The 235,722-nt window shown below is 35.8% G+C and overlaps 14 protein-coding genes and 1 long non-coding RNA gene across 24 annotated transcripts; 7 read left to right on the top strand and 8 right to left on the bottom strand.

Moving 5' to 3' along the window:
* The first annotated feature begins 5,637 nt into the window (after positions 1–5,637).
* On the top strand, positions 5,638–68,457 carry Apoltp (Apolipoprotein lipid transfer particle). The gene is made up of 72 exons (XM_053764389.2): positions 5,638–5,875; positions 8,625–8,669; positions 9,444–9,562; positions 10,185–10,318; positions 10,932–11,073; positions 11,894–12,046; positions 13,008–13,221; positions 14,802–14,913; positions 15,718–15,876; positions 16,638–16,772; positions 17,844–17,965; positions 18,430–18,545; positions 19,372–19,526; positions 20,001–20,143; positions 20,656–20,832; positions 21,367–21,476; positions 22,054–22,380; positions 22,622–22,806; positions 23,587–23,772; positions 24,406–24,541; positions 25,072–25,251; positions 25,673–25,943; positions 26,521–26,813; positions 27,004–27,180; positions 27,668–27,862; positions 28,285–28,470; positions 29,378–29,547; positions 30,111–30,243; positions 32,313–32,394; positions 32,717–32,879; positions 33,385–33,610; positions 34,043–34,147; positions 34,404–34,515; positions 34,950–35,096; positions 35,432–35,550; positions 36,063–36,260; positions 36,735–36,917; positions 37,396–37,491; positions 37,796–37,948; positions 38,750–38,956; positions 39,603–39,761; positions 40,458–40,699; positions 41,745–41,856; positions 42,038–42,208; positions 42,792–42,934; positions 43,661–43,766; positions 44,113–44,243; positions 44,827–45,028; positions 45,575–45,795; positions 46,367–46,502; positions 47,055–47,315; positions 47,882–47,998; positions 48,499–48,744; positions 49,459–49,695; positions 50,394–50,726; positions 51,922–52,087; positions 52,812–53,742; positions 54,147–54,342; positions 54,799–54,932; positions 55,417–55,658; positions 56,122–56,213; positions 56,491–56,601; positions 57,072–57,225; positions 57,674–57,903; positions 59,669–59,793; positions 60,992–61,186; positions 61,793–61,914; positions 63,492–63,640; positions 65,159–65,270; positions 65,789–65,920; positions 66,548–66,717; positions 67,949–68,457. Exons 1-72 carry the CDS (start codon positions 5,797–5,799, stop codon positions 68,027–68,029), a joined length of 12,504 nt encoding a protein of 4,167 aa, XP_053620364.1. The 5' UTR covers positions 5,638–5,796; the 3' UTR covers positions 68,030–68,457.
* Positions 68,458–75,155: 6,698 nt separating this feature from the next.
* On the bottom strand, positions 75,156–77,980 carry Ho (Heme oxygenase). The gene is made up of 4 exons (XM_053764388.2): positions 77,786–77,980; positions 77,537–77,669; positions 76,980–77,191; positions 75,156–76,640 (listed from the first exon to the last, which is right to left on the bottom strand). Exons 1-4 carry the CDS (start codon positions 77,883–77,885, stop codon positions 76,345–76,347), a joined length of 741 nt encoding a protein of 246 aa, XP_053620363.1. The 5' UTR covers positions 77,886–77,980; the 3' UTR covers positions 75,156–76,344.
* Positions 77,981–78,354: 374 nt separating this feature from the next.
* Mtap (Methylthioadenosine phosphorylase) lies at positions 78,355–92,261 on the top strand. Its single transcript, XM_053764025.1, has 8 exons — positions 78,355–78,496; positions 81,181–81,356; positions 81,875–82,012; positions 88,056–88,235; positions 89,253–89,328; positions 90,177–90,263; positions 91,223–91,345; positions 92,129–92,261. The coding sequence occupies exons 1-8, from the start codon at positions 78,473–78,475 to the stop codon at positions 92,162–92,164; spliced, it is 840 nt and encodes a 279-aa protein (XP_053620000.1). The 5' UTR covers positions 78,355–78,472; the 3' UTR covers positions 92,165–92,261.
* LOC128680703 (cytochrome c oxidase assembly factor 7 homolog) lies at positions 78,688–79,950 on the top strand. The gene is made up of 2 exons (XM_053764026.2): positions 78,688–79,152; positions 79,477–79,950. Exons 1-2 carry the CDS (start codon positions 78,765–78,767, stop codon positions 79,839–79,841), a joined length of 753 nt encoding a protein of 250 aa, XP_053620001.1. The 5' UTR covers positions 78,688–78,764; the 3' UTR covers positions 79,842–79,950.
* LOC128680701 (uncharacterized) lies at positions 82,585–87,269 on the bottom strand. 2 transcript variants are annotated; one of them, XM_053764022.1, is made up of 4 exons: positions 86,383–87,269; positions 85,323–85,403; positions 83,672–83,837; positions 82,585–83,006 (listed from the first exon to the last, which is right to left on the bottom strand). In XM_053764022.1, the coding sequence occupies exons 1-4, from the start codon at positions 87,220–87,222 to the stop codon at positions 82,843–82,845; spliced, it is 1,251 nt and encodes a 416-aa protein (XP_053619997.1). In that variant the 5' UTR covers positions 87,223–87,269; the 3' UTR covers positions 82,585–82,842. The 2 variants fall into 2 exon arrangements, with proteins under 2 accessions (XP_053619997.1, XP_053619998.1); XM_053764023.1 differs by lacking the exon at positions 86,383–87,269 and having other exon boundaries at positions 85,323–85,417.
* Positions 92,255–116,456, bottom strand: LOC128680699 (serine/arginine repetitive matrix protein 1-like). Of its 5 annotated transcripts, none has more exons than XM_053764017.1 (21): positions 116,326–116,456; positions 115,953–116,015; positions 115,773–115,854; positions 113,712–113,862; positions 112,938–113,077; positions 112,136–112,279; positions 111,781–111,876; positions 110,595–110,687; positions 109,072–109,158; positions 108,427–108,471; positions 107,470–107,568; positions 103,629–103,747; positions 103,299–103,491; positions 102,229–102,384; positions 101,707–101,789; positions 100,533–100,609; positions 100,164–100,210; positions 99,244–99,331; positions 97,907–98,035; positions 95,780–95,914; positions 92,255–94,227 (listed from the first exon to the last, which is right to left on the bottom strand). In XM_053764017.1, the coding sequence occupies exons 2-20, from the start codon at positions 115,988–115,990 to the stop codon at positions 95,781–95,783; spliced, it is 2,001 nt and encodes a 666-aa protein (XP_053619992.1). In that variant the 5' UTR covers positions 115,991–116,015; positions 116,326–116,456; the 3' UTR covers positions 92,255–94,227; position 95,780. The 5 variants fall into 5 exon arrangements, with proteins under 5 accessions (XP_053619992.1, XP_053619993.1, XP_053619994.1 ...); XM_053764018.1 differs by having other exon boundaries at positions 99,244–99,328; XM_053764019.1 differs by having other exon boundaries at positions 100,539–100,609.
* Positions 116,457–116,664: 208 nt separating this feature from the next.
* Ski6 lies at positions 116,665–119,495 on the top strand. Of its 2 annotated transcripts, none has more exons than XM_053764400.2 (6): positions 116,665–117,005; positions 117,243–117,315; positions 117,657–117,793; positions 117,992–118,193; positions 118,494–118,601; positions 119,393–119,495. In XM_053764400.2, exons 1-6 carry the CDS (start codon positions 116,835–116,837, stop codon positions 119,467–119,469), a joined length of 768 nt encoding a protein of 255 aa, XP_053620375.1. In that variant the 5' UTR covers positions 116,665–116,834; the 3' UTR covers positions 119,470–119,495. The 2 variants fall into 2 exon arrangements, with proteins under 2 accessions (XP_053620375.1, XP_053620376.1); XM_053764401.1 differs by having other exon boundaries at positions 116,669–117,005; positions 118,507–118,601.
* A 417-nt stretch (positions 119,496–119,912) lies between these two features.
* On the bottom strand, positions 119,913–130,619 carry exu (exuperantia). Of its 2 annotated transcripts, XM_053764398.2 has the most exons (10): positions 130,450–130,618; positions 128,932–129,106; positions 126,878–127,030; positions 126,559–126,701; positions 125,160–125,365; positions 124,114–124,241; positions 123,617–123,761; positions 122,874–123,016; positions 121,449–121,530; positions 119,913–120,829 (listed from the first exon to the last, which is right to left on the bottom strand). In XM_053764398.2, the coding sequence occupies exons 2-10, from the start codon at positions 129,088–129,090 to the stop codon at positions 120,768–120,770; spliced, it is 1,221 nt and encodes a 406-aa protein (XP_053620373.1). In that variant the 5' UTR covers positions 129,091–129,106; positions 130,450–130,618; the 3' UTR covers positions 119,913–120,767. The 2 variants fall into 2 exon arrangements, with proteins under 2 accessions (XP_053620373.1, XP_053620374.1); XM_053764399.2 differs by lacking the exon at positions 119,913–120,829 and having other exon boundaries at positions 121,458–121,554; positions 130,450–130,619.
* A 682-nt stretch (positions 130,620–131,301) lies between these two features.
* LOC128680912 (uncharacterized protein) lies at positions 131,302–134,914 on the top strand. Of its 2 annotated transcripts, none has more exons than XM_053764396.2 (7): positions 131,302–131,530; positions 131,604–131,701; positions 132,126–132,375; positions 132,548–132,723; positions 133,093–133,285; positions 133,672–133,862; positions 134,498–134,914. In XM_053764396.2, exons 1-7 carry the CDS (start codon positions 131,463–131,465, stop codon positions 134,863–134,865), a joined length of 1,344 nt encoding a protein of 447 aa, XP_053620371.1. In that variant the 5' UTR covers positions 131,302–131,462; the 3' UTR covers positions 134,866–134,914. The 2 variants fall into 2 exon arrangements, with proteins under 2 accessions (XP_053620371.1, XP_053620372.1); XM_053764397.1 differs by having other exon boundaries at positions 131,304–131,530; positions 132,566–132,723.
* A 133-nt stretch (positions 134,915–135,047) lies between these two features.
* On the bottom strand, positions 135,048–139,953 carry LOC128680910 (alpha-glucosidase 2-like). Of its 2 annotated transcripts, none has more exons than XM_053764392.2 (2): positions 139,846–139,953; positions 135,048–138,713 (listed from the first exon to the last, which is right to left on the bottom strand). In XM_053764392.2, exons 1-2 carry the CDS (start codon positions 139,849–139,851, stop codon positions 135,447–135,449), a joined length of 3,273 nt encoding a protein of 1,090 aa, XP_053620367.1. In that variant the 5' UTR covers positions 139,852–139,953; the 3' UTR covers positions 135,048–135,446. The 2 variants fall into 2 exon arrangements, with proteins under 2 accessions (XP_053620367.1, XP_053620369.1); XM_053764394.1 differs by lacking the exon at positions 139,846–139,953 and adding an exon at positions 139,624–139,731.
* A 181-nt stretch (positions 139,954–140,134) lies between these two features.
* Positions 140,135–144,215, top strand: Prosalpha5 (Proteasome alpha5 subunit). The gene is made up of 5 exons (XM_053764403.1): positions 140,135–140,283; positions 140,400–140,656; positions 141,912–142,090; positions 142,755–142,867; positions 143,210–144,215. Exons 2-5 carry the CDS (start codon positions 140,400–140,402, stop codon positions 143,390–143,392), a joined length of 732 nt encoding a protein of 243 aa, XP_053620378.1. The 5' UTR covers positions 140,135–140,283; the 3' UTR covers positions 143,393–144,215.
* A 1,154-nt stretch (positions 144,216–145,369) lies between these two features.
* LOC128680911 (juvenile hormone epoxide hydrolase-like) lies at positions 145,370–154,408 on the bottom strand. Its single transcript, XM_053764395.2, has 9 exons — positions 154,097–154,408; positions 153,450–153,632; positions 152,894–153,139; positions 151,981–152,127; positions 151,347–151,566; positions 150,369–150,500; positions 149,399–149,633; positions 148,317–148,529; positions 145,370–146,496 (listed from the first exon to the last, which is right to left on the bottom strand). Exons 1-9 carry the CDS (start codon positions 154,181–154,183, stop codon positions 145,983–145,985), a joined length of 1,977 nt encoding a protein of 658 aa, XP_053620370.1. The 5' UTR covers positions 154,184–154,408; the 3' UTR covers positions 145,370–145,982.
* Positions 154,409–170,930: 16,522 nt separating this feature from the next.
* Positions 170,931–174,042, bottom strand: LOC128680841 (uncharacterized). Its single transcript, XM_053764283.2, has 2 exons — positions 173,911–174,042; positions 170,931–173,562 (listed from the first exon to the last, which is right to left on the bottom strand). Exon 2 carries the CDS (start codon positions 173,560–173,562, stop codon positions 171,562–171,564), a length of 2,001 nt encoding a protein of 666 aa, XP_053620258.1. The 5' UTR covers positions 173,911–174,042; the 3' UTR covers positions 170,931–171,561.
* Positions 174,043–180,415: 6,373 nt separating this feature from the next.
* Vajk4 lies at positions 180,416–186,854 on the top strand. The gene is made up of 2 exons (XM_053764329.1): positions 180,416–180,554; positions 185,389–186,854. The coding sequence occupies exons 1-2, from the start codon at positions 180,495–180,497 to the stop codon at positions 186,526–186,528; spliced, it is 1,200 nt and encodes a 399-aa protein (XP_053620304.1). The 5' UTR covers positions 180,416–180,494; the 3' UTR covers positions 186,529–186,854.
* Positions 186,855–202,539: 15,685 nt separating this feature from the next.
* LOC128680758 (uncharacterized) lies at positions 202,540–204,197 on the bottom strand. The gene is made up of 2 exons (XR_008405896.1): positions 203,730–204,197; positions 202,540–203,417 (listed from the first exon to the last, which is right to left on the bottom strand). It is a non-coding gene; the product is annotated as an uncharacterized LOC128680758 (long non-coding RNA).
* Between the last annotated feature and the right edge of the window lie 31,525 nt (positions 204,198–235,722).

Here is a 235,722-nt window from a genome sequence, read left to right as displayed (position 1 = left end):
AACAAGGCAATTAACTTGATTTAGTTCTGTGTGCGAAGGACCTAGTTTCACAGAGCTTCTGCGATTTTAACGCTTTTGTTGGTACTTAGGTACCTACTCACAATATTTGAACAAATTTTAACCCATAAAAGATAAATAAATACCTATCTATATTTAGGAAAGTACTCACCTAGTTTTAGATGTTGACACTAGAGACTTGGTCCTACCTAAGTTTGGTTTAAAATTAACTTAAATTTTAAAAACGTGTGAATCAAAAAATGTTTACTCCCTTGTTTTGACAAATTTACAAAAAGGAATGATAAGCTTTGGTCTAAAGGATCTTGATAGATTTATCAACAAATCTTCTATATCTTCTATACTTATAATAAAACTGTAACTGGACTGTCTGTACATAGGTGATATTTACGAAAAATAAATGGAGGGTCTATTTAGGGTTACTAGAAGCCAAAACATTTTTTTTAGAATTGTTGTCTGTCTGTCTGTTTGTATGTTTATGCGCGCATCACACAAAATCTACTGAACGGATCTGAATGAAATTCGGCACAGAGATCGATTGTGGTCTGGATTAGAATATAGGCTTTTTATCCCAAAAGGGGAGAAGTAAGGAGTGTAAGTTTGTATGAAACTTCCTTACTATTAAAGTGAGACACATAATGTCTAATATGTATTTACCAAGCGTGCACTTTTATTAAATTACTGTGGTAATTTAATGGTAAGTACCTATCGATAAATATCAACAGTTCTTGATGACCCGGTAATAGAATTAGGTTAAATATGTACCTATTTACACTCAAGATTACCTTATCTTGAGTATAAATAGTTATATAAGACTGAAATCGGGTAAACATATTTTGATAATGTTGGCTAAAATTAGTAAGGATCAACACCCACCTACTTATTATTTAATTCGTCCATTTGATATGAAAACTAAAAGCATGTGAAATATGAACGATGGACTTTTAGAGGGAGTAAATAAATAGATAAATAGGGATAAATAAATGATCATTCCTGAATTCTTAAACGCCTGTCATTTCTGTTACCTATAACTGACAACGAAATATTTGCTATTATAATTTCAGCAGGAGAAAGTGAAATAAAACACAAGAACCCTCCTAACCATTACCTTAACGTAATAAATAATCATTTCTGTGACACAACCCAATTTGTTATAATTGTGAAGCCTTACCTTGTTATTACTATTTTCAGGCTACATTTACCCACTGCTAAGTAGAGGTATCCAGGAGCTATTCTCATCGCTTTCCCGTGACCAAACACAATACACCAACCGGTCCTCTGTTCATGTCTCGACCACCACTTCTTCTTTTCAAGGAATTCATAATTCAATAATACCTGTCTAAGACGAACCAGAACTGTGTAAAAACGATAGTAAAAATTGTTAGAACCCTCCATTTTCGATATTTCAAACCATGTATCTAATATATTTATTTTTTATATATCTTTATATCAAAACATGTCGACAGGTAAGTACTTACGTTACGTACTTCTTTATCAATTCGATCCGCAAACTGGTAACAAGTAAGTTACCTATATGTTGGTACCTATGTACCAACTCAAGAAACATTACAAAATAAAATGACAATTTGAACAATGTACCTACTAACTACGAGCGAACACAACATGCACAAACATTTTGCTCGCCTAAATTACCTAACAAAATAAATCAAGACAATGCAATAATGACCCTTATTACTTACACGTACTTGTTTGAAAAACTACAAACTTATATTTGTTTCTTTTAAACGACAGAGAACTTAGCAAAAACATTTTACGACAAATATAATAAGAAATTCACCCCAAACGTGACGAATCAATTCATCGTTGCAAAACAATCGACGTTTATTAAGCACAGGATGACCATTGTTTGGATAATAAAATCGGGACAGTTTTAATGAAGTTCCACATCAGCACAGTAGGTATAAAGAGAGTACCTTCTATCAATTCAAGATAATGATGTAGGTGGTACTCATAGTTAGTGTAATAAGTGATAATTCGTCTCTAATTTTTTCCATATCTTCATGACATATATATATATATATATATATATATATATATACGTTATAGGATTTTTTTTTATTTTCGTGCCTCTGTCTTTTCGACAATCACATTGCTAGTTTTCTCCGAAACCACATCTCAAATGGTTCAGTAGTTTGGGACCAAACTAGCTGTGAAAGTCGTACAGACTGACGCCAGAGTGATTTGAAAGGGTTCCGTTTTTTCCTTTTAGTGTATGGAATATTAAAAACAAAAAAAATACTGTCCCGACACAATTAGTACAGGTGGACACCCTAAGCGGTCCTACTGTTTGGCGGGACAGTCGGCTTGTGACTCACACACAAGTCACAATCGCCTTTATTGACAGGGCCCGACATCTGCGTCCCGTCGGATCCCGCCAATTAAGTAGCCCAAAACCATACATTACTATTCCAACAATCAATTTTCGACTCTATGTTTAACTATTTAAGAAACATTTCGACCGCACGAAATAACTAGGTGCATACTTCTTTTCGTTTCATCCAAATACGTTCCGTTTTATTACGTTTTTCAATAATCTTCCATGGAGATTGTTTGATTTTCGCACCAATTATTGTCTGAGCTACGCTCCGTCAATCGTCACGTGCCAATAAAATTACCAATTTAAAATATCAAATATTTTTTCCCGATGAACAAAAAAAGTACTTAGGAAATAACATTAGATTTTTATTAATAGCGTACTAAGTAATTTTATTATTGGGCATGTGTAAATCGCAATATAGGTGACTAGTTTAGGCAATTAAATTTAGAGACACGTTTAGTTTGGATACTGGAAGTATGTTATAATCTGTAGCTAGCACAGACATTTAATCAAGAGTATTGAATGTCTGTGGTTGTTAGCAGGGCCGGATCTAGATGCGGAAGGTGACACTTGCCCCGGGCTGCGAAGACTAGGGGGCGTCTGTCTATACCCTGTCGTCGGTGTAACGAACGCCGTTTTCATCGTACACATCGCATCGGATGGACAATCTCAGTAGGTACAACTTCGCGCTCGAAATACGCATTGTGGGTTCTCTTTGGTTTCATTGTTGTTAGTTATATAGTCCCTAGGATAGAGTAATACTTATACGACCAGATAAGAACTATGGCATATTTATCATGTATAGTTATGACCTTCTTGTTTTTGTTTTAATTTTTCTAATACCTTTTTTTTCTTTTAAATTATTTTTTTATATTTGTATCAGACAAGCTTCTTAGCATTTAACATACGAGAATATGTAATTAGTCAATGGTTACTATTTAGTTTCTTGTTCTTGTTATTTAAAACTGTATATTCTCCGAATAAAATAAAATAAATAAATTGAAGATTTCGGTGAAACACAGTCAAGGAAAATAAACCTTAACATTTATTTTAATTTTAAATAATAGGGGAGGCTTTTGCCCAGCAGTGGGTCTTAAACATCTAATAATAATAAAATAGTAATTTAACGTAGATGGCGGCTGTTTCGCTTTAACTTGGTCGTTGAACAATACTGTATGACAACTCTTCGATTAAGAATTTAATTCTGAAGATAAACTGTGACTCTGAGCCATCATAGTAAGGCAAAAAGTACTGATAAAATCATAATAAAATGCTATCAACCCACTATATACCCATATCAAACGAATATAGTTAATTATTTTATTTATCAAATCAAAGTTCAATGCTTTGATTATTTCGTTACAACATGATTTCTACTGGGCTCCGGTTGAGTAGAAAATTGTTAAAAAAAAAAATTAAAAAAAACCTTTCAGTAGCACTGCTCGAACACAATATTATCGTGAAAAATCCATTCTCACAAAATTCTCGTAACAAGCGTTACTTTCTGTGCATATGTATGTCTGTCAGTCTGTATCATTGTAACTCTTAACCGGATGAACCAAATTAAAATGTTGTAATCTAAGGACATAAGTAATTTCTGTTGTTTGAATGTTGATGTAATCGAAATATGAAAGCCAAAATACAATCTAATTAGACCATAATCTAAAAAAGCAAATAAGTTTTTTTTACAATTATATACATATATTTTACAATATTTATGGCCCAAGTGTTTTACCGCTTGCTTATAAAATATTTAATAACAAATATAATGCGCGACTACTAAAAATGTGAACTAAATTCGAATCACCTGCCACCTGATTTTACATCAGCCGTCTTCAAAGAGGTAGCAATCGATAAGCCAACTAGTTGATTGATTGAAACGTTGATTGATGCTAGTTCAATTAACGATCGGCCTAGGCGTTCAAATGAATGCCGGCGTTTACTGAACGGGCAAGTCTTTCAATTAAATGGCTGGGCTGCGATATGTATAATGTATATACGTACCTATTTCGTAACAGTCTGTGTTTTTATTTATATCATGCGGGTTACCTAGATGGTAAACAAACACCGCAGCCCATAGACATCAGCAACCCGTTACGGGTCACCGATGTGTTTCCGACTTCTTTACATGTATATGTGTCGTTAAGCTTAAAAACTACCGGACGGATTTTTGTACTGTTTTCAACGTGTCTTCCCCAATAGATATATAGTGTGCTTTCAAAGTTTATAAGGTTTAGATGGAGGAATGGTTTTATCGCAGAGAACCCAGGACTGGCAGTTTTGTATACGTATATATAACTAGCGGCTCGTCCCGACTTCGCTCCGGTAAAAACAATAAATAATACACTTAACCTTGTCTCAGGAATCCGCATGAAAATCCGTGCAATAGTATTGCTGTATTGCCGTTGAGTTTATCGCGACTACGCAACAGATAGACGCGACAGAGGGCTTTGTTTTAAAATATCTAAGGAAGTATCCAACATACTTGAAATCAAAACAAAATGTACAGTGACATAAACACACAAACAAACTACGGAACGCAATTCGACCCGCAGCCACATCCGCTGACTTCCCGTCGCGGTCGGCCACCGAACGCCGAACATCATTCACTACAAACTAGACGTGACATTTTTGTAAACTTTTGTTTTTTTTTAAAGATAATACTTAAAGACAGTCAAGCGTATCCGAATGAGTTTACGATATTTCCATTCAACTTTTCGGGCTATCTCTTACAAAATGACAGATTGCTGGATTGGGCTTTGTATTTTCTCCCCTGCTCCCATTTTATGTATTACTAAAACGCAGTTCCCTTTTTAAACAAAAATGTTCCCAAATCGCGTCAATATCGATCCACCATTTTTTACCGTTTTGGTTCTTGTTATGACAACAGCAACCTTGATTTACAGATCAGTTATAAGAATCTATCAAACTAGTTTCGCAATACCGAAATGGTAAAAAAATTGCGTTACGATCAAGATTTAACTGCGATCCAGCTGAAATTATTAGCGCACGGAGTATACTACCACGTCAATTCGTCCATCGCTGACAAATACAAGCGCAAAAAAAAAACTGTTCAAAATCAGAGGACCCAGATTTGGAATAACCCGGATGGTCCCAAGAAAAAGACTCATAATTTTTTCAATCATCGACTTGCACACTAGGTTTGCGTGCCACATCTAGATTCTATACATATAAAATGTACATCGTGAACATACGTATACGAAAATCACTGCAGTGTGTATCTCTAACGATGCCCTATCAGCTTACAATATTCATTACAAATTACACATAATAACTACCAGTCCATGCATAAGGACTGCAGATAACACATCGATAATATTGTTTATATTGACCCTGTATTCGACCCCACGATAATACATCTCGGAATTTCGTTATTTGACGGCGTGCACGCAAAATAGTGAGACGATTTGAATCATGGATTTATGATTGTGACCAGGAAGATGGATTGGTGTGTTATATTTGTGGTTTTGTGTTGTACCAGCGTCGGTTATGTGTCTGGAAGTAAGTTGTAATTTTAACCATAGATAAAATAGATCGTGGATTGGAGTGAAATAAAAAAAATACTTTCATATAATTGTATTTGATTGTGGAGCTCCGCCAAACATAGCTCTGTAATATGTAATCTATCAAGTAGGATAAAAATAAAAAATGTAAGTTTTTATATATAATTACTTAATTTTAGATTGCTTTTCTATTTATCTGTGATTGGGTGGAGCTGTGCGAGACATCGTCTTTGTCATGTCCAAAAAGTTCCTCTTCCTTCAAAGGGCGAGGAGGAGGCTATCGCCATTTATCGGCCAAAAAACAGTAATATAATTTTGACTACCATTTCGACCCGCAAAATCTTTATCTTATTTTTTTTTTAAAGTATATCTACAGTCCATATCCTGATATGAATATTGTAGATCTCATCAATATATTGAATCTTGGTGATAAAAATATTTGTTTCTATACGAGAAAGTATTTTACTCCCAGAATAAAATTTTTGCCGAAATGTTAATAATTAAACTAGATACATTAAGGTGGATTATTGGTTAGTGTCAAAAGTTATCGTAGATTTGATCATAACTAGGTACTTTAAAATTATAGAACTGATAAACAAAACATGGTATTGTTTGTGTTCCAAGTCAAAACGTATTAATACTGAGGGTAGATGGAAACACTAATAAAATGATAGATTATGAAAATATGCACAATTCAGTTTGGATTTTTGTTTTGACTAGTTTGAGGGCCCAAGTAAAGGGTAATTATATATGTCCTAAAAGAAACAAAAATCCTTGCCTTTAGAGTTTAAGAAAGTTAAAACAAAAACTTGAAGAAACATTTTTTCGTTTCTGGGCACATTTGCAAATCAAGTCTATTTATTTGCGAATGTTAACTAAATCAGTTTAACGCAACGTTGCGCACAGGGCTGACCCTTTAAAGACGAGGGTTTGATATAGAGAATATCCTGGAACTTGTGTTATTTTTTTACTTGGGGCAGAAACTTGCCCCCTTTAAGGGGCGCCGCCATCCCTTGCTACTTAAATCAAGTCAACCACACGTCAATTTATTTTTTTATGATATGAGAAAACTCTGGATATTTTAAATGTTGTCAAAATGCATTTGTGATATGTATTGTGACATGTACAAATAACAAAAAAAATCGCATATCACGTTTATCTTCCGCATGGATCTCGACGTTTGCAATGATACCTACCGCATCGAATAACACTTACACACAGCTTTCATGGGAAAAAATGGCACTCTCCATAACATTGACCCTACTTGAGAATTCTTTAAGACATTACGTTCCTAAGTCGCCTCATACCACATCCAAGGCAGGATATTTATTGAAATCCGTCCAGCTCAAAGACGTTTTCCTTATGGTTCGAACATAAACCGTTACGTTTTTCAAATCTTTGTTAAGACTTAAGCGCCCCCTTAAATTTCCTCCCAGGGCAGTTAGACAACTGCTTTCAGTCCTAGATCAGGGACTAAAGAATATAATGAAGTATAGGTACATACTGGTCAAATTTTGCAATATAATATAGCACGACGATCCTTGTAATGTGGGTGTTTATAGATACCTACATATTAAAATTTGATAATTACAATAATTATACTTAGTTACTGAAAATTGTATCATATGTGAACACTTGTTTCCGTTTGGAAACAAGTGTTCATATGATACCATTTCGATTCCCTTTCACAAAACACGCAGTTGATAGTGTAAAAGTATGTTTCATCATTAGGTACTTACTTACATAATAATATGAAATCTATACTATTATTATAAAGAGGTAAACGTTTGAGGCGGGTAATCTCCGAAACTACCGGACCGATTTAAGAATGGTTTTCGCCGTTAGAAAGGTACATTATCCAAGATTGCTATAGGCTATATTTTATCTCAAATTTCCACGGGAGCGAAGCCCCGGGCAACATCTAGTAGGTATATAAATCTATACATACCTAAGTAGGTACTTATTTCTTGAATTCGGCTAAGTACTTTATAGCAAAAGCAAGGATATGAAACATGTCTGTTGGTAAACGTTAGTTGTTAATTAGCTATTGGTATAAATAAATTGACCGTAATTTTAAACGGATGTTGTCTTGTAATAAATTGATCAGTTTAATCAGTATAATGTAAATAATTCTATAATAAGGTTGCGTGTGCACATAATTAGGTATCTAAATAAGTTATCTGAATATTTAAATGATTCATCGTCATAAAATTCATGAGAAAAGTTTTTATCTTTGCAAAAAGCTGCGAGAAGTATTTATTTATTTTGTGATAACAACGCTCTCGTAATGTATAATGACCACAATCTTTGCTGAGTTTTCCTGCTATTTTATCTATTATTGATCATAATATTTTCTTATATCAATGTACTTGTGACCAGACTACGCAAGTGTTATAAAACTTTGTTTTGGAAAATGTGTAGCGTTGACGTACCTACTATGGAATATCTTTATACTCGGAGCACAGACTCGGAGCATGTATTTAATAAGTACTTCGTTCGTTCTTCGTTGTACGGAGTACTCCATGACTTGGAGTAGATACCTACCTACTAATTCCATGATCTTTCTAGACTCAGATAAGTGTCAACTTTGACAGTGACAGCTGACAGCCGACCGGCACATACAATTTTGTTTGTAAACAAATAAATACCACCTAGTACCTACCTACCCAACCCAACCCAAAAACCAAAAACAAATTAAGAAAACTTTGCAGTACATACCTACTTTAAATTAAACATTTTGCTTACAGATTCGCTAAAAGACCCTTATATCTGTGGACAACCGTCGTGCGCACGTAAGTTTTTCTATCTAATAATTTAATAAGTTATTTTTCTACTTAAATAACCTTATTGATTGCCATGATTATTAAGGATTGACACCTCATCATTCTCAAACCATACCATTTTTGATGGGGTACAATTTTATGTAGCTGTATAAACATACATTTTTTTACGATTAAATAAAATATACCTTATAATCATGCGCGATAATATCCACACTGCCGGAGTACTAGCCTAAAGGACGCATATGGAGTATGAGCCATGTCCCAACACATAGGCCCCATAAGTATCGATATTATACTCAGATGGAACATTTGAAAATCCTAATTCCCTTTGAAAAATCCTGAGGTTTTTTGCATCATGAGAATTTTCATTCATACGTAGTACGTAGGCAATTTACAATTATTAAATAAACAGTTCATTATTATGTTTCTCCTCTTTTGGAATTCACGGCACTAAGTCCGGTTCTTTGAGTGTGGGAATATGGATCCAATATGTAGAGGCCCTTTGAAGAGTTTTGATGTTATTTATTATTAGTATCTAGGGTTTCACGGGCCATAGCCCGGTCCTCTGAGACATGCATGGGGACATGGGTCCAACATGTAGATGTTTGATCTAGAATAGTTTGGGGCACGATCCAAAGCATGGTGTATTATTTTTCTAAGAATCTGTCGAAGCTCAACTTCATTATTGCAAACACATCTTTAAGTTCTTGAGATCTCAGGATTTTTGATGATCTCAGGACCCGTACATAATTAAATGGTTTCAAATAATTTTCAATGTTACAGCTTCACAAAAATTCAAATATCTGCCGGACGTGATCTATCACTACGAATACAAAGTGAATGTGGAAACTTATTTCAATGGATCCAGCAACAATCGCTCCACCCTTGACATTAAGGCAGCCGTAAGTTATCTCTCACATGTTCTCTTATCTCTAATGCAACTGTGAGCACTCGAAGATGTATTTAATTTACATCTATACTTCCATATCCATATTAATTATCAATACTAATATTATAAAGATGCAAGTTTATTTGTTAGACAAATTACAACTTTTGAAGCTGAACCGATTTTCATGAAACATGGCTGAGAATACTCGGGATAAAATTATCTATGACAGGAAAAAACCTAAACGAAAATCGGTTCATCGATTTGGGAGCTACGATGCCACAGACAGATACACAGACAGACACGTTAAACTTATAACACCTCTCTTTTAGCGTCGGGGGTTTAAAAATAATGAAAATTAAATGAATTATGGCTGGCCCCTAAAAATCTTTTCACACCCTTATTGAAGAACTCCGTGTTGTAGTCTCTGGATAAAACCATGGCGGAGAGCTCATTCCATAACCTCAGATTATGAGGGAGGAATTTGATGATTTATCTGCTAATTTGTATAATGAAGAAGACAACTCCATCACTCTAATAATATTGCTCATGAAATTGTTGAGTATTACATTCTACTAGTAGAATGTACCTAGTTACATTGCACCTAATTTATCTATCACTTCATTTTCATGTTTCAGGCGAAACTCCAATTTGTGAGTCCCTGTGAAGGACTCCTTCAAGTGAATGATGTCACGCTCATTGATCAAGATGAGAACTACCCTGTTGAGAGAGCTGAAAACTTCATACATGCCATCTCACTCTACGACCTCAGGTATGTTTGTCTTTTATTTTTCAATTTTTTCTCTCTTTTTCAATGTCCTATCACCAAATTAAAATAATCAGAAATTTGTTTCATTTTAATGAGAGAATTTGTTGCCAATATTTTTTATTATCTTTTTATTTTAAATCTACAACGATTGGGCGTATTTTCCGCCGACAATCTGGCAATTTTTGTCGGTAACACGAGCTGCTTTACCGACAATACTAAAATGTTATTCGTCGTCGAAATCATTGTGTCAGCACGTGAATGTAACTTTGTTGATGTTCTTATGTAGTTATGGCCACCTATGTGATTGTTTTTGATGAGTAATTGCAATTGGTTAGTTAGCACGGTGGAATGTAGCGGTAGACGTATCTGGTTGTGTCATACAGTTTCGTGCGAAACGGGCATGGAGCTTTACCATAGTTCGGTAAGGTGGAACTCTTTAAAATAGATTTCTACTTTCTACATAGTATTTATACCTTTTAATATTAGTCAATAATTCTTTTTCCGGAACATTCTATAATTTTCTTTTGCTCAGAGACCACCAGGAAAGAATGAGAGAAAGAATTTGTCATCCAAAGGTAACAAAGGTGTCATTTGATAACTTTTATACTTTGCCCAGGTTCGCATTCCACGATGGGGTCATATCTGAGATCTGTCCAGATGAGCGGGAGGAGGATTGGGTGCTCAACTTCAAACGTGCTATACTGTCGCTCCTTCAGAATACAATGACCAGATTCGACATCAACTTCAAAGGCACTGAGGTTAGTCTTCTTAATTTCTTGTCTCATTTGTATTCATTCTAACTATTATATTCGTCTAACGTCGTATAACATTTGTATTCGTCTAACTTTATATTCATTCTCTAGCGATCACTCGTGAAGTGGCGTCCTTATTTAAATATATTAAATTCAATTCGTTTATTTATATATACTGAACTGATATTACATGTTGCAGAGTCCCGTCGCATTACCTTATAATGAGGCGTGCAAATATTTAAAAGTTAAATACAATATTTTCCGCACGCAATCTACGTTACATACATATTATATTAATAATTTAAATCTATTATAATTTCAACAAAATAATTTATAAATAATAAAATAAAAATACGTTCAGGCATGTCAGTACAGCATAGTGTCAATTATCTTGGTGTCAATTGAATTAGTTCCGTTACTGAATAAATAATATAGTTTAGCATAATGATAAATCGCTATAGCTAGAAATATGGATTTATGTTTCAATGGAAAATATGGCATATTATTTGTGAATTTTAATGAATAAATAAATATATTAGGACAAATCACACAGATTGGGCTAGCCCCAAAGTAAGTTCGAGACTTGTGTTATGGGATACTAACTCAACGATACTATATTTTATAACAAATACATATATAAGACCCGGGCCAATCAGGAAAAGATAATTTTCCATCATGACCCGACCGGGGATCGAGCCCGGGACCTCTCGGTTCAGTGGCAAGAACCTTATCACTATACCTATACACCTTACCACCGAGGTCGTCAAATGAAATTTTAATAATTTTACAATTAAAAAGATCGATCTATCGATATATCCGATTATAGAAAGACATCCATGGAACCTGCAACGTGGAGTACAGCGTGCGCGCGCAGCAGAACACGAGCCTCATACTGGTGAAGACGAGGGACCTGGCGCTCTGCGCCAACAGATACAAATACACGTCTATACTGCAGACCGTGCGGTATGACTTCCAGAGCGTAAGTCTTTATTTGTTTATTTATTCATAAGTACACAAAACAGTAAGTTAGGTGCGTACATGCGCATAAAATATATGGAAATTACATAGAAAGTACACAAATAAACATATAAGTAAAAAGAGAAATACAATACAATAATAGCAATTTAATCTATTGTGACATTACGGCACTTCCATTTGAATGACATTTAGTAAAGTGCAAAAAATGTCGAGTAGTTTTGTTGATGAACAAAAAGCAGTTAAAAAATCGACATATCTTGTTACATGTTTATTTATACGGTAGACACGGTATTTATAGGTAGGTAAACGGGCATATTCGTAATTCTACCTATAGTTAAGTGGTTACCCTTACCACTAAAAAAGTAATAATGCCAGAAACGTCTATAATGTATGTGACTAGGTAGTCACATACATTATAGACGCTCATAACACAGGTGTATAGAGGTCTATACACCTGTGTTATGAGCTGTAGCGCTGAGGCAGAACTCATTTTCTTGCGGTATGATAGGAGCGCAGACAGTTACTAGCTAGCTACTACGGTGGAGCATCAGTGATGAGGTTGTGATATACAGTTACTTGTGAGGATGGGGCACGTTTCTGGGCAGTGGTGATTACTTATCTGGTTTCCCTGCATGCTTATTTGCCGTCATCCTAACATATTATAAAACAAAGTGCTCCACCGCTTCTGTCTGTCTGTTCACGGTAAACTGAACGGATTTCCTTTCGGTTTTCACCAATAGGTAGTGAGATTCATGAAAAAGGTTCAGGCGTATAATTAATTATGTTTTTTACCCGAGCGAAGCCGGGACAGGCCGCTAGTATATTATTTATTTTTATTTTATTTATTTTAACATGTTTAATGAGAACCATCAGCTTGCATTTTTTAAAAACTAGATATATATTAATGGGTTACAAGAAGCCAATTATTCTGCTGGTAATTATTATAAAGAAAATCATTTCAGAAATTCCAAACTTGGCCAGTGCTAAAATCTGAAAGCAAGTGCCTTATCACGGTAGACCACTACACGTATAAACGAGTGAACTGCCGCGAACGACACCTGTTCGAGCCGTTCTCGGGCAGGAACTCGGGAGCGATGACCACCGTCACGCAGGACCTGGTGCTGAAGGACGAATTCAACAAGACTGACGCTGAGATCATGGAGGCTCAGCCTATAAGTGAGTTTCTTTTGTTTGTTCTTTCTTTTGCACCCACATTGACATTGGTGATGATATAAATAAATGAATAGACAATACTCAAGAGCCCGTACCGAGTGAAAACTTGTGAGAAACATGAACTTCAAATCACAGAAACGGGCACCCAGTACCGCAGACAAATACTTGTGATCACAGGTACAAATTTTTGCACGCGCTTGGGATACGACTCTAGGTTCACCAGATAGCGGGCGGCGGTGATGATCACTCCGCCGCTGGGGTTGCGTCACTATATATTGTCTCTCAGTCAACTACAGAAGAATTTAAAGTAATTTTGTATGTCAAATATAAGAAATCGAAAAAGAGATGTCGCACTGTCATAAGACTTTGCACGCCAATAGTCAATTTGAGGATATTTTGCGCGGTGGGATAATACAATTCAAAAATTCTTTATTGCACCAATTAATTACATAGTCTACATAAGTACAAAAGTACATAGCATGACATTATTGTATAGATACATTGTGCAAAAGGCGGCCTATCGCTGTAAGCAATTTCTTCCAGACAACCTTTTGGGGAATTGCTACACGAGGAAATACAGTAATGGGGTCGGATTCAATTGACAATTGTAAAAATAGACTTAATATATAAATATACTTAACATAAATATCATAAACCTACATAAATATTAATACAATAAACTTACATACACACATTATATAAATATATATACCATCTACCACGCCACATGTACAACGCCACAGATGTAAAAAGCCGTCCAAACGCAACGAATAACAAAACCACACAAGTGATCCACGACATCTACGGATAGATGGCGCTACGGTCGACTCACCACAGAAGCTATAAAGCCTAGACCGCGCAGACAGTGCGTTTACGATTGGAAGCATATATACAACCTCCGACACGACACTGTATGACCCCGGCGCTGCGCTGGCGGCGGGGAGATCTTCCCTGCGGTTGCGGTCGACATAATCACCGACATAGCTCCCGCTACACTTATATTGCACATAATTATGTAAGCAACAAACAGAAGATAAAGAGAGACTGCAGTAGAGAATGGGAAATACAGAAACAACTAATTAAAGAGATAAATAATATGTCTTGACCTGAGATTTCAAGCTACTTTTGCGACGGAGTGAATAAATATAGTGCTTGTGCTTGTGTGTGCTTTTTCTTGGTAAATCCTTGGTTTTGGTTATATGGTGAAGGTAACGGTTCGGTATGGTAATGGTGGTGGTAATGTTGTGGTAGCCGCCACATACTCAGAGTTTGAGCACGCCCGATGGAGTAATGTATAAAGCATTCCAAAGACGAACAGCATGAATAAAGTGAACGAATTGGAAAAAGAAAACAGTGGAGCTGATTGGATTAATTAGACGATGGTTTTCAGCACTACGCAAAGAACGACCCTGAGTGTCGGTGCGAAATTTGAAGAGGTTTCCAAGGTAGCTGGGAGAGGTCCGGATGGGAGCCTCTCGACGTTGCTCAGTAGACTGAATCGGTGATAGCATACAGTTCTAGGTGGGCTAGTATTTGATCACTCTAGCGGTGCCTAGGTTGTGATATTAGTATGTTTGTTTCAGCTTGGAAGGTAATAGAGAAACGTTCGAATCTCTTACACTACCACACGCCGTATATTAAGACTGAGACGGGCAACCTCAAGCCAGCTAGGGATGTGCTCAAACTTTTGTGCTTGTAAGTATTTTATTCAATTTATATGTAAGTCACCTCTGTATTAAGATAGTCTCAGGTTCGAATTTTACTTGTGCCACATGTGGCACCCCTGTCTTTCTTATAGCCGAGCTAAATTATATAATCAATCAATCAATCAATTCATTTCATGACAAAACCTGCATATAGTGATATGTATTATATAGTTATATATATGCTTACATATTCTAAAACAGAGTCCTCTGCCGCGTATGTCTGTCTGTCCGTGATAAATTCAAAAACGGCGGCACGGATTTTCGTGCGGTATTCATCAAAAAATAGTGTGATTTCTGAGGAAGGTTTAGGTGTATATTATTACTCGAGCGAAGCCGGGACGGGCCGTTAGTATTATATATATATACTCATGAGTCCAACTGTATATAAATCAACTAATTAAATATATGGCTCGGCTATAAGAGACATGCAATACAGTATCACGTCTTTATATCTAACGGGGAAGGCAGAGCCAAGAGTTGCGAAAATCGAAGGTCACGTTTAGCTGTAAGGTGAGCGTATTAGTATAATTGAGATTAAATAATGATAGATCCATAACCTAGCTTATGAGAAGAATTTTTAGTTCATATCTCTTTCCTTTCGCAGTCTATTCAAATAGTTGGTCTATAATAAGCAAGTTTGAGAGTGTTCAAATTCAAATTCAAAATTCTTTATTCAATTTAGCACGATATACATCACATATTGACGTCAAATATGAAAAAGCTAGTTTCCACACATAGCGAGTTTAAACATCGACCAGACGAGCAACAAGTCGCTTACCCGGCAATGTTTTAGAGTGAAATCTCCGACATCGGAAGAGACGTCGGTGCTGGAGCGCATGGACAGCAGCTCGGCGGTGACGCTGTGGGGCGCGCTGGTGCGCGCGGCGCGCGCGCTGCACCGGCCCGCGCTCGCGCTGCTGCTGGCGCGCGCGCCGATCTGCGTCAGCGCCAGGTATGCGCCGTGTAGCGTTTCATCAATGTGACACATTTTTTTAAATAAAGAATCATATTTTTTTTTCAATTAAACATTTATAAAAATAACATTGCACCAGTACTAAACTTATTTATAAAATAGGATAATTAAATTGATCAATGTGTATGGTTATCAATTTAATAAACACTAATGAGAGCCCGCGGCGGTTTAAAAACGCTCGTGAAATTCACCCTTCCATTCCTCGCCACTCGAAGCGGTGGTGGTAAAATAGTTAAGACATACTCAGCCAGCTGCATGCTGTCTGTCGCCTGTGGATCAAAAGGTCCCCAGTTCGAATCCGACTAATGTCATATGAGTTTGTATACCAATCTGACTCATGTAATTTTCATAGACCTTTCATCTGTATACAAATACAACGGTTACAACATCGGTGACGACCTCGGTGGCGCAGTGGTAAAGTTCTTGCCACTGAACCGAGAGGTCCCGGGTTCGATCCCCGGTCGGGTCATGATGGAAAATGTTTTTTTTCTGATTGGCCCAGGTCTTAGATGTTTATCTATATATGTATTTGTTATAAAATATAGTATCGTTGAGTTAGTATCCCATAACACAAGTCTCGAACTTACTTTGGGGCTAGCTCAATCTGTGTGATTTGTCGTAATTTATTTATTTATCGGTTACAACAATAGGACGTCGATCAATCAAGAAGCCGATAAAACCCGGATCATCAAAATGTCCGATCGTCGTGATATTTTTAATGTTTTTTTTTTTTTTAACAGGAAACACATTCTCGACGCGTTACCGTACATAGCGAGCGCGGGATCAGTGGAGCTGATAAAGGACATGATTGTGAACAATGAAGTTGACGGGGAGACCAGACACGAGTGGCTCATGTCCATGGCTATGATACCCAGGTATGTATGGAGATGTCGCGGGCGTAGCGAGGTGCGGGCAGGGAGGGGGGCCCTGGAAGAGCGGGAATTGTAATTCTGAATTTCGTAATTTGTGACGACTTTGACTCACGTATCATATTTGCTTCGGAAATTCTGTTTCTCACGGTCTCTCGGTATATAACAAAATAAAACAGTTTTCCTAATTTTCTACCAAGTTAAGGTGATACCCATTTCCATTTACACAATTTTCCATTTAGTAGATTGTGACTACATTGTGTAATGAACAACTGTAATACTTTGCAATAAATTCCTTTATATAGTGTAGAATAATTTGGAAAGAGTTTTTAGTTTTAGCCAATAAACAAAAGAAATTGGTAAAATGTGATGGTGGCCTTAGTGCACAGGTTATGATAGATAGATAGATAGATAAACTCTTTATAGCACCATTCACAACGGAGTTACAAGTTACAACAAGATATTCAAACATAATGCAAAGGCGGACTTATCGCTAATGCAATTTCTTCCGGTCAACCTTTATCTAAGTTATGTCTTAATGTCTAGCAAAACTTGTTATTAAAAAAACATTATTTCTTATGTTGATTCTCTCTTTCTGATATATTTTTATATATATCATATATTTACGCGTGTTTTGCAAATAAAATATTTTTTATAAACCGAATATAAAAGTAAAAATTAACTTGAATTAACTATAGAACTTTCAAACTGGCAAATGCGGCAGTTTGTATTCAATATATAAATATATGTATATTTCATTATTGTTAATTATCGTATGTAGATAACTTACGCTGTACATACTTACATTGTTATATTACTGAGAGATGATATATAAATTTATATTTATAAAATGGCAAGCCCTTCTGGCATGATAGGGACCAATACTATTCGAATGAATTTCTTTTCTCATTTCTTCTCAGCAGTGGTCGTTCCGAAATGCTAGTAGTTTGTAGCTTTGGTAAATATCATTCAATTTAGAATTAGACGTGTAAAAGTGCCTGTGAAGGCCTAATTTCTGAATAAATGATTTAATTTTCGATTTTGATTTAGACACTTCATTGGAAACGTTATTTTTAGACCCAAAAAAGCGATGTTGGACAGCATGTTGGAGTTACTGCAGAAACAGAAGAACGACAAAGTTGTCAGTTTCACTGTATCGTCCATGGTGCACTCGTATTGTAGAAACAGCGGGAAATCGTGTAAGTACTTGGTATAGTATTGTCGAGTATGCTATTTGTCTGACACAGTTTGATTTTATTACTTTTCTTGGAATAAACGAATTTATATAAAAGACCTGAAAAAAAATATATAAATTTAAAAATTTTCAACATTATCAATATTACATATTTATTTAGTTATGTAAATATAAAACTAAGTATAAAGGTACTACTTATATAGAAATTTCTTCCAGCGAAAGGAAAATGAAAATTTCAAGTACATATCATACTCGAAACGGATAGGTGCTTTGAGATATTTTTATAGAATTTTATAGAAATTTTATTTTTTATATCTATTGTTGGAATATAGTTTATTATCAACACAGATAACGAATTTGCGATTTTGGAAATTTTTGTCTAACCTCCACTGAACCGATATACTTGGAATTTGGTATTACACCGTACATTTTATTCACTTGAACGATTTGTATGTCCTTGTTAACTAGTACGGCAGTGCAGCGAAGAAGAGACTCTGCAGAAGATTCTAGAAGAGTTCCAGAAAATCGTCAACGACATTGTGGCTAAAGGGCTTCTTAACATCGAAAGGCAAGATAGGGATAATGTAAGTAAATAATAAATAAATAAATATGTATTGACAAATCGCACAGATTGAGCTAGCCCCATAGTAAGTTCGAGACTTGTGTTATGGGATACTGACTCGACGATACTATATTTTAAAACATATACATCCATGAGCCAGGTCAATTTGAAAAAGTTCATTTTCCATGTTGACCTGACCGGGGTTCGAACCCGGGCCCCCTAGTGTAGCAGTCCGGCGTGTAGACCATTAGGCCACGGAGGTCGGCAATGTAATCTAAATAGAGTAGTTGCCATAGAGTCAAATCAGATCATATTTTCCATCTGTCAAAAGCAAAAAAAATACGAAGCTTGTATGACAGTGGGGATAAGTGACGTCACAAATCTTGGAGTCAAAAAGCGTTTTAATTGTACTTTAATGAGAACAAAAAATGTTAAATTTTGCTAAAAGTAGGATTAATCAATTAAAGTGACATTTGATTACCGTGTTTCGCTATGTGAATGCATTTATACATATTATTTTCAATACAGGCAACTGATCTATTTAACATTTATTTATCATACAAGGGATATCTAGGGGGTGTGTGGTCGATTGTCCATAAATTTCTCACATTTTTTCTCATAACATTTTTATTAGGCACATAACACTTATTTTACAAAAAAATTACAGCAGTCATCGAAATAATTCCGAAGCTTAAGTACTATTTGAATATTACATTGTATATTACGAGATACATTAACGCTGTAAAATATCGTGTGTTGAAAAATAATTTCGACTTTATTACAGCGCTCCGCTTCGCCTCGCGGAATTTTGCCCACTTGTATCATAACATTGTAACATTTTCTTCCAGCTGGTGATCGCCATAAAAGCGCTCGGTAACATGGGCTCCTTCAAGCAAGAGTTCGCAGACGTACTAATGAATATTATCGGCGATTCTTTGGTATCGATTCCCATTCGATTGGCCGCTATCGATGCTTTCAGGAGGACGCCTTGCTTTGAAACTAGGTAAATCATCTTTTAATCTAGTCTTTTCTCCTTTGCATAAACATGTGTCGATTTGTATACAAACTCAAAACTAAGTTAATTTTATTTTTCCTTGCCATTTAAACAAATCGTCACAATTTTGTCACAATTAGTTTTTTATTTACTCATAATATGTCACATTACATTTTAACTTATAAGAAAGAAACTTCTTTTGAAGTTAAGAATCTCCATATTGAAAAGCATGTGGATAGAAAAAAGCTGGACAATATTTTTTCTGTCCACATGCTTTTCAATATGGAGTTAAATTGTTAACCCAATACTTTTTAGATTACTACATTCGTAGTGCGAGATTGCATCCAATGTTGCGATGAGACGCAGACAACTGCTACGCTGTTATTATTTGCTTTGCCTCGCACTACGCACTAGGTCGTCTGTTTCTTAACTTCTTTATGTAACAATATGGCGAAAATTCATTATTTTTTTCTTTTTCTCTAGAGAATATTTCTTAGAAACATTCCGTGAAGACTACGTGCACGTTGAAATCCGTCTGGCTTCTTATTTACAAGTGATGAGGTGTCCCACACTCTCTATCATTAGGAAAATATTCCACGCACTGAGGAACGAACATGTCAATCAAGGTACGACCTTATTTCTTTGGGTAGTATAGTTCAATTTCATTTGAATTGCCTTTTCGACCTAGACACGAAGTTCAAATCAGTCTAACTTCGTACTTACCATTGATAAGATGTCCCACTCGCTGCATCGTTTGGAATATAATGTATGCACTGAGAAACGAACCTGTCAATCAAGATACACCCTTATGTATTTAGTAATAGAGTTTAATTTAATTTTAATTGTATTTTGCATCATGATACTATCTTATTGGTTTAATTTTTTTTGTTTCAATTCCGTTTTGCTTCGTACTTACAAGCCATGATGACAATGAATATACGGCCATATCTTTGGTGATAAATTATTTACACATACATGTCCATACACATTCATGTAATGTGGTTTATATTGAGAAACCACATGATACACTAATCAGCCCTTTGACTTTATATTATAAACGAAACAATAAAATTGTTAGGTACTTGTAATAAATGATGAGAAACATACCACATGGTAAGCACATTTTTTTCTCGAACAGTGGCAACATTCGTCTGGTCCCACCTTAACAACCTAGGTCAATCGTCCCTGCCTTCCCGTGTAGAGATACAAGGTCTTCTGTCAGGGAACACAATGCCGCAGTTGGAAGACAACCCTGATTTCAGGATGTTCAGTCGGAATTACGAGCAGAGTGTGTTCTTCGATCAGTATAACGCAGGTATGATGTTATTTTTTCTGATATTTTTTATATATAACACATGTCATATCATGTATTTACACTATTTTATTGTAGAACTGATTTATTTTAGTTGTTTCTCGGCTTATCCCGGCGAGAAACAGGTGTAAGCAGGTGTCCAGTGTGGTAGATCATAACTTTGGAACTTTTTGAAACATAATAAAGAATTATCTCAACGCAACCTCGCATGGCGACCTGCCATATTTCGTGTTGGTTCGGTACGAGTTTTTGCGCGTGCGAAATGCATAGTAATTTATTATTTTTCAGTTAATTTTTTTTATCATAGTTACATATTATGTAACCCACATGTGTATATATATACACATTTATATATACAATATACGTGACCCACTGCCTCTATTCACACAATTACTTGCACATTATAAAGAATATTAAATAGTATTCTTAATCATAATGTCATATAAGCCTTGTGTAACAATTGTTGAGCATACACGCATTTCCAAAACTTAATTAAAATGAAAATACTCTTCAATCATATTTTTATGATAATTCCAGGTGGGAATTACGAAGCAAACGTAATATTTTCGCCCGACTCATACATACCGCGGTCCGTGTCACTTAATTTGACTGTAGATATGTTTGGAGAGTCGATCAACATTTTTGAGGTACGTAAAATTTTTATGGTTTCAAAAAAAAAACATGGTTTTTGAATTTTTTAATTTCTGAATGTTAATCCACGAGAAATAGATATCTGTACAGATATCGCACCCATTTAATCGTGTTATAAGCTTTTATTTAACCTGCAACGAATGTATATATCGAGAATATATATTAAAGAGTTTATGTTCTGCTGGAATCTTGCAACTCAGTTTTGCAATAGACCACCTTATACCTTTGGAAATTTTGTAAACACGTTTGATTTTGATGACAATGCTGCACTGAGTGTCCGACTCGATGTTGCATTGAGTGTACACTGAGGAAACTCGTCAACGGTTTACTACACGGTCCTGATGTTTTCTGTCACGCGATGGCTTCAGTAACCAAGATCAACAACCTAACAACAATAAAAAGCTTGTGTCAAAAATTTTTTTTTTTTTTTTGTAAAATACAAATTTTTAGTATTATTAAAAATTGAGTAAAAATTTGGTCATAAGGAAAGAAGTTGTAAAAATTGTTTCACTATACTTGTATGTGAATTAGATGTAACTTGAAGATAAAAAATAAATAATCTAATTTTCATAGATGAAAGCCCGCGGCGAAGGCTTTGAAAGATACTTCGAAGCATTCTTTGGCAACAACGGACCCCTAAGCAAATCAAAAATACACGAGCACGTTGACAAACTCCGCTTTTTCCGTTCCGCCAACGACGCAGACGACGTGCGGGGTAAAATCGACGACTTGAACTACAAAAACGAAGCTCTTAAGCACCGTTTTCCTATGGCAGAGTTGGGGATTAAGGTTTTCGGGAATGAAATCTCGTTTTGGAGTGCTGAAGGAGACGATGAGATAAGGAAGTCTTTGGAACGGTTGAATCCGCAGTTGAGAGTATTAGAAATTTTATCCGGAAAGGTTAGTGACCTTTTCTCGCTAGGTTTCTCGCGGTTTCTCACTTTTTTTTTCCGACCCGTGTTTTCCTATCCAACTACTAACTATTCGTCAGTTCAATCAGTCAGTTCAATTATTTATTTATTATATTTTGGTGCAAAAACCAGACAAATATACTTAATTTTCTTCGTACGAAAAATCAACGTGAACGAAACCACGGACCAAAATAGTGTAATTATATTATAACTGAATTATTTTCCATCAGGAAATTTCCTACGACAAAGCGTCCCTATTCCTGGACACGACATTTTCCGTGCCAACCGGTTGTGGGCTGCCGTTAAATATGAATCTCATGGGAACTAGTTACGTCAATACTAAAATGTCTGGTACTGTCAACGATAAATATAAGCAATCGGGACATTTGGACTTTGAAGGGAAGATCAGACCCAGGTGAGGCATAATGTTAGGACTATCTTTCTGTATATGACGACCTCGATGGCGCAGTGGTAAAGTGCTTGCCTCTGAACCGAGAGGTCCCGGGTTCGATCCCCGGTCGGGTCATGATGGAAAATGATCTTTTTCTGATTGGCCCGGGTCTTGGATGTTTATCTATATATGTATTTGTTATAAAATATAGTATCGTTGAGTTAGTATCCCATAACACAAGTCTCGAACTTACTTTGGGGCTAGCTCAATCTGTGTGATTTGGCCGTATTTAAGAAATCTGATTTTTTTTTATTCTTTTTTTTTTGGTTATCGATGAATAACGAAAAATGAGACTAGTAAATAATATCCTGCCTACATTAAACCAGCTGATCAGACGACGTCATGACGTAGTAGTCACCACGCCCGTCCGCTCCTAGATTCGATTCCCAGCGCAGATAAATATTTATACTTGTGATCGCATACGTTTGTCTGTTGTTCTGTTTTATCCTTGTTTCTGTGTTTGTGCTATGTATGATATATATTTATATGTTTTTATAATAGTAATCCAAATATACGTATCTGTATACATGCGTCGAGTATATAATATTTTTATATAAGTGAACATAAATAGACATTAGCATAATATGTATGTTTAGAGCTGAGAAAGAGCAGAGCCTCCGGGCACAGGCATATAATCGCTTAAACAACTATTTTATATGAAACAAAAAAAAAAAAACAAATCTTTCAAAAATTTTATTTTAGCCTAAGTAAAAATAAATTAAAAAAAAAAATATTTACCCTCAGTATCGCAGTAAACATAGCAGCGACGATGGGAGTCGTGGCCGGTGGCTTAGCTTCCAGTGGTATACGTCTCAACTCTCGCCTTTACACCGCGACTGATGTCGAGGCGAAGCTGGAGTTGAGGGGACTCGGGAAAGTGAGATTGGACTTGTCCTTGCCTACTGATAAACAGGAGATCTTTGCTGCTAAGTGAGTTTCGACTTTATTTGCTTAGTTTAAGATTCAATTTTGATTGGACCTGTCGTTTGCCTATTGATAAACAGGAGATATTTTGCTGTTAAGTGAGTTTCGACTTTATTTGCTTAGTTTAAGATTCAATTTTGATTGGACCTGTCGTTTGCCTATTGATAAACTGGAGATATTTGCTGTTAAGTGAGTTTCAACTTTATTTGCATTATTTAAGATTCAATTTCAGCATAACGGTTTTAAATAGAAAACATTGTTTAACTGATTTTGAGTATATATCGTGTTGCGAGGTACCTTGAGCCATTATTACCTGAAGTGATTACGCTAAGGGTGTGACCCTAGTAGACGAAAATTGCCTTAAGTTTACATTTGTTAATTATAAAACATACTAAATTTTGTTGGCAATTTCGTACGCGAGTATATTTTCGTTATCCCGTTTCAGAAAATCTCTTTCCTCCCAAGCAACCTTCCTACCAAATTTCCATCTTCGATGCCTAGTGATTTCGGCTTCGCGTTGCCTGTTGGATGTTACTTAACTGGCAATAACTTAACTGTTAACTGTTACTGGACTACAACTATACTATTTGCTAAACTAAAATTATTTTTGTTTGTTTTTCAAATAAATAAATATCGTAGGTCCGAACTGATAATCCTGCACGGGGATCAAGAGCTCCAACAACAAGGGCTGAATAAGAACAGAATCGAACAGAACACATGCAGTTGGAGTACCTTTGACAAGGCTATAGGGATCAAAGTGTGCGCTTCTTACCAGGTGAGAAATATATACATATGCAAAATACTAGCTTTTGCCCGTGGCTACGCCCGCGTGAATATTTCATGTATTTTCAAGGATTCATGCAACCTCGATTGAGAAATATATACATATGCAAAATACTAGCTTTTGCCCGTGACTACGCCCGCGTGAATATTTCATGTATTTTCAAGGATTCATGCAACCTCGATTTCACCCCTTTAGAGATTGAATTTCCAAAAATCCTTTCTTAGCGAATATCTTCTAGTACACATATATTTTGTGCAAAATGTTATCGTTATTGATTTTAGTAGTTTTCGAGATTTCGTAACGTGTGATTGACTTTCGCTTTTGTATATATTTCATAAATAAAAGCCATTATTTAGCTAACCGTAAAATGTAAAAAAGCGGTCCCTGGACTCCGACCGTCAATGGCTAACGAAGAAACCCTGAAAACGCCCAAGTGAGAAAAGTTTTGCTAACTGTTAAAACAGGGTGTTACAAAATACGAATCTGTGTGATTTGTCCTTATATATTTATTTATATTTCAGTTCCCCGATATGACAAATATTCAAAACGCTCCATACTTTCTCATGAGCGGACCAGCTAAATACATAGTATCTTTGGAGAAAGCTGATCCTTCAGCAAAAACTTATGCCTTCCAATACCAGTGGGATAGGAATGAGACAGCCAATGTTATTGGTTTCTCTTTCGACACTCCTAACAGCAAGGTAAAAACAGCTTTATTATTGAGTCATGAGGTTCGATTTTGTAATTGTATTGGGTCATAGGAATTTGGATTAAAACATATCCCACCTTATTATTCGGGGATAAGGTTGAAATTGCTATAATGTCACCTGAGTGGGCGGGTCAAATATAGTTTCTGCTTGTTAGCTGATCCTTCAGTTATATTGTGTCAGATTTGTCAAGTAGCTGCATTTTTGTGAAATCATTGTCCTTTCTTATCATATTAACCAAAAATTAAGAATGGTTGAATTATTTCATTTGAGATCTTAATGAAGCGAACTGTAAAGAGAATATTCAATGACTGACACTTTTAAACATTCTAATTAAATGCAAAATGCCACAAAAAAACAATTGCACTAATTTCGAGAAAAAAACAATTAAATTCGATCCTAATTCTCTTAACAGGAAAAGCGAATGTTCAACGCGGCACTAACCCTCTCTAACACCACAAGTACGGCATTGCTGTCCATGCAATCGGCCAAAAGTACATTAAAAGCTAAAGCCTTATATCGAAATCTTCCACATGATAAGTCTGTAGAAGCTAGTTTGGATGTAGATGGAAGGAAACAGTTCGATACAGTCATGTCGCTGAAGAGACAGGAAATCAGTCATGGATTTGTATGGCTACCTCATGCGTATTGGGTGGTTGATAATGAAAGAGTTGCCGAGTTGTCGGGTAAGATAAATATCATATTTTATTGTTTTAATATAAATATATAGACGAACTCTTTATTATAGAAGAGACATGAGTCATTAGTCAATTAGTTCTTAGTCTTTAATTGGTGTAGAAATCGATGAGAAATTAAATTCTGCCCAGGCGTATCATGAGTTGGCTAATGTAACGATCCAGCGGCGACGCATATGAAAACAAAAATCTCTGCATATAATATATAATTTGTACTGCATATAATTTGTACTTTCATCGCATTTCATTTATATTGTGTAAACGTGAATGTACAGTAGACTGACATTATTCATATTCTAGTTAGATAAGCGAGAAACCACGCCTGTTATTTTTTTCCTACTATTAAAATAATCGAGAAACGTAAGCCTTATTTATGTATGATCAAAAATAATACCATAATACTTGTCTATATTTTTAAATATCTTATAAATAAATATTTTCACTGTATTTATTACTATACGTGTGTGACTCTTCGGAATAAATTAAATTCGATTCTATACGGCGCAATTTTTTCTTCTATAAATGAGGTACGAATAAAAAAATTAAACTTATAACCTCATGTTTTTAGGTTACTTCAAATTTAAGTCAAAAGGCGGAGTCACACAATGCGACATAGTAGCAGATTTCCAAACCAAACAATTAGCTTCTCACCTCTCCGGCTACTACACTATGAATGGACCAACCCACGGCACTAAGCTACAACTCGACTACCAGTTCTATAAGAATGCTAAACAGTCTGTCAAAATTGAGGGCGTATATTCTGAGAGGTCCATCGCGTATAGGCACGATCTTTACGGAGAGTTGTCTATGGAATTCTCGGCGTATCCCGTTTACAATTTTTATGCTGTGTTCAATGATTTGGTAAGTCAAAAAAAGTATTATTTATTCATTTAATACAATGATACAGTACTGACTTAAAACAAAATGTACTAAAAGTAAATAACCATTTGCATTTTAATATTTGTTTATTTGATAAAACTTTGTTGCATAGAAAAACACATAGAAACAAAATTTTGCAATGGTGATGACAACGACGTTCTTTTTTTTTCAGAATACACAGAACCACATAGATATAGGTCTTAACGTGAGCGCCTCTCGAGCGCAAAAAGACGACCCCGCTTTTGTGTTCTCATTCGTTCAGTTGGAGAAACTGAACGGAATGAAGTTGGACACACAACTGCTGCTCAAACGGCCTAAATTAATCGACTTGAAGTTGGCTTATGAACAGGTGAAAAATGTGGATTATTTTTACTATAGTTATTTATTGTACTCATTTCATTTGATAAGCATAGAACTTGAATAGCGTTGACTTAAATATAGGTGAGAAACATAGGTTGAAATTTCATTTTTACTAAAAGTATCTACTTATGTATATATAATATGACATATCAAATATATTCTGATAGCGTTGAAATTTGTGTTTTACAAATGTTGGATACGGGAAACCGGCCAATCACATCATTCAGCAGTTATCTAGCAGATAGTTTTATCTGTCAGATTACAGTATAATATTTTATCAGATAGAGGTGAAACAGTCATTAGTGCTCTTTTCGACGTTTTATTTTGTTATTTTGTCGACGTCAAATGACCAAAATCTTTTACAATGTAATTTCGCATGCTACATCTGGTGTTCTATAACTCAAAAATATATAGTTGTTACAATTTATTTGTCAATCCTATTCGTATATATCGGTTCGATATATTTAATTCAACAGATCGGATCCAAATACTCTGCACTGGCTTTACTAAACTTCAACCCGAAATCCAGGGAAATTATCCTGTCAGGCTATGTGTTCTGTCCGCCTGGAACTCAGTTATACGTGGACGGACAACTCAACATGACGTTACCCACGTTATACCCCGCTACGATCACTGCCAAGCTTATTGAGAAACAACCTAGTGAATATCAGGTGAGAAACTTTACATGTATCTGTTCTTCTCTAACCGTAACTGTGTTTGATATTAATGTGATAAAAAATAAATCGTTAAAGTGTGAAATGACTACGAGAAACGTATCAGAATAACAAAAGTTTCAAAACTTCTTGAGTTTACAAGGAATATTAATTATGAAGGTTAAAGAGATAGGAAACTATAGACGTAGTAATTTTCATTTTCGTCATGAAGAAAGTAACGCGTACTAGAAATTGTCAAGAAGAAACAGAACTCAACAAATTTTCTCAACAATATAACTTACTTGTTACTTGATAGGTGAAACATTTGTATAAAATAATTCTGTATCATGTGGCAACCTTTGTCTATAGTTTTCTCGATCTACGGCTTAAGGATTTTGTTTGTTTTAACGTGTTTATCTCTAGAATTATTGATGTTTCAGGTAAACGCAGCAGGCATATGGTTCACAGGCGTGGATTTCAACATCGACGCGTTGTACCAAGACCAGTCTAAAACCAACCTCGCGTCGCATCGTCTGAAGACCCTTATAAACAGCAGTCATTTTAAAGATATAGCTGTGGACGCGAGGTTTACTCAAGATAATAGACAAGTCACTTTTATTGGACAGGTAATATTATTCTCTCTCTAGTATTTTTTTATATGTAACTTTGGACATTAACAAATCATATCATTTATTTAGAAATTAGGCCTTCACACTTTCACTTTTTCACGTCATATTCTAAATTAAATGATATTTACCAAAGCTACAAAGTACTAGCATTTCGGAACGAACGCTGCTGAGAAGAAATGCCGAAAGAAACTCATTCAAACAGTGTTAGTCCCTATCATGCCAGAAGGGCTTACCGTTTTTAAAATATAGTAAATTTATGTATTCTTTTTTATCAATAATATAACAATGTAAGTACAGTACAGTACAGTGGTTGAGCTTCGCGATGGCTGACTCATGCGTCAACTCGTGAACGGGTGCTGCCGGGGGGAACTGGTCAGCTCGATCTTTTATTAAAAGTTTTTGTTTGTTCGATATATATATATATATATATATATATATATATATATATATATATATATATATATATATATCGGTAACGCATCGGTGACCCGTATCGGGTCGCCGGTGTCCATGTGCTGCGGTGTTTACTTACCATCAGGCAACTGGCATGCTTGCACACTATGAAAATAAACAAATTAAATGAGCAGATATTGTTAATAATTATTATTGTATATATATATCTTATATTGTTATAATGTAATGTTATTTATTTAAACTTTATTTACCAATATGGTACAAAGAGCGGATTTAATGCTAAAAGCATTATCTACCAGCGATGTTAATTTCCTACCAATATTTACAAATGTAATATTAATTAATCAAATGAAATCAAGTAGATAACTATCTATTAAAATCCTTTGGCGTGATATCGAATTGATAAAGAATACGCAATTGATAAAGAATTTATGGTAGCGCTAGTGTACAGGGAGTAACCGTAAAAACTACACTTCGTGTTCTTTACCAGGGCGAATACAATGATGACAAATACCGCACTCTGATCCGCTACATATTGCTCTCGAAGCAAAATTTCACCGCTTACGGGGAAGTGGACATCAGCGGCAAAGCCTACAGTGTGAGCCTTAATGCCGACTTGAATAACAATACTGATCTCACGATGGACGTCCATATTGACCAGTGAGTTTTCTTCACTACTTTTTTTTTATACTCATCATCATTATCATATCGAGTGTGTTATTGCTAACGCTGGTGTCAGATTTTATTCAAGTCGCCTAAAGTCATCTGACATGACTTTTACGACTACTTAACGCCATCTAGTGGCAGGTAGTCGCATACACGCTAGTGATTGTGATTAGTTTTAAATTGATTCGGGGAGGAATAAATAATATGGAAAAGCTCAAAATGGTACAGTTTTGCGTTCCGGATAGATACGTGAACAAGTCTCCACTGGCGCGCGCACTATGCGCTCTGAATTTAATCGCGAACAGGATAGACATCTACGTTCGAGACTTGTGTTATGGTATACTAACTCAACGATATTATATTGTATAACAAATACATATATAGATAAACATCCAACACCCGGGCCAATCAGAAAAATATTATTTTCCATCATGACCCGACCGGGGATCGAACCCGGGACCTCTCGGTTCATAAGCAAGCACTTTACCACTGCGCCACCGAGGTCGTCAAAAAAATAAAATAAGTTTTGAATAATAAGTAAAGAATATAACTGTCAGACTTCGCGACGTCCACGTGTCGTACGCGCGCTGGTCGTCGGCGGCGCACAGCCGCCTGCGCGCGGCGCTGCACTGGGACGCCAACCGCGACCCCTCGCAGCGGCTCAGTCTCGACGTGTCTCTCGACAACAAGGTAAATATATATATACACGGTCAGTTTATACATGACAAGTGGATAGATAGTTAGATCAACTCTTTATTGCACCAATCACAAAGTTACAACAAGATATATTCAAACATAATAAGCGCAAAGGCGGACTTATCGCTAATGCAATTTCTTCCAGCCAACCTTTGTGTGGAAAGAGAAACAAGAAGTTAGTCTACTTGTCGATTTAGTCTTCTAAATAGTAGTAATTTAATAATAGTAGTAAATTAAGATTAGTTTTGAAAGTAATTAAATTTAACTTATTCAGTATTGTATGCAATTTGCTTAAGCATTATTCTCTCTGTATGTTTATAATGTTTAACAAAATTTCACTTAATTAAGTCTTGGCGCTTCTATTTATTAAATTATTTTCTTTTACTATCACTCATCTTGTAAAACTAAACCTGATTCTGCAGTCAAACCAAAATATGGTTTTGCGGAACTTATTCTACTATATATCAGGACAGGACAAATCACACAGATTGAGCTAGCCCCAAAGTAAGTTCGAGACTTGTGTTATGGGATACTAACTCAACGATACTATATTTTATAACAAATACATATATAGATAAACATCCAAGACTCGGGCCAATCAGAAAAAGATCATTTTCCATCATGACCCGACCGGGGATCGAACCCAAGATCTCTCGGTTCAGTGGCAAGAACCATACCACTGCGCCACCGAGGTCGTCACTATATGCTTGCATTGTGTATAATACAAATAAATAATAAATAAATAATAAGTGGACTAAATAGATAAGCAGACTATTGATAATTAGACTGATGAGGAAAGTAGACCGATCGTCACGGAAATAAAAGTCAGATTGGAAAAAAATTTACAGTTTGGGGAAACAGACCAAAAGTTCATAATAGCGGCAACATACACAGCAGCCAAGCGGGAACATACACCGATCGTTTCGGAGGAACAGCTGTGCCCATATTCCTCAAGTTACATATTTGATTGTGCACTCGTTTGTCAAACAATTTTTTGTTCCATTAATATCTTAACGCGGACAAATATGACAAACAGGACTAACATGAAGAATCTATATATCATTCGCAAATCTAAAGAAAAAGATTGAATTTTTTGTTGTTCATTTGTTTCTCACTTACAGACAGTAATGTATACGCGAGAAACCTAATAAAATATGTTTTAAAACTACTTTTATATCAATTTATACAGGCTCTGTTTTCCTAATTTCTTCGTCGTGCGTCGTAGCCCAGGGTCCTACTTCATATATTCTCGTCTCCACACAGTCGTATTAATTAATACATGCATTTCGATGCAATATGATAATCGCCATCAAGTCAAATCAGATACTTTTTTCCATGTATCAAAAACAAAAAAATATATCGAGCTTGTATGACAGTGGCAGACACAAGTGACGTCACAAATGTTACAGTCAAAAAGCGTTTTAATTGTATTTTAATGAGAAAATGTGAAGTCTTTCCTGATGTCACTGATCGTACATGGATAAGAGAGGCACAGGACAGAGGATAGAGAAGGAAGGCCTGTGCCTGTAATAACCATTTATTGGCTATGTCTACATAGGATAAATTAAAGAACAATAATAATTATGGTTGGTCTTTAGGAACTACGACTATTACCTACGACTTAATGGACTAATAGAAGCCAAAACGTTATTTTTTAGATTTTTCGTCTGTCTGTCTTTCAGTTTGTCTGAATGTTTATACGCGCATCACGCTAAAACTGCGGGATGGAATTGGATGCAGTTCTGTAGTAGTGTAGCGGATGGTCAAACTTAAAATCTGGGGGCTTACCATCATCTCAACGCGATCCACTTTACGACCTAAATTGAACTGCATCGCAAATTCCTACCATTGATTTAATTTATTGTATGAAAGCGATTCAGCAGTGGGCGGAAAGGGATGGAAATGATGACGTCACCATTTTTATGTTAACTTATTAACAAAAAAACACAACATTAATCAATTAAAGTGACATTTCATTATCGTGTTTTATTATGTGAATGCGTTTATACATTTTGTTGTGTACACATATATCTACCCTATTTCATATATCTTTATCGTTTCAGGGTCCCTTGCACTATGCAGGTCTACTTGCCTTGTATTACCCGGGGCATTTGCTCAACGGCGAACTCGAGTTTTTACTAAGAGGTCAGTAAAAGATCCTACTACATCACTTTGGTAATTTTCGTAAAATGACACTTTTCTATGTCTCTTCAACAATCATTAACATTCGGTCAGTGGCCAGAATATTAAAAAAAAATATTTGTACTTGTGCAATATATATTCTTTGCATTAAAAATTTCTTTGTGGTCCGGGCTCAAGTAAACCCTATAGTTTCATAATTTTGAGATCGTGTTTCACATTCAACACGTGACAAAATTGGGGAGTTCCCTCGTCTGGAACCGGTCCCTAGTATTAGTTTATAATTTCATAGCACAAATGCCATTTTCATAAGACTAATTTGTTCCAGATTGGTATTGCGAATGGCTGATCCGCATGGGCTGGGCCAGCGACACGGCCATAGACTGGCGCGTCAAAATGTATTCCGAAGCTCACGAGCAGACTGTATACGCTTTGTTATCCAGTATGCACACGCCTTTTGCTGGCTGGAAGGACACGAGTTTTAATCTTATGTAAGTTTTTATTCTAGATGACACATTGTTGTTTATAAAGCACTTAAGTAAAATATTTTTTAGTAAATAAAAATAACATATTTCTCGCTTTATTTTTTTCTGGAATAATTATCGATGGTAAATCGATGATATGGGTTAATTAAGTTACAACATCACTCGCAGTTCTCTCTCATGAGTTTATTAACCCCCGACGCTAAAAGAGGGGTGATATAAGTTTAACGTGTCTGTCTGTGGCATAGTAGTAGCTCCCAAACGGATGAACCGATTTTCGTTTACTTTTTTTTGTATCTTAGATAATTTTATCCCGAGTGTTCTTAGCCATGTTTCATGAAAATCTGTTCAGCCGTTCAAAAGTTGTAGCGAAATGAATATTGAAAGTCGGGGATTTTTTAATTTGTCTAACAAATAAACTTGTTTACTTATCATAACTCATGTCATGTCCCAAGTAGGCCTGTCACTATTTCCTTCCACGTGGCTGTTGCATTAGTTTTTAATTTCCCGCTAGGTGGCGCTACCACGATAACCTCCAAGCCCTTAACGGCAGCATGAGCTGGCAAGAAGACTACCTCGCCTTCAGTCTCCTCGCAGACTACCTTTTTAAAACCAACGAATTCTTTGGAGAAATCAACGCAGTGGTCAACTCGACTATACCCACTTTACCCCGGGCGGCGGCCATAGCGAAACACAGGGTTGTGTGGAAGAAGAGCGCTGACACTTTGCTCAGTTTCCAGGTATGTGTATTTACAAGCACTAATGTATGATTCAGATTTTTTAAAGTTAAAAAGATGTCATGAAAATTGAAGGTGCAGGTGACCCCCAGAGGTCCTTCCTTTTTCTAGTAATATCTGTCGAGGAAAAGAAATATTTTTTAATTATAACACAGTCGATCGACCTATTTGTTTATACAGTTGGTTATCTTACATGTACTTTGGGTAAACATGTGGGGGCGAGTGAGCGACGAATGAACATTTTGAAGTGTTCATTCATTCATTCATTCCACTATGATTTTTCGTCCGACCGCCTGACCGAAGTCAACCTTTGTCGACACATGCTTGATACCTCTCAACAAACTGTTTTCTCGCCCGTAGTATATTTCTAAGACATCAATCACATAGAGGTGAGTGAATGAAATGAATGACTCTAAATGATATCCTACTTTCCAGTACAACGACGAAGGACTGTTGATGATAAACTCATCTTGGACTTTGGACAGAGGTCGCACTGAGAACAACGTTACCGGCAGAGTCGCTTTGATATCACCTTTCCAGGTAAAAATACAGATCATGTGTGAGTCGATCTCGTGCTCCGGGTTCTGTAAAATGGCATGTTTTTGTTGTTTTTTTTACACATTTACGGTTTTATGGTATGCGATAGGTCGTTGCATGATAATGTTCTATCTCATTTAGTTATGCATTGTTATTTTATATGTATTTATATTACGCATTATATTATGTATATTGCAACTTTAATATTGAACTATTTAAGTAAAATAGTTTTACTTCACTTATTTTTACGTTCACTCAGGGCTACACAAACGGATTCCTTCGCACGGAGTTCGTCTTTGGACACAAGCGAGATATTAAAGGCATATCGTACGTCAAATTAGAAGATAAAGTTCTCAAGATTTATGTTGATGGTAAGTAAATTTATAATCGAGTTTTATAAAATGGAGTCTCTTTCTAAATTCCTATTAGCATTCTTGGCTGTGGCGATGTGATGGCCAGGGCCCGCGTTAAAACGATTCTGTTTGAAAGTGGTGGTTAGTTCTGCCTGAACTAACGTCAATCCTCTTTGGGAATGTAGTTGTATTTAAGGCTTTTCTTATCCCTTATTCGTTTCTTACGACATCGACGGAAAGATATTCTATATATCTTCGGTCCAAATCTAGGGCTAAACAATACTGCCTTCTGATTGAGTAATATAATACTGTTACTAACTAGAAAACACCCGAGAAATCATAGTAATAACGCACATTTCTTTGTATTATTCTACTAATACACACGTGTTTCTCACTAACAGAAGTGTTTCTCACCAATACAAGTTTTTCTCACTATAAGCATTGCTTTTCAGGATACATGCGGCGTATAACAAACTGTATGTTAGTAGTAAATGTGACTCGTCCTGAAAGTGATGTGAAGCCGACCACGGCCAGATTTGGCTTCGTGGAACGAGACAGGCATCTTGTAGCCATGCTTGCTACTCCTAATTCCACTACTGGTAAGTTTTGTAACAGCCTGTTTAAGTGTCCCACTGCTGGTTAAAGACCTCCCCTTTTGTTTTGTCTTAGTTCGATTTAATAAATGTTTATGTCATCGATAAAATAAAGTTTACTTGTCTAAGACAATTTATTTTCTAAACCAAGTTTACAGAAACATATTGAGTACAGTGCTTAATCTATAAAGTAGCATATAAATTGTCTCCGTTGTTCTGCGCGGATCCATTTACGGAGCGCAAAGCGACGGAGGCCGCGCTCTTACACGCTTTTTATTAACCAGCCATAAGCAATGTCCAACTATTGCACGCTTGTATAATAATGTACTATTTCCCCGCAGGTATCGAGGTCTTATTAAAACTGCAGACTTTCCATGACTTCCACGTTTTCGGCCACATAGCTCTGCCCATACAATATCTTAACCGAGCTATGATCACCGCTAAACGAGCATCGGAAGAGGTTAGTTACTCTATGAACTGTATCCTTTTTTTTTGTTGTTATGTTTCTCATGTACGATTGATGGTAGAAAAACATTTTTCTATGAAGTCCTCCAGTTTCTATGAAGTCCTATAATAAGTCCTTGTGACACTTTCAAATTTGAGCACTTCAAAATTAAATTGACGAGAAAAAGTGCCTGTGAAGGTCTAATTTCTGAATAAATGATTTGAATTTGAGCAAGGCGTATCTGACAAAATTTGACAATGAAGTACAAATTTATTTCGGTCCAAACTGTTCTTAAGGCGCTTTCTAGCTAGCGCCATCACACACTTTATTTTTTTTTTTTTTTCGCTAAAAAATAAAGGAAATTAATAAAAATGTGAGGTGCGATCACTAGTGTGCTGGAAGAAAGGGCCTTGAGTTATCTATTTTTATTATCTCAAGTATAATTAAACACAAGAAATAACTAAACCCGATGTGATACTATATTTGTAATAAATTTGTGATACTACAATAATAATTTATCCCAACAGCTAGATTTTAGGGTAGGGTGGGGCACAATGGATTTCGGTTTCACCGGCATATGGCACTACCAGTCACCAATCAACTTCGTTTACGTGTACAAATTGTATACGCCGCTGGAAGGGTTTGAAGAAAATGGATTGGTGTTGAAAAATGTCTACGGAAATGGATTGGATACTGAGTTATCTGTGAGATTGTCTAAACATAAGGTAAGACACAACTCTACATACTTAAACTATCTCAAGTTGACTGTGCGGCAGATTTATCCGATCTGGGGATTTCTCGTGGATGGAATAAATCTGCCATTGTGCTTGTTTATTTTTTATGTTAATTATAATTTACATACATCTTTTTTTCGTATGATAAAGTGGTTACAAACTAGTGCTGTTTTAAATGAAATAAATTGTTTCGTTGGACTGTGAGAAATATATGAAAAAACAAATTAGTCGTATTTCAATTAAGCACAAATTATCACATCTCTTAGAGAAATAATAGTATTTTGACGACCTCGGTGGCGCAGTGGTAAAGTGCTTGTCCCTGAACCGAGAGGTCCCGGGTTCGATCCCCGGTCGGGTTATGATGGAAAATGTCCCATAACACAAGTCTGGGGCTAGCTCAATCTGTTTAATTTGTCCTAATATATTAATTAATATTTATTTAATTAATATATTTATTGTACACAGTTTGGCATTGCAATACTTCTCGTCGACTCGGGCAAAGGTTTACTAGATGTGTTACAAGACCAATTCAAACACAACGCGACACTCAACGGAGACATGTTTATGGAGAACTTTGATACTAAAGCGAGCGTAATTTTGGACACAATATACTACCCTACTATCACTTTTCATGCGCATCTTATGAAGGTAATAATTTTATATATTGGTATATGCATGTCACACATGACGTTTAAACTAAATTCTAATAATGAGATGGAAAATATCAGGATTGAGCGAGACCACGAGTCGAACCACGAACCGTGGTGTATATAACTGAGTGATGAGGAGTACTGCCACGATTACGCAATTGACTGGGTTCGATTCCCAAAGGAGTCTTGATTTTTTTCATTTCATTGAAAAAATGTAGGTAACAATTTGATATTTTCACATATTTTATATTATGTGAAATAATTTTCACATGTTTTTTTCAAAAGCTTTTTTTTTAAGGTAGATGATTTCAACCATATTTTATTTTACTCTAGCTAGATCTTTCTCAAAATTACCAAAGTAATTCGAGTGTTAATTTAAAAAATCATATCATTACTCTTCAAATATTAGAAACTTGTCTTACGTTTGTTTTTAATATCTGTTTAATTTTAACTTTAAAAAACTTGTTTTATTTCAGTTCGTAGGTATTGAGGACGAGGATATTTTGGAAGTCAACGCCACTTTACATCTACCACAAGGGCCTATAGTTTTGACAGACGTCTTCATTTTAGAAGTAAGAACTAACGGTAACCACTTACCGTGAGATTGTTTTTATTTATCAAAACTAGTTTAAATACGTTAGTTTAATTCATAACTGACCAATTTGTATTCAATTTTTACTTCAGTTTCTTCATACATTTTTATATTGAGTAAATATATCGTCTCACACTAACGCTGGTTGACCGGAAGAGATCTCTTCATGGGATAAGTTCGCCATTATTTAAAAAAAATATATATATTTTTCGCAAATTAAAATGAAAAAATTTTTTTACCAAATTTTACCAAAAAATGTGGCTTGAAATTTTAATATTTTTTAGACATACACAGAAATGAGAAACACACTAAACCTAATGACGCCGTTCCAATCTGTCAAAGAACTGAAGTCTGTGTACACTGTGGACATCATACTGGGCGAGAAAATCAACGTGTCGTGCCTAGTGTTGATGTACAATGGCACTTATTGGCATGAGGTGAGTTTGGGCCGGTATTCATTCATTAATTTAGGCCGTCAGATCTTTAAATTTTCTTCTAGTCTTTGTCACATCATCTGAATAATTGTTCGAATGTTTTGACTCCTCTCTGATGTTTCTGAGTCAAGACATTCAGGGCCTGTTCCACAGCTTGCTGATAAAGTATCTGAAAATGTATGAACAGATAGCGTTAAAATATTGTTTCACGAGTGTTGGATACGACTAACTGGCCAATCATATCAGGCAGATAGATAGCTAGCAGTTATAGTTTTGTCTATCAGATAACAATACAATATTTTATCGGAAAGTGGTAAAACAGGCTCTTAATATTGTAAATTAAAGAAGAGACTGCTTGTGAAGTTTATTTCGCCGCTCCTTCTTCACTGTACTTTGTTGAAGTGGTGGGTGGTGGTGGTTGGTGACTGAGTTTTAAGTCAGTAGTGACGTCAATAAGTAATGTATATCATTCAATAATACACATAATTAAATACAATACTTATTTTTAATATTATTAATTTAAAAAATAAATACGATGAATGAACGAAATACACATTATTCACTGTATTGTTTTTCATAAAATAGATAGCAAAACAAATATATAGCCCTTCTCCCATTGCAGCGCCCGACAGGGTCCTTAATTGTTCCTTTATTTTGTAAACTATGACCTGTATACTGTACATTAAGGATGCAATAAATAATTTGAATTGAATTGAATTAAGTTGAATAAAGAATTTTGAATTTACTAGTATCGAACAAATAGCGTCAAAAATGTGTTTCACCAGCGTCAATGTCATTTTTTAGGTGTCATACAAAATCTTCTACGAATACGAGACTGGCGAAGATGATACGTATGAGTCCTATATCGCTTCAGTTGGTATCGTGACGCCTTTGGCAGTGTTGCCAGCATTGGAATCCAAAGTGTCCGCTAGATTGGAAGACGCTTTATGGAAAATGGCTGCCGATATTACTATGCCTTCGTTCACTGTCACTGCCGTGGCTAAATTAGAGGTGACATTATAATAATCATATATATCCTTGACCACCTCCGTGGCGTAGTGGTCACCATGGTCACCAAGTCCGTCCTCTATCTGTGCAGGTCCTGGGTTCGATTCCCAGTGTAGACATATATTTGTACTAGTGATCTACGCAAATATTTGACTGCGGTTTTTTGGTGTGTTGTGCCTGTTTCTGTGTTTGTGTCCATCGGACCCAAGATACAAGCTTGGTGCTTAGTGTGGGCCGGTGAGTTTTGTCCATTTATTTATTACCCTAGGTAAAGTTTATTGTTTACACTTTAACTGCTAAACCATTATTTTTGAAATTTTGCACACATGTTGAATACGAGTAAAAACATATAAGATAAGAAACCTTTCATTTCTGAAAAAACAAAAACAGGAAAAATTTCACACGAGCCCAGTCACGGGCAAAAGCTAATTCTCCTTTCGTAGAATATTCATGCCAAGTTTTGAATGACCGATTGCCTTCGAAATCAGTGTGTGCAATGACGTATAGAACTTTTTTCTCACTTATATATATTTTAATACATAGCGTTACATGACCGTCAACGAAATTTAGTCCCCTATATCGTGTAGGGTCAATTGACCTCAAATTGATGGAACCGATTAAAATTAACGTAAAAAAAATATTTTTTTAGTTGGACGATCCCTTCGTCGAAACTTCTGGAAGTCTAAACTTAACGTCTCCGTTCCTGGACGACTACTGCATCAAATTGGAGTTCAAAAAGGACTTTTCTGACAGCGAGAATGTTATATCTGGCGGCGTGCGCATCATACAGGGCAGCCATGATAACTACGTAAGTATTAATACTGTGAGAAACTATACTTACTCTTTTACGACATGGTAAATTTTGTATACCAAATGGTGTAGAATAGAGCACTGTTTTACAAAAATATAGTTTCTCGAATATTTTGATATAGTTTAAAACGGCTGTAGTCAGTTTGACTTCTCTAGTTCATTCAGAAAAAAATAAGGAGTTTTTTAATCTATTGTTTTCCTTTATTTTGGTCAAGTCAGACAGTTTCTCACTAATTCTGTATGAAAATCTTCTAAGTAAATGTCAAACCAACATCGTTTACCCCAGATTGGCATCGCTTCTCGGCCTTTCGGCTAAGAACAAACTGTATTATTGACTAGTATGTTTTTTTATAATTTTATTACAAAAATTGTAAAAGATGGACAAAGTTTAGTTTCTAAATACAAGTTGTTCGCTACGAACTTGGACCTTGCGAACACAATAAATATTTACAAAATTGTGAACACTTCAAAAACTACTTAACCGATTTTGATGCCCCATGAACTAAAAAAAATCTATACACAGATCCTACATACCTTTTGAATTTCATGAAATCATATTCAAAACAAGTATTAAACACGTTCATACCTTTTCTATTTTCCATACGTTTCGGACCTTGTTACAAAGGACCGTGGTTCATCAAAATCAGACCAACATACATATATATACAGACTTGTAGCCAATGCTCCCTTGCAGCTGCACGGCGAGGCGGCGTGGTCGCGCGCGCGCGGCCGCGTGTCGGCGCACGCGGCGCTGGCGCGCGCGCTCGCGCCCGCGCGGCTCGCGCTGCAGTACTCCGACGAGAGCGAAAGCGAAACGTCCATTTCTCGCTCGGTCACTGCTGATTTCTCATGCTCCGATGTCTACTACTCAGTGAAAGCTGATCAACGCCCGGCGGCCATTAGTGTTGCCGTTTCTAGCCCTCATGAAGGGTTCAGGTGAGATTTTCTTATGAAAACTTTGGCACCGTGGTGTATAAGATCTTCATATGGAAGATAGCCGCCTTATCGATCCACGGGAAAGATGTTTAACTTTGTTTTGCTCACTTCTATTTTCAATCAAAAAGAAATCAAATCTTTTATTCAGAAATTAGGCCTTCACAGGCACTTTTTCACATCATATTCTAAATTAAATGATGTTTACCAAAGCTACAAACTACTAGCATTTCGGAACGACCGCTGCTGAGAAGAAATGCCGAAAGAAATTCAAACAGTGTTGGTCCCTATTATGCCAGAAGGGCTTACCATTTTTTAAATATGAATTTATGTAATCAAACAAAATACCGTTAATAAATGAAAAACTACGAAGCCACAACGAGCCGTTTTTGAGATAGTGGTGATGTCTGCTCGTTTTGTGTGGCGTGTGACGAGTGGCTTGTATTTGTCTGGTGCTATTGAGTTAGTTTCGGGTTAAATTGAATTCGTATCCGTTTAGTCTACCTCCTATTGTCTTCATAATATTAGCAATGTTATTATTTTAAATGTGTTAAATGTGTATCATTAATTATATAATTATAATGGCGCGACCGTCTCCGATATGCGTGAAACCCCGTGGTATCTAAAAACCAGAGCCCTGCTCACTTTGCCGAGCAGAATATGCACGAGATACTGCCATTTTATATCGCCGCGGCACATGATTGTATAGTTATGTAGAATGTTTCTTGTGTATTTGTCGTTTATTTTAATGGTTCACTGTATCATGAATGTATATTGTGTGTCCTCGATATAAATGAACAGTTTATCTATCTATCTCTATCTATCTAAGATATGACTTTGTCTTTTCTCATTTTCAAACGCTAACTTAAAAATATGTATTAATCATAATAAGATATTATATATATATATATATATATATATAATATCTTATTATATATATATATATATATATATATATATATATAATAAACTTATCATATTCGTATAATACGCCAGGCGCGTTTCTCAGCAAGTTAAATATTATGTAACTATATATATTTTTTTACAGGGCAATGAAGATAATAAGCGAATTCAAAGGTGACAATATAACAGGTACATTCATCACTGAGAATAACGAATATGATATTTCTGGAAGAGTCACCAATAAGGAGCCGTTAGAGGTGAGTCGTTTCTCTTTTTACATCTCTTTTGTGTAAGAGAATTCTATAAAATAGTCTTATCACTTTCTTAAAAAGTCGACAACGCACCAGTGATCCGAATCGGATTATTTAAACTTAAAATTAACATATAACATTGTTTTGGATATATATTTTTTAGCAATTAATGAAATTCTTTTTATAGGTAATCGTATCACTAGTACCAAAAAGCGGAGCCGAGAAAACTACGCTGAAACTTAAGATGGAAAACACAAAGACTGTGTATTCTGTGTCCGCGACTTGTTCCGGAGGAATCATGTTGTCGATGCAAGCGAGGGCCGAGTTTGAGGCCAATTATACCGATTTGTCACTTAAGGTTTGTGCTATTTTCACCCTTATGTAGCTAATCATAAGATAGAGAGTTGTCTTACTACACTCGAAGTAACAAAAATAGTTCCTTTCTTTCAACGACGACCTCGGTGGCGCAGTGGTAAAGTGCTTGCCACTGAACCGAGTGGTCCCAGGTTCGATCCCCGGTCGGGTCATGATGGAAAATGATCTTTTTCTAATTGACCCGGGTCTTGGATGTTTATTTATATATGTATTTGTTATAAAATATAGTATCGTTGAGTTAGTATCCCATAACACAAGTCTCGAACTTCTTTGGGGCTAGCTCAATCTGTGTGATTTGTCCTAATATATTTTTACTTATTCTTTATTTATTCAATTTCAGGAGTTGAAATAGTAATAATGACATAACTGTATTTTAAATAAAATTCAATTTTATTTCATATTTAATTCAGGCCCAGCAGTTTGGTCGTAAAACCGTGACACACAGACAGACTTTCGCATTAACAATACTATTAACTATGTAAAAATTTATAAGAAAATATAGATTTACATACAACGAAATAAATAATTTCCCATATCTTACACAAGATTTCTCACTCCCAATTCAGGTGGATTCTCCTCAAATAAGCAAGGAGCCTATAACGCTGAAGTCTCACGTAGATATCTATTCTAATCTACACCGAGCAATCAAGTTGCAGGCAGCCACACCTTTGCCGAGGTTAAAAACTCTGAATGCCGATGCTGATTTTGTGTAAGTATATTTTGTCTCAACCTCGCGTATTCCTGGCGTATCTCGGCTTCTTATCCCTCTTCCCTCTTCCGAGTCCAAATAGAATACAAATTATGTTAATTTAGTATTTGGTGAAAGCCACAGCAATTGCCCTTCAGGTCGTCTATGACGGAGAAAGATTCTTGGCTGAGACGCTCCGAACCCCAGGGACCGCGTTCAAAAAAAAAAAATTTTTTATTGAGATTCGAGTAATATTTTACCACCTTATTTCTGAAATGCTATTGTTGTTTATCAACTGACAACGTATTTGAGACTGTATATGTAGAAGATCAGTGAGAGGATATGTAATAGATTATATTATACTATTTAACGACCTCCGCGGCCTAATGGTCATCACGCCGGACTGCTACACTGGAGGTCCCGGGTTCAATCCCCGGTCAGGTCAACGTGGAAAATTATATTTTTCAGATTGACCTGGGTCTTGGATGTTCATCTATATACGTATATGTTATAGAGTATAATATCGTTGAGTTAGCATCCCATAACACAAGTCTCGAACTTACTTTGGGGCTAACTCAATCTGTGTGATTTGTGCTTATATATTATTATTTATATGTTATATTATTATTCCTATTCTAGGAGCCACAACTTCTCTTCTGTAGTCTTAGTAGCGTACTTGTTTTTATTGCATACTGCTTTCTGTTTTTTATATGTGTACATAATTCACTTTCTTAATGTTTCTCACAGATTCGCCCCGAAAACTGGTTTCCTTCTGTGTCACTACAGCGTGCCAGATATGAAAGGTGACGGAGACTTAAAGTGGAGTTTCTTGCTTGGAGATCTTTTTGTTAAGGTAATATAATAATATTAGATCATTGCCGACGTTTCACGAACTTATAGACTCATTTTTTGTAAGGTTCTAATGTCGTATTACAAATTAGGACGTGAAGTGCATGAAGGAGCTTTATTATACCATCAGATGACCTTCCTTGCTTACTCGATCGTTTACCGTTCTATAGCAAAAAAAAATCTTTTTATTCCACACAAAAACTTGCAAATTGGAAACTCAAGTCTAAAGTTTTACGCTGCTTTTTAAGTGAACTATAACACTAGTGAGAAACATAAAGACGTGAGGTTAAAAAAAAAATTATAAGATCCCACTTTTTGTTGTTTCATTTCATAATGTATTGATGTTTTAGGCAATCGGTCACCAAACTGTGGAAAATGAACAGAAGAGTATCGATCTGGACATTTACTTTGGCAACAACACCGTCAAGGATTTGCCGATGACCCACGCTGGATTCAGAATGGACTTGGATCGAATTTGGCAGTAAGTGTTTCATTCCACTGTTCTTCTTCTTGTTGTAGTGCTTGTACTGGAGGTTGGCCGTCAGTTCCGCAAACTTCTCCCTGACCATCACCAGGCGAAACAGGCGTTCCGCTCTGGTGATTCCAGTCCACTACCTTATGTTCCACTGTTACTCGAGAAAAAAAACTAGCTTCAAAAAAATGTTATATATTTCGAAAAAGAATAATTTCAGTTTAAATATTTGAGTATCTCGAAAAATGAAATGTAAAGAACATACGGTTTACAAGTTTTGTTTTATTAGGATTTCGGAACGCAATTTGGCTTTTAAAATGTTGATGAATAGGATGTTTGAAACTATACATACTTCAACCTCTTTTGTCTAAGCATTTGAAAAAATACACCTATTTGTCTTATGGTACGATTATGTAATAGAATTCAATACCTACTAAATATTAAAGTGTCTTTCACGTCAAAACTGAGCATTGGATTAAGGTGATTTTCTATATGGAGATAGTTTGAACACTGGAAAGTGACAAAGCTACTTTTTTTGCCGCGGGTGGAGCCGCGTTCAATAGTTAGTAAATAGATAATTTTCCTTCCACAGAATCGGCGCCAACGCTTCCTTCGGCTACATAATGGGCAACAAACTCAATCTAATCATCAATGCTATCTTACCAAAACCGAATGTCGACGTCCATACGCTGTCCATTGCTGGCGATCTAGGCACCAACACTGTTCCTTTGAGGACTTTAGATGCAGTGTATAAGACTGATGTTACGAAGATCATTACCGGTATTAGTGGCAAGGTATGTTGGTACAAGTCTAAATTAATCATTACAAATTTATTTCGCAGTTCTTACCTTTAATGTTCTCAATAAAAAAAAAATTAAAAGATTTATAAACTTAATACTTACTCCACCAATAAGCCACCTATAATACTTCTAAATGTTGCTTTCGAGTCTCGAAAGTTTTGACTCTGACTACCCCGTAACTAAAATTATTTGGCCAACACCCGATTTTTCATTTTCTGCCAGAACATTTTTACAGTTTAATAAATCTCCACAAGACACATTCTTACTATTGCCTATGGCTACTATAAGAGTAGTGTTGTGATCAAATTTCTCATTCTTTATCTTGGACATTATTTGTGATATATGTAGTCCTGGCATACAAATAATGCATATGTTCTGTGTAGTAGAATTCGAAAGCAAGGGACCCAGGTTAGCACCCAATTCATCAGAGTAGATTACAGTTCTTTGGGTCTCACAGTCAATAGAGCCTAACCTAACCAAAGTACTAGTGGTGCTGTTGATTGTGGAAGATTCAATGTACCGTCCATATGTGTTTCTCAGGTGTTAATGCTACCAGAGAGTTTCGACACAAACTCTACAATAACCTGGACTTCGAACTCCCTACACAAGAATGTCGACAACAAAGTCCTATACAAATGGGACCAGACGGGGGCACATTTCGTAGACTATACGCTCAAATCGCCGTTGTATGAAGGAGATGATACGTTTAAACTAAAAGGGTCGTATCAGGAGGATTTGGTTCATAAATACCATATTGTCAAGTAAGTTTCTCGCCTTGATTAAATTCTGTTATTGTTTAAGCGGTAGCGGTCCAATGGTTAACAAACCCGCCTGTGAATCAAAAGGTTCGAATCCTTCGCGCCACACGAGTTTGTATACCAATCTGACTCATGTCTAGTAGTTTCATTGACCAACATTTGCTTACAGTGAAGGAAAACTTCCTGAGAAAACCTGCATTCTGGTTGATTGTCAATGATCTTTCGGTTTACCACCGCATCAATAAAGTTAATAAATAACAAGTTTCTTAGTTAGACAAATTAAAAAAACCCCCCGACTTTCAATATTAATTTCGCTACAACTTTTGAACGGTTGAACCGATTTTGTTCAAACATATCTAAGAACAACCGCATAAAAATTTGCTGTCAAATAAAAAAAACCGCATCCAAATCGGTTCACCCGTTGATGAGCTACGGTGCCACGTACACAGACAGACTAAACGATCAAACTTATACACCCCTCTTTTTGCGTCGGAGGTTAAAAAGAAATAGATTTATCGGCAAGCGATGAAACAGGTCCTGAATCATATATGGATTAAATTCAAATGGTTTTCAGAGGTTTGATGTACCAACCAGGCCACAGCCAGATCGGCGAGTTGGACCTCAGATACGGCGGAGTGAGACACACAGACGGACACTTTAACCTCAGCACACCATTCCAGCGACTGCCGTGGCTCAAGTCTATATTCGATGTGAGTCTTTCTCTTTATTATCGAGTGTTCTTGTTTCTCTTGTCCGATTTTATCCAAGTCGCCATCTAATGGAATGTGATTGCGTACATTCTAGTGAACTAAACTTACTTGAAGTTTGTTACGCCGCGTCGATTCTTATTGTTCTGCGCTTTGGAAGTCGGCAGTAGATTTAAGTGGGCTTCGGAGTATCACAGCTGAGAATTGAACCGGAGCACGCTAAGATGAAACTAGGAACACGCGAGGATGAGAGAGATTTAAAGGTTCCGTAATTATTTTTGCCTTTTGTCGTACGTAACCTTAAAAATGTTAAAAACAATGCTATTCACCTAGGATTCTTAATTTGGCTAAGTGGGTATCGGTCTCGATAACTCAGTGATTAAGGGAGAAACCCCGGAGAGATATCTTTCATCTAATTCCAATTTTAAATAGTTCTTTTTAAATAAATTAATGAAAAATTCTCGATTGGACTTAAAATTATTTTATTTGCACTATATATTTCACAAACGGTATTAAATTTACTCATAGAACAAAACACCATCGCATTTCTCACAGATCAACAACGTAGAAGAGTACTCAGATAACAAAGTAGAACTATTTTGGCCTAACAAAACATCTTCAGTCAACAACACCCACCACTACACCAAACAAGACAACGGCTTCATCCAACACGGCGTGATATCGCTTTCCGTTCCATTGAACACTCAACACATGGTCGGCACAAAGTATTACTACATACAGAGCGAGGGAGGCAGCAATGGTAACGCGACAGTTGATTTCGATCGAGAGAGGTTCGTGAAGGCATCATTTAATCAGGTAAGTCTTAACTGTATATTTGTATTATGTGATATTTCTTATATACATTTTTTGTGAAACAAGTAATAAGTTTGTTTTTTATATACTAAACAACAGATATTAAACGCGCACATACCTTTTTTATTTCTCAGAAGTTTCGGATCTTGTTAAATATAAAAGGTATGTGCGCATTTAAAACATGTTGTTTAGTATATAATTATGCAACGCGGAAGTTTAAAAGAAGTTTATTTTTTCCTGAACCAAGCTTCTTGAAATCTTGCATATTTATAGCTAAGAGTACAGAGAAGGATATAGGGTATAATTCATCTCAGAAAAATGCTATTCCTGTAGGAACCGCAGGCAAAAGCAAGTCAGCAAGCATTTCTTTTTCTAAAATAGATATGACGACCTCGGTGGCGTAGTGGTAAGGTCCCGGGTTCGATCCCCGGTCGGGTCATGATGGAAAAATGATATTTTTCTGATTGGCTATCCCATAACACAAGTCTCAAACTTACTTTGGGACTAGCTCAATCTGTGTGATTTGTTCTAATATATTTATTTATTTATATCTCTATTTTCACAATCAGGTCCTAGGTAAGAGCGAAAGGAATCTAGACCTCGCGACGACAAACATCGAAGTGGAAAATGCGCATACGCCGCTTGGAGTCAAGTACTTTCACGAATATGATGAATCTGGCAACACTGTAAGTTGGTTTCTCAAGCGTTTCTCACTTTATTCTTGTTTTGACTCATTTCTTATCTGTGACTTCGTACATATTTTTTATCTGTAAATTTTTAATAGCCAAAAAGAAGTTAAAAACCATTCATTAAGATGTACTTTATTAATCAATTGTCTAGTTAAGAAATTTGCTCATTTACAAAATGTAAACGGATGACGTTATCATAACATGTTATCAAGGAAGCGTGTCAATGGTTTGACTATTATATATATATATATTATACTATTATAATAGAAAATGGAAATAAAAAAGTAGAAAAGCGGCTTCTAAGCCCTGACTCTTAATGGCTGAACATTCGTAAAATCGTTCAAAGAGTATTAGCTATGGATGAATTACTTGTGGTGACAAATGTTAGACGTGATATTACCAACTGCGATACATTTTATTTTGGAATCTTTAAAAGTTTTCACGCGACTATCAATCACCGGCTTACACTCAAACCTTTAACGTGTGTTTCTCAACAGGACGTAAAACAAGCAACGGTATTCCACCTGACAAACGCGACAAAATTCAACGTAACAGGAAAATTAGACGTTTACACATACGATATCGGGAAGAATCTCAAATTTACGGCTATACACGGAGACAGGACCTGGACGTTTGAGAACGTTTACGAAGCTGTGGATAAGAGGTTGAAGCAAGCAAGTAAAATGAAGTGGGCTGAGGATGTGTGGATCAGTTACGATATACATGTCACTAATATGACCGTGGTGAGTTTTTGTCATGATTTATTTAAGTAAAGTCCTCAATCTAACAGCTAAGGTGAATGGAATGAATGATATAATTAATAAAATGTTTTTGAAAATGTAGAAGTTGAAGTAGATTTTTTTTGTACTAATAAATGGAAATCCTTGAAGAATTTTTAGATTGCCACGCTAAATTTATTTGTGACATAATTTCTTATATATATGAAATTTCGAAATACGGTCAGTACATGCGTAAAAGGTGATTTTAGTTACTAAAGGCCTGTTTCACCGCTTGCTGAAAAAGTATCATCATATAGGCTATCAAATTGTATTTCACAAGTAGAATACGGTTAACAGGCCAAGCAATTTTATCTAGCAGTTAGTTTATCTATCAGATTACAATATAAGATTTTATCAAAAGGTAATGAAACAGGCCGTAAATTATTGTAAACTTTTATTTGTGGAAATAAGATATAAATTACAAAAATATTAATATCAACTCTTCTATAAAATTATAGTTATACTAGCTTCGTCCTGTGGCTTTGCTCTCGTGAGAATTTACGGATAAAACGTACCCTATGTGTTATCCCAGGTTATTTTCTGCCCGTGTACGAAATTTCATAACAATCCGTCCAGTACATTTTGCGTGAAATAGTAACAAACATACATACGTAATATTAGTAGAATTAAATTATCTGTCGAATAATGAGGTTTTTGTATCAACACGTTTTCTTTCAGGATGACATCGAATCCCAACAATTAGAAATGAACGTATTCTACCCGCTCCGTTCATTCAGCCTTGACGCCATCTATCATCTCCAGGACACGGCTTTAGACGGCAGAGCGTTGCTCACTTGGGACCTACAGAGGGGGAATAAATCTGCGGAGTTGAAGGGAAGGTGGCATAGTCCACAGAATAATGAGGGCAGTCAGCATAATGTCGATTTGTCTCTTTCACATCCCTCTTTTAGAAAGGTGAGTGAATGAGATGGCGACAGGTAAATAAATGATATCATAGTGAGAAACTTAAGGGATCGACTCTTTAGTTTCTCAGTCAACAGTTCAGTTAGAATATTGTTTAGTCCTCCGAATAGAAGGTATCAGCTGTTGTCGAATGTTGATTTGTCTCTTTCACAACCCTCTTTTAGAAATATGGGTAAAGCACTGGGCTCCGACGCTCAACGGCCTAAGAAGCAACCGAGAAGACGCTCAGATGAGAGAGAGGTAAAATTCACCTTTTTTAATTTTTAGGAAACTTTAAACCCCTTTTTACACCCCTCATTTAGGTATATCGTAAAAATTCTACTTTAGATTTACCATCTCCAAGAGACAAGCGTTAACCGTCAGAGCTCTACCAACATAGGATCTGTAAGATTTAACAGAATAATGCTGATTTGTCTGTTTCACAACCCACTTTTAGAATGTATAATAACATTCCCAATGAGGGTTGAAGTCAGACAGGCGGCCGGTCGTAAAATTACAGCTCGATCTTAGAAATTGTAAGATTTATTGTTTACGCCTTTACGTCTTCGCGGCTCCACAGCCCCGAATGCGACCGAAAATATGTAACGATCAGAGATATATTTGTTTTATGTATTTATTTTCTCCACAAAAGTACAAAATTAACATTAAATTAACAGTTGTAACTGTTTTACAAAACCTTGTTTTTTCAGGACGTAATCCTAAAGGGCAACTATCTAAGCACACCGGCAGTGATGTCCAACGTGTCTCTTGAGCTACAATACTCTGATTACGAGAACGAATATCTCAAACTCAAGTCCATACTAACGGACAACTCAAACGGACCAATCAGAAACTACAAATTCGCGCTCAAATGCACCCATCCGTCGACTAACTTGGATCTGGACATGAAATCCGACATCAATATACAGAGTCGATGGTATTATTTCAACAATTATTACAGATTCCAGAAGTCGTTGCTGTATGAGAAATTGAGGTCGAACAAACTGCTGATAGATATGAATAGGAGCGCTGTAAAATGGGAGGTAAGTTGGTTTTTGCTAGTGTTATATTTATATAATGTACTAGATTCACCCCGGGGCCTCGCTCCCGTGGGAATTTGGGAATAAAAGGTACCCTATGTGTTATTCCAGGTTATATTCTACCAAAGCCGCGAGGGTTTCCGTATGCTGACCTCCGAACTTCCATTCGAAGATGATTATATTCTACCCGTGTACCAAATTTCATAACAATCCGGCCAGTAGATTTTGCATGAAAGAATAACGAACATACACACACGCACACACACACACACACACACACACACACACACACACACACACACACACACACACACACACACACACACACACACACACACACACACACACACACACACACACATATACATCCTCACAAAGTTTCGTATTTATAATTAGAAGGATTGTAGTTATACTTTGACGACCTCCGTGGCTTAATGGTCATCATGCCGGACTGCTACAGTGGAGCTCCCGGGTTCGAATCCCGGTCAGGTCAACATGAAAAATGATCTTTTTCAGATTGACCTGGGTCTTGGATGTTTATCTATATATGTATATGTTATAGAATATAGTATCGTTGAGTTAGTATCTCATAACACAAGTTTCGAACTTACTTTGGGGCTAACTCAATCTGTGTCATTTGTCCCTATTTATTTATTTATTTATTTATTTTATTTTATACTAATGACCCAGCTTCGCTTAGATAAAAACATAGTAAATTATAGACTTCAAATTTCTTCAGGAATCGCACTTATCTATATGTGAAAACAGCATTAAAATACGTGCATTCAGTTTTTGAATTTGTCGCGAACAGACAGATAGACGCGGCATATAAGGATAAGAATTATACATAATATATATTTAATGTTATATTTAGTTTTAATGATATGTTTCAGTTAGTATGCGGAGATAAAATGAATAGTAAAATTAAATATAGTAATATGACGTACACAATTAATTTAAGTTCTGAATTGTTTTCATTTTCTTATATGCAAAAATTTGACTATCACATGCACATAGGCATTGATTTTGTCTTTAAAATTATATGATTAAATACGACCACTGCTGAGAAGAAATGTCGAAAACAATTATTTTTAACAGTGTTGATATCTATTATACCTATACAATAAAGGTTTTTAATTCATTTTTCTAGTAGTGAATATTATTCAAAATGTCAAATTAATAATGATCGTGTTTCCAGCGTCAAAACGAGACCTACTACCATAAAGCGAATGGAACGTGGGACCTCACGTATCCGTACTACCGTCTCATAGCCTCAGTCCACCGACCCACGGGCAACAACACTGGAGCGGCTACCCTGTCCCTGAAGGATAGGTCTTTGGTCGCGCACTTCAATAGTACCGATGGTAAGTATTTTCTTATATTTATAAATAACAGAGGACCTAGGTTTGAACCTTGAGGAACACCTTGAGAACAAATCAGCTAAAGGGTGAATTTCACGAGCGTTTGAACGCGGCGTGTAGCGTTTCATTAGTGTCCGACATTTTTTTTTTATAAATAATCTTTTTCCTTTAATTAAACATTTATAAAATTAATTGTACCAGTACTTAACTTATTTATTTTGAATAGGATAATTAAATTGATTACTGTGTATGGTACAATTTAATAAATACTAATGAGAGCCCGCGGTCGGTGGAGTACAAAACGCTCGATTATAAAAAGCAGTGGATCCAAGTTTGTGCCTAGAGTAACACCTACGTATTTGGTAGCACACTTGAAAAATAACGATGGTTTGATTTTCATTTTTTAAAAAGCAGTGGACCTACGTATGTACCTTGAGGAACACACAATCGTAAGCGAGGAAATATCGTTCAGTAAAATATAATACAGTTCATACTTTTTTCTTGTTTATTTATTTATTTATAGCGCACACTAATATCACCGACCATGGTAAATATTTTTTTATTCATGAAAAGCGGACAAAATACAATTTCTTTTAAGCTTAAAGTAATTTATTGTTGCAATTTTTTTTTCTAAAGTGTAATTGTTACTAAATATTCTAGATTGAAATTATTGTTGTCTCAAAAAGTCCGTCTTCTATCGAACGATTCCATGTTTTTTTTTTTTCAGATATATCATACCACTTAATAGGTCGAATTATAGACACGCGATCAGCTCGCCTTGATGCCTGGCGCGACTTCGATGACGTCACTACAGTCGATCTTGCGTCTTACATTCGCCTAAATCATTCTAGACTCCTAACCAGTTCTATAATATGGCGTCCTGAAATATTTAGCGAAGTCAAGTCCCAATTCGTTTATACATTAAAATCTATGTACGGGCAAGTCAACGAAACTCTAGTCATTATTAAAGAAATGCCTATGGAAGCTCATTTGGCGCTTAGAAACATTTGGTCCGATGCCAAACCTCGTATAAGAGATTTCTTAGATGATTTGAATGATCTACATGTAATCAAAGATGATTTGGATGATTTTGAGAGATTTTTGAACGAATCTTATGGAAAAAATGACTTTTATGTCAAAGATATTGTCGAATTTACATACTATGTGTTAGACGAAATGGCCATAAGGAACCATCTAGAGAGTCTTCCTGGTATAGTTAATGACATGTGGGGCATGATGGGGAATACAAGTCAATCTATAAAACAGAGTTTGATATACGTAGCTGAAACTATAAAAAAGGCTTACTCAAACTTTTTAGAGTCTGTTAACAAAGCTTTAGAAGCAGATTTCATGGAACTAGTTTCAGATAGATTGGAAGCAATGATTTTGCAATACGACAACTTCGTCAGAGATATGCATATGAGGTTGTTGGAATATTGGGAAGAAACTTGGGTGAACGCGACTACAAGATTGTCGAATTACTGGCAGGAATTACTAAAATCTATAGAGCCGTTGTTCTTCAAAATGTTGCACTACACGGAATCTTTTGTGGTGACAATTTGGCGCGGTGTGATGGATTTCTTCTACAATAGAACACAAGAATTGACGGACTCGCCGTATTTCAACTATGTGTCCACTTTCGGACAGGAAATGGACAAGTGAGTTATGTAACTTTAAATATTTTTTTTTAATACATGTCAGCCTATTTTACCTGTGTTCACAAAATAAACTAATTTGAATTTGACAAATAGCGTCAAATTCAAATTCGCTTATTTCAAAATGTGGATTTCGAAATTCAAAATATGGAAAGTAAATAATTTTCCTCATAAGAAACAAATTCTTCAATTATTTTGTTCAATAACATCGTTCAAATATAGTTATATACTTGATCGATGTTCAATAAGAATCTTCAATTGTTTACATTAACAAAATTATAGAATTTTTTGATTGTTGTGTGTTATTCTTTTTTTTCTCTTTTGTGATTTTGACCAATTATCTGAAATATTGCAAGTAATGTCTGAAAAAAAATGTCTGTCCATCATTATAATTAATCATTCACCAGGATCTACAAGGATCTAATGAACAACGACGTCCTGACAAATATAAAGAAGTACAGTCGCAAACTGTTCGACAATATCTGGGCCAAGTTAGAGAAATACATACCGTTTAAGGATGAAGTGGTTCAGCTGTATGCTGAGTTTAAGAGTGCTTGGCAGACATTCTTGAAGACTAAGCAAGTGGTCTATATTAGGGAGAAGGTAGGACTGCTAAATTGATAATGTAGTTTTTGTTTTTCCCCTCCGACCAACTGAGAAGATCCATTTGCCGGAATTTTCTAGAAATCCTATATTGTTATTTATTGTTCTGTTATATTCCAATAGTAACACAAACACACTTAATAAGAAAAATTTTCAACATTGCGACAGTATGTAATTTTTCTCGTTAATATTATAAATGTGATCCTTAAATTCGAGTTAGAATGTTTGTTACTCAATCACGCAAAACCTATTAGACCGATGTCAATGAAATTTAGTACACTGATATAATACAGTACCTTTATCCCGAAATTCCCATGCAGAGATCCGGGGCGCAGCTAGAATTTAAAAAAAACACACAATTCACAATGTTCGTACACTGTCTGATCCCTCACACAGCAAAATACCATGTAAATAGTGACAGTTAAAAAATAGTGACAATTAAGTTGAAAATTACAGTATCTCGAAGCCTACGAGCGTCTACGCTGGTGGTACGACTACTTCTTGATAGGGGAAGCGTTTTCGACAGTAAGCGAGATCATATATCAGAAACTTACGGATATGTCCAAGACTGCGCTACAGTATGAGGAGTTGTGAGTACTTTTACTCATTTTAATTTTTATATTTCCTTAAAAAATTAAATTAAAACAATCATTAACCTTATTAGCATTGTTTCGCACACGACGTCGTGATTTGCAATGTATTTATTTTGATTTAATTGACAATTTCAAGTGGTAAAGTGCTTGCCTCTGAACCGAGAGGTCCCCGGTCGGGTCACGATGGAAAATTATCTTTTTCTAATTGGCCCGGGTCTTGGATGTTTATCTATATATGTATATGTCATAAAATATAGTATCGTTGAGTTAGTACCCCATAACACAAGTCTAGAACTTACTTTGGGGTTAACTCAATCTGTGTGATTTGTCTTAATATATTTATATTTCATTCGTTGCATTTTATTCATTTTAATTTATTGACATTATCTATTTGCGTTTTTATTATAATACAATTGTACATAGGTTTTTTAAATATTGTAAACCCTAGTCGTCTCACTTATTAAAATTATCTCGAAAACAGGCATCGAACACCAAAAACCAACTTCATATTCGATCCGCGCGTTGGAGAGATCCTTCTAGAACAAAAGCTACCCATGTCATGGCACGCGTTCAACAGAACACCAGACTTCTCAGAAATATCCGAATACAGAACAGTCAGGGATTTCTTGGACGACTGGCTGGTGACCAACAGGACTATTTGGTCCTATTATTACGAAATCAGACCGTATATGGATTTGAATAATATACTACCGCCATTTTCGGGTAAGTTATTGGTAATAATTAATATTTTTTTAAATATAAATAATAATGAACATTTTCGACTAAAGTTACTGGTGAGTTGGTTGTAATTATTTTTAGACATATCTGGCTGCGGTTTGGATTGGCTTTGTTTAAAGATTAATTTAAAAGATATTTCATTTTTAGACATAAATATTAGATTGAAAATCTCATCCGTATTCCAACTGTAGTCAGAAACTTAATGACAATGAGTAATGTTGTGTATCTGTGCCTTTATATAGCGTGGTGGGTCTCCCCACTACGCTAAATAAGTGCCGTACTTCTTAGGCGGGGCTCAGTTGATCCCGAACCCTCGTGGAGTGTAGAATGGTGCCTAACCGCATGAACTTTTACATTCTATTCATTATTACATTGTATACTGGTAAGTGATACGGTGGAACATCAAGGATTTGGTTGTTATATACAGTTACAATTTTTTTTTCCTCAGGCATGGCGGTTATGACGGGCCAAGGCACTTTAGTGACTTTCGACAAGCGAGTGTTCACTATCTCCGAAGCTGGCAGTTTTCTACTCAGCAAGGTGGGTAGTTTGTAACTTTATACCTAACGTTTTTAATATTCACCATCCTACTAATATTATATCCCCGAAGCCCTGGGGCACAGCTAGTTATAAATACACAAGAAGGAGCGAGACAGATCTGTGATATAGTATTATAAATACGGTTTAACTATTTTGCTACTTTGTATGAGAAAGGCCGGGAAGTTGTATTGAAATTTTCTTATTTGGCTACGCTTCGTTGTCTGGTTTTATTTGTCTTTGGTTGAAGTAAATTACTTCAATAACATTTTTTTTACAGGATTACCGCCAAAATAACTTCACAATCGTGATGACAAGCAATGAAGAGGCGCGCTATGATCTTGTAGTGGTCACCAGAAGTTCCCTTATACGACTCGATTTGTATAAGCAGGTACGTTTTATACATTTTTACTAGCTTTTATTTAGTTTCAGCTATCCCGATGTGTGTAATATAATAAGCATTAATGGTACACCCAGTGGTTGCTCCCGACGAGGGAACTCCTTAACGGTTTACTGCACACACAAGATTTTTTGTCACACGCTGAATAGAACAAGAACTCTGGTAACAATAAAACAATAAAAAGCTGTGACTAAAATGTCATTTTTGAAAATAAGAACGAGAAAGTGAATATTGCAGATATTTTTCGTCTCATTCTCATTTTCAATAATTAGTAAAAAGTATGTGTGATATATATAACAAAATAATGTTAATTGCCATATTTAATTTGAAATATTTTATTGAAAACATTAATAAAAATATTAGAATTTTTATACGATAGCGAGAAATGCAAATTTTCTTGGGTCAACAAGGTTTCTCAGATGAAAGACAGAACCAACTAACCAGTCCTATTCCCTGTTCAGCAAATATCCCTCGGCCGCGATGTCCTAAGCCTGCCAGCAGCGATTGACGGGTTCACGATAGACAGACAGACTGACGTCATCCAAGTACAGAGCCAGCAAGGAGTCGATATTGAGTGCAACTTCTTGTTCAAGTCCTGCAAGATTCAGGTTTCAGGTAAAGTATTAAATCGTTCAGGTAAAGTATTAATCAGTATCGCCACGAACTTAGGCCTCGCAAACATAATAAATTTTTGATGAGTTTTTACAAATTTGTGAATATACTATACCTATTTTGTTGTCCCACGAACTTAATTCAATTGACAGATCCTTCATACCTTTTAAATTTCATCAAAATCAGACCAACGGTTCGAAAGTTATCGCGTTACAAACATACACACAAAAAATTTATTTTTGCCCCAAGTAGAATTGTCAATTAACTTGATATTTCACGTAAAGGAGGTACCCAGTATATATATATATATATATATACGTACTATATATATATATATATCTATATATATATATACTATATATATATATATATATGTATATATACTCGTAAATATTTTGTTACTCTGTATGTATATGTAGTTATGTAAAGTTTAATTTTCTTCCCTATATAGGCTGGTGCTACGCAACCCTTGGCGGTTTACTTGGCACATACAACAACGAACAATTCGACGAACTGCGCATGCCTAACGGTTCCTACACCACGTCTGTCACTGAGATGGCCCACGGCTGGGCTTTAGGCCCAACAGTGGGCAAGCTGGAGAACCATGAGATCAAGAACGATACGCAGTGCGAGAAATTCTTTATGAACAAAGTGTCACCGTTACATCCTTGTTTCTCTATCGTAAGTCTTTGTCTCTCTCTTTCATCTTCGTTTCTCTATCGTAAGTCTGTTTGTTTCATCTTCGTGTGTTCCCGGTTTCATTCGTAGCTGCAACGCCGTGAAGCCAACGTTAAGAATAAACTTTATTTTTTTTATAAAATTGCATCTTAACTAATATTATAATTTTTATTTATTGTTTTTTTTTTCTTCTAAATTTTTGACAAGGCTTGAGTGCACTTTGTGTGACTACGTCAGCCTCATGGGGGATCTCTGATATAAACTTATCTAGCTTTCATAATGCTTGTCCACAAGATATAAATCGATTTAGCCACCTGTGATAATGGACTGCTCAACGCTATGTTCAGCAATCCATTACACACGGGCACTGTGGCTAAAAATCTATCGCGCAGGGCAGAATATCGACCACATTCCAGCAAGACATTTTGCATTGTTAAAACGAGCTATATATATCAATGGATTACAAGAAGCCAATTGTAGGTTCCCGCTGGTAATTACAGAAATACTTAGATAAAAGTGAATTTAGGGCATCATGCAACACAGGAGATCACACACATAATCAAAATATAGACACCACAAAACTACAACTTCATTTTAAATGAACTGTCGCGTTAAATAGCATCTTATCGATGACACACTACAGTAAATAAATATAAATAAATAAATATATTAGGACAAATCGCACAGATTGAGCTAGCCCCAAAGTGAGTTCGAAACTTGTGTTGTGGGATGCTAACTCAACGATACTATATTTTATAACAAATACATATATAGATAAATATCCAATACAAAAATATCGCATACAAAAACAAGTTTGCGACAAATCCACCTTTGCGCTTATTCGTGTTTAAATACTTATTTATAACTTATGACTCCTTTGCAAATGCGGAATCAGTGGCGTATTTACCAGTAGGCTGGAGACCAGGGCGGCAGATTTCAGGGGGCGGCCCTGAAACCTGCCCATAGTTTTTCATTTATAACCTGTCGTCTGTTTACGTATTTGCGAAGTTACATTTCGATTGCGGTGCGGGAACGAACGAACCTTTCGATAAAGAAACCGGTCAAGTGTGAGTTAGACTCGATGTGATTTTGTAACCGGCCGCCTGCTTAACATCAACTTTGGTTGAAATTTTTGGATTTTTTCCTATATCAGCATAGTACATACTTTATCCCAAATTTCATGATTCTAGGTCATCGAGATCGTGTCGTGAAATCGCAAAATGTACTCATTTTGTATGGAATAAATTAGAAATAGGTATAACTTTTATTTTGTGATGTAACTATAAATTACCGATGTTTTGATTTTTTTTTCCTATATTAGTACGGTATGCTCCAACTTTTTGCCAAATTTCATAATTCTTGATCTACGGGAAGTACTCTATAGGTTTTGATTTCCTTGTGAAATCGTAAAATATTCGACATAAACAGTCATATTTTTTGATCGCGTTAACGTACAAGTTTGATTTTTCCCAGCTGAAAGAGACCGTAGACCTGGGTATTTGGTATAAATTTCAACTTGATACCTTTACGCGTTCCTGAGAAAAAGGGCCTTAACAAATGGACAGACAGACAGACGGACAACGAAGTGATCCTATAAGGGTTCCGTTTTTACCTTTTGAGGTACGGAACCCTAAAAATGCCTGATGTAAATGACAGAAGTTGGCAGTTGACTTAAAAGGCGTAGGTGAAACGCCTTTTAAGTCAACTGCCGACTTCCAAGGCGCAGATGCTTCTTGAGAAGTATCTGAGAACACAATCCGCCGTCCAGATCTCCGCGGAGCCGTTCCACACGGAATGCTGCGCGGGCGTGGACGCGTGCGCGCTCGCCAGCGCTTACATGCAGCTGTGCGCTCAGCAACACGTCGCCACCCACATCCCGGACCACTGCATGCAGTAAGTTTGTATTCAACGGCCATAGACAATACTCAACGGCCCACATTTAGCACTAGTGTTGTCCGATGAACATGAATACAGAAACAAATACAAAACACCCAGTCAAATGTTTGTGATCACAGATGGATGAATTTCACAAGCGTAAAATTAAACATTTATAAAATTAACATTGCACCGGTGCTTTACTTATTTATAAAATAGGATAATGAAATTGATCACTGTGTATGGTACAATTTAATAAACACTAATGACAGCCCGCGGCGGAGTTCAAGACGCTCGTGAAATTCACCCAGATACAAATATTTGCTCGTGTTTAGAATCGAACTTAGGACTGAGATAGCGGATAAGCTTAGACTACGCCACAGAGATTGTTAATATTGTATTCAATAGAAAAACATTTTCTCACACATATATGTTATCACGCATGTTTCACATAGTTTTATTTTAACCATGAAGCAGTGGTGGCACAGTGGTTAAGACCGTCCGCCTGTAATCAAAAGGTCGCAAGTTCTAATCCTAATCGTTCCAAATGAGTTTGTATACCAATCTGACTCATGTATAGTAGTTTTCATCGACCAACACTTGCTTCCGGTGAAGGAAAACGTAGTGAGGAAACCTGCACACTGGTTTACAGTTTCAGTTCACTAGTGTGTATGCGACTACTTGCTACTGTTAGGTATATTCGTAAAAATCGTGTCAGATGCCTTTAGGTGGCTTGAAAAAAATCCGACACCAGTGTTGACACTCGAAAAGACAGAAATAATTTTTGTTTCATTTCAATTCAAATCTTTATTTTCATTCTTAATGTAAAGAATGGAAGGGTGCTGGCTTGTCTGAATGTAATAAAATTGCATTTGTTTTATTTAAGACTGTTCATTAACTTTTTTACTGTTTCTTACGCTGTGAAACATAGAAGTATTGCAAATTTTAATCAAGTTTATTCTTTATTGAAATAAAACCAATTAAAATATTTACGACAAAGTGATTGTAATGGCCGTATGTTATATTTAAAGATTTTTTTAACCGCACACATTTTTTTATTGCTGAGCATGTTACCTGATGCACTAATTAAAAACTAGAAATATTATAACGAATTAATTTAAGATTTGGACAAATAAAAACGGAAGTGTATCCGCAATATGCTATATAAAGAATAAATTATACACAAAAATAATAAATGTTTACTTTTCCCAATTAGATGCGCAACGCCCCAAGGAGACGCGATAGAAGAAGGCACGTTCCACGAACTACAATACGTCCCCAACTCCACGGACGTTGTGTTTATAGTCGAAGCGCAGAACTGTAACCGGAACCTGCGCAAGCGCAAGAATATTGACTTGTTCGTTGAGGCGTTTGATAGCAGACTGCAAGGTGGAGGATTATCCGATAACAGGTCAGTTTTATTCTATTTAAATTGTATTGCACAATATATATTTTGTAAAGTTTGCGAGGATGTGTGTATGTTTGTTGATCTTTCACGCAAAATCCACTGAACGGATTGTTATGAAATTTGGATAGAATATAACCTGGAATAACACACAGGGTAATTTTTATCCCGAAATTCCCACGGGAGCGAAGTCCCAGGGCGCACCTAGTTTAGTGGACGGATTGTTATGCAATTTGGTACACGTGTAGAATATAACCTACAATAACACATAGGGAAATTTTTTATCCCGAAAAACTCGCGGCAGCGAAGCCCCGGGGCGCAGCTAGTTTTACATAAAGGTTTTGTGGCAAAATTTTGCTCTGTGTGCTTTCAAATTTGAATTGTGTTGCGAGTTTTACGCGACGCGTTTTTTTTTCTTATCTTATATTACACGCTAGGCGTGGTTTCGTGAGGTTAACGTGTTAAATGTATAAATATGTACAAATACAGCTTCTTCTTCACCTGCGCTTTGCAAGTCGGCAGTAGACTTAGTTTAAATATATTTTTTTACGTCAATAAGTGATGTATATCATCCTATATTGAATAAAGAATTTTGAATTTGAATTTGACCAGATATGCAGTGGTAGCGTTCGGCGGCTCGGGTATCTACCGATCGCCGCGCGCGCTCTACGTCAGCAACAACGTGTTCACGGACGCTACCGAGTTGCCTGTACACATTGACCATATACATATTGGTAAGTTATTAATTCATTTCTACAACTAATTCATTATCATCCTTACATATTATAACAAAGTCCTCTGACGCCTCTGTCTGTCTGTGGTTCCCTATTTTTATGTATACAATTTGATGTCATAATTTGACATGGCACACTTTTATTTACCATAATAATAGTAACGCACAATATTAATTTGGCACAATGTTTTAGGCACAATTTTTTACGCATACCTACCATGAGCATAACAATTTTCAAGCATAATATTCTAAGGCATATTGGCGGCTTATGGGTGACCCAAGGGCCGCCCCGCCGCACCCTTACCTACTGCTACACTATTGCTTTATGCAAATCAAAATTATGGTAAAATACATTAGCCTAAACTATATTATTGAAAAGGTATGCTAAATTAAATTAGGATAAAAAAATTATGCGAAATAAAGGCATCGTGTCTGTTCGCAATGAACTCAAAAATGACGGCACGGATTTTCATGCGGTTTTCACCAAAAGATAGTGAGATTCCTGAGGAAGGTTTAGGTGTATGATTATTAACAGAGAACACAAAGAAGGAAGCGGTGGTGGCACAGGTGGTAAAGATTAAGACCTGTGATCGAAAGGTCTCAGGTTCGAATCCTACTCTACCACATCTCATGTATAGTAAGTAGTTTTCATATACCACCAATTGCTTCCGGTGAAGGAAAACATCGTGAGGAAATCTGCACACTGGTGGACAGTTTAGTTCACTAGTGTGTATGCGACTACCTGCCACTAGATGGCGGCAAGTAGTCGTAAAAGTCATGTCAGATGCCCTTAGGCTACTTGAATAAAATCTGACACCAGTGTTAGTTATGAAATTAAACGAGCTATTGAAAGATTATATTATCTTAGTTTTATTTAAATAAACAATAATTACAAAGTAAATCATTGTGCAAAACGCGGGCGGGACCGAAGTGACAGATGCATTGAGAGGGGGAAAACGTCTATCGACTATTAGTGATGTGACTGTTAAGTTCGGCATTAAGCGCCATCTGCGTTTCCAATATGGAGTATTACTGCACATTTATCCCGCCAGAGTACAGCACTGTACGTTAGGTACACAAAAGCTTTGCCGCCTTTTGCTATGTCGATTAAAACGTTTATTTTAGAGTACTCTATTAATCCTTTATTATGTAAGCATTCGTTTGTGAAATTATACAACATTGTAGCATATTCGGGTGCCGAAATGTTGGGAAAAATCGTTCACACGTGAAGACTTATTAAAATATGGACTTCATACAGGTAAAATCTTTAGTCAAAATGAAGTTTATATTACTTTATGACCACAGTTGACCAAATAATGAAGAACATAACCTAAAATAGTGTTATTATATTCAGGATAATCTGTTAAATCCTTCCTTTTTCCTTTAAACTCACACCACGATTGCGTAGAAGATATTTTTGGTCGTAAATCTGAAACATTAAAAATTGGCGATTTTTGCCTCCATTGGCAATGTTTGTTTACCTTAGTTGTACCAGTAGCGCCATCTGCGCTGAACTTTGCGTAATATACCCTTTTCCAACAGTTATCAATAAAAAACTCAATATGAATGAATTAACAGAGAAAGCCGACCTAGTACGTAGCAACAAGACGCAAGCGGCGGATATGTTTGGCGCCCTGAGATTCGCAACGAGACTCTCGTTCAGAACAGCTGTGCCGAGAACATTCGTGCTGATACCGTGCTCTCTGTGTGACGCTGATAGTATGCACGTGAGTTTATTACGATATCATCATCAACAGCCATTTAAACGTACCCCACTGCTGGGGCAGTGGCCTTCCTTGCCGATAAGGAGATTGGGCCAAAACACCAACGGCTTTACGTGCCAGTTCAGAAGCACGAAGGAGCTCAAATCGAAAATCTGGAACACCTGAAGAAAAATCCTAATGGTCCAGCTAAACTATAGGAAATATACAAATGACGCGTTAACAAACATTTTAAGTCTGATGAGCATCTTCTGTATAGGTATCGTTACGGTTTGTCTGTTACAGTTAAATTTCTCTAATAATTTTGACCACCATACCAAAAGTTGACCGGTCACACGAACGAAGTCGCGGGCATTAGCTAGTATATCAATTAAAAAGAAAATACATGTATTTATTATATTTTTTATTATATATATATTACTTTCGTTTTGTTTAGGTATGTAAACTATTGAGGTCGTATTATATCGAAAATGCTCAAGAATAGTCAATTATTTGTTTTTTTTTGCATGTGTGGTGTCACAGTTACATATTTGTTTGTTTTCTATGTGTGCACGAAATAGTGCGCATGCGTGTAACCCTTTCCCCCGCAATAATGCTTGAAATATTTGAATAGAAAAGGATGGAGGATATTTTTTTGTCTATTTATGTTTCAACTAAACGAATTGATCTTATGGCCAGTAAATATTAAAAACTAATGACTTGTATATTCTAATTGTATGAATTTTATTGACATTACCATTTGTGTATTGTCCATACTTAATATTATAAAAGCGTAAGTCTGTCTGTATGTGACACAGATTCAATTCTAGATGGATTTAATGTTTATCTATATCATTACCCTTAGATATTATAAAACTAAGTCTTCTACCGCGTCTCAAATTCTAATTCAAAATTCAAATCATTTATTCAGAAATTAGACCTTCACAGGCACTTTTTCTCGTCAATCTTTATATTTATAGTTATTTCTCACAAGCTTGTAGCTCGTGAGTACTAACTACTGGCATTTCGGAACGACCACTGCTGAGAAGAAATGCCGAAAGAAACTCATTTTAACAGATTTGGTTCCTATCGTGCCAGAAGGGCTTACCATTATTGTTTTTTACAATGTTTTTTAAATATATATATCGATGTGAAACAATTTACATAAAAATATAAGAGAAACGAGATGACCAGTTCCCTCTGGCAGTACCCGTTCACGAGTTGACGCATGGGTCAATCTATCTTGTGATTCCTGAGGAAGGTTCAGGTGTTTAATTTATTATGGTTTTACCCGTGCCAAGCTAGGACAGCAGGCCTACCATCAACTTTTACAGAACAATTCCAATGCAACTCAAATGCAAATTAATCGCATTCATAATAAAAATTAAGTCGATAGTACGAATTTGCGATGCAAAGTTTAGGTCGAAAAGTGGATCGCGTTAAGAGCTGATGGTAAACCCCCTGGTTGCTAATAACATTATGATTTAAAGTGTCGTTGATTTCTTAATTTGTGTGATTTGGGTATATATATATATTTACTTTTAGATGGATTATTCGACGATATCACACAATCTGATGGAGAACTCAGTGACTCTCCATATCCTCATGGATGGAGACTTCACATTATCTAAGAAGCGTGCGGCCAAGTATCTATTTGGTAAGTTTTTGTGGCCATTATATGTAATAATGTAATGTAATTTATTAATTTAAGATTATAATTCGAGATATTTATCACTTTTTATAACACTTTTTTCTTGAAATATATACTTTAACAAGTTTTTTTTACAAAAAATGACATTTTTGCCACAAGCCTCTAAGAGATGTTGTGGCAACGCCTGACCAAAAACCCATGTCCGTGCTGTAAACAGTTCCCTTGTTGGAAGCCGATCCTGGGTGCACAATCAGGTCATGCTTAACACAATAATGTATTGTCATGGAAACAGAAGCGATAGAGTTGAAATATTTCCACGTCGCTTCAGTTCATGACAATGCATTACTATGAGAAGCATGACCAAAAGTCACCCCTAGCATCGGCCCCCAATGAGGGATCTTCGCAACGGTTCACGTGTTAAATACAACAAAACTGATGATGATGAAAACTTTTGACAAAAAATTCATTTTTGGGGATAAGTTTTTATTTTATTTTCTCGTTCGTAATTACATTTTTGCATCCAGGAATCGACAGCGCCCTAGCATACACGAACAAGGACTACGAGCGTTTGGTAGGAGACGCTGCGTTGAGGAAACAAGTCAGATTGCCAAAGGAAAAACTCGGTGTTTGCACCTCACTCGCTTTGGAGAGTAACGGTGAGTGAATTCTAAGGATTTATTCAAAAATTAGTCACGCCGCGATAAGTTGGACCATCCGCTATACAACTGTTAAAACCACATCAAATTCCAACCAGCAGTTTTTACTTTATGTGCGAACAAACATAGCATACTTACAGTTTTATTTTATTTGTATAGATGTGTAGATAGACTAACTGATGCCCGCGACTTCGTTTGCGTGGTCTCAATGATTTCTATAGAATATTCTCATGGGTGAATGTCACAAGCGTTTGAATTTAGTGTCCGACATTATTTTTAATAAACATTTTTTTTTAATTAAATATTTATAAAATGAACATAGTACCAGTACTTTACTTATTTATAAAATAGGATGATTAAATTGATCACTGTGTATGGTACAATTTAATAAACACTAATGAGAGCCCGCGGCGGCGTTCAAAACGCTCGTGAAATTCACCCTCATTAGGCCTCATTAGACGAATGATCTAAGCATTAGGCAAAATCTTTTTTTCTAAGAATTAAGTTTTTTTTTACATTTCTCTAGAATACTACTTCTACATTTCTAATAGTTTAGTTACACACCATCACGGTTGCATGACTAATATAATTTACGTGTAACATCCAATCGAATTTTCGCCTGCTAAGGCACAATATTCGCGGGCGCCAAACTGGCGGGCGACCGGCCGACCGCGCGGCGGTTTTCCACCGTCCTCGGGGCGCGCGCCGCCGCGCACGCCGCGCCCTGCGGCCTCAGCAAGTGCGAGTGCCGAGAGGGCAGGCTGCATTGCAGGCCTTGCCAGGACACGCTGCTTCATGTGAGTTTATTACATAAACAACTATTGACAAATCATTCAGATTGTGCTAGCCCCAAAGTAAGTTCGAGACTTGTGTTATGGGATACTAACTCAACGATACTACTTATATTTTATGAAGTGTACATATATACAGGGTTACTGGCATCTAACGCATAACCTTCCAAAGGCTAAGATACATAGACTAATGTTCGTTACGGAACTAATAGGTAGTTAAAATAAAATACTTGGAGCTAAGAAATAGATAATTATATTTTTCTTTGTTCTTACAAATTGGTAGATTCGGAAACAGAAATCGAATGACAGGGAAAAACAATAGAAAAAACTAGATATGTAGTGCGCGCGCAGGAATCAAATTCAAAATTTCGTGTTCGATAGCCATTGGCTGCTGCGCGAGGTGGCGCGGGCGGGACGTGTTTAGTGTTGTGGTGTACTGGCGTAGACAACTAACCTCTTTTGTTCTACGACTTTTGTCTAAACGTAATAAATGCAAAGATTTTCCTTTTTTTTTTAGTTTTAATGTCGTATTTCTATAAAACGTTACCTCTATGTTCGATTCCGCTACATAACGCTACTGTACTGTCTCGTGTTGCTCGGCTATTACATACAGTTAACATGTGTAGAATCGCAAATCAGATTGTATTATATGGAAAAAAAATCTACGAATCACAAAAAGTCGTAGATTTCGTCGTATAAAAGTTGCTTGTTTTGATGTACCCAAGTAGTCTTTAGGAGGTTTTGCGTTTGATACCAGTAACCCTGTATAGATGAACATCAATGAGCCAGGTTAATCTGAAAAATGACTTTCTCCATTTTGATCTGATCCAAGATCGAACCTGGGACCTCAGTGTAGCAGTCAGGTGTGATGACAATTAGACTACAGAGCTCGTCCGTTAATATTGTTAATTAATGTTTTTAACAAATAACTGTATTCTTATTTATTGTTTGAGGGTAACGCTTCCTTTATACTGCATGATTTTACCATGTCCTAATATATTTAGAAGCGGTGGTGGTGTAATGGTTAAGACGCCCGCCTGTGGATCGAAAGGTCCCAGGTTCGAATCCTACTCGTGCCACATGAGGAGTTTGTATACCAATCTGACATAAAGTCTTCCATTTCAATAGAATTATCTCATAATTCTATTAAATTGATTAATTACTTAATTATCACTATTACTTTATCTATTTAATGAGATGATTCTATTAAAAAAATAACATTTTTTAAAATCTTCAGTCTGAGCTGTCATTCTGGAATTCTGACGATATAGACGAACTCATAGACATGGCTATGGAGCCCACGCTGCCCGGACTGTAGACCTTATGCCCCAGGAATATGGTTGACAATGGAATGAAGACAGATAAATATATGCAGCAATACTTAATGTATAAAGAGACGATCATCTATTTTTGTGCTAAAATGAACTTTAGTTCGCATGAATATAGTTCAAAATCGCTATTTTATTTTTCAAAACCTTAAATATATTTTTTTTACCGAATAAGTACAATTAATTAATACGCAACGCAATTCAAATAATGTTAAATAAAATAAGAAAACCAAGTTTGGTTTACTTTGCATGTTGTACAAAATATAATTGTACAATAGAAACAAATGTATGCTCAAGAATTTATTTTAGGACAAACATAGCAGACTAGCCTATGTGCCATAGTTATATTTAGCATGAATTATGTAAATAATTGATTTTTTAACGATATTGTAATAAACAATAAATTATTTTTATAATATTTGGTGTTTTAATGTGACCTCGCCAATGCCTAAATGTTGTTATTGTTTTTAAATTGTTTAAAATGCCTATATGTGTATTATATATAAACATTGACCTTATATCTAATCTATTGCATTTTTATGTTATTGCAATATTTATCTTCATGAGAACCGATCAATTTACATCATATAAAACACTTACATTGTGTGCAGCAATTAAAGAAAGAAAAAATAATTATTTGTTACATATATGTATAACACTTTACAATTAAAAAAAATAAAGTTTTTATTGGTGTGAATATTTTTCCAAAATCTTAATTTCCATCAATATGATCAATCGCCAATGAATAATCATTTAATCACACAATGCTTACAAAATCAATGGCATAGATGATAAAAACAATACCTATCTGGTTTTTGTGATGGTATTTCTTATTTCTATCGAGATAAGGTCAGATCCATCCATATTACATATAAATTATTGAATATTATAGCCTATAGCACACATAGAAATACGATTGGAGTTCATTGTTCAATCACGGATTTGCAATTTTATATTTTTTCTACCCACACATCTAAAAAACAGAAACTGTTATATTGGTACACAATTGAACGAAATAATACTTACATATATTTTTGATGCAGTTTACTAGAATTTACTTTGTATTAAAATTGAAAGTAAAGGATCTAAAGTTATAACAAACATATTCATTATCATATTTTATTTATTTCTGGACTAAGGTCGCCATCAATTGGCATAGTTAGAATAACACTAATATTCATAAATAAATAAATAAATAAATAACTGTTTATTTCGGACTTATAAAATCCATAGAATTGTTAGTAACATCAAGATACTTATCGACTATGTTAGTAAATATATCTATTCTTAAGTAGGTATAAGTAAGTATGGTGGATTGAAAATGCATAACAAACAGACATAGACCCTATGTTTGCTATGCATTTCCAATGCAAATGGCTGCCCAGTGAGCCTGCATTTTGCAGTCATATCTACCCGCTATCATCTTTAGAATGCTGTTGCTACTGCCTCGCACTCTCTGGAACAGTGACGCCACTCTCTTGCGTATCAAGGCATGGAAGCCGTCAGTTCGCGCGTTGGCGAACATCTCAGACGCACTACAGAAGCGAGGCAGTCTCAACAGCACTCTAAAGGCATTATTGTACTGTACCCGCAGCGCGTTGTAGGCACGCTGCGTATGCCGGAACCACAGGCTGCTTGAGTAAAGTGTCTGGCAGTATGCTCTGAAGAGAGTCAACTTTACCTCTTTTGTACTCCGAGCGAACCTGCGCACCAACATATTGCAGCGCACCGCCAACGCCCTGCGCTCCCTCTCAATGTCTAGATCATCCTTGAGATCCTCGGTCACCACATGACCAAGGTATTTAAATTTCGTAACTATCTGCAGAGCAGTGCCATCAAGTATAACTGGAGGTACAGAACATGGTGTCTGGTTTTTTGCTTTAAATATAAGCACCTCACTCTTTTTAGAGTTGTACTTGAGACCGTGCTCCGCAGCGTAGTCCTCACATGTGGCCAGCAGTTTACGAAGACCCCCGACCGAGGGACTGAGCAGCACCATATCATCTGCGTAGCTGATGTTATTCACGCTGATGTTATCAATTCTACATCCGACATGCATGCTGCTCAGCCTCTCGATCAGATCGTTCACATACAGGTTAAATAAGGTGGGGGATGTTATCCCCCCCTGCCTTACCCCACAGCTCAACTTGTATGCATCAGACCATGTATCGCGCCACCTCACCTGGTTCACCTGATTCTGGTACCAGTATCTAAATAATAAAATACACTCAACCGGTATACCCGTGCCCTTAAGCTTGTTCCACAGTATGTCATACATAACTCGATCAAATGCTTTTGAGAGATCCAGGAAGCACGCGTACACCGGCGTCTTTCTATCCGTGTAGTATTTGGCAGTGTGCTTAAGGGCCAAAATAGCACTTTCGGTTGACAACTCTGCCCTGAAACCGAACTGAGCATCATGCAGGTGAGTGTGTGCAACTAAAAGCCCATTAAGCAAACTGTCAAATACCTTGGCTGCCGTGGTAGCAAGCGAGATAGGACGATAGTTCGATGCATCAGATACATTACCAGTTTTATTTTTGATTATGGGTACTACAATTGTCTTCATCAGAGATTCTGGTAAGTATGAATGACCTAGACAAAGAGAGTAAAACATTGCCAGCACCCGAGGCAGGTGTTCTCCCGCGTACTTGAAGTGCTCAATGCTGAGGCTGTCATGACCAGGCGATTTTCCACGCTGCATACCAGTGATCACGGCTGCGACTTGTTTCGCTGTAAATTTAACAGTTCGCCTGGTCATGTCAGCATCAGCAAGCCCACTACTGTTGTTAGACATCGTAGCACTTGGCTGAACAGTAAATATCTCTTTAAAATAGTTAGCAATTTTAACATCACCAGTAATGCCGTCGATGCTCACAGGAACCCCCGGCTTTGGGTTCAATTTGTTTGTGTTTTTCCAAAACGCCTTGAAATCCTTTGCTGTATGATTGGCCGCCAGGATGTCCATTTTAATTTGAGTTTGTCTATCCTGGCACCACTTGAGCTTGGACTTAAAGACTTTCCGACTGTCACACATGTCTGTATATACTTTACCACTTGACGGTTCTCCAGCCCACATCCATATTTGGAACTTAAGCCTGGCCTCCCTGTGAGCCTCAGCGACATACTTGTTCCAGCCAGCTATGTATAATCAATTATCTATAGTTATAAGAATAGATTTTGTGGTTAAAGCCTACCTATTTCATAAATTAACTCTGTTTTTATATATATAAATTTAACAATTTTATTTGAAATGAACTTCTTAGACTCGTTTCGTCGCAGGAAATCTGACTCAGAGTGTCAAACTGATGATATATTCGTGTCAAACTTAGAAATAGATAATAATTCAAGTAATACCTTACCAAGCATATCAGATGAGGAAGGAGATGAAATGAAACAGTTAAAGGAACGTTTGGCCACTGTTCAGTCAGAATTACAATGTGCGCAACAGGAAATATGTAGGCTATATCAAGAAAATAGTAAATTAAAACGTGCTAACAAAGAGTTACAAAATTTATGTGATGCCAATAATAGCAATGCTAGTAGTCCTGTTATTTTGCGTAAAACATCGCCGAAAAAGAAAAACAAAAAACGTAAAAATAAAACTCAAACAGTTTCAGATGAATTAGAGTCACAAAAAATTTCAAGTGACATAGAATTAACAGAATCCTCAAAAAATCAATGTGAAACAAGCTCCAAAAGTAGTAACACGAAAATAAAAAAAATGGAAAATAGAAACAAAATATGTATATTAAGCAGCAACAAACAGAATAAAATATTTTCAATTGCTAGAGAAACCTTAAAAACATATAACATATGTCATTACCTTACTACAAATGGCAACACTAAATTATTACTAAAAGACATCAAATCGAAATTGACACATTTTAATAAGAATGACTACTGTATTATTATGATCGGAGATGAAGATTTTAAAAGTACTAAAAATTATTTTAATATCATATATTACATTCGAGATATGTTACAACAATTGACACATACCAACATCATTATTTGTCTTCCCACATACAAATATAGTCAAATAAATAATATGTTTAATTGGAGAGTTGAAAATTTTAATAACCTATTATATCTGGATGTACATAGTCATGGATATGCTTATATATTAGATTCAAATAAAAATATAGGTTACGATTATTCAACATTCCTGTTACGAACAGGAATTGTAACTAATAATGGAATGCGCATAATATTTAATGATATTAAAAATCTTATTAAAGATATAGATTACAATAATAATCAACTAGAAAATAATACTCCAGAAGAGGATTCTTCATTTTTTCGAGACTAAGGCTTTGTACATTTTACATCAAAACATTGCAGGGTTATTAAATAAATCTGATGAGCTTTGCATTATTTTACAAGAACTCATTGATAAGAAAATAGACGTAGACATCATTTGCATAACTGAACATTTCATGGAGACTGGATACGAGACCTTCCTAAACTTACATAATTATAATTTAGCTGCTTGTTACGGTAGAAATAATTCCAAACGAGGAGGAGCGTGTATTTTAGTGAAGAAAGAGCATAAGTGGAGAGAAATAAATGTTAGAAAATATTGTGTTCCTAGTACATTCGAGTGCTGTGCGGTTGAGTTAATTGATTATAAACTTAATATTCTTTGTGTATATAGGGTGCCAGATTATAAAAATATATATGATTTTTTCCAAAAGTTGGAACAAGTCTTAAACGGTATATCGAAATGTTGTCAAAAACAATTAATAATTGCTGGTGACTTTAATATTGATAATCTGAAAAATACTAAGGAAAAAAATGAATTTGAATGTATATTAAATAGTTATGATTTAAAATTAGCATTGAAACAAGTCACTAGACCTGTAAGCCAGACATGTATTGATAATTTTGCTCATAATTTCAAAAAGAATTGTATAACGGAAGTGTTAGATTTCGGTCTGTCAGATCACACAGCTCAGCTTATTAAATTGCCTATTATAAAAACTGTAAGATTTAAGTTTTGGCGTAGAACAGTGCGAGATTACAGTGTCGAAAATATTAATAAATTTATAGACTGCATAAAACGCTTAAGTTTTTCGGAAATATATAATACGGTGGACCCCAATATTGCGTATCACAGTTTTGCAGAAGTTTTTATATTATTTTATGATTTATGTTTTCCTAAAAAACGGATTATAGTCAATGTCTATAGAAAACAATCTTGGATTTCCAAAGGATTAAGAAATTGTAGTAAAAAGAAAAGAAGTCTTTTGTGGAAGTTTAGAACAAAGCCTACTCTTAATAATAAAATAAATTACAAAAGATACACGAAACAGTTTAAAAAAATTATTAAATTGACAAAATTAAGTCAAAATAATTATAAGATAATGACGTCCGAGAACAAATCAAAAACCACATGGCAAATTATAAATCAAGCTAGACTAAACATACCAAAAGAAACAATAAGTCGAATTAAAGTTGATAATCACTATATAACAAATCCAGAGGAAATAGCTAATTCATTTAATAATTATTTCATTGACAAAATCAAACCAGAAAAAAGAAGTCGAGCCAATACCATATCTGCTATTACCCATAGACAACATTCAATGTTTATGGCACCATGCTCACCAGAGGAAGTTTATAAAATTATAAAAGAACTTAAAAATACGGATAGTGTTGGGTATGATGGTGTTTCAACCAAAATACTCAAAGCTGTAAATGAACATATATGTCATCATGTTAGTCACTTAATAAACCTTAGTATAGAAGCTGGTGTTTTCCCTCAAGACTTAAAAACTACCATAATTAAACCTTTATTAAAAAAAAATAACAAAGAACTAATGCAATATTATCGACCTATAGCTTTAAATTCTATATTTTCAAAGGTTTATGAAAAACATTTTTCCAACCAATTAAACGTCTATTTTGAAGATAAAAAAATTTTGTGTAATGAACAAAAGGGGTTTCGTCGTAATAAAAATATAAATATGGCCATCTATGATTTTTTGAAAATTGTATTAACTGAAGTTAACATCAGAAAACCCATATGCTCTATATATTGTGATATGACACAAGCTTTTGACTATGTTCAACATGACATACTATTACACAAGTTAGAAGCGTACGGAATTAGGGGTAATGTGTAAATTTAATAAAATCATATTTATCTAATCGTAAACAGTTAACAGAAATTTCAAAATTCAATCCTAAAACATAATCGGAACAACATTACTTATCAACTGAACGTTCTGTATTATATGGTGTTCCACAAGGTAGTGTGCTTGGGCCCCTTCTTTTCATAATATATATTAACGATCTTCCAAACACTACCAAACATAATATGACTTTATTTGCGGACGATAGCACGGTAACAATAAAATGTAATGATGTAAATATTTATCAATTAGATATTAATGCAACTTTAACATGCATAATTGAATGGCTTGATAATAATAATTTAAAGATAAATCTTGACAAAACCAATATAATGCATTTTAGTCAAAGACCGCTTGATACGGAAAATTATAAAATAGAATATCAAGGCCATGTGTTGAAAGAAGTTGATTCAACAAAATTTCTAGGGCTAACTATAGATTCTAAATTAAACTGGAAACCCCATATAGATGGTCTTAGTAAAAGACTTAGTAGTTCGGCGTTTGTACTATTTAAACTCTCAAATGAATTAAACATAAAAGCGCTTCTTACAGCTTATCATGGTTTAGTGGAATCAATACTTAGATATGGAATAATTTTTTGGGGCAATTCGACGGATAAGGATATAGCTTTTAAAATGCAAAAACGCTGTATTCGCGCAATGTTTAGACTCCAAAGCACTGATAGTTGTCAGCCGTTTTTTAAAGAACACAAAATTCTTACACTTCCGTCACTTTACATACTTGAGGTAGCAACATTTGTGAAAACCAATGCTCATTTATTCCCTCGTCTAGCTGATGTTGTATTGAGGAATCATCGAGATATCTATCGATTATGCATGCACCCATCAAAAACTGCTTTACTCGGTAATAGCATAGTATGTATGGCACCGAAAATTTACAACAAAATTCCAAATCAATATAAAAGCTTAAATTTAAATCTATTTAAAAAGCACCTCAAGTCTTTATTAACTGATAAATGTTATTATACTTTAAATGATTTCTTTAATGATAGACTCGGATAGAATTTAGGGCTAGTATAGTACATTATAGTTCATTATAGTTTGTTTTGGATTTGTAGTGGATAGCATGCTCCTCTTTATTTAATTATATTTGCATACCTATATTCGGTAAAACGTGTAGGTCTAATTCATTTTGACTATTTGTACTCATGTTTTTGGCAAATAAATGTTTTCTTTCTTTCTTTCTTTCTTTCTTTCTTTCTTTCTTTCTTTCTTTCTTTCTTTCTTTCTTTCTTTCTTCTTATTTATTATATATCTTATTAATATTGATGAGTCACTCATCAATATTTTTTTTTTCGATTGCTTTCCGTGCCTAACCTGTGCCTGTTGAGATTTATCCAAGTAATTAGTAAGTAGGTACTCCGTTGTACGAAGTAAGTACTTAGTAAATCCATGTGTGAAATTGTGAAGACATCGGTGTACTAGTACCTACTAAACTCGCGAGATACCACATTGGAATTGGTAGGTACTCCGTACGAAGTACTTATTAAATCCATGCTCAGAGTACCTTTACCTATTGCCATGGTCTTTAAATCGATCATAACAATAGGTAGGTAGGTACCAGATTTTTCGAAAAGGAGAAGGATTTAGACAATAAAAAAAAAGTACAATGAAACTACAAGATCAGTACCTAGTACTCGTATTAGAAATTTTATTTTGAAAAAAAAAATATCTGACTAGTCGATATGTATGCATTCTACATTTAATTAAATATTTATGAATTGAAATAACAGTCTTTGGGAATTAAATAAAATATACAATTATTTAATAAGACTAATAACCTAAATTATAAAGAAAATATACAATGTTTATATCCTAATGGTAGAAAATTAAAGGTATTTAATTGGTAAGGTATTGAATTTATCCTTTTAATTATATTTTTTAATTAGGATACTCAATTTATTGTTAATTTAACATTTTTTCCGCCCGGCGTTCACTATGACAATTTAATTTCTATTGTAAGTACGAAATTCTAAAAAAAACATATGTGCGTTAAAAATGTGATTAATTAAGGCAGTGTGGTCTCTGACCTTAGCCTGCCCCAAATTGGGCGTAATAAGAAAAAGGGCGTATAAGAAAATATTTATGGGCGAACTTACATAGGCACTGAAGCAACTAAACCATATATCGCCATAACACGATGATATCTTAATTAAACTTGTGCATTTTATACGCCAATACAGCTCCAACCATAAGTATGGCCACTGCTGAAACTTTATACAACATGTTCTTTATAACTTGATCTTGACCACCGACAGAATTGACAATCAAATTATTCATTAGAAACACCTGGGTACTTTCATCTATTAGCGCTTGTTTCTCATCTTCTGTTAGTTTTTCGGCTATCTGGTTCATGACTTCTCGGAAATCCTTCTTTAACTGACCTATGTCTGCTTCACTGAAATCTGTTACTTTGTCTATGTATGTTTCAGGTGTTGGGTTTTCTGTGGACAATGTTACATAATAAATATATTTTAAAATTAACAATGCTGTAAGTAATTGTAAATTAAGAGATTAGTTAAAGTGGTGGATTCGATTCCCGCTCAAGTCATGAATTTTATTTCATGTGCATAAGCCTCTAAATGTTTTTTTTTGGGACAGGTTATTATCAGAAATATTGGAATTTGGATGCTTAACTATGATTACTGTGACTATTGGGTTAAAATATTATAAACTAACTATTGTCTGAAACTCCACTGCTGTGGCTTAAGCCTGGTTTAACCATGAAAATGTAACTCGATTTTTTAAATATTTGAACCTAATAATAAGAATAAAGAACATACTTTCCCCAAACATCTTCCTCTTCTTAGCCAATATCTGTCCTCCACTCAGCAAACCAAGATACAAGTGGTACACATAGGCCATCAGTAGTTTAGGGTTCTCTCGCTCCAGATCCTGCAGATGCTGGAGGTAGTTTTCCAGAGCTGGGGCTTTGGGGTTTGTTTTCCATTCCTCGCCTAAGTAGTGGAAGAGATCTTCTTCAAATGCTCTTTTTCTAGAAATTTTAATAAATGGTTTAATTTTTATTTTATTTTAATAAAAGTAAATTTACGATTATTGTAAAAGTTTAACCAAATTTTTTGTTGATCATGATCATCTCCCTCCTATTCTGTTTACTTATCTTATTCACAGGTCTTATCCACCACCGCATCTTATGCATAAGTTCAGTTTAAGCTTATGTAATTATGGGCAAAGTAGAACTACATTATAATAGCTATTACAAGTGATATCAACAACTAAATGAAACAATAATCTTGCAACCCAATTGGTAAGTACAGAAAAATGTGACTTACTCTTAAACTACAATGTTTAAAAGAATAAAATTAGATTCCCTACCTACCTGTGTAGTATTTTATGGGCAAATAGGCTATTATAATCAGGCATGTTTAGTCTGTCTTTCGCATCTTCGAGGTAGGCGAATATGTGGTAGAACACGAACAGACCACCGCCCCATACTTTTTCATCTCGAAGTGCTGCAAATAATAATGATATTTAAGCTTGGGTAATTAAATCGTGGTAATGATATAGTTAGAAAGAGATTAGGATTTGTAAAGCACACAAAGGCAGTGTACCCACAAAAAAAACTTACAAATAGCAAATTTAGCGTTGACTAAAGCATCGCTAATGGAGTGAATCTTGCGTGTCGCTTTTCTCATACGAGTACTAAATAATTCTGTATTTTCTGACATTTTCTATGGAATGTTTGTAATAATTAAAGTTCCAATAAGTTAACAATCAGCTGTTCTATTCGTGATTCGTGATCTCTAAATGAATGAATGAAAATGAAATGACTGCTGAACTCTGTGACTGAATGAATAATGTGAATGACCTATGTCACAAATACGTTTAGTTTCGTTACATTTAATTAAATAACAAAATATAAACCTTAATTACGGACAGACAAGTATATGTCATAAATATATTACAGCAAAAACTTGCACGAAATGGTAAGATCCATACCTAAGGTTATAGACCTAGGTTATAGAAAAAATACATCAAAACCTTCAGAACGCAACGTTTTGTTTTTACCTCATTAATTGTTTGTATCAATAGACTGTTCTTTGCCTTGAGTTGCTGCCCTTGTTCATTCAATTCATTGGCCGGCGACCGGATTGGATGTCGTGTTATACCAATGAATATCGTATTCGTAAATTTATTGGATCAATTTATTTTAATTAATCGCAATTTATATACCTTTCAATTGTTGGCTTCTTCTTCTACAGTCTTGTGTACATATTTATTTTATAGTTAACTTTATTCAACATTTTTATCAGTCATGGGCGATGTAAAGAAAATAAAGGTAAATTAAATTTATTATGTATGTACCTACAATAAATAATCGTATTATCATATTCAAAGAAATACTTTAAAACCTCTCAAATAGCACAGAATCTTCTGCCTAATTTAAACTAGTTCGTAAAAAGTTCTTATACTACTTTGTTTACGTTTTGATAACAGTTATCAATTTGACACTTCGCAATCCGAGTTGAACCAACCTACCTAGTTGTTATCTAACCTCTAATTTGCTCGTGAAATTTAATATAAATTTGTGAATTGAAAGATAAGCCATGGCTGGCTATGACTTGAAGAAGGAAGAGGAGGTGAAGGAATACATAGAAAATCTCGGTATTGAATACAGGTTCGGTTGTTTTCAAGAGAAAAAACCAGAAGTGTGCCACCTTTTGGGCGATTACTTGGAGTCGATCAAAAAGGATTACAAAAAAGCTGGAAATGTGTACAAAACTAACTGCCTAGATTATAAATTCGGGAAATCGTGTTTGAAATTTGGTAATTACACTTTGGTGGGACGGGGGAAGGAAAAAGGGGATCCCGTCGAGGCGCTGCCATATTTTGAGATGGGATGCGAATTGGGTGACAGCACGTCATGCCTTCACGCTGGGATGCTGCTTACGGCCACCGGACCCAATGTTAACATTAAAAGGGATGTTCCTAAAGGTATGCAGTGAATATTTTTTAGTGAGATACCTATTAAGATTTTATATAACTTGTCCTGAATGATGTAATTCATTACATTAGTAAGAGTAGGGAGGTTATAATTTAAAAATCAACTAATCAATTTAAACAACCTAGCAAAGGTTGATTTACACTTACACCTTATAATTTCCTATGTTTAGTGTCTACCCAAAGATCTGCGATCCAACTCTGTTATTGTGGTACAAATATATTTTTTTTAAATAACATTATTTTATTGTTTCCCGCTTGAATCCTAAATTTTTTCATCTTATCAACATTTAAAAAAAAATTATCACTGTCTTTCAGGTTATAATTATTTGAAGAAGAGTTGTGATCAGAAAGACGATATGGCTTGCCACTACCTCTCCGGGATGTACCTTACCGGAGTCCCTAAAAATCCAGCAGATTACAACCCACACAACCTAGAGAAGAACAAGAATATTGATTATTTAATAAAATCTGATAAGAAACAAGCATTTAATTTTGCTTTGAAAAGTTGTGAGTATGGCAACATGTTCGCCTGTGCCAATGTCAGTATGATGTACAAAAAAGGAGATGGTGTAGAAAAGAACCCAGAAGAAGCAAAAAGATATTTCGAAATTGCACAAAAACTTCAGAAGGCTCACGAAACTACGAAAGAAATAAAGTTCCAGCAAGGTTTAGATAAATAACATTTGATATTTTTTAACAATAAATGCATTTAAAAGTTATTGTGTATAGATTGTTTTAGTGTAAATTTACAGTATTGTTGCATCAATTATATATTGTTTTACTCAAAAATCTTTATTATTTACTTGCTAAATGAAAAAAAAAAATGAAATTAAAAAATATTTATTTTCCACAACAACACAATACATGAGTATGTATTGGGAGGTGGACTGGAGCCTAAACTAGGTTAAACCTGTATTTCAGGCCTCCAGGACACCCATCCGCAGTAAGAGAAGTACAGTTATAAATTATATGTGACATTTCTACAAAAAAAAGTGCCTTTTGGTGGACAGTCACTTATTATGCGCATCAATAATAAAAATCAGCAACTAAAACGTCTTAACCGACTTCCCTCCATAAGGTACCTTTTCTCATGGAATGTTACATAAGTGATAAGTAACAATAACAAAAGTTAGACAACCAATCAATTTCTGTGCCATCGGGCACACGAAAAGTTATGCGTATGTATTGTTTCTTTTTTAATTTTTAGAGCCAAATGTTTAACTTATGTTTGACAAAAATAAATGAAATATCACAATACTCAAATCTCAGATGCTCAACACCAAGAGGTCGTCAGGCAGTTTAGAAAGATATATTTTTACCCAAATTGTTTGAGGTTTCCAAAGATTTGTCAAAAATTTTTTGATCAGAGTTTTTCTTCTTTAGGCATAAATATTTCTTTTGGGAGTTGTGTTAATCATACCACCTAATATAGATATTTTTGAGCTGTAGCTTTGAATCGCTGTGGATAACCTTTGAATTAGGTATCAGAAAAGCATTTGTCTTCACAAATAGGAAGTAAGTACATTTTGATATTCAGTGAAAATCGAGAATTTTATTATCCATCCGTATTCAAATATCCATCCATCCTAGTATAAAGAGAAAAAAATTGCACTTCGTTTCGTTTGTAACTTGAATAAATTGAATAAACTCAAAAAGTACTGGATCGTTTTTAATGAAATTTAACACAGAGGTAGATGAAACGTTCAGGCGTAACCTAAGTTTTTGACGTGACAACGTCTTAAATTAGGTTGCGGCTGGGAGTCACTTATGAAAAAGTGTTATGCCCGGTAACGTTACGATGAGTCACCGAACGAGAGAGAGGCCCGCCGAATGCCTTGCGTCTCTCTCCCACTCAACTATGATCGGTCTGCCGCGCGCGTAAAAAGACGTTGTCACGTAAAATCTTCGCCCGTAAAACCGACTTTACAGGCAACCATTTTTTTTTTATATATTTTTACCCGACCGAAGCCGCGAGGGGCCGCTAGTTTACCAATGAAAAGTGAATTATTTTTTCCTCAGATCGGTATAATCGGGGGCTCAGGGTTCGACGACCCGACGCTGTTCGAGAACCAGGTAGAGAGGGCGGTGACCACACCGTTCGGTGACCCTTCGGACGTGCTGATCGAGGGGCAGATCAAGGGAGTGCCCTGTGTGCTGCTGGCCAGGCACGGGAGAAAGCATCAGTTACAACCCAGGTACGTGAAATAGTTTTGGTCTTTCTTATTGAGTGTGTTATTGCTAACGCTGGTGTCAGATTTTATTCAAGTCGCGTTAAGGCATCTGACATGACTTCTGCCGCTACCGACGCCAAGTAGTTGCATACACACGAGTGAACTAAACTGCCAATCAATGTGCAGTGTGTTGCAATCGTTTTGGTAGCTACTATGTATGTACGAGACCATAGTTAAAATGAATAAAATGTAGTACATACTTGGTACAATGGCGGGAAACCGCATGTGGAGGCAGAAAAGGGAAGCCTTTCCCCAGCAGTGGGTCACAATAGGCTAATTCAAAAAATACTAGATGTTGCCCGGGACTTTGCTGGGAAATTTGAGATAAAACATAGCCTTTAGCAATCTTGTAATAATGTACCTTCCTAATGGTGAAATAATTTTTGAAATCGATTCGGTCGTTTCGGAACCTCAAACATACAAACTCACAAACGCTTACCTCTTTATAATAATAGTATATTTTAAAATATATATATTTCCAGTGACGTGAACTATCGCGCCAACATTTGGGCCCTGAAAGAGTCAGGCTGCAGCCACGTGCTGGCCACCACCGCCACCGGCTCGCTGGTAGAACACTTCCGTCCCGGAGACCTGGTGATCTTGGACGATTTCATTGACAGGTGCGCGTGCTTCCTTGGAATCATTATGCCAGCTTACACTGTCGCTGTATACAGACACACGCCGACGCGAATGCGTGAACATTGAGTGGTTAGTACGAGTGCTATTATTTACCGCAATGAAAAACCAGCAATGTGCGAATCCGCCAAAGTTTGGCGTACATTAAATTCAAATAACGAAAATGTAATAATAATGTATGAATAGCTAGTCTTTTCATTCGCCATTATTTCTCAGTTCGTTCATTGACAATTTTATATCACGCTCGATTCGCTGCGGTCTCGAGCGATCCTGATAGCTAACGCACGATATGCATCGCTATCATGGATTCGGTCTAAATTATTGCATTAGATATGTAATGATATTAATATTTTAATGATACACATCATTAAAATATTAATACCATTACATATCTAAATATTTATTTAATTTTATTATTTTAATTTTTAAATAAAATATTATGATTATCCAATCCATACTTAGTAACCTTACGAATAATTGTCTATCTATTGTGTCTCAATTCTCTGTGATATACATACGAGTATATGCGTTGGGTTAACATTATAAATGCGAAAACCTGACTTGTGTTTTTGTCCGCTTTCTCGGCGAAACCGCTAGACTGATTTTGATGATATTTGGAATTAACGACCCAAGGTCATATCCATAGGTAAAATAAATTTAAATGTATAAAACTGCAGGTGTAAATACGGGGAATGTAATACCTTAAGTATTTACCGTAATATTTCAATAATAAATAAATAAAAAATTAAATAAAGTTCAAATATATTAATTTATTAAATAAAGCTTAAGGCTCAAATTAATTAAATGAAGCTTTTTAATTTACGCTTTGTAGAATAATAATAGTGTAAGTAACGACCACAGAAGTAAGAGATAGCAATAGAGAATTATTGAGAGTAAGGAAGTTCACCATGTTGAATCTGATTGGTCTAGATTTGATCAGGTCTCGGAGTTGCGTTGCGTCGTGCCGTAAGAGATCGGCTGAAAAAACAATAAGTTTTTTTTTTATTTACAAAAATTACACTTTACACACAAATTTTTATTGTTGTCAAAGAGATCTTATTGCGTTTAATTTGTGACAAAAAATCATTTCCGTTCAGTAAACCGGTCAGGAGGTCCCTCGTCAGGAGCCATTAAGTCATGCTTATCGTAATAATACATTGTCATCCAAACTAAACGTGTGTACATATTTATATACAGTGTAAGTTAAAAGCTTGGAATAAAAATAAAATATAACGATATTTAATTTTTTCTATTATCGTTGTGGCGCCATCTACAATCAAACTCAAGGTTGTCGGAATAGTGTCAACTATTATTATAAATGCGGAAGTAAGTATGTTTGTTCATCTGTGTTTGCTTGTTACTCTTACAGCCTTCACGTTTTATCTGCTCACCTTTTTTCGAGGGCATTTAAACGGGCGAAATCGCGTGGAAAAACTATTATGATTATAATATAGAACAGGCCTACCATCAACTTTTACAGAACGATTCCATCCAATCCAACTCAGTTCAATTTAGGAACCTAAAATGAATCGCATTCATACTAAAAATTAAGTCGATGGTGCAAATTTGCGATGCAATTCAGTTTAGGTCGTAAAGTGGATCGCGTTTGGAGATGATGGTAAGCCCCCTGGAAATCAACTTGCATGGTTTCTTGTTGATAAGCAGGTGGTCAATCACATTGAGCAGGTTGTCGTTTTGCCTGTACACATTCTCACACTGACACACCAAACTGAGGAGAACGGCGACGCAAGTGAGCAGGCGCAGCGTGCTCGACAGACCTGGCCAATAGCCCGTGTCATAGGTCGTGTGCTGAAAATACATATTTATTAAACACAATTTTATGATAGCTACATACTTACTATCGCCGATGTGTCCGAAACACACCTACGCGAATGCAATGAACATTGCGTAGTTAGTATGAGTGCTTTTATTTACCGCAATGAAAAACCAGCAATGTATACCGAATTCGCCAAGTTCGGTGAAATGGCCCGCGATAATTTGGAGCCGACATTATGTTATGTAATGTTAAGGAATCATTGTAAAACTTTTTGTTTATGATTTAGTGGCTAATCTATTTTTCTATTCTATTCTAATGTGTTTCGCCCGCGGATTGGCCCGCGTGAATCCCCATGGGAAGTTTTTTTTTTGTGTATGAAAGATAGCTTATTAATGTAGGTGAAATTTCAAGAAGATGGTTGAGTGTATAAAGCGTGAAATCGCGTCTTATCAACTTGGGTAAAATACACATTAAAGACGTTATGTAAAGAAGCGGGTCATATTTTGTTTTGCGAAAGGGGCGCAGTCTTGGCCCCCTTCTAAGGCGTCCCTTTTTTGTTTTTATTCTTGGCTAGAAATAAAGGATCTTCGAAAACCATCAGATAAATTGACACTAGGTTACGCCACTAGCGAGTGATGTATTGTACACTTTCTCTCATCCTCACGCGTGTGTTACATACGAGGCAGCGACGCCGCGAAGCCCGGGATTAGCGTAAAAAATGAACCATAAAATATTGAACATTTTCCTTCTCTTGAAAGAATACCACGAATTTACGAACTTCGAATATGTGTGATGTATCCTATGTATTGTTGTTGACTAGCTGTTTAATAACCATTTATAGTTTTATTAGCGGCCCGTCCCGGCTTCGCTCGGGTAAAACCATAACATCTAAACTATCCTCAGGGATCAGATTATCTATTTAAAAAACCCGCATCAAAATCCATTGTATAGTTTTTAAGATCTCCGCATTTTTACATAGGTACAGCGGGACGCGACTTTGTTGTATACTAGGTATATGGTGAATTGTAAATGTACTGATTGCCTCTATTTAATAACTTTCCTTCACATTGATCGGACTATTAATTGAAGTTTTAACTAATAGTTTGTCTTTTGATGTAGTCTATCGATTACTTCGAAAATATAATAATAATATAGACCTAGCAATCGAAATCAAAACTCAGTGGAAAGCCCAAACTGTTCACATTATACCTATAGTATTGTCTTCAACTGGCATTATACCTACATCACTGAAACACAGCTTGAACACCTTAGACATACCAGATTATACACTCTCCTTGATCCAGAAGGCGGTAATACTAAATACATGCCGAATAATCACACGTAAATTCCTAACTTCGTCTACCCTCACGTCTACCTTCAGCATATAAAACTTTTCCCTCTTACGCTTCGTTTCGGCCCGCGTGTGAGGTGTATACCCCTTTTTTATTTTTATTTAAAAAAAGGAGAAAACATTTATAAAATATAATATATAATAATAATATAAAATTGTATAGTACCTGTGATCCGATTAACACCCTCACAGCGATATTAGTGAACCGAATCATATCTATCAAGAAACTTAATATATTCAGTAGAATCTGAAATAAAAATATATGTGTGCCATTATTAGAATGAACATTACCTATATGGTTATTTTTGTAATGAATTTCTGTTAGTGCTTGTATGTATCAATTTCTATAAGTGCTTGAAGCGGTGGTGGTGTAATGGTTAAGATGCCCGCCTCTGGATCGAAAGGTCTCAGGTTCGTATCCTACTCGTGCCATATGAGTTTGTATACCAATCTGACTCATATATAGTAGTTTTCATAGACGGTGAAGGAAAACATCGTGAGGAAACCTGCACACTGGTGGACAGTTTAGTTCACTAGTGTTTATGCCATTATATGGCGGTAAGTAGTCGTAAAAGTCATGTCAGATGCCTTTAGGCGATTTGAATAAAAACTGACACCAGTGTTAGCAAATAAAACACTCGATATGATGTTGATTATTTGTCATATAATTGATGTACTTTTGTACAGAGTTGGCACAATTTACAAAGCCGAAAACCATATTGGCCACCTAAATCCGCGTATTGTAAATTGTGATGTGACTACATTGTACTTATAATGCAAAACTATAAAAAATATATTTTATTTGGTACATACCTAGGTACCCTACCACTTTATAAGTAGTTTAAGCATACTGTGACACCGCACTACCTACTGTGTTTTGAGAGACAATGTTTTTTTTTTTTTACTAATTATTAAACGTAATTAACTTACAAAAATGGGATAACTATAATTTCTAATGAAATTCTACTCGTAGTGTAGCATAGTAGAGGTAAGATCTTAGATCCTTTTTTTATTTTCAAAATAAAATCTTACACTTCTTTTTTCTTTTGGTATTTTTGACTAAGTTAAGTAATTATTATTTTATCGATTGTGTTGTAATGAAGAAAAACGAAAAATAATATATCACACTCGATGCGAAAAATGTAGACATATTTTTATATGTCTTCTTTTTTCGCATCGAGTGTGATGTTTGTGAATATGTTGTAACATCAATATTAAGAACTTACCCTTACACCAAACATTGTGTTTATGAATGCCACTTGCTCCAACAACATCAGATATACTTTACTCAATGATTTCACATCACGGGAAATGTTGTACGGGATTTTGTTAGGATCGTATTGCATTTGTAGTTTCAGGACGCGCGTACACGCGTCCGAATATAACCAATCTTTGTTATGAATGTAATCCACTGCTCCTGATGAACAGTCAACTCTTCTATAGCAATCTTGCAACAAATCACATATGCTTCGAAGTCGGCATTCTATGTGGAAAGCGTGAGCAGACAAGTCCAGAGTAGTCAGAATTTTTATCAAAAGGTAAAAATACGCAACTGAAAACATGGTCGGAATGATCCAGCCAATACTCAACGCCCACGCTGCGAAATCACAAATAGAACTTAACAACCAAATACATAGGAATATTGATATTAATTTCAACAGTTTGCGTCTCAAAGCTGAATAATAATGGACGCCGAGTGTCTTGTCGATGTTTCCGTACAATTTGAAATATTCCACGCTCATCTCTCTGCCGTATTGATATACGAAGTATAGATCGATCGTGTATTGCCAAAAGTCGTATACCATTTGCACGGCGTCTGTGTATTTTATCGACGCATTGATTTGATCGTAAACATTTGACACTTTAAAGTACAAAGTATAAAAATTTATCGATCCCAAGATGGTGGTAGCGGCGACACTTCTAAATATTACGTAATATTTGTTGGGAATCGTTCCACTTTCTCCATTTGAGTGTAAAGCAAAGACATTTAAAAATATATTTAATGTAGAAAATGAGCTAAAAATGTTTTGGACGTTTTTAGTGATAGTCACGTCGTGTATTTGCATGGTTTATTGATTTTAATTTAACTTTTGCACATAAATGCAAAATATGGCTCTTTTCACGACCAGATATTGCTCGGCACTAACTATCAATTAGTCTGAGTGGCCACTGTTGTCTATCAGATATTCGTCGTTCAAATTGGAGCACCTACGTATTAAGTAATGGCATTACATGCATATTTAATTCAAGGATTCCATTGAAGCACTATGGTTCAATTGAAGCATTTTGATAGTAGATATGAACGTGAAATAGTACATGGCAATGAGTAGTTTTTGAAGATCTTAGCCGCATCCCATTAAAGCTAATTTTCATAAAATTTCAGGGCAAAATCAGTCCGGCGGCGGGCCAACTCTGACTTTCAATAAACATTATGTACTTTTTGAAGTCAAAAATTACTAAAAACAGTGTAATGTCAATTTCCAAAGCGCAGGTGAAAAAGAAACGGCGCAACAAACTTCACCGCATCCTTTACACAAATTGAATTCGTGTAATGCGATAAGTTTCAATTTTATAAAACGTTTATTCAAGAGTAAACCTTCTGTACCTATGGCGGTGCTATATTCTATGACTGTAAGCTGTAATTAACTAGGAATATCTTAAAATATTAATTTACGGCTGTGCTGGGTGTATTGTTGTGTGTGGTTACTCCCCTAGAATGACTACTCCATATCCTCTCTTGAATTTCGTAAGAGGTGAGTAAGGGATAAGAAGCCTTGACAGAATACCAAAATGGATAAAATGAAATTCGATTACGTTAGAATCTGCCCTTGACTTATAACTATTCCCGTCGAAAACTTACATTGCACATTTTATTATTATTGAAAATACTTATTTCAAGAACTTGGGGTCGCAATTGCACCTTCTTCGACCGCACCGAGGGGGGTCCGCGGGGGGTGTGCCACCTGCCCATGCGGCCGGCGTACTGCGAGCGAGCGAGACAGGCGATGATCGCGGCCGCTAGAGCGAGAGGCTTCAACTGTCATGACAGAGGCACTGCGGTAGTCATACAGGGGCCAAGGTGGGTTGTCTTATGCCACCATAAGATTTTTATTCATATCTTTTATTTATTTGCCAAATCTAAAAATATAACCTAACCTCTTATGCTAGACTAAGATAAAGAAAGAAAGCACAAAATCCGTGTATTAAATTGTGACTAGGTACATTGTATAATGTTAAACTATGCAATACTTAATTCTAATATAACATAATTTACATATATTGTTTTTTTAGTGTTAGAATTGTGATGGTGGCGTGGTAGTATAGTGTGGTGACTCAGGCGCCTTCAAGTTACACATTGGTTGTATACCATTTTTGTGATAGACAGTATTTAGTTTTATGAATGCTCCAACAGAAATACAACTTCAAAATTGGGAGAACCGCGTGTTATCTTTAACAAGTTAAGCCATAAAAACAATAAATATTTCAATTGTATTTCAAATGTCTCGAGAGACAATGGCGCGTTCTAAATCTAGATATCGCCATCTAGTGGCATTTAAACAAAATATGACTATATTACACGATTAAACAGCTTGGTCTGAATTTTACTCAAATTATCTAATAAGCACTATGTAATGTAACTACGGAGATTTTTAAAATGTAAAAAAAGAGAGAAATAAAAAATATAAATAAAATTTTACAATATAAATAGAAATTATATGTGTAAAAATTCAGTGGCTAAGTAGTTACAATATAGCAATTTACAGTTTTGAGTTTTTCAGTTTTGCACGGCAAATTGAATTTTTGAAAATCGAGTGCTTAGAAGCAACATTGACGATTGACGATCTTGGGTCATGATGAAAAATGATCTTTTTCTGATTGGCCCGGGTCATGGATGTTTATCTATCTATATATGTTATATAAAATATAGTATCGTTGAGTTAGTATCCCATAACACAAGTCTAGAACTTACTTTGGGGCTAGCTCAATCTATGTGTTTTGTCGTAATATATTTATTTATATTTAATATACCGGGAACTCTTTCATGGATCAATGGGATACACAGTATAAAATGTATTTATGTAATATTATCCAATAGATTCTCAAGCCGTGCTGAGAGCCTGATGCACCGGCAGTGGGGCGGCCATCTTGTCAACATGACCACAGTTCCAGAGGTACAAAACAACATGCCATATACTAAAGTTTAACATGCTAGCAATTCAGTTTCACCCGATGTATTTCAGTCTGTAATAAAATCTTGCAACTTAAACAACTACTTCCACTGAAGCGACAGCTTCAGTTTCCATGACAATGCATTTTTATGATGAGCTGATGGCGCAGCCAGTGTTGGCTCTGGGTTGGGGTTTTTTGCCAAACGTTAAATGCAACGATATCTCTCTACGGCAAAAGCATTTTTGTACAAAATTTGTTTAGTTTGTGCGTTACCCTGACGTATTCATATGTGGCTACCACAACATTACCACCACCATTACCATACCGAACCGTTACCTTCACCATATAATCAAAACCAAGAATTTGCCAAGGAAAAGCACACACAAGCACAAGCACTATATTTATTCACTCCGTCGCAAAGAAACAGAGAAAGTACGCAGCTCTGAGAAGAACGCGCACTTCACATCACAGGCAAGACCCAGTCTTCAGTTCGTCAAGAAACAAGAATGTTCGTTAAGAAACGAGAAGAGTATTTATTTCGCTCCAGAACCACGTCCCCAAAAATAATATATAATTATCTAGTAACTAGATAATTAGTATGTGAAGTCTTGTAAACGTGTGTGCAAGTTGGGAATTTATGCGATTTCCAATTTTCGAAATATTAGGTGATTAAAACAGATTCTGCTGCGGTGACATTTAAAACTTTCTCGCAGCCAAATTTTTTATATCATAGATAGATAATTTGTTTCATCATACAACATAAGTCTCCCGGTCGCATCGGTATGAACGCGATAAAAGCAAAAAATATTGGACGGTTTTTCATACGGTTTTCGTTAATTCTTTTCCCCAGGTGGTGCTAGCGAAAGAAGCTGGACTAAGTTACGCTGCAGTTGCGCTTGTTACCGACTACGACTGTTGGAGGGAGAACGAAACATCAGTAATTACTGTCTTCTCACTTTTTAACGACAAAGAAAAGTATAGACAAATGAAATCTCTATATATAAGACACTGACTGACTGAAATATCAACGCACAGCGCAAACCGCTGGGTTTAGAAACTTCAAATTTAATGCGCAGGTTCCTTGTGATCTAGGGGTGCACTAAGAAAGGATTTTTGAAAATTCATCCTCTAAGAGGGTGAAAAGGGGTTTCAAAGTTTATATGGGGAAACCGGCTTCGGAAAATGACGCTGGCGAAGCCGTGGGCAAAAGCTAGTATGATAATAAAACGTTAGCTCAAATAAGATCAAATTATGGTTAACCAGCTGTTATGCTTTGAAGCCCAGTCTTCCTAATTTTGTCTCCACTTTGCACGGTCTCTCCATAGTATTGTGTTATGTTTATCCATATATGTATCCATACACTATCCTATATAATATTATAAATGCGAAAGTCTTTTGATTTTGATGAAATTTGGTATGCATATAATTACAGCTTCCGTTCAAATATAGAGTAGGTAAAACATAGGAGTAGGAGTCAAAAATCAACCCCCAATTGATTGAATAATGGGGGGGTGAAAGTTTGTGATACTTATTCAACGATATACAGAGTTACTGGTGTCAAACGCATAACCTCCTAAAGACTACTTGGTACATCAAAACAAGCAACTTTTATTCTACGACTTTTCTTGATTCGTAGTTTTTTTCATATAAAAAAAAAATACAATCTACTTTGTGATTCTCACGAGACAGTACAGTAGCGTTTATGTAGCGGAATCGAACATAGAGTTCACGTTTTATAGAACCGACATTAAAACTAAAAAAATGTTTTTTTTTTTTATTCATTACGTTTAGACAAAAGATGTCAGTCTCTATGTACCTTATGCGCCTTTGGAAGGTTATGCGTTAGATACCAGTAACCCTGTATATATATATATATCCCTGTATATATATCCACAGGTGTCGGTGAGCGAGGTGCTGGCAATGTTCGCTAAGAACGTGAAGAAAGCGGCCGATGTGATCGTGGACGCCGTGCAGATCCTCGCCGCTGACTCCGATACGATATATCTCGACGAACATAAGGTGAGAATGGAACAGTCAAGGACAGAAACCTGACGGGCTTAGTGTTGCTTAGCTACTAACATATCACAGACTTTTCGCAGTATTCTTCTTATTGATAGTGTTATTTATCGAGGTATTTTATCAAGTCGTCTAAAGGCATCTGACATGATGTTTTACGGCAAGCCTACACTAAACTCTCCTTGTGGTAGTTATGTTGGTTTTGTTAGATTAGGAACGTGTAGCGACCGATATTATCGTGAACGCTGTACACGAAACACTGACACGAAGTATCTTACGAAGATAATGTGGGAGTAGAGTAGTGCAGTCGATGGTAGATGGGTGATTTCTCGACTGTTTGAACGCGCCGTGAAGCGTTTCATTAGTGTCGCATTTTTTTTTTTAATTAAACATTATCCGTACTTTACTTATTTATAAAATAAGATAATTAAATTGATCACTGTGTATGGTACAACTTAATAAACAGCAATGACAGCCCGCGGCGGCGTTCAAAACGCTCGTGAAATTCACCCATATACCTGCCCCCCTCTGATAGTTAGGTGGGGGTTAAGGTCCCTTCTACCGCACCGCTCCCTGCAAGATGAAAAGTGAGCTTTAAAACGTCTGTTGTAAGATATCTTTTGCATTATACACGAGAGCTGACAACAAGCCGTCCGTTAATTTCATGTCATTGTAAAATATATCTTCAGACAACGCTTTAAAGCTCATATTTCAATGAACGTCATTTTGACGGGTGGGAGCGGTACAAGTGTGCTTTATGTGTACAAGCGTGACTCGTCTTTTCAGAATCTGGTGGCATCTTCGATAATGCTGAAAGAATAATATTAAGGACAATATTTTTTTCTTATTTTGTGTTAAATATACACATTTGTATGCAATATAATTATTGTTTTTCAATAAATAAAACAACAGTTCCGTACCTTAATCTTTTATTATAATTACTGATCATCATATAAAATCGAATCTTAATTTAGAGCACACTCAAACATTATTCTTACATACGATTTACGTATTTCAATAGTTTTGTGCATTTATTGTTCTATAGTTAAAATATTTAAAGTAACTTACACGTTAGGATTCAAAAAAACAATTCTTCACAGATTTACTTACTAATAAATTTCAAAATTACAACCTTTACAAAACTTCGAAAATTAAGTTTTTACTTAAATTTCACTAATTAATGCACTAGTATAAATTTTTGCTAGCGAAAACTGCCCATGCGTGTCCCTTTACATGTAAACACTCCAGGCGTGTTATTCAAATTTACGTTTGAAGGACACCGTATTTCTTTTTTTATCGAGTGTAGCTAACAGTGTCAGAATGTATTCAAATCGCCTTTAGTCATGACTTTTACGACTACCTACCGCCATTTAGTGGCAAGTAGTTGCGTACGACTTTAAGTATATGAGTGAAAAATTGATTATCGGATCCTAGATTACCTTATCCACTAATAATATCTACTTAACATACTAGTCTGATCGCACAAGACATATGGGTCTCATTTCACGTTTTCAACTTTTGGACAAAATTAAAAAAAATTGTATAATCAAATTCTAAAAATTTCTCAGGTAGGTTCTGTAAACCTAACGACGTAAAAATTTAACGTGTGTTTTTTTTATCATAATCGACTAGTAATTCACGATTTAGGCATTTCTTTATTTGTGTCGTTCCACGAGGAAAGTTATCTTATGGAGGGCAGTGCTCATCTGTGTGTAACGTCTTTGAAGCGATTGGAAATTCAGCGCACGATTTAACTTTTGGAGCTCCCATATTGCAACTTTTCGAGAGAATTTGAGATTATTGATTACATTGAAAGATTTTCAAATTGTTACATCTCATTTTTAATTTGCGATTATATACTAACTAGCCTTTTAACTAAGCAAATTTCTCAGTCATTTTATCGCATCTTCTTTAGTATTTATTTGAATTGTTTCCCGTCTTTAGTTCAAATTCAGAGGAATTTGATGAATATTGTAGCGGGAAAGAGTTCCCGCTACAATATTCACTCCATTTTATAAGTGTTATATATTGTCTATGATACATACGAATGTGGCAAGCCCACGTCACTGTCATGGTTCGACTTATGTCTTCGTCTTTATAAACGTCAGTCTGTTTCCAACAACGAATCGTTTCATTTGTCCTGTGTCCCGATACACAACAAAAAGTTATTAATCAAATACACGTTTAGGATTATCTGGGAATTATAAAAAAAAATATGGATAGGAGTTACTAGTATGCGACGCCTGCAGATCTGATATCTATGTATGTGTCCCTACACACGGAACCAGAGCACCCCGCCCCGGCCATTATTTATGAAATGGCTCCTAAGCAATTTCCCTCCATAATGTTAGGTACATTATTTCTTGTGGAACGTCACATATACTTAATCATGAAGTCGGTCAAGTTTTGTAATGTGTACATGTGTACATTTGCAAAGAAACCTATTTTACAAGGAAAAATTTTATCTGCCCTCACCTGTACAAATAAAAAAAAAACTTTGTGGTTTGATTCACAAAGTGGATAGATATTGTGAACGATATTATCAATTTTTGTATTAAAAATCATTGTTTTAAATGAATCAATTGATAAAATCGTCCATAATATTTACATTTTAACACTACCATGATTATGTGCAGACAAAAAGCACGATTTCTTTCCGGCACTCCGACGGGATATAAAGACGGGTCTTGAATTTTATCTATTTAAAAAATATGTATCGTTAAGTTAGTATCCCATAACGTGTCAAAGTTTGGGGTCAATTCAATCTGTGTGATCTGTCGATATGTACTACAGTGATTAATGTGTAAAACCCCGTGTTGCTGTGTGCGATTGACCTTATTTTTAGATTCTCTTCTGATCTAGCAAATGCTTTCTTTCTGTCGTACCTAAAACAAAACATACGATTAATATATAAGCCTTAGGTAATCATTATTACTAGAGATCATGAACCAGAGTACATAGTGACGTATATGATTAGTCCGCATTGTGCCTATATATTTATTTTTATTAAAAAATTATAAACATGAAAATTTGTGAGTACATTTGTTACTTCTTCACAATCAAAACGGCTGGGTCAATTTTTACGAAATTTGGTATTTAAGTAGCTGATACCTTGGATTACCACATAGATTAGGTTTTTATCCCGACGGTACGCGATTCCCGTAGGATTTGGTCTAAAAGTTTAATGAAAGATAAAAATGTTAGTATTAAAATTAATAATTTGGTATAAAATAAAATGCATATAGCATGCATATATATTTAAATAACCCTTATACAATAATTAAATGTCACTTTAATACATCAGTATGCTCCATGCAGCAATTAAAAATTTATATATCATTGTAATAGCAACCCTTTTTTAATTGCTGATAGACTTTGATAAGAACAATAAAATAGTATATCGCGTAATTAACAATAGTATCGCAGTCAATGAAACTTACGCTATTTACATTTCTTTTGTTCCGAACAATGTCTATTAGGAAACTTCAAAATCTGGCGCAATACATCACTATTATACAAGCTCTATATAAAATTGTATTTTAAATTTAAAAAAGTATGATGTTACTGGCTGGAAAGTAATCGATTAAAAATAAAATATTTTTATTCTATTTTTAAAAAATTACGAAATACACACCGCGAACGTGAACATTTGATGAACGTTATGTAATTATTTATGTATTAGAAATTGTATTTTAATATTATTATTTTTATAATCGTCGCAGGCAGGTGTTGTATAAAGCACTATGTATCACTCGAAAGAAATAAACTCACAGCTAGTGTGTCCGCGACCCTCTAACATACATCGTCATTGGTACTTGTCATCTTTATTTTTCGATGAAAAATGTACTGTAGTATTGCACGCTCTTATACCTTAATTGTTGGTCCAACTTTTATTATGAAGTCACTACCATAAACGTAATATTTAATGTATCTGTCGAACAAACATAGCTTTTGTTGCGAACATGTTACCACATTGTGACGTCACTTCTACGTGTCATTTATTATGGAGCATTTACACGAGTACAAAAATGTATGATTTTAATTTTGTCACATATTTGAATTATTTTTGTCGTTTCGTTTATTAGTTACATTGTCATTATCACAGTAATTTTTTTTCACTGGTGTTTATATGAATTTAAGGTCAAAGGTAAGTTTCTATTTCTATTAATATATTATATTCTTCAAATAGTCATCAAAACAAAAAAATGTCAACTAGTATTGCCGGGTGAATTTCTGAGTGTTTCGATCACCGTCATTATCCTCCTTCAAATTTCAACAAAGACAAGAATATTTTTACTATCCAAAATTTTGTATAATAATCTGAGTTATTAATGTAAAATTGTCTTGAAGGCGGTTAATGACGGCGGACAAAATGTTCGACCCTGCCCGCACCTCAGTTGTTGCATTAAAGTTAAAGTAAATTAGTATTGGGCGCACCTCAGTTGTTGGTCCAGGGGTTGCGCTGGTGCTGGCCGGGGATCATGTCCAGCAGATACTGGCGCTGAGCCTCAGCCACGCGCTGCATCTCCGCCGCCATCGCCGCCGTGCTGCCAGAACTGCCGCTCTTACCCGCTACAGGGGGACATTCTTTTATTTTTCCACAAATATGTATCCTTTCACAATATTTAGTAAGGATATAAGTGCACACTAGCGCCACTATTTTTACTAATTTCTTTTGTTTATTAGCGAATAATATTTCTCTTTCTTTCTCTTTCCAAATTATTTTACAGTAGATAAAGGAATTTATTGCCAAGTATTATAGATTTCCATCACACAATGTAGTCACAGTCTACTATGAAGATTTTGACGGCCACATTGTCTTACAGAAAATTATAACGCCTTGCGTCAAACCAAATCGAAACACGTCACAAAATGTATTTCGATTTTTATATATTTTACTTTTTGCACTCCACTTGTAGTGCAAAAGGTAAAAGTTGAAAATCAGCTCTATACATTTTGTTGTCGTGTGTATAATTAATATACATATATATAATTAACTTGGTAACTAACTACTTGGTGACATGACTTTATGTTCTATAGACTAGCCTGCTGCTGTATACACGTCCTCTCAACCTATCGCCGGTTGACTGCAAGAGATCCCTACGTGGGATAAGTCCGCCGTTGGACAACGTATCGTTCTAGTTATTACAAACAAAGAAACAAATAAGAATAAGGATATACTCACAACGCGTGCAAGAGGACAATGTATCTACCTTGTTACGAGGGCTGCTATTTATGTATCCGGAATAACAAAATTAAACAAACATATATTATTACATATGGTTTTATTGTTTCTCGAAGTATTCTCCGCGATGATCTATGCACTTCTGCATACGTTGAAACCAATTTTCAAAGCACTTTTTCCATTCTGATTGAGGTATGTCCAAAACGTGTGTTTTGAACGCATCAACGGCCTCTTCGCGGCTCGAAAAACGTTGACCACGTAATTTATTTTTAATGTTTGGAAATAAATAAAAATCATTGGGTGCCAGGTCGGGGCTGTACGGCGGATGACCCGTCAATTCAATCTTTTGACCCTCCAAAAAATTATTTGTTTCAGCCGACTTGTGGCAGCTAGCATTGTCGTGATGAAGTATGATTCTGCGTTGTGGGTTGTTCTTTCGTATTTTTTCAAAGACTTCTGGCAAACAAATGGTGGTGTACCATTCAGAATTAACCGTCCTACTATTCTCTAGTGGCACTGTAGCTACATGTCCGTTGATACCAAAAAAACAAGCGACCATTTGCTTTAAAGTTCTTCTTCTCGCACGAACAACTTTTGTTGGATTCGGTTCATCTTGAAAGACCCACACCGTTGACTGCTGTTTAGTTTCAGGGTCATAAGCATAGATCCAGGTTTCGTCACCTGTGTAGATATTATAAACAGCTTTTGACGTGCCACGGTTGTATTTTTTATCATTTTCTTACACCAGTCGACACGAGCCTGTTTTTGATCTACGCTCAAGTTGTGCGGAATCCAACGCGAACAAATTTTTTTAACAATTAAATGTTCGTGTAATATCGCGTGTATACTCGTCATACTAATGCCCAGAGACGCCTCTATCTCGCGGTATGTAACATGACGATCTTGCATTACTAATTGTCGCACAGCATCAATATTTTGTTGTACCACTACCGATTTAGGACGACCCTCCTTAATTTCATCCGTGAGCATAGACCGTCCACGTTGAAATTCCTTAAACCAATAATACACAGTGGTTTTCGATGGTGCTTCATCTCCAAAAGTTAAAATCAGTTGTTCGATGCACTGTTTTTGAGTTAATCCACGCCGAAAATCATAATAAATCATCGCGCGAAAATGTTCACGAGTTAAATCCATGGCAATGAAGACAAGCTATTTTCAAAATTGGCGCCAATTGAAAAAAACAAATGACAGGGACATGAAAAATATTTATTCTCTAGCCGAAGAGTTCTATTTTCAAATGTTGTAATTACTTTTTAAATATTCTAGAATTATTGGCCAGTTCCGGATACATAAATAGCAGCCTATGTATTACAAAAAAAGAAACAAACAAGAGTGTACAAGAATAAGGATATACTGACATCGCTTGCCGAGCGCGGAGGCCTGCGCCATGGCCAGCTGGTAGGTGTAGAGCAGCGGCGAGAACTGCATCATCGCCGCGGCCGTCGCGGCCGGCGACATCGCCGCCGCGCCCGGCGCCGCGCTCAGCCCTGCCCACAGACAGACAGACAACCTCACTCTCAACAATACTCATCGTCATACGACGCTTTTGGGTTCTAACGATACGGCAGTTTCAGAGATATTTGAGATCGTGTGAAAAAAATGTGGGGAAAAATGACGTTATATAATATGACGACCTCGGTGGCGCAGTGGTGGAAGGCTTGTGTTGGATATTGCTCATAGTTACTTGGTTGCCACGTTACGATACCATCACCCATTCAAGAACCTTGTTTTTACTTGATTTTACAATATAAAATAAAACTTTCTAACCGCCACTGCGATCTATTCCTCAAGCTTGCCTCTGAACCGAGAGGTCCCGGGTTCGATGCCCGGTCGGGTCATGATGGAAAATGATATTTTTCTCATTGGCCCGGGTCTTGGATGATTTTCTATATATATATATATATATATATATATATACAGTGCAACCTCGATATAACAAATCGGAAGGGAACAAATAAATATTCGTTATATCAAGTAATTCGTTGAACTGAAGTTCGTTATGTTGAGGTTAGGTTGGTCTAAAATTAGTTATACAGAGGGAAAAAGTTTTATTACTTAGAAAACAGCAGTGTTTAAATTACTTTGGGTTGACGAAATTCGTCAATTAGAGGTATTTATACTTTTTCTTGATAGTTAAAAATTCGTTATAAAGAGGGAGAGGAGATTTGTTCGCAAAAAAAGCTCGTAATGTAAAGGGATATTTTACATTGATTCTTATGGACAATCCAAGGGGATTACAAAGAATTTGTTAAATCGAGAAAGTCGTTATATTGAGGTACGTTATATTAAGGTTGCACTGTATATGTGTTTGTTATAATATATAATATAGTATCGTTGAGTTAGTATCCCATGACACAAGTCTCGAACTTATTGGGGGCCTAGCTCTGTGTGATTTGTACAAATATAAATATATGTAAAGTAAATAAATAAATTAATATTATTTATTTACTTAATTTTGCTTTAATTTTATTACACAAATTGCCATTAAAAGGGATAAAAAGGAGATTTCGTCCTGACATGTGGTCTGAATAAATGTAGGCCCTCATGAATATTTTGTATGGACGATTTATTGCAAATATATTTAACTCTTCTCTCTCTAATCTCTGCATGTTCCCAGTTGCGTTCGATTGACTATAAAGAGTTGATCACAGACATATATCAAATGGGATATAAGGATAAAGGGATCATATATTACCTCTCAACAGCTGGTGCTGTAACGCCTGCATGGCGGCAGCACTGTGTTGCTCGAAGGCCATCTGCGCGGCCGCCGCCGCCGCCAGCTGCTGAGGAAGACTATACTTATCATGCGAACTTGAGCCCGGATTCGGAAACCTAGTTAATTTTTGGTAACCAGAGGTATTCGGTTGGCTGGAAGAGATTCATTCATTCATTCATTCATTCTGCTCATTGCTGCTGTCCATATGTATGCTATTGTATTTATTTTTATTGATACTGTTGTACTTATGGGCAATAAAGATGTATTGTTTTACCATTATCTCCTAACGCGACCCACTTTGCGACCTAAACTGATCTGCATCGCAAATTCGTACCATCGAATTAATTTTTATTATGAATGCGATTAATTTTAGGTTCCTAAAGTGAACTGAGTTGCATTGGAAACGTTCTGTTGATGGTAGGACTGCAATTCGCGCGCATCTCCATACATTTTGAATGCAGCGTTTAAATTTTTTATTTATTTATTTATTGAGTAACAGGCGGGCAGCTTCAGCAGCTGATGTGTCTATATTAAGCAGCGTTGAAAGTTTCTCGATAATTCCCTATAAAAAGTCACATCACTGATATCAATTAATAACTTTATATTATTGTTAATGCAGGTTTCCATTCAATTATATTTTTCATCCTTTTTAGAATATAGATTTTATTCAATACTTACAAAATGTATATTTTTAATGTGAGGGGCATTAAATCATGGCTATGATGTACAGTTACGTGCTGAGGGACACGTAACATTGGCTGCGATGTACAGTTGTGTGTGCGCACTTTCAATTTTTTTCCTCCATAAGAATAATTGAATAATCTTGTGAGTTCTATGTAGATTATATGTATGTCAAATTAATGCTAGCAAATGTCGTAAATGCCGAGATAGGAACATACCTGATGCTTGCTGCTGCTACCTTGACTGTTGCTGCTTGAAGACGATCCTAGGACAAAATATACGTATTAGCTAGGAAAAAAAAATGCGTCGAGGTTTAAAAAGACACACAGACGTCACGCAAAGGGGCGGAGCTTATTTCGTTTTCCGTTCGAAATGGGGCGGACCCGTTTATCCCACTTAACGCCTCATCCCCGCGCATTATCACTTAGGAAATTGAAAATAGGGCTCCAAGTAGTTTTTGCCTTATTCAGTTTTCCGTACGGAAAGAGGGCGAAACCGCTTACCCCACTCGACTGACTCAGGCCCGCGTAAAACAACTCGTTATTTTTGCTTCATGTAAGTATTATATAAAAGATCGATATATTTACCTTTACCTTTCTTGGCGGGAACTTGGTCCGAGCGCTCTGCGTGATGGCTGCGAAGTTCCGATGTCATTGATGAGCTCCTATTTGTAAATAAATAAATAAATGAACAACACACAACGGTCCACACTAAGCACTAAGCTTGTATCGCAGGTCCGACGGACAAACGACACTGACCTATAGATAAATATTAGTTCTGCTGACTTTAAAATAATTAATCTGTACTGTGCTAATGTCGATTTTATGAATGATTGACTTTGGAAATGATTCCTTCCTCAAGAAAATTGACGGATCGTGATGACAGCGGTCGAAACGCTCTGAGAACCACTCCAGTATGACTGCAAATAGTTAATTATGAAGAGAAAAGATACTGTGCCGACTTTAATGATGATAGGAAATGGTAAGGAAGACGAGTCGTGAAAGTCATTTGAGATGCCTTTAAGAAAATGTGACACGAGTGTTGGCAATAGTTATATATTCTGCATTGACAGCTGTTGATTCACGTAAATAAATAACACTCGAAAAGAAGTAGCGTAACTTTCCGTTTCATCCTAATATATAACGAGTATATTGTTATATATTATTTGTATATATTTTTATAGATTTATACATTTACTTATTTCTATATGTAATTCTTTTAAATAATTTATATATTATGCATTATGTTTATAGTATTTTTTCTTTTTTTTTCTATTTTTCTTCCGTTATTTCTATTGAAATTTCTTCCAGTTTCAGACCAACTGGAAGAAATTTCTATGCACTTAGTTTTCTATTTGTAAGTTTTATATGTACATTGTTATATTGTGTACATAAATAGAAAAATAAAATTTTACGATCTCGGTGAAAAATGATCTTTTTCTGATTGGCCCGGGTCTCGGATGTTTATCTGTATATATGTATTTGTTATAAAATATAGTATCGTTGAAGTCAATATCCCATAACACAAGTCTAGAACTTACTTTGGGGCTAGCTCATAGATAAAATTGATAAGGGAAGATGTGGTATCTTACGAGTTTATTACGAATACCGATGTCTGCACATTTTCACACATTCGCAATCGAGCCGGGTTGCTATGACAAATCAATTTTAATTTCTTTTATTTATGGGCTAGCTCAATCTGTGTGATTTGTCGTAATATATTGATTGATTGATTGATAGATAGATAGCAATGAATGTATACCTGGGCGGCGGCGGCGCGGCGGCGGGCTTGGCGGCGGGCGACGCGGGCGCGGCCGGAGACGCGGCCGCGCGCGGCGCTCGGCTCTACACACAATGTATAATATTTACTTCATTTGTCCTAACACAAGGACAAATCATTTCATCAGAAATTGGACCTTAATAGGCACATTACCACGCCTTATTCTATGTTAGCTATTAAATGCCCTCGGGACCAGTTTTTTCTTCGTGCTAAAATGGGATCTCACGGGAGCAATAGTTTTTTTTCTAGGATGAAAGGTATCCTATGTCCTTCTCCATACCCTTATCGATATATGCAAAACATCAAGAACATTGAGTTGATAACGCGTGAAGAGAATAAACAAACAAACAAACTGTCACATTTATAATATTAGTCGGGATTTACCCGAGCTACACACTAGCATTTCGGAACGGTTATCGCTCAGAAGAAAATGAAAACAAAAATTGATACAACTTGTAATGGTTCGTCAGAGACTGTGCACAGCACAGTATATGCAATACTCACGATCTGCGTGCGATGCGCGTGCGCCGGCGGCGGCGGCGGCGCGGACGCAGACGGAGGGGGGGGGGAGCAGGCGGCGGCGCTGAGGCGGCGCTCGATCTCCTGCTCCTGCTGCAGCGCGCGCACGAACGCTGTCTTCAGCCGCGCCGTGTGCTCCGCCTGCGCACGACTGTTACACTGTACATCTGTACTCCTGTACACTGCACACTGCCAGCCGGTGACGGCTTCCGGCTTCGCTCGGATAAAACATTTATTTATTCATAATCGACGCGAATGCCGGTGTACGTTCCAACCTATACATAAGGTATATTGGTGGAAACTACATGAAAATCCGTGGAATAGTTTTTGAGTATATCATTAACAAACAGACAAACGCGGCAGAGAAGTTTGTTTTACAAATTTAAAAATCAGTACAGCCTAAAAAACTAAATCAACACAATAGACAGATAAAACTAAAATATCATTGTTGTCACTAAAATGCGAAGAGAAAACAGTAAAAACAACTTTTTGTAATCCGAAGGACTACTTAATCTACTATACTAATCTTTCGGCGCACACGTCGTTAGTGTCGTGTTAGTGGCCGCGCTCGGCAGTCGTCGCGCGGCACGAAAGAGACGCACATATACAGCGTGCTAATTTTAAACTTAACCGACTGCGTATAAGTGATTCCCTCCTAGAACCATTTAATTCACAGACGCGACGGAGATTAAGACACCATTAAAGCACAAGCCGCTTCAGACTTTTTTAGTCTATACTATTATTATATTATTATAAATACTATTATTGTAAGCGTTTGTGAGTTCGTGTCTAGACAACGGAAATCGTTTGCATTTAACGACCTTGCGCAAAATTATTTTTTCTGGATAAGTTAAGTTTGAATTAAAATAATCGACAAATTCAGTTCTACTTGACATAATTACGATTAGATTAGGTAAGATGTTTGAGGCGGGTAATCTCCGAAACCACCGAACCGATTTCAAAAATCCTTTCACCATTAAAAAGGTACATTTCCCAAGATTGCTTATATTCCATCTGAAAACTCTCATCACATTCTTAGCTTATAGTGTAATAACCTTAAGAGCCCTTTTGACGTTCCCGGAGACGCAGAGTTCGCACAAGCGGCGCGCGGGCGCGGCCGAGAATGTGGCGTCCGGGCGCGGCGCGCGGGGCTGCGGCGGCTGGGTGGGGGCGCGCTCCCAGCGCCACACCGGCGTGAAGTCGCAGCCGCACTGCGCGCACACCGCCGGCACCGACGACCGCGGCATGCTGAGTGTGGAAACATTTATTTTATAAAATCAACCCCCACATTGATAAAATTTGGGGGTGAAAGTTTGTGTTCCGCTTTCGTAGAGAACTTCACGCGGGCGAAGCCGCGGGCAATGGCTTATTTGATCAACACTCACCGATCTTCGTTGGTGAGGTAGTCCACCACGTGCTCAAGCCCCACCAAGTATACAAAGTCCGTGTTGCTCGGAGATGGAATGAAATTCATCTCCGGCGGGGGCGGTTTGGGGGGCGGGATCTGTGGAATTAACATGATTTTTTATTATTCTATTTATTTTGTAAAAAAATAAAACAAAAATAAAAGTAAATTTATTCAGATATTACGTCCATTAGTATGTTTAGGCCACGCTATATTATAATTATATATATATATTTGAAATATTGATTTGTAAATTACTTTATTAAACTTATAATTAGTAAACTTTGGTCAAGAATAATATAGGTTAGGAGTAGATAGTTTTATGTGTATACTAGCGGCCCGTCCCGGCTTCGCTTGGGTACAATTAATACATTATACACATAAACCTTCCACAGGAATGGAATCACAATATCTATTGGTGAAAACCGCATGAAAATCCGTGCAGCAGTTTTTGAGTTTATTGCGAACAGACAGACGCGGCAAGCGACTTTGTTTTATAATATGTATATGTAAGGATGTAAAATGACATCCCGCTAATATTTTAAATGGGAAAGTTCGAAGAAAATTTCGCAGTTTCAGCTGTGATTTTCGAACCGGCAGCCGGCCTGACGCCAACCCTCCTTGGGAATGCTATTGATGCCTATCAGTTGCCCAGGTTATGTATCCCATAGTCGCGGCCTTAGAATGGACCACATGTCACAACTTGCTAACCATATTATCCTACCATTATAAGTTGATTTTTTTCTGGCATGATAGGGGTCAACACTGTTCAAATGAGTTTCTTTCGGCATTTCTTCTCAGCAGTGGTCGTTCCGAAATGCCAGCAGTTTGTAGATTGTGAGAAATAACTATTTAATATAAAAATTGACGTGAAAAAGTGCCTGTGAAGTTTTAATTTCTGAATAAATTAACACTCATAATTTGTTTAGCAATTTGTTTACTCAAGTTCTTGAGTTAGCTGTGGTCCATTTTAAGGCCTCGACTAAGGGATACATAACATGAGCAACTGATAGGTATCAGCAACATTCCCATGGACGGTTGACGTCAGACAGGCGGCCGGTTGTGTAAACACATTGAACACATCGAAATTATCTTAATACAAATGCACGAAACTGAAAAATGATATGGTAAATCGAGTATATCACATTCATAACAAGTCTCGAACTAACTTACTTTGGGGCTAGCTCAATCTGTGTGATTTGTCCTAATACCTATACCTGTCCTAATACATATACCTGTCCTAATACCTATACCTGTCCTAATACATATACCTGTCCTAATACCTATACCTGTCCTAATACCTATACCTGTCCTAATACCTATACCTGTCCTAATACATATACCTGTCCTAATACCTATACCTGTCCTAATACATATACCTGTCCTAATACCTATACCTGTCCTAATACATATACCTGTCCTAATACCTATACCTGTCCTAATACCTATACCTGTCCTAATACATATACCTGTCCTAATACCTATACCTGTCCTAATACATATACCTGTCCTAATACCTATACCTGTCCTAATACCTATACCTGTCCTAATACCTATACATGTCCTAATACATATACCTGTCCTAATACCTATACCTGTCCTAATACATATACCTGTCCTAATACCTATACCTGTCCTAATACATATACCTGTCCTAATACATATACCTGTCCTAATACCTATACCTGTCCTAATACATATACCTGTCCTAATACCTATACCTGTCCTAATACCTATACCTGTCCTAATACATATACCTGTCCTAATACATATACCTGTCCTAATACCTATACCTGTCCTAATACCTATACCTGTCCTAATACCTATACCTGTCCTAATACCTATACCTGTCCTAATACCTATACCTGTCCTAATACCTATACCTGTCCTAATACATATACCTGTCCTAATACATATACCTGTCCTATACCTATACCTGTCCTAATACATATACCTGTCCTAATACCTATACCTGTCCTAATACCTATACCTGTCCTAATACCTATACCTGTCCTAATACCTATACCTGTCCTAATACCTATACCTGTCCTAATACATATACCTGTCCTAATACATATACCTGTCCTATACCTATACCTGTCCTAATACATATACCTGTCCTAATACATATACCTGTCCTAATACCTATACCTGTCCTAATACCATAACGCAACTTACATTAAAGGCGTCGCAGGAGAGACGCCAACGAGAAAATGTACCACACAACAATCGCATTTCAACCACAACATTCACATAATGAACTTTAAGTTTCCATTTCGAATTATTAACAATCACTTCGAGTATTTTCATAGCATATATTTATTTTCCAAACATGTTTTGAATCTTATAAAAAGCACAAGATATCAGCGGGATTTTAATAAATATTATCGTAATATTATTATTTTTTACAATTAATTATACGGTAGATCTTTCAAAACTAAACAAATCATTAATTTATAATAGCTTGTGACTATTATGTGTGCTAGGCGAAAATCAACACCTAAAGTGTACAAAACATCTACTATACAGAGGACAAGCCGATGCAGAATAGAAATAGGAACTTCATAATATTGCATGCATTTTAATTTTTCGCGTTAGGCAGGCCGGCTGGTTAATATTATAAAGAGAAAAGATTTGTATTTTTGTTTGTCATGACTAAACTCAAAAAGTACTAGGCCGATTTTGATGAAATTTGGCACAGAGATAGACGAAACCTTCAGGAGTGACAAAGTGAGCGAAGCCGGGGTTGGACGCAATTATACTTAGGCAGTGAATTATACTTAGAAATCTTTTTTGTTTTTCAAAAAATGACTTCAGTGTATAAATAATTTGTAATGTGCATAGATTTTCATTCTTATGTGTATATTTCAATAAAAAGACATGACAACGCGGTTTACATTTTTTAAAGTACCTACCTACTTAAATGAATCCACACTTCCTTATCCATATTCATACATACTAATCTACTGTCTGTCACGCCTTCACGGCTGGGCCGCACACCCCTGGGCCGACCCCAAGGTCAAATATAACCCACAATTTGACCGCAGGTGGAACTGCGCACAATAGCATTTTACTCTACCTACCTACCTTTTTTGAATTATTGTTGTGTACAATACTTTATTTCTGTACCAACACTGTGTTGTAAATTATGACGCCTATTGAACCTAAGAATGCAAGTCAGCGTTGTCGTGTGAACATACTTTGTTATCAGATTGTAAATAAATAAATACTTCGTACTATTTTTGACTGAAAATTTAAAATTGATTAGTTCAATTATTATTGTTATCTGCAAAATGTTTAGTGAAAAAAAAAAGATTATTTTTCTGATGTAAAAAAAAACTTCGTTATGTAGGCATTGATACGTCTTTCTACAAATATATAAATTATCAAAATCATCAAAGTAAAAAATTCGTAAAAGTACAGTTTCGTAAAAAGGCAGACAAAAAATCTTTTAGGTAAAAGAAATCTGCTTGTTTCATTTACTATCTGTCAGATTAATTATTCTGCAACTATTTTTTATTTAAGCATATTGTTTTAATATTTATTACCCAGTAATAAATATTAAAACAATATGCTTAAATATATCCACAGGCTAATTTAAAAAAAGACATTGTAATTTATAACTGCACTGGCCACCAATATTGCACTAAATAAATAAATTCGGAACGTCATTCCAATTTTAAATATTTTTCTCTCACAAAATTTGCCGCCGATTTTGTGTTCCAATATTATGTTTTTACATTTCAATTGCCACTACACAGTTTTGTTTATAACGACCATAGAAATATCAGACCATAGTTGTGAGTGGTATCGCAACTCACCTGCAACAGAGTCTTCTCCAGCTGTTTCCTGAGAGCCAGCTTGGCGGCCGCCTGCCGCTGCGCCGGCGTCTGCGTGTCCTCGGAGCTGCGCGAACTGGCCTGCGTCGGGAATCGTTCATCATCATCTATCTTTATATTATTTATTATACATAAATATCACATGTGCTTTTTAACTAATATCAAAATTTAATGTGAAGAAAACAAAAAATTTTTGGAAGGGAAATTCCAGTTTTCCAGAATTCCAACATTAGTGGTACCAAAATATATTCTTGCCGGAACCGAGCCACTTCGATGGCTCCATCGGAAACTGCCATTCATGGACACTCGGGACAGGCGAGGAGAGGAGCCATCGACTGTGGGGAGAAGCCACAATCGCACATGTTCTGAGACTGGTCAAGCATACCCCACCTAGCCAGATTGTGTTTGCACCGGCCCACTCGAGTGCGCAGTCTGTTTAGCGACTTCCAAGTGGGCCAGGGCTCAGTGGGCCAGATCATGGCCAGGCGGAAGATCTCGCAGGGCAACGAAATCGCGCACTTTGTGGCGTCTCTCCCATGACTGGAGACTGGCGATTTTGATCCGCGGATAGTAATAATACATTTGGTAACAATTTCCTTCTGCGCATGTCCTTACAAGGATAGTATAATCTATGTCCTTACAAGGACAATGTAATTCCTTGTTACATTGATGTAACAAGGAATTACAAAATAACAAAAAGCTCCTTTATATTATGAGCCACGATCTTTAGTGGCCAGCATTACATATTTACATACAAGAGAATATCCTTATTTTTAAATTAGTTGGCTTATACTAAATTCAGGGGTAAAATAATTCCCGTGGTACCTTTCGGAGACTATCACAGGGACCATGGGCAAACACTCAAATATGAGTGTTAACATCGTCGAGATAAAATTAAAAGGAGAAGGTACATGATTGAAATCACATTTCCATACTCACAGCATCGCTGGTACTACTGGTTACCGACGAATTATCCTGAGCAGGCTAGCAATTGTTAAATCAATCAATCAATCCAAAATAATCTCAGCAAATTCATTATCCGACATTAACTATACGAAATGTTAATTATCTGAAGGTATGTTTGTTGCCTCTCTACGATTAAACTCAAATCAAAATTCTTTATTAAACTTAGGATACATCACTTATTGACTTCAAAAAATTACTTCGACTAAGTTGACTTTTAAAAGCTCAGGTGAAGAAGAAGCGGCGCAATAAACTTCACCGCAGTCTTTTCTCCAAGTGATCTTCAGATTGACTTTTTCCTAATTTCAATTTTGATGTAATTATATGAAGTTGAATGAATAGGAAACGTTTTCCTATTATTTGTATGTGCAGAGGTTATTTAAAGATTTGACATAAACACAAAATAAATACAGGGTGACTTTTTATACATTGTCAATATATATTGTCTACATGCTCCATGATTGTGTACAACTTTTAGTATGGGAGTAACTCGGACATCGCGAAAAAAAAATCAGCTGACCTATTCAAGGTTGCTTCCATACGAAAAGTTGTTCAGTACCATCGACTGAGCATGTAGATAAAATATGCCAAAGTATAAGAAATCACCCTGTATATATATACCTTAGCAGAGGCCTGGTGCGAGGCGGGAGGGGGCGCGGGGGTGATGGTCACCGAGGGGGTGATGCTAGCGCCGCCTGACGACGACGACTGACGAACAAACACTACATTATTTTAAGGTTCTTTATGTTCTAGAACATTTTGTATGCCATTTTAAGGTACAGCCAACATCAAGTTACCCCCGCATGAACCACTATGGGGCTGTTATAGGCGGCGGCTTTGCAATGAATTTGGGTAGGTTGATGTGCTGTTGGCTGTATATAGGTATACACTGGATAACTTTTGACGTGCAATACATCGTGTTCTTACCTTTCCATTGCAATCTACTCTCAATTAAGAATCACGACCTGCAAACAGCTGATTGTAAAACCATAGCCGAACTTCAAAATTTTAAAATTGTTTACACCCACTATGGGCTTTGCGGCGTCACAGTCCAGAACACAACCTGAGATGTGAGTCGATGTCGGGCAAAATAAAGAACATCAATTACGGCGTTCCAAGCAAAAGGGTGCCACTGGGTGAGATTCTAGTTTCAGAGACATTCGACATTTTGTGAATAGAGGTGGAAAATTGGCATTTTGCGATATTCATACAATAAACGTCTCTAAATCATGTACACGACGTGATAAAATTTGAATTGTATGTTTAGTAACTAGAACTATGGCTTTTAATGTCTGTTTCGCAACAATTTGACGACCTCGGTGGCGCAGTGGCAAAGTGCTTGCCACTGAACCGAGAGGTCCCGGGTTCGATCCCCGGTCGGGTCATGATGAAAATTGATCTTTTTCTGATTGGCCCGGGTCTTGGATGTTTATCTATCTAAGTATTTGTTACAAAATATAGTATCGTTGAGTTAGTATCCCATAATACAAGTCTAGAACTTACTTTGGGGCTAGCTCAATCTGTGTGATTTGTCCTGATATATTTATTTATTTATATTTATTTATTTGATTTTTATGTGAACTTTGACATTTCTTTTTTATAATAAATGTGAATAAAGTTAATTGTTTTTTTATTATTTCATACTAGCTGCGACCTTAACTCATCATCATCATATCGAGTGTGTTATCGCTAACACTGGTGTCAGATTTTATTCAAGTCGCCTAAAGGCATATGACATGACTTTCACGACTACTTACCGCCATCTAGTGGCAGGTAGTCGCTAACACACTAGTGAACTAAACTGTCTACCAGAGTGCAGGTTTCCTCACGATGTTTCCCTTCAGCGGAAGCAAGTGGTGGTCTATGAAAACTAATATGAGTCAGATTGGTATACAAACTCATGTGGCACGGCGTCTTTACCATTACACCACCACCGCTTCACTCAATACCGCCCAACCTAAACGCCACAATTATGAACATACTAGCTGCGCCCCGGGGCCTCGCTCCCGTGGGAGTTCGTGAAACATAAAGTACTCCAGCGTTATTCGAGGTTATATTCCATTCGTGTACCAAAAATATCATGACAATCCGTGCTTTATGATTTAGCGTGAAAGAGTAACAGACACACAGACACACACACACACCTGTGGTCGCGGCGGGCCCGCGGTGAGCGTGGCGCCGCCGGGCAGACTGGAGGAGCGGCGGGCGCTGGTCACGCTCACGTGCGCACTCGGCCGCTGCAACCGACACGCAACACGTGCTTTTCTTTATTTGACATTATCCACCTCGGTGGCGCAGTGGTGGAGTGCTTGCCTCTGAACCGAGAGGTCCCGGGTTCGATCCCCGGTCGGGTAATCATGGAAAATTATCTTTTTCTGACCCGTCAGACAGATCCAAAAGGAATACATAAATAGACAGCACTCAACGGGCAATACTAAGCATTGAACTTGTATCGCGGGTCCGACGGACAGGACACCAACACAGAAACGGGTCACAACACAATCAGAACAGCAGACAAATATTTGTGATCACAGGTACAAAAATTTGCCCGCGCTGGGAATCGAACCCAGAACCTCGAGGGTAGTAAGTATTGTGTGCCAAATCATTTATTTACGTATTCCAACGAAGCAACCTAAAAAACCCTCAGATGATAGATAAAAACTTCATTCGCAGCAACAGAACACATACATATCAAAATAAAAAATTACACAAGTACAATACTAAATGCACAGATAATATAATCACATATTATATACTAGCTGATGCCCGCAACTTCGTTCGCGTGGCCGAACAATTTTCGGTAAGGAATAAAAATTATTAGAGAAATTTAATTGTACAGACAAATGTAACGATACCTATACATACAGAAGATGCTAATCAGACTGAAAAAGTATATTTTCTATAGTTTAGCTGAACTGTTATGACTCTTCTTCAGGTGTTCCACATCTTCGATTTTTATACTTCAACAGAAAATGCTCATCACACTGAACAACTTTTGTTAAGCCGTCATCTCAATATTTCCTATAGTTTAGCTGTACCATCATTGTTCTCCATCAGGTGTTCCAGTTTTCAAGATCATTTATACCCTATATGTTGCCCAGGCTTAATAGCTATATAACAAAAAAAAAAGTTTCATTCAAATCCGTCCAGTACTTTCGAAGATTAGCGTGTACAAACAGACAGAGTTTTTTTTCAAATTCTTTCTCTGTTACTATGACTCTATCGCTTAATTTTGTTGGAATTTTTTTTCTAGTGTTTTATTATATGTATTGTTATGTGATGAGAGAGAGAGAGAGACACATGCAAAAGCAGCACATGTAGTACACGTACCTTGGTGTGCTGGTGCGCGGGCGGCGGTGCAGGGGTCACCGTGACGCCGGGCGGCACCACGCAGCCGCTGCCCGCCAGCGCCGTGCCCGTCGTGTCCTATAGTTACCGTTCATATAACAAGTTCACATTTTTTTTATTGCACTTCACGTGTTAACATGTCACACAAATTTAAAGTATTTGGGCGGCTGGCTGCCATTTACATAAATAAATACAATTAGTTATTATGGTTTTTTTTATAATATAGGTGAATCGTAGGTGTATTATATAGTACGAGTGTATGTTGAGGCCCGAGGCTTTAGTCGAGAGCCGTGAACACACGCATTATGAATAAAATAAAGATGAAATACAATGTGACCTTGGCGGCGGGCGCGACAGAGGGCGCGCGCTGCGCATGCCGCAGCTTGCGCAGCAGCACCAGCCGCGTCTCCTCGCCGCGCAGCTGCTCGCGCAGCGCGCGCATGCGGCGCTCGCGCTCCCAGATCTCCGAGCTCGGCAGCTCCTGGGATATGTTACACTTCATTGCGCGATTGCCCAAAATATATCGTATTGTCGGTAAAACAGCTCTTATTCTCATCGGCCCAAACGTCACAATGTTGTTACTATAAAACGAACGTGCGACCATTGTACTGAAATAATGACTCGGTGTTAACTGTGCCGGCGGTCGTATTCCTTTGTGAATGACATGAATGTGTTAAAATTTACGTAAGAAATTGACAATCCAATATTGAATATATACAAGCAGACCTAAGACTAACATGCGTACTGATGGTACGTGCGCGTTTATTAAGCAATTAATAATGAAACGCAAAAGTTTAAAATTAGTCAATAAGTGATATAGGTAGGTATATCACATATATATATATATATATATGATACCTTTTGACTATGTACATTATGAACTTTTATATATTATTAGAAAAAAAACATTGTAAGAAACAATAATGGTAAGCCGATCTGGCATGATAGGGACCAACACTGTTCAAATGAGTTTCTTTCGGCATTTCTTCTCAGCAGTGGTCGTTCCGAAATACCAGGTAGTTTGTAGCTTGTGAGAAATAACTATAAATATAAAAATTGACGAGAAAAAGTGCCTGTGAAGGTCTAATTTCTGAATAAATGATTTGAATTTGACATTGAATAATTTAGAATGTAAATACCTTGTGTGCCAAAAGCAGCGGCGGTTCGTTCTCATCGTCGGAGGAGTCATCGTCGCGGGGGTCGCGCGGGGACTCCGGCGCCGCCGCGGCCGGCGTTATCGACACGTTCACAGAACTCGAGTTCAGTTTGCTGCTCAGGTCTGTGGACCAAGTACGGGCTTGCTTTTCACCATCACCACCATCGAATCGATTCGAAGTGAGACGCGTGATTTCGCATCTCACTTTCGAATAGATTAAAAGTGAGATGCGGAGAACCAACCACATTTCGGTGTGGTTGACGTTATGTCACAATGGCGCGCTGTGATTGGTTAGTTGCGCGATCGAATCAAAGTCGCACTTCACACACATATTTCTCTCTCATTTTTCAATCTCACTAATATTATAAAAATTTAAGTTTACATGTTTGTCACTTCTTTACGCTCAAATGGCTGGACCAATAATTATGAAATTTGGTGTGGAGGTAGCTGATACCTTGCATTAACACATAGGTAACTCTTTATCCCGAAAGTAAGCTATTCTCGTAGGATTTGGTCAAAGTCTGATAGTAAATGGAGCTTTATAAAGTAGAGATACTGTACTACCGACAACTGTGACACGGGTATTAATTATGAGTACGTGTATTTGTTACTCTTTCACGCAAAATCCACTGGATGGATTGTTATAAAATTTGCTACACGGATAGAACATAACCTGGAATAACACACAGGATACTTTGTATCCTGAAATACCCACGGGAGCGAAACCCCGGGGCTCGGATAATCTCATTTAACAGACCAGAGAAGGGCGGCGCGGAGAGGTCGGGCTTCCGCAGCGGCGGCGGCGGCGGCGGCGGCGGCGGCGCGGCCGGCAGCAGCACGATGTCGGGGCTCTCCGCGTAGCTGCGCTGCTCCGCGCGCGGCCGCAGCACCCGCCGCCCGCTCGACCCCTATTCGGTACAATATACACTCAGATTTGAGTATCTTTCTTACCTAAATTCATTGTGCTTCTTGCATTTTATATCAAATTCACTCACTCCCTCAGCAACCGGGTGCTCCGTAATTGGAATAGATTACCAGAGGAAGTGGTTTCTGCACCACCAATAAACTCTTTTAAAAATAGACTTGACAAGTGGATAGAAGTGAACAACGTGTCACTGTTGTATAAAATCTGAATCAATATAAAGTTATTAATTGATATGACTTTTTATAGTGAAATATCTAGAAACTTTCAACGCTGCTTGAAATAGACACATCAGCTGCTAAATAAATCTTTAATCCCATCCTAACTAATATTAAAAATGCGAAAGTAAGTTTGTTTGTTAGGGCAGGACCACACTTCATGCCTAAAAAAGCTAAAAGTAGCTCTTCAATTATATTTCTCAATGCTAAAAGTCACCTCAATCCAAGTCTATACAAGCCAACTGTTTCGACGTGAAAAACAACGGACAAACTTTTACATACATCAGTACAATAGTATGGATTTGTTTAAGAAAAAAAAGAATAGAAACAATGACCTATTTACATGTTATCCATAGATCATAAAATAACAAAATCTCAGATTTAAAACTTAATCTTAAGAATACAATAAAAAAATTCTACACACGGGGGACACAGATGATGCTATGTTGACAATTGTTATCTTATCTGTGGCACAGATAATATTGGCCCGAGATAAACTGTCTCAGTTACCAATTATTGCCTAAAACACCTCTTATCTTAATAGGAAAATTTATCACATGTAATAATACGTATGCAAATTGACAACATGCTTGTGGTTCCTCCTTAGAATAGGACCAATCATATCCATCCGTGGAGGTCGTAGTAAACCACAAAGGAACACAGCCTAGGCAGCTTATTTAGCTGCAATAATTGTTACAGTTTATATATTTGCATCAAATATATAAACAGTATGCAATAAGCTATATCTATTATATATAGATATATATATATATACTATATATAGTAATTCTCATAGGATACTGTTTATTTCCGATGAGGGCAATGCCTAATTATAAATAATAAAAATTAATTTAAATATATAACAAAATATTTACAAGAAACATATGTATAATTAACTGAAAGGTTACAATAAATAATTACAAAAATGATTCATACTCACTCTATCAATCTTGGATGCGTGAAGGAAAATAAAAAAAAAAAGTGTTAGTTACTTTAATTATTTATGTTAAAATTTATGTCCAAGGTTAAAATGGTTATTTATTCAGCAAAATAGATCCTACTTCAATATTACAAATAAGGTAAAGAGATATGAAGTTTATTAAGAGATTTAAAAAATATATTATAAAGGCTAGAATCTCGAGATCCGTCTTTTATTAAATGGGTATTTAGCTATGTGCCTAGTGGTCACAGGTATTTTTTTTCACATGCTGTCACCACTACGCAGGTAGCTAACAGCGCTGGTAGAGATCGTTAAATTTCGAGCTTCATGAGAAAGGTTTATCACAAACAAAATCACAACAACAACAAATCTCTTTGAATTAAAATAAATTATTAATTAGTATCAGTGAAAACAGTTTGTAAGACTATATAACAATTCAATAAATAATAATAATAAATCAATATTCAATAAATAAATAATTAGTAGGGAATTTAAACATGCATACCTTTACTTATTTTCAGAGTGAGAGATAAAATCATGATTTTTTCTAAGCTATTTAGAAGAATAAATAAAACGCATGAATTTAGGCAATAAAAAAATGGAACAGTACCTTGCTAGATGACCATATGAGAATCATCACTTATTGAAATCATTTTATGACAAAAATCAACAACAAATATTATAAACTTACTGATTGAATATGTTATGTATAAGGACTTTTTAAAAATGAATGCTTACATGAGGCGGAGGTTGAGCGGGAGTGATAGTTAATCCACTAGCCGTTAAAGCTCTGAGCTCACTCAGCTCTGGAGGTAAGGACCTAAAATTTTAATCAAAAATTTTAAACATCACTTATTCGATATTAAAGTACTCATTTATTATAACATATTGATTATGTATATAATATGGATAAATTACCTAACACTTAGGTCCACCGCCGAATCGTCAACATCCATTGCGATAGGAAATTAATTACTCACTCTGAAATTTAAATAAATCAATAGTTTTACCAAAATCAATCAAATATCATTGCTTATTATTTTGAAAAGTAACTGGTATTTCTGTTTTCGTGTAATAAGTTGTGAAACTTTTTTATTGGACATTGGAATTCGTACGACACTGGAGCAAATTATGGAAATATTGAACACGCATTCATTGACCGGTTGACAGACCAAACGTAATGCAAGAAATTGAGTGACAAGACAATGGTCTCGGTGGATCACAATATTTTATATAATTTTAATACATTCCACCAAAAAATTTCATAACTACAGAAATCTAAAATGATTACCGCAAAGTTATTTAGCAATATCATTCGCTTTGAATTATGTTTTATTAACAAAATAGTCCAACAAAAACACAGCGTTGCGAAGACAATACGGACGACATTTAATTAAATGTTGCCATATAATTCTTGTATTTATTACTTACTACTAATTATTATTGCTTTAAATATTTAACATAAAAATAATTTTGTAGGTATGAATATATATTATACATTTTATAAATGACATCTAATAAAATGAGCTACAATGAAATTATATCATTAGTTATATTATCAATTAGTAAATTTAAAAAATATGTATGTCAAAGTCAAAGCTTTTCTGAACGACACACAAACATCTTAATATTTTTAGGTTAGGTGTGTACGGTGTGTGTGTGTACTGTGTGTTGTGTTGTAGGTATCGGTCCTGTTTGTGTCGGTCTCACTCAACCTTGTTTGTTAATAATAGTAATTATTTATATATTAAAGATACAAAATAATATTAATAAATTATCTGTGTTTGTATTGGTTGCACCATGCCGGCACCAGAATTGCTTTCAAGCCAAGGGCTAAGACTGGATGGACGCAGACCGAATGAGCTTCGTCGAATTCGATGCAAACTTGGGGTTTTCACGCAACCTGATGGTAGCGCGTACTTAGAACAAGGAAACACAAAGGTTTTGGCTGCTGTTTATGGGCCTCACCAGGTAAAAAGCTATCTCTATCAGCTCCAGTTAATAAAATTCTGGCATGCGTGCACATCCCAATCCCAACTAATATTATAAAATACGAAAGTATGTTTGTTACCTCTTCATGCATTATCTACAGGACCGATTGTGGAACCTGAAACAACACATAGGGGTACTTTTTATCCTGAAATACCATACCAAGTCCTATTTCCAACAATCTGCTTATCCAATTTCAGAAACTGAAATTGATTTCAGGCGGCCAAATCAAAAAGTTCAAATGATGGTGTTGTTGTCAACTGTCAGTACAGCATGGCTACATTCTCAACAGGTACCTATTTCTTTATTTAACAGTTTATGTACACAGAGATACAAGAATGATACATTGTAAATAGAAAACTAAGTACAAAGGTGTTGCTTAGAAAGAAACCTCCTTAGAAAAGAAACATTGCATTGCTTGTTCATGTATATCACAATATGACTACAGTTATTAGTGGTAGTGGTAGTGGTTATGACCATCTGCCTGAGGTAGAAATATATAGGGTTCAAACCCTACTAGTGCCACATTGAGTTTATATCAATCTGACTCATGTTTAATTTTTATAAGGTTGTTTATGTAACTTTTTTTATGGTGATTACTTCAAATACAAATGTTTTTTAATTTTTTTGCAGGTGAAAGAAAAAATCGGCCACGCGGAGACCGCAAGTCACAAGAGATGTCTATGCACTTGAGGCAAGCTCTAACTGCGGCGATCAAAACTGAATTGTACCCAAGATCACAGATAGATGTTTATGTTGAAGTACTACAGGTAATGGTTTTTCATTAAACACCTAAACCTGTCTCAAGTAGGCATAATTTATAAAAAATAAATCCCATAAATTTTCTAGTTTATCTTGTTCATACAGACAGAGATGCTATATCATTTTGATGAAACATGTAGGACTTTATAACACCTATGTAAAATCGCTGTATGTACATAATTTAGTAAACAATGATATTTCCCCAGGCGGACGGGGGCGCATACTGCGCATGCGTGAACGCCGCGACGCTGGCGCTGACGGACGCAGGAGTCCCGCTGCGGGCCTACGCCGTGGCGTGCTCAGCGTCGGCGACGGCCGGAGCCCGGCCCGGGGCGCTGGTGGACGTCGGACACGTGGAGGAGGCGCAGGGCGGTGTCGTGCTCACTGTTGCCAGTCTGCCTAACACTGGTGAGGTGCTTATTGTGAGGAATACTGCATGCTGATAAACAATATAGTGTGTAAAAATCTGTCAGGCGCATTTTGTTAGATTAAAGAATGGTTACAAAAATATACGTTACTTGAATATTTAATAGTGTATTTGAATGAACACTCGCGGCAGTGTCTTATTTATTTTTGTAAAATTGGTTATTGTAACTTTTTAATTCACATTTTTATGAAACTTAAACTCACTAGTGTGTATGCTCACTAGTATGTATAAAATCTCACACAATAACACACTTGAACAAAGTGTAGTTTAACAAAGTGTAGTTTATGTTTTCAGGCAGTGTAGCGTTGTTGGAGATGTCTCACAGATTACACATGGATTATTTCGATGTGGTGATGAGTCGCGCAATGCAGGGCTGCAGGGATATAGAGGTAGGTTTCAATTTATGAGAAAATTACACAGCATTCCTTAGCATTTTCTCTTCATTTCTTTAGGAAATGCAGATGTATTTTTGAAGAACCAATAGAATAGCTTCATTTACCTAGTGGAGCACTGCTAAGCAGTTGCCACCAGAGCAGCCTTATACTGATATTTTATCTAAGGCAGATTCCGGTTGTTTCAAAAAGTTTTCAGATCGTTTTACTATGGTTTTCTCTAGAGACTACACACTACATGCAAGTTCTTCAAAAAGGGCGAGAAAATATTTATTCAGGGTCTGTGTTGCAGCGTGCATAAGCTGCGGTGATCTCTTCTCATCAGGTGGACCGCATGTATGTTTACTTGCTCAGTAGTGTCAGCGTAAAAAAAGATTCTGCTATGATTTAAACTTGCCGCCAGACCCTAACCCCCTTTAAGAATGTTGTTGTTGTCTGCCAAGACTGAGTCCCTCTTCATGGCGTGTCGACTCGGCGAATCATATTTATGAATACCAATAAGACGCCAAATTGTCGCCTCTAAATAATGAGGCCTCACAATCTCGGCTCAATCTATGGAAGGAGATATCCCGCGGTATCCCTTGACTCGCTGAGTCCCCTAGTCGCCTTGTACGACATCCACGAAAGGATATGGAGTGGCTCTTTTATAATATAGAGCCATAAATATTACTATTATGAGAGCATAAGAAAGGGTAAGAGAGTAAGAAAAGAGTAATTTATCTTCTTTAAAACTTCGTTTATTTTGTAAGTTTTGGATACGTCATGACAGATACATTCTTTTATTCCAGGTAATCCTGGACAGAGCAGTGAGAGAACATCTAGCAGAAGGCTGGACAAAGCAAGATGTTGTCACGATATGAAGTAAATATAGTTTCAAATTTTATAAATACCTATCCATGTTTCATTTGTCAACCTCCCACAAACAGTCTGCTATAAATTTTTACGAGTCTGTATCATACAATATTTGAAAAACAGGCTTAAAATATGTATTACAAATGAGTTACTAGATGTAGCCCGGGGTTTCGCTCCCGTGGAAATTTTGAGATACCGTGCTTTTTTTTCCGTTATTATTTTTTACTATTTTATTTTATTTTTTTAAATCGGCTCGATAGTTTGGGAGATTACTCGCCTCAAACATACAAACTCACAAACATACCTCTTTATAATAATAGTATACATAGTTAAACAACAGTTTAATATGGAAAATAATTTTAAAAAAAGATGAGACAACTTGATCCCAACTTTTTTGTAAACCTGATTTGAAAAACAATAATTTGTGATTAAGGTTTTAATTAAAATAAAAAACAATTCATATGTAGACTTACATATTTATTAGAGATCTGAACAAAATAAGAAATTAAATTATATGTACAGTCTATGTTAAAACTAACTAAATTAGAGGTAAGTTAATAGGTACACACTTGTTTCTATTTAGCTTAATGTATGGTAAATGTATGGACCCATACTATGGCAAAGCGTGACCCCAGTAAACAGCCTACAGCAGCGAAAGAAAAACAAAATAAATAAAATATTTAAAAATATCACGGATGTTAAAAAAAAATCAGTCCATCCGTTACCATGTGATTGCACACACATTGTATAAAACAAATGTTGTATAAACCAATTGTACTTGTGTATCTCCGTTCGAGCTCCAAATGTAACTAAAAACAATAAATATAACATTCTTCAAGCGGTTAAATGTGATTTTTTAAAATACAAAATATCGCTCTCATCCCTAACATTACAGCAACAACATAATTGCCAACTAGAACCGTGTAAATCGTAAAATACATTTATTATGTATACGTCATTGCTAAAACAACAAAAACGTTGTTCACACATGTAGAAATTGTAGACACAAAAATATTATTATGGATATACAAAAGTTATATCTTATAACACTGAGTTGCTAAGGCACTCACTACATTATCGACTATATATATATATAGAACTTTTATAAGCAAAAAAAAATAAAGAAAATATCTGGGTGTGACAGAGAAAATAATATGTGTTAACGCGTTCACCGTTTGCATGCAAAACTAAGTTTCAATTCCAAATGAGACTTAACCTATTACAATACGATAAATGTTTTGTCACGTCCTATGGCCTCGTATGCTATATAGTATAGTATGTAGAAAAGTCTAAGCTTTATGGAGACGGGTGTTAGTTGGCGGCCACTGCTTCAGGTTCGGACTTCACCAGGTGACTAGGGTCGCCGCCTACATCTGGGGGACCAAACGTATTATATTGGCTGGAAACCCTTTACAAATTTAGACAAAAGTAGAAGCGGTGGTGGTGTAATGGTTTAGACGCCCTCCTGTGGAGCGAAAGGTCCCAGGTTCGAATCCTATTCGTGCCACATGAGTTTGTACACCAATCTGACTCGTGTACTCGTTTTCACATACCACCACTTGCTTCCGGTGAAGGAAAACATCGTGAGGAAACCTGCACGCTGGTTGATTATTAACTTGTGTGTGAAATGGAGAAGGCAATGGCAAACCACTCCATTACTAATGCCAAGAAAGTTGTGTGTGTATAATTCCACGTAATGACCACGACCCCTCAGCCATGAGGGATACGACTATGAAGAATAGCTGCGCCCCGGGGTTTCGCTCCCGTGGGAATTTCGGGATAAAAAGTACTATTCAGACTATCTACTAGTGTACTATATTTCATAACAATCCGTACAGTAGATTTTACGTGAAGAGTAACAAATATACACACATACATACATCTTCACAAACTTTCGCATTTATAATATTAGTAGGAAATGGATAAAGGGTGATATGCGTGCCAATGGCGACGACACGAGAGAGAGGGTGTGAGAGAGAGTGAGAGAGAGACCGCTGGTGCTGGTGGGCGAGCAGTGCGGCGACGCGTGGGAGTCGCTGGAGCTGGCCTCCGCCTCGCCCGAGCTCAGCGTCGCCTGCGGGCGCGGCTACCGTCAACTCTACACCATACGTTTTTAATTATGCCAAAAAATAAAATAGGGCTATCAGTACCTATCACTGATAATATGTGCATAGTCAAAACATAAAAAATCGAAATCCAAAATTTATCCAAAAAAAATCCATAACAATTGGTTATAATACTTAGAGTGTGCCACCTGACGACTACGCTTCATAGTAAAGGTAGGTTCGGTGCAGCGGTTCACACGAAGTCGATTTTCATTGATACATTCTGGCGATTCGTTTTTATTACTTTGATGATAAACGATAATATTAAATTTTGATTACTCACATGTATTAATAGGGTCTTTAATATTAAACCCTTAATTTTTTTGGCATAATTAAAATGTATGGTGTATATTACATAATTCACAAACAAAGATAAAGCATAGTTGGTCATGAAGAGAAGAAAACTGATTTAATAATAATAATATAATATATTATCAATTAATTAATATAATTAAAAGTAAACCACATTTTTTTAGTATCCTTCTAATGATGGCAAATTATGCTTTATCTAACTTTAAAAATCGTCTTGGAGCAAAATGTCCTTTTCTCGAAATGTCCTTTCTCAAAATGTCCAATTTTCATTATGTCCTTTTCTTAAAATGTCATTTTAATTAAAAAAAAACTGTTTTAATCAGTTTCTTATCTGAATTATCATCAAAAACACACGAGGACATTTTAAGAAAAGGACATTATGAGAAAGGGCATCGTGAAAAAAGGACATTTTGCGCCAAGACGTTAAAAGTAACAGGGATTGTCAACAAAAAACATGTCTGTGCTGTAAGGAGTTCCCTCGCCGGGAACTGATCCTGGGTGCACCATCAGGTCATGTATAAAACATAATAAAACATTGTCACGGCAAATTTCAACTCTGTAGGATAAGGAGAAGTAGTCAAGCGGTTCGCAGAGCGTTTCGTTCGACCGCTGCGGCCGCGCTGACATTACAATTTTTCAAATTTTAACAAACACAAGACTGAGTTTTACTATATGACTTTCTGTACTGTATTAATGTCAACTTTATGAATGATTGATTTTGGAAATGATTCCCGCCTCAAGAAAATGACGGATTGTAATGACCGCGCAGCCGCAGCGGCCGATACGCTCTGCGAACCAACCTTACGTGTCATTGTTATTTAAAAACTGATCATAATAATATCAGTGATTACGTCGATATCGCAAGCAAACTAAAGACATTAAATTTACTATAGACTTTCAATGCCTGCCGATATCGGCGCATCAGCTGCAAAATGACTGTAGTTTAATAAAAAAATATTAACATTTGACAAAAATTAAAGCATGTTAAAAATAGACATACCCTGGTTCTATTCCTGGGTACCCTGGGCTTGGGCCCCTTGGGTTCCTTGTCGGGGTCGAAATGGCAGTCGAAAATCTCTATTAACTCCTTAATGTCTTCATCCTTCGCGGACACTGTCAGGGATTTTAATTGCTTTTCTAGTCCTGAAAAGGAGAGAAGATTATTTAGTGGCAAGTTACTCTTATAGTGGTCAAGCTTGGCGATGGCAAACCTATGCGTCAACTCGGGAACGGCCAGAGGCAACTGGTCAGCTCGATTCTCTAACTTCTACTTTTTGATTAATGTCGATTATTTGCATAGTCAAACAGATGATACAGAGCAGATTTTAGCATGCAAATTAATATTGTCTTTAATTAATACTAAAATGTCATTACAAAAATAAATACTAGGTATTCTAATGTTTAATACTGAGCTAACTGTATCGAGGTCACTCGCTTCCTCTCAGCTCTGAATGTGTTGTGACTACACCATACTAGTCACACTACCTACCTTCCGACGACCTCGGTGGCGCAGTGGAAAAGTGCTTGCTTCTGAACCGAGAGGTCCCGGGTTCGATCCCTGGTCCGTTCATGATGGAAAATGATCTTTTTCTGATTGGCCCGGGTCTTGGATGTTTATCTCTATATGTATTTGTTATAAAAATATAGTATCGTTGAGTTAGTATTCCACAACACAAGTCTCGAACTTACTTTGGGGCCTAGCTCAATCTGTGTGATTTGTCCTAATTATATTTATTTATTTACCCTCCAGCTTGTGGTCTTCCCAAGCGGTCTGCAGCTGGGAGTAGAGCAGGCCAGCGTCTGCCAGCAACCTTCTGAGGTGGGTCACTCGCTTCCTCTCCGGACGAGCTGACCTTAGCAGTGGTGCGAATACTGGTCTAAATGTGTTCTGCGAAGTAAAGTAACATTTGTTAACAAAGTCTTGTGTGTAATTGTGACCATAATAGGTCGAAATAAATGTTGATTAATTGAATCTATTGTACTGTTCAAAATAATGTAGGATTGTAGGATTTCTCAAAATGATAATGATTTTGTAGCGGGAGCTAGGTGATTATGTCGACCGCAACCGCAGGGAAGATCTCCCGCCGCCAGCGCAGCGCCGGGGTCATACAGTGTCGTGTCGGAGGTTGTCTAGGCTTGTTAGCTTCTGTAGTGAGTCGCGGATCACTTGTGTGGCTTGTTATTCGTTGCGTTTGGTCGGCTTTTACATCTGCGGTGTTGTGACCTGAACACTACACTACCTGTCTCTCCAGCAGCGTCTTGAGGTCGTGCAGCGCGCGCAGCTCCGCCGCCACCGGCCGCGCCCACAGCCGCGCCGTGTCCAGCATGTCCCCGCCCTCGCCCCCCGCACCCACCTCCTGCTGCTCCCCTGCGAAACAACCCCTTGTTACCAACTCATCTGATGGGGGTGGCAAGATACATGTGACGAGTTTTTGACAAAAACAAAGATAATTTTTTGACGAAAAAATACGCCCGACGATTTCAAGAAACGTCAACAACTTTTTATGAAAAAAAAAAACAGGCCGAATGTTTTAAAAAAAAAGACGCCAACAATAAAAAAATATCACACTGAAGATAGATTTCTTTAAAAAAATTCACGATTTTTAAAACTAAGCACTTTTACGAAAACTAAGCATAGAATAGAATCCAGGAATAGTGCATATATTCATATTTATGCAATGGTGAAGATTTACACGCTTCTTTACAATCATTTACGTTTTGTAACGATAACGCTATAACGTTGAGCCCTCAGATCTCATAATCTCAAGGTCACAGGGCGCCCGCGACTGCTTCCCGTCACGCTGCTAACGCAGGGCGATATTATTAATATATCGCCGACGAAAAGCAACCGCTCCCCCTCAAAGGCATAGTTTTCGTCATTGGGCAACAACATTTAGATTTTTGAGTGACACTATAATATCTGCACATTTTACGTAAAATGTAATGGACACAATGTTATATAGGCTTAGGTTTACGCAAATAAAAAATGTAAATTTGTAAAAGAACCAAGATTTTGAAAATAAATTTCTCTATAAACTTCAATAGATTTTTTTTGACAAAACATTTATATATTTAAATTCTTTATTACTTTGACAGCAGTCTTGAGACAAGCATACAGAGTTTCTTTCGGCATTTCTTCTCAGCAGTGGTCGTTACGAAATGCTAGCATATAAGCAGCTATGCTTTGGTAAATATTATTTAATTTAGAATATGAAAATGATCTGATTTTGACAAGTAAGACAACGCTACACACAATCTGATTTGGAACAAGTAAGATTTAACATACCCTGTGCTAGATGCTCCACAATCCTATAAGCGGCGGCAGCCCTATCCAGGGCAGAGTCAACGGACAGCGAGTCAGCGTCCAGCAGCACTCGGGCCAGCACTCGGAGAGACACAGACTTGACAGTGGACTTGCACTTGTCTGCGGCTAGTGCATAGCTGTCGGTGAAGCCAGCCACTATGGATTTGAAGCGGTCCAGTAACTTGTACCTGTGGGAGAGAGATGGAACATGTTTAGGAGACGAAGATATACTTATGGCTTTTTTTAACACTGAATGAAAACACAGAAATATTTTGAAGTGGTTATTATAATGTTATCAGTTTATGCTTTATTTCCTTTGTATGTATATTTTGTGTTGTTGTATTCTATTACATGGATGTTGTGAGCCCTCAGATCTCATAATCTCAAAGTCACAGGGCACCCGCGACCACTATCAGCCACGCTGTACAACAGAGCGACGTCACGTGACGGCGCCGGCAGATAGCGGCCGCTCCCCTCCAAGACATGTTTTTCATCATTGGGCAGCAATATTATTCGCATGGTGAAAGACGCAAAATGAACATACTGAACTAAGTTTCAATGTCTAAAGGGTTTTTAGAAAAGGCTACGTTACCAATAAGGTAACATAACCATATAAAAAAGGGGTAACCCTTCAAGCAACCAAGTGTTAAACAGGGTAAGATTTACTATGCGGTGTGAAAATAGAATTTTAATCTATACTACAAATGTGAGTGTCATAATATCAGTGTTCCATTGTGAGGTTCATGACCATCACAGTGATTAGCTCCAGACTTTGTAGGGGCCGCTTAAGCAACCGCGCGTGTTACGCCTGCTCAATAGAGTGACGCGTTTAGAGGAGGCAAGTGGGCTTTGTCATGATCGCGACAAACGGAAATCCCATCTCATCCCCCTCCTCATAATCGCCTCCTAGGTCTCTGGGTGCACTTTCGAGATATTAAGTGAAGATATTATCAGGTTGCGGTACATTCTTCGGGGTCGACCCTGATCTACTCTTCCATTCATCTCCGATTCGTAAATATCTATCATGGGTTTAAAGATATTTATTTCTCATAAAGAATTACATAAATCACTTTGTATGAGATCTATGTACGTGTCCTATAATACAATTATATAGGTCCAACACGCGCATACTGTAAATACTTAATTCACAATGAAATTCGATAAAAAAAAATTCATCAGTCCCCTTTCCCATCCTCTCAACAAAACCTGTCCAAAGCAAGCCTCGTGAGCATTGATAGGTTTACGTTCAGTATTTTTGCCCAGTTCCCAAAAACATTGAGAGCTCAAACCCAACTAGTAAATGGGCTTGCGCCGGACTCTTCGAGAAGGAACTGGACAAACACCGGACGTAAACCCATCTCTGGTCGTGAGGACTCCCTACCTGGTGAGGGCCTCGAGTAACATGGTGGGGCTGAGGCGCCGCGGCTCATGGTAGATGAGGATCACGCTGCCGTCGCCCTTCTCCTTCTCCAGCCAGTCCAGGAAGTCAGTCAGCGCGGAGATTTCAGACTTTGTTTTTAGTATCTGTCAAATAATATAGAAGACTTAATCATCATCAAATCGAGCGTTAAATTTGCATACATGTAGTTTGAAATATGGAGAAGGTCATAGGGTACCTTTCAACCCGGAAAATTAACGCGGGCGGAGCCGCGGTCAAAAGCTAGTAATGAATAAATAAAACCTAGAACAGAAGTGTATACCTTGTGAGTATTGGTGTCTTTGAGCATCCGATATCTGCCGACGGTGACGACTCTCACGTTGTGTCGCCGCCGCGCGCCCGGGTTCAGGTCTCCGTACGGCATTATGTACTGGGAGTATTGCTGCTTGGGCGTGTACGCGGCTATTTGGCATATCTGTGGGGAGATAGAATTGATTGAAAAGGAGTCTCTCCTTTGATCTGAGCGTTTTTTCGGTTGCTATCCGCATTATTCCTTGTTACTAGCCAATAAACATTCATTATGTACTGAGAGTATTGCTGCTTGGGAGTGTACGCGGCTATTTGGCATATCTGTGGGGATAAAAGTAATTGAATGAGGCAATTCCTGAGGAAGGTTTAGGTGTATCATATATTTTAACCGAGCGAAGCCGGGACGGGCCGCTAGTTATACATATATACCTAATGTAAAGTGGGATAGGACAAAATAGGAACCGCTGTAGCTAGTATGATGGTGCAGAAATGATCTATAAAAAAATTAATGATTATTTATTTTCCAGTAACATAAGATAAGATGTGCTAACATCACTTTATATGAATCTTAGTCATTTGAATAAATGACTTTCGTTCATAATGTTTGCCATAATTTATGCCAAAATCACATGATACGGGATTCCCCCTGATCCATTTCTACATCGGTTTCTTTAATAAAAATTCAGAAACCTATGATTCAAGACAAACTTTTTTATAAATAGGTAATTCCCCTGATACAGATAATGTATCTTTATCACACTAACTATCGATATAATAAAGTTTCTTATTAGCCTACCTACATGTTAAAAAAAACCAAGGATTGAGTTGAAAGTAACTTTTGGAAGGTAAATTAGAAAATTTAAAAAAGTTTCACAAAATTCACCTCTTCTCTTGTGATATATCAAATGAATTAAACTTCAAACATAAATAAGTGTTTAAGATGTTAAAGTCGGATAGAGAGACAAGAGATTTTATAAGGTTTCATAGTCATATGTTCCTTTTGACGTGGAATGGAACCCTAAAAATATAGTGCACTTTTCATTCTGAGTTTGACCATTTCCAATTGAGAAAATGAGAACCTATCTATTTAGTAATCATGGAAGACAATAAATTAATGCTTGACTGATAAAATTGTTTGATTATTCAAGTTTCATTGAAGTACTTATCACTATAGATTGTGTATTTTATCTACAAGAGTCAACAATATTCTTGCGAAATTTATAACAAAGAGAATAAAGAAATCATATCAATAACAACTTGCCATTTCAATCAGGACAATGACCTTGAAACCCAATTTTAGTCTAATCCTTACTAATATTATAAATGCGAAACTTATGTTACCTCTTCACACTCTATATGCTCAACCAATCTTCTAGAGATTTTACCTAAATGTATTTTAAAGTATTAAGAAGGTCATTGGGACCTTTTATCCCGGAAAAGTAACTGTTCCCGTGGGAAATTAACGCGGGCAAAAGCTAGTAACTGTATGTCCCACATTCTTGGCAAGTTGATAGCAAGCACACCTATACCATACTCCAATAGTGTACACAAATGTAGTATATGTAGTATATGTATATGTAGTATATGTATGGCTAAGAATTACAATGATAAGTTATTGTATAAACCAATTGAGTCCATTTGTTTTCTTTCATTTGCGCATACCTCGACATTGACGACCTCGGTGGCGCAATGGTAAAGTTCTTGCCACTGAACCGAGAGGTCCCGGGTTCGATCCCCGGTCGGGTCATGATGGAAAATGATCTTTTTCTGACTGGCCCGGGTCTTGGATGTTTGTCTATATATATATTTGTTATAAAATATATTATCGTTGAGTTAGCATCCCATAACACAAGTCTCGAACTTACTTTGGGGCTAGCTCAAACTGTGTGATTTGTCCTAATATATTTATTTATTTTATTTACCCCAAAACTATTATTTCCTCTATACATAACCTTTTGATTGACTTGTAGAAAAATCCTCGGAATAAGTTCATCTTGCATGGTTTGTTATAAACTTAAACAAAAGTTTACACATTAAATACCCAGTACACTATTCAACAGTATTCACCTCGTCAATAAGCCTGCGGCCCGTGGTATCCATGTCCCAGCCAACAAGTGAATATTTGCCCGGGGGCAGCCCGGCCGGCTTCTCAGCCAGAGCTGGCACCAGCTCCACAGGATTCTCCATCTCCCCGCCGTTCGCCTTGACTTCTGTCACCATTGCCATTAAATTTTCTTACTATCTGCAAAGTCATTTTTCATTAAGACATTGTCTGATGCAAAGAGCTGCCTATCTATTATTAAATAAATAAAATGATTTTTCATTATCCATGGAAATTCCTTAACAATTTAAGAGTTTCTGGAAATAAGATATTCAATGACTAATGTATTTTGTTGACTATTCAAAGGCCTTTATATTATAAGAATCACCACAACAGTGAAAAAATACTGTGATAATGACAATACTTTAAAGATTTACCAAAAATAAAATCACACATTTTTAACTCCATACTAAATAATACTCTCCTCACCATTGAGTAATTTCTTAGCAAAATGTTTTTTCAGACAGCTTAATTATTGTGTACTGTTTTTCAGACAGCTTATAAAAATTGATCCAAAATTTTAGTTTTTTACTATGGTTGAATTTTTGAATGGACTTTCCATCAAACTTTTAATGTTCGTATAATAATCTGTAGCATTGTTACAGGATCTACGAATTATCACAATGATCTTAGATATTTATATGTATTCTATTTAAACCGTACATACTTTTTATAATTTTCTGACCTTGTCATCTACCCTTAGTATCTTATTTAGTCCATGAATGTGTGTACATGTTTTAATCTAGACAACATTTTTTCAAAAGCTTTCTTATAAATTAGTTAATGACTGATATAAATATTATAACAGTGATATGCATGTACTGTATTCAGTGTTTTTATATAATTTAAATCAATTGTATAAACTGAAGCTAATTCAATCTTTTAATTCACAATATAAAAAGGAATTTTAAATTTGTTGACTTGTTTATTACATTGTATGGTAACCTCATAAACATAACCTGTTTTATTTTGTTTATACTTGTATGAACTATGTATTTTTTTGTGTGTTTTCATACTTTTACATAAATACTTAGTTAAAGGACTCTCAATTGACACTCTCAGAATTACTATTATGTTTTTAAGTCAGTATTCATGTGAGCGTAAAATTTAAACACAGTGGGTAGGTAGGTACTAGTGGTTTAAAGCCATTATCCAATACTGTCAAAATGAAATGTAACTTCCATATAGACGTAAAAAAATAAGTAGCTACAAACGTAAAATTACGGAATATACGAGTAAAACCGGTGAGCCAAAATATCGATCATGGAAAACAAAATAATTAGGCTAAGTACCGCGGAAACAATATAAGCGCTGAATGGCTTCTGGCTTTCGTGTGAGAATCTTCAAAATATGTTATGGCCCTATTGAATCAAAAATGTCCAAAAATAAACTGAAAACATAGAAATATCAAAAAATAGGACACGTGGCGGTCCAGACACTTTGCCCCACCCTGTCATGTCAAAATAATAAAGGTATTAACTCACTCCTCAAAACTAATGATGCTTAGTTGTTTCTAAATATTTTCTTGACACAGGAACGCTTTAATCTGCTCCAGAAGACACTGTAATTTAAATTAATTTAGTAAAAATATCACAAAACCTCAGCACGTGTGCGGTAAATGGCAAACCGCAATATAGCAATAGTGTTGTGCGCAAGTGAATCGAGCATAAATTGATTTTATGGCGTAGTGTTGACCATTTAGTTACGTTGTTTAGTATGGTTGATTGGATTGATGCCAGAGGAGATCGAGCAAAGTGCCTTTCTTTCTCGATAAGAACGAAACTGGAGTTAAAGTTACTGGTTTTATAGTGATACTTAGAATTTTGCTAAACTAGATTTAAGCCTAAATCCCTATGGTTTATTGCATACAATAAAAAATATTTAATATATACCTTTCCTATGTAATCCTTACCTGAAGAAACTAAAAATACTTTTATTCTTTGCTAAAATAAAAAATGATAAAGAAGTACCACGAAAGCACAATCGAATTGCTAAATGACAAACGCTTTATTGTTCTTTGTTATATTATAATGATAAATATTTGTGAAGAAAAAATTGGTGACAGTACAAAAAAGAGTTTGTATACCTACTTCTTTATTCAATGAGAAAAAATTATATTACAATTATGATTATGTTCCATATGAACAATTCATCATTTTAAGCATTAAAGATAACAGTACAATTTTTTTTTTTCATTTTGTATTTAAAATATGTAATCTTTAATCGACTATACTCTAATATGAAAGTATCTATGACATTTCAATTCAAACTATTGCAAACTATTGAAAGAAAAAGTTAGCCTACTGTCAACGTCAGAGAGAAAATCAATCTGTCAAAGTTGTCATTGGTTCTCAGAAAAGAAATTCAGAACCCGGTCCGGTCGCGTTTCATTTTGTGTTTTTCATTACCTACCTACCTATATAGGTACTTATCTACCTAGGTATTAAATTTATTATTTGCCGTACATACCTACGTGTAAAAAATATGAAATAACAAAATGACAGAAAATGTAGAACATTATCGGAATCAAATAGCTTTGGCTAGAACTGAAATAAAGAACTTACGGTAAGGCTGATAAACAGGCGCGTATTATGTTGTGAATATGTTAAGCTCTTAATAATTTTACACTTTCTTTTAGGCAACAGCTTTCGGCCCTAAAATATGAGCATACTAAGGAAATAAAGTTAATAAAGTCTGTTCTGAATGATTTACGTTGTGGTACTTGTTCTGAGCCAGGTAAGAAAATAATTACCTAAGTATACCTATGTAAAGCTTCATAAACCTCGTTTTTTCAGTTTCTTCTTTTCTGTTACCTACTGGATAAAATGTCTATATAGATTTTTTCTTATAAGCCTAATTCGCATTAGTGATTAGTGCAAGTGTGTATCTGAGTAGTGTGTGTCCATTAATTAACTAAAGGTGTTAAGTTTCACCTGTCACAAGGTGAGTGGGAAAAGAAAAGGTGTGATAGCGGGTTACTCACAAGTCACAAAACAGAACCTCTAAATACTAATCGAAATTTCAGTGCTTGTCCAGATTGGGTATACTAATCATGTAATTAGAAAAGAAGAATGAATGTAACATTCAGTCAATCAAGCACATAGTTTCTCATAAAAACACAAAGTCTCGTAAAATCTCACCGTTTAAACAACATTTTCAGCATCAACAGTTGCCAGTCAAGTTGACACCCAGCCGTTGTCATCAGTATCTGACACCCAGCCGTCGTCATCAGTATCTGACATCTCCTTTCGACCAATCGGAGTGATCGAGACACCATTCCAGAATAAAAGGGCGGTGCCTCGACAGTCGTCTGTTCTAGCTAACGTTCAGGGGACTATTGTGATTGATCAGAAGGTTTTTAACAATCCTGAGCATGCCCTCAGTGGGTTGGAGGAGTTTTCTCATATTTGGTAATTATTTACATATTTGGTAAAATTTCAAATCTTAATTATGTTTAATTTTATGAACAACGGGATATTGTTTCCACCACTGTTTCCACTTCAAGTTTTGCACCTTTCGGCTGTGTCAATGTTAATAGAGTAGTAGATTAGATTTGATGTTTAGATAAAGCACTGGCAATAGTGGGAGCCTACTTTGCAGGGTAATATTCAAGTTCCACGCGACAGAGTCCCGCACATGTCCGGCGAAGGTGTCCCCGCCGCGGCTGCGCGGCGCCCGGCGCGGCGTCCTCGCCACGCGCGCGCCGCTGCGGCCCTGCGCGCTCGGCTTGTCGCTCGTCAAGATACACAGCATTCAAGGTTAGCTTCGCTTTGATGAAATGAAGCACAAGTCTACCTGTTTCAATGTTCTCACTGCAAAATCTGCCAAACATATTTTTTTTAGTGTTGTGTTTTGTAAATAACTTGTGTATGTTTTAGTTACTTCCTATATATTATGATTATATTATATTCAGTATATTTATATTAAACTGACATCAAAAAAGAACAAGCAGTCAGTGTATGTACAGTGTCTTGAGCAGACAGCAATATTTGTTTTTTTATTTGTGTATTTCAGTTTCAAAACATATTATCTAACAACTCTATGGTGAAATTTAGCTGAAATAGCTAAACTTTAAGGCCGAACTTTTAGTCTTTCAAACAGAAAATATATCAAAGGAACAATTACAGGTAACAAAATCCACTTCCTCGGAGTAGACATGGTCTCAGGGACACCAGTCCTGGACATCAAGCCCTACATCCCCCAGTACGACAGCCCGGTCTCTGTTGACACCATGTCTGGTATCACAAGACCGCCAACTGAAGGGATTAGTGATTTGGCTGAGGATGCAGCTACGTTGAGTGTGGAGGATGATGCGAGGAGGTACATGCTAAATTTATTTTTTATAATAAATATTTTAATCATAAATATATGGGCATCATAATCATATATATAATTGGGCAATTCCAACAAAAATTTCAGTAAATATGTTATTAGGTTCTTCAAATCAAGCATTTAAAAGGTCGAATCGTATTTTTTCGTGTAGGGGAAATTACGAACTATCTTGGGGATATTATGAAACTAAACAAAAATGGCGCGAAAATCACTTGAACTTGAAATCTTGATGCTACTGACGTATTCAACCCATATATGCGGCAAGGCCAAATTTATTAATGAACCGCGACTAGATTAATGTTGGCAACAAGGAAATATCGCTCTGATTAGTAAATTTTTTGAAGAAAATCATATAACACAAGAATGTATTTCAGTCTAAGTCCTCGCGTGGTCCACCCCATTAGGATCGACACTAGTCCTCTATCTCGCTCTCCGTTCGAAGACGAAGCATCCGGAGATCATTCCATCCTGCTCACTCCAGTGTCACCGTCTCCTGACTCCCCATCGAGCATTGACTTGCTCGATGGCAACTTCAGGCAAACAAGGAGATTGGAGACCGAACGAGGTTATTTAACTTATATTATTATATGTTATTGTTTCTGATATATCGATAGTTTTAGTATCGTTAAGGCTATCGATATTTAGGCGGAATCTGGAATCCAATGCTCTATGGCTACGGAAGGAACCAGGAAACTGCTTAGATGAGAGTTATAAAGAGATCGAGAGAGATTTGGGAAAATAAAAATCCTAACAGATATTTTAGACTATCGATAGCCTGATTGATTATCGATAGTATCTCATTTTAGTTTATCAACTACTATCGATAATGATTTACAGCGAATGTACTGTTTCTAGTATTGTCTTGTTGACCTATTAAGTACTATTGCTCCTGGTTGACCTATTGGAAGACGAAAGTGCACTATCGCCGAGCTGGTCTTGAGTTTTCTGACTCGATGTCGATATTGTGTTGTTCGTATATTTTATTTACGCAATGTATGACGAAATGGCCAAATTTCGGCGCTACATTCGCCAAACTGTTTCGCGATAGTGTATATAATGCCTCGCTGGTAGAGAATTCATTTAGCATTAACTTCGTCATTTGTTTATTAGTATGTTTTGGTACCTTTAAATAAAGAACCAAATAAATGACCAAATATTGCATTTTGCGAACATTTTGCAAACTTTTGTTTACTTTTTTAGGTGCACCAGATGGCCAAGAGCGATTCACACCACCACAACAATCAGCATATCTCATGAACATGAATGATGGTGTGCGGGTAGCCCCGTGGATATCAGACCCACCATCCCAGCGATACGAAGTGAGATTCACCGAGGAATCATTGCAAAGACTAAATGATCTGATCGGAGACCGAGCGGAATCTTTCAAGAGTAACATTGAAAGTTTGCTGTCCGAAGATCCCAGGTCTCATTATGTGAGGACCAGATACCCGGACCATGAATATAGTTGTGTCCTAGAAGATTTGTCTATAAGCTGTGTTTTTGATGATAATAATGCAGTTTGTACGATTATGGCGGTGAGAAGCGCTGAAGAATTGCAGCAATCGTGAAATGTTTGAATGATTAATTAATTTAATGCATTAAATACAATGTTAACACAATATTTTGTCTTATTTAAGACTATGAATTAATCAGTGGACTGCACAACTGCTAAAATAACTTTTGTATTATTCTTATCTATTATTTTCCTAGATTATAGGTGTTATGTTGTTTAAAAATAAGATTGCATACGTTTCGATACATTTCAATAACTTTATTTGAATGTAACTAAAAAATTATGTAACTCAAAGGCTTAAAAATATCACATTTTAAAACTAAAAAACACAGATTATTTGAAAAATTTAACTATTACAAACTTTAGGAATACATTAGGGTACCTATAATACTCAATCTGTGTGGTTTAAAAAATATCTTTCTATTATTTGGATATATATTAATACCTATATTAGTATTTATTAAATATAACATTATCAATTTGTTATAAATAAATCTTTAGGTACTTACTAAACTATCCAATGCAAAATGCATTAAGGAATATATTTATGTAATACTGTTAAATGAAAACACTAAACAATATGTTAAATGTAACTCTGATGTAACTATAAAACTTTTAAAATATCACAAAGAATCCTTAAACAGACACGTCTTTGTGAAATCTAAAATGCATTCCGGAGCCAAATTTCTCAACAGTTTCTAAAGCAGTCACCCTCATGTACCGGAACTTTAAACCATTCAACAAGATTTCCTTGTTATTAGCGTCATGTGCGAATACTATATCTTTAGACATTTCCTTCCAATTTTCACCATCGGCAGACGTTGTATATTTTACTTTTAATAAAGTCCCATTACCGGCATCGTCACGCGGTTCATACTCAACCTTTTTTACGGCATGAACTGACCCTAAATCAAAAGAAAGTTCTATGAATACTCCATCTTCAGGCTTCGCTTGTCCCTCGACACCCCAATGAGTGTGCCACATGGTGCCTCTATCGGCATCGGTTAGGTTTTCAACCTCCTGTCCAGGTTGACTTGGCAAATTGCAAGTCACTTTGACTCCATTCACAGTGTCCCTATAAGGATCCCCTTTAGTAGTCACATGGATGTAATCGCTCCATTCTGAATGCCCATGGCGATTCACTGAACGAATTCTGAAGCTATGTGTCGACTCATACTTAAGATAGCCAAATTCGAATCTGGTTCCAATTATATTCGTAAATATGTCCCCGTTTCTTTCGATTTCATAATACGCTGCATCGTGTACAGCTTCCCAAGTTGGACTCAAAGATGTGGACTTCACGTCCTCGTCTTTTACAGCGAAATTCGCCGGCTTATCTAATTCCTGTTTAAAAGTACTCACATCAAACAATATTTCACCCTTATTATGATAGTCCCCAACTTTGATCTGAATGTGGCTTTCAGTTACATCCAATTTCTCAATTTTAATCATCAAGAATTCCTGATGCAGTTTCTCACCACCGAATTCTCCTAAGTACGGATTAATGATGTACTTATCGTTGAAGAAGTAAACGTTATCATTGGAATCAAAATCTCCTTTAGTTTTAGCTTCGGTTAACTGCAATGTTACTCCGTTAATAGCTGCTTTCACTTGACGAACAGATTTCGAAGCCATAACTCTTAGTAAAGTGGTTCTCTTTTTAACCATTCCTTCATAAGAACCTTTGGTCTTCTCAATGTTAATGTGTAAACTCCCTGGATAGTTAGATTCTGGACCGATTACATCGATTTCAGTTTCAGCGAAATTACCCTTTTCATAAGCAGTACTTTCGCCGTCATCTTCAAAAACTTTAAAACTTGAATGCTTATTTGGATATATGTTAAAGATCCTAATGTCGCGTTTGATCTCTTTCGGATGATTGTTGGCATTCGTCATAGGTATAATAGCACCATCTTTAACAAAAACTGGAATTTTCCATAGAGGGCACTTTATATAGTTCACGGTTTTTCCACCTGAATACTTGTTACCAGTAAATAGATCGATCCAAACTTGTTTCGGATCCGGCAAGTATATTCCATGGCGAACAACGTCCCCCTTGTGGGTTTCCTCATTGTATACTGGTGCCACTAAAATGTATGGTCCCCACATAAACTGATATTGTGAATCCAGTCTGTACGAAAGTTTCTCGTCCGGAAATTCAAGGAACATAGCCCTTATCATCGGGAGATCCTCAGTAGCTTCATGTCCTATAGTGTAATTATATGGCATCATCATTGCCTTCAACTTCAAATAAGCCCTATTAATATCTGTGGCCTCATCGTTGAAACTAAAAGGGGTCTTCTGCTTCGTGCCCCACCCGTCCATATTCAGCTGCAGTGGAGTAAAAGCTTTCCATTGGAAATCTCTGACATTAATTTCCTTCACTCCGCCTTTATAAATGCCGTCCATGTCCGATCCGACTACAGGAATTCCAGAAAGACCCGAACCTATATACGTAGGGATATGGAAGCGGATATATTCCCATTCACCTCCAGACTGATCTCCCGTCCAAATGCCAGCATGTCTTTGAGTACCGGCCCAACCGTCTACCATTATAATCATTTTTCTATGGACCTTCGTGGCGTTCTCAAATATTTCCGCTGCGTGTTCTACAGCGCTTGTCGCAAAGGAGTAGCCACTGCCGATCCAGGCCACGTCACATTTCAGAGCAACAACCCCAGCGTCAGTCACTTCTTTATGTAAATCCCTATCTCCTTTTACAGGATGTTCCGGGTCTTTCGGTTCTAGATTGGATTCCGTCCATAAAGCCACATGAACACCATGTTCTCTGGCGTATTCCGCGAAATCCTTCAGATTCTCAATGTCCCCGGTTAAAGAATCCGTCTGCCCATATCCTGAGCCGTAACCATCGTTGGGAACGAACCAGCCTAAAGGCATATCATGTAACTGGTACCGGTCTACCATGGCCCGCGCGGAAAACATATAGTTGTTCTTCTCGCCATTCAGCGATTCCAGAATAGGATTAGGTTTACCATGAACATCTTTGGGTTGGTACTTTTTGTAATATTTACCGTCTTCGAAAAGAATAGCTAAATTAGTATTTGCATCAACTTCTACCCAATAATCTCTATTGAATGTGTTCAAATGGGCTTGATAGAAAGCGTACTCGGGCATGAAGATTGGTTTTCCTGTCAGTTCATAATAATCTTTCAGAATATCTTTAGGCTGGGAATTGATGAAGTAGAATGCGTCGAAATCTGTGTTCTTATGAATCGTTGTTATAAAATGAGGAGATTCCGTTCCGAAGTCGTATACACCAGGTTGCCACGTGTTCCTCAGCACGCCATATCCATTAGTCGACCAATAAAAAGGGCAGGGAGAGGTTACCCCACCGTCGACCCAGTTATTAGTGTTGGCAATCTTGATGACTTCACCCTTATGGGAAAATCTTCCATTTTGCATGCCCCCTCCGAAGAAAAACTCGTGTTCATTTTGATGTAAAGTCTGTTTCGCTTTGTGATGTGCGTAAGATAGCGGGCGTGACTCATACAAGACATCTTTGTTGGTCCTCTCATCGTGTACTTTCATGGTCGCGTGTGTCTTATCAAACAATATAGCTATTTTGTTTGTACGGATAGCGAAGTGGGACTCATTCTCATCGATAAAGGAATCGAGGAAAGGTTTCTTCGGGTATTCGTCGACAGACTTTGTATTTATTTTAGCCTTGTCTTCAGGATTAATGGGTTCGGGGTATTCCTTGAAGTTCCCGGTCGGTGACATATAGAACCTGAATACATGGCTGTTAAGGATGTACAGCCTGGCCTTTTCACCAGTGCCGTATTGAACTTTGTAATATTGATCCAATTTCGTGATGGAATCGATTTTGCCGACGATTTTCTCTCGTGTCAGTTCGTTGCCCATCTCTGCTCTATTCGCGTTGATCTGAAAGAAGATAACATTCTCAATAAGGTAAGGCATTAATTTATATAATTATTTATATTAATCTTTACCCGCGGCTTTGCTCACGTGTATTTCCCACGGGAACAGTACTTATTCTATGATGTATCTTATGTCATGTAACAAACAAAAACCTCGATTTATTTATTATTCTTATTTATTAAAGTACAATAAGACATAGGATACTTTTATCCCGAAATTCCCACGAGAGCGAAGCCCCGGTGTGCAGCTAGTAATAAATAAAATTAAAAGCATATACGAATATTTCAGCAGAAAATGCATCCATGCATAACTAAAATTAATATACTAAAATTGCTAAACTCTATCTGTCTATCTGACTCGCTTTCACGGCTAAACCGCAGGGCCTATTTCGATAGAATAATGACCTAATGAACCTAGATCACACATAGGCTACCGCGGGTGGAACTGCGGGCAACAGCTAATACTTCATGAAACTACTAACTAATGCCTGACTTGGATTTAATATTCTCTAACCTACCTTTGTAATTTATTCAAACGCACCAATCGCGCAACAAATTACGATAGTTAGAATCAACATGCTAAAAATAATATAACTTTCCCGAAAGTTAACAAGTATGACTCGAGGCAGGCACTAATAAAAATAATGAGAATTATAAAATAAATCATTCGGTTTTATAACTTGAGAAAGTACGAAAACGATAATAATTAAAATCAAAGTTTTGTGAACTTGATTGAAACGGAACCGGATATATAAATTACCTCAGTAAGACAGATGATAAATTACAGCAATTAAATTGACATGACAGAACAACATATTGTTTTCTGTGACAAGAAAAAAATTAAATTATACATAATTGTAGATACTTAATTTAATTAGTAGCGATTAATTACAAAGTTAAGTGAGATTATATACCTTTAGACCTCGCTTACATTAGTTTTATATAAGCTGTGTAAACAAGTCTCCACGAAGTGCGACAAACCAAACAACATCACAACATTGCACACGTTTACAAACGAGTTTAAAAACAATAATCATAGATCACTGATATTTTGTCTATAGATTTATATTTATCATGCAAATATTTGCCAACGTATTTTAAAATATTAAACCTATAATAAAGAAAATAATACTCACAGCCATAGCTTGTAATAAAAATATGCATTAAAAAAAAGAGGTGATTTTTGTCGTAAGAAGTGAAGCAAGTCTCAGTTCGAATTCGAATAATGTTTCCTAGTTACTATGACTATATTTATATGAGTGAAAAGTAGCACACACGTAGTTCATTTTCTAAAATACTAATTGATAAGGAAGCATGACAAAGAATATACGAACAAAACTATATTAATAGAAAGGCTACGAAAGGCTTTATTTGATAAGGTTATTGGCATGGCTGATAAAAAAATAGATTTGACACTTGCACTTACCATGACTTAACAGTGACATGATTTTCGTTTCGCGTCAGTCAAGTGAAGTGACAACAAAATTTTGTCGAAATTGTCAACTCATTTTATTCAATTTCGCTGAATTCAAACAGATTCTCGATCATTTCTAATTACTAATAAATCTTACAAGGTAAGTATATGTGGTTTATAATTTCTAATTTACATTATTCATGTAATTTATTTTGGGACAACTAAACAGCTTTGTCATGGTGGACCTAACCTTATTCACCGGTATAATTTTTTCAGATGTTTCTAACCCGTTCTGAGTATGATCGTGGTGTGAACACCTTCAGTCCAGAAGGGAGGCTGTTCCAGGTGGAATACGCCATCGAAGCGATTAAACTGGGTTCGACAGCAATTGGGATATGCACTTCTGAAGGTGTAGTTTTGGCTGTTGAAAAGAGAATTACTTCTCCATTGATGGAGCCGACTACCATAGAGAAAATCGTGGAAGTAGACCGGCACATTGCTTGCGCCGTGTCTGGGTTGATGGCAGATTCAAGGTAAGTGGTAACTTTTTAATAGCTTACTTAGTCTATCTTCGTGTGTTTACGGTTACGTTCGGACCCCAAGCCTAACGTTCACGTAAAAATAAACCATTAAATTTTGAAGATTTAGCTATGTTTTTACAACAGGCCGCCTGCCTGATGTCAACCATCTTGCGAATAATGTTGTTGTCTATCAGCTGTTAAGGCTGTGTGTCCTGTAGTCGCCTCATACGACGTCCACGGAAGGATATATAGTGGTCCTATTCTAGGGTGGGACCACACAGCCTACACCATCTATATTAGCTAATAATAACATACTTAGTTAAAGCTGTAAGTGTTACAAATAATAAATGAATAAATAAAATAAAATCAATTTTGTCTGTCTCCAATGTGAAAATGTAAACTTGAACTCTGCACACCAAAAACATTTCAGAAGTCTTTTTTGATTAAATATATTAATTTTTAACTGGAGTCTCAAATCTCAGCTTTATTACTGTATGTACACACTCTAAAGCAAAACTTTAACCAATGTGGCCAATAAAAATGGGTACCTATAAAAATTGTTACTTTCACTGGTGTTATAATTAAAGATGTTTGTAAAATTAATAATATATTTAATTTATTACTAAACATTCTCAATGTCTAGTAATGAAACTGTCAATTTATCAGTAAAAATGGAATTATCAATAGAAATGGAACAATTTTTTTTGTGTCTACTATCATTATCAATATGAGATATACATTTTAGAATTTCCTTGTAACTAATGTCATTATCAATATTGTGCTTCTTTGCTGGTCTGAGAACAAAAAATATATGAAAGCTTATCAAAGGAAAAGACAATAAACCGAAGATTCTTCTCATAGATGTTAGGCTAGCATCCTCTTAGTATTTAATCTCAATTCTACTTATATACCAGTCATACAGTTCAGCATCTAGAATGAAGATGTTGTCTGTCTACATTTTGAGAAAATAAGTCAAATGTGTCTTTTTTTAATACTCATAGTATAAGGACATATGAAAGTAATGTAATGAAAGTAAGTAATGTGTTTAAAATGAAAGTAACTCATTCTATGGATAGAAGAATACCAATAGAGCTGAATAGAGTGTGTGGAGGGGTATTGATTGAAATGACAGGATAAATTAGAGAAATCTCATATACTGTGCTGACCATCTATGATGCCTGTAAGTAAACCAGACTTGGACCTCATCCAATTTGCTAAAAGTCACACAAGACTGATTATAATATCATAAAAACATCCATTTGTCTAGGACATTGGTGGAGCGCGCGCGCGTGGAGTGCCAGAACCACTGGTTCGTGTACAACGAGCGCATGAGCGTGGAGTCGTGCGCGCAGGCCGTGTCCAACCTCGCCATACAGTTCGGCGACAGCGACGACGACAGCGGCACGGCCATGTCGCGCCCCTTCGGCGTGGCTGTCATGTTTGCGGGTTGGTATTCAGTTTTGGAATATTCCACAATTAAAGTTATCTTACTTAGTTCCTTACTTCCCTCGAGGACAATTTTCCGCTGTTAGGCCTCTTGTCTGGGCCCTTTCTGCGTGGGCCTTTTCATTCCAGCCAGCCCAGCTCCATCAGGAAGCGGTGCACCGCCGATGGTGTACGGCAGGCTTCGCTCATGGTCCCTGGATTTCCCAGGAACTCTTCTCTTGTTGATGCGACGCCATGACACTCCAATAGGAGGTGGCTTGCAGTTGAAAGGTATCTTATGGAAAGAAGCCCACCATGCTAGGTCATGCTTTTGGACGAAGTCAAGAGCACCAACTAGATGCACGAATATGATAACAAAAGACTATATCGTGTAGTTTGTTGCTGTTATTCATGGATTTTTGATGTCAGTAGGTTAAGAAAGTGAAGATAATAAATGGGCGTGCTGTCTCCGCTGGCTGGAAACACTGGGTGTTTATCAACTAATCTTGACCATTGTATTTGGTATAGCAATGGCAAAAAAAAATTGTGTATGTCATCCTAAGTTTAATAAAGAATTCTGAATCGAATTGATAAGGTTTTCTAAAATATGTTGCAAAGTCGACCATAGTTTGGCGTGTGTAACAATATCTGGTATGACTGTTAATAAATTGTTCATTTGTTTCAGGTATCGACGAAAAGGGACCCCAGCTGTTCCACATGGATCCGAGTGGTACATTCGTGCAGTATGATGCTAAAGCCATAGGGTCCGGCAGCGAAGGCGCCCAGCAGAGCTTGAAGGTATACGAGTCACATTTAAAAGAGTTATTGACGCCATTGTAATACTAAATTTTGATAGACAAATTATATAAAAAATATGCCTTTGTCATTTTTGCCACGGAAATTAAAGCATGTGTTTAATGTTCTTATTGTTATAAAGTGCTATTACTTATTTTATTACACAAGTACCTTACGTGTAATTCCAGGTTATATTCTACCCGTGTACCAAATTTCATTACAATCAGTCCAGTAGATTTTGCGTGAAAGAATAACTAACGTACATACATACTTACATCCTCACAAACTGCAAACGGAAACACGAGGTGGCCTTCAATTTTGGTTATATAATATTCATCTTTTCAGGAAGTATATCACAAGTCGATGACCCTAAAGGAGGCCATCAAGTCAGCTCTAACCATTCTCAAGCAAGTCATGGAGGAAAAACTGTCCGAAAACAATGTTGAAGTGGTCACCATGACTCCTGGGTCCATGTTCCACATGTTCACGCGGGAACAATTAGCCGAGGTTATCAAGGACATACCTTGAGTTTGCGTTGTCTATGGTCGCGGTCACGTGGTCTATTCTTCTTCGGACATTTGAAAATCGATTCCTTTATTGTTTTTAACATTTTTTTCCTTTGATCCACTCACTGCCAGTGTTATCAACAACTATTTCATGTCAAAATTGGATTATTAATAATGGATTTAAATTTAATTTCACTTTTTATAATACATTTCGCACGGTCCGATTGGCACATAAATTAAACTAAAACCATAAAAGCCTATATCATAATAGAATTTTATATATTTATTTTTTTGTACAATAAAGATTTAAAATGAACAAGAATAGACCGCGACTCTAATAATAATAATTAAAAGTATGAGAGTATGTATTCTATTGTGGTATTTGTAATAAATTGTATTTAGAACTGTATACATAATAGAAAATCATGTATTGTATTCGTATTTTATATATGTCGCAGTCGTATGGTTAAATCTGCTATCATGTTATGTCAACCTCTGGCCGCAGTTGAAAAAATGTGGACTAAATTTAAATAATCTGCCTGATTTTTTACGTCAGCTGTCTTCAAAGGGCTGGCATATAATAAGCCTAGTTGAATGTTAATTGATGCTAGTTCAATTAATGATCGGCCTGGGCGTTCAATTGAATGCCGGCATTTGATGAACGGGCTGGCCTTCCAATTAAATGGCTTATTTAACTATATAGCTGCGACATATATATTTTAAGGTAGGTATACCTATAGTATTTGATCATCAAAATTAATGCAATTTAGTGCAAGTATTACGAATGGCGCGAATAATCTTTTGGTAAGTATTCATTGTTTAATAAAAAAAAAACTTTAAAAGTAGTGTTTGAGTATTATTTTAGTCACCCTGTTTAGAACCACAATTATGTACTTCATATTTTGTAGAAATTTGTCTTTTCTATAGTCCTATCATGTAGTAGAAACTTCCTTCCTTCCTTAGAAAGTCCTTTTCACAGTACATAACTTCTAGTAGGTATTATGTAAGTATGTTGATTTTTTTTTTCACGACAAAATATATAACTGACCATCACGAAAAGTTATGTCGCATTTTATAGAAGTAAATTAATGTAATAAATCGATACTATATCGATAGTGGTTATTTTCTACCCGTGTACCAAATTTCATAACAATCGGTCCACTAGATAATGCGTGAAGAGGTAACAAAACTTTTGTAATATTAGTTGGGATGTGAGAGTGACCGATTACCTCGCCGACAGATGATAGCGGCGATCCCGGAGCTGCAGTGGAGCGAGAACAGCTCCAGGAACACCATTCAGGACCTGTCCAAGCTGAGGCTGGGCCGGCAGCCCAGCCAACCTGTGTGATTTGGTGTGTGTGTGAACTCATTACCGCGGGGCTATAAATGTGAACTGGGATTTCTTCCACTAAACGTACAGTTACACTCTGTAAAGAGTAAAAAGTAAAAATGGCTGCTAACTCACTATATTTTATAACAAATACATTATATAGATAAATATCCAAGACCCGGGTCAATCAGAATAAGATCATTTTCCATCATGACCCGACCGGGGATCGAACCCGGGACCTCTCGGTTCAGTGGCACATTCTCTCCTTTTTTACCCAATGCGATATGTGTACGTGTAAGTAATGTGTTTGTATGTCGTGGTAAGTCTTCTGGAATCGAGCAGAAATTGAACCCACGCCCCTGTCTATCATTCTATTTGATATTGCAATGGCAAAAGAAGTAGTACGTTAAAATCTTTTTCCTACTGATTAATCCGTTTTCTATTATTTATAGACACTGTTTTAGTATTACGATAAAAGCGTTCAAATGTTGGTCATTGCATACTCGGCTTTATTACCGCACTCTATTTCGTGTCGCGACGAAATACCGTCAATGACGTTTTTGTAGCACCCGTAGCGCATTTATAGCACCGCCGATAGTCGTTTAAAACATATTTTGTTTGGTGAAATAAATAATTAGCTCAAAGAAAGCGTCAAAAAGAAAACAAAAGTTGTACTTTTATAATTTTATTAATAAAAACATTTAAAAAATCTTTTTTGATTATTCTGTATTAACGTTTACGCACTTGCACTATTTTCTTAAATCGTTTCTTACAACTAAGGTACTTTTTTTCCAAGACATAAACAAAATAACATTTACAATTTCAAATATTCAAGAATGATTACAAGACGCAAAAAACCATATATATTTAATATCATTATTTGTTATGAGGTCATGCAAAAATATTTATATTAAGAAAAATAAAAACAATTGAAAATATAAAGTGATAATATAGTGGTTGCTTCCGCACTAAATATTTTATTGAAATAAAAACGTACGTGATACAAAAGTTAAAGTTTTCACTGCGTACCACGTAAAAATTATTACTATTACCATTTTGATTAAATTTGAAATTAGGAAGCAAACATTCTTACTGTACTTAAGTTGTGACTGACTATTATTACCCTAAAGACAAATATATACATACAAAATAATTTAAAACATCCCTTATATTAGTATAGATATGTACAGACCTCAATTAATTTATTAATATTGAGCACTTATTATTTCGACATAAAAATCATTGAGACAAATTCAAAATGATATTCTCTTCCATAGAAAAATTACAAGTATTTTAATAATTCCGGCTCCAAGTCTTTGGGATCAACGTTAGGCCCGAACCTCTCAACGGGCACACCAGACTTGTCGATGACAAATTTCGAAAAACTCCACTTTATAAAGTCACCGAAGGTACCGCTTTGTGTACGTTTCAAGAACGCCCATAGAGGGTGAGTATTTGCACCGTTCACATCAACTTTTTCGAACACATCGAATTGTACGCCGCGCTCTTTTGTGAAACTAAATATTTGTCTATGGCTTCCTGGTTCTTGACCATTAAATTGATTGCATGGGAAGGCTAGTATTCTTAAGCCCTTTTCCGAGTATTTGTCATATAGTTCGTTGAGTTGTAGATAGTTTTTGTCGGTGAGGCCGCATTGGGAGGCAACATTAACTATCAGTACAACTTTGCCTCTATATTTGTCTAGTTTCACGTCGTTCCCTTGCAGGTCTCTCACTATGAATTCGTATATTGATTCTGCTGTGTCAGGGTTCCCTTGAGTTTCTGGTTGTAATATACTGAAACAAGTTTTTAATTTTAATACAATGTTTTACTTTATATGAAAACAAGATCCAGCCAACTTTGCCTTTTAGATTGTTAATTAATATTATGTTATTAATTGATTAATAATAATTATAATTTAATTTTTTATATCACTAATTTCATATTGACAATAATAAATTAAATTATTAAAGATAAAATACATTAAATACTATTATAGTTTATTTACTTATTTACTATATGTAGTTCTTATATGTTTTATACATTATATTATATTATGCATTATATAAAATATTTAAGTTTATTATAATTTTCTTTTTTGTACACGCCAATGCCTCTTTTTTCCCATTCTTCTTTCGCGGGTCTACTGGAAGAAATTTCTATAGAAATAAGTGTTATGTTGAATGAAACGCCGTGAGTGCTAGACAACAACTAATTTATTATTTTACCATCCTCATGTTAAATACTAATAATCATACAACATCTTCCCCTTAAAATTAAAACTTTAATGGCATTACTTCCCCTTAACTATTTCCCCCTAAAAGAAAAAACAAAAAGTTTCAATGACTTACATCTACCAGTATAGTTAAGTACACAACCACACCAGCTATATATTTGTAAAATACTATTTTATTAGACTTAGTATTGAAGTCACCCATCGCTGTCACCATGTTATGTTGAATGAAACTCATGTTAAATACTAATAATCATACAACAATAAGTAGTACCTTTGTACTTAGTTTCTTATTTGTAAGTTTTATATTTACACTGTTATGTTGTGTACATAAATTTAAAAAAAAATTCAAGAAAACTTTTTTACCAAATATGTAGAAAATAAATAATCCATTCTAAAATATTCTCATTCTAACAAAATCTTTGTTTACACATCAATTGAGTAATATTGAAAACCAATGTTACGTTTATCAAATAGATAACATAACAAAGGAATTGGAACATAAATAAACACGACACACATTGTGTATTGATGTCAAATAAATAGAGAAACAAAGACGGTGTAACAAAGAAAAGGACGATCGATATTGATACTTTTACGAGACATTATCTTCGGCATTCGATACATTATCAGGGTTTTGAGCTTACGTTTAACTGACAAGCTAAGGAATACCAGAATGCGTTCACTAAAGGTGTTTCTCAGAGGGTTTCGACCGCTGCGGCCGCGCTGTCATCACAATTTTTCAAATTTTATTTAGTTTTACTATCTGACTTTGTAATAATTAAAATCTAAGTACTATGAAAATGTTAATTTTATAAATGAATGATTTTGGAAACGATGATTCCTTCCGCAAGAAAAATGGAGAGGTGGAGAGTAACATCTAGGACACATTTCGGCGGAGCCAAAAGCAACAGCTAGTAATATTATGTATGTGAACGTGTGTTTGTTTGTCCATTTTTCACGTTAAAACTGAACAATTAATGAATGTGTATTTTTTATGTGGATCACCTTAGGACCCGGCCCCATTGCTCCGTCGTCCACCGTTGCGTTGTCGTCCATCGAGATATCAAAGCAGACATTGTATATTTCGACGTACGTTAATGTCAAAATCTATGTGAAACAACGGAGCACAAAAGAGCGCTAACGCGACGCGTCGACGCAACGGAAAGTCGAAGTCAAAACTCTCCCGCGTCTGTCTGTATGTCTGTTCGCGTAAACTCAAAAAAATGATACATGGTTTTTTAAATTCACTGCATAAAAATCGATATAAAAAATGAGAAGGTTTAGGTGTAAGATGTAAGTATAATTTATTAAATTTTTACACGTGCAAAGCTGGGACGAGCCTCATAAAGTCAAGTCAGCCTAGTAAAACATAAAACTTACTTGTTAACACCGTGGAATTGTATAAATGTGTCGACGGCCTCGAACACATCGTCGCTGAGTATGGCGGCGTTCTCGAGCGCGGCGAAGTGTCCGCCGTCCTCCACCACGGTGCTGTGCAGGTAGCTGCTGTACTTCAGCCTGAGGAACGAGTCCGGCTGATAGGCTATCTCCGTCTTGAATTTGATGCCCCATGTCGGCACCGACGTGGGTATCCTGGTGCGTGACAAATGTTCCAAAGACAAAGATTATTTATTTGCAAAAACATGAGTTTTGGTAAAAGTTTATACAATGTGGTGTTAAAAGAAAAACTTAATAATACATGTTTCACCGTCCACGGGTATGCAAATTTAAATGGATCCCACAAAATATAATCGAATAAATAAAAGTAACAAAATTTTCTTCTGGCAGTGTGGAGCTGGCATAAAATACTGGTGTATAATCTACCGTGGCGACATCTCCACGCCGTCGACGTTAAAAAAGCAAGACTATAAAACTCACGTAGAAGATTCACGACACTACGGATAGATGGAGCTACGGTCGACTCACGACACAAGCTAACAAGCCTAGACCGCGCAGACAGCGCGTTTACGATTGAAAGCATATATATATACAACCTCCGACATGACACCATTGGAGCGGTAGGAAGATCACCAATTATCACCTCGCTTCCGCTACACTAGGTACTATTGTTTAAACACGACGACCTCGGTGGCGCAGTGGTAAAGTACTTGCCTCTGAACCGAGAGGTCCTGGGTTCGATCCCCGCTAGGGTCATGACGGAAAATGATTTTTTTCTAATTGACCCGGGTCTTGGATGTTTATCTGTATATGTATTTGTTATAAAATATAGTATCGTTAAGTTAGTATCCCATAACACAAGTCTCGAACTTACTTTGGGGCTAGCTCAATCTGTGTGATTTGTCCGTATATATTTATTTATGTATTTGTTATAAAATATAGTATCGTTGAGTTAGTATCCCATAACACAAGTCTCGAACTTACTTTGGGGCTAGCTCAATCTGTGTGATTTGTCCCTATATATTTAAACACAGATACACAGAAATAACAAATTTCTTACTTACATATCCATTTTCAGAGCTAAATTCCTTTTATTAAACGTCTCAGCGTACAGTCTCATGCTGGTCGTGATACTGTTGCTGACCCAGTACACCATCACGTTGTCCAACAGATCGTTCAACGAGTATTTGTCTATTAGTCTCCCGTCCCAGGCTCGCTTGTTGTCAAAGTCTGTCCAAGTGGAGAATTTCTCGAGAATGTACGCCGCGAGGCCAGACGGAGAATCTGTTAGGGCTAGCCCTGCGGGAGGAAAGTATAGTTATTTATAAATTAATTGACCGAGCGAGATCTACAAATCAACTTGGGGCATTTTTTGTATGTATGTTTGTAACGCGATAACTTTCGAACTGTTAGTCTGATTTTGATGAAATTTAAAATGTATGTAGGATCGGTCAGTAGAATTTTTAAGTTTGTGGGTGTGGTATTCACAATTTTGAAAAAAAAAATTGTGTTCGAGAGGTCTTAAGTTCGCAGCGAACAACTAGAATTTAATGGTAAGCCCTTTTGTCATGATAGGGCAAACACTGTTTAAATGAGTTACGGAATTTCTTCTCAGCAGTGGTCGTTCTGAAATGTTAGTAGTTTGTAGCTTTGGTAAATATTATGTAGTTTGGAATGTGACGTGAAATAGTGCCTGTGGAGGCTATAATTTTAATAAATGATTTTTCTTTTGAAATCAAAGTTAACTATAAGTTCCTGGTGCGATATTTTGCGCAAGAGACATTCTGGGAAAGAGACCTTTTGCGAAAGATACATTCTGCAAAAGATACATTCTGTGAAAGATACATTCTGTAAAAGATACATTCTGTGAAAGATACATTCTGCAAAAGATACATTCTGTGAAAGATACATTCTGTAAAAGATACATTCTGTGAAAGATACATTCTGTGAAAGATACATCCTGTGAAAGAGACCTCTTGCGAAAAAGACATTCTGCGGAAGAAGAGGTTTTGCGCTCGAGCAAATAAGACTTACCAATAGTGTCAGGTTTGGTGGCCTGTATGTGCAGATAGCCGGTCTCCTCCAGCGCGGCGGCGAGGTGGTCGCGCAGCGGGAACATGCGCGGCTGCAGCTCCGCCGCCACGACCGCGCGCGGCCACAGCGACCCTGCACGCGCACTTACGTGATGAGATCATCACTCCCAATCGATCAAGCCCGCAAGCAATTTTGCCCGTGGCTTCGCTCACGTTGATAGGGTAGTTGACAAGGTCAGAGACTTTTAAAAAATATACATAAAATATAATAATATTTAGTATAATTATGATAATTTACAGACTGTAACAATTAAAAAAGTCCATTTAAAAAAAAAATGAAAATATAAAAATTAATTTAACCATCATAAAAAACAAAAATTTTGTAACAACTTTTATTAAGAAGTCATTACCACAAACGTAATATTTAATGTAGCTGTCAAACAAACAGCTTTCTAAGCGAATATTTTAGCACGTTGTGACGTCACTCCTACATGTCATTTAGTATGGAGCGTGTGGACGAGTCGAAAAATGTGTGATTTTATTTTTGTCTTATCTTTGAAATTATTGTCATTATCACAGTATTTTTTTACTGGTGTTTCTAATGGATAATAAAACATTTGTCAACTAGCCTATTTTCCGGGATGAAAGGTACCCTATGTCCTTCTCCGTACTTCAAACTACATGGATAAAACATTTCAAGAAGATTGCTCAAATTATCGAGCGTGAAGAGGTAAAAAACAAACAAACTTACTTTCGCATTTATAATACTAGCTTTTGCCCGCGGCTTCGCTCGCTTAAGTTCCCCACGGGAACACTTATTTTTCCGATATGAAAGGTACCCTATGACCTTCTCCATACTTCAAACTACATGTATGTAAAATTTCAAGAAGATCGGTTGAGTAGATAAAGCGTGAAGGGGTAACAAACAAACTTATTTTCATATTTATAATATCAGTTAAGATCAGCATTCAAATCTCACCTAACACCGTGTAGATGTTGACCAACGGATGCGCCATCAACAAAGGACTATTCGTGTGGAACCCCAGCACCTCCCCCGGGAACACGGTGGCCATGACACTTCCTATGACGTGTCCGAAGTCCCCGCCCTGGATGTAGTACTGTTTGTGTCCGATGCGGTGCATCAAGTTGCGCAGCAGCGTGGCCGCTTCCAAGGGACCGAATCCGGGACGGACTGGTGCCTAGAATGGAACGGAGACTGAATCTCCCTCTCTCTCTCATTTGAGTTTCTCTCTCGTTTTCTCGCTTGCGCTTTAACAAAAGAATGAATGAAGTTTCAAAGATCCGAGGTCCAACATTGGCTGCTTGTTCGTTCACTCACTCACAAATTCGCGTGTTCCCAGTTTCATTCGGGGCCATGACGTCGCGAATCCCAGGGTAAGCGTAAAAATGAACATTAACATTTTGAAGACTTGGCTAAGATTTTACAATCGTTCGCCTGCCTGACGTTAACCCTCTTTGGGAATGCTATCGTTGCCTATAAGTTGCCAAGGCTTTGTGTCACCTCGTACGACATTCACGGGAGGATATGGAGTGGTCCTATTCTAGGGCGGAACCACACGTCGCTAGGCAACCATTAGTTCTTCGTAACTTACTTGAGAGAAGCCATATCCGGGCAGACTGGGTATTATAAGCTCGAACACAAACTTGTACTCGTGCCTCAGTCTGGTCAGAAGTGGGATCACGTCGTAGAACTCCCGGACCGACCCCGGCCAGCCGTGCAACATCAGAAGCGGGATCACCTGGAAAACATTACAATCTGTGTAAGTATAATATTTTTTCTTCTAGAGTATGTTGTATATATATGTATAATTAGTATGTGTAACCTTTATTTATTTACCAACTTTTCTGCTAATAAAAGCCACATTACCCACATCGTCTGATGTGGGTAAGCAGTTCCACCATAGCTCGACCTCTTTGCGTACGCAAAACGAAATAAGTTCTACCCCGTGAAGTCTATGCACCTTTTACTGAAGCTGTACACAATTTGATACACTGGTCTTTCTCGATTTTAGGTCTGTGTTCAGTACCCGGCAACTAAATTGGCATTTTAGCTTAGTGGGGTAATAAAAAAGTGTCACTTTAGATTCATAATATTTTCTAAATATCGTTTTATATAAAACTAGCCTTCCGCCCGTGAATTCGCCCACGTGGAATTCGGTTACATCAGAGGAACATATTAAGTACTTATAAGGAAGTAGAAATTAGGCTATGACTTTTCTTCTACGGCTTCTTGATTAAGACTTTATATGTATGTCCTAAACAATAATGATTAAGAAAAAAACAACGACAACAAGTGGTTCAATTTCAGTGCAGTCAAGTGTACGTGAGAGCGAAGGGAACGTAGACACGACGCGGGAAGCGAATGTCTACTGGCCGACCAATCGCGTGCACGGAATGTTGTTACCTCATCCCTCCGCGTCCCGCGCAGTGCCTGTGACATCTAAAAAATGACTTCTGCGCATCTGACCACTCTTGCCAACTTAGATGCCGAGTACTGTAACTAACCTTAACACTTATTTCAGTTCTTGGCTTCACATGAATATAATGTACATCCAGCCCTTGTATATTCGTCTTGAAGTGGTTATATTGGTTGAGAAACCGCTCTCTCTCTTTAAAATTGTAGTTGTTCTGCCAGTAGTCCAGCACTTTGTTTAGGAAGTTGGAGTTGAATCCGTATGTGAACCCGGCATCTTCTAGAGGAGGAACGAAGGGACGACGGTGGAGTAGGCGCTCTCTGAGATCATTGACTATCTGTGGGTAAAAATAAATACGTGTCAAGTAACATTAGCCTAATAAATTTGTGAACAAATTAATTAATTACATGCTCTGTATAAAATTTTGTTTTTGACATTAGATAAAAGTATCTGATTTGACTAGTTGGAGAATAGCCAATTTTTTTCTTCCTGTTTGGGGTTCATGTAATTTCAGTCACAATATAAATACAATACTCTTTATTGCACCAAAGAAAAGAACAGAAAAGAAATATCAAATACAAAAAATAAGGCACCGAGGCTGATTTGTTACTAAAGCAATATCATCCAGATAAAAAAGTTTAACTTACAATGTCCGAGAACTCTATTTCAAATGGCCTTATAGACAAGTCCCGTTTCTGATTGATTGGGTACGGTCCCCACCACTGTTCTAAGTCCAAAGCAGGCAAGTCCGGAGGTGTAGTGAGAATCTTGTATACATAGAATGATGCTAACGCCGACAGGATTGATAATAGAAAGAATACTTTTCCAGTCTAAAATAAATAAATATTACAATTAATTCAAAATTACTAAATTCTTATTGATAAACATCCATGACCCAGATCTGGAGGTATATAAGGACCATTTTCCACTTAGATTTGAACAGGGGTTGAACCTGAGACCTCCGATGTAGCAGCTGTTTGCAAATATTATGAAAATAGTATTCATATGTAATGTAACAAATGATTACGTCATTAAATACATTCCTTCCTCTGAATGGTTTCAGGGAATAACAATCTAACCATAGTTATAATAAAGTCTTCATAGGAGTGGAGCCCAAGCATAAAGTTAGTAAGTAGGTATACATATATTTTAAAAAGTAATTTACACAAGTCAAGTTTTAGCTCCGATAGCATTGTGCATTGATAAGAGGAGATTAACAACGGAGTATGAAGTTTGGACCCGATCTGAACAATCAGCTTTAAGGTTATTTAAATTATTATATGTCTAAGAATACCAGGAAAAATGATGATGACTTCGAAGACGATGCAGGATGATGGGTTTTTCTTTCATTTTGTTTTTTATTAGACCCTTTTTTGCTCATATTTATTGTGAAAATGCAACGCGAAGGTACCGGCTGGGATGACTCAATTTTTTTTGCGTTAAATGATTAACAATACAATTGTTTGTTATGATAATATGTAAGTCACAAGCTCAGAATCTTCTCAATAGACTTCTGATGTAAAAATTTAGCTTTCTTTTTTAAATCACACAAATATAAACAATAGGTACGGGATAAAGTAGACGGTAGACCGGAAAACTGACAAGTGTAGTGATTAAGAAACAATGACATTTGATTGACATTGACAATTAATTATTTCTTGACATTGACTTGACATTGTTTTTTTTTACAAGCTGAGCTAGATTATTTTTTCTTTGAATACTTCTTTAAACTTTACTCGACTGTTAAAAAGTCAACTGGCTTTTATGCTGTTCCATATACAAATAATAAAACTGTAAGTGGGCTGGGAGTAGGAGATAAAGAAAAATAATGTTGCGGGGTCTTTATGCGAGTGTTATGCGACTATTAGAAGCCATAACATATTATCGTCAAATCCAGGCATTTAAGCGGGCGAAGCCGCGGATAAACAGTTAGTATTCAATAAGTTTCGTACATATTTTTTAAAATATTTTCAAGTGTGCAATAAAATTATTTCAAACTTAAACAAACCAACTTGTTTAATTGTTTGTTTGTTGAGGTGTAAATGCTGAGTTGGTTGTATGGCGTTACGCGACATGAGGAAACAACTGGCGCCAGTCTTCTCGTTCGTGGCATAGCAGCACTGAATGCCAACTGGCATCTGCGCTGGTACGGCCACGGCGTAAACTAGAAAATAAACGTTTTAACTATCTACCCAAAACGGCAAGTTACGAATCCATTCCGTTTCTGCCCGGGCCTGTTAAAGGGGCAAATAAAAACTACCTACATGCTTGTGTTGTCAAGATGTCTAGTAAACTCTGGGCTCCATCGCTCAACGGCTGGGAGAACGCTCAGATCAAGGGAGTTTTGAAGAAGGATAATGCACCATAGGTGTAAACTGGTAGGGTCTAAGGATGCGGAGAAGAAAAAGCGGGAATAAAACCCTGACCTTGGAAGTATTATATAATCTGTGCCCTGGTCTTCGACGCTTAACGGTTGCCATAAGGGTTTTCATTGGGTGTAATTTTTTTTTTCCTCTTATTATTGTAATCTGTCCGTTAACGACATTAAACAATATTTTTATGGTGTCCAAGCAGCAGATTGGTCCAAATCCATTGACTTATCCTCTCCATTAATCAGTAGTTTTATTGTACTTGATTGTATAAGCTTCGAATCCATTGCATTATGAACACATGTCCAAGGGCGATTTTTCTCTTTAGTCTGGAAAAAACCACTCTCGGCTTCATGAGACCAGCTGCAAGCTCATTGGTATGGTTTAATAGACGGTCCTTGTACTTTGGCATTCTGTTTTTAATTTCCTTCATGACTGTGGGGATATTTAGGTCCCGATGTAATTGTGCATTTATATACCAAGTTATATACCAAGGGGCATCCACTATAGTTCGCAGCATTTATGATTGGAATCGTTGTAAAATCTCTAAATTAGAGTTTGCCGATGTACCCCAAAGTTGTATTCCATACGTCCATGTTGGTTTTATTATACATTTATATACAAGCAGTTTGTTTTCCAGTGATAACTTGGATTTCCGATTAAGCATACAATAATATTTTCGAAATTGCAAACTGAGAGCTTTACGCTTAGTAAAAATGTGTTTCTCCAAGTAAGTCTTCTATCTAAATAAAGGCCCAGGTACTTAGCATCCTGAGCTTGCGGTATGCTGACGTCATTTAGGGTAACGGGTGGACAATTTTCTTTCCTCAGACTGTATGTTACATGGATGGATTTCGTTTCATTGACTTTAATCTTCCATTTTTTGAGCCAAGACGAGATACCATCAAGGCTTTTCTGTAGTAGGCCCGAAGCTTTGGATGCGTCTTCATCAACAGATAAAAGCGCAGTATCGTCAGCAAAAGTGCCTTGACACCATCAGTTAGTGGCAAATCTGACGTCAATAAAATGTAAAGGGTTGGGCCCAAGACGCTACCCTGGGGAACCCCCGCCTGAATTTCTTTTATGTTGGAAATATCTTCACCAGATTTAACGAAGAAGTGGCGTTAATATAAATATGATTTTAAGAATAGAAAATGATTTATTGGGAGCATTTCTTTTATTTTGAAGAGTAGGCCATCATGCCATACTCGATCGAAGGCCTGCGAAATATCCAAGAATGCCGCAGAACAGTATTTCTTACTTTCAAAGCAGTCGTGTATACTATCCACGAGCCTGTGAATTTGTTCTACAGTGGCATGTCCATGCCTGAAGCCGAACTGATGGTTTGGGATAATTTTCTTTTTACTGAGAATTGGATTCAATCTACTCAGGAATAGTATTTCTAAAACTTTTGAGGCTACTGGTAGAAGACTTATGGGACGATAAGATTTTGGGTCTTCAGCATTATTTCCTGGCTTGAGGCTATCATAATAATCTGGGCGACTTTCCATTGAGGTGGGACAAAAGACTTCCAGAGAATTGCATTGTAAATCTGTGTTAATACCATTACGCCCTCCTCAGGTAATTCTTTCAATAGCTTTGCAGTTATGAGATCATAATCAGGTGCCTTATGTACCTAAATTATCCACAGTTTCATTTGTAAAACCACGGACATAAGAACAGATAGGTATCTGTGTGTAAAACTCACTTCACCAAATCAATAAATTCAATCACATCAGCGTCATTTTCAATCTCAACAGCCACGATTGAAAATAATAAACGAATAACTGAACTGTGAAACGTATGCGAAATAAATCCTCCATTTTGTGTGACGTCACAATGCAGGCCACAAGCCGGCTGTCGCTGTTAATTGAACTTGTGGGGCCAATATGGCGTTTCTTTTTTTTTAATTTTTCCACTGGATCGCTTGATACAGCCTGTGGTGAAAGGGCTGGCAAAATTTATTTTTTAATATATTTTTTATGGCCTTATTTCTTTCATCTAATTGTTTTACCAATTTTGTTGCTACCGCTTTTATTTTGCGTAATGTTACGAAATAGATTATTTAGAGATTAGTTATTGGACAATTTATTTGATAGTGATACCTAGGTAGGTAATATCGCTCTGTCCAGCGGTGAACTTCTTGTGGCTGAAATGATATTGACGATAATATCGCCCTTAGGCTTTTCTTTTTACATAACTACTTATTTGATTTCGTAATTCCAGTAGTTTGTAGCTATTCGAGAAAATGCTATATAATATAAAATTTGACGTGAAGCAGTGAAGTTATATTTTCTGAATAAATACTTTGAGTTTGCGCACTCAGACAAGCACCTTTATTTTGTGATATGATTATAATGTTATTTATTAACATTAGAATTTACCCCTTCTTGTCATGATTATATGAAGGTATATTATATTCAGATCGACTTATAATTATTCGATTTTTATTTAACTTAGATACGTGTTGTTATAACTTTTGATTTCCTGTCTTAAATGTAATTTAATTATTATATCAGTTTTATTTAAAAAATAAATAACAAATTCAATTCCAACACAAAAAGTCGTGAAATAATAAAGTACGAGATGTGCTATCTTCTGTTTGACTTTGTGGTTTGACTGGAAGTCGGTGATAAAAACAAAGACATGATATGTCATGTGTCTTTAATTCTAAAGTAAAGTTGATTTCAATGTGTCGTGTTTATGTTTATGTTTGAAAGTGATGCAATATACTTTTTACGTCTCTATGAACGTATCATGAGATACAAAACTTACCTAATTACGAACCTGTTTATATTTTTGACACGTCTAAGTAGGTATAGGCTCATGATACGGTAAACGTGTTACGCTATTTCAAAATGTCTGTAAACAAAGTGAGTGGTTACTTATTTATATAATCACTTCTTAGATGCAATGAATGTCCTATTTTTTGGAAATCCATTAAGTAACAAGTAACATGTTAGTAGATAGCAGATAACTGGAAGTACTATATTATATATGGGTTTACTCAGAAAGAAAAGAACAGTTTGTTATGTACAGCTATAGGTAATGATGGCTTTCATTTATAGAAATCTGTTTTTAAAACTTTAAATATGTGTCGAATGACTCCGCAGCAACGCAAACTCTTTTATATGGCCCTTTATTGTATTAAAATAAGTAATCTAACTTAAAAGAAATTAAACAAAAAATACTTTTATTATGTCGTTTGCAAAAGGAAGTTTTGGCAACCCTGTGGCAACCACCACGCTTTCATCGCGCTATCACGGCTCTCAGCCCTGTCACCGTTTTCCCATTTTTCCCGCAACTTCTGACGTTACTACAAAACGAAATAAACCAACACTACACAAGGAAATGTCAACCTTAAATATAACTCAATAGAGCCTATTTTTCTGTTGAAAAATATTGAGTTAGGGCATTTTAAGGTGAATCAAGGCTTAGCAATACGGTTTTTCGAATGAAATCCCCCTTTGGGAAAACGGGGCCGTCCGAATTTAATATTGGATTTCGGTATTAACAAATTCATTGTACTTTAATATCTCGCGGTTTTGAATTGACAGGACATTGCAATTGGGATGCTGTGATAAATTGTAATTTTGTTAATTTTGGTGCCTTTCACTTACATAAACGCACTTGCCTAAGGAATATAAAACATCTTTTAACTTTCGAATAGGTAATAGGCGCGGTGTCTGTCAAAACGACTCCCGCCATAAAATTTTCCTTTTTTAACTGTGCATTTCATGTGTCAGAAATGTCAGAATATGTCACGGTAATCCGTGTTAGAGATTTGATTTGTTTTTTTTTGAGGATGATAATATTTAGGCATGTATGGGTATGACTATAGATTATCATGAGATTATCTTAATTTTTTTCACTATGTACATAATGTTATCTTTATCTTGCTCGTAACATCTGCTTCCGGCGACCCAGATCCGACAAGAGTGGAACTAATTTGAGATAGCAACACTCGGCCTTCAGACCACAATCTACGAATAGTACTGAATAGGGTGATCTGCGATTGTAATTTTTAATATTTGTTTTTATCTGTAGGATAAAACCTACCTATAATGCTCCACGGATTTTATAGAAATCGTAGAAATATTGGTAACGCAAGTTGATTTCGTTATACGGAGCTGAGATTAGATTTTCCAAATTTTAATGTATGCTAAAAAATAACAAAATGCTTATTGTCTGAAATAGTATAGCTCTATGTTGTCCATATTAAAGTTTGATCTCCTTGATATAATTTAAAAATCAACATTTAGGTTATAAGAGTGGCTGGGAAAAGACAAAAAGGACACAAATATTTGGCATCTAAAATCTATGATAAAAGTACCTACACCTAATTTTTTTCTAGAAATGATTTGCCCCCAAAAAACTCATTACATTTAAAAATGTTTATAATTAAAATGGCTGTGGCAGTATATCATATTAGTAACAACCTGTATACTATACTTGTACATAGCCATATGATTGCTCGTGCAGACTTTAAAGTTACACATTTGCGTGTAACGAAACGCATTCCGACATGCGTGATGCATTTAGTTTAAACACGATTTTTTTGATACACGACTATACGTCTACATTATAGGCAAATAGTTCGCCAAACTTTGGCGGGTTTTTTATAGCAGCAAAAAAAAGCTCTCATTCAACCCACGCAATGATCATTTTTTCGTGTCAGCATCTATTTAGCAAAAGGCGAAATGAAATCGGGATTATCACAACAAAAGTTCCAAAATGTGGAACTATTCGTAACAGCTCGGCCACGTTGTTGGTGTCAGCGACAGTAGAGCCGCGTCCAGGAACGTGATTTTTTTACACAGCTATTGCATTACATTATTGCAATATAGATTTGGAATAAGGTTTTAGATCAACCAGAATGTGGAGCTCTATAAAGGGCATTTTTTATTTACTGTGCAAATCTATATATATAAAACTCTTGCGTGACTGAGTGACTGATAGAGTGACTGATTGACACACAGTTGAAACTACTGGGCGTAGAAAACTGAAATTTGGTGTGTAGGTTCTAGGACAGTGTAGGGGAGCACTAAGAAGGGATTTCCTGCGTTTCCCACGGGAAACGGATTTTTACTCACATACGAAGTTGTGGGCAAAGGTTAGTAACTTATAATAGTAAACAGTGGAAGAAAAACGAAAAATTTTGATTTTTTTTCTATGAGCTCCATTGTATGGGAAATCAAAAATATTTTGTAGTAATTTAACATCGATCTCTGTCGATATATACTTTTACTATACATCCTGTATATTCATACTGACTTACTTTCCTAATCATATAGGTACTGATCCTATACGCTACTTACAAAGTTTGTGCAATGTATTAAAATGTTCAATGCTCAATTTTGTGTGAATTACTTTGATATTGATAATGATTGACGGTGGGCCGTCTAACACACACAAATTCTTACAATGAAAATAATATTTAAAAATCTATGTATGTCAATCAATTGATGTCACCTTACCCACAGAACAGACCAAATATATTTGAGATAGTGCCCAAAATCGGAACCATTTTCAAAATACATTTTATTGTCAAATGTATTCAATAGTAGCGACATCTGGTCGTATCATATAGGTTTGTTCTCTACATTTATGGCATATCATGTGAGGAATGCCGTTCAGTGCACCCACTCCGATATCTGTGAGCGCACCAATTCGAATCGTAATTCGAATCGCATCTCAACGTTGTCAACAACAGTACAACAGTACTAAATATTTTTCAGATGCGATTATAAAGGCATATAAATGCGATTATAAACTGTACTCCTAGAATACCTCGATATAATTACTTAGTTATAAAATGATGATGACTATTGTGTTGTGTACCTACTTATATTTTTTTATTCTCCAAATGAATACAGTCGAACACAATGAACGAAGTGCGGACTTCATGCGGAATACGTATTTTTTTCTTTTTTTTTCTTATCGAGTGTGTTATTTATTTAGCTAAATACAACGCTACACTATATGCATCCTTTTAAAGTATTCAGTAAGAAAAAATAGGCACTCACAATAATTTCTTAGTGAAACACAATATCTGTGAATTACGGGTGGATGGAAGATGCTCGTCAGGAATTGTTTGCAGTTTTGTGAGATTGACGAATGTGAGTGTTTACGCTTCGATAGCTTGTCTAGTAATGATTGAGATAAATAATAAACAATACTGGTGTTATCTTGCATATAATGCGAAAAGAAAATTTTACAATATGAAAAAGGCCAGCGAAGTGAGAGAGTTGCGCGCGCAGCCGACTAGCGGCATCCCCCCGCGCCCCGCGACTCTCGCTGAAGATTGCGGTGTGGCCGCAACAGTGAGTAAACGTGTTTAGTATAATAATATTGTGTTTCTCTAAGAAATTATTTAGGCGATATTTGACTATTCCAACTATACCTATAGCCGTCTGTCGCATGCACAATAGTAAACTAAATAATCAACCAGTGTGCAGGATTCACCGCGATATTATACCGAAAGCACACGTGAAAAATATTAAATATCTAAACGGACCCTTTAGGTGAGAAGCACATCTCAAAAATTTGACAGTTGATCTAAACGTGGACTCGATCGGTGCTATTCAATTTGGTGCGCTGAATGGCGTACCTATTATGTGACATCCCTAGTTGAGCCGAACAATGTCTTTGAAGCGAGCACCAATCAGAGCCAAGGGTGGGGGTGAAACTTTGCCAGGGAATTCAATTAAACTTGAGCGGACGTTATCTGATGAATCCGTGGAGACGGGCACGTTACGTAGCTGGCTGCGTGTTAGGGCTGCCTAAGTCCTAACTAATAATATAAATGCGAAAGTAAGTTTGTCACTTCGTCACGCGTTATCTGCTCAACCAATCTTCTTAATATTTCGCACATATAAGTAACTAGCTGCGCCCCGGGGCTTCGCTCCCGTGGGAATTCTGGGATAAAAAGTACCCTACCCACCCTACGTGAACCAAATTTCATAACAATCCGTCCAGTAGATTTAGAATATATATATATAAGTTTCGCATTTCGCGAAAGTTTGTGAAGATATAGATATATATATATATATATACATATATATAAACTTTCGCATTTCGCTTCACAAACTTTCGCATTTATAATATTAGTAGGACTAGCTGTTGGCCCCGACTTCGTCCACGTGAATTTTGTGCGTTTGCTAATAAATTCTTTTTGTATAACAATATCTAGGGTTCTAAGCAACGTATCGCGATGAAACCTATACCAGATTTTAAGTTACACTATCCCCTATACAGCTGTGTAAAATGCATCCAGTTTTTACGTGATGCAGAACAAACATACAGACAAAGTGACAGACAAAAATTATGTAAAAAATGTTTTGGCTTTTATTAGTCCTATAAAGAAGCCCCCCATAATTATTTCTCTTTAATATCTCCTATGTACAGACCCACTTACAGTGTTATTATATATAGAATTATACATATACATAATATAGATAATATCACAGTAATTCAACATTCGGCAGCCCTACGTGTTCACGAATCGTGTAAATCCGTCAGAGGCGAAGCGTCAAGCGCGACTCGTAACCGCTAAGCGGTCCTGTCACGTTATCTCATTCCACCTTAGGTTGCCAATTCACCATCCACCATCCACCTTCCAAAACCCCTAATCAACCAACTATATCAACCTCGAGAATAGTCTCTATTACTAAGACCATACGAGCTAAACTCAAGTTTACCACACGCAAATATTTCAGAACACTGTCTTAGTCATCAACAAGCTATATTAAACCCTATTATTGACGACATAAGATTCGCCCAAAGCATGGTTACAAGGTAAGAATTCCCATCCATGTACATAACAACACATCAATACACCTATATTTAGAAATAACAAGTAATAACAACCTCTGTTTCAAAGCGTATAAGGGCTTTGAGTAAGTTTGAGAGGTTAGAATTTAATTTGGTTTGGGATAATCAAGGGTAGCTGTTACGTAATGATAGGCGTCAATGGATTTGGAGGGAAATTATTAGAAGCTGGGGTGGTCCAGTGGTTGAGACGCCTGTAATCGAAAGTTCCCAGGTTCGAATCCTACTCGCGTCAAATGAGTTTGCAAATAAAGGTTAAAATATGTGTCCCTATATGATGGAAGAAAGTGGAAACTATACATTAACGCTAATCTATACATAAAACGCAAAACCTCCTAAAGGCTACTTGGGTACATACAAACAAGCAACTTTTATTCCACGACTTTTTGTGATTCGTAGTTTTTTTTTTTTCATATAAAATTCGATTCTACACATCTCAACTCTACGAGTATGTAATAGCCAAGTAACATGAGACAGTACAGCTTAGCAGAACAGTATTATGTAGCGGAATCTAACATACTCGTAGAGTGAACGTTTTATAGAAACGACATTAAGACTAAAAAAAGGAAAATTTTTGTATTTATTACGTTTAGAAAAAAGTCGTAGAACAAAAGATGTTAGACCCTATGTACCTTATGCGCCTTTGGAAGGTTATGCGTTAGATACCGGTAACCCTGTATATATTTGACGACCTCTGTGGCCCAATGATGCTCACTCATTGTTCATATTATGTTTAAATACATGTGTTTTGACATTACATATATTTTGACATTTACTTGTAAAACATATACGTGGTTTGTGATCTTCAAGTGTCTGAAAGTAACATAGGTATCTATTATGTTAGATTATGGAGATCGAGTATGTCATGCACACTCCAATGGTCAAACCGGTGGCGGCGTCGTGGATCGGGTCGGGAGGTTCCCTCTATTGTGGTTGAGCTTCGCGATGGCTGACTCACGCGTCAACTCGTGAACGGGTGCTGCCGGGGGAACTGGTCAGCTCGATCTTTTATTAAAAGTTTTTTTTTGTTTGGTTAATTATACATATATATATATATATATATATATATATATATATATATTTTTTTTTTTTTCTTTCATCAGCACTTGATCACAATCATAATATGTTTCAGTATACCTTTTGACCATGTACTTTATTGTGTACTTACATTGTTATATTACTGATAAAAAATTATACATAAATTTATATTTAAAAAATGGTAAGCCCTTCTGGCATAATAGGGACCAACACTGTTTGAATGAGTTTCTTTCGGCATTTCTTCTCAGCAGTGGTCGTTCCGAAATGCTAGTAGTTTGTAGCTTTGGTAAACATCATTTAATTTAGAATATGACGTGAAAAAGTGCCTGTGAAGGCCTAATTTCTGAATAAATGTTTTGATTTTGATTTTGATTGTGTGAAAACTAAAACAACCCAAAACAAAAACAAAGCGAAACAAAGTTAAATTAAAAATCTAAAAAAATGTCCGTTAGGCATCTTAACGAGAACGCTGTCTGCATTCTTTTATATAATTATAGATGAAATTTAAACAAGATATCTGTACTCGTATTACATAACACATAGCTTTGTTTCTGCAACTGTGTAATTTATTTTTTGTAGTAATCTAGGCTTTCACCGTAAAATCAAGCTCAAGGTACCTACACTGATAATTACAAATTATTACGAAGTTGAAAATACTGGTGAAGCTTCTGCACTTCATAAGGTGCTTTTGCCGGTGATGATTACGATTAAGGAGATATGCCGTTTTGCACACCAATTCGAATGGCTCCGGTTTAAATAGCAACTTAACGGTTCCGTTTAGAGTATTGGTGAATTTTTCAGGTGCCATTCGATGAATGATAATAATAATATATAAATATTTTCATCCATTAAATTTGTTCGCGAAATTCAAAAATTAAAAAATTACTGCACGGATGTTAATGCGGTTTTCATCATTAGATAGTGTGATTTCTGAAGGTTTAGGTATAAAATTAATTATGTTTTACCCGAGCGATATAATTTAAATTTTGACGTGAAAAAGTGCTTGTGAACGTCTAATATCCGAATAAATACTTTGACAGTTTTTGACTTTGACAGAGATTTCTTTTGAATAATTTAAATCTATTCTAGATTGTTCTTCTCAATTCCACTTTAAATTATCGAATAGTATCTAAATAATACTAACCGGTGTTCTAAACGAAACTGTTTGTTGCTATTCGAAACACTGCGGTCGAATCGAATTGGTGCGCAAAACATCGAACAACAAATATCTAAAATTACCACAAAATCATGATTCGTTATAGCCTAGCCGCTTAGGACATACAAATTCCTTTGCGAATCTCAATAAATTACCGTAATAATGTTGTATTTTAATACCAAGCGTCATAAGTAATTTAAATAATATTACTTTTTAGATTTTCGTAAATTCCAGTAACTTACGGGTATCTAAAAAGATGTGGTCTTGGTTCACTGGAAACCCTCTATCTAATATTAGTATTTCATCTGTTCAGCGTAACCCAAACCCACCATAGTAGTCCACTAATTTTTTTTATCTATGGTAGCCCTCTTATACATAGTTTTATTATATGTAAAAGAATATTATACGTATAGAATAAGAACGCTGACATGTTTGTTATTTTTGTATTCAAATTCAAAATTCTTTATTATTCAATTTAGGATGATATACATCACTTATTGACGTCAAAAAAATTACTTAAACTAAGTCTACCGCCGACTTCCAAAGCGCAGGTGAAGAAGAAGCGGCGCAACAAACTTCACCTTTTCTCCAAGGACGTCAATTAACAAATGTTGCTGATAATATTTTCATTGTCAAATAAATGTATATAATATACATACAACTAAATGTACAAAACGTACGTAATCATGTCTTAAATCAATTACATGTGTTATTGTATAAATTTATGCCAGTAATAAAATTATTTTGTGTATTTGAAATTTTCTAGAATCCTTTTAGATAATGTGATGACAGACATTTTTTTAATATGTAAAGTTACTTAATATTTGATTCTATAAGTAGAATACTCACTTTATCCTTTTAGTTAAGGCATTCTTGGATGTTTATCTATATATGTATTTGTTATAAAATATAGTATCGTTGAGTTAGTATCCCATAACACAAGTTTCGAACTTACTTTGGGGCTAGCTCAATCTGTGTGATTTGTCCTAATATATTTATTTATTATTTATTCAACTATTAAAAAAAATATTTAATTGCCCTATTGGTAATGACCCAGTGGACGCATCAACACAATTACATCTATAAAATGTACCATTATGTTTTATTCTGCTTCGGTCCCAAGTATTTGTCTTTCCAAATATTTTTTTAAACTGCTTTGCTATTATTATTTACTAGTTTTCGCCCGCGGCTTCGCCCGCGTAAATTTCCCACGCGAACAATTATTTTTCCGGGATGAAAGATATATCTTTCTCCATATTTCAAATTACGATTGGTCGTGTAGATAGAGCGTGAAGAGGTAACAAACAAACCCATAAACAAACAAACTTCCTTTCGCATTTATAATATTACTTACGATTAATTTCAAACAATTTTTACATTGCGTTTGATATATAATACAATAATAGAAATAGATTCCTGGGAGAGAATTCTTTTTGGCATTAAAATCAAAATCTGTTTAAAAATATATTATAAAATTATCGGTAATTAAATATTGCTATCCAAGGAAGGGTAGGAAATACAACTATGAAGAAGAAGAGCCCAGTTCACTTCGCACGGTCGTCGGCATCTCGTAGGCTAATGTCATAAATATCATCCTTGACGACATCAAGCCAGCACTTCTCGGGTTTGACCCTTGCCTGCCAGGGCCAGAGAACGGCATAGCCAGACATTTGTTCCCTACGTAATTTGCCGGTCTACACATGACGTGGCCCTGGAGATTGTCTGCTATATTACGGAGGGAAGGTTACCGTGAATGCTCGATTCGTTCTCCCTAATGTTCTACATTACAAGAAGCAATGCATAAACACAAATACGAATATATGTCTACCATTTGTTCCAAAAAGTTATCTATAATGCCATGGTTATAATCGAAACTTTTATAATTTAAATTTACACCACCTTTTCTCATAAATACATAATCTGTGTCTACGCGCATGCGCTGTGACGACGAGATCGCGCCTGCGCGATGTATCTTTTCTTTAAAAAAAAAAAAGCTCGTCGTCACAGCGCATGCGCGTAGACAATCTGTTTTTAAATACAAAACTCCATTTGAGGAAGTTAATTTCGACGTGTTTATTTTACAAGCGATATTTTTAATTACAGAAAGTTCTTAATACTAATTGTACTGGTAGTGATGTAACGCATTTTTTTTTTCTTTTTTTTTTCGGAGGCAACTGCCTATCGCCTTATTACGTTTATGCAATATACATGGCGTAGCGTGGCTTGGATGGGGCCTTGTTTCATAATTAACTGGGGGCCCAAATGAATGGTAAGATTTCTCACAAAAGAAACAACATGCTTTCTAGAATTAAATTAAATACAATTTATTGAATATAAGTTATAATTTTTTCATATAAAGTGTATGAATTTAAATGGTGGAATCCCGTATCAACCGATAGGATGATGCCGACGTTTGGGCGCACGCTTAAAAAAAAGACATTGTTCTTGTTTACTTTTGTCATTTTTATTTGGTTTTTTCGGGTCTTTTTCTAGTGCATAATTTATTTTTCCTATTGTTCTTTGGCATACCGGTTTAGGCATAAAATATTTTGGCATTTTAGGTCTAAGGCAGAATTGATTTTTGGCATACGGGCAAACGTGGCATAATTAACTTTTTGGTTATGTTAGTGTAGTTATGCTTCAAATAGTTATGCTTAATAATCATTATGCCATAATATAGTATGCATTATGGCTCAAATGTTTATGCTTATAGATATATACTCTTTTTTTAGCCGGGAAGCAACGAAATTAAGTGACATTTTGGATAATGAAAAATTTTTAATAAAATAAAAGTTTATTAATTTTTGTTTACCCACTGTTAGCCGTAGCCCGAGGCACCCGTAAAATTGATACAGCTATAGCTACGACTCCACTAGTTCACTTATGTAATGTGAGTCCGAGCGAGTATGTACAGCTATCTATATAATTACTACACGATTTATAATGTCAAATTGTATTTTAATTAGGTCTTGAAAATTATTATTATTTCAAAATTGACGACCTAGGTGGCGCAGTGGTAAGGTTCTTGGCACTGAACCGAGAGGTCCCGGGTTCGATCCCCGGTCGGGTCACGATGGAAAATGATCTTTTTCTGATTGGCCCGGGTCTTGGATCATTATCTATATATGTATTTGTTATAAAATATAGTATCGTTGATTTAGTCCCATAACACAAGTCTCGAACTTACTTTGGGGCTAAGTCAATCTGTGTGATTTGTCCCAATATATTTATTTATATATTTGTTACGAATAAGTAGGTGTGAAATCGAAAATATGCCATTTATGACTTTAAAATAAAGTTTTTGAATCGTAATGTTACTAAAAGCCGCGAGCCTCCAAACATCAATTCGAATATTGCACCCCATGATGATTAATGTAACTAATCAGTAGCCTACTATCGTACACTCAATCGATTATTGTATATCTATGTATAGTTGAAGCTAAAGCAATGGTATCAATACAATTCATTACTATAGACTAAAAAATCGAGAGTCAAAAATAAATCAAAAGTATCGACACTCTTTCTCTCGCCTTCGCATTATGCAGTGACGTCACGAATCCCAGGGTCAGAGCAAAAAATAAAGATTTAGCAATATCGATTTCCATCAAATTGACAGTCCAGCAGTAAACTGTGTATAAATATAATAAATAAATCGGGCAAATCACACAGATTGAGCTAGCACCAATGTAAGTTCGAGACTTGTGTTATGGGATACTGACTCAACTATACTGTATTCTATAACATACTAGAGGTCTGTCCCGGCTTCGGTCGGGCACCATAATAAAAAAATGCTTATGTCACTGCAAAAGTTTTCGTCTATCTCTGTGCCAAATTTCAACATCAATCGGCCCCGTACTTACTTTTTGAGTTTATCCATTACAAACAAAAAATACAAATATTCTCTCTTCATAATAATAGTATATTGATACATAAAGAAATAAACATCCAAGAGCCAGATCAATCTGAAAAATATCAGTTTCCATGTTGACCTGGCCGGAGATCGAACCCGGGACCTCCTCCAGTACAGCAAGATGACCATTACTCGTGTATACACTCGTACGTAACAATTGTAGAAGCCATGTCCATTGACTCACATCCAATCCACATACCACGTAACAATTAATCACTACTAATCCATTTTATGTAAGCTAATAGACGAGACATAACTGAGTGACCATTACTCGCGCTCTGATGAAACAGTATTAGTTTTATTGTCAGTTGCTAGGTTATCCATATTCAAATTCAAATTCAAAATTCTTTATTCAATTTAGGATGATGTACATCACTTATTGACGTCAAAAAAAAAAACTTAAACTAAGTCTACTGCCGGCTTCCAAAGCGCAAGCGGCGCAACAAACTTCACCGCAGCCTTTTCTCCAAGGACGACAATTAACAAATATAGGTCTTATATATATATATATTAAAAATTAGGAGGACGAATAATACTTCATCCTTCATCCATCACAGCTAAGATTCATACAATTACGTTTTCGCAGGTACACTACTACAAGCGTGCAGCGCGTGTGTGTGTGTGTGTGTGTCTACTAGCCGCTTGCCGTGTACGCGCCGCGACCGGATAAAACCGGTTTACGCGCGTTCGGCCAGTAGACAAGCTGAGGGCCGCGCAAGCGCAACGGATGTCACAATGTTTCAAAACATTGACGAATTTTATATTGTTTTTGGTGGAATAAACTGTAAATAGGTTGTCAAAAAGGTGTATTTAAATTCGTAACTGTAAATCTAATGTTTTGTTTATTTTATACTAGCTGCGCCTCGGGGCTTTGCTCCCGTGGGTATTTCGGCATAATAAGTACCGTATGTGTTATTCCAGGTTATTTTCTACCCGTGTACCAAATTTCTTGATAATCGGTCGTGTGCGTGTTTTAACATTGGTGCTACATAATAGATAATATTCAAGTCGCCTAAAACATTTAAACGATGATCAATTTCCGTGATGGTAGGACTCAGGTCCTGAGAGGTTAGGTTTGAGATCAACACAACAAAATGATACAGATATCTTGTTTAAATTTCATCTATAATTATATAAAAGAATGCAGACAGCGTTCTTGTTAAGATGCCTAACGGACATTTTTTTAGATTTTTAATTTAACTTTGTTTCGCTTTGTTTTTGTTTTGGGTTGTTTTAGTTTTCACACAATCAAAATCATAATCAAATCATTTATTCAGAAATTGGGTGATGCCATTTACATTTCTTTTATCTATGGTGAAGTCTCTTAAAGACGGGTTGAGATGCGTGAGTTTTCCAATGTCACTAAAGGTTTGAACACGTTGTAACACAAAGGCGATTTTGGCTAACACTTAATTCAGTTATTATTTATTTAAAATCAAAATCAAATCATTTTTTCAAAAATTAGGCCTTCACAGACACTTTTTCACGTCATATTCTAAATTAAATGATGTTTACCAAAGCTACAAAGTACTAGCATTTCGGAACGACCACTGCTGAGAAGAAATACCGAAAGAAACTCATTCAAACAGTGTTGGTCCCTATTATGCCAGAAGGGCTTACCATTTTTTAAATATAAATTTATGTATACTTTATTGATATGTACCTACGTTATGTTGTGTTTATACAATTTCCGGTGGTTATGTGAACCCTGGGAACTATTTTATTTTATTTCTCAAGAAAACTTACAGCTTTTGAACAAGTTAATAAGCACTAAATATAAATAACTACGTATAAAGCCATTTGCAAGTTTTCATTGTTAAATTTCGTTATTATAGGGGAGATGGGCCCAAAGCGGGTACCTCAAGGTTTGTGTCAAAAAATAAAGAGGTTATTGCAGTTGCAAAGTGGTTTTTTTTAATTATTTCGTACAAATATGTATTAAACTTTGTAACAAAAACTAAAAAACACTTCTTTCTTCATAAATTTCTTCAAAAACTTAAAAATTATTCAGTTGTTCATATTACCTGCTTTACCCGTAGGGGGTGCCTAAAGCGGGTATGGCCCTTAGGGCAAAACGGGTCAAGACTGGGCAAGGCGAGTAACAATGAGATTTTTTTCTTAAAAACTAAATAATGATAACAAAATAATAAAAATATCCTAAAACTTTTCAAAAAGTTGTACACAATCAAATTTAAATTGAAATTAAATTAATTAACAGCCAGTATTTAGATTTTTTTTTATCTTATATCTAATCAACAATCATTGCTTCAAAAAAAATCAGTCTTTTTAATCAAATTCGTCAGTCTTAATTAGTTACTGCTACATTTATTTATATAAAAAAAGGTTTTGTGATTAGTTTAGTATCTAATCAAAAGTAAAAATATCGAAAAATTAAAATAATAAAAGGTTGCACAAAATAAAATGTTCAGAAACTTTACGTGATTTTTTTTGTGTTACTATTCTTGACATAGATCACAATAGTAGGCCCCTTTGCCTAAATAGCTTGTACACTCTTCATGAGCCCAACCATGACAATCATCGCACCTTATCCAGTCTTCTATTGGTGGATCTTCGTACATCTCGTGGCATATGAAGCAGACACTTTTTTCTTCTGCGTGCTTCCTTGTCTTTCCGCTTCCAGTAATTTTTTTTGTGTTCGAGGTCGAGGCTTTTTGTTTTTTACCTTTTTTGGCCACAGGTGGATTTTTTTTAGACACAGACTTTACTTTTTCTTTAAGTTTCTTAAGTGATACTTTCTGTTTCTTAGACTCAATTTCTCTCTGTTGCTCTTTAATGGGAGTGCTGGTTAAAATTTCTGACTTTTGTGCTCTTCGTTTACGTGATGTCTTTGGTGCAGTTAGTTTAGGTATAGGGCGAATGTCCATTGGGGTTACCTTGGTAGGTGTAACACATTCAGGAATCACTGTTTTAACAAGCAGAACTTCCTCAGGTCTAGGGGTGTTGCTGTCAATGTCTTCAAGCATTCTATCTAATACTGACGGGGAAATTGTGCGATCGGAGTCTACAGAAAGGCGACCAGGACTATAATTTTGCATTTGTGGATGGTCGATAGTATTGTCACCTGGAATGTCTATGGGAATATCAGGGTCAAAGTTTTCTTGAACATTGGCAGGTTCAGTAGCGATTATGGTATCGATTTCATTATCTTCAGGAGGATCATTGACAGAGGTGTTTGGAAGATGTTCAGTGGCTATCGTATTAGAAATCAAAACGTCACATGCATTTAATGCCAGCGGCCTGTCTGTCAAGGATGAAGGAAGATAATCATCATCGCTAAATATATGTCGGTTTACTGGCCATATACCAGTTGCCTTAAATCCATTTACAGCATTTTGAGCAGAAGCTGCTTTCAGGTAAGCGTCGCCAAACAGCTGACCAATTTCAAATGGTGAAATGGTTCGTCCCACATGAGATCGTTGGTAAACCGAAACCGTCTGTTCAAAATAGGTTTTTAAAGGGCCATATACGCTTACATCTAGTGGTTGAGTTCGGTGACTGGTGTGTGGAGGTAATGAAATAAATATCACATTATTTTTTGAGGCATATTCTAATGCTGGCAGATATTTATGAGAAATGTGGTTATCCATCACAAGTATTACTTTATTTTCCTTAGTGGGTCTCGTCACCTCTACAAAATGGCGTAGCCAGTCTAAAAAAATTGGACCGGAAATCCATCCACTATCAGAACAAGTAGCTACTGTGCCTGGTGGTGATCCATCAAGCAGTCGGGGGTTCATACGTTTTCGAGAAAATATCATAAATGGAGGAATAAAAGATCCAGCTGCATTGCAGCAACACACAATTGTTGTCAATTTTCCTCTTTCAGTACTTGATATTATTCCTACTTGTTTTTTTCCAGTTCTGGTGAGAATTTTTGGTGGTTTATTGCTGGTGGTGCGCACACCCGTTTCGTCAACATTGTAAATTCTAGTCGCGTTGATTTCATTGCGATCTACTTGATCTTGTAAAAGATCAAAAAACCTCTCAACTTGCGGTCTATTAAAACCTCGGGCACGGGCTACTGACGTTGGCTCTGGCTTTCTCAAAGTTAATTCGGGATGTCTTGTTGCAAAGGCTCTATACCAATCTTCTCCAGCAGTTTTCTTTTTAAAAGGGTGCGGAATTCTATTGCTCTCTGCGTATTGATATACTAGAGATAAAAATTCAGATTTTGTCAGACCATAAAAAAGGTTATCCATATGAAACAAATATTCTATTAATTCAGATTCTTGTTGGTCATTAAAAACTGTAGAAAACCTACCGAGTTTTTTGTCTGCGGAGCCTTTTTTTATATGCCTTTGTAATGTTGATAAATTTATACCATATTTTTTTGCAGCACCATTTACTGAGCCCTTCTTTGCCTCTTCCATTGCCAACTTCATTGTCTCCACGTCCCAAGAAGCTTGTTTGGTCTTCCTTTTGTATTTTTGAACCATCTGCAAATGTATTATCAATGAATGATAGATTTCAGTACTTTACAAATACCTACCATGACTAAATATGAATTATGAGAGCCAATATATTGTAGGATCTTAACGCGAGAACAGTCGGTGTGCGCCAAAAATGTCTTGGGTAAAGCGGGTCAGGGCAAAGCGGTTACCTGCTTTACCCATACCTGCTTTGCCCAAAAGTTTATTTTTCACGATTTGTAAAATAACCTCAAAATCTTTATCAGAAATGTTGCACACACAACGAGGATTCAAAGCTGTTTTAATGCAGATTAACACACAAGTAACAATAATAACATAAGTCTCAATAGAATGAAGAAATTCGTAGTCACATACCTTGATATTTTTTAACAAAACAGGCCAATAAAAACACCCGCCGCTCAAAACGCCGCCGCGCGTCGCTGACGTTTCCGTCAAACTGATTCGTGTTGGTACGCGTTCGGGCGTCGCCGCGGCACGCACACATTTACACTATATGCTTGTATGCATGAATAACGAGGCCTACCCGCTTTAGCTGGTATACCCGCTTTGGGCTCACCTCCCCTATGTTCCAGACACAAACAAAAAAAACATAATTTCTTAAAGTTCAAATTGGACACAATCATAAAAATCACAGGTACTGCAAACAACTACTTAATTAATAATTTTCAGAATCGACAAAAGTATCGGCTTCGACTTGTCTAACCGTTGAGTCACTGGTCGCAAGTACGTCAAGGGTAGGGTAGTCGTTTATTGAAAACGCCCCAGGGGTTTAGTGGGTAGGCTGGGCCGACTAGCGGCCCAGGAGTCCCACACTCAGTGCGTAACAAGCTAAAGCTGGGTAAACAAAAAAAAAGGGTAGTCGTTTATTAGATGATTATATTGCCTACTTGCTCTGCGGACAAAAGTTACAACGTTGTCGTTACTACGATAGTTACGTAGTTATACGTTTTAAATTTAGTTTTTAATTTATGTATGGCACCCGAAAACCAGCGACATGGCCCAGCCACGACACAAGCTGAGTGGGGGTCACTTTGGTGCGTGTTTTAATTCCGGATTGTATTGTCAACTTAGTTTTAATTGTCATTATGTACCAAATAAACTATTTTTCTTTCTTTCTCCTTTAGTTTGTGTGACATTGAGTAATATATACACCATACTTATATACTATATTTATATAATTACTTGTAGTTAACCAAATAAGTGAACTAATTTCAAATTATTTATTATTGATTGATGCTAAAGAAACAATAATGTAATTTAAAAATAGAACTTTAGATTATTGAGAAAAACTATGGAATTAGTAACAGTACTTACTAAGTCCATGATAAAAACATGTTAAAAATGTAAGGTACAGTAAAAATGAAAATAAACTTTATGGTCCTTTCAGATGTTCGGTTGACGGGATCTGCCTTAGATTGTCGATTAATAAAACGCTTCCGCTTATCACTATGTCACATAGATCAACATTATGTAAGTGCATCTGTTTGCACACTTCCCGATAACTAGTTCTTGCGAATGCGGCAAATGATTACCTCTCTAATCTGATGTAGGGCTGTCAAAATACCGCATTGTTTAATTGAGTTCTCCTCGCGGCAACTGCTGAGAATTAATGACGACAGCGGCGGTCGTTCAGTTTAAAATTGTCTCATATATTAAATACTAGCTGCGCCCCGGTGCTTCGCTCCCGTGGGAATTTCGAAGTACCCTATCTGTTATTCTAGGTTATGTTCTACTCGTGTACCAAATTTCATAACAATGATTCCAGTAGATTTTGCGTGAAAGAGTAACAAAATAACACATACATCCTTACAAACTTTCGCATTTATATTATTAGTAGGATTGTAGTCTACTAGCTTTTGCCCGTTGGCTAAACTAACAAACTTACTTTCGCATTTATAATATTAGTTAGGATAGGATTGTCAGTTTTCCTCCATACTTACATTAATCTGTCTGTAACTACTTTTATAAATTGGCAACCCTACAAACACATTGTTTCTTTTTTCATTTTACATTCATTTGGCTGTATACAGTTTGTGATCTGAATATGTAGATATATTATTCTAAGTCTTTTTAATCTACATCCGGTTCTCTGAGGCGTGGTCCATTTCTTTTTTTTTTATTTTGAGTGATTTGAACAAAGACCGCTCCTTTTTGCCACAAGCTTTTATTGTCGTCAGAGAGATCTTGTGGCATTTAAAGCCTAACAAAAAACCCATGTCCGTGCTGTAAACCGTTGAGGATTTCCCTCGTTGGGAGCCGATCCTGGGTGCACCATCAGGTCATGCTTACCACAATAATGCATTGTCACGGAAACTGAGGCGACGTGGGAAATTTCAATTCTGTAAGACAACTGGAAGTAGGAGAAATCGTGACTTGCAAGATTTGATTACAGACAACGGGACGGGGTGATACTGAATAAACGCTTGTAAAAAAGATTAAAAAGTTTTTAATCTTTTTTTTTTCCAAGATTAAAATTACGAATCGAATTTGCCAAATCAAAAAACGTAACGCGATGTTCATACATTATTCATGTGTGACTATTATTAACTGTCATTACTATTACTCAACTGATAAATGAATGAAAAACAACTAGGTATGAAGCATTGACAAAATTATTTTGTAAGATGTAGTCTAAAATAGCCAGAGCTATTTTAGAAGAGTTTCAAAACGTGTACACATCAGATTTGTTCATTGACTCACTGGCTGTTGCCCGCGGCTACGCCCGCGTAAATTTTCCGTCAATATGTCGTTTTTCTCACTTCAAACTATATGTATGCAAAATTTCAAAAAGATTGCTTTGCTGTTTTATATTTGAAAAAAAAAGCCTATATGTTGAACGGGTCTTTAACTACAGGCATACCAAATTTCATTCAAATTCAAATTCGAAATTCTTTATTCAATTTATTCCAATTTAATTTTATAATTTCTTTCTTTAATTTAATTTTATTTAAAATTACTTAAACTAAGTCTACTGCCGGCTTCCAAAGCGCAGGTGAAGAAGAAGCGGCGCGACAAACTTCACCGCAGCCTTTTCTCCAAGGACGTCAATTAACAAATATAGGTCTTATTAAATACAGATAAAACAGACAGACAGTCGCATTTATAATATTAATGGATCTGATTATAGCGGGAAAGGGAAGGGCGGTGTACTTTCGAAGGGAAAGTATTATATAAACAATTATTTATAACCGATGACAATACCCATATTGATAATATGTATACATATTACTTAATTGTACTTACATAATACGATCTTAATACACTTCGGATTTCCGCTTCTCGTCTGAATAATTGTGTTAAAACCTCGCAATTAAGCCCCGACTCAACTAATGTTTAATTGTGTTAAAAAATATTTGCACGAAAAAGTAATCACTTAATACTTTAAAAAGGTCTGCAGACGCAGTAGCGTTTGAAATAAAATATTTTTGTTGTAGACAGAGATAGTTATAGATCCCGTCACTCCTCTATTTCGCTCGCACAAGAATGAGATGAGCGTATCCCAACTAATATTATAAATGCGAATGTAAGTTTGTTAAGTATCTCTTTACGCTCTATCTGCTCAACCAATCTTCCTGAAACTTTGCATAGATACACGTAATTTGAAGTGTGGAGGAGGACATAGGGTATATACTTTTCGACGACATCGGTGGCGCAGTGTTAAAGTGCTTGCCTATGAACCGTGAGGTCCCGCGTTCGTTACCGGTCGCGTCACGATGGAAAATTATCTTTTTCAGAGTGGCCCGTGTCTTGGATGTTTATCTTTATATGTATTTGTTATAAAATTTTTATTTATTTATAAAACTTCATTGTTCCAAGTAAAAACATACTTATAAACAAATGGCGAACTTGATGCTATAAGCATTCTCTCCCGGCTAACCATTAGGAGAAACAGAGAAAAGTTGTGCGGCGCAAAAAATATCTTAAACACAAATATACATACTAAAATACAATAATAACTACATATATAAACTAAATATATAAATATAGTATCGTTGAGTCAGTATCTCATAACATAAGTCTCGAACTTACTTTGGGGCTAGCTCAATCAGTGTATTTTACTACACTTTGTATATAAAAAAACCAGCATATAAATTCGCTGCATAGTTTTAATGATCAAAGCATACATAGGGTAAGACATATACTTATTTCTTTTATCTATAGGAAAGACAGACAGCAGGAAGCGTCTATGTAATGGTATATAGCGTTCCTATCAATTATAGGGCGGGAACCACACGCCGCAATAACAAGGCCACAAAGATAAGGTTGCAAAATATACAAATGGGTATTTTCAATAACTATTAATAACATACTGCATTGAGCACGATTGAGTAACATATCCGTTCGATTGGATTAAAACAAAAAGAATACATTATATGCGAACTAGGTCATTATAGCAGCGTGTCTTGTTAGTTGTCATTGAAATTTGTGTAATTAACATCTTATTTTTATATTGTCACCTTCATTTTATTCTGTCACACTCTAAAAAATTGTCTAAAAACAAAGACCCATCGAGACGTGAGGTATGTAAACGACGGACGAGTGTCAGACTGCAAGAGATTTTCATACAACATCTCCGACGCACTTTATTGTCAATGTCAAAAACAACAATTTCTATTGTGCTAATTGCGTCCCGGGGCTTCGCTCCCGTGGGAATTTCGGGATAAAAAGTACCCTATTTGTTATTGCAGGTTATTTTCTGCCCGTGTACCAAATTTCATAACAATCGGTCTAGTAAATAATGCGTGAAGAGGTAACAAGCAAACTTATTGTCGCATTTATAATTTATTAGATGTTGCCCGGGGCTTTGCTCCCGTGGGAATTTTGAGATAAAATATAGCCTACAGAAATCTTGGATAATGTACCTTGCTAATGCTGAAAGAATTTTTGAAATCGGTTCGGTAGTTTCTGAGATTACCCGTCTCAAACATACAAACTCACAAACGCTTACCTCTTTATAATAATAGTATACTTAGATAAGTCGGGATGTCAGTTAGTAGATAGATTGTCAAATTTATGAGACCAATAAGAGACCAATACAAAATCGATAATAACATTCACTTTTTATCATTACATAAATGCATTTATATACATTTATATTTTTTTCCTAGGCAACTATTTTAATAATAAATAATTTTAATGGATTTTTATCGACCTTTTTCTAACTACTAAAACTAAACGAATATCGGCTCATCCGTTTGGGAGCTACGCGGCCACAGACAGACACGCTAAACATACAACACACCTTTTTTAGCGTCGGGGGTTAAAGGCTATAGTTTTCGAATCGATTAAAATATGTTTTTTTTTTTTATTATAACTATTTTTTTTTGTTGCGTCTGACCTGCCAGCATTGTGCAATTAAATGAAAACACAAAGCGTGTATTATTTTGAGATATATTTTTTCAACAAGCCACTTTCGCTATTGTAATAATGCTGAATCACATCACATCACATCACATCACATCACATCACATCACATCACATCACATCACATCACATCACATCACATCACATCACATCACATCACATCACATCACATCACATCACATCACATCACATCACATCACATCATAATTTATGAATGAAAGATTTAAAAAGAAGAGCTGGCAAACAGAGCAAATTCGAATTTACAATGCGAATCCAATCATTTCAAATTGCTTGTGCAACGTCAGCATCGAATTTGTGAATCATTGTAGGATATGAATATAGCATGAATATTTTATCCAGCTATTAGCACGCGGCTTCGTTTTTTTCACAAAATCAATTCTTCTAATGTATACGTGTCATTTCCGTTATTTCAATAAGATTGGACGTGTAGATATAGCGTAAACGGGTAACAAACAAACTCACTACGGTAAATGGTAGTAAGTAATTTTTATAAGCTTTTATTTAACCTATTTTACCTGTCGTTGGTGCCTGTAATTGCATTAGACATAGCTTTAGTGATAAGGCAGCCTTTGCATATCAATCAACCTTTTGTTTTATGTATTCCTTTATGTTGCAATAAAGAGTTTATTATTATTTTGTTTTATTCTTGGTTTACAAAAAAAGAAAACGGTAATTTTAATATTATTATCGTAATCGGTTCGGTTTGGTTCCAACGCAGAAAAAAACCACTCCGTAACCTCCTGTGGATGTTGTACGAGGCGACTAAGGGGTACATAGCATTGAGTGATACAAAACAATAGCATTTTCAATGGAGGTTTGACGTTAGACATGCAGGTGGTTGTAAAATCTCGGGTTTCGCGGCGGGACGGCCCCGAATGCAACCAGAAACATGCGAGAATCAGATAGAGAGTAATCTGAAATGCACTTACTAAAAGTGCAACATATTGCAATTGCAACTTCAGAAGATTCCAATGTAATGCAATAACTTCGAAATATCTCGGGTTCCGCAACACCATTTCAGATTTCAAGTCTTTCCTTGTATGATAGGTACCTAAGTAATCTGAATTTGATTGAAGTACATATTGCGTGTTTTGGTTGAAAACTGTTTATAAGGGTTGAATATTGAGAAATAACGAATTAGACTGACAAAATATCGTTCGGAAAAAACTATTTAAGTACGTACCCCAGAACTTTATATCTACTGACTTATAGTTTTAAACTTGATTCATTTAGTTTAGAAAATCGAGTCATTATAATAGTAAATAAATTTAATTACAATTAACATCAACCAAAAAAACATTAATCAAAAAAAGATTTCGACATTCAAAATTCCATTTTTAATCGCTTTCAAATTATGTTGGGACATTCAAATTTCGAAATAGTTTTGTCCTATATACGTACTGGCCGAATTAAAAATATTTGGACATCCGTACTGAAACTGATCCATTTAAATGTAATCCAAATTCAAAAATTAATACATGTCATTAACAGACGCCCGCTCACCCTTCTTGGCTGATCCGTGTGGGAGGGAAGGTATATAAATCGTGAGTAACATGGCCTCTTCACACAACCAGTCTTCGGCGTCGGAGACATACAGCACCATGAAGTTCCTGGTGAGTTGAGTGCAGTGACAGTGATGTGATAAAAAAATGTTTAAAAAAGAAAAAAGTGTAGCGCCATTTTTTAAATTTGGAAAAGTGCGGAATATGAATTGTGACGGTTTAAAAGTTAAATAAAAAATAATTTCCGCGGTATTGATATACGTAATTCGAATTTAATGTTTGTCGAAATTGTAAATAATAATTTTGAATACCGATGTCTACAGATTTTAGTTTTAAATTCGTGCGATTTTTCTTAGCAAAGTAGCAAGATATAAAAGTTGTAGCGAGATCAATGTCCTCAAAGCACTTGCAGTGTGTACATTTAAACGTTTAGTTTTCTCACTCACAACAAACAGGTTCTTAACTAATATAATTTTCTTTTCACTTTCTAAGTTCAAAACGTGAAAGTTACGAAAATTACCCACATCTGGCGGGAAAATTACCGTGTGTAGGAGGATGGAACCGATTACGAATAACCATGTTTATTAGCCTCCCAAAATTTAGACAATGGACAATAGAAATGAAGCAATTGCCTTAGATTAAGCACAATAAAGCGTGAGGAAACACAATTACAGTCTCAAAAATAGATAAATGAGGTTAATTTGGATTTTATGCAATTGTAATTAATATAAGTACTAATTGTTTATTTTTAATAGTGCTTATTTTTAATAGACCAAATTACAATTTTTATTCAAAAAAAGTTTTTACTTAACAGTATAATAATGCAATTAAATAAATGTTTAAACAATTTCGCAATAACGTTAAATTTTAAAAATTACTAGTTTTGATTTTCTTTTAAATACACATTATTTTTTACCAGAATATTACATATATTTAGTTCAATTTTTGAAAATATTTAAATGTCGAACAAATCGAAAAATAGAATCGAATGAGATTTGTTAATTTGTAACTGGCCACAAAGATGCGAGCCTAAACATTATTTATGAAATCAGTGTACGAGATTGACAAAGTTGATTTTTGATTGACAAATATGAGTGAGTAAACATCACATTTGCGTAACTCGTTGCACAGAAACGTAATAGTATAATACGCGCAGTTATGTGTGGTTAGTATCTAATAATGGTGCTTCTAAAGCTTCACCATGGCTATGTAAATATGGTGAAGATATTTACATAACACAAAAAAATATAAAAACTTAGATACGTCGCTCCAAAATTATTATTATCTTCTTGAAGCCTCGAAGTCCAGAAACCCGTGTAAAAAGAAAATTGGCTGTGATTTTGCGACCGGTCGCCGACGTTAACTCTCTGTGGGAATGATGTTGCCTTTCAGCTGTTAATACTTTTTATCCTTTAGTATGGCATTCAGAGGAGAATATGGAAGGATGGAGTGGTCTAACTAAAAGCCGCTAACCATACACTTATCTGAGACTTCGTTCGCATTTAATTCACTGTTGCAGACTTTTTTAGAAATTAAGATGAACGAACACTTCAGAAAAATCTAAATATGTGTTTGCGATTCCTCCCGATATTAATTATTTACTTTTTTAAATAAATTTAGTACAGCTAGCGATACAAATAATAAAAATGTAAATAAATTATGTATTAATTTGTAAGTTATACGAAAACATCACTTGCTGTCGGTGAAGGAAAACCTCGTGAGGAATACGGACACCTCGTGAGGAACACGAACTTTGTTTCGTACAACAAATACATATAAACATCCAAGACGCGGGACTATCAGAAAAAGATCATTTTCCATCATGACCCGACTGACCCGACGAGAAAGAAACAACTATTAAATATAAACGTTACAGTACAAATTGCAATGCAATAATTAATAATTATTAACAATACAATAATCATATTTTTCATATAAATATTTGTTTCTAATGTGTTTAATTCGCATGTGAATATTACCACATGCATGTATACGAAACCATTGCACACAGCTACAGTTTCTGTTACGGTCTTTTAAACTTATTTAAAGTCCATGAAGATTATTTTAAGTACATTTTAATGAACGATAAACAAACATATTTAAGTTTTATTGCAACTTTAGATGCTTTTTTATTTACATAGTAAAAAGTATTAAAAATGTATTTAGAATCCGGAAACAAAGGATTAATTCCAATCTCTGTTTAAAAATCCATCATCGATATCGATAGAGTTTAAATGTACAGATACTGGCTGTAAAGATATTTGAAATTAAAAGGGAAGAGATTATTTTAAAAGGTTTGGTAATTAAAATTGTCTTACTTTTCAAACGCAGTGTGGTTGATTCTGTCAGCATTCTTCGACACAACAAATTTCTGATTGGGCGTCGCTACTGTTAACAAAAAACTGACGTGGTGTAAATGACGTTTCTAAATTTTTAAATTTTGGCCCTCATGTCAAATATCCGCGGAATTTTATGTAGTTTGTTTCAAACTCGTAAGAACTTCTCAGCAACAGTGTAGATCGATTACACTTGACTTTCACTCGGATATGTCGTAACAATTAAAAGTAGTTTTATCTCAACGTAGCTGCGATTGTTTCGATAAAAAAACTAGGTTAATTGATCGTACAATGTGTGGAAAGCTTAGTGGCTTGTGGTTCCGCCCTAGAATCGGACCACTACATATCATATGGAATAAAAAGCTTTGGTAGCTGAAATGCGATAGCATTCCCATGGACGGTTGACTTCAGGCAGGCAGGCCGGTCATAAAATCACAGCCGAATATTAAAACAATCGGTTTGTTTTTCACGTTGATTCCAGGCTTCGCGGCGCCATAACCCCAAATGCAACCGGAAATAAAGATGAGAGAGATTTGTTGTAATAATTAACAGTAACTACACTTATCTCAACAGCTGTGATTGTTTCCATACGAAACTGGGTTAATAGCCTCGTACAATGTGTGGAAGGCGGTTTAGAAGTGCACTCAATTTGGAAAATAGTCACGAGATGGCTGTTAAAATAGTTACATTGCGTACATTTTTAGGCATAGACATTTTTTTTGTAATTTTAAGTTTCGAAGATTTGACTGGCAAAGAATGATCCGTATTTGTCCACCAACTTTTAGCGTTTAAAGTTTTGCAATAAAGTATAAACACATAAACGTAAAAAAGAGAGATTCAATACTTAACTATCAAAAAAAGAACTAGATATTTTGAAGGCTACTTCTTTCTACATACATAAATTACGAACTTATCACATTTTCCATTAATACGCGTGGTATGACAACCATTCTGTTATTTGACATATAAAATCGATCTCATTTCGAAATTCAAATTCAATCGAAGCGTGAAAGTACTGTCTGTCTGTCTGTACTGTATCTGTCATAGACAAATCATAATCTTAGATTAACATCGAGATATCAAAATGTTATTCCATAATCTATTACGAAATGCCATCATAAATCAGCTGGCAACAATCTAGTTAGATTAATATAGAAAGGCGGATGCATGTGAAGTTTCAAAGTAATGAAGCTGTTCATTACTAGATAACAAATTATGTGAAGACAAATTTTTCCATGGAAAATTAATGAACGAAATGAACGAAGTGCTGCGAAGATTCTAGAATTCGATCAAGGGAAATGGGTGGTTCTCGAATTCGATCAAGGGAAATGGGTGTTTCTCATGGTGGTGCGGCCGCGCTGTGGTTACGATCCGTCAATTTTCTTGAGGAAGGAATCGTTTAATCAATCATTACAACTATGAGCATAGTCTTAGTGCATTCTCGGTTACTTCATCAGGCAAATTTGTCGCCGATGTAGGTTCAAATAAAAATAAATTGTAAAATAGTAGTTCTCTTTATTACCAGGAAAACAGAAAAGGCGGGCTAGAAACGTCAGCTGAATTTTATTTTTCTCAAACGGTAAAGAATTATAATATTGACATTTTAAATTTAGACTTCAATTTGACATCTGTTAGTTAATTTTTTAATTTTTATTCTTGACCATTCAATATATTTAACATTACTTTCGATATATTTTGTTAATTTAATTGTTTTTATTGCATTATTGTGACAGATACTATATAGATGTTAAAACAGCGCCAACGTTTAGTTTTGACTAATTTTTATAATTTGTTCCACCTGCCGTTTTATTTCTTGTTTTGCAAATACCCGACAGGGTTCATGTTTACAGTCACATCAAGTTACTCTGCATGTACCTATATGGCGGGCTAATAGCGGCGCGTTTGCAATGAATTTGGGTAGGTTGATGTGCTGGTGACTGTACCAAACAATAAACAGTGTCTATGTGAACTGATGTACCTATAATATGATTATTGCAGAAAACATTTTGAATTTGAAAGTCAGTAAATTATAAAGACGAATGTAATTGACAACAAAAAAAGAATAAACGTAATATGTCGGAAATGATAAGTTATTATTATTGAAGACAATAGACCGTGGGTAATGTGTGGATTACGTCTTTCCCTGGTTGCGTTAGAAAGTGCAGTTTGTATTCTAGGTTAGTTCGCAGTCGATCTAGTAGGTAAATCTAGGTAAAATGGATCGATATCTAAACTTTTACTTCGTCCGTATTTAACACGCAAAGTTCTAGGTTCGATTCCGAACACGTGCGAAGTTATTTGTTTTTCTCATATTCAAGTAGATATACTGATATTTAATTCTGATGTTGTTCCGTATTCATCCAATGACGTCTAATCCGAATTCTTCACTTAACCGGAACCATTTCTCCGTACTTTTCCGTTTATTTATGCGAAATGCGTTTATTACACTCTTAAAGCAAATATCACAAATACTTACTTAAATATTTTATACACATATAATCGGTATTGCATGCAATTGGCAGGAATTTCTATAATTTATTGTCTACAGACGAGGTTTAACTGTAACATACTCGCATTTCTAAATACTCATGTTTTATTTTCGTCTCCAGGTTGTTTTGGTGGCGTCGCTGGCCGTGGTGGCCTTTGCCGCTGAGGAGAAAGGCGCACCAAAGGCGGCCGAAGACAGTAAGAAGCAGGACAAGAGAGGAATATACGACTTTGGCTCTTACGGTGGCGGCGGCGGCTACGGAGGCGGCGGCGGCTACGGGGGCGGCGATGAGGGGCATAGTTTTGGGGGATCAGAGGGGTACAGTCTCGGTGGCAGCGAAGGAGGTCACGATTTCGGTGGCTCCGAAGGCGTAAGCTTCGGTGGACATGATTTCGGTAGCTCCGGCGGCGATTGGAAACCCATCAGTAGTGGGGGAGACGACCATCATCACGAGCACGTCAAACATGTTGAGGTTATCAAGAAGGTCCCAGTACCGTACACCGTTGAGAAGCACGTCCCTTACACCGTTGAGAAGAAAGTGCCTTATGAAGTCAAAGTACCAGTACCTCAACCCTACACTGTTGAAAAGAAAGTGCCAGTCACCGTCAAGGAGTACGTCAAATACCCCGTGTACGTGCCAGAACCTTACACTGTAGAAAAGAAGGTACCTTATGAAGTCAAGGTCCCCGTTGACAAACCTTACGAGGTCAAAGTTAAAGTGCCCACTCCTTACACTGTGGAGAAGAAAGTGCCCTATGAAGTCAAAGTGCCCGTGCCGCAGCCCTACACCGTCGAAAAGAAGGTGCCTTACCCAGTGAAGGTCGAAGTCAAAGTACCCCAGCCCTACGAAGTCATCAAGAAGGTTCCCTATGAAGTCAAAGTGCCAGTCGACAAACCTTACAACGTGTACGTGCCCAAACCTTACCCGGTCCACGTAGAGAAGCCTTATCCGGTTACTGTGCACAAACCTGTGCCTTACGAGGTCAAGGTGCCAGTCGACAAACCCTACAAGGTTGAAGTAGAGAAGCCTTACCCAGTTCCAGTTAAAGTGCCAGTGCCTAAACCCTATGACGTTTACAAGAAGATCCCATACACTGTCGAAAAGAAGGTACCTTATGAAGTCAAAGTACCAATCGACAAGCCTTACCCAGTGTACAAGGAAGTGCAAGTTCCATTGGTGAAAGAGGTTCCTTACCCAGTAAAGGTCCACGTACCGATCTACTTTAAGAAAGAGCAGGAACAGCACCACGGTTGGCACTAAGCTAAGCTTTAGATCCTAAATTCACACCAGTACCTTATAGGCTAAGTAAAGTTGTGATCTTTTAGTATACGTAGTGTATATATTTTGCAAATTTTTGTTTTGGAGCTCGCTCACGTTCGTGAGGTTGTGATGGCTGGAGTACCTACCATTCCGGGGCCAAGAAGTCCTGCATTCCGCATAGCATTGTTAAACCAAATGCGCGGCTGTAGATAATATCTGTTATTATTTGTTTTTTAGCTTTCGTGTGCTTTGTTTTTTATGTAACATTTTCGAAGCGTTTACCGCGTTTTGTTGAGGCTGATTTATTAAAAAAAAATTGAAATGTTCCGGTTTGTTTTATTACCCATTAGAATCTCAATTAATTTTATAACCCTAGAGCACCACAGGGAGACGAAGGTCACCAGGGATTTATTATTTATCTCCTCTTTGCATTGCAGACCATTTGGCACAGACATCTTGACGACATCAATCATAGCACGTCTCGGCTTTGCCTCTACCAGCATTAGGGAGCCACAGTTAGAATCACAGAGAGCTACCTATTTAAACATAAATGATAGTACTCTAGTTGGTAGCAATACATTTAATTGCGTAATGAAACAAATAGAAACTAAAAAGATTAATGATGATAAGGCAGTTAATACTTTCACGGAGATTCTTATTTCAAAGAGCAAAACAAATAAACGTGAAAGTCATACGTAATTAAAACTAATCTACACAAGATTAAGATAAGCAATGCTTTTAGAATATAAACTAATGATGTTGGCACAGCTAATAATAGTTTTTATCATTATTACAAGTGTGTTGTTAGAACAATTCATTATTCAAATATTTAAATAAACGATGTCATTGATCAGGGGAAAATCATCGACGTAAGTGACTCTATGGGAAATATACAACTTGAAATCTTAACATTTTCGTTAATGCTAGATCATTAATAAATAAATGCTATTGAGTCACAACATGCGCATTAAAATGTTATGTCCATTGCAAATATAAAATTGGATAGACAAAGCCGAAGGATAGATAGGAAACAAAACAACTTCGACCCAAATATACCTGCATTTGTAATTTCACAGAGAAGTTTTGAACCAATAAGCGTAATAGTTTGATTGTGCAACCGTATACGTTTGCGCAATGTTGATTGCTCATTTAAAATGTAGTAATTGGTGCATTACATGATCTGATGTGATGGCTTTCTGCACCGATGCCTCTTGCGGGCGTGTGTGGACTATGCGATGGACTTTATGCAATTCTTTGAGAGATTTAGAATTTCCCAATTTTTATCAAAATCCGTTTAGATTTTTCGAGCCCCGAAACCATAAATAAATTCATTAATAATATATTAATTTGAATTGTTTTATTTTATCATCATATAACTTTTTAATTTTTGCGAAATTCTACGGTGCAAGAAGAATTTTGAATGTATGTATCTAAGCCAATTTGTTATTGGAGAACTCGCTTCTATCATTTAATGACATAGATTTCTTTGCAAACCAACTAAGTTAATAAATCTATTCATAAAATTGCAGTAAGAAATGCCAAAATTAGTCACTCTCGCGTTTGTCACTCTCTAGTTCTCCTCAATCCGATCCCGTTTTGACGTTACAGAACAACAAACAAACACACTTTCACATTTATAATATTAGCATGAAAGTATCAGTTACATGTAGAATACTAGAGGCCCGTCCATGCTTCGCTCGAATAAAACCACACACTTACCTCTTTCTGAAATCATACTATTTAAAAAATCCGCATCATAATCCGTTACATAGGACAGACAGACAGCGGGAAAGGAGTTCGTTTTATACTATATAGTGAATAAATAAATATATTAGGACAAATCACACAGATTGAGCTAGCCCCAAAGTAAGTTCGAGACTTGTGTTATGGGATACTAACTCAACGATACTATATTTTATAACAAATACATATATAGATAAACATCCAAGATCCGAGCCAATCAGAAAAAGATCATTTTCCATCATAACCCGACCGGGAATCGAACCTGGTTCAGAGGCAAACAATTTACCACTGCGCCACAGAGATCGTCAGTGATAGTGATGGAACTTTACAACTAATCTTCAACAAGACAAATTTCAAAGCTGACAAGTACAAGTATATCGGGTTTCTATCATTTATAACTCTTAGGCTCGGTTGCACTAGTAAATTTTGTCGCTAACTTCAACCAGCGCTCAACAACGCGATTTAAAGTCTGTTAACAAGTGAAGAAAACGAATTTTGAAACGATCTACATTTTGGAGTGTTTTTTTAAACTATTGCGCTTCGAACACATAAGTACATATGTTATATTAACGGAGCACGAGCCTTTTTTATTTAATATTGCTGACTTTTCAACGACCTTATAGTCGCCGCAAGACTCAATACACCCGTTAATATAATTTACATCTCCCATATTCGGTAAGTTGGTCCTTATTACCACCAAATGGGGCTTGTAGGTGACCAATAAGCGCTCCAGGGTAATAATGTAGCTAGAAAAGCCCTAGGGCGGTAAATAATTAAAAAAAATGGTTGCCTGTAAAGTCGGTTTTACGGGCGAAGGTTTTACGTGACAACGTCTTTTTACGCGCGCGGCAGACCGATCATAGTTGAGTGGGAGAGAGACGCAAGGCATTCGGCGGGCCTCTCTCTCGTTCGGTGACTCATCGTAACGTTACCGGGCGTTACACTTTTTCATAAGTGACTCCCAGCCGCAAACTAATTTTAGACGTTGTCACGTCAAAAAACACTTCACATCATACTGGCAATAGACATCATGCATTCAGCCCAATTACCAAAGAGGTCGCTTCGCTATTCAATCTTGTCTTCGTATTCCAATAGTCATCAATTTTAAATAGGTATCGAACGCGAAGCTCAATTTGAGAGAAGAGCACAGTTAGCAATATCGTGGGCTGCAATTGATGCCTTACTACTAATCTACTATTATGCAGTTAACAAAATTTTTTGCTCATACAATAGAATGTACAAGATTTGTTGATAAACACCCCACTGGGTGGCTGGAAACACTTTTCCAGCCAACAGGAGACAGCGCGCTCATTCATGTTCATCAGTTTCTTGACAGACTCACCATTTTGTTTTTATCGACGGCGGCAATTAAAGTTAACGTCAAAGTTAATTGGTGCAACCGACCCTTATTAGCACATACATAAGTACATAAACGTATGTAGTTAAAAAGAAGTAATAATGTAGTTTAGAAACCCGACTTTTCCCGGAAAATATTGTCACTTCCGTCAACTATAAAACTGGTTGGAGTGATCAATCTATGTAGCGAAGATATATCAATGTTCAGTCATTTTTGACGATGAAATACCGAAGTGATGCACCCCTTGTGTGCTGGCTACGGTGACCACTTTCCATCTGGTCGCAGTACTGTTTTATCTGTAGGAATAACTACTATACCAGATTTTAGTAAGTTCTTTTTTTACATTTGGATTAAATATATTATAATACTTTTTTCGCAACTTTATTCGATCGATTAATCATCCATCTGTGGATACTGTACGAGGCGATTAAGGGACTCAACCTAAGCAGCTGATAGGGAACAACAGCATTCCCAAGGAGCGTTGGCGTCAGGCAGGCGGCCGGTAATAAAATCACGGCGGGACCTTCAAAATTTCAAGCTTATTTTTGACGCTGACCCCTGGCTTCGTGGCGTCACAGCCCCGAACCGGGAACACGTGGAGATGAGACAGAAAACATGGTTAACCTTTTATATTTGAGGTTAGAATTGCATCGTCTGACCTCATGAAACTCGTCCAGTCACGTTTTACAACACAGTAACATCATCTCATAATATTGACACCAGCAAAAGTGCATAATACCCAATCATTATGTAAAGCTAGGTTTCCACTGTACACATTCGTGTATAAATGCTCTACTTGTTAATTTAAATATGCAGTTATTAATTATAACTACAATAGGTTAAATATTAAAATCTTATTAAAGTTTTAAGTAGTTTTGTTTGTAATTTATGTCTTATGTATGTTGTTATATTGTTTGGACGTATTGTAAATTATTTGCGTGTCTTTTAGTTTACTTTGATTAAACAATTATAATTCTAATCTATCCGTTTTTTTCAACAACAAGATGGATATCTACAATTGCAAATTTGCTACTATTACTGCAGTATAGAAGTCAATTTAGAGTAACTTTGTTTACCTAACTTGTCTCTGTAAACATGGGCTGTGACTGTGTATCAAAATGTTTATCGACATGCATAATGTACACTAGCTCTCACCCGCGGCTCCGCACGCGTGTATTTCCCACGGGAGCACCTGGGGACACGGGAGTGCCTCCGCCAAGTCGAGCAAAAAAAGCCGCACGGGGCCGTACCATTCTCGAAGCACTTCAGGCCAATTTTGAAAACCAATAACTTCGTTGTGGATAAAACAGGAAGCCTGAATATTCAGTATTTATTTTTCTGGATAAACTTCCCCGTACTTCAAACTATATGTATGCTATATTTCAAGAAGATTGCTTCAGTAGATAAAGCGTGAAGAGGTAACAAACATTCACAAAAAAAATAGTTTGGATTGGTATTAGTTCTCTTATTTGGAGCAAAAGCCTCTCGCTTTTGGCCAATATGGCGATCCTTATGCCCTATTAACCGAATGTGATTTGGGATAAAGAACTTAATTAATTCATCAATATAATACATTGTCAACTCAGCGCAATCACATTCATGCAGTTCCATAATGGCAACGCCACAGATTATAAGATGTCGCTTCACAAAATATATATACATTTTTTCTACAGGGGCTATCTAATATCATTTGTCAATATAAACCAAGTGTTTATCCCTCGGTGGTGACACACAGCACGGCTATAATAATAAACCAACACAATATATATGTTGTAATTTGTCACGTTTACGAGAAGAGAGGCGAAAATGTTGCAAGAAGGGTTTTGCAATTGAATAGAACACGAAATAAAGGAATGAAAAAGGCCGAAGAAGAGACGGATGGAGTGCATTAGGCCGGATATGGCTAAAATGGATGTAACAGACATAATGATTAATTTAAATCAAATAATTTCTTGATTGCAACACACTTTTTGCGTGTAACATATTCATATATTTAATCAATGGAGTAAATAATAAAATAAATAATAATTAGCTACACTAGTTCAAATCTACTTGACGACCTCGGTGGCGCAGTGGTAAAGTGCTTGCCTCTGAACCGAGAGGTCCCGGGTTCGATCCCCGGTCGGGGCATGATGGAAAATGATCTTTTTCTGATTGGCCCGGGTCTTGGATGTTTATCTATATATGTATTTGTTATAAAATATAATATCGTTGAGTTAGTATCCCATAACACAAGTCTCGAACTTACTTTGGGGCTAGCTCAATCTGTGTGATTTGTCCGTATATATTTATATTTATTTATTTATTTATACTAATGTTATAAACGCGACAAGTTAGTGTATGTGTGTATATGTATGTTTGTTACTCTTTCACGTAAAATCTACTGGAGGGATTGTTATGAAATTTGGTACACGGGTAGAATACAATCTGGAATAAAACATAGCTTTTTATCAAATTAAAATTCAAATGATTTATTCAGAAATCAGACCCTCACAGGCATTTTTTCACGTCAATATTTATATAATAGTTATTTCTCACAAGCTACAAACTACTGGCATTTCGGAACGACCACTGCTGAGAAGAAATGCTGAAAGAAATTAATTTGAACAGTGTTGGTCCTTATCATGCCAGAAGGGCTTACCATTATTGTTTCTATCCTATATCTTCTTCTTCTTGACCTTATCCCACTCATGTGGGATCGGCACAGTATGTAAGCTCCTTCCATTTCGTTCTGTCATTTGCCATATCCATTGATACTCCTATATATATTTCTATCCTATATAACATCCCTAAACTCGTACGGGAAGTGGAGAAAACTGATACGCAGTACCGACCCCACATATAGTGAGATAAGTGTAGGCAGATGAAGACAATGTTTGTTGGAATGCTAAAAAAAATCCTCATACATACACATTGTAAAATGGTATATAACATGCTATTGTTGCTGTTATTATATAGAATGGAACATGGGCAATGGTTTGGATGGATACGAAATTTAGATTAAGTACACTACTATACAGTACAATACTCTTTATTGCACCAAAAGCGAAATATACAAAAAAAAAAAGCAATATACTTTTGCTATAAAAAGACACAAAGGCGAAAAAATTTTGATTAAGTAGTATATTCTTTGCTTATTTCAGCATACTATTGCTAAAAGTACTGTTTTCTTCCAATTCGCCTAAAGGCATCTGATGTGACTTTTAAGACTACTGCCAACTTGGATTGGAACCTAGACCGTTCAATAGACGTCTTTACCACTATACTCATGCTCCGGTGACTATCCACCTTAACAAAGTATTTCAGTAATACTAGTTACACAATGGGTGATTAAAATAGCTGTTTACTGACATACAAACAAACCCGTACGTTATTATACATGGCGAGGTACTGCAATGGTTACTCAGTTTATATTATGATGACGACCTCGGTGGCGCAGTGGTAAAGTGTTTGCCTCTGAACCGGGTTCGAACCCCGGTCGGGTCGTGATGGAAAATGATCTTTTCCTGATTGGCCCGGGTCTTGGAAGTTTATCTATATATGTATTTGTTATAAAATATAGTATCGTTGAGTTAGTATCCAATAACACAAGTCTTGAACTTAATTTGGGGCTAGCTCAAACTGTGTGATTTGTGAACCTAATATATTTATTTATATTTATTAATGTTCTAACAATTATATTGATTGATACGTCCATTTATTTCAATTGAAATAGAAAGCTATATGTATGTAACAAATGCCTGTGGACCCTAGGCTCCGACGCTTAACGGTAAAGGAAGAAACCAGGAAGCGCTAGTTTGAGAGAGAGAAAGCTATATGTACAGTCAACGTCAAAGTGATTTGTGACCTTCCACGAGAAAAGGCACCTTATGGAGTGTCTCCATAACGTCCTGTTCTCGTGGAACGTCTCATATGAGCCTTTGAATTAGTCAAAATGATCTGAATAATTTATACACTTGACACTGATTTTATAAACAATTTAATATAAGCAGTTTAAATAGTCATTGTTTGGTTTTAAGAATCTCAACTTAATGGTTCTTAAGACTTTCTTTCCTCTGAATATTTCCATTTCCTTCCGTTTCCGGTCAGCCATTTGGCGCTGTCCGCTTGGGCTCAAGGGAAGGAGGGCGCTGAAGGTCCGATTTCCTAATTTTTCGTCTATTGACGTGTGTACGGTTTGATGAAAAACCGTTACGTAGCCTTAAAAATACAGGAATATGATTTTGTAGCACTTGCAGCAACGAAAACACATCGTAGCAGAAGAAAAACGCTTCAACGAACGAGCAGCTACGAATACTTGTATGATGATAAACAAAAAAGTTGGTGGTTCTCACTAGTTCTATTTTACTATGTAAGCTACTACCAGTAGTACTAGTGAAAACAAACCTTCTACAACCACTCGAAACAACGAGTTCACTGGACTACACGGAGGTAGCTACGCGTGTAATCATATATTTAAAGTCGAATTTCTTTATTCAAGTTATGTTTAGGCCTATGGCTGTAATGCTTATTGCTTCAATGTCACTAGCTAACTTTTTAATTTCCCCAAATGTCAAAGCTGTCAACGTCACGTCATCTTTGTTATTTTCTCTGCTCAACTTTGGCGCGCTTAACAACTACGCGTTTTTTCAATGTAGGTATCTAAACACTTTTATAATTGCATGAACACAAATATCATCGAGTTTTATTGGCTCCGGTGTGTCGGCGAGGACAAGCTGAGATGGTCAAAAATGTACTTCCAACTAAGTCCACTGGCGGCTTCCAAAGCGCAGGTGATGAAGAAGCGGCGCAACAAACTTCACTGCAAACATTATTCATTCGAAGTCAGGCAACGCGGTTGCAAAATACACGCCAAATCTTCAAAAAATTTTTTTTTATTATTCTTCAAAATCGGCGTCGCAGCCTCGAACGCAACGTGGAACATTCGGAGATGAGAGAGAAATATATGCTGTACAATTAATAATTAACTTTGTGTTGAGCCAAAGTTAATTGCAAACACACGTTTCGACCACAATAGTTAGGAAACTTGTGACACACCGCCCGTAACGCATATAATAAGTAATTGACATGAAACTGTTCCGTTCTATGAGCGGCCTTGTCGCTATATGTTACACCACGTGAAGAAATTTATAATTATGTACTGCAATGCACTTGGTACATTTCAGAAAATATATAACTTATTTAACCATTTGAGCCAGGAGATAAGACAATTGAGCAGTTATAGGATCGGAGACAATAAAAATAAATCACGACAAATATGCTGGGACAATATTAATAATAATAATAGATTATTATTTCAATTGCCTTAGCCGGCCGGTCAGAGTGGGGTAGCAAGAGCAGAACATTCGCTCCAGGGTGGAAGTGTATTGCACGTAATGGCGTCATGACGGGGAAACCCGGTCTCGGGGGTAAGCCTCGTGATGGTGAAACCGGAGCAGAACCTCTCGACACCCTCAGCTGCTCCATTGTGTTGCGCCCTAGTCGTCTGCTGATGGCTTATTTAGGGGGCCCACAGGGCTTATTTACAGCCAAAAATCAGCGAGTCACCATCTACCACGTAAAGTTTTAGTGAGTAATTTTAAGGTAGATGTCCGCACTCACTCCATAAACCAGAAATCTAGCCCACTAACATCACATACACGTAGTCCAAATCACGTAGATCCCTTCTCGGCAATAGTCTAGCAGCTGCGGGGGACTGCCGTTGGTGTTCCCCGATGGTACACCAAGGGATAGATCTCTACAGATGCAGCCATCTCATTTTAGAATAAAAACGTGTAAAAAGGCCTCTTCAATGTTGACTTTGGCCCCATGAATGCCTCAAAAGACCGGGTCCCAATGGGCCCGTCGCTGAAAATGCGTACCAAAAATAATCATAATAATAAATATTGATGGGTTCCTGCCGAGCAACAGGATGGAGACTTGTGGAAAAAGACTAATAAAAAAAAGTCCCTATACGCAAGTTTTCATTTTACGTAATTTAATATTTGTGCATAATAAATAATGTACACTGTAATTACTTATCGAAAGTGTACCAACAAATGCAACGACCATCAATATTTTATTATATTGAACAATGAACTTTGTGGCTTTCTAATAAAGTGGCTATCGATATGCAGATATTAATGTAGGAAGTGTGTTAACGAGTTAACAGAGCCGATATAAGTCGATTTAAAACCTGCTATACACGGTTATAATTTAATATTTTATAGTTTACAGATAAAGCGATGATGATGTAAAATCAACTTTCATATTATTAATACAGTATAATGTTACAAGAACGTAAGCAGAATTTTGATTATATTTTGTGCATCTATAAAGAAATCTCTCCATGATTTTTACTACAAGAGGGTATATAGAGATATGTAGCTATTTATTTTTTCGCACAGGCTAGGATATGCTTCCAATGCGGGTATGCAGGCAGCGTGTATGACATTTCTCATGGGATTTCTTTAGAATTTTTATTAGTGTTATTTTGTATTTGTTAGCATTGAATACATCATTTGAAATTTACTGGTGTTGGTTGAGGCCAAGTATTGATTCATTCATTCACATCGAGTGTGTAATTGTTAATGTTAAATTATATTCAGTCAATTAATACTTACTTTGAATGTAATGTTCATATAGTTTTTCGTTATAAATTAATTATTCTCGATAAAATTTTCTACCGTAAGAGTTTGTCTATTAGGATACCTACAACTTTTTTTCTCATCTCCGCATGTTCACACGCGGTTCACACAGATTGTGATAGCACAATAGAATTATTTTTATGAATTAATCTACAACAATACGTAAGCATGGGGACGTATAAAATATCTTTTTTTTATACGTGCCATGTACGTAAGTATATTTTTTATTTGACACCAATAAATTATGATTTTTCCTGTCAGTGGTATATTTAAGCAGATGTTGATCTGTGAGAAATAAGTCGAAAACAAATCTTAATAAAACTGGCATTTAATAACAATCTGATCGCTCGTGTCGCAAACTGAATGGTCAGCTTTAGAATCGGCCTATACCCGGCGGGCGGCGTCAGTTAAATCTCGACTTCCATGTGTTACGAGATCATTGTGTAACTGATACAAAAACTGACGCCACAATGACTTATACAATTATTATACATCAATCAATATGCACGAATTTTTTCATGGGTTTGGTTTCCTTCGCAGTCACAAAGCGTCATAACCAAAAATTCGCCGCTTTCTTTCTGATTCTTGGAGAATCGTTCTTAACTTCTGTTGTCGGGTCAATTGCACACATATCATAATTGACGACAAGCCAGCATTTGAGTATTTGAGTTCATTTGAGTTCTGCCTGGACCAGTTCTGCCTGGCAGAATTGTATTCATTACTGTTTGGATTATGTCCAATAGTGTGAGAACATCTATCGCGCCACAGTTAAGTTCGATAGCAATGTTGTCTGTATGAATTTCTGCTAAGCATTTTATAGTAGGCGATTCTTTATCGTAGTCGGTACGCTAATAAATAGGATTTAACCAAATGTATACACACATTTTGTATTCTGATTTGATTTAAGCTTTCTTTCTTGAAGGACTTAAAGAATAACCCACAAATTTTTCGTCACTAGAAATATGATATTACTGGTGCTGGACCTAAACCCCTAGCGCCGCACATGGTATTGTAGCGGTGATCACTTACCATCTCATTTGCTGGTTCATTTGTCACCTTATTCCATTAAAAAAATAAAAACTCCATAATAAAAAAAAGCTGTCTCAGTGACCCAAATACGAAAACAAACTAGGGCTTAGCACCTGTTCAAAAATAAAACCAAATGAAATCGTAAGAGCGAGAAATTCTTTAGATCCAACAAATGTTTGGAGCGTCTAAGATTTTATCTATATGAAGTAGTTGATACGAATCAATTAGTCGTGTAGAAAAATTGAAATCTTTAACTCTTCCAAAATTTTGGTTCATTTTGTTGTTTGTTTATTCAAGAATTCAGTTCTTCGTGTACAAAAAATATTATGGAATGTTTGAAAGAAACAAAATTAGTTTTACTAAATGATTTTCTGCTTAGATATATCCTCATTTATTTTAGTTGTGTGCTAGATCATTTAACTATACTTAGTTAGGAGAGAGGTCTAGATCAGATTTTTTTGACTAAAGTGGGATTTTGATAACGTACCAATGCCAACCTCAACCAACTTGTTTGACAATCAGAGAGGTCCCGGGTTCGATCCCCGGTCGGGTCATTATGGAAAATGATCTTTTTCTGATTGGCTCGGGTTTTGGATGTTTATCTATATATGTATTTATTATAAAATATAGTATCGTTGAGTTAGTATCCCATAACACAAGTATCGAACTTACTTTGGGGCTAGTTCAATCTGTGTGATTTGTCCTAATATATTTATTTATATTTATTTATTAATTATGTACCTGCTTCTGCTAGTTTAGACAAAAACCTTCACACATCACATAATAGAATCACTTTGGATATTTTATAAATCTATAGCAGAAAAGTTTCTTAGAAATTCCTTGAGTGAAACTATTATAACAAAGCGCCTAACGTAAATTTCTTAGCAGAAGGTTACAACAAAAATAATTGCTAGCTATTACATTGCTAGATACATTAAGTTTATTTAATTTAGTACTTATTCGATGTATTAATCAACCCAATTGAGCATCAGGTAATATCAGTTTATTGACAAGATTTCTTTATTATCTAAGGCTCAAGTTCAACTAATAAAATAAGGAAATGACAATTTAAAACACAATATTATTCAATGATGTACACAACTTTTTTTAATTTTTAATATATGTATAAGACCTATATTTGTTAATTGACGTCCTTGGAGAAAAGGCTGCGGTGAAGTTTGTTGCGCCGCTTCTTCTTCACCTGCGCTTTGGAAGCCGGCAGTAGACTTAGTTTAAGTAATTTTTGACGTCAATAAGTGATGTATATCATCCTAAATTGAATAAAGAATTTTGAATTTGAATTTGAATTTGTACATTGCTGCTATAATTGAAAGTAAGAAGAATTATTGGAAAAAAGAAACATTTTAAAACTAGTGTGAGATCAGAGCTGAAAATTCTTATTTTTAGTTTTATTGAAATCCATTTGATAGCTAGCTAAATTGCCATGCATGTCTAATACTAGTAAAAAAAAATAGTTGAGAAGATGCATATCGACATGTGTGAGTAACCAAATTCTTCAAATAATAGCTTAATGGCATATTAACATGTTATTAAACATTCCTACCCAAACAACGGACCAATTATGTAATGATTTACAGCAAAATTGTATTACACTGGCTGTTTATTGGCAATAGAATTAATAGCGATGCGGTGTTCAGTAGTCCATAATGTGCAAATACCAAAATGTGTAACGGTGTCAAAATGGTTAACTGTGGAATGCCAGTGGTTTGTGAGAAATAACTATTTAATATAAAAATTGACGTGAAAAAGTGCCTGTGAAAGTCTAATAAATGATTTTAATTTGAATTTGATAATAAACGTTGAGAAGTTTAGCCCAAAACGTAGTTATAGAAAGTTTACAAAATATACAAATATTTAAAATATAAATCCAAATTAATGAAATGGAACAAAGTAGACATCATTAATAAATAGTTGGATGAATCTTTTAGTAATTTTCTTGTTGAGTTGTAATAGTCATTTAAACGTCATCATCTTTCAGCAAATACTAATTCGATAGTGAACGTCAATTTATAAATAAATATATTAGGACAAATCACACAGATTGAGCTAGCCCCAAAGTAAGTTCGAGACTTGTGTTATGGGATACTAACTCAACGATACTATATTTTATAACAAGTACATATATAGATTAACATCCAAGACCCGGGTCAATCAGAAAAAGATCATTTTCCATCATGGCCCGACTGGGGATCGAACCCGGGACCTCTCGGTTCAGTGGCAAGATCTTTACCAATGCGCCACCGAGGTCGTCTATATATATGAAATCAAAATCAAAATTATTCATTTGCCTTAAATAGGGTACTATTTGATATACATAGCTGGTACATTGTATTTAAGGACAAGCCTGTCTAGCTATAAAAATAACATGCAAATTTATATAAATTATGTAATTAGCTTATTCGTCCAAATTTTTTATTATTATTTATTGAAAAATAATTTGTCAATAATAACTACTTGAGTTATTAAAAAACAATTAGAATTTATTAAATCCAATATACTAATGTCAAGTTGTATTAATAAATATAGAGAACGTTAATTTCAATTAATATATTATAATGCATTCGAGAATTGAACATTCTGACACTTGGACATTTCGAATTAGTAGTCGTCGTACATTATGAACCTAATAGAGGCGGCGTGTTTCGGGAACTGATTGCTATCGCGCTATTCCAAAAGGAAATGGGCGCAAACGGCGCGCGCCCGGGCCGTGAATCGATTAGAACCATAGAGTTTTGTATAATCAGAAATGACTATACATTTAGGTACTTACCGTCGGAAAATTCAACATAAACACATTATTACAACCACACTTTTGTGTGTATAATGATTTATCTCAAAAACTATTGCGTCGATTTTGATGAAATTTGGTACAGAAATAGATGAAACCTTCAAAAGAACATAGACTACTTTTCTTTTATGATTTAAATCGAGCGAAGCCGTGGCGGGCCACTAGCATTAGGATTTTTGTACGGTTTTCACCAATAGTTAGTGTGATTCCTGAGTTAGGTTTAAGTGTATAATTTATTATACTTTTACGCGAGCGAAGCCGGGACGGGCCGCTAGTTTAAAATTGAAAGTTACATCTGAAGATGTCTATTTACAATATAATTTTTCTTTTAGTATTTAGTTTTAGAATGCCGTTAAAGAGAACATAGCAATTTGTTTGTAGACACGATGTCTTTCCAAAATTGAGCCAATTTGTAATTAAAACATGCAAAGAAGACTATTTATTTAGTCAAATTCAAATTCAAATTCAAATTTCTTTATTCAATTTAGGATAATATACATCACTTATTGACGTCAAAAATTACTTAAACTAAGTCCACTGCCGGCTTCCAAAGCGCAGGTGAAGAAGAAGCGGCGCAATAAACTTCACCGCAGCCTTTTCTCCAAGGACGTCAATTAACAAATATAGGTCTTATACATGTATTAAAAATTAGGAGGACGAATTTACATCATTATTAAAAATGTCATGTATGTGATAGTATTACTAATACCTAGTTGAGCTTTTCAGTATGCTGTTTACATAGAGTGTTTATACTTTAGTGATATATATATAAGACAAGTCTCGAATTTAAAGATGGAAGTAAAGGGTTCCAGGAATAGAGGAAGACCTAAGAAGAAATGGATGGAGTGTGTCAAGGATATTATGAACAGGAAAGGAGTATCAATGGACATGGCGAATAACAGCACGAAATGGAAGGAACTTACATACTGTGCCGACCCCACATGAGTGGGATAAGGTCAAGAAGAAGAAGAAGGCAAGTCTCGAATTTACTTTTATTTTTATAAAAAAACAAATGTAGTTACTGTACATATCGAGCGAAAGGGCAAAATAAAAAAAATGGTTGCCTGTAAAGTCGGTTTTACGGGCGAAGATTTTACGTGACAACGTCTTTTTACGCGCGCGGCAGACCGATCATAGTTGAGTGGGAGAGAGACGCAAGGCATTCGGCGGACCTCTCTCTCGTTCGGTGACTCATCGTAACGTTACCGGGCGTTACACTTTTTCATAAGTGACTCCCAGCCGCAACCTAATTTAAGACGTTGTCACGTCAAAAAAAAATTATATAATTAAAAATATCTATTACCGGGTCTAAAACAATTTAAAGTCGCGTTGGGAACTCTACAGGTGCACACTTCAAATGTTAGCCGCATGACACGAACGGTAACCTTCGAATAAGTTTTGATAAACTAATCTATTTGTTATGGACTGGATTATCATTTTGGTAATAAATACATACATACTGAGGCATTGATGACGGCAAACAACATGAGCATTCGCAGAAGTCTGATTCTGCTATTTTGAACTCTAATCCAATGAAATAAAAATGCGCGAATCTTTGTTCAAGATACTTGCCGCAAACTGTATGTTCATATGTATAATATATTACCTCAGTGCTAGCTGTGTTACAGGGTTTCGCTTCCATGGTGAGTATTGAAATGAAAGCACCCTATGTCATTTAGAGCTAATATTGTTTTTGCTTGTGTTTGAAATAATTTTTGTTTTGTTATATTTATTTGTGGTTGTAAAAATGTGTCTCGGACATATCCGCTCGCTCCACAAGCAACCCACAATCGAGCTATGAATTAACTTGTATTTGCGATTTGCGGGATAAAAAGTGGGTACTTTTTATCCCGCAATTATTCCATGTTATATTCTACCCGTGTACCAAATTTCGTAACAATCCGTCCAGTAGATTTGCGACGGTCAAACAAATTGTTTATCTATTTTGTTTCGATTCTGCGCGATCGTATTTTTTTTAAATCAATAAATAAATTAACCATCTATCTATATATATCCATCTACTTATTAGCTCTTTGAGTATTTATGTTGACAGATATTTTGTAGGTATGTCAAATTCTTTCGAGTTTGTCCCAAACAAGAAAAGTGTAACAAGAGTGAAAAAAATATTGACGCGTTTAACATCCGAATTGTTCAAATACAGGTGTACCATTGTAATAAAACTAAAATGTCGGTCCGTTCATCCCCAAAACTACCCTAAACGTCTCGTTAGCGACCCTCGATATCTAATCGTCCTGATTAATTCCGCTGATAACGTTAACCGCAGGTTAAAATGGTTTATTTGTTGTAATTTAAACTTATCTGACTCAATTTTTAATTTTTTCATAATTGGATCGTCCATTGGACTATTGCATCAAATGATTTGTTGTTAAATTGATAACGTATCTCACTATTTAATATCGTTGCATGAACGAATGAAAAAATATGAGTAAAATAAGTTAATTTGATTTATTGGCATATTGTCTTGACTATTTCAATAATTTACATAATGTATCTAACAAAACATAGTATCTAACTAGTGATTTTATTTAAATCTATAATTTGGCAAAAAAAGTCTTATTTCTGGTAACAAACATCATATTATTATGACTGGCTGGACTGGCTTTTTATTTTTGTTTTTTTTTTCAATTAAAAATAAATGACATTGGAATTTACTATACTGAAATTAATGTTAGTTACAATTTATAATCTAAGTAATTAGTAGATAAAAAAATAAAAATGTAAATGAATCCGGAAACATGGAATCCAAACCGAAAATCATGGTAATCTATTGTCTTTTTTATCAGTTCACTGCTCAATCTTTTTTCCGTTAAATGGTGTGTAAATCTTCGAGCTAATAAATTGTGACGCTAAGATGGCGGCGTCTTTTGAATTTGGAAGTGTTGATGCCTCCAAAGATAGGGATTGGCGACACATTTTTTTTTTCAGATTCGGACACAGGCGTTTATGGCTGTGCGGAAGAATGCTTTGCTCTTATACCATTTCTTATTTATAGTTATCTATTGCTGATTCTGGTGCAGTGTAATTGATATCGTTGAGGTCATAGTATATTTTTTCGCCGATATAGAGTAGGTATAAGTACTTACCTATTACTGTTTCAGAATTTTTTTGAGTATTTTCAAAGTTTCGTATATTTTTTATAAAAATCTCATTTTTGATACTAACTCTAATCGACGTCAGAAACTTGTTTATTTGATTCAACGCGTGGCAAATAAATCATGTCCGTACAGAAAGCACTTGTGGAGTTCCTTCATTGAGAACCTATCCTGGTCCACCATCAGGTCTTGCTTACCACATATATTGCCAACTGAAAATTTAATCACCGATGAATGATTTACCGTTTAGTAGTTCCCTCGTTCGTAGCCGACCTTGGTTGCTCCATCAGGTCATACACATCATAAGAAATACATTGTCATCCAAATGAAACTTGTGTACAAAATTTCAGTTCGGTTGAAGATATTTGCTTCGAAATTGAGTTGCAAGATTCCACCCGAACATGATTTTGAAAAGTATTAAACATTTACATATAAAATAACAAATACGCAATTTACAATATCCGTTAATTAAACTATTCCTATTTGAACAGTTGCAAACAAGAATCGAGATCAAAATCACTCACCTAATGAGGTTGTAAAACCATCGATGAAGACATAAAATCATCATGACAATAATCAACATGGCCGCTCGTATCGTGCTGTGTGCGCCGCTTGTGGTCTTAGTCCCCAGGTTTTTTGCCAGCTACTGCTTAACTGTATCTTAATTAGTTTAGCTCCTGATTGAGTTGGCGTTTTATGGTTAAAATGTGGACTGGAGATAAATCTTGTAAATAAATAAATAAATAAATGGAACTGTGACAATGAAACGGATATTTCGCGATTTGTTTTTATTTTTTAATTTTACTCAGCTTAACATTGTCTCATAGATATAGATTAAATTATTATTAAAGTATAGGTACACACATTCACAGACATTTAATTTGTTTAGAGAAGCATACATTCATTGTAAATGACGTATTTTTAATTTTTCCTAAAACCATTAAATTTTTTATATTTTGTTTACGTATATTCACAATGACATGATGTTTCAAATCACCACGTTTGAATTTAAACTTGCGCAAACTCCAGCGCTCTCAGCAGGGGTCGCTACCATCTTCCCGTTTATACGGTGATTCCAAAATTGAATGTTTCGCTTCTAATTTACTAACCAGCCAGTCTTTTTTGTTTTTGTTTAATTTATGTCACTTCCCTTAAAGGTTGGAATTTTTGTCTATGTTTTTTTTTGGTGCAAAAAATGCAGTATCGATCGTTCCCACAGCACGGGGATATTTTGATGATATTTGTGGGAACTTTTGATAGAAAATTGAAGTTTTTATTTTTAATTTCAGTTTATCATATATAACGCCTTTTTAAATTGTGAAGCAATGTTGATACGGTGTCCATTATACACACAAACATATTTCTAAATTGTACCATAAACCATAACAAAGAAATCAATAATTAAGTTATATAAAATGTGCTATTATTTAAACACACCTGCTTAATATTAAGTATACATATTCTTTGTTTTATCATGTTGACCCAATTTCGACGAAACCACACCAAACAATTTAATTTGACGAAAATTCAATGTACAAGTGCAGTAATGGCTAAACCACAGATTACGTAATGTTATAACTGTCAAAAGAATCGTTTTAAGTACAATACCGCAGCACCCTTCGTTTTTGCCAGTTCTGATAATAGTCGTTATTGTAATCAAGTATTGGAAAAACATTGCTTGGCTAACATAGTATGGATTGCGTATCTTTTAACATAGTTTGGTTTCGTCCCTCCTAAGCAGTTTTCGTGAAAGCTCAAACAGACTGTTGAAGGTGAGGCCACGGGTATGGCGTGTGCTCTGATGGGCCACCTCATAAAAAATACTTTATCTTTAGTTAAATATACCCATTGATATCTTAAATAAATGTTGTACATTTCCGATTGCTATTTAGGAAATATATAGATTTCCTAGGATATGTGTCTAACATAATTTGTTTCATACATTTCCGTGTAATTTTAGGAGTTACATACATTACCTAGGAATTGTATAAAATGACGGATCACATACATTTCCATTAACATATAATAACTAACATAAAATAAATGATACTAACACAATTGATCCTGGTTATCTGAATTAAATGATTTTTTTGATTTGATTTTGTATTATTTTAAGAGGAATGTTTACCGGCTTCTCGTTCATAAGTGAAAACGTTTTTGTATCCCTAAATATTGTTCGATCTAAATTAGTTTTTTTTTAAGGTATGATATTGATAAAATACTAGGTTTAGGACAAGATGTACAACAAATTGAAATTTATTAGCATCGGAAAATCATTATTGTGAATAAAACTACGTCTCAAGTTAGCTATTTGAAAAAAAAAATTAAACCGTCGATGCTCTATCGCTAAAGAAGAAAGCTCGCTCGGATGCAAAACAGAGACAACAAATAAATTCTCTCCACACTAACCGAGCTCGTGACCCTTCGTATAGGGTGCGCACTTGCAATATTGTGATCCGCCGTCCAATTAAGTGATTATTTATCTGTGACAAGTCTTTTCACCGAGATGTGCACTTTCAACACTTGGTGCTTTATGAACCAGTGATGTGGATCCCAAGGGTCCATGGTAGAAATCTAATTTAAGAGTTTTATTTATAAAATTTATAGCTTTTGCCGCGGCTTACACTTTCAGTAAACATCTCGGGTTCTAAGCAACGTATTGCGATGAAACCTATACCAGATTTTAAGTTAGGATCATCCGCTATAAAACCACATTAATTATTACACAGCGAATACCATCCAGTAGTTTTTGTGTGATGCACGAACAAAAATATATACAGACAAAAAATATGTTATAGCTTCTATTTATTTCCATAAAAACCCCATATAATTATTTTTCTTTAATATCTTCAATGCATGTAGAAACTTGGACAGAAAAGTTGTTGGAATAGGCCTTTGCCGAAGAGAAGCATACAGAAAAGTATAGTGAACAAAACAATTCGTAACTAATGAAATCTTTGAACCATGCTACATCTGAAATAAAGAAATATTTTTATTTTTTATTTTATTTTATGTACAAACATAGCCCACTTACAGTTTTATTATATATATAGATTTGAAAAACTTACATTATTTTTTTTAATATATTAGGTCAAATCACACAGATTGAGCTAGCCCCAAAGTTCGAGACTTGTGTTATGGGATACTAACTCAACGATACCATATTTTATTACAAATACATATATAGATAAACATCCAAGACCCGGGCCAATAAGAAAAAGATCATTTTCCATCATGACCCGACCGGGAATCGAACCCGGGACCTCTCGATTCAGAGGCAAGCACTTTACCACTGCGCCACCGAGGTCGACAGTCGTCGTCGTCTTTTGTTTTCATTTTAATTTGAGTGAAAGGCTGACATTACATTAACGGCTACCTACCGCGTCTATTGGCAGGTAATTGAATCCGTAATCTGATGAATTCTGATGTCCCTAATTATCGATTTTCCATCATCCATTGGGGCCAACTATAGCTGGTCGTATAATAGCTGTTTAATGGTGTTGACATCGGCAACAGATGTGTTGACACCATTGTTGTTTATGAGCTGCGCAAATGTGCGTGTAATTAACTTGTAGCCAATGTGGTTTGCTGATGGTCCTTTAACAACTAACACACTTCTGGGGGTCGTGTCAGGAAGAGTGGATAGCTCAATACTTAAGAGCTGGGAATCCTTACATGTCCAAAACAATAACCTGCATTTAAAATTTTATTAACAACATAATATGGAGTCGTGTAGGTGTACAGACTGAAATAAATAAATAAATTTTGTTGACCTCGGTGGCGCAGTGGTATAGTGCTTGCCTCTGAACCGAGAGGTCCCGGGTTCGATCCCCTGTCGGGTCATGATGGAGAATGATCTTTTTCTTATTGGCCCGGGTCTTGGATGTTTATCTATATATGTATTTGTAATAAAATATGGTATCGTTGAGTTAGTATCCCATAACACAAGTCTCGAACTTATTTTGTGGCCATAGATAAAAGAAATTAATTTTATCTATGTTTTTGGCTAACTAAATCTGTGTGACTTGTCCTAATATATTTATATTATATTATATCTATATTTAAATTGAAAAAAATTAGTCGTTCCCCATAGCTGAGGGTCTTGGTCATTAAGTAGAATGAAACACACAACGACTCTCTTGTTAATTTTAATGGATAGGTTTGCCACTGCCTTCTCCGTTCCTCATACTAGATCATCTAGTGTGTGAAATGGAAAAGGCAAAGGCAACTCTTTGGGGCTAACACAATCTGTATTATTTGTACCTATAACATTTATTATGGACAATAAACGGTTATTTTATTATATTTAAGGTTTTTTATTTATATCTAAACTATATAATAAACTTTGACAAGTTCAAATTTCATATCAAATAAACATTAGCCTCTGACGACACCTAAACACAATGATCGCTTCGCATTAACCCTCAACTGCAGATCCCTTCAACCTGTCGCGCGGTGGGGTGCGATCGACCCTCTCTAGACCACCCTACAGGGGACCCTCAGCCCACCCGTGGGACATTATCTAATCCGAATTAACTATTATAAAAAGCGAGTTAAGTTGGCGAATGCACCAGGAGATAGCGGTGTTACATAAAGTTAATTTGGTCACGTGGCGCCGTTAGGGTTCCGTAAGAGTTTGTGCAATATAATAAAACGATACGTATTGAGATTTGGATGAGATTCCAAGGAATTACTCTCGTCAAATTAATATTTTAGTTATTTTATTTATTTATATCAAGCAACATTCGCCCATGTAATAAATACCTTAAAGACTAACATACATACTTAATAGTGTAAAACTTAAATACTACGCCTCACGCATAACACGTTATATTTTATCAGAATATTGGCATATCCTCTTTGAAGACCAGGGATTTTAACAAAATAAGAAAAAACTTTTAAAAATATCAATTCGGGATATAATAAAAGTATACACCAGCGTTAGAAAAAACTCACTCGATGAGAACTGAAGAATTATTAATATTTTTAATCCTACGGAACCATTTTGCTGTGTCCCACAAACTAACATTTTATCAGCGAAACATTGTCAATCAAAGATTACTAGAGTGAATGATTTGGATTGGCCATTATATTATCTGTGATACTAACCGACCGACCGTTCGTAAAACTCGTAATCCTGTAGAATTATAATACTTTTGTTGCTATCTGATAATAAAATAATTAATTTTATTCTGCTAAATATAATCGTGACGTGTTTAAGGGTTAAGTATTGTGGGACGCTCTCTCTCATTTTCAGATGCATACTCGTCTGTGACGGCTCGAAGCCATTAAGAAGGAAATGTTGGAAAGGTACCTGGACCTCGTCGCTCTATGACAGGGAAGAAATCTCGAGATGAGGATTGTGGTTTGTTTATACTTAATTTAGATGATAAGAATACAATTATAATTTAATTAACGACTCTATCGCAATGGGTAACACTGTGAAGATTAGTTATTAATAAATAAATAAAAAAAAAATAATTCAAAAAAGTTAATTTATTAATTTTAAAAACTTTCACAAAATTACGTATATTATGTACGTATAAGTGATACTTAACACATTCTCTACCAGTCAACCATTTGGCCAAATAAATAGAGCAAGTAGTTGCCATAAATTGCATCTAAAATGAACAAGAAAAAAAACATTTACTAATAATTATATGTACTATAAAAACAACAATATAACCTTTATCACCAAAATTATTTTTTTAACATGTTTGCTATGAGATTTTTTTTAGCCCGTCGAATATACGTAATATAGAATCATTTCCATCATACAAAGTAAGAAAAATCACGTGCTTAATAATTTTGATGAAGGACATAAAACTTGAGCTTAATTTTATTGAATCAAATCGTCGAAATGCAAGTGGCATTACGTTGTTGAGCCTACTTACAATGTTAAGGTGCAACAGAACTATAGTTCAGGAATGTGGGATTGTATATTTGTTTATTTGTAATGAATTTAATGTAAGAAATACATTAATGTGTACATACAGGATGACTTTTTATAAATTTGCAATATTTTGTGTACACGCTCAGTGCTCCATGATTCTGAACAAGTTTTGGTATGGGAGTAACTCCGATATCGCGAATAAAAATCAGCTGTTCTATACAAAATTAAATACCTAACTTGTGGAAAATGTACAGATATGTAATGTAACAGTTATTGAATTGTGCTTACAATTCTCTAATCTGCTACTCAAAAACTATTAAAACTATCCAGATCAAAAATAAAAATACAAAAAAGTCATCCATATAAAAACTATAATAATCTATACTATTATTATAAAGAGGTAAGCGTTTGTGAGTTTCTATGTTTGAGGTGGATAATCTCCGAAACTACCTAACCGATTTCAGTAATTCTTTCACCATTATAAAGGTACATTATTCAATATTACTATAGGCTATATTTTATGTCAAAATTCCTACGGGAGCGAAGCCCCGGGCAACATTTAGTATCTAATAAAATCCTTTATTTACCTAGTTTAGTATATTTTAGTTCCCGCTATTAATTTAAAAGAAATTCACAAAAAAATTATATTGGCGCTAGTGAGCACGGAGCGCCTTATCTGTTCATATTTGTTACTTGTCAAATCAAATCATTTATTCAGAAATTAGACCTTCACAGGCACTTTTTCACGTCATATTCTAAATTAAATGATGTTTACCAATGCTACAAACTACTAGCATTTCGGAACGACCACTGCTTAGAAGAAATTCCGAAAGAAACTCATTCAAACAGTGCTGGTCCCTATTATGTCAGAAGGGCTTGTTATTTAATAACCTTCCTAGCTCCAGGCCTATCCCAAAACTTAAAACCTCCCGCCATGTGTTCACAATACCGCACATTACACCATTACTTACCTCGGCCTGTCATTACAGACACACCGACAAGCCGTGAGCACCCGGCGCCTTGTAATCTAAACTTTATTACCCCTATCTACCGGTTTTTGGAGGTAAATATAATATAGTTTGAAGGTTTTTGACATCTTGTTGGTAAAATGAAATGGTACGTTTTAGTCGTGGGATTTATGATTTGATTCCCTAGCGCCGTGTCTACTTAAACAACGTTCTCTCTCTCTCTCCCATGTCTACTTAAACAACGTTCTCTTTCTCTCTCTCATACTCCCATATTTCTTGTTACATACAAGGCTATGATGCCGCAATGTACAGTATAAAAAAAAAAAACTTTTTTTTGAAGAATTCGGCTGATTTCACCACCGGCTGCCCGCCCACGTCGGCTCATCTTAGGAATGCTATATTGCCCATAAGTCGTGAGGCTTAAAAGGGGGGCGATGGGGTTCAGGAAATTTCACAAAATATCATAATCACAAAAAAATGCTTTTTTTCCTCATTTTTTAACACCCCCGTTAAAAAATGAGAAAAAAAAAACATTTTTTTAACGCACTCCAACGCTCAACGGCTGAGGAAATATCCGAAAACACGCTCAGATGTGAGAATAACTTCTCTTAATAATATTCCACTATATTATGATCACACGACATTTATAGAGGGCCAAACGATGTTGGCGACATCTAAATGAAAGAGTGAATGTCGCCTTAAGTTGTACTATTATGTATTCTGTGCCTTAAGTAATTTTTTCCCCCTTTAATAAGAAAATGTTCGGGTAACAATCCAATCGATCATACATTAATTGTTTCTCGTTGCGATGGCTCGGAAAGTATGGAAAACGCTTCTTTGCGTGACTACTTTATTAAGGGCAATGCAGCTAAGGCAAAAATATTTTTTTCCAAAGAAAGTTGACGTCAGGCAGGTCGTAAAATTACTGATCAATCTTCAAAACTGTAAGATCAAAAATATAATTGACGCGAAGATGTTTGACGTCAGATAGGCGGGCGATTTTAAGTCACAGTGATCACAGTTGAGATTGTCGTGTTTGTTTTTTACACTTATCTTGTGCTTCGCGACGTCACAGTCCGGTATGAAACTATATATATATATATATATATATATATATATATATATATATATATATATATATATATATAGTTTCATACCGGACTGTGACGTATATATATATATATATATATTAAATCTGTACAGAAGCCGTTTCCACAAAAGCTGGCCAGAGCGCATGCGTAACAAACGTTATAATGGCGTCGCCCGCAGCCGACCGTCACACATCATACAATTTGGCTTCGAGTCTGTTAGCGATCTAACTTGTTGATGTTACGGCGACAACCATAGATAAAAGAAATATAGTCTAAAAAATAATGTAAATAAAATTCCCAAGGATTCTGGGGCGCAGACGGTATCAAATCAATTGAAGATAAAGTGTTTATTAATAATTTAAATTTTTAAGTTTTAATTTATTTTCATTACTTTATAATATAAATACGAAAGGAAGTTTGTCTGTATACCTCTGCACGCTTTATCTGCTCAACCAAACTTCTTGAAAATTTGCATACAATTGCAGTTTGAAGTACGGAGAAGGACATACCTTTCATGCATTGACGACCTCGGTGGCGCAGTGGTAAAGTTGCTTGCCAAAAAGCTTGCCTCTGAACCGAGAGGTCCCGTGTTCGATCCTCGGTCGGGTCATGATGGAAAATGATCTTATTCTGATCGACCTGGGTCTTGGATCTTAGATATTTATCTATATTATGTATTTGTTATAAAATATAGTATCGTTGAGTTAGTATCCCATAACACAAGTCTCGAACTTGCTTTGGGGAGAGTTCAATCTGTGTGATTTGTCCTAATATATTTATTTATTATTGTTTATTATCCCGGAAAAATAAAATTTCCCATGGGAAATTGACGCGGACGAAGCCACTGCCAAAAGCTAGTTGGAGGAAAAAGTTAGAGTGAAGTAAGTTCAATGACCTTACCATATACAACTTTGGCATTTATAAATATTGCTAAGGATGACTATTAAAGAAGAAAAACACCAATATACCATAAACAACCCGCGGAAATAGCCAGTACACTCGAACATCATCAAAATACCGATATCGATATCATATTACTGGGCTAAGAACCCTGCACTACCGGTTCACAGTAGTGTTGCCCATCATCCAATATCGATAGATACCTAATGTCCTCTCTAATTTGATCGAAAGAAAGAAAATATGTTTATTCGACAAAAAAATACATTTATCATCATATCAATACTTAATGTTGTTTTAAACTTACATTATGTACCCGTGAAAGAGCGGAGTCTTATATTTGTTAGGACAAATATATAATGTTGTATACTATAAGGAGACTTCAGCCACTATTGTTACAGCACTGTAAGTCAAAATCAAAATCAAATCATTTATTCAGAAATTAGGCCTTCACAGGCACTTTTTCACGTCATATTCTAAATTAAATGATGTTTACCAAAGCTACAAACTACTAGCATTTCGGAACGACCAGAAGCTGAGAAGAAATGCCGAAAGAAGTCAATGAATAAATATTGTTTTAATTTTAACGAGGGTGTCAGATTTTATTCAAGTCGCCAAAAGGCATCTGACATAACTTTTAAGACTACTCACCGCCATCTAGCGGCAAGTAGTCGCATACACACTAGTGAACTAAACTGTCAAACAGTGTGCAGGTTTTTCTCACGATGTTTTCCTTCACCGGAAGCATGTGGGGGTCGATGAAAATTCTAAAAAACATGAGTCAGATTGGTATACAAACTCATGTGGCACGAGTAGGATTCGTACCTGAGACCTTTTGATCCTCAATCGGATCTTAAGCTAGATCTTAATCATTCCGCTTATAAACAACACACAACATATAAAAATACACAGTTTTCGTCGTTATAATTATTGATTATGATAATATTATACTTACGTTGTTTTGTATCAAAAGCACCGATACTATGCGCAGCGTTATCGATATTCTGTTTGAGATTTATCGATAGCAAAACCATCGTTTCTTCAGCCACACTAGTTCCCTGGCAAGAAACACCGTGGAATATTGCCATAGCCTCTAATGACGAGCGCCTCAGTGGTTTAATTGCTTACAAACGTTTAAACTTACATGTAATCCTTATTAGTATAGTGATATAGTCGATTTTTAAAATGATGACTGTAGTGTTAAAGTTGTTAGGTTTTGCAGCGTCCGTTGCATGAAAAATGTATGAAGTGTCATCTTGAAAATGAAGCAAAAAGCGCGCCGTTGCGTTCGTAAAGTCTATTCCTTTTATCCTTCTCTGTTTGCTCCACTTACATATCAAGGAAAAATGTAGCAAGAACCATTAATAATGGGGCGAAACTAAAATGTTATACCTTATAACTATATACTAACTAATATGTTGACTTTTTGGGGTTCCGTCCCAGTGTAAGACAGTGTAGTTAGTACTAAGATTCCGTTGTGCGTCTGTCTGTCCATCTACCGCTTCATGAGGCTGTATCTCATGAACCGTGATATTTAGACAGCCGAATCACAGGTCATAGATGATGTATTTCTGTTGCTGCTATAAATAATAAAATGATTAGGTGAGAGGGCTCCCATATAACAAACCGTAATGAAAACCATTTGTGCGCAAGTCCGACTCGCACTTGGCCAGTTGTTGACCCTCAGGAGGAAGAAATAAATGATACATAGCCAAAGCCGAAGCATTTGTTCAGAAATTGGATGTTCATATTGTTCATAGGCACTTTTTCACTGATATTCTAAGTTATGTAGATTTTTGGTTTGTGAAATAAAATTACGATTGAATGATGTTGATAAATAAATAATTTGATGAGATGCTTATTTGTTAGACAAATGGAAAAAAAACCCCGACTTTCAATGTTCATATCGTTACAACATTTGTACGGCTGAATCGATTTTGAACAAACATATTTAAGAACTACCGCATAAAAATTACCTATCAAATAAAAAAAACGCATCCAAATCGGTTCACCCGTTGATGAGCTACGGAGCCACGTACATAGACAGACACACGTCGGGTTTTGCGTCGGGTTTAAAATATAAAACATTTCTACAATATATCCAAACGAATTAACATAACTATTAATTGTTTAATTAATGAATTCATTTCCATAAGCGCAACATGAATGAAATTTACAAGGTACACAAAACCGTGAGGTGTCTTTTCGGGCCAAAGGGCGAATCGTGGGTGGTAAAGGGAATAAACGACTGTTGATTGGTGTTTCGAAAGGGCATAATACAGTAATGACTGTGGATAGTTCTCGTGAAGCATGGTATTATTGGAGGCAAAAAGTTTTTCGATACGGAAAGCGGGTTCCAACGCAAATATCCATACTTTTTATGCACATATATTTAATTGAAATCGGGGTGGTCGTTTTGTAATAGTAATTTCCTTTGTTCTAGAAAGTTCTGCTATTCAAAATGTCTCCTTGATTAGCAATTTTCATTTTACTATAAATATTTACGCTTGTTCACGCAAAAAAATGTGACATGTGCACATTTTTTTCCGTGTCATGGAATGGAACGCGTCCATTTCCAAGTGTCGATGACACATCGATTTTTAATTAAAAAAAAAAAACAATTAAACCGCCTCTCTGACGATAATTTCCCAAAGAGTTCCCAAAATATATCGTCAGAAAGGCGGCCGGTCGTCAAAACACAGCCGAAGCTTTAAAATTTTAAGTAAAGTGAAGCAAATCTGTCGAGGATGCTTATATTAATTTTTGAAGCCCGGGCTTCACAAACTTCTGGCACAGTAACCAACCCTTCATATTGAATTCTTAGAATTTAACGAATAAAATGACAAAATTAATTCACATGTACTTTTTGCACGCAAGAATGCGCGCGAGTTACCTATTGGGTCCATACTGGGGGTAAGCGCCGATATTACTCGATTTGAACATGAAACTACCTAAAAGTCATTGCAAATTCGTCACTATTACAATTGAATAAAGGCTTATTTAGGTTTTAGAGTAGCTTTGCTAGCAGTTGACCGTAAAATACTGTCTATTTGGCGGATTTGGATGTCTGAAGGTCTTAGGGCAGTGAAGGAGCAGAAACCCTTTGTTTTGATAATATTTGTTTTTTTTTTTTAATATCTTTGTTGTACAAAGAACTCACGTTAAAAGTACATACATAACTAAAAGATAAACATACAATGGCGGACTTATCCCATGAAGGGATCTCTTCCACCAGCTATAGTTTAAGAGGATATTACTCTATATAAGCATATGTAGAAATAAAAATCTAACAGGTATTTCTTTGTGACGGAGTAATTCCATACTAATATTATAAAGGTGATTCTCTATCATATGTTTCGACGGTTAAACCGCTGGGCCGATTTCGATGAAATTTTGAAGAGATAGGTACAGTTAATGATCAGGTGTCAAATATAAGCTACCGCGGGCGTAGCTGCGGGCAAGAAACAGATAGTTTTATATGTTTTTCTAATTATAGAGTGTGTGAATGACTATTTCTTTTAATATGATCGTGTATCCGGTAACATTCTCAGCTAAGACGCCACATAGCCCAGAGTTCACTTAAAAATAAACTTTATAATTTATAAGGAATACCTCTTATTCTAGAGCAGGACATTCAGTTATATGTGAATAACAGTTAGAATCAATTCAATATACTAACATATTAATTCACAAGTCTAATTTATTAATTATCAAGTAGCATTGATAGGAAACAATTGACAAACTTCTGTTAGGCAGACAAAACAGAAAAGTTGTTGACCTGTGTAATTGTTTTATTAATTTCAACCGAGGGGCCCCTCTCTTGTGCAGGTCCCAGGTCTTGCCCTCCCTTAAATACGGCCCTGGATCCGCGCCACAAGAAGCGAGACGCGAACCTTCGCGAAGCGCCGATCTTTTTATGTCTTCACTTCGCATTTTTCGGACAAAACTTATTGTTTGCAGGAAAAAATTACGCCTGTTAGCCGACGTATAAATAAATAAAAGACGGACGATCTGGAATTTTGATTCGGTCGTTTTTGCCAAACACTGTCGTCCGATCGCGTGGAACTTGTAAAAAGTTAGCGATGTACGATTGAGAAGAAACGCCGTGTCAATTTCGGATCGGGATTTATCTGGGACTCTTTACACCATCGGTTTTTTTTGGTCCTGAACACCGAAATTACACGGTTTTACACGGAAATGCGAACAGACGTACCTATATTTTTAAAATTTTATTTTTAAACAGAAAGACCAAAAGCTGCACGTATATCATTATTATTATTGTTTTTTCTTTATTTTTCAGTTCAGTAATTATTTGTTTTTATTTCTAGTTTAAATATTTTATTCATATATCATATTATTATTGGTTAAATTATAAATCTATATTTTTTGCATTGAACATACCATCAATATTTAAATTGACTTTCATTTTATTTTTATTTACTTTTTTTAAGGAAAACTAACTATATGTAGAGAGTAAAACAATCGAATTTTCTATTTCTTTAATTTATATAGTATATAGTATGTTTTCTTTGACATTTTGGTTAAATATTTTTTTTATTGTGTTATATTGTGCTTACATAGGTAAGAAATAGGAACATAGAAGATTTTAAAAGTCGAAGAATTCATCTTATAGTAATACCTAGTCGATCGATTGCTACTATGCACTTCAAAATGATTAATGGACAGTACGTTTCTTTATTTAATTACCTTCTATCATCAATATGCATGAAATTGTTACAATTTATTGCAATTTCGATCATTGTTACGATCAATTAGTGAACGATTCGCATTTTAGTGCGTCGCAAAAACGTGTCTGAACAGTGTGATAAAATGACTCGAGAAACTTCGCAGAAAAAATGGGTAAGCGTGAATCGTGTCGTAAACGACGGGTTTTGAAGCATTGTAAAAAAAAAAACATTGTGCTTGTTCACTACAATACAGTTAATTTCGTAACTCTCTCTCTCTCTCTCTCTCTCTCATCTTCCTATGCTCCCGGTTGCATTGTGGGCTGTGATGCCGAAAGGTGTGACTGAACTAGACGCCAGAAGGCTTACCATAAAACACACAAACACGTAGCACGTTACTGACGTCCACATGTTGTCTCTTTTTCCCATATCGTGTACGCATCTTGTAAAAAAGAAAGAAACGTGTGCGTTCGTAGTGCGTTCGAAAATATATGAAGAGGCTTGCGCAGATTGCGTAGCGCACTATCTACACTAATCGACCAGTTAGTGAGTAACCAGGGGACTTACCATCATCTCCTAACCTAACGCGATCCACTTAACTTCACATCGAGTTAATTTATAATATGAATGCTATTAATTTTAGGTTCCTAAATTGAACTGAGTCGCATTTGAATCATCCCGTAAAAGTCGATGGTAGGTCTACAGTTGAAACACTAAACATCTTTCTTCGTAATTGAGTGTGTTTATTTTGTTTAATAATTAGAGTGTGTTAATAGGAAAGGAACCCTAAAAATAACAATTGTGTAATTAATAATGACCTATTTCATACAGCTGCGTTATTATTAATTATCATGACTGTACGGAGACATTAAGCATAAATAAATGATGGAAAAAGTGAACTCAAAAGTCAATAGAATGATGTCAAGACATTGAGTTAAATTTCAGAATATAATGTTGTCTTAGTCTGCTACAGTTGTATATATTTTTATATTATTATTTGAAGGGTTAAGGCAGCTACTCCCTGCACACTAGCACCATCTGACATTTTCATTAAGGCGTTCGCCTTAATAAATACCTTCGTAGATTTCAGATTCGTATTCTGCCCAAATCGTGTCGTGTAAACAGCATTTTTGACAATGATTTCGGTGGCGAAATTTGAAGTGTTTTAATAAGCGGTAAATTTATTTATATCGGTCACCGTATAGGGCATAATTGATAGCGGTGACCCAACCCGACAACGGCCCATCCTCGTATTCAGAATTCAGATTATGTGACGAGTGTGCGCGTGTCTTTATGCGTGAATTCTAACTATGCAATGATGAATGTGCGCGGCTCCTTTTTTCATATCTCCTGGCATTTATTGGACCCTGGTACTTTTTAAAAACTCGACGGTCGCCATTTTCTATTTTTTATTACGTTGACACTTCCAGAACTAAAGTGTGAACGTTTGCTTATGAATAAAACAGAGAGAGAGCATGTAATAACATGTATTGTCACTAAGTACATGGTATAATAATAAAACAAAGTCGATTCCCGCTGTCTGTTTGTCTGTCCCTGTGCTTAGATATTTAAAACTTAAAACTAAGGGATTTTGATGTGGTTATTTTTTAACTAATTCAAGAGATAATTTATTATCGGTTTATCCGAGCTAAGCCGGGATAGCCGCTAATAGTTACTTTATAATGAGTATTCTATGTACGTCCCGTCGTATTATAAAGAGGAAGTGTTTGTATGTTTGTGTGTAGAAGCTAGTTATAAATTATAAAATTAAAGAATAAATAAAAATAAAAAAAATACAAATTGTGGACGTTGCCAACGATAACGTGCCCAAAAAGCTGTAGCACTTCGTACTGCAATGCTCCGCCGCCGGCTGGACCTTTGGTCACCGAGTACTTCGACCAGTGTTTTCGAAATTAACATAAAAAAGCTGATTTACCACAGGCATTTTTTCAGAAATTAGACTGGTGCACGTCAAATTTCAAATTATATAATATTTCTCAAAAAGCTACGAACTACTTATACTCACATTTTAGGAACGACCGATGGAATTTCAGGATAAAAAGTATCATATGTGTTATTCCAGGTTATATTCTAAACCAGTGTACCAGATTTCATAACCATCCGTTCAGTAGATTTTGCGTGTAAGAGTAACAAACTTTATAGGTAATATTATGATATGGATGTCCTTAAGCAGCTTAAATATCTGGACACCGCGTGTTACGCAATTTAGCGCAGGCGAATTACGCCATGCGTTTGACCACAGAGAAAAAAGTGGCGTGACGTGACCATCCAACCTTCTTCCGACCATAGAGTAATTTGGCCCGGTCCAGCTAATACAAGGTAGGATGTAAAATGAACCATAATTGGTGCGACAGTTGCAAAACGCGTATTTCATTCGAAGATGCACAATTATTTGCACAAAATGGGAGTACTTCCTTTTGACAGTTGTTAGTAAGATTTAATTGAAGCGGTGGTGGTGTAATTGTTAAGACGCCCGCCTGTGGATCGAAAGGTCTCAGGTTCGTGCTCATCCTACTCGTGCCATATGAGTTTGTATACCAATAGTTTTCGTAGACCATCACTTGCTTGTGGTGAAGGAAAACATCGTGAGGAAACCTGCACACTGGTGGACAGTTTAGTTATCTGCCGGTAATGTGTACTAGTTAACAATTAATTTTTTCAGTAGTTTTGGAGGACCTAGTCGTGACAGTTAGACAGACACGGACGCACGAGTGATTTTTTAAAATACCTACGCAACTTTGAAAATTTAAATAAGTATATGTATGTTTATGATAGAGCTTTATCAGTTAACAACAACTGCTGTAGATCAACAAAATTGATATTAAATCGAGCAAAATATTTTTTACTAAAAAATGTCGATACGACCACCAATAAGAATTGGTCAATTTTTGTGGAAATCGGTATCAAAAACTGATACCAGGTTTCAATAATAGCTTTAATACCAGACGAAAGGATAATTGGGACCGATCATAGAATTACTACAATCGGATCGACGCCCAGAGCGTTTTAATCGGTCGATTTTCGATTCGAGTGGAGAGGACAAGATATTGCATGTTTGTAAATTAAAAAAAAAAAAAAATTGGCGCGCGCGGGTCGCGTGCACGCATCGCCTCGAGCCAAGTGTGGCCCAAATTATCAACTAATCATATAGCGTAGGCACCCCGTACTACCAATTGCTTCTTTAGAACAACTAAAACGATTCTCTTTTTAAAAAATAATTACTTCCCGGATTTTTTTTGCACGTCAAAATTCCGCGTACTGGCAACTTCGTCGTCGACGTTTAAAAAAGATGTTATCCTGTCAAAATTTAAATTTATGGCGGCATAAATTCGAAAATGGAATTAATGAAAAGCAAACAAGATGTTTATATTCGCGTCAAAGGAATCACCTAACTTGTTATGAAGATAAGCGAGCGACGTAATGACGCCAATTCAGCTTGATGTGAAAGCGATTAAGTCAAATTTTGATGCATTTTGTTTTATTATACCTTCGTTTTATTAAAAGACAAATTGCACAGGCCGCCGTGCATGTTGTCATGTTACACCATGTAAGTAATATATTAAAACAGTTCTGAAACAATATCGACATTCTGACTCGATTCTGATACTATTATAGGTCAATTTAACATTGATAAAATATGAAATTGAAAAATCAACTCAGAGCAAAATATTATTCAAAATTAAGAAAATATATGTATATAAAGAAAATATGTAACAATAAATATGATATCTTCATTTACATGTCGTAATGTAATAATATAAATAGTATCTCCATTAATATTTCTTCCCATGGCGATATGAATATTGATTTTGACCTTTTCTTTTATTAATTAGCAGTTCCGTTTAGTTTTCTATATAAAACACTTACATTGTAATACGACGACAAAACGATTATATTGTTTCGTCACAGCATTTTAAGAAGACACGGAAACAAAATGGTAAGAATGTGAATTTACCCGGGTTATAACCAGTGCGAGGGTGATAAATTTTCCGCTAGCCCATCTCTGACTCTGTGTGCTGTTAGAGATTGTGATTATAATCTAGTCTTGTACCAAATTTCATCGAAATCTCTCTAATAAATTTTGCGTAATTGAATGATTAAAAACCTAGAATGATTTTTAGAACATTTTCCATGTTCATTTTATACACAGTGTAATGTACGTAGTAGGTATATGTGCAACATGCAATGCGAGAGCAGAGTACCGTATTACCATAAATATTCGGTATAAACCGGTCCGAGCCAGATTTTTTGCTTAGAACGAGACAAAATTTCGTAATTTTGCCGCCCATTTATCGGATGCTGATAGATGGGTCCTGATAAAAAGCAGTGAATTTACGACATCGTACCGCCGGCGAGGCAACAAAGTAATTATGTTATTTTTACAACAAATATCAAATCAATATTGCAAATTTTATTATGTACTAGATGTCGCCCGGGGCTTCGCTCCCGTGGGAGTTTAGAGTTACAATATAGCCTATAGCAATCTTGGATAATGTACCGTTCTAATGGTGAAATAATTTTTGAAATCGGTTCAGTAGCTTCGGAGACTACCTGCCTCAAACATACAAACTCACAAACGGTTACCTCTTTATAATATTAGTATAGATTAGCTTTTGCCCGCGGCTCTGCCTGAATATGTTTCCAATGGAAACTGTACCTTTTTCGTGATGAAAGATAAGCTATGTCCTTTTCCGTACTTTTGAATTTAACGACCTCGGTGGCGCAGTGTTAAAGTTCTTGCCACTGAACCGAGAGATCCCGGTTTCGATCCCCGGTCGGATCATGATGGAAAATGATCTTTTTCTGATTGGCCCGGGTCTTGAATGTTTATCTATATATGTACTTATTATAAAATATAGTATCGTTGAGTTAGTATCCCATAACACAAGTCTCGAACTTACTTTAGGGCTAGCTCGATCTGTGTGATTTGTCCTAATATTCAAGAAGAAATTTCAAGAACATGAAGTAAATAAATAAATAAACATACTTAATTGGAATTAGGAGGAATCCATTTTGTTAATGACAATAACATTACAGATGACGAACTTTAGGTCGAATTTGAAAAAAGAAGTGAATCAAAAAAAAAAGAAGGGCGTCTCATGATAAAGTTATTTGATTTTGAAAATGTATTTGATCGTTCAGCGCGGCCCGATGTGAATGGGATTCTGTTGTCGTTCAATTGTCTTTACTTAAACTAAAATAAATTGTCATGTAAAATGAAACTGTAATAGTAGACTATTACAATAATAACGAATACGACTATGAAGGGATAGACCCTTCATAGTCGTATTCCTCATGGCTGAGGGTCGTGGTCATTACGTGGAATGAAACACACACAACAACTTTCTTGACATTATTAATGGAGTGGTTTGTCATTGCCTTCTCCATTTCACACACAAGTTAATAATCAACCAGTGTGCAGTTTTCCTCACGATGTTTTCCTTCACCGGAAGCAAGTGGTGGTCTATGAAAACTACTGATAAAATACATGAGTAACTACTGAAAAATACATGAGTCAGTTTGGTATACAAACTCATGTGGCACGAGTAGGATTCGAACCAGGGACCTTTAGATCCACAGGCGGGCGTCTTAACCATTACACCACCACCGCTTCTATTTTTTAGTAGTAAATTATAGTAGACTATAGATTTAGTAATAGATAGATTATAGGGCATTTTTATTTCTTATTCAGGTTTGGAAGAAATTTCAATTAACATACCAATTCAAGCTAGTAATTTTACGTAAAGAAAGAAAGAAAATATTTTTATTTGTCAAAAAATTACATAATCTTACAACTAACTATGCGACTTAAAATTAACAATACAGTGAGTATAATTAATAACACTTTATTTTGAATTTTGCCGGTGGTGTTTCTCAAATGCCTTTCATTAATAAATCTTGTGATGGGGCTGTATATTTGAAAATTCTTCAGAATATACCTCTGTTAACTTGAAAAGTATTGCGGAATTCCAAAGGCGAAGATGAAGCCACAAACTTCACCGCAGCCCTTTATTTAAAGACTCTAATTGGCTATTCTCCAACTAGATAAATCAGATACTGCGTTTTCTAATGTCAAAAACAAAATTTTTACGGAGCTTTGTATCATAGTAATGTATTGTGACGTCACGGATTTCGGAATCTAAAAGCCAGTCTAATATACTTTATGAGACTCAAATACTCGTTATTAATAAAATTGATCAATTAAAGTGACATTTAATTAACGTGTGAAGCGGTGGTGGTGTAATGGTTAAGACTCGCCCGCCTGTGGATCGAAAGGTCTCAGGTTCGTATCCTATACTCGTGCCATATGAGTTTGTATACCAATCTGATTCATATATAGTAATTTTCATAGACCAGCACTTGCTTCCGGTGAAAGAAAACGTCGTGAGGAAACCTGCACACTGGTGGACAGTTTAGTTCACTAGTGTGCATGCGACTACCTGCCACTAGACGGCCGTAAGTAGTCGTAAAAGTCATGTCAGATGCCTTTAGACGACTTGAACAAAATCTGACCAGTGTTAGCAATAACACACTCGATCTGATGATGATTAACGTGTTTGGTTATTGAAATATATTTAAAATATTATAATATAATTCAATTATTATTATTTAAATATATTTTATTTTTTTGCCAGTCGATAAGCCACATGGGTATTATAATATTCTTATCATATACTTAAACAGGCAAATAAATATACATTATTTCGCACTGTAGCATTTGACAGATCAGCGTGAGAAAACTCGGGGGATTTTCTAGTCAATGCGCGCGCGCCCCGCGTTTGTGTGATTTGGCGTTTACACGCATCAAATGGCAATTTAGTAGATGATGAGATTACATCTGCTTTTTGACAAGTTGTGCGTGTCATTTTTGATGTGTGACATCGCTGTTTTCGTGTTCCTGCAATCGCATGTAAATATAATTGATAAGGGGAGAGTGGACAATTTTGTAAATAAGAAATACTTTTACGACGAGAATGGTGCGATCTTTGAAACAAAGTTTTCCGTAGTCCAAAATAAAAATATCTATATGCATCAGTTAATTGAAATAAACTTTTTATTACGCAATCAAACCGCGTGCGAACATGAAACATTAAAATTATTATTTAAAAAATCCAAATTTTACATCGCTCCAAATTTTATGGAGGTTTGTTTAAAAATATCTAAATTGAAGCATTAAGTTGCTGGCTGGTCAGCAATTTTCGGAATTGCCGTCATTTTTTTTAAATTGGCCCGTGCCGAGCAGGTGGGCAGCACCCAGGGCGCGTGGCAGCGCAGTATGAGCTGATTGTAGTAAAGGTCTTTACATATGAGCGGCCATGTTAATTAATTATTACCATATTTGAAGACTTGTGAATGTTATTTAAACGGGTGTTATCGGGGGAGTAATTATAGTTTGATATAGTTTTATACAGAGTTTGAAGTGCGTTGCTATTTATATCTCACTATCCAGTCGATTCGCAGTGAGACGCAGCTAACCAATCACAGTGCGCCATTGTGACGCAACGACAACCACACCGCTGTGTGATTGGTTCACTGTTCCACTTCGAATCGACTTGATAGTGAGAAGTGCAATGCAAAGCCGTACTTCGCCCTCCGGAGTAGTCTTTTAAGTATTTCGTTTGGTGAATTGCATTTTTTAAATATATTTGCACTACACACATGCAAATATGTCCTGTACTTTACCCTAAAATTCGTACTTGGACGAATCACCTGTCACCGATACGAAAGCATAAATATAATTAAACTGTAATTTTCTTAATTACCTGTGGTTCTGATATGATAGCCGCCGGTATAAGCGCCTCATTGGTTACTTAGTATTAAAACATGTACAAGTTTTACACGATACACATAATTATGTTAACAGTTAGGTACCTACTATAACACCCTCTGATAGCGGCCACATTACGACAATTGGCAACTTGACTGGTTAAAAAGATCTTTAAAGATTTAAAGATTGACGAGAAAAAGTGCTTGTGAAGGTCTAATATCTGAATAAATGATTTGAATTTGAATTTTTGAATTTGAATTTAAAATAAAATGCCTAGATTGAATAACGAATTTTTTTTTCAACCGGCCTAATTTTTCCACATATATCCCACGAAAAATTTATACTTACTATAATTAAATATCACTTTTAATTATCATTATTGTTATTTACGCGACTTAGTTATATTAATTATTGGGGAAAAAATTATAAAACATTATATAAGCCCTTCTAGCATAATAACATTGTTTAAATGTGTATTTTTCGTCATTTCTTCTCAGCGGTGGTCGTTCCGTAATGCTAATAGGTTTTAGCAGTAGTTTGTAGCTTGTGAGAAATAACTAATAAATATAAAAATTGCGTGAAAAAGTGCCTGTGAAGGTCTAATTTCTGAATAAATGATTAGAATTAGTTTGGATATGTCGCGGGCCCTTCTAAATCTATGACAAGTACAATAGCAAGATCATAAAACTATAAAAACCCGACCCTATACCTAAGATTAAGCTCAGACTCCATTACAAAGTATATTATAGCTCAACACTCGTGTGATATCTCATGCATGCATTGTTAGGCTAGTTTCCCACCAAAAATATGGTATATAGCTATAATATTGGCGCGATAAAGTTATAGATAAGCTATGCTGTAAAAGTGCCTGTGAAGGTCTAATTTCTGAATAAATGATTTGAATTTGCTATATAGATAAATATTTCATTTTGAACATAACGTGGTAAAATTTCTGTAAAGGTCAAATTTCTGAATAAAAGCTTTGACTTTGGCGCTTTACATATCCACACCATGTGTTTTTTGTGTGTATCGGAATATGTGTGCGATACTCCGTTACCTAAACAGTACCTATTTTTTGTATTCCGTACCAATACGTACGGAGCACAAATAATAGTATCTAGGTATTTAGATACTACAAAAATTGGATAAAAAATGGAATCCATTTTTTTTTTAAATTTGTTACTCTTAAAACGAATTTGAAATTATCAAAAATTATTTAAAATTATTGCACCTCTTTTAACGGAAGTCAGTTACAAGAGGCAGTTTGAGTTTTATCAAAATGGCGTCGCAACCTACGGCACGTCCTGCAGCTTCCTGTGTCCAATGTTATTAGGGTCATTAGGACTAAAACAGCAACCAAAATGAGTGCGTATTACGTATCGCAGAATTTAAAAGACTGATGGTTTTTTGCACGTTACTTCTTGCCAGATATTAAATAATTCAAGGGAAATAAATAGATAAGAAAATAAATAATTTAAAGAAGTTCTCAAATGCCTTAAGATTTTTCCTACTCTCAAAAAATTATTATTCTGTAAAGGAATAATACCTTGATGACATGTAATTAAATTGAAATTGCTATTTAAAGTATTTAATATCTATAAAATAATTGAAATTGTTTAATATATAATGATAATAATAATAATAAATTAAATATAAATTGTTTTATTATTTTATAAAACAAAAGTTGTAGGTACATAACACCTGTATTGTATTTATGAAAAATTTTAAAACTTATGTTAAGAAAAATTTAATGGATAAAGCGTCAGCCTCCCGACAACTTTGCCACTCCACACATGATCTCCTAATTTTTATTTTACTGTTTTTTATTATTTTATTCATAATTTTTATTTATGTTATAATAATTCATATATTGTGACATTTAAATTTTATTTGTAAAACATGTACGTGATTTGTGATCTTCAAGTGTCTGAATTGTACTTCTATTTCGACGAATAAGATTTGTAATCGTGAGGTCATGGGAATCGAGTGTGTCATGCTCACTCAAATGGTCAATCTGGTGGTGGCTCGTGAACGGGAACTGCCAGAGGGAACTGGTCATCTCGTTTCTCATATATATATATATATATTCAGCACTCGGATCACAATCATAACCTGTTTTGATATACCTTTTGACTATGTACATTATGTATTTTTATATATTATTAGAAAAAAAAAACATTGTAAGAAACAATAATGGTAAGCCTATGAGGGACCAACACTGTTCAAATGAGTTTCTTTCGGCATTTCTTCTCAGCAGTGGTCGTTCCGAAATGCCAGTAGTTTGTAGCTTGTGTGTAGAAATAACTATAAATATAAAAATTGACGAGAAAAAGTGCCTGTGAAGGTCTGATTTCTGAATAAATGATTTGAATTTGAATTTTGAATTTGACTCATAGTTGGCAAATAAATGTTTGAAACTTTGAAAAAAGTTGGTGATAACTTTATTGCACGAAAATAAGTATGTTAATCAAAATTAATACAAGAAAGATACATTGTACAACGGCGGACTTATCCCACGTAGGGATCTCTTACAGTCAACCGGCGATAGGTTGAGTGGACGTGTATGCAGTAGCAGGCTGGTCAGAACTAATAACGTACAACATGAACATAGAAGACTATAAATTGTAAGAAAAAGTTATCATATGGAATAAAGAAATATTATTCCTACCTTATTGAATATACCTTTTTATATTTTGAGACAGAGAACCCGAAAAACATTTTTATAAAATGGTCAGAATTCGCAATAGAAATAGAAACGAGTGACAGAAAAATCTGCAGGAGGACTTTGCCCAGCTGTGGGACACAACCTCCAAAGGCTAAATAAAATATTATTTTGTTATAGGTACACTAAAAATATCACAAAAATAGACAGTAAACAATCACAAAAATCCTTCATCTATATTTTATTGAAACTATAAGACAATATAGATTTTAGTATAAAATAAATATAGACAGGTAATCGACACGTAATAAATCAAACCAGTCACCGTATTTCCGCTCATTACAAATGCGAAACAAAAGTGCATCGTAACGAAAACGCAGCGATTCACATAATTACTGCAAACTGACTGGGAAATGCCATAATTCTGACATAATAATGTCCGAACCTGTGTTATTGGAGATCGGTGCTGTGCATATGTCTGTCTGTGCTGCTGACAGACTTGTGTATGATTAGACCTGACATTTGACAAAGATTATATATATATATATATATATATATGATATATTGTATAGATGATATATATATACATATATATATATATATATATATATATATATATATAGATCTTTTTCTGATTGGCCCGGGTCATGGATGTTTATTTAAATATGTATTTGTTATAAAATATAGTATCGTTGAGTTAGTATCCCATAACACAAGTCTCGAACTTACTTTGGGGCTAGCTCAATCTGTGTGATTTGTAATATATTTATTTATTATTTACTCAAAGAAGATGGATTTACTCAAATTCCCTTATCAATCTTGCCTCATTGTTGCATCGTGCTGCATCATTGAGCTCCGTTGGTTTTGACATTGACGTGCGTCAACGTACCTCGAAATTCCATACAATTTCTGCGTTCGCTGTTGACAAACGCAAAACAACGGAGCACGACTGAACAATGGGGCCGCACTTCAGGCGCGTTGCCGTTTCTGAGGTAATGTCAGCAACATTGTGGTTTGTTACTCATTTAATTGTGGCGATAATGTAGAAAATTGGTAGCAATTATTTTATCAGTTATCGAAAGAAATTGTTTTTGACGTGTAAGCAACTGCGTCTTTTCTGTCGTCCGTTCCGAAATGATGGCAGTTTCTAACTGTGACAATTATAAATTATTAATATTTTTGAAAAATGTGTAAAGATTTGTGTATTATTAGATCTAATATAATTCAGACGTTTACAGGTTTACTAAGTTTTTAATGTATATATTATATAATTTATTTATATAATAATTTGTTTTAATTAATTTTTACTTTTTTTTCCTTTAGTTGTAAAAAATAAACTAACAACAATCTTAATAAAAATATTTTATTAAAATTGTTGTGTAGGTACATATAAATAAAATAGTATTTAATACTTTGAAATGTCAGATTTGGGAAATGTGATGCCGAATCATCTGATAGGCTACGTCTTAATAAAACAATCAATCCCCAATTGACAATGTGGCGGGTGACACTTTGTAATAAAATCACATCTGTTCGCTTTCGCAGAGTAAATCACGCGGGCGAAGCCGCAGGCTAGTATTATATAAAATCAAACAAAGTATTACTTAATAATTTGTTTCCTTCATTTATCCAGGAAATAAAATAACTGTTTACTCGTCAGAGTGACCATCCATGCTCCGCGCACCTTAAGTCAAACATATGTTTAGGTAAAGTTCTTGCCACTGAACCGAGAGGTCCCGGGTTCGATCCCCGGTCGGGTCATGATGGAAAATGATATTTTTCTGATTGGCCCGGGTCTTGGATGTTTATCTATATATGTATTTGTTATAAAATATAGTATCGTTGAGTTATAATATCCCATAAAACAAGTCTCGAACTTACTTTGGGGCTAGCTCAATCTGTGTGATTTGTCCTAATATATTTATTTATTATTTATTTATTTATATGTGTGTCCTTACTCGTAACTATTACGAACCTAATTAAATTAATTAACAAAAATATATACTTGAAATTAGAACGATAAAGCGATCAGTGTTTCCACATACTTACTGGTCGAAAACCGGCTAAATAGAAATTCCGACTCGACAACAAGAAGAAGGATAGAATTTTTCAAAAATGTACATTTGAATAAATTAATACGAACGTAAACGCGCGTGGACTGGACACGTGGCACGTTTTATAGACATATGGGTCTCACAGACATGACAAGACTGTTAAAATCAGTACAGGCATACCCTACATATGTACCTACATTAATTGTAACTTTAAACTAGTTTAAACATTAATTAATGTGCTTCAATCAATTTCCTTTTCAAACTGAAATAAAATCAAGTTCAATGTTGTATGTTAATGTTTCATAAGATATTATTACTATTAGAAAGATTTAGCAAACTATTTGCAGCACTAATATATAATATATATATATATATATATATATATATATATATATATATATATATATATATATATATATATATATATATATATATATATATATATATATATATATATATATTAAAAACTTAGTAAACCTGTAAACGTCTGAATTATATTAGATCTAATAATACACAAATCTTTACACATTTTTCATAAATATTAATAATTTATGATTGTCAAAGTTATTATTTAAAGTATTTATTTATTATTTATTTATTATTTATTTATTATTTCGGAACGGATGACCGAAAAGACGCAGTTGCTTACACGTCAAAAACAATTTCTTTCGATAACTGATAAAATAATTGCTACCAATTTTCTACATTATCGCCACAATTAAATGAGTAACAAACCACAATGTTGCTGACATTACCTCAGAAACGGCAACGCGCCTGAAGTGCGGCCCCATTGTTCAGTCGTGCTCCGTTGTTTTGCGTTTGTCAACAGCGAACGCAGAAATTGTATGGAATTTCGAGGTACGTTGACGCACGTCAATGTCAAAACTAACGGAGCTCAATGATGCACGATGCAACAATGAGGCAAGGTTGATAAGGGAATTTGAGTAAATCCATCTTCTTTGAGTAAATAATAAATAAATATATTACAAATCACACAGATTGAGCTAGCCCCAAAGTAAGTTCGAGACTTGTGTTATGGGATACTAACTCAACGATACTATATTTTATAACAAATACATATATAAATAAACATCCAAGACCCGGGCCAATCAGAAAAAGATCATTTTCCATCATGACCCGACCGGGGATCGAACCCGGGACCTTTCGGTTCAGTGGCAAGAACCTTGCCACTGCGCCACCGAGGTCGTCAATAAGGGTTATTTTACTCAAATTCACGTTTCAATCTTTGATGGTAACATTTTGTAGATGCAAATAATGAACCTTCTGACGTAGACAGATAGACTTCGACATATTTCCTTATAACAGATATTCGCATTAAAAATACATGAATAGAAATGAGACAGTACATATTTATTTGTTCCTCATAGTCCGGTCCAATTTGCCATTAGCATAAAATGCGTCGTATTGGGCCGAGAAGTTAAATTGTATATCTTTTATCTTATTTGTGTACGTACGCTAGCCCGTCGTTTTCAATTTTCTTTGCCAGAACCATGATTTCAATTAATTAAAATCACTCAAAATTATTATTTTAATTGACAAAAATAAATAGAAACATCCTCGGTTCTCCATTTCAAAATTAATTTTATGTTTTTGTCAAAGTCATAATATTACAATTAAAATTGTTCAAACTCTTCATTGACAGGTGACCGTGCTATCCACAATACCAAGGATTACTGAGATTAGACATAACAAAACATTAAGTTTTTGCCACTTGAAACGAATATGTTTAATTAATTTAAGTTTGAGCACTAAAGAGCTCAAAAGTCAAGCGTGAGAAGCTTTTAAACAGTGAGGGTTCCGTAGAGGCCACACTAAAAATCCGTATGGTGGGGGCTTCGGAATAAATACTATCTGCTTTATTTATAATGATTGTTAATTTAACTTAAGGCACGCTTATAGTGTTTACTACATTACATATTATATACATTAACATGTAGTTTTCTGCAATACATAAACACCAATGAACAGCATAATAGTACCTGCTTTCTCAAAAAGTCGGCAACGCATTTGTAACCCGTATCGGGTTGCTGGTGTAGATGGGCTGAGGTGTTTACTTACCATTTGGTAACTCGTATGTTCGTTTACCCACTATGCAATGAAAAAAATACAATAATAAAAAGATAATTATTTAAAAAATTTCATCGCTGGTGAGAAGAGGCGGATGCTTTTTCACACTGACGTCGTGAAGGTGATTATTTCGTAATGAAGTTATTATTTAGTTAAATTATTATATTTAGTTAATTTTTATTACAAGCAATTAGTTATTATTTCCTAATTGAGTCATGATTGGTGCTTGTGTCTTCTTAACTGACAAAAATACCAAAATTCCCACGAATGTAAAAAAAAAATAGAAGAAATGACGCACGTTCGAAACTTTATTGCGAATAGAAATTCTAGATTGTTCGGTTATGTAATACTTGACAGATATGGCGGATCCTTCAAGCGCGGAACCCTAATAAGATACACCTGTACTATTTTAATGATGATTAATTGTGAAATTTGTGTAAAATTTACTCTAAAAATGTTACGTTTATTTAGCTACAAGTGTTCAGTGATCGAATTCGAGGAACTCAAACTCAGCAAGTTTCGGGCTGGCTTTTACTTAATTTTGCTTCCATTATTATAACTAGGTAGATTATATATTTAAAGGCTTATAAAAAGCGATTTTCCGACATTTATATGAAAATAAATTAATTTAACGGATAGCAAAACTAAGTGATACAATTATTTAATTATTTCAAAGTATACCTTTTTTAAAATAACGAAGCATTTTAAAAAGAAAAAAAATACTTAAGAATTAGGTATACCTCTATTCATACAATGCCTCCCTGAAATTACAGTTGCCCCTGGGCAGCGGTGATCACTTACCATCAGACCCGATTGCTCATTTGCCGCCGTTTTTCATACAATACACAACTATATCACAGTTTGTCCCAGAAAAATAATGACAAAAAATGTAAACTTGATTACTGTAATCATAAATATAGCTAGCCTTTATCATACTATGTAATTTATTATCAATTAGATGCGCTGGGCACAAAAGGTGTGTTTTAAAAATGTCCCTTTTCACGTCGACGACTAGGCACGTGTCAATGTAAAAAAGGCAGTAAAAAGTCATGGCAAGACGGAACGATGTATTTTTTTGGGTCATAGGTATATTATGGACCTGTGGATTTATGTCATTTTGAGTTGACGGTTAAGTTTCATGTTTCTATCAAAGGTATATAGGCAATAGCTAGTTATTTCCAGGTATAATTGTGATACAAAATTATGAAATTAAAGAGTGATTTTTTTTATTCAAGTAACCTCGTATTCAAGTATGACGACCTCGGTGGCGCAGTGGTAAAGTGCTTGCCTCTGAACCGAGAGGGCCCGGGTTCGATCCCCGGTCGATTCATGATGGAAAATGATTTTTTTCTGATGGGCCTGTTTTCTTGGATGTTTATCTATATATGAATTTGTTACAAAATATGGTATCGTTGAGTTAGTATCCCTTAACACAAGTCTTGAACTTACTTTGGGGCAAGCTCAATCTGTGTGATTTGTCCTAATATATTTATTTATTTATATTATAACTAAGACTCACATATACACATAGCACACAATAATTATTTTATTTAATAACCAGACTATATTCTGTAATGTATTCCTGCACGTCCCCCTGGTAATTATGCTTCAATGGTTTTTTATTCATATTAGACGTGTATTAGTAACATTATGTGTCATTCAAATTATGTCAAATGATTTTTTTATGGTTTTGTAAATTTCTTGCCTAATACATCTTTTATGTAATATGGAATTTTACACATTTTATAGATAAAAATATTTCCCTACTTCAATTTAATAACAATTTATCGTAAAATTTATATCACTATTTTATTATTGTCATACCGCCTTATGGAAATCAATCTTAAACAAAAAGATTAATTAACAATGGAATCGGCGAAACGCCTCACCCGTATCGAAGCTATAATACAAGTGGAGCTTTTTCTCAAAGCTCGTGGATGACACAAGGAAAGTTGTCTATTTCGGCCACGCCTCCATGCATTGAACGCGACAGATATATAGCTGTCCTTTTCTAGCCGTGACGCTTCGCGCGTCTATCTCGTTCTAACGCTTTAATAGACTGTGATATATATTAGCTTGTGTTTATTATGTGAATTTGTTATCATTTCTAGTTTGAAAACGAATGAATAATAAAATTTTCGATCTTTTTCTAACCGTACTGATAAATAGATATAAAATAATAAATAAAAATCATTTATTTTCAGACCATAGATCCATAGTTTGTTAGTAACAATAAGACTTATAGACTATGTTAGTAGGTATAATAAACACAAGAGGTTTATCCTGGACAGACAGGCTCACTGATACCTTGTCACGTGCAGCTTAATGAACCTGCCAACCAGGGCTGAATCGAGACGATCACCCACCATCCTCAGGACTCGGTTCGAGCTCCATCGCACCCTGTTTACCAGCGAGGCAACCTTTTTTCGCATTAATGCGTAAAAGTCATCCACGCTGGCATCGGCAAACATACCCGATGCACTACAGTAGCGTGGGAGCCGGAACAGAGCCCTGAAAATGTTGTTGTACTGGACACGTAGGGCATTGTAGGATTTCTGTGTAAAGTTGGCCCACAGGCTACTCGTGTAGAAAGTCTGACAATATGCTTTAAAAAGCGTGATTTTGACTTCGGCTGTACATCGAGCAAACCTTTGTGCCAACATATTACCACGTACCGACAACGCCCTACGCTCCCTCTCAATATCCAAATCATCACACATATTTTCAGTGAGTACATGACCCAAATATTTAAACTGAGTGACATATATATAATTACATTTATTTTTTTAAAGGCCAACTTTTTTTTACATTATGGGCAAGGTCACCAGTAGGTATAATGTACATAATATTACATTATGTGTGGTAAGTATATATTATATAAAGTGTAAACTACGTTACTTTAATTCCTAATTGTCCCTGTTGCGTTTGTTATACCACGAACGACTCAAAAAATATGAGAAGTATTTTGGCACCCTTTTCACCTATATGTATACTTATCTAGTGTGATTCTAGATTGATATAAAGTAGTGTGATATAGGTGTGTACAATCTATTACGGTTTTTATCAAGCGAAGCCGATATATATGGGCTGCAAGTTGTATATATAAAAAATAAAATACGATTAGTTTTACATGTCTGTTTGTCACGTAAAAAATAATAATAAAAGTTCAGTGGTCCGTCATGTAGATCCACTCGGATCGTATTCGCAAAAGAAAGTTGTTAAAATATTTATATTTTTCGTTGTTTTCGTGTAATTGCCGGTTGAGACTGAAGGCAGATGCGTGTGACTTTTTTCAAAATTCACGAACGCTCGCAGGATATGCTTAAACAACGGAGTTGAGAAAATTTTCGCTTTCGGGTTAAAATTGGGAAGTTTTGGCATGCTTTTTACAGTAATACATTATATAGGTAATTTAGGCTTGTTAATAATAGCTTTAGTTTAATTTATTGTTGTTATTTTTTATGCCTTTTATGACTGTGAAGCGGTTCAATCTATGATGCATCTGCTGTCTTACCCAAATTGTCCGTCCTTCTGCTCCATAGAAGATGAGAATGAGGTCTGTGACAAGGCAATTTCTGGCTACGTACTGGCCTAAATAATATAATTTGTATGCTACTACTCGAAAAGGAGAAGTTATTATACTTATTTTATAAATTCATCTTGCCAAGTCGGAATGGCTATTAATTTTCGACCAATGCTTTCGGGTATGCGTATTGCTCTAAATTGTTGGTTTCGTTTAGATTATCCATTGTTTATTTTTATTTTTAAACGTCAAATTTAGTGATATTTGATCCAACCCCATCCCGCTACACTCAAGTAAGATGTTTCTAGTTAACAAATCAATTAATATGTTTAGTGTTGGATTTAATTCTGAAAAGAAAAAAAAAACACAATTAAGGTGCGTTGCAGCAGTCAACTATAACCTGGATGGGCAGAAAAAAGCAACAATAATAATTTCCAAACGGCTGTACACACACATTTTCCAAACATAGCTAAGGACACTCTTGATTGAATTCTCTTTGAAATAAAAAAAAAACTCGATCATGCAACGATGCCCCGGACAGACACACAGACACGTAACTTGTAACTGTCCCTGTTCTTCTATCGTCTGTAGTTAAAAATAATAACCTTCACAGTAATTGTAAACGTTAAAGTCTTACAAATTAAAACATACAAAGTTGAAAGTATCGGTGGTCGATTCGACAATCCAGTCTCCCCGTAATTTGAGGGTGCTCGCTCGGGTGCGAACCCAGATTGCGAGATAGAAGGACACATACACACACACACTAATTACCGACACCTGGGTCCCGACGACAATTATAAGAAAGGTGCTACTGTGCCCTGAAGCCGAAACGGTTGTCCAAAACGGTTGCTGCAAGGAAATTTATAT

The sequence above is a fragment of the Plodia interpunctella genome, chromosome 25, assembly GCF_027563975.2.
Source record: "Plodia interpunctella isolate USDA-ARS_2022_Savannah chromosome 25, ilPloInte3.2, whole genome shotgun sequence".
In the NCBI taxonomy this organism is placed as follows: domain Eukaryota; kingdom Metazoa; phylum Arthropoda; class Insecta; order Lepidoptera; family Pyralidae; genus Plodia; species Plodia interpunctella.
The sequence above is the reverse complement of the archived record's forward strand: the minus strand, read 5'-3'. Positions and strand labels throughout refer to the sequence as shown.

Bases quoted from the DNA above. Each gene is read 5' to 3' on its own strand.
- Mtap (XM_053764025.1), top strand. From the start codon at position 78,473: ATGGGCGATGTAAAGAAAATAAAG. The intron at 81,357-81,874 runs GTACGTGAAATA...ATATATTTCCAG, and splicing joins AAGCATCAGTTACAACCCAG to TGACGTGAACTATCGCGCCA. The intron at 91,346-92,128 runs GTGAGAATGGAA...TCGTCTTTTCAG, and splicing joins TATATCTCGACGAACATAAG to AATCTGGTGGCATCTTCGAT.
- Ho (XM_053764388.2), bottom strand. From the start codon at position 77,885: ATGTCAGAAAATACAGAATTATTTAGTACTCGTATGAGAAAAGCGACA. The intron at 77,670-77,785 runs GTAAGTTTTTTT...TATTATTTGCAG, and splicing joins CAACGCTAAATTTGCTATTT to CACTTCGAGATGAAAAAGTA. The intron at 77,192-77,536 runs GTAGGTAGGGAA...TAAAATTTCTAG, and splicing joins GCCCATAAAATACTACACAG to AAAAAGAGCATTTGAAGAAG.
- LOC128680911 (XM_053764395.2), bottom strand. From the start codon at position 154,183: ATGAGCAAAAAAGGGTCTAATAAAAAACAAAATGAAAGAAAAACCCAT. The intron at 153,633-154,096 runs GTATTCTTAGAC...TATTTATTTTAG, and splicing joins AGTCATCATCATTTTTCCTG to ACTGGAAAAGTATTCTTTCT. The intron at 152,128-152,893 runs GTTAGTTACAGT...AATGTTTTCCAG, and splicing joins GAACTGAAATAAGTGTTAAG to GTGATCCCGCTTCTGATGTT.
- Ski6 (XM_053764400.2), top strand. From the start codon at position 116,835: ATGCCGGCACCAGAATTGCTTTCAAGCCAAGGGCTAAGACTGGATGGA. The intron at 117,006-117,242 runs GTAAAAAGCTAT...AATTGATTTCAG, and splicing joins CTGTTTATGGGCCTCACCAG to GCGGCCAAATCAAAAAGTTC. The intron at 118,194-118,493 runs GTGAGGTGCTTA...AACAAAGTGTAG, and splicing joins TGCCAGTCTGCCTAACACTG to TTTATGTTTTCAGGCAGTGT.
- LOC128680699 (XM_053764017.1), bottom strand. From the start codon at position 115,990: ATGGATGTTGACGATTCGGCGGTGGACCTAAGTGTTAG. The intron at 113,863-115,772 runs GTAAGCATTCAT...TGTACCGAATAG, and splicing joins CCGCTCAACCTCCGCCTCAT to GGGTCGAGCGGGCGGCGGGT. The intron at 110,688-111,780 runs GTACGTGTACTA...TGTCGGTTGCAG, and splicing joins CCGCGCACCAGCACACCAAG to CGGCCGAGTGCGCACGTGAG.
- LOC128680701 (XM_053764022.1), bottom strand. From the start codon at position 87,222: ATGCAAATACACGACGTGACTATCACTAAAAACGTCCAAAACATTTTT. The intron at 85,404-86,382 runs GTAAGTTCTTAA...TTTTTATTTCAG, and splicing joins ACACAATGTTTGGTGTAAGG to ATTCTACTGAATATATTAAG. The intron at 83,007-83,671 runs GCAAGTTGATTT...TTGTTTTTTCAG, and splicing joins GCTTATCAACAAGAAACCAT to CCGATCTCTTACGGCACGAC.
- Apoltp (XM_053764389.2), top strand. From the start codon at position 5,797: ATGATTGTGACCAGGAAGATGGATTGGTGTGTTATATTTGTGGTTTTG. The intron at 20,833-21,366 runs GTATGATGTTAT...TGATAATTCCAG, and splicing joins CTTCGATCAGTATAACGCAG to GTGGGAATTACGAAGCAAAC. The intron at 54,343-54,798 runs GTAGGACTGCTA...TGAAAATTACAG, and splicing joins TGGTCTATATTAGGGAGAAG to TATCTCGAAGCCTACGAGCG.
- exu (XM_053764398.2), bottom strand. From the start codon at position 129,090: ATGGCAATGGTGACAGAAGTCAAGGCGAACGGCGGGGAGATGGAGAAT. The intron at 127,031-128,931 runs GTGAATACTGTT...ATCTCCCCACAG, and splicing joins GCCGCAGGCTTATTGACGAG to ATATGCCAAATAGCCGCGTA. The intron at 123,762-124,113 runs GTAGTGTAGTGT...TTTACTTCGCAG, and splicing joins AGACGCTGCTGGAGAGACAG to AACACATTTAGACCAGTATT.
- LOC128680912 (XM_053764396.2), top strand. From the start codon at position 131,463: ATGACAGAAAATGTAGAACATTATCGGAATCAAATAGCTTTGGCTAGA. The intron at 131,702-132,125 runs GTAAGAAAATAA...CAACATTTTCAG, and splicing joins TGGTACTTGTTCTGAGCCAG to CATCAACAGTTGCCAGTCAA. The intron at 132,376-132,547 runs GTAATTATTTAC...CACTGGCAATAG, and splicing joins GAGGAGTTTTCTCATATTTG to TGGGAGCCTACTTTGCAGGG.
- LOC128680841 (XM_053764283.2), bottom strand. From the start codon at position 173,562: ATGGTTCAAAAATACAAAAGGAAGACCAAACAAGCTTCTTGGGACGTG.
- LOC128680703 (XM_053764026.2), top strand. From the start codon at position 78,765: ATGGCTGGCTATGACTTGAAGAAGGAAGAGGAGGTGAAGGAATACATA. The intron at 79,153-79,476 runs GTATGCAGTGAA...ACTGTCTTTCAG, and splicing joins TAAAAGGGATGTTCCTAAAG to GTTATAATTATTTGAAGAAG.
- Prosalpha5 (XM_053764403.1), top strand. From the start codon at position 140,400: ATGTTTCTAACCCGTTCTGAGTATGATCGTGGTGTGAACACCTTCAGT. The intron at 140,657-141,911 runs GTAAGTGGTAAC...CCATTTGTCTAG, and splicing joins GGGTTGATGGCAGATTCAAG to GACATTGGTGGAGCGCGCGC. The intron at 142,091-142,754 runs GTTGGTATTCAG...CATTTGTTTCAG, and splicing joins CGTGGCTGTCATGTTTGCGG to GTATCGACGAAAAGGGACCC.
- Vajk4 (XM_053764329.1), top strand. From the start codon at position 180,495: ATGGCCTCTTCACACAACCAGTCTTCGGCGTCGGAGACATACAGCACC. The intron at 180,555-185,388 runs GTGAGTTGAGTG...TTTCGTCTCCAG, and splicing joins ACAGCACCATGAAGTTCCTG to GTTGTTTTGGTGGCGTCGCT.